Source organism: Mauremys mutica, chromosome 11 (genome assembly GCF_020497125.1).
Source record: "Mauremys mutica isolate MM-2020 ecotype Southern chromosome 11, ASM2049712v1, whole genome shotgun sequence".
NCBI classification, from domain to species: Eukaryota; Metazoa; Chordata; order Testudines; family Geoemydidae; genus Mauremys; species Mauremys mutica.
The window spans coordinates 43,130,197-43,418,554 of NC_059082.1; the positions used below are offsets into that span (position 1 = coordinate 43,130,197).

Below are 288,358 nucleotides of genomic sequence, written 5' to 3' on the forward strand. Positions count from 1 at the left end.
GCAGTTGAAAAAGTGAAGAACTCTGTCACCACGTTCAAAAAAATGTGCATACATGGCTGATGAATGCGCCAATGCAAATTGGCATAAATTATCAAGTCACTGTGTATGTTATCTTGCTGTCAGTGGTAGGCCAATAGATGCATTTCTAGATGTTCAGGTTATAGAACACACTTCGGCTGCAGGTTCAGGTTATAGAACCCACATTTTAGAAGAGTTAAATGCTTGTAAATTGAACCTGAAACAGATGGCTGCTTGTGCATTTGATGGAGCTGCAAGTCTCTGGAAGACATAGCGGAGTACAAGCTTTGACCCATCCCTATGCCAACCTCCTACCCCAAATCCCATCTACCCATCCCTATGCCAACCCCAAATCCCATCCACCCATCTCTATGCCAACCCCAAATCCCATCCACTCATCCCTATACCAACCCCCTACTGCAAATCCCATCCACCCATCCCTATGCCAACCCCCTACGTCAAATCCCATCCACCCATCCCTATGCCAACCTCCCATCCCAAATCCCATCCACCATCCCTATGCCAACCTCCCACCCCAAATCTCATCCATTTACCCGTACACCAACTCCCTACCCCAAATCCTATTCACCCACCCACCCCTACACCAACGTTGCAGCTCAAATCCCACCCGCCCATCCCTACGCCAACTCCCCACCCCAAATCCCACCCGCCCCTCCCTATGCCAATCCTCTACTCAACCCCCCATAGAACTGCTTCCCCATCCCTATCACAAACCATACCTGTGCTGACACCTCCCAACATGCTATGGGATGGGGCTGCAGTGAAGGGGCTGTGCGCCCTGCTGGTGGGGCTTGGCAGCAGGGGCGGCTCTAGGAATTTGGCCGCCCCAAGCACGCCGGTCCCGCGGCTCCGGGGGACCTCTTGCAGACGTGCCTGCGGAGGGTCCGCTGGTCCCGCGGCTCCGATGGAGCATCCGCAGGCATGTCTGCGGGAGGTCCACCGGAGCCGCGGGACCACCGGACCTCCCGCAGGCATGACTGCGGAAGGTCCGCCGGAGCCGCCTGCCGCCCTCCCGGCAAAATGCTGCCCCAAGCGCGCGCTTGGCGCGCTGGGGTCTGGAGCCGGCCCTGCTTGGCAGTGTGTGCCAGACATGGGATCACACAGCCTGAACTGGGCACCCATCCGCACACAAGGGGCCCAATGGTGACTTAGTTGCTTAGCTACCACAGTGGACATTGCTTAGCTTAGAACCTTCACCGACAGACTAACAGTGCAGCAATGGGGGAGGGGAAAGAAAAGGGCGGCCACACTCAACATGGCGGATACAATGCGAGGCCTAGCAGGGTTTCGCCACACCCAAGATGGCCTCCTTAACGGTGAGGGAACCAGCTGGGGGAACCTTTCGCCACACTCAAGATGGCCACAACACCACCCAAGATGGCTGCCGTAACGGATATGAAACCTAGCGCTTTGCCACGCCCAAGATGGCCGTCGCAACGATGAGGAAGGCCAGCCCCGCCTCCGGCCTCACTCAAGATGGCGGCCGCGATGTAACGGCGCGCACGGCAGAGCCCCGCCAAGCGTACGTGCGTGCGTGTCGCGACGCGCGGTGACGGAGCGGGTCCGCCGCGTCCCTTTGTTGGCTCAGCGGCGGCGGCGGCGCTGTGTGTTGTTGTCCCGCGGACAGAGGCAGGCCGCGGCGCAGGAGCAGCCAGGAGCCCGCGCGGGGGGAGGGCTCAGGGTCGGCGCGGGCAGCCCCGGGCCGCCGCCTCGCCATGGACTCGGACGAGGGCTACAATTACGAGTTCGACGAGGACGAGGAGTGCAGCGAGGACAGCGGCGCCGAGGAGGACGAGGACGACGACGACGAGGACGACGAGCCCGACGACGATAACCTGGACCTGGGCGAGGTGGAGCTGGTGGAGCCCGGGCTGGGCGTAGGAGGCGAGCGCGACGGGCTGCTGTGCGGGGAGACGGGCGGGCTGGGCCCCGGCGGCGGCAGCGGGCTGGGCGGCGGGCCGGGCCCCGGCGGGGGCGGCGGCGGCCACGAGCAGGAGGAGGACTATCGCTACGAGGTGCTGACGGCCGAGCAGATCCTGCAGCACATGGTGGAGTGTATCCGGGAGGTCAACGAGGTCATCCAGGTGCGGGCCGGCCCGGGCGGGAGGGAAGCGGCCGGGCCTGAGGGATCGGTTGCCGGGGTCCCGCCCCCTAGCCGGGAGCGGTGCGAGTGCGGCGGTTTCGAGGGGTGGGGGAGTGAAAGCAGCGGGCCGCCTTTGGGGGCGGTGACTGGGTGAGGGGCACACGGGATGGGGGGCGGGTGGCAGTGGCAGGTTGGGGGATGTTCTTCGGGGTGGGTGGTATGAGGGATGCACCCACCAGACTGGCGGGGTTTGCCAAAGGCCAAACAATCTCTCTGCAGAATTATCAGTGAGGCGGGCGGTGATAATCTTTCTCGCACCCACGATAACAGCACAGAGGTCTGAATCCTATCAGAGGCAGGGACCCCGTGAAAAAATCTTCTGCTGCAGCTAATCTCTTTTGTCTCTAATGTCTGTACTATTAGACTAGCCTCTGGTGGATCACCTGATCTTTGTGTCCTGCGCATCCTTGGATTTCAGCTTCAGGTTGGAATTTGGGGTGTGGAGGAGTGGGGCTAAAATCATCTTCGGACTTCTGTAAGGGTTCAGCTCTATCTTGGTATAACAACCATTCCATACTTGACATCTCAGGAAACTTGTTGCTTGCAGTGTCTTAATCAAGAGGGCTAAGAGATCATTTCCCCCCTGGGTACTGCGCTATCTTGGTTCTAAACCTGTAGTAATTTATTAGCTAAAGTATGTGGTTCTCCCATCTCCTTCTGACTTCTGTTTACCATTTTAGTTAAGTATGACATGCTGTTTATCTCTGTAGTCTAATTTGATGAGGGGATGGTAGCACATGCACAGAGGAATGAGAGCATGATTGTTTCTACTAACTCAATGTTAGAAAATAAAATTTGGTTAAGAGGACAGGTTTCCTCAAATGCATGGTCTCCTGTTGATGAATTTGGATTTTCTTTTGATGTAACTACTTGATGTAACTTTCTCTCAGGGTTAGGTGAGCCCAATAACTGCCTCTTAAAAAAAAAAAAAAAAAAAAACCCACCACCACCACCAAACAAAAAAACAAACCTTCTAGTCAATTAACTGTGTTGGAGTTGAGCAAACTGAAGGTAGTTTGTTTGCTTAATGGGTGTGTGTGTGTGTGTGTGTGTGGTGGCGGGGGTGGGGCGATGGGAAAAAACCTTTACTTAAAAAATTAAGATTTTTTTTTTTGGTCTATCCAAAGAACTTGGTGTGTATAGACCAGTGTACATACCTTTGGCTAACATTGCAAAATGCTTGTTCTGTCTGCTTGAATCACTATTCAGTTTATACAATAAAATGGAGATACGTTTGATACTCAACAGAATTATTTCCTTACATCCAGGTTTGTCCCCCTCACTTGTTCCTGAGTATATTTAGCAAGTTACGTAGTTAGTAAGTACATACAATGTGAATAATGAATGTGACACTGACAGATTATTTTTTCTGGCTGTCTGGCTATAGGAAATTTAAAAAAATTAAGGACTATAACAGAGTGGTCTAAGTATTAAACAGTCTTCCAAACCAAACCTCTTATGTAAAAATCTTCTACATCAGAACGCTAACAACTGAAAATGTAGAAGGTGCTCTCTATCCTGTGTGTTTCATTTTGTCATAAGGTAACTTAAGCTATCATGCTTATGTTGGTACTGTATTATGCTGCATTAAATTATTAGGCCACTTTCAGCATGGTTCTTTGCCTAAGATATGACACTCTATCACTAATGTAAAATTAAAAAACACAGGCAATTTGAACCAGACTAGCCTTACTCTAGTTCAGTTTGCAGACTGGATGCATTCACAGTGCCCAAGGTTTTGATTACAAATTAATAAATGGTAGGAATTCTGGTGATGGCTTAAAATTTTTTTCTTAATTAAAAGGGCTGCTTCATCTACTGCCTTCAGACAATATGACAATATTTTTATACTGATGACTCACTACTTAGTCTCTCTTGATGCATTTTGTTGCATCTGAACCAGCTTCCTGGCTCAAAGGCCCATATTAAGCTTAAGAGCAAGGCTATTGTATGTTATAAATCGGAGAGTTCTTTTGACTATAATTTCTAATTTTCCTTTAGTCTTTTTCTGTTTAATTATAAGTTGTGTAGATGAGGCTTTGTGGGTGAACAGCAGTGACCATGAATTGATAGCATTATTATTCTAGAACCAGAGAAAAGGTTGCACAGTTGTACTCACAAAGAACTAAATCCTGCCCTTTAGTATCTCTTCCATTCCAGTGCTGATTAGGATAGATGAATATGATTTTTATTGGATTTTTGTATTTAAATACATCTATATTTTTAAACTATTTACAATTAAATTTGAAATTGATGAACTTATTATAATCTCTTAAAATTTAAATAAAAATTAAGCAGTACATATTTGCTGCTGAAGTTTTAAAGAAAGTTAGACTGCAGAACTGGTGGGGAAATCACTGGCTAAGTGTCTGGAATCAAGAGTTTGTTGCAGTGCTAAGCCACTTCTTGACAGTAGTATCCTGTTTTGCAGCTGCAGAGAGAGTATTATCTTCATTTTTAGTTTGTTCAGCTAGTTCAGTTTAATGACTAGTTTATTCAAAGTTGAGAAGCCGATTGGGAGCTGAAAAAGCAGGAAAGCTTGTTTTAGTATTCTGATCTCTGGGGGGGCGGGAAAATGAAGTGTGAGGAAGAGATCTACTAGTTCTAAACTCTTGAAGGACATTGCTTCTGGTAACTATCAGTTAAATACCCTAACGACAGAATACTTTCTTAGTTTAAATAAATCTGTTTTAAATACAAATAATGTTTTATCAATTTTTTTCTTATGTATGCAGCGCATTTAAGGTAATTTTATTTAACTAATAAAAAGTTTTAAAATACTGCTTGTACAGTTTAATTGAATTCCAAGTTCCATCCAAATGCATCGTTACACAAATCACAAGTAAAAAGTTAATCTGTGTTGATATAAAAAGTTAGAAAATGGTGAATGACATTTATTTAACATCATAAATTCAAAAATTAAGAATCTGAATAAATGTTAGTTATATAACTGCTTAAATAAATGTGTATAGATAGACTATATCTTCTGGTTAGGCAAAAAGTGCCAAATATAGTATAAAGGCTGTATTTAGCTGCAAATCAACATGTTTTAGTGAACCAATCAAAGAGAACCAACTTTTCCTTAGGAAAATAAAGTAGAAATGCAAAACAAAATTAAAATTGATGGTTTAAATAAGGTTTCCTGCTTGCTGATTTAAATTGCGTTTAAAATTGGTGATTTAAATCAAAGTGATATAAATCAGTCCCGATTCCTCAGCAGTTAGTGAGTTGTACCAAGTGTGTATGTAAAGTTCTAGAGAAGTATTAAAGGGCCATTGAGGACTAGATTGAAAATTGAGTTTTTCTAGACTTGAACGTGAACCACTCAGCAGCTTCTCTGCCTCAATCATTAATTTCTAAGTCAAGGTGTGGTCTTTTGTGCATATCTTTGTTTTTTTAGTATTGCCTCTTGGAGCAGTAGTAGTTGTGTGTGCTTGGTCACCTAGACTCCTACAGTGGGCCTCTCGAGACAAGACGTCCAGAGTTATGTAAAGTTAAAAAAACAACAAAAAAAAACCACACACACAAAAACCCAAAACCAAAAAACCCAGCCCATTGCTCATATACATGCAAGATACCCTGATCCTTCATTACATTAATATATTCTGAGGCCAGAAGGACCATTGTGGTCATCTAGTCTGGACAACACAGGCCATAGAACTTCCCCAAAATAGATCTTAGGGCATGTAGCAGCAGAGACCATTAATTCTATTGGGGCTCCACACAGGCATTATGGTCTGTCAGTCCCGAACAACTTGTAGAATCAAAGCCATTTTACTGCTGTTATATATTTTTATGGCTCTGAATTAGCCCTAAGTCTGCAAGACTTTTTTGTTTAATTCATGAGTTCAGAAAATCAGTTTCAGTGCTTGGGCTAGAATAGTAACAAGTAAACTTTTGACCTAAAATCAGCTTAAGCACTAGAGGGAATCGGAAGAGGGTTGTTGATTTGAATGCCAGTGGATTTAAAATCTGTTCATGGATAAATAAACTTAATTTGGTATTTATAAAGATATACAGTCAGGCTTTTTTTTTTTTAATTGATCTTCCAGTGATTGCTATTCTCTACTTCTCTGTTGCTTTCTGATAAAAGATTCCAGGATTCTCATCCGTGTTCTGTCTGTGACATTCAACCAGGATTGCTACTGTTGTTTTAGGTTCAGTAAACCTTATTTAGGATCGCGTAGTAGTACTGGCCCAGATCCTGCTGCAGATCTGTGGTTGCAGTCCCACTTGTTCCATTAGATGTTTTGGCTTTTCTGTATCTTCATTCAGCTTACTGATAGTGTTCAATGTCAAGCAGTGGATAAAACGGGTGGGCAAACTTTTTGGCCCAAGGGCCACATCTGGGTGGGGAAATTGCATGCAGGGCCATGAATGTAGGGCTGCGCCAGGGGGTTGGGGTGTGGGAGGGAGTGCGGCGTGTGGGAGGAGGCAGGAAGGGGCTCGGCAGGGGGTTGGGGTGCAGAAGAGGTGTGGGGTGCAGGCTCTGGCCCAGCGCCGCTTACCTGGAGCGGCTCTGGGGTGGCAGCGGTGCACACTGGGGCCAGGGCAGGCTCCCTGTCAGCGGCCAGCACCACATCTCTGCAGCCCCTGGGGGAGAGGGGGCAGAGGGCTCTGCTCGCTGCCCTTGCCTGTGGGTACCTTTCCTTTTCTTGGCCAATGGGAGCTGCAGGGTGGTGCCTGCAGGCGTTGGCAGCGGTGCGGGGCCTGCGGCTCCACAGGGATGGCAATCCCGTGAGCCGTAGTTTGCGCACCCCTGGGATAAAACCATGTTTGCAGCTATTTTGTAATGGATGATAATTCATATATTAGTTAAAGTGAGTTTTTTGATGAAGAGTTGCCCAATATCTGGGAAGTTTAGCATTGTCTGGCAGTTCTACCAGATTTAGTGAATATACCTGTGTCTGATCAGAATCTAGGTGCAAAAGTTAGACTGGCTTTGTAGAATTTTTTGACTGAGCAAACTTGCAGTTGTAGCAAAGGAAAAATACTAATTAAAGCTGGAGAAGCTACACATGGATAAAACACAGAATCTGGCTGGTATAATTTCCATGTGCTAGCAGGTTCAATGGGTCTTTGGCCATATTAAAACATTTGTGAGAGAGCATAATAAGGCAAGTCTTAAACAGGAACATTATTATCGGATTTGATTTGGTCTGAGCCCATGCTGAAATTGTAGCTTAATTGAAATAAAATTGTAGGGCACAAGCATAGCAAACTAACTGATAAGTCTCAAAATGTGATTGTAAACAGGGAGTTATCATCGAGGAGGTGTGTTTATAGTGGGGTCACACTGGGATCTATTGGCCCTGCTCTATTTAACATTTTTATTTGAGAAAACAGAATCATTGCTGATAAAATTTGCAGGTGACTCAAAAATTGGGGGAATGGTAAATTATGAAGAGGACAGGTCACAGAGAGCAATCTGGATTACTTGGTAAACTGGGTGCAAGGAAACCGTGTTTTTAATATGACTGAATGTAAATGTATACATCTAGGAACAAAGACTATAGGCCATATTTACAGGATGAGCGACTTTATCCTGGGAAGCAGTGACTCTGGAAAAGATTTGGGTGTGTGTGTGTATAATCAGCTGAACATGAGCTCCTAATATGCTGCTGTGGCCAAAAGGGTTAATGCGATCCTTAGATGCATAAACAGTAGACTCTCGAGTAGGAGTGGACAGATTATTTTACCTCCATATTTGGCACTGGTGCGACTGCTGCGGGAATACTGTCCAGGACTGGTGTCCACGATTCATAAAGGATGTTGATAAATTGGAGAGGCTTCAGAGAAGAGCTGTGAGAATGACTAAATGATTAGAAAACATGCCTTACAGTGATTGATCTCCTTGAGTCTATCTATCTATTTACAAAGAGAATTAAAGGGTGACTTGGTTAGTCTATAAATATCTCCACAAGGAACAAATATTTAATAATGGGCTCTTCTAGCAGAGAAAGGTGTAACGTGATCTAATGGCTGAAAGTTGAAGCTAGACAAAGTCAGACTGGAAATTAAGAGTAGTTTACCAAGGACCAATTTACTAAGGATCATGGTGGATTCTCCATCAGTGACAATTTTTAAATTAATATTGGATGTCTTTCTAAAAGAAATGCTCTGGGAATTAATTTGGGGAAATCCCCTGGCCTGTTAGATAGTCAGAGTAGATGATCACAGTGGTTCCTTCTGACCTTTGAATCTATGAAAACTTAATTGCAAATTTCCTGATGATAGAATTTGTTATGCTGTTGAAATGCTGACTGATTGTCATTTTTTTTCTGAGGCTGGATACTCTACATTACATTAAAACATCATAGTTTGCTTCAACTCCCATCAAGAATGACCATACAATTCTAGGACCATTCTGGAGATTATGTTAAATTATATACATTCTTGGCCCAATGTCAGTGATTCAGCAATCTGCAAATTCTTGACCTTTTAATCTGAAAATGACTGCTTCCAGAACTAGGTGAAACTTCTTTTTTACCTCTAGAGTCTGGTGCAACAGAGCCAATGGAAACACTACCAAATTACTCTAAACTGCTGAAAACACCACATTTATTATATCGGCATGCTTGCAGAGACATAAGCAGAATTGCAAATGCTTGGTAATGTTTGCTATATATAGCACTAAGCATTTATGTTGCTAATATCTGGTTAGAAACTCACTCTTCTTTTGAGGAAGAACTGTCATGGGGTGCAGCTAACACAAGGGGAAGACGTGTGAATAAGTCACTTAATTCCAGACGGGAACATCATGAATTTTTCAGCTAACCAATCTTGAAACCATAGGTCAGAATGTTATCTGTGTTATCTCAGAATCTGATTGTGTACAGCACTGAACCACTTTGCAAACCACTTTGGGTTTTGATCATCAAAATAAGCATTCAGATTTCTTACATATTTTCCCCAAGGCTTTTGCAGAGTAACTTACTGGGCTGATTTTTAAATGAACAAACATATATGCTGGGAGATGTCTGAGATCTGATCCACTAACAGACAAGGCTTTCTTGTTAAAAGGGACACTTCTGATACAAGTGACTGTCTTGCCAAGTATTTCTTCTGTCAAATCTTTATTAATAGGATTATGCCTGAATAAATGGTTCACTAACTATGTTAGTATTGAGGCTTTTCTGTATCAGGTTGCTACTTCTATCTTGACTCCATTTATTTGCATTCAAGTTTTATTTTGTTCTTCTGTGAATAACACAATTGTGAAAATTAAGCTTTAATCTTTTGATCCATATTTCTACTTATTTTGATGTCTCAGTAGAATGGTTGGTAATGTGGATAATTAGTTTTGTTTGTTATAGCTTTCTTCTCTTTTCATTTCAAGGAAAAGGCTTGTGTGACTTCAGTCTTTTCCCCATCTTGGTAAATAGGCTTTACTTGAGCCTCTGAATTATATCAGTAGTACTGTTGCCAGTAGCGGAACTGGTCTTTTGCAGTATCTTTTGGAACGGATAAAGGTATTATGAATATTTGACTAAAAATCCTAGGTGGCTGACATGGCAAAAATATTGCTCAAGTCTTATGAAGAACCCACCAACATGTAAGGGAAAAACTGTTGAGTCTGGCAGGGTTTCATAATTGCATAATTTGTAGTTTGGTGCTCTGTCCTGCAAGGATGTTGAGCATTTTGGCCCTGATTCAGTGAAGTGCTTAATGTGCTTAGTTTTAAGCATGTGTTTAAGTGCTTTGATGGATTGGAACGGAATGCTCAGCACCATGCAGGATCCAGACCTAGTACAAAAATACCACTATATCTTAAATGTAACATACTGGGTTCTCAGTAGTTTAACAGATGAAATGTAGTATATTTGAGTGCTTGTAGTATTGAAAATTAGTCTGTTAGGGCCTAGTCCTGCTTCCATTGACATTAGCAAGTCTTGTTGATGTCTGTAGGGGGAGAGTCAGACCCCTACCGGATAAAAGCCTTCACACAGAGAGAGAGAATATCCAGGCCACTCCTAAGTTACAATGCAGTGTTTGTTAAAAGTATTGAGGAACAGCTTTTTCAAGAGTACAGCACAAATGGGGCAGTGCAAATTCCCCAGAATGCTCTCTGGCAGTTAAATAGAGCTCTTTTGTAGCAAGTGTGAACTTATTGTTGCTTGGAAAAAGTGGTACTATTAAACAATGGTTTTCCTTACATGTTCTGGTTAGTACAGAATGTACTGATTTCTGGCCATGGGATTTATCAAATATCCTCAATGTTGACTAGACTCAGTATTGCTGGCAACACAGTCAAAACGTGTTGCCCACAGTAGGATTGATTTGCCAGTGGCTGCAGAAAATGCTCATACCATACTGGCTTGTATTAAAAATCTTACCTAATGTCTCAGATGGACTCTTGAATTACGTACTCAAAACTGCCTGATGCTAGCATTCTAAGTAGAAGTATGTTGTAGGAATTAGGCACATTTAAATCTAATAGGCATTATGTTCTGATCTGTCCTAGTAGCCTGTATGAGGTAAATTGTGACACCTTGGAATCTGTCTTTTCAGTGAGTACTTAGCTTGTAATGAAATACTGTTTAGGGTCCTAAGCATTGTGATGCAAGAAGGAAATGCTTTATTAAACTTCATGCTTCTGTCATATGGTGTTTATAAGGTGTTTCATTATAGCAGGAATGCATTGTGTTTTCCAGGAGCAGGGCAGCTTTCATTCTGACAAAGCTCTCCTGTAAGATCTGCTGCTTGTGATTATTGTGTAGGTTAAAAAATGATTATATGGTACTTGTTTGTACAAATTGGTCAGTTGGCTCACCTGTCAGTTAATTTCAGACATTTTCCATTGCATAAAATAGCTGTTCTTTGGAATTAAAGATTAATTTCTTACAGGATGGTTTAAACAAAAAAGATCCTGCATCTTGGCAGGGGATTAGACTTGATGACCCTTGTGGTTCCTTCTAACTCTGTGGTCCTGTGATTCTATATATATTTTGAATTCTTTTCTTTAGTAGGATAGGCAAGTCCACTATATTTGTACAAGTTTACATAGCTCTGAAGTTCAGGTTACTAAGTGGCATATTTGGCTAATGCCTTAGACTTCTGTCTCTAGCAGTGAATTAAAATTCCAGCTCTGGTAATGAGTTTAAAAAAATAATAATAATTTGCTGGTCTCATTCTTGCCCTTAGCATCATCTTGCAAAATTCACTACACATCAATGGGATTGTAGCAGCCTTCACGTAAGAAGCCCAGGACTGTACTAGGAGATTGACACGAGTCAGCACTAGATGTGTTGGAGATGCTTTCATGGTGCCTGAAAATATTGCCTTGTTCTAGCTCCTGTCAAATCACTGGTGGGCAAACTATGGCCCACGGGACCCTCCTGCCCGGCCCCTAAGCACCTGGCCCGAGAGGCTAGCCTCTGTCCCCCTTTCCTGCTGTTCCCCCTACCCCACAGCCTCAGCTCACTGCGCCACTGGCGCAATGCTCTTGCTGAGCAGCGCAGCTGCAGAGCCGCGGCCTGACCCGGTGCTCTATGCTGCATGGTGGCATGGCTGGCTCCAGCCGGGCAGCACGGTTACCTGTCCTGGTGCTCTGGGTGGCTTGGCTGTAGTGCTACCAGCGCTCCAGGCAGCGTGGTAAGGGGGCAAAGAGCAGGGGGGGTTGGATAGAGGGCAGGGGAGTTCGGGGTGGTGGTCAGGGGGCGGGGGTATGGATAGGGGTTCAGGAGGTCAGAGGGCATGGAACGGGGGTTGAATGGGGGCAGGGGTCTCGGGAGCAGTCAGGAATGAGAGGAGGGTTTGGATGGTGTGGCGGGGGGCACTTAGGGGCAGGGGCTCGGGACAGTGAGGGGTGGATGGGCAGGGGTCCTGGGGGAGGCCATCAGGGGACAGGGAACAGAGGGTTTGGATGGGGAAGGAGTCCCAGGAGGGCCATCGGGGGTGAGAAGCAGTGGGGGCGGGGGTGGTCAGATAGGGGGCAGGGGCTGGGCCACGCCTGGCTGTTTGGGGAGGCACAGCCTCCCCTAACAGGCCCTCCATACAATTTTGGAAACCTGATATGGCCCTCAGGCCAAAAAGTTTGCCTGCCCCTGTGTTAAATGTTCACTTCCATGAGCACCAAAAGTCACAACTTAAAAAATGAAAAAGGATCGGTGAAACATATTTAGTTAATATATAGCTAGAGCATTTAAATGAACCAGGGCTCACTTACTAGTTCTTGCCAGCTGAAATGAAAGAACTTAACATGCCAAGCTATAATGTATTATTAAATGAATGGCTCACTGTGTGCCACTGCACAGTTACGACTGAGACTGTAGTTTTCATGGAACTCTTAACTTGGAGCAATGTATGTTGTCTTGGACATCACCTTACCTGTTCAGAGGCATGAAACCATAGTTCAGGTTTTGAAGCTTGCCACAACTGAGGATCAGTTTGCTTTTGGTTTTAATCCTGTATGAATTTTATTTTCTTATAGGAAATAAAAATAAACTTGGTGCTTTACCATATTTTATGGTATGGCAATGATATAAGGCAGCCACTGTGCATCCCACTTGTGAATGTTTTTCACATCTTGCTCAGAGCTATATAGAGTGCAAAGTTAAGTTTAGTAATATGAAGCACTGAGTTTTGATATGACAGCGAGTCTCTAGTTCGGGGTATTTTAAAGTTATACCTGGAAAACTACAGCATTTGTCTGAAGTGACACCATTAACTCAGATTAAAAGTAGTTTCATAAACTGCATCTTCAAATCCACCTGCCAACGGTTGTACTTTTTCACTTTCCTATTCTGAAAAGTGTTCCTCTTTCCCATTACTTTGTGAAAGAGCCATCTCAGTAGGAGAAACTGACTATGCAAAGTGGTGTCAGATGCATTAGAACAGGCTGGAGAAATGTTTTCGCCTGTACCTTTGTGTTGTAACAATAGTGGGTTAAAAACTTTCATACATAAGTTATGTTTAGGTTGTGCCTCTTAATGCAGAATATAGTTTCTTGTTCTATTAGCCAAAGTGACTTAGTGACTGGTACAGTTTAAAACACAAAGATTCTACATCTTGTGGATGTGCAAATACAGACTGTTGCTGGGTTTTTTAAGTGTAGTTATATAATAGCATCTGGGTTTGCAAGAAAATTGCAATCTCATTGGTTGTAAACATACACAGAGGGACTGTAGATACTGTGTACTACGAATGGCATGTTAGAGCCAGGGCCATGATACCAATTCAAGTTGAATTCCATGTAGGTGAGTATTAAAAACAAACAACCTCTACCAAGCTTATAGGGATGCTGGTGAAAGAGTATTATCATAAAGAGGAAGCGTCTGGCTCTGCTTTTGAAGTATTTTAATTCTGTTTTGTAGTCTGATATGAACATAGTAGTTTGCCATTGAACATATCACTATTCCGGGCTTTTTTGGTTAAGAATATTGAGAAGCCAAAGGTTATTTTTGATCAGCTTTTGGCTTCTTCACCTGCCATTCTTATTCCACACAACTTAATTTTTTGTGCTGTGAGCAAAGTCATTTTGCTTGTGCACTCTGTTCAGTAATGTTTTTGATTATTTCCCATGTCAACTCCATTCCAGTATAGTTTGTATTTTTCTGGAGTTCAGTGTCATTTCCTAAGCATTTGAAATGCCCATATCTGGAATACAGACAGGTGACTTTCAAACACACTCTTTTTTTTACATGGCATAGTTCAGAGTACTTACTCTTAGTATTCAAAATACTTTGTGGATGCAAATATAATGAATTAACTTATGTGAATACAATGGCTCAAGCAACTATTTGCACTAAGCCTTTCGCTTTCTCAGTGTTAGTGGTCCTAGAGAAAACTTTGGCCAATGTCTAAACTTGCAGCTATAAAACAATTTTTAAGTCCACATTTACATGCCTAATGCTATGATTTTCAAAAGCTAAGTGGGACCTGTGCTTCTAAGCCACATAGACACTTTTGAAATTCCAACCCTTAGTAGCCTAGCTTTAGGCACCTATTTCTGAAAACTTTGACCACTATTTCAGAATCAGCGTGCACATCATTGTAACTTCTGGAAACACGAACCTTTTTGCTAGCCTCTTTTGAAGGCAGGGCCTACTGGTGCTACTGTTTTGGGCAGTGCTAGGGAGCAGATAGGCAGGGTTCCTGGCTGTTGAGAATTGGGACTCTGTCTATAGTGAGGAGTCCTCTCAAAGGACTAGCTTGTAGTGAGGGAGCATCCTGATCTTGGTGCACATCTCTAGGAAAAGTGTGAAGTCAAACTCAGCTGCTGGCATGCAGTGCTGCTGCACAGCCATACCAGAGCTGTGTCCTTCCCCTGCTGCCAGGAGCTGCCACAGGAGTCTTGCATTTTCCTTGGCAGCTGGGGCATGCTCCAGTTTTCAGCAGCTGTGGGGGAAGACGAGGAATCCAATGCTGCCATTGGGTACAGGAGCAGTTGAGGATTTTGTAGCCACTGTCAGCAGGGGAAGTGACTGGTTCCTAACAGCAGTCTAGGAATACCTAAAGAGATCACCTGCTTTATACAAGGAGCACTTAACAAAAATTCTGCTTCTTAGGTTCTCTTGGCCCTATTGGAGTTCCCCTACTGTACTCTGTGGTTTCATCCTGAAACAGTGGAGTTCTCTCACCCCACTTTTCAAGCAAGGTCATTTGCATCTGTCCTAAACAAAAAAACCTCATATCAAGAAAATGTTTTAACTCAGTCTTTACTATCTGGAGACCTTGGGGAGCAGTGTGAGACTCTGGACCACTTTCCCCCATACTCTGTACTAGGGGTAATGTGGCTTGAATGTGAAGGCTAGAGTGAAGCATCCAGCATGCAAGTGAGGAGCCTTTTGTCCTAGCTGGCTCACCTCCATCTCTAATTTCTTGGTCTGAGCTAGCCCACTCTAAACGTTAGAAACATCTTAAAAGCATGCCTTTACCCTCAACAAATATCAGGTCTGAGAAATGGGGGAGGAAGGGGACTGGTGGCAACAGCAGCATGTGAAGCTGTGCAAAGTATGGTGGGGATCCAGCTACTTCATAAATTGACATGTCAAAGGAAGCCTTCTGCAGCTGTACTAACCAGTGACTTTGATTTGGTCATTGGGATGTACATTAATTTGAAGGCCTGGCTCTAGTATGCAGGATTCTTCATCTATTTCTTCAAGCCTTGGAAGCAGATAGTGATCTGTAAGGGAGCCAGACTCTTACTTCTCCAGCAGACTAAGTTGGGTGAAATAAAAGGTTTTTTGCTGAGTAAGGAGCTGTGTGTGGGCAAAAAAAAACCCGTCTTGCAGTTGTTTTGCCTTTTGATGCACAACAAAAATGTGTGAGCAATTGGCTAAACTCACTGTGCAACTGCAGAACTACATGCCAACTGGCAAAATAACTTGTGTATTCTCTCTCAAGTATTTTAAATTTGGATCTGCCCCATCCCTTAATTCAGGGGAATGTAGGAAGAGACTCTACTTCAAAAATTAAAATGAAACCGTCCCAAACCTTTCCACTTCACATATATTTGCTGTCTTCACTCATATCTGCTCAGTACTCTGAGAGGACAAAGTTTACAGCTGTCAGTACTGCAGAGCCAAGATAGTTGCTGAAGAACTAAGCTCTTTTCTGCCTCATGGATCAATGAAATAGCCAGTGAAGTTCCAGACTGTTTAATGGTGGTTATGATGTGATATGATATGAAAGAAACACAGCTTTGCTCTTGTAGGTTCTGGATAGATTTTTATAGTGCTTGTAATTTAAGCCAAAACTTTCTTTGTTTTAAACATGGAATGTACATATATGGGCGATGGGAAATAATCTAACACTACCCTACTATGCTGTGTCAGGTCTACATTAGAAGTGTTTTGCCAATTTAGGGTACACTGATATCCTATGCTGGGAAAGCACAATTAGCGTATATACAGCGTGTACTGGCAAAAGTGTGGTTTTGTCTGTACTGGGATTTTGATGACACAGCTGTCTGGTTGCACCATCATACTCCTGACTGAAATGTCAGTGGCAGCAAAAACACAAATAGAGGGGAAGGGAGCGTATTTCCTATTTTTAATTCAACAGGAAATGTAAATTTCCCCAGAATTACACCTCAAACTCATCATTGTCAGTTGTCATGTTTTCTGCAGGCATGCTGAGAGAGGTAGGCCTTTGGAGGAACATGAATGTTATGAAGGTAGCTGAGTCCATGCCTTGTAGATGAGCTTGGGAAGGGCATTCTTTGCATAGGGACATGACATGGTATGGAGGGGCTTGTTTGAGAAGCTGACAGATGAGTAGATAAAGCCAACATCACTAATGGGGCCAAGGGGTGATACGGAATAAGATGACTGGACCTAGAATGGAAATAGTTGACATTCTGTTTCTTATGCATGCGCACACTTGAACAAGTCCATTGTAACCGATATCACAATGGATTATTTCACTGACAGTATCGTTCCTATGAATCCTTTAGATATGTGTGGTGAGAAATGGCAAAATACTTAAAGGATTACAAGGAGGTCCTTGGTTCAAAGAATGTAACTTTCCTTCAAATTTTACTTTAATTAGAGTCAGTTTGATGCTCATGAAACTGAGGGATTATGGGCAGTTACTGATAAGCTTCCCATTATGACTCTGCTTGTAACTTTAGCAAACCCTTGCTGTTTCAGTACCTAGGCCTTTCAAGCATGGGATATCAAACCGGACAAACTATGCATTCTGTTTGTGATGTGAACATGCAGACCTACGAAGCTACTACCTCTCGCTTGTCTCCTAGAATAGGACTTGATCTTTGGGTTTGTGGCCTCTACATCACCAAGCGTGGGTGTGTGTGTGGTGCATACACACGCTTTTACCTTTTGGAGAATTGCTGCAAGGCTGTTCCAAAAATCTTATTTACATCACAGTTGATACCATTGGGAATTGCACCTATTTTTGCTCAACAGTAGAAAGCAAGCATAAGCTATGTTCAGTGGAACTTACAAAATAAAGTGAGGAACAACATGAGAGAGCCAGAATAATCTGGACAAATAGGAACTGACTCTTCCAATACGCTCTTGTAGGGAGGAAGAGTAACTGGGTGAAAATTCTCTTCATATTGATGTTTTTCATATGAAGAAAGTCCACAATCTACAGTCCATTGAGGTACTTGGATCCCTTATGCAGACTCTGGAGTTTAGAACTTTAGTAGTATACTGAGATTAGGCATCTGGAGAGAATGATTTGAAGAAAGATTAGGAGTTAAATATATAAATCTTGGTTAGGAGACAGATAATGTGTGTGGGGTGGGGTTAGTGGACACAAATCTGGAAGGGTTTATATTGTGAAAGCAGGTGTAACTAGAACTAGTAGGACAAAATTGAAATTGAGGCTAAATGCTGCCTAATGATGAGATTGGACTCCTGGACAGTCTCCCAAGGAAGTGTCAGAAACCTCATTTCTTGATGCATCTTAAACCTAGACTGGACAGAATCCTAGGAAATATATCAAAGGGTACAATACTGCATTGACAGAGAAGGCCTGGATAACTTCATCTCTCTTCTAGGAGTCTATAAACTGAAGTTGTGATAACATATAGAAACAGAATGCAAGTTCTGAATGCATCTTTCTAAACTTAAGCAAACTGGTACTAGGTCTGTCTTCAACTTAACTGTCAGCTTTCACTGTGGTGGAAGGATTTTGTGTGGCAAGAACTTAAAACCGCCTGGCAAGCATCTAGGACGGAGTGGAGAACCTTGTTTCTATCAGGGGCCACTGACCCACAGAGAAAAAAAATCAGTCGCGGGTCGCACTCCACCCCGGGAGAGGGGCAGAGGCTTGTGTCTTCCCCTAGACTTGGGGCTGGGGCCAGAAAAGAGGAGGTTGGGGTGCGAGGTCTGGGAGGGAGTTCTGGGCTGGGGCAGGGGACTGGGGTGTGGGCTCTGGCCAGGCAGTGCTTACCTCAGGAGGCTCCTGGTTGGAAGTGCAGTGGGGCTAAGGTAGGCTCCCTGCCTCCTGGGGCTCTGCGCCACTTGTAGAAGTGGCTGCTATGTCCAGCCCCTAGACTGGAGGGGCCAGAGGAGCTGTGGAACCTGCGTTGGAGGAGCGGGCATTGTGCGGAACTTCCCTGATCGCTTCTGCTCCTAGAGGCTGCAGTGACATGCCAGTCGCTTCCAGGAACTGTGTGGAGCCAAGTGGACTTTTAGTGGCCTGGGAACCCTAGCTTCCCCCCTGCAGCGGGCTGGATCCGGCCTGCGAGCTTTAGGTTCCCCACCGCTGATCTAAGAAATGAGGGGTGGAACACTCCTGTACTATTACCATAAAGGTCTGCAGAACAAACCCACCCAAAGAGCCATTGTCAATGGCCAGAGTATTTCAAATAATAATTTAATGACTTCTGGGTGGATTGAGTCAGTTTTTTCTGTTTTTAGATATGAACTAGCAAGGGGGTTTTGAAAGTTTTTTTTTCTGTAAAAAGTATACATAAGACTTCTTACTTACATCTGAGCTTGTTTAGCTTTGAAGGATCTAACTCAAATAATATATTAAATAAATGTTCTTACCTGTATTGCTGATAACTGAAATAAATACTGAATTGTAAAAATGCAGTGTGTGTACTCTTAGGTTCTTATATTTTTCTGTCAACTTGGGCAAAGGAAGTTGATGGTGCAACCTAGTTTTGGATAAGCTTTTCTGTTAACAGTTCAGATAAATGAGGTTCATAGCCAAGCCTGTCGTATCAAAGGTGCTCTGTGTATCGTGGTATAGATCTTGAGGGCTGTTAGGGCTTGGCTACACTTGCAGATGTGCAGCGCTGGGAGTTACAGCTGTGTAGGGAAAGCGCTGGTGTGTGGCCACAGTGACAGCTACCAGCGCTGCAGTGTGGCCACATTTGCAGCGCTGTTGGGAGTGGTGCATTATGGGCAGCTATCCCACAGAGCATCTCATCCCATTTTGGCGCCGTGGGTTGTGGGAAGGGGACAGAAGGGTGCGGGTCATTCCGCTTCCTGTCCCAACGCCCTGTGATGCATCGCTTCACATCCCAGCACTCACTGTTTTTCCGTCCACGTTTTGCGCCATTGTGACTCTCCGAACGGTTTCTGTGCAGCGCGATTTCTGTGGGAAATGGAGCCCGAGCTGCTGAGGAATATGCTGCTGAGTCTCGCCAGCACATCACATTTGGCAGTTGAGCTATTCCTTCAGCTCCAAAGTGACAGTGAGGAGTCCGATGATGATGATGATATCGCGTATGACACTAAATTGCTTGTGGCATTCACGGAAATGCTCAGCACCGTGGAACGCCACTTTTGGGCTCGGGAAACAAGTACTGAGTGGTGGGATCACATTGTCATGGAAGTCTGGGATGACGAGCAGTGGCTGCAGAACTTTCGGATGAGAAAAGCCACTTTCATGGGACTGTGTGCTGAGCTTGCCCCCACCCTGTGGCGCAAGGATACGAGATTGAGAGCTGCCCTGACAGTGGAGAAGCGGGTGGCTATTGCAATCTGGAAGCTGGCAACTCCAGACAGCTACCGATCGGTCGGGAACCAGTTTGGAGTGGGAAAGTCGACCGTTGGAATCATTTTGATGCAAGTTTGCAGGGCCATTAATCGCATCCTGCTAAGAAGAACCGTGACTCTGGGGAACGTGCAGGACATTGTGGATGGCTTTGCACAAATGGGTTTCCCTAACTGTGGAGGGGCGATAGATGAGATGCATATTCCTATTCTGGCACCACCCCACCTAGCATCCGAGTACGTTAATCGGAAGGGGTATTTCTCTATGGTTCTCCTGGTGCTTGTGGATCACCGTGGGTGTTTCATTGACATTAACACAGGCTGGCCTGGAAAGGTGCATGATGCACGCATCTTTCGGAACAGTGGCCTGTTCAGGAAGATGCAGGCAGGGACTTTTTTCCCAGACAGGAAGATCACAGTAGGGGACGTCGAAATGCCCATTGTGATCCTTGGAGACCCCGCTTACCCGTTACTGCCTTGGCTCATGAAGCCCTATACAGGGAAGCTTGACAGGAGCAAGGACCGGTTCAACTACAGGCTAAGCCGGTGCCGAATGACTGTGGAGTGTGCTTTTGGCCATTTAAAAGGGCGCTGGAGATCTCTGTATGGGTAGCTAGACTTGGGGGAAAGCAGCATCCCTGCGGTTATATCCGCGTGCTGTACCCTCCATAATATTTGTGAAGGGAAGGGTGAAACATTCAGTCAGGCATGGACCACCGAGGTTCAAGTCGTGGAGGCTGAATTTGCACAGCCAGAGAGCAGGGCTACTAGAGAGGCCCAGCACAGGGCTACAAGGATTAGGGATGCCTTGAGGGAGGAATTTGAGGCTGAAAGCCAACAGTAATGTTTGTTGCCTTGCACGGGAGTGAAGTGCAGTGGTTACAATGTTAGTAGGAATCTGTTTTTCCTAAAATGATTTCCAGTGCCTGTTTCTTTACTGGGCTATGGTATCTTTCACTTTCTGCAATAATAAAGAATGTTTTCAAAGCCAAGAATTCTTGTATTGAAAAGAAAATAACTTCCTTGACAGACACACAACATTTTGGGAACCTAAAAGGGCAGGGGGTGGGTTGGTGAACTGTACAGTCACAGTTTGAATATGTCCTGTCTGGAGTGCTGTGCAATGACTGCTGCACTTCAGGGTGCCTATACTGCATTGTGATGGGGGTTGAGTGCAGAGGGTAAGGGTCATAGTTCTCAGGGTTGGTTGGTGAACGTACAGGTGTTGGAGGCAGCTGGTGGAGGTAAGAACCTGGATGCTGGGGAAGGGAGTTTGGAGCAGACATTGGGGCACAAGGGAAAGAGCTTTGGGCCGTGGGGGGTGGGGGGGGCAGCACGGTAGTGCTCTGCCTGCATGGCTACGAGTGACTGGATAGAGTCCGCTTGGCATGCCAGGATGCTTATCAGCTGCTTTGTGCTTTTCCTCCTGGCTGCTGCGTTTCTCTGGCGGATCCTGCTTTCCCTTTCCCTCCAGTCCTGCAGGTTTTTACTCTCTGGCAGACTGATCCATAACTGCTTTCAGCATGTCGTCGTCTTTGCTTTTTCTCGGCTTCTTCCTGAGGTTTTGTAGCCTCTGAGCAGTCGAGGAGACGGGCAGTCCAGCAGTCAAGGACACTTTCGAAAGGCAAAAATGGCAACAGTTAACAGGGGTAGCATTGTTCATAATCTCATCCAGACAGTAATTCCCACACAGTGAAGGAGTCTACAGTCTTCACTTTAGCATACTTTTCCCATACCAAACAGAGCACACAGAACCCAACAGGAGCCACGAAATGGTGAGTAAGGGAGACTGATTGTTTCAGGGCTGTGCAGGGGTTTCTGTGCGTTGGGGACAGCAAACAGCTACAGGGGGCATCTGCACTGAACAGTCTCCCAACATTTTCCACAGGAGTTAATCCTGGAAGATATCTCGCTGCTGCGGGTCACCAGGGAAGAGGGGGAGGGTCTTCTACAGCAATGCGGATTCCACCCTGGCCCCAATCAGCTTGCCTGTGTGCAGCAATGGTCCCCCCACCCCTCGCGGCACAGTGGCGCTGATGCGTTAGCCTGACTGGGACAAGGACCACAGTGGCTCTCCCTATAAACTTGCGCAGGCGCATTGCCCACGCTCTGGCTGAAACTTTTGAGGAGATTACCGAGGCCGATTACCGCGACGTGATAGACCACATCAGTGGGCTATTCCACATGTAGGCATGCATGCATGCAGCCCTAACGCCCCCTCCTCTCCCGAAACATTTCCATCCTGAAAATAGAAGCCGCTTACCGGTAACCCGCTCCTCTGCTTGTCCTTCACCAAGTACCGGCTGCTGCGACTGGCTACCTTCCTCCTGGCTTGAGAAGAGCTCCTGGCTGCATGCCTCCAGGGACTCCGGGGTGTCTCCCCCCACCCCAGTACCCTCACTCTCGGTTTCCTCCCCTCCCCCCCCCTGCTCAGAAGTGTCCATCGTGGTCCTCGGATTGGCGGTGGGGTCACCCCCAAGTATCACGTCCAGCTCTTTGTAAAAACGGCAGGTCGTGGGGGCAGCGCCGGAGCGGCGGTTTCCCTTGCAGGCTTTGCAATAGGCACTCCGTAGCTCCTTCACTTTAACCCTGCACTGCAGCGCGTCCCGGTCATGGCCCCTTTCCAGCATGGCCTTTGATACCTGGCCAAAGGTGGTATAATTCCTACGGCTGGAGCGCAGCTGGGACTGCACAGCTTCCTCCCCCCAAACACTGATGAGGTCCAGCAACTCGACATTGCTCCATGCTGGGGCTCGTTTGGCATGTGGAGGCATGGTCACCTGGAAAGATTCACTGATTGCACTCCACACCTGGCTGAGCAAACAGGAAGGGGATTTTTAAAATTCCCTGGGGCATTTAAATGGCAGGTCACCTGAGGCCAGGGCAGTAGAGTCCGAACTGATGAGGAGAGTGGCTGAACAGGCATTCTGGGATACCTCCGAATACCCTGGAGGCCAATTACAGCGCTTTTGGTGGCCACACTTGCGGAGCAGCGCTGCATCACCAGTGCTGCAATCCTTATACCCGAGGCAGAGCAGGAGTACAGCCAGCGCTGCAGCCAGGGAGATGCAGCGCTGTATGTGCCTTGCAAGTGTGGACGGTGACTAAGTTGCAGCGCTGTAAAGCCTCCACCAGCGCTGCAACTCTCCGGTGTAGCCAAGCCCATAGAAACATAAGACACTTTGCCCTTGGCTGGGAGTGTGAAAACTCCTTACTGTGCTATTGTAACTAGCCCTGGAGTCCCATTCTGGAAACTGGCTATGTAAATAGCTCACTATTTGATTCTTGCTTCTTTTTCTCCCTGGGTCTCTAGATTTCTGTTGATGAACTTTCTCACATCCTTCTTTATTTTTTGCCGTGGAACCTTCTGATGCCAACACTCCATCTTCCTGTAAATGTGCATGTTGCTTCCTTTGTGCATAACGAGGGACAAGCAAATCCTATCCTGCTTACCTCCAGTCCTAGAAAGACTGTCATTGGAATGAATGTGGGTGTGTTACAGCAGTCTTCGCTCTACCACTAGTCATAACTATGGCTACGATTATGTCATGGAGGTCACGGAATCCATGACTTCCAGAGACCTCTGTGACATTTTCCACTTCATCCCAGGGGCAGCTCTCAGCTGTTGCTGGTGGCAGGGCCCCTGTAGCTCCCAGCTGCTGCAGGTGCTGGACCCTCCTCCTTCTCCTTTTTGTCAGGGATATTTTTAGCAAAAGTCATGGGCAATAACCAAAAATTCACAGAAGCCCGTGACCTGTTCCTGACATTACTAAAAATATCCCTGGTCACAGGCTTCTGTGAATTTGTGGTTATTGCTCATGACTTTTACTAAAAATATCTGAGACAAAATCTCAGCCTTAGTCATAACAGAAGTTATTAAAACATGTTGGATATGCCAAGATGCTGCATCGTTTTGTGGTGATCTTCTTTGGATATCAGAGTGCTCTGTGGTTTGTCCCTCTCCAGTAATGGGCTTTTCATTCAGGCTAGCCACAACGTTAGTGTCTAGTAAAATGGAGGTGGTGGTAGTAGTAACTCTATGAAAGGAGGGCCTGATATTCATTCAGTGCCTAGTGACTGATTTGACCAGACACTGTCCAGGGAGCAGGTCTGGAATATGGCATCTTTAATCCCATTTAAAGTGTGTTGGTGATAGCATAGCAGCATTTTTCCTTTACTCAAAGTACAAAAAATCCTGCTATTGCTGAGTGGAAGTAATCAAAGTAGTTCAGTGGGCAGGACAACATGCGGACTGCTCCTTTTTCTCTTCCAAAAATTCTTGGAAACCTTGACTGACAGAGACAGCAGCATTGCCATCAGACATGGGCAAACAATGTCAGTCTCTTGAAATGTAGCTACGACAGAATTAGGCAACCAACCCATTTCCAAGCTCATATGGTTGGGTGCCACATAAACTAGAGACTTCAGAGTAAGTGGTCCCAGCTGGAAAATGCTGGCGTCTCAGCCAGATAAAAATGCAAGCAGTTGGAGTTCTTCACAAATTCAAATGATAGTTCTGACACTCGGCCATGTAGTTTAAGTTAGAACGCTGTGCTATACAGGGCTAGCAAACAAACAAGTAATGATCCAGAGGAGCACTGTAATAAACCATTATGCGACACTGTCAATTTGAAACTCAAGTTTAGAAGATTCCCCTGCCAATCTCAATAGCTTCAGTAGTTTGCAGTTTTTAAAGGTCTTGCCTTCTGTTGTGTGAAACTCTCACAATCAAAATAATACTGACTATGAGGAAGTAGTGAAATTGAATGCATAAACTGTCAAACGCACAAAGTAAACGGGAAAAAAAATCTTTTCCTAATCTTTCTTTTATAGGAATCTTGGTGTTAGTTGCAAACAATAGTAGGTAAAATAGCTTCACAAGCTATTGTCAGATTTAGTCCTCTGCCATTTTTTCCCTGTTCTTCTCCTCCAAAAAAAGGAGTAGTCTAGCAGAGAAACGTTACTCCTTATGTGAATGCAACTGCCAGATCCACAGCTCTCTGAGGCTATGTCTACATTGGAACTTTGTCAGCAAAACTTTTGTTGTTCAGGGGGGTTAGGGTAGGTCCATACTTACCGCGCGGGTTGATGCGGTGAGTTCAACTTCTCGGAGTTCGAACTATCGCGTCTAATCAAGACGCGATAGTTCGAACTCCCCACGTGCTCTGGTCGACTCCGGAACTCCTCCACCGCAAACGGCGGTGGCGGAGTCGACCTTGGAGCCGCGGAGTTCGACCCCGCCGCGTCTGGACGGGTAAGTCAGTCGAACTAAGGTAGTTCGACTTCAGCTACTCTATTCGCGTAGCTGAAGTCGCGTACCTTAGTTCGACCCACCCCCCCCCCCCGTAGTGTAGACCAGGCCCTAAAAACACACCCTGCCGAATGACAAAAAGTTTTACAGACAAAAAGCGCCCCTGGCAGGAGAATTTGGTTGGCAGGAGAGTGCTCCTGTAAAAGCTGCTGCCCAGGGGTGGTCTTACCATGAGGCGAACTGAGGCGGCCGCCTCAGGTGCTAGACTGTGGAGCGGCACCACTAGGACCCAGAGTGTAGAAAATTGTCTGCTGCTGGTGCATATGTATTCTCTCTGTATGTATTCTCTAGATGCACAGAGATGGTGGAGTGCTGTGCTGGAGGAAGAAGGGCCCAAGAGACATAATAGGCAGGCAGGAGAAAAGGTGAGAGAGAATAACAGAAAGCAGCAGGAGCTGCAGGGAGAGAGAGGAGGAGGAGCCTCTTATGTACCTCTCTATTACCCGCAGGAGCCTGGACTGATTAACACCAGCTTCTCAGGGAGCTTCCTATTTCCTGCTGTTTCCCTGAACCCACTTGAGAACAGGCAGTTAGCTGAAGTAGTAGGAGCCAGTTAGGCCCTTAAGACACTGATATCTTCCCTCAATCAGGCCCTGCTACCAGCCTGCTTATTTGTCCCCTTCAATTGAGTGTTGAGAGCCACTATAGCTGGCACAGAACAGCAGCCGTGAGTGAAAGAAGAAAACGCCCCTCTGGGGCAGCATTCAGAAAAAGAAAGCAAAGGAAGCCTTTCTATCTAAGCAGGAAGGAGCTCTCCTGAGATACATAAGACACAAATGTTCACGGTGAGCCTTCCGGCCCCAGTGAGAATGTGAATGGTGAGAAGATGCCTGATCTTCCAGTTAGTCAGAGTGCAGGTGACCTGGCAGCTACTGCAGCATCCATATCTCCATCTCAAATGGATGTAACCATGCACATTCCTGAAGAAAAGTGTAGATCAGAGAAGAGTGTAGTGGAGGTGCAAGAAACAGCAGCTGCTGAGTTTAGTTCCTTAAGTGTAGATGATCCAGGACTGTGGACCCACTTGAGCAGTAGCCTGAGGGACTTCCTTGTACTGCATGGGCCACAGCAAGTGAAAAACTTCATGTTCCCCAAAGACAATGAAAACAGAAGTTTCCATTCCACACAGTACTGGCGTGAAATCCCCAGTGGTGACAAAGTGGAGAGGCCATGGCTTATGTACTGAAAAACCCAGAATGCACACTGTTTTTGTTGCAAACTCTTCCAGTCTAATGTTCCAGCCACATTGGGTTCTACAGAAACAAAGGACTGGAAAAATCTGGCTAGAAATCTGGCATGCCATGAGAAGGCAGCAAATCATCAGAGAGCATTCCATAGATGGAAAGAGCTTGAGATGAGACCATAGATGATCAGCATCAAGAGAAGATTGCATCAGTCTCTCTTTTCTGGCAAAATGTTCTGAAAAGGCTCATTGCCCTTGTGAGAGTGCTTGCTACCCAAAACCTAGCACTGTGTGGCACTTCAGATCGGCTGTATGTGCCAAACATTGGAAACTTCCTTAAAATTGTGGAGCTGATGGCTGAGTTTGATGCTGTACTCCAGGAGCATCTAAGAAGAGTCATCACCCAAGAAACGTACACACACCACTACCTTGTAAAAACAATTCAAAATGAGATCATACAGTTACTGGCAACAAGAGTCAAACGGAAGATGGTGGCAGATCTGAAGTCAGCAAGCTATTACTCTGTTATTCTGGACTGCACACCTGACATCAGCCATACGGAACAAATGTCTTTAATGGTGTGTTTTGTAACAATAAGAGAACCTAGTGAAAATGTCCCTGCAATGGTGACTGTCAGAGCATTTTCTAGAATTTATTGACATTGATGATACTACAGGAGCTGGTATGACAAGTGTGCTTCTTAAAAAGCTGGAAGATACGGGAATTGCGATAGCTGACGTGAAAGGTCAGGACTATGATAATGGTGCCAACATGAGAGGAAAGAACAGAGGAGTGCAGACATGGATCTGAGAGTTAAACCCTTTGAGATTTTTTTGTCCCATGCAGTTCTCCTTCGTTGAACTCAGTGGTCATTGATGCAGCATCAGCTTCTAGTGAGGCTGCTGAATTTTTTAATGTAATTGAAAGCATCCATTATTTTTCTCTGTATCAACTCACAAGCTTATTCCGCTGGGTAGGAAATATAGAAAATGTGGCAAAAGACCAGCTTGGCTTAACCACGAGATCTTGCATGATCTAAAAAATAAAAAGGACTCATATTAAAAATGGAAACTAGGACAAATGACAAAGGATGAATATAGGCAAACAACACAGGAACGCAGGGGCAAAATTAGAAAGGCAAAGGCACAAGATAAGCTCAAACTAGCTATAGGAATGAAGGAAAACAAGAAGACTTTTTTTTATCAATACATTAGAAGCAAGAGGAAGAAGACCAAGGACAGGGTAGTGTCCCACTGCTCAGTGAGGAGGGAGAAACAGTAACAGGAAACTTGGAAATGGCAGAGATGCTCAATGACTTCTTTGTTTTGGTCTTCACCAAGAACTCTAAAGGAATGCCTAATATAGTGAATGCTAATGGGAAGGGGGTAGGTTTGGAAGATAAAATAAAAAAAGAACAAATTAAAAATCACTTAAAGTTAGATGCCTGCAAGTCACCAGGGCCTGATTAAATGCATCCTATAATACTCAAGGAGCTAATAGAGGAGGTATCTGAGCTTCTAGCTATTGTCTTTGGAAAATTGTGGGAGATGGGAGAGATTCCAGAAGACTAGAAAAGGGCAAATATAGTGGCCAACTATAAAAAGGGAAATAAAAACAGCCCAGGAAACTACAGACCAGTTAGTTTAACTTCCGTGCCAGGGAAGATAATGGAGCAAGTAATTAAGGAAATCATCTGCAAACACTTGGAAGGTGGGAAGGTGACAGGGAATAGCCAGCATGGATTTGTAAAGAACAAATCATGTCAAACCAATCTGATAGCTTTCTTTGATAGGATAATGAATCTTGTGGATAAGGGAGAAGCGGTGGATGTGGTATACCTAGACTTTATTAAGGCATTTGATACGGTCTCGCATGATATTCTTATCGATAAACTAGGAAAATACAACTTAGATGGGGCTACTATAAGGTGGGTGCATAACTGGCTGGATAACCGTACTCAGAGTAGTTATTAATGGTTCCCAATCCTGCTGGAAAGGTATAACAAGGGGGGGTTCCGCAGGGGTCTGATGTGGGACTGGCTCTGTTCAATATCTTCATCAACGACTTAGATATTGGCATAGAAAGTACACATATTAAGTTTGCAGATGATACCAAATTGGGAGGGATTGCAACTGCTTTGGAGGACAGGGTCATAATTCAAAATGATCTGGACAAATTGGAGAAATGGTCTGAGGTAAACAGGATGAAGTTTAATAAAGACAAATGCAAAGTGCTCCACTTAGGAAAGAATAATCAGTTTCACACATACAGAATGGGAAGTGACTGTCTAGAAAGGAGTATGGCGGAAAGGGATCTAGGGGGTATAGTGGACCACAAGCTAAATATGAGTCAACAGTGTGATGCTGTTGCAAAAAAAGCAAACATGATTCTGGGATGCATTAACAGGTGTGTTGTGAGCAAGACACGAGAAGTCATTCTTTCGCTCTACTCTGCACTGGTGAATGTGTGTTCCATTCACTGTCAACCTGATGGATATCTGACCTAACAGATGCCCTGTCTCCAGTTTCTCTACTACATAAATTAACTGTGATAAAGGACAGGAGGGGATAATATCTGTCCTAGTGGCCCCAGAGTTGACCAGATTACAATGGGGCATCTCTCCAAACAGCGTGGCTGTGCCCCCAAACTTGCTGATGGGTTGGCTAGTAAAAGGGAATACATTCTAGTGCTGAGTAGATTTCTTGAAAGTCAGATGGTGCATTGAGCTGCTGCATGTCCCATACCCCCAGGCACTAGTGCTGTGTCCTGATGTTAACCTGCCTTTTATCCCTAATTATGGATACATAGGGGCACTGTTTGGAACCTGATCCCCATGCACCTTCTCCCCTGAGATCCAGGTTGTGTCCCTCAGAAGTGGGCGTCTTCAGTGCTGTCGGTATCAGAGGTGAAGGAGCAGACTCCAAGGGCTGGGGAACATAAACAAAAATAAAGTCTTCAGGCAAATGCAAGGAGACTTTATTCCCTCTGTCCCTTTTTCACTATGTGATCCCACATGGTTCCATCCTCCTTCCCAATTACTGAATAATGTTACATTGACTTCCCCAGGATGCTGCTTTTTCGAGCCAAATTGTGATGGGACTGCTAGCAGCAACTGGCTGAGAGTTGTTGACATCAATGCACTGTTGCATCATCTCTGTGGAACATGAGGCTCCCAGCTGATCCTGATATCCAAATAGACAGTCTTCCCTCCCCACTGGAATTCCAGGTGACACCACAGATTGTCTTCAGAACAAGAAAAACAGGAATAGAGAAGCAGGTTGTCCTGTGGCTAGTACAGAGGCATGGGAGTCAGGACCTATGGATTTGAATCCTGGTTCTGCTGCTAACTCCCTGTGACTCAAGCATTACACTTTTTTGGAAACAAAGTAATGGTATTTTTGGACAAAATCTCAGTCACTTGCAATTAATGAAGGTTTAGTTACACTTTTTGCAGGAGTTGGGGTTGTCCATCCTTGAGGCTTAATTAATGGTGAAGAGGATTCAGAGCCTGCTTAAACTGGGAAAATCAACCAGCTTTTACAGTTTTCACTTCCAACAGCCTGGGCTGGCTGGTAGCAGTGGGGTGGGAACTGCTTTTAAATGGGTTTTGGAAAGCAGTTTTGAAGATCCTTTTGGTTAGAGCTTTGCCCTACCTACCTGTTCCAGCTGAGTTATTGTGAACTTTTACAGTTTACCATTGAAAAATTATTTTAGGATGTGGTCCACTTCCCTTTGTAGATAGAACCCGTAAATTCAAAATACTCCATTAAAACACAACCAGAGTGCCATTCCCTATGATGACACCATACTGGCTATCTCACTCCATGATGTAACACTGATGACCACTGTCCTTTCCACTAACGTGCAGTGATAATACGTGCAGCTTGACATTTGTGATTAAGACACTGGACTAGGATTTGGTGTCTGCTTTCAGTTCCCAGCTATAAGAGTACCTGTGCAACCATGGACCATAACTTACTCTGTTTGTCTCCATTTTACAGATGGGGACGAGAATGATACTTTCCCCTCACTATTTAGAATATAAGCTCTTTGGGGCAGGACCTGACTCATTTTGTGTACAGTGTTTATCAGTATTCAGCTCCTGTCTTAACTGGGGCTACTAGGCAAAACTACAGTACAACTAAGAATTGGCACCTTTTATACAAATTCCACGTACACATTACCTTATATGGGGAAAAATGAGATCTGCTGGTGCAAAGCTAAGACAATCAGACCACCAAGGCCTCCCCTAGCATCCTAGAAATTCCACACATGGAACAAGCTCACTATTTTCCAGGGTGTAGGTCTGTGCTGCACCAGCTGCTCTACACTGAGAACTTAAAACATTGACATAGATATATCTATCAGGGGTGTGGATTTTCACCTTGCAATCTAACCTCGGTGTAGACAGTGCTAGGTCAATGGAATAATTCTTCAGTTGACTGACTTACCACCTCGCAGGAGATGGTTCACCTGTCACTGCAGTTAATCCCCTTTTGTTGCTGTAGACTAGAGAGTGTCAGTGCTGGAGTGGCACAGCTGCAATGGCGCACTGGCGCTGCTGTAGCGTGTTAAGTGTAGACATACTCATAGCTCTTTGTATAAGAGGTGTGGTTACACATGACAAAGTTCCTTAGCTACATCATTCCTTTTTAAGGCAAATCTAGTCTTCCATTGTCCTTGTGAATCTCTGAGCCTATGGAATATGTTTTTCATCTAACTCTATGCTTTAATGCAGGGGTTGGCAACCTTTCAGAAGTGGTGTGCCGAGTCTTCGTTTATTCACTCTAATTTAAGGTTTCACATGCCAGTAATACATTTTAACATTTTTAGAAGATCTTCTAGAAGTCTGTAATATATAACTAAACTATTGTATGTAAAGTAAATAAGGTTTTTAAAATGTGTAAGAAACTTCATTTAAAATTAAATTAAAATGCAGAGCCCCCCAGACTGGTGGCTAGGATCCGGGCCGTGTGAGTGCCACTGAAAATCAGCTTGCACATGCCATAGGTTGCCTATCCCTGCTTTAATAGCTATGGCTATTATACTGGCTTGACAAGATGTGGAAATTGAAAGGGCTGCCAATCATCATTCCTGGTCTTCCAACATGAGGAAGTTGTTCTAAAAGACCATTAACAGACCAAAGTAAGTGTTATGTTGAAAGGTATTAATGGCCGCCATCTGATGCCTCTTTGATTCAAATATAATCACAGACCTAGGCCTAGCCTACACTAAAAAGTTAGGCTGACAGAGGTTCTTGCATTGTGCATGTGTCAGCGAGAAACAAATTTGAGTGCAAATGTAAGTGCCGAGTTACAGCGACAAAGTAAAACCACCTCCCTGAATGATGTAAAGACATGCTCAACCTACTGATGTCCATGCTGTGCGAGGGCAGACACTGCGTGACCTGTGTTGACTCAACAATCCTCCAGCAGTTATTCACATTACCCTATTCCCTGCAACAGTGACCGCTCTGGTAGCAACTGTGACCTACAGTGTCCAGGGGCCACGAAGACTGGAAGCCACCCCTTCTTAAAAATACCCTGCATATTTTTGAAATGCCTTTTCCTGATTGCGCAGGTGGCTGAGCACACCTAGCAGATCTTCCTTGTTGTGTGCCGCTGGCAATGCTGGCTCCATGTACTGGATGCATGCTGGCCTGGAGTAGACAGAAGGTATTGGATCTCCTGGGGAGAAGAAGCTGTCAAGCTCAGCTGTGGACCAGCCATAGAAACATGAACATCTATGAAAAGATTGCATGGGAGAAGTCAATGGTGTGTCAAGCATTCCTCCAGGCTCACTGGAAGGAGCAGTTAACTACCTCCTGTTCTTTTTGTATCTGTGTCTGCTAAATACAATTGAGGGACTGCCCCAAGCACAAGACTGGTCAGAGCTAAGTTCTGTGGACTGAGAGGATTTCCCTGATTGTAAACATGGGTTTTGATATTGGCTTTCCAGGCTGTGTGTGTTAGAAAGAGAAAGCCAGAGGAGAGCCTGGAGAAGCAGGTGAATGTTTGATCGTGAGAGGAAACGGAGCTTCTTGGGAACAGAGCTCACTGAAGTTGACAACATCCTTGGTGATTTCTGAGCAAGGAAACTGCCTGCTCTTTCTACTGCATGCAGGGAAACAGGACTTGGTGTACACACATTCTTTATCACTTACATATTGATTTCCCATCCTAAAAGAAACTAACTTGCAAGGCTCCAAATTTGGTTAATTAGGGGCAACAGTAGCATTTGCTAGAAACTAAAATTATACTTGGATGAAACTAAGAGCCCTCTGCACCTAAGGATTGCAAAACTCTCTGGGGTCCCAAAGTCGGGTATAGTATAGAGTTTCTAGAGCAGCTGTGGGCAAACTACAGCCCGTGGGACTGTCCTGCCCGGGGAGCCTAGTCCCAGGCCCCTCCCCCGCTGTCCCCTCTCCCCTGCAGCCGCGTGGGCCGTACTCTGGCCTGCCCCTCCTGCTGGGGAGCGCAGCTGGCTCGAGGGGGGGGGGTGGATAAGGGGGTGGGATCCTGGGGGGCAGTTAGGGGTGGGTTGGATGGGTTGGGGGTACTGAGGGGGGCAGGAAGTGGGAGGGGGCGGATAGGGGGCAGAGGGCATGCGGTTTGGGGAGGCCCAGCCTTCCCTACCCGGCCCTCCATACAGTTGTGCAACCCCGGTGAGGCCTTGGGGCCAAAAAGTTTGCCCACCCCTGTTCCAGAGGCATCTTATCTAAGTGGCTCATTGTAGTGCATTAACCTTTGTGTGGAGTGTTACAGCCTTAGGGTAAAAATTTTTCTTTTCTGTAATGGATATACTAAGATGCTGCTGGGTTATATTCTGCTGTAATGGCAGCCTGTCTTACAGCCCTGTGGGTAACACTACAACAGGTACTAACCATTTCAGAAATCTGGAAAGGCTTAAACCAATGGTTTTCAAACTTTGTATTGGTGACCCCATTCATATAGGAAGTCTTTGTGTGGACCCCCTTATAAATTAAAAAAGAGGGGGGGGTAATTTAATTTAATGGGGCTTGGGGCTGTCCCTAAGGAGCTGACTACTCAATGATCTGCATGTAACCATCTTGCAACCCCTTGAGGGGTTCACGACCCCCAGTTTGAGAACCCCGGGTTAAACTTTAGAACTGTTTGCCAAGGAACCAAGATTCAGTGATGCTTTGTTTTCTGTTTCTTGAAAGGTGTCCAGTGGCATTGGTCACTATTTATTTGAAAGTGCCTCTAAATTTGTGGGACTTTCTTCTGGTGTTTTTTAAAGGCTTAGCTTTATATACTAAGATGTACCACAATGAAATGCTAATAGTCAAAATGTTCCTGATTGCAGATCTGTAAAAATTTCTGTTGAAAATCTGTTCCTATTCTGAGACCATTGATCCTTATCGTATAAAAACAGATGTCAAAATCTGACCTTTTTTAATGCCTTGATTGCCTGCAATCCATATGCAGTTTTTAATTGTCATGATGCAGTAGCAAAGCTTATGAAATCATCTGAGACAGCATATGATTTTCGAGAATGCTTAAGGAGCTTGACAAATCAAGTTGATCTCTAGTTGAGAAATGTTACTAGTGCAGAGGCTGAAGTTAACATTCCTCACTTGGGAATTCATACTGGTATTGTCATTTGTGTATTCAGCATTTTAAGAGCTTGATGAAGCAAAGTTACCTTTTGTGCCTATTAATGGTTAACCTAGAACAGGGGTAGGCAACCTATGGCACGTGTGCGGAAGGCCGCACACGAGCTGATTTTCAGTGGCATTCACACTGCCCGGGTCCTGGCCACCAGTCTGGGGGGGCTCTGCATTTTAATTTAATTTTAAATGAACCTTCTTAAACATTTTAAAAAACCTTATTTACTTTACATACAATAGTAGTTTAGTTATATATTATAGACATAGAAAGAGACTTTCTAAAAACATTAAAATGTATTACTGGCACGTGAAACCTTAAATTAGGGTGAATAAATGAAAACTTGGCACACCACTTCTGAAAGGTTGCCGACCCCTGACCTAGAAGCTTTCCAGAGGGCACTCAAACAACAAAATATAAAGCAGTTGATTAGTTTCTTTCAGTCCATTATTAGGCTACATTAGTGATTGGCTATCTTTTTGTGCCATAACTCTATATATCATTTGTAGAAATATTGAACTGAATTTCAAATCACTGCCCTGATGCGCCATTACCAGCCAGCCTTTTTTCAGTAGGCACTGCAGCAGTCTGGGCCTTTAGGTGGAACTTGGAGGACAGTGATGATGAGCTGATGAGCTCTGGAAAGCCAATTCCAAGCTTAGGAGTGGCATGCCAGAATGCATGGAAATATTTTGAAAGTGACAAAGCAGACAGATGAAACTGACCTCATTAGCAGGGTTGAAAATTAGAACACACAGCAGGTTAGAAGGCTTGTCTGCAGTGCCCCAGCTTGTTGTTCAGTAACTTGCTGCGTGGACACTGCTATGGCGCACTGAAAGTCCCAAAGAGTGGCTTGGCTTGCTTTTAAGTGTAGGGACATTACTAGGTGGCAAGCTTGTGTGCTATAGAGTCACACCTTGTTTTGCTGCAGAGTAACTTGCTGTGTAGACAAGCCCAGAGTTCAGCAGGGCTTTGTAAGTGTTAAGTTCAAACTTGAACTGGGGAGGAAAGAGAAGGAACCAACGGAGGGATTCAAAAGGGGTGACCTGGTCAAAAAGGGAGACAAGGTGTTTGATCTTAATGACTGCATTTTATGTGGACTGGATAAGGTAAAATTGCAGTCAAAGGCCAGTAAGGTGGAGCTTAGAAGAATCCAGATGGGAAATAGGATGTGAACAAGCTTCAGCTTTAGGGATAGAAAGGCTGAATCTTGGTGAGGAAGGATTTGGTTGTGGCTTGAGGGGTTGTGCTAGAGAGGGAGGAGTTTTGTGCAGGTCAGAAGCCTGAGTGACTGATGGTATTCAGTGGCAGAAAATTGGGGTCACAGCATGTTAAGCTTAAACTGGCAGACACACATTTTGGAAAGGGTGTCAGAGGCTGTCAAGTCTGATTCCCCACTCTGGCACTTCGAGTGCAGAAGGTGGGGGCCCTCAAGGACTCTAAAAAATTAATACTGGGCATTCCAGGCTTGTATTAAACTTCCAAGGTTACAGCTTTTCTCTGACCTTGGATAGGTAGATGCTGCCACCACCCTTTGAGAGACCAGAAGGCACACTTGGGAATTCCTTCCTGTGGGGTACCCTCAAGCCCTTACTGGCCATTCCAGGCTTGTATTAAACTTCCAAGGTTACAGCTTTTCTCTGACCTTGGATAGGTAGATGCTGCCACCACCCTTTGAGAGACCAGAAGGCACACTTGGGAATTCCTTCCTGTGGGGTACCCTCAAGCCCTTTCATACACCCCTCCCCCCCCCCCCCAAGAGCTGAAAAGAAAACAAAGGAAATCAGCTGTTGCCACCAGCTAATTAAACAACATGTGCACAAACCTCTTAGGACACAAAAATCCAATCCTGTTCTTAAAAAAGGTAAATGTTATTAAAAACAAAAAGAAAGAAAATACATCTGGAAACTCAGGCTATTGCTAGATTTAAAAAAAAAATCACTTACAAGGATTAAGCATCAAGAATAACATTCTTGATGTCCAGTTTAAAGGTTACAGGTGAAACAAAAGCATTTGGGGTTAGCACAGAGGAGTCCACAAGCCATAAAGAAATAAAAAGAGAGAAACCTGATCGTGTCTTCCTAGACATTTCCTGATCTACTTACATATCTGGGGTTTCAAATGAGTAGTTTCTAGGTATAATACCAATGAATTTTCATACCTGGCCCCAAGCTTCTTACAGCATAACTCTGCCCTGTCTGCTTCTCCCCAAGAACAACAGACAGACAAAAGGGGAGTCTTGTTTCAATTTTAAAAAGTTCTAGTAGTCCCATGGGCTCTTTTGGCCAGGTGCCCACTCACTTTTAAACCCTTTACAGGTAAAGCAATTAGAGAACAGCTACTAAGAGGGATTTTATAGCTACTGGCTCGCTGGGTGTCCATAAAAGGGAGCTCTTTCCCTCCCCACCCCTTTCATTTATATCAGAGGCAGAATGGGTGAAGAGGAGTCCGGGAGTGTAGAGACATTTACAAGTAATCAGTACAGCAATAATAGTTGAACATGTGAGCAGCTGAAACCACCCAGAGATGGTGTAGACTAAGAGGAGAAGGTGGCTACGAGTACAGCTCTGTGTTGCCCAGGGGACAATAGGAGAGATGAAGAGGACCAGCCAGAAGACACTGAATAACCGAGCCTTCAAAAGTAGAAGCAGGAGAAGAGAATAATATCATGGAGACCCAGTTGAGGGTCTTTGAGGGTGGTGAAATCATGCTGTTTGATGCTAAAAAGGCAGAACTACAGAAGAGAACAAATTTGTGGTGGAGGAAGTCCATGTGGTCACTGAAGACTGAGGGCTTGGCTACACTTGCAGATGCAGAGCGCTGGGAGTTAAGCCAGCCTTTGGAGACCGCAGCACGGAAAATGCTGCCATGTGTTTACACTGTCAGCTGCAAGTGCACTAGTGGAGCCACATTAGCAGCTCTTGCAGTGCCACAAAGAGCAGTGCATTGTGGTAGCTATCCCAGTGTGCAAGTGGCTGCAGCATGCTTTTCAAATGGTGGTGGGGTGGTGGTGGAGTGGAGTGTGACAGGGAGTGTGTTTGTGTGTATGTGGGGAGAGACAGTGTGTTTTGGGGGGCAGAGAGTGTCAGCATACTGTCATGTAAGTTCAGACAGCAGCTGACCCCCCTCCCCCACCTCTCTCTCTCTCTCTCACTCTCAACAGCAGCATTCCACAGTAATGGTTTGCTTTGTCCCGGAGCAGATAAGCATGCTGGCTGCCAGAAATGGAGCTTTGAAAGGGGATATCCGCATTCCTGCAGCAGAGTTCAAAACAATGACAAGAGTTGCCACTTGACTTCAGGGGATTATGGGACGTTTCTGGAGGCCAATCACAGCTCAGTAATGCAATTTGTTGTCCATACTGACACCTGGGCATTTCAGCCGGGGCGCAGCAAGTGTTATGCTTTTCATGGAGGTGGATTACCAGGAGCGCTCCAGCTGCAGAGTCCAGACACTCTACATGCTTTGCCAGTGTGGACACCTCAGGAGTTAGGACGCCTGGGGATGATTTAATGCGCTCTAACTTGCAAGTGTAGCCAAGCCCTGAGTCATGCAATAGCAGTTGAATGGTTGGAATTTGGAACTGAGCCAGGATTGGGGTTTATTTTAATAGGGTGGACTTTGTGCTGAAAGAGAAGGGTAAAGAGTCAGGTGGAGGGGAGAGGAGTGGGAGGACTTGACAAGTCTGCAGAGGCGAGGGAGGTGGCAGAAAAGTGACTCTGGTGCATTTGCTGTGAGGGGTAATGTTAAATGAGATAACTTAGCGGTTGGTGAGAGGAAACTCTGATGGAGAAAGGTGCAGGGGCAGTGATTAGCCACGCAGCCTTGTCTTCACTATTTTGGTGAGTGGGGGAGTTGATGGGGTTTGAAAGTCAATTAAGGAAGTGTGGGTAAAATGGGGGAAATTAAGGGATAAGACTGGAAGTCTGGAAGCTGAGCCCATGTGGATTAAGGTGGCAGGCTGACTACAGGGCAGAGCCAGGTGTCAGGTCAGAGGAGGGTAGTTGACAGCTATGGGGGAGGGAAGAGAGGGTGGGTAGTTTGATGCAGTGTTGCTTGGAATAGGGAAGAGATGACGAGTGGGAGAGAAGCATGCCCTCTATATCTGGGAGTAATTATGGGTTATGGGTGAGGAGAAGCCACGAAGAGTGCAGCTGCAGAGAGAACGTGAGATGGGGAAATCCTGGCTTCACTGAGGGCAAGGAGATGTGGGGAGCAAAAATAAAATGTGAATGGTATTGGTTTTTTAGATGAAGCAGGTATTTGAGAATGGGGAAGGGTGAGAATGGAGGTGAGGCTGCAGATTATGGGGTGAGATATACTGGGCTGGCGGCAGGCAAGGGTTGGCTGGTGGTGGAGGGAATGCTGGCTTGAGAGAAATTACACCAAAGGTGGGGGAAGGGGGATTGCAGAAAAGGAGAATATAGGGGTGAGGGTGGATTGGCAGTAGGTGGGAGAGCCTCTTGTGGAGGGGATGATGAGATTGAGGAAGAGCTGACAAAAGGATAGGAGGGAAGGGAAAATGAAGATTAAGATGGTACAAAGGCCATGTCTATATGTACAGTGCTGCTGCCTGTGTGGTGATGACACTCTATGCCGACGAGAGAGAGCTGTTCCATCTGCATAAAACTACCTCCGCAAGTAGTAGGAACTGTGTTAGTGGGACGAGCTCTCCCCTGGATATAGCGCTGTGCACACGAACGCTTATGCTGGCATAATTTATGTTGATTGGGGGTGCTTTATTCACCTCCCTGAGTGACATAAGCGATGCCAGCATAAGCTAAATGACTGCTGATGAAGTGATTTGACAAAGATTAGGCAAAGGATTATTAAGTGGTAGTTATTTAAATTATTGAAGAAGCCCCCTGGACACTCAGTCTGAGTTTGTTGAACAGTTTACATGTTTCAAAGCCATGAGTCCTGGAATTACTCACCTGTAAGGCCCAAGATATTTAACTTTGTTGGTAAACTGAGAGATGCCTGTCTGGGATTTCTATAGACATCCCCTGTAAGAGTAAATGGCCTCTTTCACAATTAGAGCGCTCACAATAGAAGTGTAAAACAAATTGAGCCTTGTTCTGGCGATGTTGTGTTAGTATGAATCAGGCTAAAAGAAGGTGTAAACATACCGAACAACAAGTGCCTGTAATGTTTAAGCTCTAATTCAGTGATGGGGCCGGTTAGGATAGGAGAAGGCTAAAATAGCACAGATAACTAGGTTATTGTTAGTAGGCGGTACTGTAGGTTTCAAGTCAGCTACTAAGTGAATAGAAACAGGTATATAATGTTCAGTGCCTCGTATCAGTTGCCTTCTTTTGTGTAGCAGTATGGGACTTGAGCCATTGCCATCAATACGGAGATTTAAAGCCCTCTACTCACCTAGGTAGGACATTGGAGATTTATTGGGATGTTTTTCTGAGCCGCCCTTGTTGGCATTGGTGCACTTTTATATTGGATATTTGCATCAGTGAGTCCTGACTCCCATGTTTAATTCGCCCACCACATTAATTTAGACCATTCTAGAGAGCTATGGAAGAGTGTGCAACCCAGAGATAGTCCTGGAAATGAGTAGCTTGAGGTCAAGAAGCTTGATAGCTACTCTTAAACTGGACTGTGAATGTGCACAAATGGCTGTGGAAGGGACAGGCTTTATTATATTGCTCAGGCAATTGAGAAGTTATGATAGGTTTTTATACAGGTTGCTATAGGTAAATGAGTTTACCTTTTAGTGATGATGTTGCTAAAATACCCAAGGTATAACATTTCATATCAATATGTGGACCTAGATCAACACTACACAATGCTGACCTGACCTGTACACTAATTTTATAAGACAGATCAGTGACTTGGCAGAGAGAGGATTTTCTACACATGCTCAAAAATGCTTGGCATGCCAATATTGGCAAACCCCCTTTGACTGATTAAATATTTGCAGCATGGGATGACTGCAGCACTAGCTTGATGCTGCTTTATTAAAGGAAGATGTCTGTGGTGGTTGTACATGTGGTTGGCACAGTTGCCAACTTTCACATGGTAAATAAGCACCCTGACTTTCACAATAAAACACAAATCAAGCTAATCCCATTTCAAAACAAGTCAATCCCAAAGAACCCCAACACTCTGTGATTAGATTCCCCCCCCCCATGTGCAGTCTAGGACTGTGGTGGGCCCACTGTGCACCCCTGACTCTCTCTCCCCCCCCTTGTCCCTGCTTGTCTGGAGCCGATCCAGCCCCCCCCCCCCCCCCCAAAAGGGCAACAAGCTGCAATGAGTTACAAGCCAAAAACTAGCCAACAAGCAACTAAGAAGCCAATTAAGCCAAAAACAAGCCCGATTTCTGCGTTTTTCCCTGCAGGTTTGGCATGTCTGGGCTGTTTCAAGCACTTAACTTCCAGTTTTTAAACTGCTTATCTTAAAGAGGCCTGTCTTACACCAGCTTATATAAGATGTCATCGCCAGGTAGAATTTTGCATTCTGTATGCTCAAACACCTACTTTGAAACCAGCCGGCTGCCACTTGCTAATGAATTTAAATACCACCTTTCTTAGAGTGTATGCCAGTGGAATGTACCTGAGCCTGTCATTCAAATACTTGAGCCATTCGAAGAGTTGTAGAGAGGTTCAGGAAGTGTCAGCATTTTTGGGGGTCTCTGCATGGTCAACTCATGTATATGAAGTAGTATGGCAAAAAGCATAGATTGCATGTTCAATCAGAAGTTGTATTAGAAAGGTTTGATCACGTAGAGTCCAAATAAGGCTTAACAGAGGCATGTAGGTTCTATTCCCTGCTGTCAATTTAATCCTTTGATGCAAATTTTAGAAATGCAGAAGCTGCCACATTTAAATAAATGCTGTATAATGGCAATATCCAAGATGAGGAATTTATCAATGCCTTTGTCTTGAGTGGGTGGAGGAGTTTTGCTGGGGAGCTAAGCATGAGCTGAGTTATTATTAAAAGGCTATTTATGTGTACTGAACACTCAGATTGGAACAGCAGGTTGGTGAGAAGCTGATTTCTTCAAATGCGTTTTTGTTTATCATCATCTAAAAGAGTTAAAACTGCCTAGAAAACTTGTCTTGAAATTGAATGCAGTGATCAAATACTGCAAAATGTCACTCAAATGCTGTTTTCAAAAGCCCCATTTTAAATTAATGTTCTCATAATCTCTTCTAAACTAGTTCACAATTCATGTATTAATGTGTGTATATATACAGGGTTTTAACTTTTCTCTTTAGGGGAGAGGGATTTTCCTCTTTCATGCCCCCCATATGGGGGTTGGCCAACAATATATGGGAAGGTTTCTTTTGGTAGCCAAAAGAAATTGAATCTAACACTAAGTGGAATTGTAGCTTAGCTATAAATACAGTCAACCCCCCAAAATTAAGGCGTTTGTACTTCAACCACCCATCATTTCCCAATAGAAGTACTCCAAAACTCCACCAAACCTGTATTCTAAAGTTTATAGGGTCCTCATCTGTGTCTTTCCTGCATTCTTCTTTTCATGTTTGCTCTCTACTTCTGCTGTATCTAAACACTAGAGACAGGAAGGTTAGAGATACTCATTTAGAACAGATTGAGTCTTCAGACAAGTAGCGACAGTCCTTCAAATTCTGTGAAGCAGTTTGGATTTTCTTCCCTTCCTCTATAGGCAGATTTACTATATGTATATTTTACTAGAGTTGTCAAAGCTTGTCTTTAAAGTGTTGCTAGAATTTCTTTCAACAAAATGGCTGCTTTCCTCTTTTAGGTTTCCTTTACTATCAAGATATCAGTAGCTTTTTTACTAGCTTCTAGTGAGCACTAGGCAACTTTCTTTCTAGGTCTAAACATGTACAGTTAACAAGTGATTGGTCTTGTGTGATAAATCTATTTTGGCTGTCCTCTCAAACAATGTTTGAATGAAAATCTAATATTGGACACAAGTTAGTTTCTCCCTTGCTTGCCATCTGTTTCTGGCTGCTTTATTTAGTTATTAAAATGTATTTTTGTAAACAGGAGATGTCCTTATAACCCAGTTCTTCCTGCTGCTGCTTCAGACTAAATCCTATCTTTGCATCATCACAGCCTGCCTGTAGCAAATGTTTCTGGTGGCACAAACAAAGGATTATAATCGTGTGCGCAAGAGAAGTAGCTCAACGAATAAGGGAACAAGAAAGCAAGATGATATGCTGGTGGTGTCTATTAAAATGCATCAGTTTAACTGTCCTGTAAACTGCCAATTCATTGAATAGGGAATAAAAGAGCAATAAGAGAGAGTAAATATATGTCCATACAGTAGTAGCAGTGTTAAAGCATTGCACAGTCAGGTTTCACAATGAAAGTAACTTCCTTCAAAAACGTAGTCTCAGACATCAATTGCACTGTTTTTTTTTGAGTAACTTCATATTGGGCTGCTAGTAGTCCCTTTTTAAGTAGCACAGTCCTTAAAGACAAAGATTTTCACATCTGCAGTTAATTATGGCTAAAATCACATGTTGATTTTTACCAAATTAAGCCTTTAAAAGTTTTCTACTCCCTGGTTTCCAGGGTGCTGTATTGCTTACTTCATGGACAAAGATTTTACTTCTGCTAATACAGTAGGGGCAAAGATGTTGTGGCCTGCCTTCTGTATCAACAAAACAACCAGCTAAGTTTTAAATCTTGAATCTTTGCTGTGGAAAACAGATAACCTAGTTTTTTGGATCCGGTAGGAGCTTGGTGTGCTGCCAGTAAATCTTTGACTTATTACATTTAATTAATTTGGTAGTGAAGTAGCTAAGGGAAACTGAACCCCAGCAGGTTTGTAGAGGTGAACCACTTTTCTGACTGCAAACACATTGCAACATACTGGGCCTGTAATGTGACATCAGTGTCACAGGTATAATTCTGGTGTAGCATACCCTTTTGTGACACTGAAGTCTTCCACCATTCAAGGAAGAGAGGAAAATAGTTTCCTATAGTTTCTCTTTATTGTTACATTGCTGAAGATGTCTTGGGGGCCCTGACTTAGAGGATTTGCTGTAGAAAGCTGCAATGCCACTTCACTGGGAAAAGAGCAGAATCCACAAATGAAACTAATTCATCTTTCAGTCTTTCAAAATACTTACTGTAAAATGTAAAGTCAAACAAAAATTATTCACCAAAGTGCAATCTGTATCCAAAGCATTTGACTAAAAATTGTTGCTGATCTTCAAAATAGCATAGTCACTGGTCTTAAGATGCCTGATGTGTCTGTATCCACACTGTCCTTCTGCTTTCCCCCCTGTGCTACACAATTTATTACAAAAAGGTCCTACCTGTCAACTGCTGCTGTGCCCAGTTGATCTCTGAAGTGCTCAATGGGAACTTGCAGAAGTGTGAATTTAGTGGTCCAAGGGCCTGGTGGGTGCTGCAGCAGAGGGAGGACAGCACTTCAAGGTAATTAAGACCATCTTCACGCCTTAAGGGGGAAAAAAAGTAGGAAAACATTGCTTCCTTGTGCATCCTTCTGACAAATTCACTGCAACAGGAAATATTGTAGATTACATTTGTAAAAAGGCTACATGTTTTCTTTTTGGAGATTTGCTTAGAATTCGAGTGCAAGGCAAAGCTAACTGTCTTTAATTTAAACAATGTGTTTTATTTTAATGTGTGATGATGCTGGGATGATTAGCTGGAGAAAACCATATATGGCATTTGTCTGATATGCTTGGCAGGACACTGCCTGAGACACTGAAACACTGCCTTATTGAAATAGAAAGGGATTTTTCCCTAAAGTACAAGTTTTAGTGATTGTAAACGTTGAAATTGTAACTTGACACCTAGGTAGTCTGGTGGTAAAATCAACTCAAACACCAAAAGGGCAGTATCACAGAGGGTGGCCCTTTCAAGGGAATTAGGGACCAGTCTTTTCGTGATGGGCTCTGATAAGGGGAATGAGCCAATCCAGATCCATCCAGTCACCTGGGTGGAAGTTAACTCATTAGGGAACACCTGGGCTTAATAAAGGCTTACGAGGGTTCACTCAGCCCCAGAATGCAGAGCGGATGCTCCCGGGAAAAGGAACTTTTCAGGGGATCTCTTAGCTCATCAGAAAAAGGAACCTAGGAAAGGTGCTCCTACAGAGAGCAGGTTCCAAAAGGGCTACAAGTGAGAGAGCCCTAGGAAGGCCCAGTGCCAACAACAGGATCTTGCCAGACAGTAGCAAGAGGCCCAGGTTGCTGGGGAACTGCATGCTGCTCCAGAGAAGAGCTGCATCAGCTTGACCTCTGCAGGGGCCCTGAGTCCACAAAAGGAACCCTTCCCAAGGTGATGGCAGGAGGTCTGACTCCAGAAGAGGGTCCCAGGCTGTGAGGGCATTAGTGGTGAAGAGCCTGGATAGAGGACTCATGTGGAGAAGACAGACTGATAGTAAGTTGGATATTAGAAAAAACTTTTTCACTAGGAGGGTGGTGAAGCACTGGAATGGGTTACCTAGGGAGGTGGTGGACTCTCCTGCCTTAGAGGTTTTTAAGGTCAGGCTTGACAAAGCCCTGGCTGGGATGATTTAGTTGGGAATTGGTCCGGCTTTGAGCAGGGGGTTAGACTAGATGACCTCCTGAGGTCCCTTTCAACCCTGATATTCTAAGATTCACTCACTTACCCCCAAGCTAGGATACAGGGAGTGAAGACTTGATTGCATGTCTGTTTGGCCTTTGATTAAATAAACTGCACCCCTGAAGAGGTACTGAAGAGGTACTGGTAGCTGTATACAAGTCTCACTGAATTTATTGATAGCCCACAAGGGGAAACCAAGGCAGGGACACATTAGCTGCTCCACACTGGGCTGCCAGGAGAACATCATAATGGCCATATTTGGTCAGATCAGTGGTCCCTCTAGTCAAGTATCCTGTTTTCTGACAATGACCAGTGACAGATGCTTCAGAGGGAATGAACAGAACAGAGCAATTTATTGAGTGATCCATCCCATCATCCAGTTCCGGTTCCTGGCAGTCCAGGTTTAGGGACACTGAGAGCATGGGGTTGCATCCCTGACTATCTTCATTAATAGCTGTTTGTGGACCTATTCTCCATGAACTTATCTAATTGTGTTTTGAATGCAGGTATATACTTTTGGCCTTCACAACATCCCCTGGCAACTAGTTTGACAGGTTGACTGTGTATTGTGTGAAGAAATACTTCCTTGTTTGTTTTAAACATGCCGCCTATTAAGAACCAGGGGTCACCCAATTAAATTATGTGAAGGGGTAAATAACATTTCCTTATTCACTTTCTCCACACCATTCATGATTTTATAGACTTCTATCATATCCCCCTTAGTCGTCTCTTTTCCAAGCTGAACAGTCACAGGCTTTTTAATCTCTCATATGAAAGCTGTTCTGTACCGCTAATCATTTTTGTTGCCCTTCTCTGCACCTTTTTCAATTCTAATATCTTTTTTGAGATGGGGCAACCAAAACTTTATGCAGTAATCAAAGTAAGGGCATACCATGGATCTATATAGTGGCATTATGATATTTACTGTCATCTTATCTATCCCTTTCCTAATGGTTCCTAATGTTCTCTTGGCTTTTTGACTGCTGCTGCTGCACACTGAATGGATGGGTAGTTCTCTGAAAACATGATTTCTTCAATGGTAACTTCTAATTTAGATCCCATCATTTTGTAAGTCTATTTGCAATTTTTTTCAAACATGCATTACTTTGCATTTATCAACATTGAATTTCATCTGCCATTTTGTTGCCTAGTCACCCAGTTTGTAACACTTTGCAATATGCTTTGGCTTTAATTATCTTGAGTAATTCTGTCGTGTGCTAAAGTTGGCAGCTCACTACCCCCTTTTCTAGATCATTTATGACTATGTTGAACAGCACTGGTCCCAGCACAGATTCTTGGGGGGACCCCACTATTTCTCTACTGTGAAAACTGACCATTTATTCTTGCCCTTTCTTTCTTAGCTTTTAACCAGTTACTGGTCTGAGAGGACCTTCCCTCTCATCCCATGACTCCTTTCTTTGCTTAAGAGCCTTTGGTAAAGGACTTTGTCAAAGGCTTTCTGGAAGTCCAAGTACACTATATCTACTGAATTATCTTTGTTCACAGGCTTGTTGACTCCCTCAAAGAATTCTAATAGATTGGTGAGGCATGATTTCCCTTTACAAAGGCTGTGTTGACTCTGGTGTGCAGCGCAATGCCAGCGTTGACACAGATGCTCTGAGGGCAAGCACTCACGCTATAACAGGCATCTATTTTAGTATTCAGTTTAGTTACTACAGGAAATATTTATGGTTATATTAAACATAATTATGTGATTATCTACTGTCTGTTAATACTTGCATCACCCTAGTACTTCAAGGGCTTTTCCTGTCATTCCCATCCACTGAGAAATGGATCTTAACCCACTTTGATTTTGCTTGCACTAAACAGAAAATATCTGTGGGATGTTAAGATAACTGTTGTCCAGAGCTTCCTGAAGAAACATGATTGGGTTGTTGTGAGTTTATGTACCTAGGGTCCGAGTTGATCACGTGAGAAGGGAAGTGTAACAAGATAATGAGTCTTGTCCCTGCTGTAACAGCCAAGGTATGCTTTCAGACACCTGGTGGATGGTTGATCCTGGTCTGTGGGGTATCATTAAATTACAGATCATATGTGATGGGGACCGCATCCTTAAAGAAATCTCTCCTAAACCCCTCTTCTGGGCTTCAAACTCTCTTCCAACCTTTCCAAGTTCATCATCAGAAGTAAGCTCCACATAGATTAGGACCTACCAAATCAAAGTGATACCAGACCCTGCCATAACAAATGCAAAGCCGGCAGACATATTTCCACTGCTGTGATGAATACCTGCCACAACATACTTTTTAAGATCCCTGGGTCCTACCCATGCATATTACAACATGTTGTGTACCTCATACAATGCACTAAATGCCCCAATAACTGTGGGTGAAATCAAACAATCATTACACTCTCGAATGAACTCTCTCAGAAAACTGCTAAGACAAAAACACTATAATCTGTGGGTGACCATTTTTTTACACAGTCGCTCCACCTCTGATTTCAGTCCTCATCCTCAAAGGAAACCTGCATACCACCTTCAAAAGACAAGCCTGGCAGCTTAAATTCATATTTTTGCTAGATACTAAAAATCATGGTCTTAACAACACTGGATTTATGGCTTATTAGAACAGTCTGTAACCCACTAACCCAATTTTTTTGTCCTGTGACTTGCAGGGGTGTTAACAGGCCACTTCACCTTGATTAAGCAGCAGAGAGTCCTGTGGCACCTTATAGACTAACAGACATATTGGAGCATGAGCTTTCGTGGGTGAATACATGCATCCAACGAAGTGGGTATTCACCCATGAAAGCTCATGCTCCAATACGTCTGTTAGTCTATAAGGTGTTACAGGACTCTTTGCTGCTTTTACAGATCCAGACTAACACGGCTACCCCTCTGATACTTCATCTTGATTGGTTCCTTAGAATGTGTTAACTCCTTGTGCTAAACAATCTGTTCCACCTTGTATTTAGCTGTGACTCTTGAGTACCTTTCCCAGACCTGAAGAAGAGCTCTGTGTAGCTTGAAAGCTTGTCTTTCACCAACAGAAGTTGATCCAAAAAAAGATACTACCTCACCCCCCTTGTCTCTTCAATGATAAGCAGTAGACATGAAGTCAACTGCTGTGGTGACTTATATGGAGCATTGAGTCTACAAAAGTTTTTTCCATTTTGCTTAAATGAACTTCTTAGGGTAGCACTTATGAAAAATGCTTATTCAAACAAATTTTAAGCCTATTAAACAATTTGAAAAATTAATCTACTTGGACTAATAGTCCACCCAGTGTGGAGATGAGGATAGTACAACTTGTCAATAAACATTTAGAATCCGTGGTCTCCATGTTTGCTTGTCAAGAGCCGTATTCAGGTCCCTGATCTCCCATGGACTGAGTTACAAGAATGTACTGTTGTTTGTTTACATTATATTATTTTTTCTTTTTTTCTAGAATCCGGCAACTATCACCAGAATACTACTTAGCCATTTCAACTGGGATAAAGAGAAGCTGATGGAGAGGTAAGTAGCCACCTTTTTGGTAGACAGACACCTTTCACTTGAAACCCATAAGAAGTGCAGATCTAGTCATGGATCAGATGAATACAATGTGTATGGAGAATCTATTATGTGAGGTAGAGGAAATTTTTCCTTTTTACATAGCAGTGCACACCAGCTATTGTTTTAGCACTGATAATTTTCAGAGGCTAATGGGGAAAGTAAATATCCATGACGGGTATTTTTTGCTTTTTTTGAGGGGGCATTTGTTGCTCTTGACTCTTTTTTCCATCCCCCAATTCCCTTCCAGTTTCATGTGTATATGCTCTGGGAATTTTGTATTTCTGCAAGAATTTCAAATGCCCCAAGACAGGGTGGGCAAACTATGGCCTGCGGGCTGGATGCGGCCCACGAGTTGTTTTAAGCCAGCCCATGAGCTCCCACTGGGGAGTGGGGGCTGGGGCTTGCCCTGCTCCGGCTGGGGCGCTGGGTTGGGGGCTGCACTGTGTGGCCCTGCTCCAGCTGGGATGCCGGGTTGGGGACCACACCGCGTGGCTCCCGGAAGCCACGGTACAACCCCGCTCCAGCTCCTAAGTGTTCCAATGGGAGCTGCAGGGGGTGCCTGTGGATGAAGCAGTGTGCAGAACCGCCTGGCCGCACCTCCAGGTAGAAGCCGGAGAAGGGACATGCCACTGCTTCCGGGAGCCGCTTGAGGTAAGCACCGCTCTGAGCCTGTGCCCCGAGCCTCTCCCCGTGCCCCGAGCCTCTCCCCATGCCCCAACCCCCTGCCCCAATCATTTCCCCGCCCCACCCCCGTTCTCCAAACTCTTTGATCCCAGCCCGGAGCACCCTCCTGCACCCCAAACATCTCATCCCCAGCCCCACCCCAGAGCCCGTACCCCCAGCTGGAACCAACACGCCTTCCCACGTTCCAGCCCTGATCCCCCTCCCACCCTCTAAACTCCTCAGTCCCAAACCAGAGCATCCTCCTACACCCCAAACTCATTGCCTGCACCCCCAACCAGAGCCCTCCCTCCACCCCCATACTCCAACCCAAATTTCATGAGCATTCATGGCCCGTCATACAATTTCTATTCCCCAACGTGGCCCTTGGGCCAAAATGTTTGCCCACCCCTGCCCTAAGAGAAGCAAGCACAAACATGTTCCTGTTACCTTGTAAATACTTACAGTACTCAGATTGGGTGCGTTCTGCATGTCATCCTTGCATGTTGGTCTTTTTCTGTGTATAACATGTTGAGTCTTGGGTGGCCAGAAATAGACTCTGCATTAATCCTGCAATGACTAAATTGCTCGACTGATACAGGGCATCAGTATAGTATGTTCTAGCCTACCTTGTTTTCATCTTTTGGACGCTTTTTTTGTGTGTCTTTTTTGGGATTGTGGTTTGAATCTTGAATTTTCTATGGAAAAGTATTTTGCTGCCACCTTTTAATTTCTAGTCAATGTTGCCAGAACAAAATGTTTCTTCTGAAAACAAAGATTTGTATTTTCTGGAGTGAAAGAAGGCTTTGCTAGTTTGTGGTGTTGCTGTATAACCTCTGAGCCCAAATCCAGCAGCTAGATTGGTAACAAAGGCAAATATGATAGTCTCTGTAAAAGAGAATACGGGAGCCAGGAAAATCAGGGTTCTCATACAAGTTGATTAAACATTGGGACATCAGTCTAGAAACACTGGTAAGGCAGCCATGCTGGTTCTTTACCTTGACCTCGCTTATCTCCTCCTTGCTGATGTTAGAACCAGGGGTGAGCTGCAGCGGGTTCGCACGGGTTCGCGGGAACCCGTTGTTAAATTTTAGCAGCCATTTTAGAACCGCTTGTTAAGGGCTGCTAAATTTAACAAAAGTTCCCGCCCACTCCTCTCCTGCTCCGCCCCCTTCTCCTCCCCCTCCCCTGCTTCCCGCGAATCAGATGTTCATGGGAAGCCTGAACAAGCAGCATGGAGGCAGCCAGCAGGTAAGCTGGGGCACGGAGGGGGAGGGGAGGTGCGGCTGGCTCAGCAGCTCCCGGTCCCAGACCACGGCTCCCTCCAGCCCAGCGCCGGCCCGGGGAGTCGGGCCCCGCGGCTGCCGCCGAGCGGCCGGGCCCCCGTGCCGGCCCGGCCCGGGGAGTCGGGCCGAGCGGCCCGGCGAGCCGGGCCCCGGTGCCGGCCCGGCCCGGGGAGTCGGGCCGAGCGGCCCGGCGAGTCGGGCCCCGGTGCCGGCCCGGCCCGGGGAGTCGGGCCCCGTGGCTGGGCCCCGGTGCCGGCCCGGCCCGTCGGGCCCCGCGGCGCCGGTCGTGGTCCTGGCAGAGTGGACCCGGTCCCCAGGCAGTGTGGTAAGGGGGCAGGGAGGGGGTGGGTTGTGGGGGGGTGGATAGGGGTCAGGGCAGTCAGAGGGCAGGGAACAGGGGGATTGAATGGGGGCAAGGGTCCCGGGGAGCAGTCAGGAAAGAGCAGGGTTGGATGAGGTGGTGGGGGCACTCAGGGACAGAGAGAAGGGGTGGTTGGATGGGGTAGGGGTTCTGGGGGGCCATTGAGAATGAGAGGAGGGGTTGGGTGGGGCGGCAAGGGGCAGTCGGGACAGGGAAGGGGGGGATGGGTCAGGGGTCTCGGAGTGTGTGTGTTAAGGAACATGAGGGGTTGGATGGGGCACGACCCCCCCACCCACGGATGGGGGGGGAAGGAGGGAACCCGTTGTTAAAATTTTGGAGGGAGGAGGGAACCCGTTGTTAAAAATTTGGCAGCTCATCACTGGTTAGAACTCCACTAATTAAGACAAGAAAAATGTAACTTCAGAGAGCGAGAGTGAGCCTGTGCAGTGCAGTAGTATGAAATCTTGTAGGAAAACTGCTTTTTCTGGCCTGTATTGGTTACAGGGGGATCTCTGGCCTATGAAGCTGTTTAGAAGAGATAGTGGTAGGGTGATCCATGGCCTATTATATTGAGTACATGTGGAAACCATTTCTTTGGTATGTGTTGGGAGCATGTGGTCACTGATCAGTACAGGTTCAGTTAATTGGGGAAGTGATGGTGGTGGATGTCCATTCCACATAATGGAAAAAGGCAGGATCTCATGTGACCCATATATAAAGTAATGTGGGGTTTAGCCCATAATGGGAGTATGGAAGGAGTCTGACTTTAGCTAATTAGTGGGTGGGTTTGCAGTTCAGATGCTCTTATGTAGCTTTGCTGCAGGATAGTAGAGGTTTGTAACAGTAGCTGAATCATATATGGTAGTCAAGGGTAAGGGGACAAAGATAAGGCTGGTATTAAAACCTTAGCCATTCCCAAAGTTTTGACATTGAGATTTTTCTGAACTACTGGTACAACTTTCTAGATTCCTGACTTTCAAACTTAGTAATATTTTAAGAGCTAATATTGAAAATATCTAAAGGGTTTTTTGTTTTGAAAGAATGCACTTATGTTGAGGTCACTTAACTAGCTGACTGCAAGCAGTTACATTTGGATTCTTCTGCATAAAGCTGCTGTCTGTTTCTGTGGTCTTATTTGTCTGAATTTCCCCATGTTGAGTATTTTAGCCAGGTCAGATTCTAATCTGGCTGCCATCCTGGAGTTTTCATTTTGCAATAGTGGACACCTAGATATGCTTGCGTAAGCATCAACGCTTGTTCTTGGCTTTCTCACTTACCACCTGTATACTGGCCAGTAGGAAGTAGCATTAGTTTGAGAAAGGAAGACCGCAAGTGAGATTTTAAGGGGACATTGCTGTAAGATTAGGCATTTAAAAGGATTTTACAAAACCCAACAGAAACCTTTTAAATACACATGTATTCTTGTAACATCCTTCGGTAAATATCAACCTTGAGTAATGTCATTTGTTACAATGCTTGTCTTTTGTGCAAAATTTGAAAATTACAGCCATAAAACAAGCTCTGTAATAAGTGATCCTTGCCAGCCAGTGCTAGTAAACAACATTATCAGCTTGCTAACAACATTTCCTACTACATCAGGTGTATTAAAACAATTCCTCCCAAGCCACTATTGATGCCCCCAACCCTCTCTTCCCAGAACTCCCCCGGCAAAGCTTTGTAGCACTCCCCTGAAGCTCAGATGTGTGAAACCAAGGAGTGGGTGGTTTCAAGAAAGTTTGTGTTCATTTTTCATAGAGAAACACCCAGCCTCTTTTTATACCAAGGTACTAGCTTCAGCGCTTCTGATGACTAGTTGCTGTTATGTAATATAGTGGCGAGGAGATAGTCATTGGAGCATTCAGGGCTTTAAATTTCACTCTGCTTCAGTGAGTTGGGGGCAGAGCTGGAAATGAGCCCAGAGTCCCCAAACCCATCTTCTGCTCTCATCCCTCTATTTCAGTGAGAAGCTTCTATTTAAAAGAATGTGGCCACCTACTTAATATAGATATGGTAGTCTTACAAAACCAAATACATATTTTAAAGTCTTGTTTAGCTTTAAATATTCTCTGGCAAGTGTTAACTTGGCATTGTGCTAGTGTAGGTTATACTGAAAATGACTAGTGTTTTCCTTGTCTGAGTAGAGTGGAATCCAGAAGTCAGCCAACAAACAGAAAATAAATTCTGTTAAAATGTATTTAAAGGTATTAGCAATATGCCTTTTTTAAAGAAAGTAACTTTTGACCACACACTGTCCACTTACACATCCCCGTCTGCAGTGTTGGAGAGTCAGACAGAACGACGTTTGTAGCACTTACTGGTTCTTAATATTATCAAACTTGGGTTCCTAATATTAAGCACATAAGTAGCCTGATTTTTTTCATAGATTGAGTACCCACATACCCTGTTGCCTTCCTTCAGCGGTATAAAACACTTCCTCTTAAATTATAAGAAGACAGTAACATGGGTGAAAGCTATCATGATATAGTCTTTTCTCAGAACATGGAGATCTCCTCTCTGTCCCTTGGCACATTGTGCAATTGTCATGCACATTTTATATTGAACAGGTTAATTTTTATATTTTTGTGATGACACTTTTGGTGTGGCATTATGTAGAGTCCAAATCATGGTCTATGCGTTTCTCTTATACTCAGAGCAGGTTTCAGCAGATTCTGTATAATGGTATTAGCAAGACATTCAATCAAGGGAAACAATTCTTTCCAATGACTAAGCATCCATTGTCCTCCATGTGTGTCTGAAAGCAAAATTGGTGTTTGGAAAGGATCGCTGGAGGATTGAGGTTTGCGTGGAAGTAATATTATTTAGCAGCAGTTAACATTTGATGCCCAACATGCTGCTCAACTCCAGGAAAACAAAAAATGCTCAAGTATTGCTATTTCTCCCTCTTGATCTCAAAGATTTACCGTATCTAAAAGGGTGTCATCAGGTGGAGGGAGAAAACTTGTTCATCTTTGCTTCTTGTTCTATCCTTAGAGGCTATGGGCTTAAACTGCAGCAAGGGAGATTTAGGTTGGACATTAGGAAAAAGTTCCTAACTGTCAGGGTGGTTAAACACTGGAATAAATTGCCTAAGGAGGTTGTGGAATCTCCATCTCTGGAGATATTTAAGAGTAGGTTAGATAAATGTCTATCAGGGATGGTCTAGACAGTATTTGGTCCTGCCATGAGGGCAGGGGACTGGACTCGATGACCTCTCGAGGTCCCTTCCAGTCCTAGAGTCTATGAATATACTCAATCATAAGCTGGTTCATTTATAAGCCGACCCTCCCAAGATGGATAAGTAAAAATGGAAAAATTTTATGACTTGTTCATAAGCCCACCCTATAATTCAGGGGTAAGCAAACTTTGGCTCCCGGGCCATGATGATAAGCTGCTGGTGGGCAGAGATGGTTTGTTTACCTCGAGTCTCCGCAGGCACGGAGGTAAACCTAAGTAAACAAAATGTCCTGGCACACCAGCTGCTTACCCTGACGGGCTGGGACAGCAACTGCTGGGGAAACTTTTTTGGGGGAGAAGCTGGGAGTCAGGGGAGTAACCCCAATCCCCCCCCCACATAGCTCCCCCCCTTAACCTGGGACCCCCACACTCTCCCCGTCCCATCCCATCTTATCTGGGAAGGGCCGAAGAGGATGTCTCTGGCCTGGCCGCGAGCTGCTCTGGCGGGCTGGGCCGGGCCAAGTGGCATGGCTGCAGCCTGCCAGCCCCGGAGCTGCAGCTGTTTCGGAGGCTGGGGGGAGAGCAGAGTGGCCAGAAGCACAGAGACTCTGGCCCCGCCTCTTCCCTTCTGGCACTGCTGCCTCTCCTTGCTCCCTCTGTTGGGGGGAGGGGCTGTGTCCCACCTCTCCCTCTCTGTACTCATTCATAAGCCAACCTCCTTCTCTGGTGCTTCCCTTTTTTACTAAAAAAATTCGGCTTATGAATGAGTATATAGGGTATGCTACTGTCATTGCAGTTGGCAGGATGCTGATGCTTGAATTTCCCCAAAGCTTGAACATGCCTCTGGATATATAAACGTTACCAGTTAGTTTGTGACAGGAAAATATACATCCTTATTCTCTATATGACTTGTTTAGAAAAGACAAATGTGCACGGAACTGAAGTTTTGCTACCTTCCATAATTTACACTTTTATGCCTGGGCTGTGAGCTACTACATCTGAATCCCTTACTGCTGAGTATATCAAAGATGAATCTAGGATTTTTCCATTTAAGTGTCTTCTAAATGGTTACTTTTCATGATCAGATGTGGTAGTCTTCAGCTTATGGAGTAGTATGTTTAGTTTTATTGTTTTCTAATATTTCTACTTCTGAAGATAAGTTGGAGAGGGATCAAGACTACCAGACACCAGCTTGCAGGATCCTAAACCCTCTTCCTTCCAGCCCTTGGCTCAACCTCTCTTCAAAGTTTTAATGGTCAGCCTGAGTTAGTCCATCTGTACATATGTGAAGTTTATGAAGTGAACAGTTGCCTTTCATGACTTTTCATATCGTGACAAAGCTCTGTCCTTGTCTCCGTGGGTCCTGCGTTTCTTGGTGGATTTCACTACTCTCAGAGGCTCACTGTGACTCTCCACGTAGCCCTTCTCTCTCTAGAGGCAAGGGTCACAGCCTACTGAGCCATTTTCATCATAAGCCAGTGAGGGAGGTGAGGAGAAACTATCCTCCGTTGCACAGTCTCTGTTGTCTCCCAGTCTCAGTGATTAATCGGGGGAGTAAAGGGGGGAGCCCAGGCCCACCCTCTACTCTGGGCTCCAGCCCAGGGACCCTAATAGTATCAGCTATGGTAGCTGACCTTTTAGAAACAGGATGCGTACAATTCCCTGGGCCACTTCCTCAAGCTCCACTTCACCCTTACCTCAGGGCCTCCTTCCTTGTGCCTGATATGATGTGTGCTGCTCAGTCTCTCCAACAGCGCAACTTCTTCCCACAGCTCCTGACATGCGTGTCCACCTGACTAACTGGGAGGTTTTTAACTAGTTTCGGCCAGCCCCTGATTGGCTTCAGGTGTCCCAGTCAACCTAGCTGTCTCCACTGCTTTCTGGAAGGATCTTAATTGGCCCCAGGTGTCTTGATTAACCTGGAGCAACTGCCATTTGGTTACCATGGTAACAGGGATTTGTTCAGCCTGGGGCTAACATACCTGTTTCTCACTACTTTCTTATAGCCATCTGGCCTTGCCCCGTCACAATATCTTTCTAGCCACTGACCTGACATCATTTCTTCGGATACTGAAAAAAGTTATACTTGTTACTCAGTCTTCAAGCACAGCACTAGTCTGAAAATGACTGTTAAAATGGTATTGTGTGGGGGTGCTATGTTCATGTCTCAATGATTTTATGGCAAAAGCTTGTGGTTGACAAGGAAAAATCACCATTTGTCCACTATATAAACTCAGGGGATATGAAAGTCAGGCTCAGTTTTGTTCTCATTCATCACCAACAATGAACATGGTCTTTTCCCCATGATAGGGAGCGTAGGTCCATTATCTTAGGACTTGTGTTTAACTTCAGTGGTGCTGCCAACCTACTCCTGTTCATATACACACATCTCTAGCTTGAGTTAGCTGGAGCTGAAAGCACCAGCCATCTGCTCAATTGGAGGGTGGATTGAAGCTTGAGTGCTGCTGATGCTCAAGTTAGTAATGTAGTGGGATGCAACAGCTCATCTGTTAACCTGATCACTCTGTTGTTCTAGTGATATTTTTTTAGTGTCTGCTCTCACTTGAGCTGGCTAGGCTAGGCTAGCTTGAGTGTAGTAACTCAAGCCATCTGTTGCAGTGTAGGCAAACCTTAGTTTTCTGCTGGAGGAAAAAACAGCACTATCAGCAACTTTCATTTGTGATAACTGTCTGTGTTATCACTTCATTCTTTATTTAACCACAAAGCATAGTAGCAAATAGTGTGGTGACAGTAGACTTAGCAACAGAGCCAGTTAGTGCCTGATAACCAGGTGTTTTTCACTGTCATGACTCAAGAAGAACGAATTGTTTGGATTTTCTTCAGTTTTCTGTCACAGTGGAAAAAGCCAGTTAGTTTCATGTGTTTGTGGAAGCTGTCCTCAGAGATTCTAGGGTATGGATTAATGATAGTTCTGTCAAATTTAGCCCAATTTTTTTTGTAAAGATGAGCTTTTAAAATACCCAGTTCCAACAGAAGTGCTTCCATGAGATTTACAAATGCCAATGAAAGTACTTTAAACATAAATGACCCTATTATGTTTGCAACTCAAATATTGTGATAATACATGAGAATACATCACACCTATAAAGGTAACCGGCATGTAGTGTTTCTCCAGAGCCATATAGTCCTTAACACATTGAGTCCACTAAGGACTTCAGGGAAGGCTGATTATAATATTCAAATCCTTGCTTTGACACTAGATAGAAATGGTTGCCTTGGTTTGTCACCATAGAAATCAAAATATGAAGACAATGATTTTCAGACTTCCTGTATTAAGAATGGACACAAATCTGACATCAGGAATCATAACATTCAAAAACCAGTGGGAGAACACTTCAACCTCTCTAACCACTCAGTGACAGACTTGAAGGTGGCAATTTTGCAACAAAAAAAACTTCAAAAACAGACTCCAAAGAGAAACTGCTGAACTTGAATTAATATGCAAACTAGATACTATTAACTGTGGTCTAAACAAAGACTGGGAATGATTGGGTCATTACACCAATTGAATCTATTTCCCTATGTTAAGTTCTCCTCACACCTTCTATGGGCCATCTTAATTATCACTTCAAAAAGTTTTTTTTCCTACTGCTAACGATAGCTCATCTCAATTGATTAGACTCTGCCTGTTGGTATGCATACTTCCACCTTTTCATGTTCTCTGTATGTATAAATATCTCCTGTCTGTGTGTTCCATTCTATGCATCCGAAGAAGTGAGCTTTAGCTCACGAAAGCTCATGTTAAAATAAATTTGTTAGTCTTTAAGGTGCCACAAGTACTCCTGTTTTTGTTACAACAAAGTGTCAGTGTCCTCCATCTAAGCATAAAATAAGGAAAGATGGTTGCAATCTGCTTGGACCTGTTTGACAATCTATGGCATAGCCCACAGGCCCTTTGCCCGCGCTGGTTTCTCCTAATCAGTAAGGCACTTGTGCCCTTTCCTTGAATTCCAAGGTGTCAGACAGCTTGAATTTCCAGGGGCTCTGGCAAATGGGTAAATATCTGAAATTGCACCAAATCAGTGTCATGTTATGTCGTCTGGTAAAATACCAGAGGAAGGTGATAAGGCTATAGTGGCACCCAGATGGTATCTCATGCATCCTCATTCTTGATAGCAAAAAAGTCAGTTTGGGCTGATTGAAGGGATAATGTATTAACTCCTTCCCCACAGTGCCCAAAGGAAGTAGAAATCTGGGTTGCTTGATTGGTGATCTTTTAGGATGGTTCTTAGGTGGCTGCATCACAAACATAGTCTTCTCTGTTTAGCCTAACCAAAAGAAGGCTGAGGGGGGGATATGATTTCTGTTTATAAATATATCAGAGGGATACATATTAGGGAGGGAGAGGAATTATTTAAGCTTAGTACCAATGTGGACACAAGAACAAATGGATATAAACTGGACACTAGGAAGTTTAGACTTGAAATTAGACGAAGGTTTCTAATCATTAGAGGAGTAAAGTTCTGGAACAGCCTTCCAAGGGGAGTAGTGGGGGCAAGACATATCAAGCTTAATCTTGAAGCCAGATAAGTTTTATGGAGGGGATGGTATGATGGGATAGCCTAATTTTGGCAATTAATTTAGCAACTGATCTTTGATTATCAGCAGGTAAGTATGCCCAGTGGTTTGTGATGGGATGTTAGATGGGGTGGGATCTGAGTTACTACAGAGAATTCTTTCCTGGGTGCTGGCTGGTGAGTCTTGCTCACATGCTCAGGGTTTAACTGATCGCCATATTTGGGGTCGGAAGGAATTTTCCTCCATGGCAGATTGGCAGAGGCCCTGGAGGTTTTTCACCTTCCCCTGCAGCATGGGGTATGGGTCACTTGCCGGAGGATTCTCTGCAGCTTGAGGTCTTCAAACCACAATTTGAGGACTTCAATAACTCAGACATAGGTTAGGGGTTTGTTACAGGAGTGGGTGGGTGAGATTCTATGGTCTGCACTGTGCAGGAGGTCAGACTAGACGATCATAATGGTCCCTTCTGACTTTAAAGTCTATGAGTCTACGAGTCTATAAAAGTAAGGAACCTCTGGGGGTGGCATAGCTGACTCAGTAAAAGATGTGTTGGCTGTATATAATAGATAAACTGTGGCATAACATGTTTACTGTACTCTGCACACAGCAGATAGCAGTTGGGGATACAATCTCCTCGTATAACCTTGCATAAAATATTGAGATTTTCAGGAGTATGTATATCTAATTTTTCTAGATTTCAAACCTTTAAAATCTTTTAACGTATTTGAAGCTTAACCTTAACAAGGAATTCTTGGATTTGTAATATTTGTTTTGGAAGTAATTCGTGTTCATGTAATGCATTTTACTCCCAATTATTGATAGATACTCTAAATTTTAACTCCGTGTTAATACAGCTATTGTCTGGGTATGATATAAGATTTTCAAAGGCACACATGATGGTTAGGTACTTAATTTCTTTTGAAAGTCATTGGGAGTGGGCACCTACTCTCTCCCCCTTAATCACTTGAAATCTGTGTCCTTTTAGAAAAAATAAATTGTCCGCTAGAACAACTAATACCCATTGAGACCATTTTCCAAATGCCTCTGGCATGTTTCCATATTACAGTAAAAGCTCTTTATCCGGCACTTCCCCAACTGGCAAGTTCTATAAACTGGTATTTCTGATCTGCACTGAAAGTCTGTTTTATAGTGCGGTTGGTGTGGGACTGGCAGGGGGTTGAGGCGTAGGAGGGGTTGCAGGGGGCGCTCTGGGAGGGAGTTTGGGTTTGGGAGGGAGCAGGGGATTGGAGCATGGGAGGGGCTCAGGATGCCAGATGCGGGGAGGGGTACTCACCTCTGGCAGCTCCCCTCAAGTGGCTCCCCATCCCTGTTGTTACTGGTGGAGGCATGGCCAGGTGGCTCTGCAGGCACACTGCCTCCATCCACACTCTCTGAGCGCTGACTCCATGGCTCCCAGCCTATTGGCTGGGAACTGTGGCCAATGGGAGCTGTGGGGGGCGCCAGGAGCAGCAAGGACAGGGAGCCACCGATGGTAAGTGACGAGGACCATCTTCCTTCCCCCCCCGCCCCCCCAAAAAAAGGGCAGCCCAAGCCCCATCCCGGACTTACTCCTAGAGCCTGTTTCCCATAGCCCCTCCTACGCACCTCTCCCAAATGCCAAAGCCCTTCCTCTGAGTTAACCAGTATTTTTAATTTACTGGCACTGCCCCCATTCTCCCGGCATGCCGGTTAAAAAAGCTTTTACTATATTCAGATCTCCAGTCTAAGTACAGAATTTTATTACATGGAAGAAAATACCTTTTGAATGTAAAACTTTTCATGTGCAATTGCGATCAGAATGACTGTTTACTAAAGATTAGTTGAAATGGGAACTTGAAAATGCATTCACGCTATCATCTGCTAATAACTCCCATTAAATCAGGGAAGTTGCTTAATACCATGTGAGTTCTGAGATTGAGTCTTGCTGTTACTAAGAGGATCATAGAATCATAGAAGATTAGGGTTGGAAGCGACATCAGGAGGTCATCTAGTCCAACCCCCTGCTCAAAACAAGACCGATCCCAGCCAGGGCTTTATCAAGCAGGGCCTTAAAAACCTCTAAGGATGGAGATTCCACCACCTCCCTAAGTAACCCATTCCAGTGCTTCACTATCCTCCTAGTGAAATTGTTTTTGCTTATATGAAATAGTTCTTCCTAATGGTGTCCTTGAACCTCATGTAGACTAGACAGGCAACAAAAATGTCTTGGTTAAAAGATGGACTCCCTAATGCCTGTACTCTCCAATGAGCATAATTTTATCAAGTGTGAAGAATGAGCATGATTTAAATTCTCTAGTTCTAAAATTAGATGTTAAGACCATGATTCAGTGCTGGATAGCTGATATCCTACATGCTCATAAATGGGAATTCATTTGCTATATTGGTTGACACTTACCCAAATTAGATTTCATATAATTCCATTGCACAGGAATCTGGCTCTGATAGTTAATGCAAAAATTTAAAATACAACATTGTAAGAAACAGCATTACAACTTTGTAAGAAACACTCAATTGGAGACACTACATAAGACTCAATACTACTTCATGTCTGACTGTTTCTACTCAGTTTTTCAGAGCTTGAGAAATGACTAAATGCCCTAGCCTGAAGGTCTTTACTACAAATTTGTCTGATACATTGTTGTTTACAGTGGAATGTAAATTGTCCTGTTCTTCTGGGATTGACGTATCTTCTGTTCTAGTTACGTTTCTGCAGAAAGGAAAAAATGTCATTAAAATAAATAGATATCATTGATTGTGTACAGGGAACAGATCTCTTCTTTCAGTAAGCAGGTGCTATTTTTACATTGTCCCTTTCCATAGTGAGAGACTCACAAAGACAGTAATCCTGTACTAGGAAAATGTGGTTTTTAAAAACACTGACCTGGATATCCAAACTGCCTACCAAATCCTTGTAACTAGTTGCCATGTCGTACCATCTTCATTCTCTGTTCGCATATTTCTGTAATTCTCTTCACGCAGCATCCAAGAGTATTTAAATAGTCACATCAGTTTCTTCAAAATGATGTGGCTAAAAGTCTTGAAGCAGGAAATAGGTGGAATAAAAATAATTTCGTTTATTTTGAGCCTTCCAGATACAGCATAGCTGAGAGTGAGCTGAATTTTACTTCCTGTGCATCACAATTGTTCACAAGCCTGCAATTAGATGGGTAGTTAGTTACTCACCCAAATCCTCTGAAAGTAATGGGGTCAGAGCAAAGTCTGGCCTACAGAATCTCCCTTCTGTCAGTCCCACCAGTGCATGATTTTGACTTAGGTAGGCCCCTTCTGGCAGTGTTAACTCCCTGACCCTTTTTTTGAGGATCATGTATTACCAAAATGCTTGAAACTGTGATTGAAGACAGTTGAACATGTGACTTATACTTGGAGGTATCGCAGTACTTTGAAATCTGCTCTGAAATCTGCCAAAGAATTCCAGTTTACTTGTGTCTCTAACTCTGAGCCAGTTTTATCCCCAACCTTTAGTGCAGTGTGACATGTTGAGGATCATTTTAAACTTTTCACGTTGCAACCGTGTAGCTCTTGTTGGCAAAAATTGAAAGGAGGGAGGGAGGGGAAATAGTCGTTCTGAAATTGTTACTAATTTGGCATTGAGAGGAGGAAAACCACCTCAGGTGAAAAGTAGTGGTTAGTGGTGAAAAGATGATAATTAATGGGATACAGTAATACCAAGGTACAAAATGTATACAAATGACAGAGTAGGTCATGCTGGTGGAGGAATGGTACTATATATGAAAGAAAACGTTGTTAAATATAATAATAACCTTAAATAAATCAAACTGTACCACTGAATCTCTATGAATAGAAATTCCATACTTGAATAATAGTACGGCAGTAGGAATATACTACCAACCACCTGACCAGAATGGTGACTGTTATTGTGAAACGTTAAAGTAGATTAGAGAGGCTGTGAAAACAGAAAACCCAGTAATAATAGGGTGAGGGGTTTCAATTATCCCCATATTGACTGGGAACATGTCACCTCGGGATGGGATGCAGAGATAAAATTTCTAGATACCATTAATGACTGCTTCTTGGACCAACTAGTCCTGGAATCCACAAGGGGAAAGGCAATTCATGATTTAATCCTAAATGGCACACAGGGTCTGGTCCAAGAGGTGAATATAGCTGAACTGCTTGGTAATAACAGTTATTAAGGATATAATTTGGTCACGAAGGTGATGGAATCCATGACTTTAACAAACCTCAGTGACTTCCACATCAGCCCCATGTGGCAGGGCTCAGGCTGCCGGCCTGTGAATTTTAATAAAAATCCCTGTGCCAAAATCTTAACCCTAGCGATCATAATGAAATTTTATTTTATATCCTTTGGGAGAGGGGTGGGAGAATACCAGTGAAACACACCCAATAATTAACTTCAAAAAAAGGGAACTACACAAAAATGAGGAAGACAGTTGAACAGAAATTAAAAGGAACAATTACAAGAGTGAAATGCCTGCAAGCTGCGTGGAAACATTTTTAAAATGCCATAATAGAGGATCAAATTAAATGTATGTGCCAAATAATAGTAATAAAAACAGAGGACCAAAAATGCCACTCTGGCTAAACAACAGAGTAGAAGAGGTGGTTAGAGACAGATATCCATTAAAAATTGGAAATCAGATCTCACTGAGGAGAATATTAAGAGGCATAAATTCTGGCAAATTGAGTATAAAAATGTAATTAGGTAGGCCAGAAGAGAATTCAAAGAGCAACTAGGAAAAAACTTAAAAACTAATAGCAAAAATGTTAAGTACATCAGAAGCAGGAAGCCTACCAAACAATCAGTGGGGCCACTGAACAATCGAGGTACTAAAGGAGCACTCAAGGAATACAAGGTCATTGCAGACAAGCTAAATGATTTATCTGCACTAGTCTTCGTTGAAGAGGATGTGAGGGAGATTCCCACACCTGAGCCATTCTTTTTAGGTGACAAATCTGAGGAACCGTCCCAGCTTTAGGTTTTGGAACAAAGTGATCAATTGAACAGTCACTGAGTTCTGAAGGAACTCAAATATGGAATAACAGAACTACCACTTTAATCAGCCTCTGTACAAGATGACGGGAGGATAGTTAATCTGACACTGATTTTTTAAATCAAATGCTCCAGGAACTCTCATGGCAATTATGGGCCAGTAAATCTAACTTCAGTACCAGACAAATTGGTTGAAACTATGGTAAAGAACAAAATTATCAGACACATAAATGAACATGATATGTTGTGGGGAGGGAGAGAGGCAACATTGCTTTTGTAAATGGAAATCATGCCTCACCAATCTATTAGAATTTTTTGAAGGTGTGAACAAGCATGTGGACATGGGTGATCCAGTGGATATAGTGTGCTTGGACTTTCAGAAGCCTTTGACAAGGTCTCTCACCAAAGGCTGTTAAGCAAACTAAGGATTCATGGGATAAGCAAGAAGATTCTCTAGTTTATCAGTAACCTATTAAAGGCTAGGAAACAAAGGATAGGACAGGGGTCGGCAACCTCTGGCATGCGGCTCGCCAGGGTAAGCACCCTGCCGCACTGGCCGTGGTTTGCCGTCCCAGGCCAATGGGGGTGGCAGGAAGCCGTGGCCAGCACATCCCTCGGCGCTTCCCGCTGCCCCCATTGGCCTGGGACGGCGAACCACGGCCAGTGGGAGCCGCGGTCCGCCGAACCTGCCGACGCAGCAGGTAAATAAACTGGCGAGCTGTGTGCCAAAGGCTGCCGACCCCTGGGGTAGGAATAAGTGGTCAGTTTTCAGTGGAGAGAGGTAAATAGTGGTGTCCCCCAGGGACTACGAAATATTACGAAGGGATCTCACAAAATTGGGTGGCTGGGCAACAAAATAGCAGATGAAATTCAGTGTTGATAAATGCAAAATAATCTGCATTGTAAATCTAGTTGGGAATATTTTTTCCAAAATGGTGGGGTCTGAATTAGTTGTTACCACTCAAGAAAGAGATCTTAGAGTCATTGTAGCTAGTTCTCTGAAAACATCCATTAAATATGCAGCAGCAGTGGGGGAAAAAAGTTAACCATGTTAGGAACCATTAGGAAAGGGATGGATAATAAGACATGCTGTGTGCATTTCTGGTCTCCCCATCTCAAAAAAGATATATTATAATTGGAAAAGGTGCAGAGGGGGCAACAAAAATGACTGAGGGTACGGAACAGCTTCCATATGAAGAGAGATTAAAAAGACTGGGACTGTTCATCTTGGAAAAGAGACTATTAAGGGAGAAGATGATAGAGGTTTATAAAATCATGACTGGTGTGGAGAAAGTGAATAAGGAAGTGTTATTTACCCCTTCACATAACACAAGAACCAGGGGTCACCCAATAAAATTTATAGCAGCACGTTTAAAACCAACATAAAGTACTTCTTCATACAAGGCGCAGTGAAGTTGTGGAACTTATTGTCGGGGGATGTGAAGGCCCAAAGTATAACTGGGTTCATAAAACATATTATGTTTCTCTGTGTCTGATAATTCTGTTCTTTACCATAGTTCCAGCCAGTTTGCCTGGTACTGAAGTTAGGCTTACTGGCCTGTAATTGCCATGATACCCTGGCGCCTTTTTTGTGTTATAAATCAGTGTCATATAAACTATCCACCCATCATCTGGTACAGAGGCTGATTAAAGAGGTAGGTTACATACAACAGTTAGTAGTTCTGCAATTTCATATCTGAGTTCCTTTAGAACTCAGGTGAATACCATTTGGTCCTAGTGACTTATTACTGTATAATTTATCAGTTTGTTCCAGAACCTCAATCTGGGACAGTTCTTCTGATTAGTCACCTAAAAAGAATGGTGCAGGTGTGGGAATCTCCCTCACTTCCCTTGCAAGGAAGACCGATGCAAAGTATTCATTTAATTTATCTGCAATGGTCTAGGCTTCTTTGTGTGTTCCTTTAGCACCTTGATTGTCCAGTGGCCCCACTGATTATTTGGCAGGCTTCCTGCTTCTGATCTATGTGAAATTTTTTTGGCTATTTTTTGTCTTTTGCTAGTTGCTCTTTAAATTCTCTTTTGGCCTGCCTAATACTTTTACACTTGACATTGATAAAATACATTAATATAATGGGTATGCAATGAGTTTATTAAAGCATTCTAGATTTTTTGGCTCCTTATCTTAACAATATTTGAAGAGAATTACAAGCTGTGATCAAATTTAGTCTCTCAACTAACATCAAAAACCGTTCCAAGGCCCAATATATTGTGGTGTTCCCAAATTTACCACTTCCTGCAGAATTCAGAAATTTTACACTGAGCTCTGCCTGTGCAGTGTTTTTGAGTCTGAAAACCCCTTCAAACAACTGCTGTAACAGATGTGAACTGGCACCATTATCTTAATGGTATGTTAACTCATAACCCTAATGACATTTGAAATGTCAACATCATTATATAAACTGCTGGCTGGTGTGGCATAATGCCAAATTAATATGCTCATTTGTTGGATGCAATGGTGGATATTGAGATTGGAAATAGTGTGGTAGCAGCTGGCTGTTCGGATGGAGAAACTAGAAGTTCAGGTCTCCAGCCTGCCCTTAAAGGAGCGTAGGGGAGACAGACATCCCCATCTCACTCCTAAAAGCCTCAACACCTTCTTGTGAGGGAACAGATCCCTAAAATCTCTCCAACACTTTCCCAGGGATCAGAAGCCCTTTCTCCAACACCACTGCCAGAACGCCATCTAACAAGTTTAATTCATTAACACTCAATTTGTAAATTTAGCTGAATCTGTGGCACTGCAATACTAGAAATCAAGGTCCTTGCTGCAACATTTATGACCAGCTTGTAAGTGGGGTCCTCTGTAGTGTCTCAGGTACCTACACACTAAGAAAATAGCTTTGCTGAATTGGATTGTTATAGGTGATACATTGGGGAAATGGACTAAATGAGCCCTAATAGGACACTTCTGACTTAGTTTTCAAGCACATAAAGGGTTGTTAACAAGGAGGAGGGAGAAATTTTTTTTCTTAACCTCTGAGGATAGGACAAGAAGCAATGGGTTTAAATCGCAGCAAGGGCGGTTTAGGTTGGACACTAGGAAAAACTTCCTAACTGTCAGTGGTTAAGCACTGGAATAAATTGCCTAGGGAGGTTGTGGAATCTCCTCCATTGGGGGATTTTTAAGAGCAGGTTGGGCAAACACCTGTCGGGAATGGTCTAGATCAGCGGTCGGCAACCTTTCAGAAGTGGTGTGCCAAGTCTTCATCTATTCACTCTAATTTAAGGTTTCGCGTGCCAGTAATACATTTAAAAGTTTTTAGAAGGTCTCTTTCTATAAGTCTATAATATATAACTAAACTATTGTTGTATATAAAGTAAATAAGGTTTTTAAAATGTTCAAGAAGCTTCATTTAAAATTAAATTAAAATGCAGAGCCCCTCGCACTGGTAGCCAGGACCCGGGCAGCGTGAGTGGCACTGAAAATCAGCTCGCGTGCCGCCTTTGGCACACGTGCCATAGGTTACCTATCCCTGGTCTAGACAATACTTAATTCTGTCTTGAGTGCAGGGGGCTGGACTAGATGACCTCTCGAGGTCCCTTCCAGTTCTCTGATTATACCATAAGAAGTTTGCTCATGTCCTTAGTATCTCTTCAGTCGCGAATGTTTTGATATCCCTTTGGGGCTCATTGAATCAGTTTTGGTTCTCATTTTACATCCTTCCTTAGAACTTGCAAACAATGCTGATGCACAAGCAGCAGAATTCTTAGTTGATGGTGGTAGAGAATAGAATTTCATTTACAAAATATTAATAAGCTTTTAATTTGTCATGTAAAGCCTTTTAATACGTGTACAGCTGGAGGAGAATTGCTGAAAACTCCTGGGCTCTAGAACAATTGAAGCAGCGTTAGCCCCCCCTGACAGGAAGGCGAGATTAGCTAGTTATTCTTCCAGCTGGCATAGTCCCAGGCTTTTGTGTGAGACAGGTGTTTCTTTCCAGCAAGCAGTTTTGACTGCCCAGTGAGAGGAGGCTTTGTTGTTCCCACTAGAGCCCAACATTCAGATGTCTTGATTGGGGGCAAATTGGATACATGGTTTTTAAAGGCTCTCTTTGACCATGACTGGTTCTCCACACACCTAGCTACATGGACAAGTGTCTGCTGGAAATAGAATTAAGACAATCAAATCCAGTTCTACTGAATCACTATCAAATGGTGGTAACTTTAGGGCAATTGCCACCTGGGTTGAATTTAACTGTCTGACTTTTGTTGGGGAGGAAGTGCTGTCACAACAAATCGTCCTTTTTGTTCCCCCATGTTGAGCCATTTACAATGAATTGAGTTCAGCTGTTCATCTGTCTGGCTTGGTGAGTCACCGAGAACTACCACAGCCTCATGGAAGATCTTGTGATATCTTGATGTTGTGTTTTCAAAGTCAAATCCTCTTGGTGCTCTGTAATTCACGGAGAAGGGAATGATGATCTCCCTGAACCCTTCTGCCAAAGCGGTCTTCAACTTGCCAGCCATATGATGGAGGAGGAGGGGCATCAAAATACTGGGGTAACCATGGCTGTGGGACTTGGAAGAAAAGTGGTCCTTTTTTAAAAAGGGAAGTGTGGTGGGGAATGAAGATGAAGAAAGAATAATGGCAAATTGGCAATCACTAGGGATTTTTTTTTCTCCTTTGGTTTTATTAGTGTGTTTTAACTAGTTCCAAGCATGGAAGGGAGGGGGGAAGGATAGCTCAGTGGTTTGAGCATTGGCCTGGTAAACCCAGGGTTGAGAGTTCCCTCCTTGAGGGGGCCATTTAGGGATTTGGGGATTTTAGTTGGGGATTGGTCCTGCTTTGAGCAGGGGGTTGGACTAGATGACCTCCTGAGGTCCCTTTCAACCCTGATATTCTATGATTCTAAACCTCTCTGCTTGGGACACCACTCAGCTAATAAAACACTTCATGTTATAATGTTGATGATGGATTAGATACTACTGGGAGGCATTCTGCACCAAAATAAAAAAATCTGCACACAATATTTTAAAATTCTACAAATGTTATTTGTCAAAATAATGCTACATAATCATGCCAGTTTCAGTTATTTGGGTAATTTATTTCCAAATACCTGTCAGCAAGTATGTTTGTAACAATACAGATGCACACAAAAATTTGACAACACAGTTCCTGTTTCTCTGCCCCTCTTCCCCCCTCACTCCCCCCAGCCCAATTGGAGGGCCAGACAGACACCCACAACCTTTCCCCTCCAGAGCCCACCTGCGGGGGGCCCCCCAGCCAATACACCTGAACCCCCTCCTCTCCAAAACCCAACCATGGGGACCCCTAGCCCAGATACTCACACCCCTCCCGCATTCTCCCAGAGTCCAGGGAAACTGCTGTCAGTGGGGCTGAAGCACTGTAATCAAATTGTCCTGTCAGCTTGTTTGCCTGTCTCATTCTTATTGCCCTATACAATATCAATTTTAAAAAAACAACTTGCTTTTTTAAATAGCACGTGATTCTGTCAGAAAACCTAACTAGCTTTTTGTTTCCAAAACACATCATCACTTCTACTTTACTGGCCCTGAATCAAATTGTCCTATGAAATTTTATTGAAGGATGCCTTTGTTCCTGTTTCCCAATTCAGGCAATACCTAGTTGTCACTCAAATTCATAACCACACAATCTAAGTTTTACTTTATTATAGGAAGCGAAGGTTAAACATGCTCAGTCTTCATCTCCCTCAGATTTGTGTACTAACTTGGCTGGAATTCACGAGGACTTGGCAATGCCCTGTGACACACCCATAGGTTTCCATGGGAAATGGACTCAGGCCCCCAAATCTCCTTTAAGTTATACATTTGCCAGTTTCTTAAGTCTTTATAGTACAGTCCTGGACAGTGTTCCAACGAAGGGTTATTGTGTGGGCCTATTCTTTTTAAAGGTAACAGGGCTTTGACAGTTTTTTCTGAAACTCTGGACATAACTGTGAATTTAGTACAATTTACTCAAAAGCACAACCTGATCAAAGACACTAACACAGAATTTGAATTGAAATTGTCTTCTGGTACAAGCAAAATTCTTTAATTCATCAAATTAGGGTCTAGCGTCTTTGAAAAGAAAGAATTGTTAGATAATTATTGCCTCTGTTTTATTTCTGTTCATATTTTTAAGTGTGGTGGCTACATTCTCATCCCCTTCCTGTGTGCATCATGCAGGTATTTTGATGGCAACCTGGAGAAACTTTTTGCTGAGTGTCATGTAATTAACCCAAGTAAAAAGTCTCGAACACGTCAGATGAACACAAGGTCATCAGCCCAGGACATGCCTTGTCAGATCTGCTATCTGAACTACCCCAACTCGGTGAGTACCTGGCCGCTCAAGGCACAGAGCAATTGTTTATAGCCCAGTGCAAGTCTCTTTTCTTAAACTGAAGAATCGCAATTAAGTTTTCACTCTGACTAAAGGCATGTTTTATGGGCAAACTGATTACTTTAAATGTGTTACCACTTAAAACCTGTGTAAGCACTGAGAAATAGGAAAGCAGCTCCAAACAAAAAATTACCTTTGCAAAGGGACATTGAAGGCACTAGGGCAGGGTTTCTCAAACGTTATTGCACCGTGACCCCCTTCTGACAACAAAAATTACTACGAGACTCCAGGGGACCGAAGCTGTAGCTGCGTCTTCTCTCCACCCTAGGGGGCACCGAAGCTTGAGGGCTTCAGCCCTGGGTGGTGGGGCTTGGATTTTGGCTTCAGTCTCGGGCCTCAGCAGATTTAACAGCCCTGGGGACCCCATTAAAACAAGATCATGACCCACTTTGGGGTCCCACAGTTTGAGAACCACTGCACTAGGGGTTGAAACGTCTAATCTAGGTAGAACTGAAAAGCCTTTGTTTTCCAGGATCAGAGTTCAGGGTGCTATTTCTCCTGCAACAGTTATACTTCACAAGTATTGTAGGCCCCAGTGTCCTATAGCAGCACATTAAATCCAAATTACATGGCAGGGACTATGGAATTATGTAATCTCTTTCTCCCCCCCCCTTCCTATTCAGGAATCCTCTACTTTTAATTCCTTCTCTTCAGTTCAGTACAGAATGGTTAAACAATTTATTTCCTCTTAGTCATTTAGAGTTTGTTTTTAAAAACCAGATTGAGGACGGGATGGTAATTCATCAGAGAAGCAAAAGGGTACAAGCACATCTTCAAACTTCAAAGTTTTGCAAATTCCAGTTCTGATTTTTTTTTTTCATGCAGATACAGTAGAACAGGGGTGGGCAGACTACTGCCCACGGGCCAGATCCAGCTGGGGTTGCCACTCCTGTGGCGCTGCGGGGCTAAGGCAAGCTCCCTGCCTACCCCGGCCCTGTGCCACACCACTCCTGGAAGCGGCCAGCACCACTGCCCGGGGAGAGCGGGGGACAGAGGGCTCTGTGCACTGCCCTCGCCTGCAGGCTACCCCCCGCCCCACAACCTCGCTCCCATTGTCCGGGAACGAGGAACCGCAGCCAATGGGAGCTTCAGGAGTGGTACCCACAGGCGAAGGCAGCATGCAGAGCCCTCTGCCCCCCTCTCAAGGCAGGGACCCTTCCTGAGTGTGCCACTGCCACCCCGGAGCCGCTCAAGGTAAATGGTGCCAAGCCAGAGCCCATACCCCAAACTCCTCCAGCACCCCAACCCTCTCCCCAAGCCCCCTGCCACACCCCTTCTGCACCCCAACCTTCTGCCCTGAGTCCCCTCCTGCACGCCACACACCCTCCTGCACCCCAACCCCCTACCCTGAGCCCCCTCGTACATCCCGCATCCCTGCTGTGCCCCTTCCTCCACACCGCGCCCCTTCCCACACCCTGCACTCCCTCCTGCACCCCAACCCCTTGCCCCAGCCGTACATTCATGGCCCGCATGCAATTTCCCCACCCAGATGTGGCCCTCGGGCCAAAAAGTTTGCCCACCCCTGCAGTAGAACCTGAAAGATACGAGCACCAGAGTTATGGACTTATTGGTGAACCAGACCCTGTGGAACGGGAAGTCCTCAATCAGGCAGCAGTGCAAACCAAAAAAAAGCAAAACCTCAGGGCTTCAGCCATTGGGGGTTGGGGCTGCAGCTTCCCCAGGGAATGGGGGGGTTGTCAGGGCTCAGAGGGGGAAGGGCTCGGCGCTTCTGATCCACAGGAGCACTGGGATTTAGGGCTTTAGATGGGGGATGGGAGCGCTGGGGCTCAGGGCTTCAGTCCTGCGGTTCCGCTCCTGGTTTCAGCCTCAGGGGGAGTGCCAGGGCTCGGGGTTTCAGCCCCGTGTCTGTCCCAGCTTCAGGTGCTGGGGCTCGAGGCTTTAGCTACAAGGGGAGGACCGGTTTCAGCCCCAGCACTCCCCCCATAGCTAAAGCCCCAAGCCCTGGCACACTCTTTGCTCTTCCTCCCCTGCTCCCAGTTGAAGCCAGGAGTGGCACCGGTACCCTCCGCAGGGCAGAAGTTGGGAACGAAGCTGAAGGGCTGAAACCCTGAGTCTCCAGTGCCCCTCGAAAGACGGAGTGGGGCTGAAGCCCTTTGCTCCCCCTAGGTTTAAAGCGCTGAGCCCTGGTGCTCTCCCGTGTGGCAGAAGCCCTGACGGCCCAAATGTGGCTGGAGTCCATAATCTCTTGTTCAGAGTTATGGAACATTTCAGAGTTAGACATCCTCCATTCCTGAGGTGTATGGAACTCTTAGGTTCTACTGTGTAGGTAAAATATAATCACTTTGAGTTACACTATTAAATTTGTGATGCACTAAGTCTTTTCATATAGAAGTGATCAGTTTCAGGTAAGATTGTGGCAGAACATTTGAGCAATGAAAGAAAGGTATTAAGTAACCAAGCGTGATTAAAGGCTGCACTGAAAACCATTGCCATGTATCCAGAGGTAGGCTTGTTACATTCCAGCTGTATATTGACAGTTACTTTATTTGCAGATACATTATGGTACACTTTAAGGCAGTGGTCCCCAACCTTTTTGTGGCCAGTAGCACATTCATGTTTTCAGAAGAGTGTGGCGGGCGCCAACAATTTTTCAAGGCTTATTTTGTATTTGTACATTAAATAATACGAAAAACATCATATTTAATATAACATAATATATGAATCCAGAGAGAAGCCGGAGAGAAGCTGCGAGGACAGAGAACACCAGCGCCCGCAGTCTGCAGACCCGGAGTTCTGTCCCCAGCAGGCGCGGGGCCGCGGCTTCCCTCCAGCGTAAGCCGTGGCCCTGCGCCTGCCAAGAACCAAGAACACCAGTGCCCGCAGCCCCGGAGTTCTTTGTCCCCATCAGGCGCGGGGCTGCGGCTTGTCTCCCCTGCTGGTCACTAGGCAGGCCCCGCGCCTGCTGGGAATAGAGAACACCGTGCTCGCAGCCTGAGTTCTCTGTCCCCGTCAGGTGCAGGGCCGTGGCTTCTCTCCCCTGCTGGGCACTAGGCAGACGCACATAAATGCTCCGGCGGGCACGATGGCGCCCATGGGCACCACATGGGGGACCACTGCTTTAAGGGATGCTGTCAGGTTGTGGGCAGCAATGCAGTAAAGCCGTTCGGCAAAGCATAGACCAAACCATTAGATCAAATTATTTTTTAAAAGGTCAGATACTCAATGAGAGATGCAAAGAAATGTCACAAGTCTAATACTCAGAGTGTTGTAAAAAACACTAGAGGAGATGCTGGTGGATATAACTAAAGTAGGACAAGATAGAAAACTTTTTAAAAGAGTACATGATAGCAGGATAAAACTGAAATGGGGAGTCTAGGGAAAGGACTGGAAAATAAAATTACACTGTTTTCTGCGGTGAATAAAACTAGCAGATGTGGAATTATCTAATTTATACTATATGCACAGTAGGTTTGTATTCGTGGAATAGCTTAGGTGGAATGGGCCTCCAGTGGCTATAGTTCAGACTCCTGAGCTGTTGTGACAGTTTACTTTCCCAAATGTAAGTTATCTGTATCAAGGTTTCAGGGCTGCTATGTGCCGTGCAGACAAATAACATAACAATTCCCATCCCAGAAAGCTGACCGTTTGGGTGTTGGGATACTACAAATGGACAGAACAAACAGGGAGAGGGAGGATAAGATTGGTAGAAAAATGTAAGTCTCTGAAACACAGACGTCTCAGCTTTTCTGTGGTTTTGCCATCAATCAACATCCATCAGGAACTTCGTTTTCTTTATTTGAACTTGCAGTTCCATATGGAGTGGGAATGATCTTCAAAAACAAATGGCACCCTGGTTTGATCTCTTTTGAAAACAAGAAACCTTTATATAATCAAGACATGAGAGCTTTCCATTTTTATGCTGGGTGTGTTTATTAGCCTACCTTTCAGGTACTAATAAACACTTTGCACTTTGCACTTTGGTTTCATTTGCTGCCTTGAAAAAGAGTACTGTTTTGTCGACTGGCATGTCTGCAAGACTTTCCCCAATGAGGAATGGGAAGTGCGAGCTCTGTGTGCAAGGAAGAGCAATGCACAGATTCTACCACCTGCGAGATTCTCAGCATTGTGCTACACTGGAGGAATTTACCATTGGGTACTCTCTAGCCAGTAAGGAATAAAACATTGTCTCCAGAAATGCAAATAAATGGTTGAGGAAATATAGACTTGCCCAGTCCTCCTCCCTTTATATCTTCAGAGTCTTCTGCACTCCCTCTTTGCCTTTAAAGGTGAACTGCAAGGGAGACAAGAGTGTAGATCTGCTTTGTTGTATAAAGATATTTAAAAAATCTGCTTGAGTAGAAATTCAATACTTGTTTTTCATTAGAAATTCATGTCTAGTCTACCTTGGAAAAGTCTGACTGAAGAGTTAGTAGGGTTATGACATTCAGTAATGAGAAAGTGAAACTTGGCTAAGAGCGAAATGATTTTGATTGACTGTTAAACTGCCTAACTTAAATAACTGAGGCCTGGTCTACACTAGGTGTTTGTCGAATTTAGCAGCATTAATTCGACTTAACCGTGCACCCGTCCACACCAGGAAGCTAATTAGTTTGACCTAGAGGGCTCTTTAGTTCGAATTCTATACTCCTCCCCGATGAGGGGAGTAGCGCTAAATTCGACATGGCTATGTCGAATTAGGCTATGTGTGGACGGAAATCGACCTTAGTAGCTCCGGGAGCTATCCCACAGTGCACCACTCTGACGCTCAGGACAGCAGTCCGAGCTTGGATGTTCTGACCAGCCACACAGGAAATGCCCAGGGAAAATTTGACACGCTCCGGCGCCTTGTGGATGTTCTGCAGGACCATAGGCAGGAGGACAGAGCCCCCCTGCACTGTATCTGCAACCGCCCTCCCCCGCCACAAAGTCCCAAACCCCCCTCACCCAAAGTAACAAGAAGGAGGGGCGACAGGGTCGTGAAAACTGTCACTGCACCCCTGCAGAGTGCACAAATACAAGAAGGCTCTCATTCCCTAAATGTTGAGAAGTCCTTCCCTTCCTGGCTCACCGAAGCCCCAATCCCAGTTTCATCCCCTAACTGTGTAGTTGATTATTAAAAGTAGTTTGCTGTTAATTACTATTTCCATCAAGTTTTTCTACAGAAGACTGTCTGTGAAGTGGGTGGGGGGGGGGAAGGGGGTTGTTAATTGCATAGGACAGTCACCGTTACCAGGGTACAGACACGGGGGCAGGATCAACAGCAGGTCACACACACAGTGCAGTCAGTAGGCACCCATGTTCTGTGTGGGTGGGGGGTACGTGACTTTGTGGCATGGGAGAGCGGTTACAGAACTTATGCAGCGGTCCTTGTCACGGACCACAGAGCCACACAGCAGGGGAATCTGTAACCGTCCTCCCCCGCCACAAGGTCACGTAGCCCCCGCACACAGAGTCCCGAAAAGGAGGGATGGCAGGCTCCGTTGAAACAACCAGTCCAGCACTGCAGACCGCTCTAGGAGCAGGAGCCTATCATTCCTCGAGTGTAGAAGCGGTGTTAACATCACTGCACACCCTACCCACCACAGTCTGCGTCCCTGTTTCAACCCTTTAACGTGAATTCATTAATAAAGAAAACGTTGTTAATTAACAATGTTCCATTAACTTTATTTTTAAACGTGTGTTGGAAGGGGGGAAACGTGGTGAACGGGGTATGTAACCGCAGAAGAAAGTCAACAGTAACTGAAGCAGGGGCAGGTTCAGCTTCTCTGTAAAGAAACTGAACAGTCACAGGTTACCCTGCTCCCTGAGGAACCTAGCTTTCAAAGCCTCCCGGATGCACAGCGCTTCCCGCTGGGCTCTTCTAATCGCACGGCTGTCTGGCTGAGCGTAATCAGCAGCTAGGCGATTTGCCTCAACCTCCCATCCCGCCATAAAGGTCTCCCCCTTGCTCTCAGAGATTGTGGAGCATACAGCAAGCTGCAATAACAATGGGGATATTGGTTTCGCTGAGATCCGAGCGAGTCAGTAAGCGCCTCCATCTCCCCTTGAGACGTCCGAAAGCACGTTGAATGATGACTGTTACCCAAGACCACCCTTGACACATTTTTCCCCCCAGCATGCATTGTGGGGAAATCCCAGCATTCAAATGGGCAGCGGGGACTGCGGGAACTGTGGGATAGCTTCCCACAGTGCACTGCTTCCAATGTCGACGCTTGCCCCGTTAGTGTGGACTCACAAAGTCGAATTAGTGTCCTTAGTGTGGACACACAAATTCGACTTTGTAAGGTCGATTCCACAAATTCGAATTAAGTTAAATCGAACTAATCTGGTAGTGTAGACATACCCTGAGAAGGGACATCTTTACCCACTTTTAAATATCGGTGTTCATTTGAGAATTCCAGCAAGTCTAGCAAAGCCAGGGACCGGCAAACTTAGCATTCCTAATACAGAGTTCTAAGAAAGCAAAGAAGCCATCTTAAACTAACTTTGAGTACCTTTTATCTATCATGATGAAGCAGAAAGGGCACATGTCTGATTTCTCTCCCCCACCCCCCCCACTTACAGGTCACCTTACCTCTTAGAGTGTGCATGCGCACCCCACACCCACCAAATAAAAAACCACTTTCCACTGTTCTATATTGAAAGTGGAGCATAGTAAATTCAACTCAAACCTCCTGCCCCAAGTGGGCTCCTCGCCCATATCTGTACTACCACTACATATTTATACCTTGCCCATCACTGCAACATCTGCCATAGTCCCTTCTCCACACGCTGCTTTTAAGCATCTGGGTATTAGTCAGTATCCATGAAGTTAATATCTTACACTTTGAGGCCCTGGATTGTTTGGACTGTTTTCTTGGCTGAGGAATGGGCACTGCTTATTCAATATCACAGTGGGAAATTATCTAGCTCAGAGATTCTTATCTTTTTCTTTCTGATGCCCCCTCAACATGTTATAAAAACTCCATGGCCCATCTATGCCACAACAAATATTTTTCTGCATATAAAAGCATATAACAAGCAATGCAGTTGTGTGGCCCCGCAAAGCTAAGTTGCTCAGGCTTTGGCTTCAGCCCCGGATGGTGGGGCTCGAGGCCCTGGGCTTCTGCCCCGCACAGCAGGGCTTTGGCTTTCCTTCCTGGGCTCCAGCAAGGCTAGTGCCAGCCCTGCTTGACAGACCCTCCCAAAACCTGCTCGTGCTCCCCAGGGGGCCCTGGACCTCTGGTTGAGAACTGCTGATCTAGCTGAAAGTGTGGAAACATGGTGTGGTGTTACTCCTGCTCCCTGGTTTTTCCAAACCTGTGCTTTGAATACATTTGCCAGCCTCCATGCTTGTTTTATGGAGCTCTTCATAAACTTCCTGTTCAGTAAAATCTCGCCCTTTTTTTCCACAGGCAAATAGACTCTCAGTATTCTGCTTTCGGGGGTGTGCGTGTGTGTGTGCGCGCATGTAATTGCTTCAGTTCTTTCAGCTTCCAGTAAATCTTCCATAATAAGTAATTTTAAAGCAGTGACAAAGACAGACTGCATTTGACAGTTCTGTTTCCCGTACCACCATGGGAATACTAGTGAGTTAAGTATGGAGGGTTTTACACACAGCAAGCTCAGCACAGTTGGCAGTAGCGTATTGGCCAAAACAATGTAATAACTGAATTGCCTATCACTCTTGGAATAGGGGTTCTCACAGGTCAGGGTTGAAGGGAAGGGGGCATCAGATAATGTTCTGGATATTTCATACTGACACTTGACATGGATTTTCATGTGGCCAAAGAAACCCCTGAGGTTGAATAGAGTTACTGTGCTATGAACAGCAAAGGTAAAACTTACGACTGCAGGTCCCCTCCCTGTCACAATTTTGGGACCAGTATATTGTAAAAGTATGCTCCCTGGTGTATGTTCCATTTGCTCCATTTCCTGCTCTCTCAGGGAGCCTGAGTGCTCACTGTAGGTGTTTCTGCTTTCCTTTGTACCTTGAGAGCAGTAGCGTAGGGGTCAATAGGAGAACAGTCTAGTCCTTAGCTTAACTGGGAGGAGGATAGTGTCCGTTAGGGAACGCCTCCAGGGTGAGGGTATAAAGATTAGGCAAAATGGAAGGATATCCTCCGTTTTTTTCAGCATATGAAGAATCTGGGGGAAATAGTGCAGGAAAACCAGGCCCTTTAATCTCTCTCCTTTTTTTTATGAAAGGCATGAGTCTCTGTTTATGCCTGAGGTCACTGTCAGTCACCTAGTTTGGATTTGAATTGAAGCTTTTGTGTTGGGGCTGTGGACAGTAGGGATTATTCAATGAGGAGTGGAGGAATGATAACAGAAAATGTGGAAATGGCATAAATGTTTTGTTTCAGTTTTCACCAAGAAGGTTAGTAGCGATTGATCATCTAATATAGTGAATGCCAGTAAAAATGAGGTAGGATCAGAGGCTAAAATCAGGAAAGAACAAGTTAAAAATTGCTTAGACAAGTTAGATGTCTTCAAGTCACCATGGCCTGATGAAGTACATCCTAGAATGCTCAAGGAGCTGACTGAGGGAGATATTAGAGATTAGCTTTGAAAAGTCATGGAAGACAGGAGAGATTCCAGAAGACTGGAAAAGGGCAAATATAGTGCCAACCTACAAAAAGGGAAATAAGGACAACCCAGGGAATTACAGACTAGTCAGCTTAGCTTCTGTACCCAGAAAGATAATGGAGCAAATAATTAAGTAATCAGTTTGCAAACACCTAGAAGATAATAAAGTGATAAGTAACAGCATGGATTTGTCAAGAACAAATAATGTCAAATCAACCTGATAGCTTTCTTTGACAGGGTAACAAGCCTTGTGGATGGGGGGAAGTGGTAGATGTGATATATCTTGACTTTAGTAAGGCTTTTGATACTGTCTCGCACGACCCTCTTATAAACTAGGGAAATGCAAGCTAGATGGAACTGCTATAAGGTGGGCACATAACTGGTTGGAAAACTTTTCCCAGATAATAGTTATCAGGAAGGGCATATTGAGTGGGGACCCACAGGGATCAGTTCTGGATCCGGTTCTGTTCAATATCTTCATCGGTGATTTAGATAATGGCATAGAGACAATACCAAACTGTGAGGGGCCGCAAGTGCTTTGTAGGATAGGATTAAAATTCAAAATGATCTGGACAAACTGGAGAAATGGTCTGAAGTAAAAAGGGTGAAATTCAATAAGGACAAATGCAAAGTATTCCACTTAAGAAGGAACAGTCTGGTGTGCACATACAAAATTGGAAATGACTGCCTAGGAAGGAGTACTGTGGAAAGGAATCTGGGGAAATAAATTGCCACGGGAGGTTGTGGAATCTCCATCATTGGAGATTTTTAAGAGCAGGTTAGACTAAAACCTGTCAGGGATGGTCTAGATTAGTGGTCTCCAATCTTTTTACGCCCAAGATCACTTTTTTAATTTAAGGGCATCCCAGAATCTACCCTGCCCCGCTCACTCCATCCCCACCCTCTGTTGCTTGCTCTCCCCTACCATCACTCACTTTCACCAGGCTGGGGCAGGAGGTTGGGGTTCAGGAGGGGAGTGCAGGTTCTGGGCTAGGGTCGAGGGGTTCGCAGTGTGGGAGGGAGCTCTGGGCTGAGCCTGGGGCAGAGGGTTGGGGTGCAGGATGGGGTGAGGGGTGCAGGCTCTGGGAGGGAGTTTGGGTGCAGGAGGGGGTATGGGGTGCTGGCTGTGGGAGGGGCTCACAGCTGGGACAGGGTCTTGGGGTGCAGGAGTGGGTATGGGGGGGCTGGCTCTGGGAGGTTGCAGGTTGGGTGGTGGAAGAGAAATGCTGGTCCAGGAGCAGTGCAGAGATCCCTGACAGCTACGGGGGCATGCTAGCCACTTCCAGGTGTGGTGTGGGGCCGGGGCAAGCAGGGAGCCTGCCTTAGTGGCCCTGCTACAACACCGGAGATCGCGATTGACTGGGAGAGTCTCCAGGATCGACCAATGGATCGCGTTCGACCGGTTGGTGACCAGTGGTTTAGATAATACTTAGTCCTGTCTTGAGTGCAGGGGAGTGGACTAGATGACCTCTTGAGGTCCTATCCATTCCTATGAATCTATGGGATATATAGACCTAAAAAGATATTTTTAAAAAGTGAACATTTAATCTAAAAATCCCAGAATCTTTACCTACTTAGTTTAGAACAGCTTTGATTTCTTTCCTAGGTCATCCAAAACACTGCAGTTTTGCTAAGAGTTCCTTTCTGCTTTTAGAATGCTGGGAATTTCAGAGGTTTTAAATTTTAAAAAATGCTAGAAATTCCCAAGAGAACTTGTGGTGCAGAGATTGCAGATGGCATCACACTCTGCCTTCTCTGACTAGTGGGAGTGTAGATTTTGTGTTCCTTTATAGTAACCCATCTGGCCTGTTCAGGAGAGGTTTTGATTGAATCCCAAATTCTACTGGCAGAATGGTGGCAACCATGCCACATGTTTTGAGAATGGTGGGGAATACCTGTTGGAGAAGAGCCTTTTGCTGCTATGTGTCAAGTCTGAATCCAGCAGTGACAGTTTGGTGGCCTAAGTGAAACTTGTTGATCTGTTTGGTTCCTAATGGATTGGTGTCACAGTCAGTAATCACACCATGACCTCTTGTTGGCAGTCTTAGAGGTGAGGATAAGAATTGAAAGGTTGACAGAACTTCGGCCTTCCTCCCGCCCCAGTGTCCCTTCAGATCAGGTTTGATGGGAGCATTAACAGGGTGGTGTTTCTGGGAAACTTGTTCTGTAGCCCATGTGGTGCACTTATTCTGTGGATATATAGATGGCTTCTGCGGAACTGTCCCTGTGGTACCTTTCACTGAGCTATTTACTAAAGAAGAAAAAGGTTTTGAGTGGAGCTGCTCTCAAAAATGTCAGTCTTGGATCAGCAGAGTCCTTGCTGTGTTTGCTCAGTTATTGCTTACAAAAGAGCAGACACTGATATCAAAAGGTAGTATAATATTGATGCTAGAGGTCTTGCAAATAGGAATATGCAAAAAGCAGGAAAATGACTGTTCCTGGCCCCCCCAAATGAGGTCATTAGAATCTCATCAGTATAGAAAGGTAAGGTGAAAGTAAGGTAATGTCTGCCCATGATATGCCATTTTTGGAACAGAATCGTTACTTATCAGCTGTCACAATTTCCAGGGGTGTGTGGAGGGGGCAGCTTTATTGGTGGTTCTTTGAGTGCTTGCTCATGTGTATTCAACAGTAGGTGTGCATGCTCGCCACGTGCACCAGTGCTGGAAGTTTTTCCCTCAGCAGTACCCGTAGGGGGAGTGCTGCTGCGACCCCTGGAGTGGCGCCTCTATAGTGCGCTATAAGGGGAGCCGCACGCTCTCCCCACCCTCACTTCCTCCTTGCTGCCAGTGACGGTGCATCGGAACTACTTGCTCCAGCTTTGCTGTAGCTTGTCCTATAACTCATTTAGTTGTTAGTAGTACCTGTGTTAGTTCAATAAAGTTTCAGCTTAGTTAATTAGTTAGTGTTCGGGCCGGAGCATGCCCCGGGCCCTAGGGTTTAAATCGTGCGAGTCTTGCAGGTGTTCGATGCCTAGAAGTGACCTGCACACCGATTGGCTCCGCTGCTTGGGCAAATCTCACATCGGTGACCACTGTAAGATCTGCAGGTCCTTTAAACCCAGAACTAAAAAAGAGAGACATTAGACTTCAGGCCCTTCTCATGGAGTTGGCACTGGCCCCAACCCCAGTGCACTGAGTGGAATCAGCACTGGGCACTTTTGTCTTCGGTGCGCAGCAATCTCCCGACACCGCTCCCTGTCCAAGAAGCAGAGAGAGGCCCCGTCCTCTCAGAGGCATCGAGGGAAAGCAAGGGATGAGGCTAGACCCATGTCGGGCAGCCCCAGTTTCCCTCCTCCCCGGGCTCCAGAGCTCTGACTCAGGTTGAGTGGAGCATCCCGGTTGCGTCAACTCAGGCCTCTCCTGATGTCCGCATGCCTTCGACACCAGGGGCCCTGCAGGTTGCCAAAGACGACATGACTCGGCAGGAGCCCGGAGCCGCTGGCACCTGGACTGCGCTCCAGAGGCAAGCTGTCGCTGGACTCCCGTCAGTAAACACTGATCCGACGCAGATCCTGATCAGGGGGATTGCTCTTGGGCCCACTCGCTGCTCATTGTCGTGTCAGGATCTAGCCTCTGCTTTCATCGCCCAACAGGTTGTCTGGTCAGGTGCTGTCGGAGCGGAGTTCCAGGAACTGCTCCACGCCAAGTTCAGAGTATTGGCGGGACAGGCGCAGACGCCGTAGACGCTCCCATTCTTGGCGGAGCTACTGAAGCTGCTCCTGACACGGGCGCCGTCGCTGGTCACGCTCCAGCTCTCTCGCCTTGAGGCACTATGCTCCCGGCGGGGGTCGCCAGCTCCCTGTTGTTGGGGATCCAGGTGTCGAAGCATCTCGAGGAGTACCAGCTCAAGGCGGCACTGTTCCTCAACGTCAGAGTCCCAGTCCCGTGGCAGATGTTGCTCCCGGTACCACTGCTTGTACCGCTCCCATGGCACTGATAGGTGGTTGGTAACCCCAACCTCGATGTGGCGCCCTACAACTCAGCTGGGCCAACCCAACCAGCTGGTGCCGCCAGTGCTGCACCAGAGTCAATGGCAAGGACCCCCATGGCAAGACCAGTGATGCCACTGGACCCCCTGGCCCTCCGTACACACCCAGCAAGGCCCTCGGTCAATAGCAGGGGCATTGGAGGCTCCTTCAGCCAAACTATCCAGACCCCCAAGGGATAGATTGGCGGGTCATGGATCCTCAGCACCACATGAGGAGTCCGACCAAGGGGTGGATCCTGTGCCTCCGGCCGACATGCAGAGCCCTGTACCAGCCCCCTCCCCCGCACCGGATGACAAAATTGCAGCCCCACCCCCCTCCGCACTGCAGGAGGACGTCAGGGCTCATCAGGAGCTACTAAAGCGAGTAGCATCCAGTCTCCAACTCCAAGCTGAGATGGAGGGACCCTCAGACTCGTTGTTTAACGTGCTCTCATCTTCAGTACCGGGCAGAGTGGCCCTCCCGCTGCACGAAGGGGTGGCTAACATCTCCAATGCCCTCTGGTGAACGCCAGCCTCCCTCGCCCCAATATCAAAAAAGGCAGAATGCAAGTACTTCGTACCCGCGAAAGGGCCCGAATACCTTTATACCCACCCGGTCCCCCAACTCCCTAGTGGTGGAGTCCGTAAATCATAGGGAAAGACAGAGTCAACCAGAACTCACACCCAAAAATAAAGACTCTAAAAGACTGGACTCGTTTGACAGGAAGCTTTATTCGTCAGCCAGCTTCCTGCTCCAGGTGGCCAACCACCAGGCTCTCCTCATTTGTTATGAGTGTAACTAACTTGTGGGGGTTACTACCCAAATTCAAGCCCTCCCTCCCAGAATGCGAACGGAAGGATTTTAAGGCGCTGGTGGAGAAGGGTGCTGCCGCCACAAAGGCTACTCTGCAGGCAGCGTCAGATGCAGCCGACACGGCTGCTTGGTCCATGGCCTTGGCCGTGTCCATGCGCAGGGCATCGTGGCTACTGCTGTTTGGGCTCTCCGTGGAGGCACAGTCTCTGATGCAGGATTTTCCCTTTAACAGCAAGGACCTGTTCGCAGAACAAACAGACATGAGGCTCCATGGCATGAAGGACTCATATACTACCCTTCAGACCCTCGGGCTCTACATCCCACCCAAGGTAAAGTCTAAGACACAAGCCTTCGTCCCTGCGCCCCAGCCGAGATACAAGCCCGCGTCCAAGAGGTCCAGGACCCAAAAGAGGTGACCTCAGAGGCAGTCTCGCTCTGCCCCGCTGCCTGGGCCCTCCAGGGGCAAACAGCAGGGCAAGAGGCAGTTTTGACTGGCTGCAGGAGGGTACCCCGGTGACCCCCGAGAGGACCCTCCTACCAATAAAGTTTGCCTTCAGAAACCACTTGTGTGCATTCCTTATGGAATGGTCCCGAATAACATTGGACCGATGGGTCCTCAACACCATTTCCCAGGGTTACACACTACAATTTGTGTCACCCCCGCCCTCCCTCAGACGGCAAGGGGGATCCATCGCATTTATCCCTGCTACAGCAGGAAGTGGGTCAGCTCCCCAGCTTGGGAGCTGTGGAGAAGCTTCTGTGGGAGTTCCGCGGGAAAGGGTTTTACTCCCATTACTTCCTGATCCCCAAGGCGAAAGGGGCGCTCAGGCCCATCCTGGATCTGCAAGACCTCAATCGGTTCATGGCAAAATGCCGGTTCCGCATGGCCTCTCTGTCATGTATAATACCTGCTCTGGACCCTGGTGATTGGTATGCGGGCCTTACTTCAGGACGCATACTTCCATATCCATATATTCGAGGGGCACAGATGCTTCCTGCATTTCCTAGTGGGACAGGACCACTACCAATTTACGGTCCTCCTGTTTGGCCTGTCCACCGTGCCCAGGGTATTCACAAAGTGTATGGCGGTAGTGGTGGCCTATCTCAGATGCCGAGGGGTACAGATATTCCCCTACTTCGATGACTGGCTGCTCAAGGGCAGCTTGCGGTCCCAGGTGCAGAACCACATGGACTTGCTCTTGGCTACGTGTGCCAACCTAGGCGTCCTAGTAAACGAGGCCAAGTTGACATTGGTTCCGGTGCAGCGCATAGAATTCATAGGTGCTCTCTTGGATGCCTCCAAGGCCACAGCCTCCCTTCCCCTGGACAGGTTCCAGACCCTGAAGGGGCTTATAGCCTCGGTCACAGAGTTCCCCATCACCACGGCCAGGACATGCCTGTGGCTCCTGGGCCACATGGCAGCATGCACGTATGTGGTCCGCCATGCCAGGCTTTGGATGAGGCCCCTCCAACTCTGGTTGGCCTCAGTGTTCTCCCAAGCCTGGGACAAACTAGACAAAGTCCTCTCGGTATTGGCGCGGGTGATTGCCACGCTACAATGGTGGTCCTGCCCGGCCAATATACTCCAGGGAGTTCCCTTCCAGGACCTGACCCCGTGTCCGACACATTGGGCCTGGGCTGGGGGGCCCACATAGGGAACTCACATTCCCAAGGGATGTGGTCAGCTGCAGAGCTGTCCCTTCACATAAACGTCAGGGAACTCAGGGTGATGAGTTAGCCTGTATGGCGTTCAGCTCACAGCTGCACGGCAAGGTGGTCAGAGTACTCACGGACAACACCGCTGCGATGTTTTACATCAACAGGCAAGGCGGGGCGAGGTTCTCGGTCCTCTGCCTCTGGGAGTTCTGTATAGCCCATGACATCTCCCTGAAGGCTTTCCACCTACAAGGCATCAACAATGCACAGGCCTATCACTTGAGCATGGTTTTCTCCTCCCGACACAAGTGGTCGCTCCGCTTGGAGGTCACTCACCAGCTCCCTAAGTAGACCTGTTTGCAACCTGACAGAACCACCGTCGCCACAGGTTCTGTTCCGGGGGAAGGAACGCGATCTCAGATGCCTTCCTCCTGTCATGGTTGGGTCAACTCCTCTACGCCTTTTCCCCATTTCCCCCTCATTGGCAAGGTCCTGGAGAAAGTGAAAACGGACAAGGCGCGTGATCACCCCAGCTTGGTCCCGGCATCATTGGTATGGGACCCTCCTGGGCTTGCTTGTGGCCCCTCCGCGGCTGTTGCCGCTCCGCCCGTACCTACTCTCTCAGGACCAGGGCCACTTCCTCCACCCCAATTTGGCCACCCTCCATTTGACAGCGTGACTGATCAATGGCTAGATGCGGAGAAGAGAAGGTGTTCGGAAGGGGTCAGGCGTGTCCTCCTCGAAAGTAGACAGCCATCCACGCGCTGAGCCTACCTGACAGTGGTCCAGGTTCTCCAGGTGGGCGGGCGAGTGGGGTACTTCCCCAATGCCCGCCCTGCTCCAACTTATCCTTGAGTACCGTCTTCACCTTAGAACTCAAGGCCTGGCCCCTTCCCCCGTCAGGGTGCACCTGGTGGCTATTTTGGCATTCCATCTGCCGATCCAGGGCTGCTTGGTTTTCTCCCATGCCATGACCGGGCTCTCAAACGGCTAGACCTGTCCTTTCCTTATGCTATAGCCCCTGTCCCTCAGTGGGATCTAAATTTGGTGTTATCCCGCCTCATGGGGCCCCCTTTCGAACCTCTGGCCACATGCTCATGGTCTCACCTTTTCATGGAAGGTAGCCTTCCTTGTGGCCATCACGTCAGCCCGGCGGGTCTCGGAGCTCAGGGCCCTGACCTGCAACCCCCCTTACAGTCTTTCACAAGGACAAGGTTCAGCTTCGCCCACACTCGGCATTCCTCCCTAAGGTGTTCTCCACTTTTCACATGGGACAGGACATCTTCCTGCCTATCCTCTGCCCCAAACCTCATGCCTCTAACAAGGAATGTCACCTCCATACACTGGCTTTTTATCTGGATCAGACTTAAGCTGTTCCGCAGGTCTTCACAACTCTTTGTTGCTTCAGCCGAGTGCATGAAGGGTCAACCGATTTCCACCCAGAGGCTTTCCCGGTGGATTACATCATGCATCCACACATGCTACGACCTAGCAGGGGTTCCCGCACCACCTATCATAAAGGCTCACTCGACAAGGGCTCAGGCCTTGTTGGCGGCCTTTGTGGTCCATGTCCCTATCCAGGACATCTGTAGAGCCGCTACCTGGTCCTCAGTACACACGTTCACATCGCACGCCAGAGATGATGCTGGTTTTGGTAGGGCTGTGCTTCAGCCAGGGAATCCGTAAACTCCTATCCACCTCCATCAGACATAGCTTGCAATCACCTACTATGGAATACACATGAGCAAGCACTTGAAGAAGAAAGGACAGTTACCTATTCCGTAATTAGCGTTCTTCGAGTTGTGTTGCTCATGTCTATTTCACATCCCGCCCTCCTCCCCCTCTGTCGGAGTTGGTCCAGCAAGAAGGAACTGAGGGTGGGGGGAGCACGCGGCTCCCCCATAGCGCTATAGAGGTGCCACTCCAGGGGCTCAGCAGTGCTCCTGCTATGGGTACTGCTGAGGGAAAAACTTCTGGCACTAGTGCATGTGGCGAGCACACACACCTACTGTGGAATAGACATGAGCAACACATCTGGAAGAACGCCAGTTACGGAACAGATAACTGTCCTTTCTTCTCAGTTTGCCTGAAGCTGACTGGCAAGAAGGGAAGTTCCTCAAAGTAAAGAAATGGCTAGATAGAGAAGCAGATGTTCTGTACAGCTTGGGAGGAGGCAGTGACTGACAATGAAATAGGGAGCTATCAGCTTACTTGCTGGAAGCCATCAAAATCAGTCTTGCACTAAGGACACACATTTATCTCTTCTCTTTTCTGGGGATGTTGTTTCCTTTGGTATAGTTGCTTCCATAAGGATAGTTAAAGGATATCTTTGTTAATGATAGTTTTAGGCTGTGAACCCCTACCCCATGCAGATCAGCCTTCTGTGCCATGGTAACCATAGATCTGGAGTAAACCACCAGTGCAGTCTTCAAATCTGTGGTCTCCCAGAGTTCCACCCAAATGTGCCAGAGACTTATCGAAACCTCAAAAACAAACAAAAACTCTTTCCATTTGACTGAAGCTCCATCTCCAGGGGAGTATTGTTTGAGCACAGGAATGTTTTTAGAGCCTCAGAAGTCATCTTGAACGAGATGTTCAAATAATAATTGAAAACTGAACCAGGTCTTCTCCCATGTGGAGATTATGGCCCTATAGCTGCCCGCATCATTGATAACTGAGTGCTGACAGAAGATTAAGGTCTCCCACAGGAAGCTTCCACTTAAAGGCAAAGCCCTGTGTAGATGTCCCTTGGCCTTCTCTTGAGCTGTCTAGGTTAGTAGAGGGGAAGGAGGAGTGGACCTGAGTGACTCCAGGCAGAACTACTAATCTAGACAGCTCTAGTGGAGGCCAAGGAACCCTCTAGCAGGGCCTTGAAACGAGTGTGTAGGTGAGTGCCCCCCCGAGTGGTACCTGAATAGGGTGGTCATGCTAGTGAAGGAAGTATAAACTAACTATACTCCAGTGTCAGATGCCCAAAGTAAAGAAACATAAAACTTGTAATCTTGAATGTTGTTTGTAACAATACTTTTTCTGAAAAAGTGATATTTTTTTTCAAGTTGAAGGTCTTTTAATTGACAAAATCTTGCTTCTGTTGTATCATCCTGCTGTCCAGGAGACACCCTGTTATCTGTATAACCTTATGCAAGTGTATGGTGCTTTACAGGCAGAATGTAAAATGAGGATTCAATTAGAACTTGCACAGTGGCAGTGAGGGAGACTTCCCCCCCCCCGGTGATTTGAAACATAATTGTCCTGTCTGAGTCTCATTTATGTAGTACCATCACTTCAAAATTACTCTTCTTTAGCAGTCCTATTTATTGCTCTTGAGTCCCCTCCCCCATCGCCGCCCCCCCGATATATGCCATCATGTGCCAGCAATGTCCCTCTGCCATATACATTGGCCAAACCGGACAGTCTCTATGTAAAAATAAATGGACACAAATCAGACATCAAGAATGATAACATTCAAAAACCAGTTGGAGAACACTTCAGTCTCCCTGGCCACTTGATTACAGACCTAAAAGTTGCAATATTACAACAAAAAAACTTCAAAACCAGACTCCAACCAGAGACTGCTGAATTGGAATTAATGTGCAAATTGGACACCATCAAATTAGGCTTGAATAAAGACGGAGTGGATGGGCCTTACACAAAGTAAAACTATTTCCCCATGTTTATTTCCCCCCCCAGTTCCTTACATCTCGTCAATTGCTGGAAATGGCCATTTTCATTACCACTACAAACAGTTCTTTTTCTCTCCTGCTGATTATAGCTCACCTTAACTGATCACTCTCCTTATAGTGTGTATTGTAACACCCATTGTTTCATGTTGTGTGTGTATATGTGTGTATATCTATGTCTTCCTACTGTATTTTCCACTCCATGCATCTGACGAAGTGGGCTGTAGCCCACAAAAGCTTATGCTCAGATAAATTTGTTAGTCTCTAAGGTGCCACAAGTACTCTTGTTCTTTTTACATAATCACTTGAGTCCCAGAAGGTGTTTTGGCACACTTTGTGTAGAGGATAATGCACATAAAGTCAAAGTTGTTCTTGCTGGGTCACTGTCTGCATGATAAACGTATCAAATCTCAGTTAGAAATAAGTTACCAACAATAGGTTCTTCATCCTTCTGAACAGATGAACATCTGGGTTCCAAAGGGGCTAAAGAATACCAAGCAAGTTGACATACTCAAAGTTAACTTTTTTCACTCCATGCATCTGATAAAGTGGGTTATAGCCCACAAAAGCTTATGCCCAAATAAATTTAAGTCTCTAAGGTGCCACAAGGATGCCTCATTGTTTTTACTAATACAGACTAAGATGGTTACCACTCTGAAAGTTAACTGTATACGTCAGTTCACATAGAGCTCTAATGCTGTAAACTCCTGTTACTCAATGTTAGTCCTATAACCCATCCTATTCCCTGTTTTTTCCTTGCTGCTTCTACTTGCTTCGGCAGTCTCTTAGCTGCCTTGGGCAGAATGTGGTAGGTAATCATTCTGGAACTATGAGCGACTGAGTGTGATCTCCAAGTGGAGGGATGTGAGTGCAGGAAACAAAACCGTGGGTATCGTTTTAACTCTAACCATAGTTCCTGATGCAGCATTTGTTATTGAAGGCTAAGATTTAGTCATGGGTATTTTAGTAAGTCATGAACAGGTCATGGGCAATAAACAAACATTCAAGGCCTGTGATCTGTCTGACTTCTACTATATAAATACCTCTGACTAAAACTTAGCAGCTCCGGGGGCCAGTGGCTAGCCCCTGCACTGGCTGCGGGGGCTACTGCCCCCCAGGCAACTTGTTGCTCCAAGGCCTCCAAACTGCTCTTCGGGGCCTCCCCAGGGCCAGCTACCCCCAGGACTGATGCTCGGGTTTTCCCTGGGGCCACCTGAGCAGTGGCTAGTGCGGATGACTCCAGGCTGCCCCCAAGACCACTGCTTGGGGGCTCCCTGTGTCCGCTTGAGCAGTGGCCATTGCGGCTGGCCCCCAGGGCTGCTCCTGGGACCACTGCTTGGGCGTTCCCCGGGGCTGGCTTCTCCCAGAGTTGCTGGTGCGGCTGGCCCTGGGGCACCCGAGCAGCTGGCCCCAGGGCCAGCTATTCTGGCGGCCCTGAGGTCAGCTGCCCCAGCCACTGTAGCTGCAAAAGTAATGGAGGTCGCCAAATTTTCAGAATCCATGACTTCCATGACCTCCGTGACAGAAAGAGCGGCCTTACTTACAGTAATAAATATAGGAAAAAAGGTCTCTCATACCAGGTGCATGAGTCAAAAGCTACATCTAGCTAGAGGTGTTGGTGTCATCCCCAGCTTGAGTAGACCTACTCACGCTAGCTCCTCTTGAGCTAGCATGCTGAAAATAGTGTAGCTGTGGTAGCATTAGCATTGGAGGCATGGTCTAGCTGCCTCAAGAACGTACCCCTAGAGTCCAGACAGGTTTATACTCAATGGGGGCTAATCTGTGCTGCTTCTTTCGCTACCATAGCTACACTACTATTTTCAGCATGCTAGCTCAAGAGGAGCTAGTGTGAGTAGGTCTACTCCTGGCTCCATGTAGACATAACCCTAAAATGAAGGACAACTTAGAAGTATTTGAGGAAGGAGGGGCAAATCCTACATCTCCATTTTTCCTGCTGCTGTTAGGGATGCAGACTGCAGCTACATTGAGTGCACATTTAAAGCTGCTGTAACAATGTGGTGGTGTGATGATGATGCAAGGTAAACAATATGGTATTGTTGGAACAGTCAGATTCTGTACTGCAAGTAAGAGATAAATAAGCATAACTGCACAGCTCCAGGAAGGATGGAATGGATACAGTGTCACATGTCTTTATTGTTGCAGTACTTTACTGGCCTAGAGTGTGGACATAAGTTCTGTATGCAGTGCTGGAGTGAATATTTAACTACCAAAATAATGGAGGAAGGCATGGGACAGGTAAATATTGGATCTACGTGACTTGTGCTGGTCTTGTGTTGGGGAAGAGGGAAGGATGGGATGGAGGCAGGGGTCTTTTCTAACAAAAATGAATAAACAAGTCTTGGAGGTTGAATTCTTCATCTACAGAGTGCATGTGGGTTTCATAGGGAACTGTATGGACTCTGTCTAAGCATCTCATCTGTGGTTGAACATGGTCATGCTGCTCAAGGAGGTATGTATCTGGAGTTCTGATTTTGTTGAGCCAATATGGCTACTTTGCAATAAAATCCTGTGGGGTTCCTCATGAGGATAAAGGGGCACAAAAAACATTCCAAGACCTTACTTGACCCATTTTTCCTTTTTCAGACTATTTCATGCCCTGCTCATGGCTGTGATATCTTAGTTGACGACAATACAGTTATGTAAGTACCACAGTTGAAGGGTGGCATCATGTTACCCTTCCTCTGTTAATGTTTTTCCATTTTCCCCCTCCAGTAAATGTTGTGTGTATGAAATGGCTCATTTGGAGCTCCTTTAAGGTCTTAAAGTGTAAAGAGATTGATGTTCAAGGCACTGTGTTGGTGTACTGATTCTCAGCTAGAGGGGAGAATCTCTGCCACACTTATTAAACTTACAAATAGAATAAATGCACTTGCACACTATCACCAAAACCCCAGTTAATTGCCTATACAGTTGTTAGTTTCCTCTCATCTGACTAGGAATATAGAACTTCCTACAGCAGGTCAACATGCTGGTCCATCAAGTCCTGTATTCTGCCTTGGGCAGTGAAAAATACCTGAAGCTTCAGAAGAGTACACTTGTAATGCGTTTGGCCAACGCTGATGGATTTCTTCACCAAGTAGTTGAAGAACCAACAAGAGGGGATGCCATTTTAGATTTGGTTTTAGTGAGTAGTGAGGACCTCATAGAAGAAGTGGTTGTAGGGGACAACCTTGGTTCAAGTGATCATGAGCTAATTCAGTTCAAACTAGATGGAAGGATAAACAAAAATAGATCTGGGACTAGGGTTTTTGATGTCAAAAGGGCTAATTTAAAGAATTAAGGAAATTAGTTAGGGAAGTGGATTGGACTGAAGAACTCGTGGATCTAAAGGCGGAGGAGGCCTGGAATTACTTCGAGTCAAAGTTGCAGAAACTATCTCAGAAAGGTGATTAAGAAAAAGCAGAAAGCCTACAAGGAGTGGAAGATGGGCGGGATTAGCAAGGAAAGCTACCTTATTGAGGTCAGAACATGTAGGGATGAAGTGAGAGGCTAAAAGCCATGTAGAGTTGGACCTTACAAAGGGAATTAAAACCAATAGTAAAAGGTTCTATAGCCATATAAATAAGAAGAAAACAAAGAAAGAAGTGGGACCGCTAAACACTGAGGATGGAATTGGAGGTTAAGGATAATCTAGGCATGGCCTAATATCTAAATAAATACTTTGCCTCAGTCTTTAATAAGGCTAATGAGGAGCTTAGGGATAATGGAAGGATGACAAATGGGAATGAGGATATGGAGGTAGATATTACCATATCCGAGGTAGAAGCCAAACTCGAACAGCTTAATGGGACAAAATCGGAGGGCCCAGATAATCTCCATCCAAGAATATTAAAGGAACTGGCGCATGAAATTGCAACCCATTAGCAAGAATTTTTAATGAATCAGTAAACTCAGGGGTTGTACCATACGACTGGAGAATTGCTAACATAGTTCCTATTTTTAAGAAAGGGGAAAAAAAGTGATCCGAGCAACTATAGGCCTGTTAGTTTGACATCTGTAGTATGTAAGGTCTTGGAAAAAATTTTGAAGGAGAAAGTAGTTAAGGACATTGAGGTCAATGGTAATTGGGACAAAATACAACATGGTTTTACAAAAGGTAGATCGTGCCAAACCAACCTGATCTCCTTCTTCTTTGAGAAGGTAACAGATTTTTTAGATAAAGGAAACGCAGTGGATCTAATTTACCTCTATTTCAGTAAGGCATTTGACATGGTTCCTCATGGGGAATTATTAGTTAAATTGGAAAAGATGGGGATCAATATGAAAATTGAAAGGTGGATAAGGAACTGGTTAAAGGGGAGACTACAACGGGTCGTACTGAAAGGTGAACTGTCAGGCTGGAAGGAGGTTACTAGTGGAGTTCCTCAGGGATCAGTTTTGGGACCAATCTTAATTAACCTTTTTATTACTGGCCTTGGCACAAAAAGCGGGAATGTGCTAATAAAGTTTGCGGGTGACACAAAGCTGGGAGGTATTGCTAACACAGAGAAGGACCGGGATATCATACAGGAAGATCTGGATGACCTTGTAAACTGGAGTTTAGAATTTCATCCTATTACTATTTAATAGGATGAAATTTAATAGTGAAAAGTGCAAGGTCATGCATTTAGGGATTAATAACAAGAATTTTAGTTATAAATTGGGGACACAGTTGGAAGTAACAGAAGAGGAGAAGGACCTCGGAGTATAGGTTGATCACAGGATGACTATGAGCCACCAATGTGATATGGCCGTTAAAAAAGCTAATGCAGTTTTAGGATGTATCAGGTGAGGTATTTCCAGCAAAGATAAGGAGGTGTTAGTACCGTTATATAAGGCACTGGTGAGACCTCATCTGGAATACTGTGTGCAGTTCTGGTCTCCCATGTTTAAGAAGGATGAATTCAAACTGGAACAGGTTCAGAGACCGGCTACTAGGATGATCCGAGGAATGGAAAACCTGTCTTATGAAAGGAGACTCAAAGAGCTTGGCTTGTTTAGCCTACCAAAAGAAGGTTGAGGGGGGATATGATTGCTCTTTATAAATATGTCAGAGGGATTAATAGTAGGGAGGGAGAGGAATTATTTAAGCTTAGTACCAATGTGGACACAACAACAAATGGATATAAACTGGACGTTTAGACTTGAAATTAGACGAAGGTTTCTAACCATTAGAGGAGTGAAGTTCTGGAACAGCCTTCCAAGGGGAGTAGTGGGGGCAAAAGACATATCTGGCTTTAAGACGAAGCTTGATAAGTTTATGGAGGGGATGGTATGATGGGATAGCCTAATTTTGGCAATTAATTTAGCAACTGATCTTTGATTATCAGCAGATAAGTATGCCCAGTGGTCTGTGATGGGATGTTAGATGGGTTGGGATCTGAGTTACTATAGAGAATTCTTTCCTGGATGCTGGCTGGTGAGTCTTGCCCACATGCTCAGGGTTGAACTGATCGCCATATTTGGGGTTGGGAAGGAATTTTCTTCCAGGGCAGATTGGCAGAGGCCCTGGAGGTTTTTCACCTTCCTCTGCAGCATGGGGCACAGGACACTTGCTGGAGGATTCTCTGCAGCTTGAGGTCTTCAGACCACAATTTGAGGACTTCAGTAACTCAGACTTAGGTTAGGGGTTTGTTATAGAAGTGGATGGGTGAGATTCTGTGGCCTGCATTGTGCAGGAGGTCAGACTAGACTATCATAATGGTCCCTTCTGACCTTAAAGTCTATGAGTCTGTGAGAACTCTGCAGTGCTGCCCATTCCACATAGGCTGTTGTGAAAGATGCCTTCCTGACCCCTTTGTAGGGAATTGTATTAATTACACCCTGAGTCATGAGATTCAATTACCCTTTTATGTTAGCCAGTGTGGGGTGGAGCGAGGCACATTGTTGTGTTGCCATGAGACTTAATTTTAGTTTTTGCATAGTATTTTAGATGCCACCTTTTTAAGTACACTTTCTTTATAGGGATCTTATATTAGTGGAATCCAAACTTACCCACCAGTGTGACTTAGACTACAACAGTGCAAAATGAGACTTGCCTAGAGGCATGTATCTACACTAGGAGCTTGCAGCAGTGGAGCTATCTCTCTATAGTTCCACCCAGGAATTACTGTTCTCTGAACAAGCACTTTGATTTTAAATTCCTGTTGTTTCCATTCTTCCCTAATCTTGCAGAAGAACCTCTGGAAGGTCTCGGAGGTGTATGAGCCGTAACACCTTAACTGAAAGTGTGAAGGATTCTCAACTTTTAAGAGGCTTCAAGCTATTAAGTAATTGGAATTAAACAATTGCAAACAAAAAAGTTATTTTTAATAGTCTGACTAAAAAGCCCTTCCCTACCAACTTTCATTCTTAGCTCATGTGATGTCACCTTTTCTCTAGCTCTCCAGCCTTAGCTTTCCAGACTACACAGGACCTGAATTTCTACTTCTATTTTTTTAAGGCATATTTAAAAGAAAAAACACTTTTCATGGCTTCTTTAACCACCATTAAAGCAGAGAAAGCATAGACCCAGTTCCACCTTCCCCCAGCCTATGAAGCAGTGGAATCTCTAAGCTGCTCTACCTGTGAGCAGGCCAGTTTCAGCAGTGAAGATAGACTTTCCCAGATCCATCACTGTATAGGTATATTCTTGTCAGTTATGCTTCCTATGGCTTTTATAGCTATTGATGTTGTGGGGGAGAAGGAAGAAGGTTGTCTTAAATCTTTCAAGACCTTCAAACCAGCTAAAGGTAATCTGTTCTATCCCTTCCTCACCCTATCTAATGCTGCTGGTAATTGCTTTAACCTACATGCCGTGTTGTTGCTTTCATTAATAAGCACAGCAAGCTGCCTTTATTACTGGTGCCAAATGTCTGCTGCTGTCACATAGGCTCTGCAGTCCAGTAACAACTGGCTAGAATCTTCCTTCTCAGCTTCTCTACAACTTCTGGTGACATTTATGGTACAACAGTATGTCTCGTTCCCATTTGGCCTAGTGCTAAGAAAGTTCAGACAAAATTGAAAGGACAGTGTTGAGGAACTCTGTAAAAGAGGGGAGGATGCAGCAAGTCAGAAGTGCTACTCTCCAGCATTAGTGCCTTATTTTTTAAGTTAAAGGACCACTTAGGTGAGGCTTAATGGAGCTGTTGTGTAAACATTTCCCTAGTATATAGCATTTATTTCCTGTCCTTTTGTTGCCAGTAGAGGTTAGTGGGTAAAAAATTGCCAAGCAGCTGCTTCTCCTGCTTGATTCTTTCAGTGAGGTCAGTCTGTATGTGTAACTTAGTTTGTTAATGAAGGAAGAAGGAAGCATGGCTAGTTGGCTAGAGCATGGAGGCTGGGAATTGGAAAGAGATGGGTTTTATTCCAAATGACTATTGATTTGTGACCTTGGGCAAGTCACTTACCCTGTTTGCCTCAATTTCCTTGTCTGTTAAATAACCCCCACCACCATACGGGAATTTGTGATCCTCAGGTGAATGGCACTATAGAAATGCAGTTGTCATTTTAAAGTGACACTTTCAAATCCAACAGACAGGAACAGGGTGCAATTGTGAAGGTGGCTTATTTGCCTAGTTTGGTAAACAGCACATATAAGGGATTCTAGTGCAACACTAGCTGTATTCTAGTTAATTTGCATCCTAAATTTTGTCTTTGATTATGTGCAGCTTTTGGAAAATTTGGGGCTGAAATTTATCATTCCTATTCTCATCCCAGAGGTGAACTTCTTAGTAAAGTTCCATACATGTATATTATGAGTTAAATTAAAATTAATTGTATTCTCAGATAACAAATGGCTTCATTTAAAAACTGGTAAATTAGCCATGGACTTGGTCCTTAATGATAACAGTTTTTGACATGTTTGAAGACATTTTAGTTCAGAAATACTTACAAATTTGAAAATCCCATTCTGTGTATGCACAATTCTGTGCTTTGCATTAGGTCAAAATCTCTCAATACTGGTATGTGCTAGAGTTTAGTCTGGAGTGCTGTACGATTCAATGCAGGTTCATTTCAATCTTTATTATTAATATGAATATGTGAATGCTCATTTGATCACACCATGAAATGAACACACATCTATGGATGAAAAGTCCTACATAAGAGCTAGATATTATAATATTTCTTACTGTGTGCTAGTTTCAGTATTTACTTCTAAGTTGCCCTCCGGATATAAACAGATTAGCATGCATGTATGTAGTAAAAGCTTTTTAGTATTTATTCCAGTGTGTTATTACAAAGTGATTGTTTTTAACAATAACTTGTGCAAAGTGTAAATCATTTCAACTTCATAGGTTGAGATTTTAAATACTCAAAAGGAAATTCAGTCATAGTCCTCAAGCAGTCATAAGTGTGCTGCCTTATGCACATGAAGGCTTTAGGGCTGTCAAACAATTAAAAAAAAAAAAGGCAATTGTGAGGTTTTTTTAAAATTTGCAATTGCAGTTTTAATTGCACTGTTAAACAATAATAGAATACTGATTTAAATGTATTATACATATTTTGGATGCTTTTCTACATTTTCAAATATATTGATTTCAGTTACAACACAGAATACCAAGTGTACAGTGGTCATTTCATATTTTCGATTATAAATATTTGCTCTAGTTAATTTGTTTTGCATTAATTGCTTGAGTTAACTGGGATTGATGGTCCTAAAGTCTTGTTTGTGTAAGTGTTTCCAGTAATACATAATTTAATGTCATTATTTACAGTGCACCAGTCCTAAACTCAGTATATACACAACATAATTATAAAACCCAGAATCATGCAGATTGATCAATAAATATACCTGAAAGTGCTCCCGAACTCCCCTAAAACAATTGAAATGATTAACTTAAAGTGAGATTTTATTTGCTTTTGCCACTGTCCAGTAGACAATGTATTTTGCTGATCTTGCAGCTTTAACTTGTTGCCTTTCTGTATATGACTGTATCAGCAGTATACCATTAACGTTTAAGCTGATGGTCATTAACATTCAGTTGAAATCCAAATAACATTTGGGCATACCTGGTGCTGGTCAGTAGCTCAGCGAGTGCTGTCTGGAGCCTTTGAAAGCAGTTTATAGGAAACATGCAAATCTGACATGAATAGAAATTAGCAAAAGTTTTTACTGTACATCTTGGACTCTTCAGGAAAGCCTTAGAAAAATTCAGGTACACTCCTCAAAACAGTTGAACTGTACAACTTTCATTTGTGCTTTTGTATTAAGAATCTGAAATGAAAGTTGTAAGGTTCAAAGTGTTTGTATTGTGTTGTTGTAATGCTACACAAGTAGGAAACAGGTAAGTGTTCCCGGACTGTATATGGGAAAGCAACCACATTCTTACACTGTCTCTTTAGTTGTTGACTGTGTGTAAATAAATGAGTTTTCTACTACAATGAATGTTTTTGCATTTCTCTCCTTTCCATAGGCGTCTGATCACAGATTCAAAGGTTAAATTAAAGTACCAGCATTTAATAACTAATAGTTTTGTAGAGGTGAGTTTTTTTTATTTGAAATTCTTTAATGAAAGAAATAATTCTGTTCTAATCTTTTTATTCTTCTACACAGAAACAGTGAGACCCCTTTGTTACCTAGCTTTGATTATTTCCATTTGTAGTGGTGTGTTGAACACGTTTTTGATTGAATTGTGGCTCAGTGGTTGGTGTTGCGGGATGGGGGCTTGCTTCTGTTTGTCTAAAGGCTAATTGTTAACACCCTTTTGTTTTAATTAGGCTGGGTGCTCTTGTGCTAGGGGACAATGTAGATTTCTAAATTGTGATAGGATATATGCATGTGAGAGCTAGTTGTCAACATTTTTCCTTTTGCTATGTTAACGCTTTCTTGAAAAGGGCAAGCATTTGTCATTGAAGGCTGAGCTTGCATTGACTCTTTTATGGCAATATGCTCCAAGTCAGCAGAAAATGAAGAGCTGCCCAAGTTTAATGGCTATAGACTTCTGTACAGGAGATGATCTAATTGGTTGTAACAAGGTAGCGCTCTTGCAGCAAGTGTTTATAAGCCATTTAGCCTATGTACAATTATGGGGAAAATATTAAACCTAGTGTACCAGGAAGACACATGACCCAGAAAGGTATGTACTGGGTGAGGGGGGGAGACAGTGGAACATTACTTGGAAATTTAGAAAATTACTGTCACAGTAGATGAGCAAAATGCAGTAGGTGTTACATAAGTCCTGAGAGGGATTTAATGGTCCTTGTCTTTCCAATGTGGTAATCACTGTATTTGGGTAAGCTTTTTTTCAGCCTCAAAACCAGGACACACCTAGCATTAAAGTGTAAAGGGTACCCCAAGTGCCAGTCTTTAAGACATGATGATGTATAACTGCTTTGAATGAAATGTCAGTGTTCTGTTAACTACTGGCTCCATAACTGACAAATAAATGAATAAACCTAGATACAGAAACTAAGATTTAAAGATGCAAGTTGGGAAATTTTCACTGTATTAACTCCCTCACTGCATCTGTGTTGCGAATATTCAGGTATACTGTAAATAGCCTGTTCAGTAATCAGAAATAGCTTGGGAAAATTAAGGTTGCAGTCAAACAATAAACTTCTTGACTCTTGTTTAAATCGGTCTTCTTGACATTGCACTAATGTAGCATTGGGGATGCACGGTTGTTACAATCCACAAGGGTTTATAATGGTTAGAAGAAGTCTTAGAAGTCCATTGGTGGCTGCAGTAAAAATGCAAACAAAGCAGTGGGATGTGTTACCAGAGGGATTGAGAATGCGTATGGCTTGTAAAGGTGAGTTCCTGGACATGGCTGTAGGTAGACAGTGTTTCATTAAAAGAGTGTCACTGCAGCACAGAGGTTGGGAGATGGGCCAAACTGCTCGATGTTAGTTGGACCAATACTTCCCCAAAGGAAAGCTTAAACATTTTACACTTTCTTCATGAAAAGTATCTTCTAGGTAGCCTAGTAGATGCATTCAGAATACAGGAGATAAAAGTGGGACAGCAGTAACTATTCACACTACTGCTTGTTCAGAAAAAAGATTCAACAGTGAAGTAATTGACTGATTTATTCAGTCACTTGTTCTGTGGGGATAGAGTGAACATGTAGAATAAGCAGATGTGAGGCCACTGCGGATAGGAATTTAAGACAGGAAGGGTATGTCTACACTGCAGCTAGACACCGATGGCTGGCCCATGCCAGCTGACTTGGGTTCAGGCTGCAGCCCAAGCCTGGAAGTCTACACTACAGTTAAACAGCCCTGCAGCTCAAGCCCGTGTGCTCAAGTCAGGTGGGATCAGCCAGCTTTTTTATTGCAATGTAAACATACCCGAAGACTCTTAAGGTTAAAGGATACTGGGACAATAGGATACAGGGGGGAAGGAAGATTTGTTAGGGTGAGTGTCCTTTTCCTGGTACTTCTTGGTGCCATGTTTTCTCATTTTATTTTCTAGTGTAATCGACTGTTAAAATGGTGTCCTGCCCCAGACTGCCACCATGTTGTTAAAGTTCAGTATCCTGATGCTAAACCTGTTCGCTGCAAATGTGGACGTCAGTTTTGGTAAGAACACTCCTGTGAATTAATTCAGAGCTTCCAGGACCATTCAAAAGTTAAGAGTTAGGTACTGTATAAATATCTTGTTGAGAAATTGTTTAAGTGCCAGAGGAGTCAATATGAGCGGGGAGAGCTTAGTAACCATTTGGAAGAAGGGGAGAGGTTTTAAAAGCAAGGATTAGTTTTGTGGTTCATCTTTCTTTTTGCTTCAGTTGAAAATGTTCTTGCCCATCTTCCTAATTGGAAAATAAAAATGTCTTTCAAGTGAAAATGTCTAGCAGTTGACACGGAGAAATCTCTCTCATAGAGAAATTTCTGGGGCAATTCCAAATCCCTTGGCTTCTCTCCCTTAATTGATTCACTTAACGAAGGGAACAGGAGTCATGTTCAGCAAACTGAAGATGCTTAAGTCAGTTCCCTCATTAACCGAATCATTCTGAGAGCACTTGGTGATGGGCATATATGAAATTAAAAGCTAAAGCTGGGAAATGTATTGATAAATGCCTGGACTTTCTTTTTAGAAATGGCAAAATTAACATGTTGACAGTGTAGGGTCATCTTGTGGATAAAACCTAGGACTGAGAATCAAGTCAGTCCCATTACTCACTCAGTGGCCTTTGAAAATTCAGTCGTCCTCTCTCTACATTGGTATCCCATCTAAAGTGAAGGTAGTTCATGTTCACAGGTAGGTTAAGGCTGAATTAATCAGTTTGCCAAGTGGGAAAGTGCCTCCCTCATATGCGAGGCACCTACAGCAAGGAATTATTATTTATATTGTGCATAAAGTGCTTTTAAAGGGGCTTTCAACCCTAATTACATCTTTCCACATTCAATGAGAGACTCAACAGCTGTAACCAAAAGCCAAGAAACAAGTTTTTAAATGCTCTTGAAATGAGCTGGGAAGGAACTTTGCCTGAGACCTGAATTACATGGAAATCTGCAAACTGTTAGGGCAGTTAACCTCATTCAAACAGATGTTGGTATTCAGTAGAGGAAACACTTTTGGGGAAAAAAAAGTTTGAAAACAGACATGGAAACTCCCTATAAACTAAAGGGTCTGTTTTTATACCCCTCTAGCCATTTGAAGGGCCATGCATAGATGAAGTTTTTTGTTCAACATTATGCTTTTTATTAAGAGCCCAGATGTCTGTTTTATTTTACAAAGCAGCCTTCTACTTCTGGATGGAAAACTAATCCATTTCAGATCTAATGTTAGTAGCTGGGCCCCTTTGGGAAAACTCTAAAGTGTGTCATGCACCCATCAGAGGGCATGGGATTCTAGTTTAACTGATTATCAGAGGGGTAGCCGGGTTAGTCTGTATCCAGAGAAACAACAAGGAGTCTGATGGAACCTTAAAGTCTAACGGATTTATTTGGGCATAAGCTTTCGTGGGTAAAAAACCCACTTCTTCAGATGCATGGACTCCATGAAGAAGGGTTTTTTTTTTTTACCCACGAAAGCTTATGACCAAATAAATGTTAGACTTTAAGGTGCCACCGGACTCCTCGTTGTTTTAGTTTAACTGAAACACACTTACAGTAATTGCCTTCAGCAAGATCTGGTGCCCAGACCCTTTCAGTGGAGTAACCCAAGAGACAAAAACTACTGTAAAAGTAAGTTTAATGGAGTTATGATTTAATTATAAGCATAGTGTGATAGCTAAACTTCTGTGAATTAATTCTCTTTTTCACGTACAGCTTTAACTGCGGTGAAAATTGGCATGATCCTGTTAAGTGTAAGGTGAGCATGTCCAACTTCTTCGCTGAACCCACGGCTTTGCAGAATTAAAGGGCTAAAGTTAAACTGCTTGCAGGACCCCTGGCAAAGTAGCATGGTACTGTGGGTATTTACAGTATCTAGGTACAAGCCCATAGCTGCCTTACAATAACCACTCTCACCCATGAGCTTAGTTTGGGCGGGTGTAAGCAGGGCGTTGCCCCCAAACTGCAAGCCTCGGGCACGTGCAGAATTTGTCCACGTGTGACCCCATTGGCCTGACTGGAGATGAGAAGTCTGACTATGCCTATGCTCACACCAAGGGGCACTGTAGGCCTCTGCCTCTTCATATGAAGGAAGTGACAAGCAGCACCTGAAGTCTGTTAGTAGTCTTTAGGGTCACAGCTCGGCGTTGCCTTCATAAAAAGAGCGTTTTAGATTCTGTTGTAGGATAATGTTACATCAGTAGAGATGGGTGACCTCAGGAATAAACGCTTCACTCTACAAGGAGTATTCCTATTCTCACAACACTCCTGTGAGTGCTTTAATACCTTAGTAACCTCATAGATTACTTCTGGTTTTAATATTTAATCTCAGTGGTCCTGATTTCAGGTTCCTCTGCCACCTAGCAAGATCTGTGGAAAAGATTATTATTTTAATACAGTAGCACCCAGAGGCTCTAATCAAGATTTTGTGGGACCCCCTTGGGTTAGGCACTGTGCAAACACACAGGAAGACTTGTTCCATGTCCTAAAGAGAATTCAATCTAAGATCTTAAATGGAAGAATGAGCGCAGTTAGCTACCATTGGGGCAGTAAAGGGGGGGGAGGGGGCTTGTAGCTCAGTTTATCAGCATTTCCATGAGAGATTCAATCAGTTCCTGATCTACAAGGTATAAAGTCCCATTTTTTTCTTCAGTGATTTAAATCATTGACTTAGCACTGTTCCTCTAGAAATGTAGGGAAGTAGATGAAAGTAAAGGTTGTGCAGGCTTTTCAAGTAGCCCCAATGTGCATCTGAAATGCAACACTTGCAGCAGCTTTAATACAAAAAACAATTTACAGGAGGGAATAATATGTAATTCTCTCATGACATAAAACTAGCTAGGACATCGTAGGAGACTTATCCTGTGGAGGCTTTGCATCTTTGAGTTTATGCAGAGAAATGTTTGAACGCTGCTAGTCAATGGAATGTAGCGCATGTAGATCCCCCAGAGACCCAACAGCAAATCAGGGTAATACGCATTATCATTAGAGAAGAAAAGCAACCCTGTTGTACAGCCTGCCAGAATATCACAGCTAATGTGAAAGAGGGAAAAAATAGCGTTAGTACTCTTTCCTTGCTTTTCTTAGCTGGTAGACTAGCAAAGGGAAACTGAGACTTGTTAGTTTAGTCTGTGTGCTTCTACTAACTGGGCCATGTTGGTATTAGGGGCAGAGCCTGCACAGAAGCAAGTTACATCCAGGGCTTACCTTCCAAAAACTTGTTGTTCTGGACTCACAAGTAAGACAGTCCCTAGAAGATGGCATTCTGGTATAGCTATAGTCCTATAATACTCTTTTCTAGGGTTTATCTAGTGATTCTGGCAGACAGATTTTCTGCCACAAAAGGAATTGTCAAGTTAAAGCTCACTCCACCCTGCTTGGCAAACGATGTCATTCAGGTGTACCTTTGCCCCTCTCCTTTTATGTTAAATGCTTAGTGTTAGCTTATTGTAATGTCTGTGCTAGAAAGATTTAAACTGTATAAAGTCTATGGATTCTATTTTTTCACTTTCTGAACAGTGGTTAAAGAAGTGGATTAAGAAGTGTGATGATGACAGTGAAACTTCCAATTGGATTGCAGCAAACACAAAGGTCGGTTTCAATTTCCTTCATAAACATACTACACAGAAGCGCTGATGGAAGCCAGAACAGCAGCTTAAACCTTTGGGATTAGAAGTATGCTCCACCCTAGCACAGTGTTATTGTTAACATCAAACGCTAATGACACCAGTAAGATAAAATGATCATCCTAGGTGCAAGCAGAAATGCTTCTGCTAATGGATGGATAAGATGCTTCATATTATAGCCGAGGGACTGGCATTTGGTTATTTGCCTTTGTACTAAAGAGTTAATTGGAAACCCAAAGCAAGCTGAAGCTATTGCTTTTAGGGCTTCTGTCCAGCACTGATTATGTCCTTCAGCAAATTTGTGCTTCGTTCTGTTGTTAGTGTGGGAGATGTTTATGCCCCCCCATGGCTTGGTTAGGCTGGGTTAATTTACATCTGCCTTTAAAAATCCTCCTGGTTTGGCTTTTCAGGGGTTGTTCATTTCTGTTGGGCAGGATTCCAGATGGAGACTGGCAAACCAGCTGTTAAGATTTTATTATGCAAATATATTGGTTCCAGCCAGCCCACCTTTACATAAAACTTCAGTGGTATGTTTTTGTGTGCTTTGTGAGGAGTAAAAACAAGGGTTGGCATGGTAGCAAGGAGGCAAAATATGTAACTATCATGTGGGGAATGTAGTTCAGGAGCAAACCTGGGCCTTTGCCTGTGAAGACAAGAGGCTGTGTGTGTGTGAGATTTTGCTGGGAATGGCAAGGGGTTAGGAAATGGCCACTCTGTTTTCTTATTAGTTTTGCAGAGTAATCTGGTAACAGCATTGTTCGCTGCAGACAGCTGCTCCTGGTCTGGGGTGTGCATTGCTTATTTTCTGTTTAAGTTGAATCAGATACATTTAGTGGGATCAGAACTACCCACTGTACTGAGATGTTTGGTTGAAGTGCTGCTTCCATTGCAAGACTCTGTTCATTTTCTGACTTCCTCAAATTCTGAAACTTGCTATGCTTGTGCTCTGCTTCTAGGCAAACTTCTGGGAATTTCTCAGTAAAACACTTTTTTTTTTCTCCTTCTGTGGAAAATACAATGATTTCCTAATGCGTTCTGAAGCAATGGTTCTCAGCCTTTCCAGGCTACTGCACCCCTTTCAGGATCTAATTTGTGTACCCCAAGTTTCATCTCACTTAAAAACTACTTGCTTACAAAATCAGACATAAATACAGAAGTGTCGCAGCACACGATTGACAAATTGCTTCCTTTCTCATTTTTACCATATAATTATAAAGTAAATCAATTGGAATATAAATATTGTACTTACTATATACTGAAATGTATCTGGAGCAGTATAAAACAAGTTACTGTCTGTATAAAATTTTAGTTTGTACTGAGTTCATTAGTGCTTTTTATGTAACCTGTTGTAAAACTATCTAGATGAGTTGATGTACCCCTGGAAGACCTCTGTGTACCCCCAGGGGTACATGTAACCCTGCTTGCGAACTACTGTTCTGAAACATACTTACAACAGCAGACACCACTTTGTTCAAACTTTGCTTGCTCCTTAGAGCTCACTAAAGCCAAGCTTGAAGGAAATTGGTTCCGTAGCTTTGATAGAATCATCAAAAATATATTTTGTTTTCCTCTAGGATTTTTTGCTTAACCTGAATCTGAAAGGTTAGGGGGACGCAAGCGTAATAGACTTAGATGCACACTTAAGATAACCAGATAGCAAGTGTGAAAAATTGGGATACCTTTTCTGGGAGGTGGGAAATATAGTTGCCTATATAATACAAAGCCCCTAATATCAGGATGTCTGGTCAGGCACAATAGACTTTGCTACTCAGTACTGTTAATTTAAAGTAGCATTGAGGATTGGTAGTACCATGAAGTGCTTTTGTAAATACTTTGTCTCTCTTCTAATCTTGAAAGATGGGGGTGGTCTTCCTCAGCGCTCTTAAAAATGTTTAAAATGGGAATCTTAATTTTACCCGGATCTGAAATCTATTGCGTGGGAGCCATACCTAGTAGTGGTGCTGAGAGCTGGAGCACAATGGTGTGTCAAGATCCAGGATCTACCTGGAGGGGCAGGAAGCCTCTTTAGGAACACACATCCACAGAGGGTGGGGGAAAAGGAAGTTGAGGGCTCGCCATGCTAGTATGAACCCTGCTAATCTGTCAGCTCCTGAAGTTCTGAGCTAGTAACAGTGAGATATGTGTCCTAGAACATCCCTGATTTTTTAAGTTACTCCTTATAAGTGTACAAGACACATCTACAGGAAGAAAATACTTTGATAGCCAAGACTGTGCAGTAGCAACAAAAAACAGTGTATGGTAATTACATCAGACATCTGAGCAGACCCACTGCCACGGAGTCTTATGGTATGTGTAGCAATTGGTTTAACTACAGGACAATGTCACAATTATTCTTCTCATAGAAGTGACTGGATTGAATTGCGGAAAGCTGGCATGAAATGTAATCTACCCCCACTAATAAACTCTCTGCCTGCTAGTGGGCAGTGAAGACATGGAAGATTGTAATTTTACTCTAATGATTAAGTACTAGCAATGTTGACCGGAACACACACAGGTTGAGCCTTGTCTGGTGATTATTGGTATGCCTCAGGAGAACCAGAGCAGCACAACATTCTGGCAGGGCTGCAGGCTTGCAAGCAACCTTCCCCACTCTCCCTTCCTCATTTCCTTCCCCCCCCCCTCCCCCCGGCTGGGTTGCCCACTGGCTGCAGTCCAAATTCCCAAAGAAACTTGAGCGCACATCTGACTGTGGCACATGTTTACCACCAGTCAAAAAGGAACTAAATATTTGTATTCTAAAAAATCCTTTCCTGCTCAAGCACAAGAGAAAGAAAAAGCTGTACACAATGATTCCAAAGGGCTTTTAGGCCCAGAATAATTCTGCAGTTTATAAACTGAGGCACTTCTTAAAGCAAAGGGCCTTGAAAGGAACTGAAATAATCCAATTTTGAAACTCCCTCTTGGGTGAAATAGTCTCACTTCATCAATGTCTTATGAAAAATCTAGCTTTAATGTTGAGTTTCATTTACATTGCCTTATTTTCGGCCAAAGATATTGCTGCTGCTTTTAGCCTCCAAAAAATTATTGCTGTCCTTATGAGAGATGGCCTCATTGGCACAGAAACCTATGGTAGTATTTATTCTTTATGGCCTCCTCTCTGTGTGGGAAAACTCCCTAAATTTTACCAAGACCAAGGCGTAATTTGGGAAGATATCAGGCTCTGTGTTCTGTATATTCAAATTCATGGTGATCTTGTTGCAAATACTCCAGGATAACATGGAATACATTTTGTTCAAGCTTGCCTTTATAACAAAGGAATATCATGAGACTTTAAGGAAAGTAATGGTAAGGGGAAACCAAACAACTGCTCTGTGAAAGGTTTCATTTGTGGTCTATCTTAAATGTGGTTTGCATTCAGGAATTACTGTGCATTCTTCTCTATGAATTAATTGATTGGATTTAAAGTGAAGATTGTTGTTAAATTATGTTTAATGTTGGGGTTGGCCTGGAGGCTTCTAGCAGGAGTTAGCAAAACTTTATCCTTTGGCACATTGGAGCTTTATCAGATCACCTAACAGATGGCTGAAAGTACCACTTAGCCTTATCTACATGTTAAACCAGTGAAGCTTTCCCTAAATCAGTTTAAAATTAGACCAATTAAACCAATGCAACTTCAAGTCATTAAGGCCTTAAATTCTCTCTTCTTGTTTGGGGAAGCCAGGAAGTTGAAGAGGCTTTTTGTATTCCTTGCTCTGTTCTCAATTTCTATCAGGTTCCAACATCATAGTATCTGAGGATATGTTCATCTAACCTTTTAGACATGGTTTTGGGCATGAAGACAACTTCTGTGCTAAGACGACTAAATGTTTCTTTAAAGCAGACCTTTAAAACTGTTTGTGCTTCCTTATGTTACATCAGGAAGGCCTGAAAAAAGTGTTTAAATTTCTGCTTGTTTTTACTTTAAATACCAAGAATGTCAAGTCTGGTTTTCCCTAGCTTTTTCTGAAGGATGCCTGGAAAGTCTTAGCACATGATATGGAGGGAGCGAGGACACTGAATTTTTAACACAGGCTTCCTTTATCTGAAATGTTATTAGTCATTGAAGTTAATAGGTGTTAGCAAAAGCAGCATTAATCTGATTAAAAATTCCTTCCCTTCACAATTACTCCACTCTTCTTCTGGTATGATGTCACACTTTCACTGTCCTCCAATCACCATAGTGTCTTCCAGGATGGACAGGAGTCAAGTTTCTAATGTATAAAACAGAGTTTTTGTCAGACCTTTATCCGTTATAAAGAAGCCCAAACCCAGTTCTCTTTCTTTTCAGGTCACTTTTAAACATCTGAATTTGTGTTCCACCCCCATGTTGTTTGGAAATACTATATTTGTATTTATATTGTATACTATAACAAGTCCTCTTTGGGACCCAGCTCTAAACTAAAAATTTGTCCCTTTCATTTCTTGCCACTGCAGTTCAGTGTAGAACCATGAAAAGAATCTTACTTCACATGTGGGACTCCCATCTTTTTCTCCTTTCAGATAAGCAAGAGTTTTTTAAAGCAACCCATGTAGCTGAGTAATTTCTAGTTGTCATTGCATCAAGCTCTTACAGCCTAATTCAGTGGTCCCCAACCTTTTTCATCTGGCGGGTGCCAGACAATGAGCCATGGAGGACCGTGGCAGCGGATGAGCATCTGCCGAAATTCCGCCGACAAGCGGCAACGTCAATAGGCATCGCCGCCGAAAATTGTCAGGATTTCAGCGGCAATGCCTCTGGATGACGCAGCTTGTCAGCGGCGTTTCAGTGGATGCTTGTCCGTTGGCCAGTACACAGGCACACTTAGAGGCCCTGCGGGTGCCATGGCACCCGCGGCACCGCGTTGGGGACCCCTGGCCTAATTCTAATAAACAAGACTCAACAGAATCCAGAATTGCAGGAGACCTGTTGAAATGCATCAAGCTGAGCTGAGCATTTGACAAGCCATTTTTTACATCTGGAATGTAAGTGCAGGTATTTTTGTGGCGAGAGCTAGAATGCAGACCTAACACCCTTTTTCCTGTGAAGTGTTACACAGGATTGGTCAGGGGAATAGCTCTTCTCATGTCGTGTTGCTGCAGGATGCACTGCCTCTCCTTTACCTACATTGAAATAGGAACTGCATTTTATGAATTGACTAATCTGAGCATAAAAGTAGTGGAGGGCAAGCATCACAAAAAGGGACCTGTCAAACGGGAAACAGGTTTGCCCTGACCTTTGTTTCCAAGCAGAAGATTTGAGTCATAACCATATATTCTTCTTTGAGTGATTGCTCATGTGTATTCCACAATAGGTGTGCATGCTCGCCACGTGCACTGGTGGCAGAAGTTTTTTCCCTAGTGACTCCTGGAGTGGTCCCTCTGTGGCACGGTATAAGGGGCACTGCGCGCTCCCCCCACCCTCAGTTCCTTCTTGCCACCAGTGAAGGTGCTTCGGAACTGCTCTGCTCCAGCTTTGCTGTAGCTCGTCCCCAAAACTGCTTGTTCGTTCAGTGTATGGTACCTGTAGTTAGTTAGTTGTTTAGTTTAGCTAGAGCGTCCAGGCCGGGGCATGCCCCATGCCCCAGGTTTTAAGTCATGCGACACTTGTAGGTGCTCTGTGCCACTGAGTGATCTGCACGCGGACTGTCTGTGCTGTTTGGGGGAAACCCATCTCAGCGATTGCTGCAAGATTTGCAAGTTGTTTAAGTCTCAGACCAAGAGAGAGAAAGGGACATCAGGCTCTGGGCTATTCTGATGGAGTTGGCATTGACCCTGGCTCCGGCGTGCCGCTCAGAGTCGGCACGGTGGTGTTGGTGCATGGTGACCCTTCAGCGCCATTGACTAATCGGCACCGTTCTCCGTCCACAGGGCATGCCAAGAAGGCTAGAAAGAGGCCTTCTTCGCCGTGGCACCGGAGTAAACCCGGGACACAGGCTAGACCCATGTCAGGCAGTCCTCAATCCCCACCAGCCACTAGGCCTCCAACTCAAGTCGAGCGGAGTAGCCCGGCCCATTTGGAGCGGGCCTCTCCAGATGTCCAGATGCCCTCCATGCAGGAGGCCCTGCAGGCGGCCTGGGATGTTATGTTCATGCCAGTACAAGGAGCACCACTGATGTCGGCCCCGCACTCCAGAGGCAAACCACCTCTGGGATCTCCACAGTCTATGTTCCTGATGCCGTTTGCTGCCCAGCAACTGGTCAGAGCAAAGTCCACGTGGATCGCCCTCGACACCCCCCTGGCTGTTTGGTTGGGTTCCGTCTGACTGAGACTCTCAGCACCGCTCCACCTTGAGGAGCGAATACCAAAGGGACCGAGGCAGACGTCGCCAAAGGTCCTTGTCTTGGAGGGGTTATCATAGCCGGTCACGGCTCAGACATAGACATCGTTCCTGTTTGGCATCCTGCTCTAGGACCCTGTCACGGCACTGCCTCCGCAGCCCCAGGCGTCGATTGCCAGAGCTGCTCCCGGCGCCGTCACTCCTTCCGGTTCAGGGACAGCGGCAGATTGTATGTCAGCCCAACCTGGTCTCCCTTCATAGTTGTCCATAGATGGGCCAGGCTGGACAGTGGGCCAGACCGGACAGCTGCCCCTGCCGGTGCCACAGCAGCCCCTGGTGGGGACTCCTCGGTGGCTGGAGCCTCAGAAGGACCATCGGCCTCCCTCTCCAGACCTCCAAGGAAGGAGTCGGTGGCATTTTGGGTTGTATAAGTAGGGGCATTTCCAGCAGATCAAGGGATGTGATCATTCCCCTCTATTCAGCACTGGTGAGGCCTCATTTGGAGTACTGTGTCCAGTTTTGGGCCCCACACTACAAGAAGGATGTGGATAAATTGGAGCGAGTCCAGCGGAGGGCAACAAAAATGATTAGGGGGCTGGAGCACATGACTTATGAGGAGAGGCTGAGGGAACTGAGATTGTTTAGCCTGCAGAAGAGAAGAATGAGGGGGGATTTGATAGCTGCTTTCAACTACCTGAAAGGGGGTTCCAAAGAGGATGGATCTAGACTGTTCTCAGTGGTAGAAGATGACAGAACAAGGAGTAATGGTCTCAAGTTGCAGAGGGGGAGGTTTAGGTTGGACATTAGGAAAAACGTTTTCACTAGTAGGGTGGTGAAGCACTGGAATGGGTTACCTAGGGAGGTGGTGGAATCGCCTTCCTTAGAGGTTTTTAAGGTCAGGCTTGACAAAGCCCTGTCTGGGATGATTTAGTTGGGTATGGTCCTGCTTTGAGCAGGGGGTTGGACTAGATGACCTCCTGAGGTCCCTTCCAACCCTGAGATTCTATGATTCTATGGATGTACATCCTCAGCACCATGCCCGGAGACCGACCAGGTGGTGAACCCTCCGATGCTGGTGGACACCCAAAGTACTGCGCCAGCCTCCTTGCCCTCCCTGGATGAGGTGATTACAGCCCCACCTCCCTCCATTCTGCAGGACCACCTTAGGGCCCACCAAGAACTCTTAAAAAAAGGTGGCATCAAGCCTCCACTTCCAAGCAGAGGAGATGAAGGAGCCCTCGGACTCCCTGTTTAATGTGCTGTCCTCGGCACCAGGGAGGGTGGCCTTGCCTCTCCATGAAGGGGTGGCAAAAATTTCAAATGCCCTGTGGCAAACACCAGCCTTATTGGCCCCCATCCCCAAGAGAGCAGAACACAAGTATTTTGTACCTGCCAAGGGGCATAAATACTTTACATGCCCACCCTGCTCCTAACTCCCTGGGTGGTTGATTCGGTCAACCACAGGGAGCAGAAGGGCCAGCCAGCCCCTACCCCAAAAAATAAAGATTTGTGTAGGTTGGACTCTTTTGGAAGGAAAATTTATTCGTCCTCAAGCTTCCAGTTATGGGTGGCGAACCACCCGGCTCTCCTGGGCCGGTATGAGTTCAATCTGTGGGGCTCCCTGCCCAAGTTCAAGGACGCCCTCCAGGAGCACGACAGGAAGGTGTTCAAAGCGCTGGTGGAGGAGGGTACTGCAGTTGCCAGGGCAACCCTGCAGGCAGCTTCGGATGCAGCGGACATGGCTGCGCAGTCCATGGCCTCAGCAGTGTCCATGAGAAGGGTGTCATGGCTCCTGCTCTCTGGGCTGTCCAGCGAGGCGCAGACCTCCCTCCAGGACCTCCCGTTTGACGGCAAAGCTCTGTTTGCAGAACAAATGGATACAAAGCTGCATGGTCTAAAAGACTCCTGCACGAGCCTCCAGACTCTGGGTCTCTGTTCCGGCTCTGGCTAAACCTAAGTTCAAGCTGCCACAGCCTCCCGCTCAGGCCACCCACCCAAAATACGAGACTGCTTATAAGAAGTCACGGGACTATAAGAGGCACCCACAGAGGCAGTCTCGCCGTGGGCCCTCCAAGGGTAAGCAGGCGGGAAAAGGCGGTTTTGACGGGATGCCCGGGGACGTCCTGCCAGTTCTCATATGGGATCCACCCCCAATAAAGCTTCCCTTCTCCAATCGGTTGTGTGCTTTCCTCCCGGAGTGGTCATGGCTGACCTTGGACTGATGGGTCCTCAACACCATCTCCCGGGGCTACGCCCTCCAGTTTACTTCCTCACGGCCCAACTACCCCCGTCCCTCCTGGGGGACCTCTTGCATGAGGCCCTGCTTGAGCAGGAGGTGGGGTGGCTCCTGGGCCTAGGAGTGGTGGAAGAGGTACCCAGGGAGTTCAAAGGCAATGGGTAGTACTCCTGCTATTTCCTTATCCCGAAGGCCAAAGGGGGGCTCAGGACCATCTTGGACCTGTGCCGCCTAAACCAGTATGTGGTGAAGCTCAAGTTCCGCATGGTGTCCCTGGCCTCTATCATCCCCTCCCTGGATCCCATGGACTGGTATGCCACCCTCGATCTGCAGGACATGTACTTCCACATTCATATATTTGAGGGGTACAGACACTTCCTCCATTTCACGGTCCTTCCGTTTGGCCTGTCCACTGCCCCCAGGGTATTCACAAAATGTATGTCGCCCACCTCAGGCGCCGGGGGGTCCAGATCTTTCCCTATCTGGATGACTGGTTGGTCAAGGGCAGCTCCTGTCCATATGCACCACTTTGGGCCCATTGGTAAACACCAAGTCCACGTTAGTCCTGGTTCAACGCATAAAGTTTATCGGGGCGGTCCTGGATGCTTCGTGGGCCAGAGCCTCCCTCCCACCAGACAGGTACGAGACCCTGAAGGGGCTCATCAACATGGTCACAAGGTTTCTGGTGACAACGGCCAGAGTGTGCCTCCAGCTCTTGGGTCATATGTCGGCATGCACGAATGTGGTCCATCACGCCAGACTCAGGATGAGGCCCCTCCAGCTCTGGTTGGCCTCAGAGTTCTCCCAAGCCCGAAACTAGATGGACAAAGTCCTCATGGTACCCGAACCAGTGATCACCTCCCAACTGTGGTGGTCCTCCCCAAGAAACATGCTCTAAGGGGTCTGTTCAGGGGCAGGGCTCTGTTGCTGGATCTGGTGTCCATCCCAGGTCTGATGGGTTGGGGGCCCATGTGGGGAACGTTCAGACCCAATGTCTGTGGTCAGCTCGGGATCTGATTGAACACATAAACATAAAGGAGCTCAGGGCAGTACGGCTGGCGTGCATGGCCTTCTGCTCGCACCTGGAGTGCTGGGTGGTCAGGGTCCTCATGGACTCATAGACTTTAAGGTCAGAAGGGACCATTATGATAGTCTAGTCTGACCTCCTGCACAATGCAGGCCACAGAATCTCACCCACCCACTCCTGTAATGAACCCCTAACCTATGTCTGAGTTATTGAAGTCCTCAAATCGTGGTTTAAAGACCTCAAGGTGAAGAGAATCTTCCAGCAAGTGACCTGTGCCCCATGCTGCAGAGGAAGGCGAAAAACCTCCAGGGCCTCTGTCAATCTGCCGTGGAGGAAAATTCCTTCCCAACCCCAAATATGGCGATCAGTTAAACCCTGAGCATGTGGGCAAGACTCACCAGCCAGCACCCAGGAAAGAATTCTCTATAGTAACTCAGATCCCAACCCATCTAACATCCCATCGGGCATATTTACCTGCTAATAATCAAAGATGAATTAATTGCCAAAATTAGGCTATCCCATCATACTATCCCCCTTATAAACTTATCAAGCTTAGTCGTGAAGCCAGATATGTCTTTTGCCCCCACGACTCCCCTTGGAAGGCTGTTCCAGAACTTCAGTCCTCTAATGGTTAGAAACCTTTGTCTAATTTCAAGTATAAACTTCCTAGTGTCCAGTTTATATCCATTTATTCTTGTGTCCACATTGGTACTAAGCTTAAATAATTCCTCTCCCTCCCTGATATTTATCCCTCTGATATATTTATAAAGAGCAATCATATCTCCCCTCAGCCTTCTTTTGGTTAGGCTAAACAAGCTAAGCTCTTTGAGTCTCCTTTCATAAGACAGCACAGCCTCGATGTTCTACATCAACAGGCAAGGCAAGGCCTGATCCTCTGCCACGAAGCCCTCAGGCTGTGTATAGCCCATGACATCTCCTTACAGGCCTTCCATCTGCCGGGCGCCCAGATCGCGTGGGCGGATCGCTTAAGCAGGGACATCTCCTCTCAGCACGAGTGGTCTCTCCACCCAGAGGTGGTGCACAGGCTTTTCCAAGTGTGGGAAACCCCCCAGGTGGACCTGTTCATGAGTTGGCAGAACCGTCGCTGTCCCCAGTTCTGCTCGGGGCTGGGGGGGCTCTATCTCTGATGTCTTCCTCCTGTCCTGGTCAGGGCAGTTTCTCTACGCCTTTTCCCGCATTCCCGCTTATCGGCCAGGTCCTGGAAAAGTTAGACGGGCAAGGCCCAGGTCCTTCTGATTGCCCCGGCATGGTCCAGACAGCATTGGTAGGGGACCCGCATGGGCCTGGCGGTCACCCCGCCGTGGCCATTGCCGTCCCGCCCGGACCTGCTCTCCCAGGACCAGGGCTGCCTCCTCCATCCCAACTTAGCGGCACTCCACCTCACGATGTGGCTGCTCAATAGGGAGGAAAAGACATGCTCTGAAAGGGTTCAGCGTGTCCTCCTAGAAAGCAGGAGGCCCTCCACATGCCGAGCCTACTTGGCAAAGTGGTCTTGGTTTTCCAGATGTGCGGACAAGTGGGGCATTTCCCCAGTGGCAGTCCCGATCCAGCTTATCCTGGACTACCTCCTTCATTTTAGAGCCCACGGCCTGGCGCCCTTGTTAGTCAAGGTGCACCGGACGGCCATATTGGCCTTCCATCCGCCGGTGTAGGGCCACACTGTATTCTCCCATGCTATGACTGGCTGATTCCTTAAGGGTTTGGATTGTCTCTTCCCGCATGTTAGGCCCCCAGTCCCGCAGTGGGACCTAAACTTGGTGTTGGCCCATCTTATAAGGCCCCCATTTGAGCCACTAGCCACATGCTCCTGGTCACACCTCTCGTGGAAGGTGGCCTTCCTGGTTGCGATCACATCGGCTAGACGGGTCTCGGAGCTCAGAGCCCTGACCTCTGAGCCCCCGTACATGGTGTTTCATAAGGATAAGGTTCAGCTCCGCCCACATCCCTCGTTCCTCCCAAAGGTAGTCTCTGCCTATCACATGGGTCAGGACATCTTTCTGCCGGTCCTCTGCCCCAAGCTCCATGCATCTAGTGAGGAGCACCACCACCAAACACTGGCTTTCTACCTGGAGCGGACTAAGCCATTCAGAAAGTCCACACAACTGTTTGTTGCCTCGGCCGAGCGCATGAAAGGTCGGCTGATCTTTCCACTCAGCGGCTCTCCAACTGGATCACCTTGTGCATCCGTACCTGTTATGTCCTGGCGGGAATCCCTCTGCCACCAATTGTGAAGGCACACTCGACTCAAGCGTAGGCCTCGTCGGCTGCCTTTTTGGCCCACATCCCCATTCAGGACATTTGTAGGGCTGCCACGTGGTCTTCAGTTCACACGTTCACCTCACACTATGCGATCGTCTCCTAGACCAGGGCAGAGGTTTAGCTCAGTGGTTTGAGCATTGGCCTGCTAAACCCAGGGTTGTGAGTTCAATCCTTGAGGGGACCATTTAGGGAACTGGGGTAAAAATCTGTCTGGGGATTGGTCCTGCTTTGAGCAGGGAGTTGGATTAGATGATGTCCTGAGGTCCCTTCCAACCCTAATATTCTCTGATTCCATGACACTGGGTTTGGCAGAGCTGTGCTCTGTCCCAAGAATTTGTGAACTCCTACCCACCTCCAACAGATATAGCTTGGAATCACCTATTGTGGAATACACATGAGCAATCACTCGAAGAAGAAAAGACAGTTACTGTTTCCATAACTGGTGATGCCCTGCCAGGCTATCCACCAGGTGATCATATGGCTGGGAAGCATCCACCCGTATGGGCTTCTTATTCCAGTTCTATGAGCCACAGAGATTCAGACAGGTCTCCATTCCAGGAGGGTATCCAACATTTTAGCTTACAATGGGGACTTTAATGTCATTTTTTTCTAATGAGATCTCATTCTCTTTTTCCTGCCAGCTTCGTTTAAATGCAAGGGAGTCAAAAGTGATTTACCACATGGATACCTTTCACACTTGCGTGGAAAGACTCAAGACAACTAAGCCACAATTTTTGCATAATTTTGCTGAGACTTATGAACAACATATCTGTTTCTATTATGCTGCTAAATTAAAAAACATTTTGTGTTACTGGTCCAACAATTAACCATTTTGGTCCTACAGTATGCTGCTCTGGCGTGGAAGTGGGTGTCTGGTGCAATCATGAAAAATTCCCTTTGAATATATATTTGGTTTCAGATAAATTGTTGTATTGTGTTCTTATGGGGGCGGGGGGAGAACAGAAAAAGAGCACAAGGAATTACAAATCAGTAGGGGTGGCAGTCCCTGTTTATGATCCATTTAGAACTGAAACAGGATGACAGTTCAGGAATGAGGTGCATCTGGGAACTGTGTGGTGGAACTTCCAGATCACTTGCTTGTTTAATATTATCCTTAACTAGTACCATTGACTTCTTCAATTACAAGCATTAAAATTCACCTAAAATGTATCTCGGGAGACTAAGCTCTTTGGGGCAGGAACCATCTTTCTCATGTGTTTGTGCAGTGTATGGCCAAATGTGGCCCTGGGCCCATGACTGGGAATCCTAAATTGCCACAATGCAAACAGGTACAAAGGCCCTAACTATAACCACTGTGCTACGTGATTCATCACATCACTGAAATCTCCATACTCCTTCAAGGCCCAAGGCAGGTGAATTAAACAGCAAGATCAGCATGTCTATGAATGAGTTCCCCAATTAGATTGGTAAGTGTAAAAGCGTGAACAACATTGTTATTTTATTAAACTTCCAAGGAAACAGGCCATTAAAGAATACACACTGAAGAAATGCTGAACAGTAGCAGAAAAACCAATAGCAGTAACTATTCAAGTCACTAAAAATGCATGGGAGAGATCATTTATGGATTAAGAAGCAGAGGGGAGGGGGGAAGGGGGAGGGGACTAAGGGAAGGAAGATTTGAACATAAAGAACTATGGCCAAGCAATAACATTTGGTCAGGAAATCAAATCAGTGGATTATTCTGGCTAGATTATCTACCCTGCTGTGATGCAGGAAGTAACCCTAAGTGAGTGTATGATAAGACAGTTCCTTTTCCGTAACTGGTGTTCTTCAAGATGTGTTGCTCATGTCTATTCCACAACAGGTGTGTGTGCTCGCCACGTGCACCAGTGCCGGGAGTTTTTCCCCTAGCAGTACCAGTAGGGGAGTGCCCTAGCAACCCATGGAGTGGCGCCTCCATGGTGCAGTACAAGGGGTGCTGCGCGCTCCCCCCACCCTCAGTTCCTTCTTGCCAGACAACTCCAACAGAGGGGAAGATGGGTGGGATGTGGAATAGACATGAGCAAAACATCTCGAAGAACATAAGGTTCTTGTGCATAACTATTCATACTGAGACTCCCATGTGCCCTTCTCAGCTTTATTCTTCTAGATCACTTTTGCTTAGTGATGTGAGTTTCCTTTGCTCTCTGTGGATAGGATGGTTCCATTTCTGGTTAGAAACCTGAATTTTGGCCATTTTTATTCACAGAGAAGCTGTGGGAGCTATAGGAGCACCAAAATCCCTTCGCTGCTCAGCCAGTGAAGATATTGGGGCCCTTATTGAAGATGGATTGGAAGGATGCAGTGACACAGTTCCAGCTTCTCTTACAGTAGCAGTTACCAACTTCCAGAGGGGGTTCTAGTATCACCAGTTACCACCCAGTTTCTCTCTGATCATCTCCCAAAAATGGTTAGAAGGTGGTGAAGCATTTTTGTTTGTGCATAGATTACTCCGTTTTCCTTAATCATGGTCAATTTAATTCTGGGCTTGAATGTAGCCCTGGCAGGTTGGGTTTCTGGTGATGGAAGAAAGCAAAGCGTCTGATTCTCCCGCGTCTATTGTCTTTTGTCTTTATTGTCAGTTGTCTTTTCAACTATTGGCCATGAAGTGTTACTGCTAAATTGGAGACCCTGGCACGGATACAGCTGCTCTCGGCTGGCTCAGTTTCTTCACTTTCATGTGACCTGGAGTGTTGTGTTGGATAACTGTTCAGCTGCACTGTTTGCTCTCGTGAGGTCTCACAAGGTTCTATATTGTCACGCACCCTATTTATGTGAATTTGGAGATAGTGAAGAACTGAGATTTCTTGTGAATGGTTTGGCTCGATTTCTGTTTTGTTAGACTTAGCTAGTGCATTTGATTGGCTTGTCCAGCATCCTGCTAGGATCAAGGTTTTGATTAGGGTAAGTTGGCAGTGATTCAACCTGGAAGAGTTGGGTTGTGCTATAGGGGAACCAGCTGGAAGAAATAGCAAGGTTGATATTTGCTTCCTTTGTTATAGGAAAACTGTTCTCTTATTACTGTTTTGCAAACTTGGTGTCCTCCTGGATCTCCAACTATTTCCAGGTGCCCAGGTACCAACAGTGGGTAAAGCACCTTTTAATTAACACAAAGGCGGTGATATCTTAGTCAGTGACCTTCTCTCAGTAATCTAGGCCATTGTCATAATAGGATTACTGCATGTGGGGCAACACCTAAAGATGGTGCAGAATGCCACAGACTGTTAGTTGAGGGGTATTTCTTGAAGAGAGAATCATAGAAAAATAGAATATCAGGGTTGGAAGGGACCTCAGGAGGTCATCTAGTCCATTCCCCTGCTCAAAGCAGGACCAACCCCAACTAAATCATCCCAGCCCAGGGCTTTGTCAAGCCTGACCTTAAAAACCTCTAAGGAAGGAGATTCCACCACCTCCCTAGGTAACCCATTCCAGTGCTTCACCACTCTCTGAGTGAAAAAGTTTTTCCTAATATCAAACCTAAACTCCCCCACTGCAACTTGAGACCATTGCTCCTTGTTCTGTCATCAGGTACCACTGAGAACAGTCTAGATCCATCCTCTTTGGAACCCCCTTTCAGGTAGTTGAAAGCAGCTATCAAATCCCCCCTCATTCTTCTCTTCTGCAGACTAAACAATCCCAGTTCCCTCAGCCTCTCCTCATAAGTCATGTGCTCTAGCCCCCTAATCATTTTTGTTGGCCTCCCCTGGACTCTCTCCAATTTTTCCACAGCCTTCTTGTAGTATGGGGCCCAAAACTGGACACAGTACTCCAGTTGAGGCCTCACCAATGCTGAATAGAGGGGAATGATCACATCCCTCGATCTGCTGGCAATGCCCCTACTTATATAGCCCAAAATGCCGTTAGCCTTCTTGGCAACAAGGGCACACTGACTCATATCCAGCTTCTCGTCCACTGTAACCCTTAGGTCCTTTTCTGCAGAACTGCTGCCTAGCCAGTCAGTCCCTAGTCTGTAGCAGTGCATGGGATTCTTCCATCCTAAGTGCAGGACTCTGCACTTGTCCTTGTTGAACCTCATCAGATTTCTTTTTGCCCAATCCTCTAATTTGTCTAGGTCCCTCTGTATCCTATCCCTACCCTCCAGTGTATCTACCACTCCGCACAGTTTAGTGTCCTCTGCAAACTTGTTGCGAGTGCAATCTACGCCACCCTCCAGATCATTAATGAAGATATTGAACAGAACTGGCCTCAGGACCGACCCTTGGGGCACTCCGCTTGATACCAGCTGCCAACTAGACATGGAGCCATTGATCACTACCTGTTGAGCCTGACGATCTAGCCAGCTTTCTATCCACCTTATAGTCCATTCATCCAGCCCATACTACTTTAACTTGCCGGCAAGAATACTGTGGGAGACCATATCTAAAGCTTTGCTAAAGTCAAGGAATACACGTCCACTGTTTTCCCCTCATCCACAGAGCCAGTTACCTCATCCTAGAAGGCAGTTAGGTTAGTGAGGCATGACTTGCCCTTGGTGAATCCATGCTGACTGTTCCTGATCACTTTCCTCTCCTCTAAGTGCATCAGAATTGATTCCTTGAGGATCTGCTCCATGATTTTTCCGGGGACTGAGGTGAGGCTGACTGGCCTGTATTTCTCCAGATCCTCCTCCTTCCCTTTTTTAAAGATGGGCACTACATTAGCCTTTTTCCAGTCATCTGGGACCTCCCCCGATTGCCATGAGTTTTCAAAGATAATGCCAATGGCTCTGCAATCACATCTGCTAACTCTTTTAGCACCCTCGGATGTAGCGCATCCGGCCCCATGGACTTGTGCTCGTCCAGCTTTTCTAAATAGTCCTGAACCACTTCTTTCTCCACAGAGGGCTGGTCACCTCCTCCCCATACTGTGCTGCCCAATGCAGTAGTCTGGGAGCTGACCTTGTTCGTGAAGACAGAGGCAAAAAAAGCATTGAGTACATGAGCTTTTTCCACATCCTCTGTCACTAGGTTGCCTCCCTCATTCAGTAAGGGGCCCACACTTTCCTTGACCACCTTCTTGTTGCTAACATACCTCAAGGAACCCTTCTTGTTACTTTTAACATCCCTTGCTAGCTGCAACTCCAAGTGTGATTTGGCCCTCCTGATTTCACTCCTGCATGCCTGAGCAACATTTTTATACTCTCCCTGGTCATTTGTCCAGTCTTCCACTTCTTGTAAGCTTCTTTTTTGTGTTTAAGATCAGCAAGGATTTCACTGTTAAGCCAAGCTGGTTGCCTGACATATTTACTATTCTTTCTACACTTCAGGATGGTTTGTTTCTGCGCCCTCAATAAGGATTCTTTTAAAGTACAGCCAGCAGTCCTGGATTCCTTTCTCCTTCATGTTATTTTCCTAGGGGATCCTGCCTATCAGTTCCCTGAAGGAGTCAGTCTGCTTTTCTGAAGTCCAGGGTCCATATTTTGCTGCTCTCCTTCCTTCTTTGTGTCAGGATCCTGAACTCAACCATCTCATGGTCACTGCCTCCCAGGTTCCCATCCACTTTTGCTTCCCCTACTAATTCTTCCCTGTTTGTGAGCAGCAGGTCAAGAAGAGCTCTGCCCCTAGTTGGTTCCTCCAGCACTTGCACCAGGAAATTATCCCCTACACTTTCCAGAAACTTCCTGGATTGTCTGTGCCCTGCAGTATTGCTCTCCCAGCAGATATTGGGGTGATTGAAGTCCCCCATGAGAACCAGGGCCTGTGATCTAGTAACTTCTGTTAGTTGCCAGAAGAAAACCTCGTCCCCTTGGTCTGGTGGTCTATAGCAGACTCCCGCCACGACATCACCCTTGTTGCGCACACTTCTAAACTTAATCCAGAGACTCTCAGGGTTTTCTGCAGTTCATACTGGAGCTCTGAGCAGTCATACTGCTCTCTTACATACAGTGCAACTCCTCCACCTTTTCTGTCCTGCCTGTCCTTCCTGAACAGTTTATATCCATCCATGACAGTACTCCAGTCATGTGATTTATCCCACCAGGTCTCTGTTGTTCTAATCACATCATAATTCTTTGACTGTTCCAGGACTTCCAGTTCTCCCTGCTTATCTCCCTGGCTTGTTGCATTTGTGTATAGGCACTTAAGATAACTTGCTGATACGTCCTGCTTTCTCAGTATGAGGCAGGAGTCCTCCCTTCTTGTGTTCTCCTGCTCGTGCTTCCTCCCAGCATCCCACTTCCCCACTTACCTCAGGGCTTTGGTCTCCTTCCCCCAGTGAACCTAGTTTAAAGCTCTCCTCACTAGGCTAGCCACCCTGCTTGTGAAGATGCTCTTCCCTCTCTTTAAGTGGAGCACTCCTTGGAACACCATCCCATGGTTAAATCTAAAGCCCTCTCTCTGACACCACCTCCGTAGCCGTTCATTTTCCTTGCACAGGGAGGATGGACGAGAACACCACTTGCGCTTCAAACTCCTTTATTCTTCTTTCCAGAGCCACGTAGTCTGCAGTGATCCGCTCAAGGTCATTCTTGGCAGTATCATTGGTGCCCATGTGGAGAAGCAGGAACGGGTAGTGGTTCGAGGGCTTGATGAGTCTCAGCAGTCTCTCCGTCACAGCGTGAATCCTAGCTCCTGGCAAGCAGCACACTTCTTGGTTTTCCCGGTCAGGACGGCAGATAGATGACTCAGTCCCCCTGAGAAGGGAGTTCCTGACCACCACCACGTGCCTCCTTCTTTTGGGAGCGGTGGTCATGGAACCCCCATCCCTAGGACAGTGCATGCACTCTTCCAATTGGTGGGGTCTTGTTCTGCTCCCTTCCTTCAGGTGTCGTCTAGTCCACTCTCTGCATTAGTACCTGTGGAGAGAACATGAAAATGGTTGTTCACCTGTATCTGCATTGCTGGTACATGGACGCTCCTCTTTCTTCTTCTGGAGGTCACATGCTGCCAGATTTCTTCACTGTCCTTTTGTCCCTGCTGCGCAGCCTGCTCTGATTCTTCAGAATGTCCTGGTCCACCACTAGGGAGCTACGGTAATAAAAATAAAAAATTAAACTAGTGCAGGTCATGGGGCACTAGCTTTGTAATAGCTTCCTGGTGCAACTTAACTCATTGTCTTTAACCTAGAAAGCCTTAGTTGCATTAGGGTCTGGTGGAGATAATTCTCTCTTGGTGTGATACTGTGGAGATCAGAGGCACTTGAGCTAAGTGCTCTCTGTGCAACTGTGAGGGCAGAGAAGAGGGACCATTTTGGTGAGAATTTGACCTTTGGGTCACATTGCAAGGTTTGCTTGCTCTTCCTGTTTTTTTCCCCTAGGAAGAAGGGTCACAGGTGGATGATGGGAAAGGCTTTGGTTTTCGACAGGGTAACTTGCAGGGGAGGCTTGGTTTTGGATACTGGGTCTTAGTTGTATTTTAAATGTGGACATGTGCTCAGAGTAGTGGGTGGGCACTCTTTAAAATCTGAATGAAGAACAGTGCAGACTGAAGCAAAAGAAAAGCCATCTACTTTATAGACTGAACCTTTTTCTTTGAGCTCCTTCTGTGCAGGGGATGTGTATAGAAAAGGAATAATTCAAACATCTGAAAGTTTAAACTTAACATTTTAGAGGTGTGCAGGTCCAGTGGTTATGGCCCTAGCCTGGGTCTTGAGCGATCTGGATTCATTTCCTCCTTTGCCTTTGACACTCAGTGTCTCAGTTCCCCATTTGTAAAACTGAGGTTGTATTGCTGCTTTACCTCTCAAGGGTGTTGTGAGGATGAATACATTAAAGACTGAGGTGCTTAAATAGTACCGTGATGGCAGGATAGGGGGCAGCCAAGCACCTAGGAAATTGTTTTCCTGACACTTCTGAGGACTTGAGGAGAATAGTTACCTGCTCGTTCACTCGTTTCTAATGCAACATGGCTAACCTGGGATCAGGGAGCTTAAGGAAGTTTGATTGGTTGCACAGTGCTCTGAAACAGAGAAATAACATTTCTTCCCTGTTCCCAAGCCAGGAGTTACATTTAGAAATACCCTATTTCTGCCTCGACTCCAATCCTCAAATGTAAATGAGCAAAACTGAAGTTCAGATTGTAAAAGTGATTTTGTACAGTGTGTTGAATTGTGTTCCGAAATAAATGAAGTGACTGCTGAATAATACCTGTAAACCAATTTAAAATCTGTTTTAGCCCATTGTAGAGCATCTCTCTACTGCACAGGTATGCCTCAAGAGTGCAAGAAGTAGAAATCATATTCTTGGTATTTTTGCAATTTGGTAAATAAAGTGTAGAGATGTCCCCTTAGCTGGTAATGCTGACTGTACCCACACACACACTCTACTGCTATAGCCACATAGCAGTTTGCATATTGGTTTATGAGAGGCCTTGGAAAAAATTTTCTCTGGGTCTTGCTTCAACGGTTTACCACACAGTAGGCAAGTCAGCAAATATCTTGTGTCTAATGTAGAAATCATTAAATTACCCTAAAGAAATACGTTTGATTTCCTGACAATACCATGTAGGAGGGATGGTAGCACATGAATACAATGAAGGATGAGACAGTGTCTTACTAATGACATGGATGGTTCATGTGGCTGGGGCACTGGCTTTAGGAAAATCTGTTTTGGAAATGGTTGCCATAGGTAGTGCTGCATTCCTGGCACCCTTTTACCTGAAGCCAACTGAAAATTGTTGGCAGGCTCCAGAGGGATTATCACCCAGTCCCTTGCGGTAATGCAAGGCCTTGATTGGGGTGGCACGTGAGGGGAGAGGAGAGTACAACAGGAATGTGGAAAGCACTACTGGGAAAGTGTGTATGAGGTGGGAATCCTTAATTCCATTCTAGTTTCTTGTAGGCATATTCGGTGAACTAATGGCCTGTTTAGTTGATGGGGGCGGGGCGGTTGAACTTTAGAAGGAGGAACTTTTTTGTGTCTGAGATGTTTTTTAGATGAAATGTGATAAGTTATTGTCACTGATCCAAGACAGCCTCCAGGGCATTTTAAGCTCTGATATTGAGTGTACGTGCTGGAATAGACCAAAAGTTTTGCTGTGAAGAAACCAGGATGCTGCAAAAGCACTTCTGGTGTTCATTACAAGAACTGTCTGCAAAACAAACTCTGTTGCCTTAATTGGGATGTTGAGACGTTCTGCCCAAACAGAGGAAATATTTGAGTACAATAGCTTTACATATGGGGGACGACTTTAAAAATTAACATCAACACACGTTTGATTTCCTGACAATACCATGTAGGAGGGATGGTAGCACATGAATACAATGAAGGATGAGACAGTGTCTTACATCAACACAGATTGGCTTCTGTACTTGGCAGCCAGATATTTAAATACTTCACAATTTTCAGCCAGTCCAAAAAGTCTTGCTAGTGTAAGTCTAGCTTGGCCTATCTCAGCCTTGGTCTTCAAAGTTAAATAAATAAATAAATAAATCTCTCAACATGTGTGGAGCACATTTAGTCTTACTACAAAATACTCTCCTGTTCTGTGAGCCACTCCATTAGCTGCTGGTAGCAGTAGAGCAGTTGTTGATTTTACTGAGGATCATAAAATTACCTTTTTCCCCTGGAGTACCAGGGCAATATTGGCAAGTCAGCTAACAGTGACTAGTCATGGAACCATATGAGTTATTCTTCAAGCTTTTATAGTCATGCCTCTTCCAGTATTTGAAAGTCTCTTGGGGCCTGATTCAGGAGAGAAGAGGATCATACTGACTTTTCTCCTGCCCATTTCATTTCTGAGGGCGTGTAATTTTTCACAGCTCTGTTGTAAACTGAGTTGGCTATATTAGGTTCATATTCGTGTTGTGTTCTAACAAGATCTGAAAGATTAGAGCACATGTCCTGCTTCTAACATTAATAGCAGTGTCTATTCTGTTCACAGGAATGCCCAAAATGCCATGTGACCATTGAAAAAGATGGAGGCTGCAATCACATGGTCTGTCGGAACCAGAACTGTAAAGCAGAGTTCTGCTGGGTATGTCTTGGCCCTTGGGAGCCACATGGATCTGCCTGGTAGGTTTAATACCTTAAACTGGCGAAAGGACAGGGCAGCTGTATTGCCAACATTCTACATGTTTTAACTTCAGCCCATGAATTCAGTCTTTGTCTTTTTTCAGGTACAACTGTAATCGCTACAATGAGGATGATGCAAAGGCAGCAAGAGATGCACAGGAGGTGAGTACATAACTCTTGGTGGGGATTGAAAGAACCTCCAGTTTTGAGGAACAATTTCTTTTGAGTTCTGTAAACCTTTAAATACTGTATATTGTTACTTCTTGTTAAAATACACAAATAGTGAATGAAGGTTGACAGTTAACCTCCAGGAACTGGATGAGCCAAAGTCCAAAAGACATTTAAATTTGATCATAACGATGAAATCTTCCTTTTGAGATAAGGTCAATGTACAATGTCCTCAGAACATTTTAAACTATGTGCTATTTGTTGCCTGCTGGTTTGTTGATTGCAGGCATCACATTCACTGAGATGTTCTTGAAAGGCAGGCTCACTGAATTGCAGCTGGGTTAAACATTGTAGTGTGAATATGGGTAATGCAACCAGGAGGACTCTCTCAAACGGAGGGATTGCACCCTGTGTACTGCAGATTGCAGCAATTCATTTCACCCACTTTGGCTAAGTATTCCTATAGCTGGTAACTAGCTTATTTCCTGAAACACCCTCTACTACAAATGGCTGTAACATGTACTGAAGTATATTATAAGCCGTCGTCTTCACATCATATTTATTCTGTACATGTCATTAGTACCTCAGCTAATCTGCTGGTGAAAAGAAAATTAGGATGCTTTTGATTCATGCCTGTACTATTAATCAGTGATGCATTTCTCCATACTAAATATATTGCACCTCTTTCCATACTCTGAGATCAGGTTTTTCCTTGATATAATGTAAATATCAGTATTGTGAAACTATTTAATATTTCATCTCTAGGTGCTAATCTGAAAATGTAATTTAAAAATTTTTTGGCTGTACAATCAGTCTTGGTCATAAGTATTATTTCTTACAACCACATTGTGGTAACCTATAAGCAGCACTTAACTTGGAAGGGTGTAAATCAGTGTTCTAATTAGGATATTAATTTCCTTTGTGGGTTGGACTCAGAGGTTGCAGTCAGGATCAGGCCCTTGTGTGCTGCACTGTACACATACTGGAATGAAATAACCCCACAGTGGATCACTTCCTGTTTTTGTTAAATTCCTGAAAACAATTGTTGAATGTTCATAAGGAGATGATTTTGACATCCCAGTGGTCTATCGAGCATCTAACAACTGTACAAAAGATGTGGGTTTACTTTGTGGGTCTAACAGCATGGAATGGCAGGGATTAGCAGTGATGCTGAGACAGAAGAGATTAATCACCATTCTGGTCTGGTTGGGGTTTTGAGTGACAATCTTATTTTCCACTTAGAGGCAGTAGTGGCCCCAAAGGAGCTATGGTTGAAATGGGGGCACAGATCTTCAGGTATCCAACAGGAACCAGAGGGCCTCCTTTAAAAAATAAATAAATAAATAAATAAATATTCTTCCTTAGATTTTGTTTTTTGGGTGCCAGCATGCACGCAGTCCTGTGCTTCATCTACAGATAACTGGCTTTGTAAGGAGATGCATGGTAACTAAGGTCTTGTGACAAAGACGTATGTCTACTTGTCAAGTGCCATTTAAAGGGTATGTAATACCAGATGACCTGTAACAAGTGATCAAAACAGATGAGCTGTAACAACTCCTCTGATACAGTTGCGTAACTCTTCCCATTATCAAAACTTCTCTGGCAGTTTTTGTGACCTGCTCTAATGTCTGTTTGGTTTGCAGCAGGGATTTGAAATCTGCCAGGGGGATGGCCCTGTGGTCAGAGGAGTGCCTTTTGCTGCCTGGCAAAAATCCATTAAGGGATTGGATAAAATGAGCTTTGAAGGGATAGTAAGTTGTTTAGGGCCAACCCTGGCTGGCTAGCCTGCCTTTCTCGTGTCTTTAATGCTGTAGGGACAAGGTGGATGCCTGTTTAATATTTAATGCTGAACAAAATTCCCACTCCTGGTTTCCACTCCCCACATTTTCTTGTGGTCACACGTGCATACAACAAAACCTCTGGGTAGGGGACACACCACTGCTCTTCCTTCTGCTGCTGACATGGCCTCTTCCTTGTCGATCTCAATATTTTTGACTTAAGGCATGAATTCTGACTGCCTTCCCTCTCCCATAACTAGATGGGAGTGGGAGGCCCCAAACTTCTGTTGTAACCTGGGTCCAGAAGAATTGTCACTGCGCGTGCGTGCACACTCTCTCATGATTTGATTCCCCCCACCTTCTGAAACTCGGGGGTGGGTCATGATCTAGAAAAGGTTGAGAATCACTGACTTAAATGAAGATACACTTGACTGGTGAGGTTCTAGAGTTACCTTCCTTGCTGACAGTTGGTGTTAATTTTGTACCTTTCACAAACTTTATTAAGAGCAAAGCCTCATACTCCCCTGAGATTACACAAGGTCACTTCTGGCAGAACTGGGAAGAGACCCACTATCTCCTACATAGTGGAACATAGTCTCACTTGCTTAGCCATACAGCCTCTCAGAATCTGCCATATCTGCACGTGGCTGTGCTGTCTGTAAAATGGGGCAGCTCTTGCATATATAACCCACTGCCTTCAATGTGGTGCTCGTCCTTCAGTGGCTGTTCCACAGAGGAGGATAACCTACTCCTGCTGACAGCTACTGAAGTTACTCTATTAGCTCAGGTCCAGAAGGTCCAGAGTTCAAACCTTGCTGATAATTGGGTTGGGGTGTTAGTTGCGCAAAATAGAATGTTTTTTTCTTTTTAAAAACTTACAAAATTACATACAAAAATCTACATTGGATTATTAAAGAAAAACCTAGCACTCAGCAGTTAGTAAATGCCAGAATTAAACCTGCTATTGTGCATATGCACTAACACATTCCTCCATGCTTTCCTCTCCTCTCCAAATAGGAACCGTGCCTTGGTCAGTGCTTGGCATGACAACCCATGTGTGCATGTGTACTGTAAATGGATTGTGTTTTAGAAGTGTGAATTAATTATTCTTCTAAATGTCATGGGTTGGGATTTCCTCCTGAAGTGCTAACGCCCTCTGTGTGACTTGATTTTCCCCAGAGGGTGTGGACCTGCTTACTCAGAGCTGCACAATGTCTGGGTGTGTTTCAGTGGTGCCCTGGTCCCATCTGAGCCTGATCTTTTGAAAGGTGCAAAAACATCTACCGAATGGAAACTCTCTGGTCTGTTGGTCACAGCTGGATTCCTTCATACTATTTGTTCTCTCCTGGTTTTCAGCCATTACTTTGTTGTAACTATTTATTTTCTTTTCCCTAATGGGAATTAACACAGCGATCCAGAGCAGCCCTGCAGAGGTACCTGTTCTACTGCAACCGCTATATGAACCACATGCAGAGCCTGCGCTTTGAGCACAAACTCTATGCTCAGGTGAAGCAGAAAATGGAGGAGATGCAGCAGCACAACATGTCGTGGATCGAAGTGCAGTTCCTGAAGAAAGCAGTTGACGTCCTCTGCCAGTGTCGTGCCACACTCATGTACACTTATGTCTTTGCCTTCTACCTCAAAAAGAATAATCAGTCCATTATCTTTGAGGTAGGGAAAACACATTTGTACTCCTTACTTCCAGCAAGCAACACTACTGGGTACCATGGGGGGACTTGATCCATGGAAAGGAGTTACTCAGAGGCCATACAAATGTGGGTTTAGTGAGTATTCTTGAGTGCTGGTGAGACTGTGTAATAATCAGAGGTCATCTAGGATCACATGAAGCATTCCCTGCTGAGGAAAGGGGAAAGTAAATTAAACTGGCACTGTAAATCATTGTCTAACTGCTGTCTCATGCTATAAAATAATCACTGTATTATGAGACCTACAAAAAGCAAGTTTTAGGTTTGATCTGTTGAAAGTGTCACCTAGATCTTAGCGTTAACATTGTTTATCTATCCAATATTGCTTGGTTTCAGGGCAGTAGCAGTAGAATAATGCTCAAAAGCTAAAACAGTCCCTGAGTGTATGCTACATAGATAGAAGCAGAGGTGGCTGTTAACTTAAAATCATTCACCATTATTCATGCAGGACCTAAGCAAAATGGTGTATGACCTACAGTCTGTGGAAGGAGCATAGAGTAACAGACTAATATTAAAAGCTGTGCTTTGTCATTGATTATGGATGCACCAGCAAAGACGTTGTTAGTGTTAAGCGGAATTAGATGTACAAAGGATAGGAGGGGAAAGGATTCTTCTTGCCCTACAGGAAAAACCAAACCGGGAAACAAGCATTATGTTAAAAAAAACATAAAGGAAATTTTTGGTTGAATTGTGAAATTAATTCTCCTTTTCAGCTCTGATCTGTAGAGGGGTACACTCTGAAGTGTTATCCAACATAATCGTCCCCACTTGCTTCTCATTTAGGTTAGGATTTCTAGTTGATTTGAGGAAATGTCTACAAAAAACTGGCCCGTCTTTGTCTTTACAGAATAACCAAGCAGACTTGGAGAATGCGACGGAGGTGCTTTCTGGGTATCTGGAGCGAGATATATCCCAAGATTCGCTGCAAGACATAAAGCAGAAAGTACAAGATAAGTACAGGTATACTTTGAAATGAGTGTATGTCATATATTGCACAGACCCTGACATCATCCCTCCGTAGGTCACTTTTGATATGGTAGGTAAGAGCCTGTGGAGAGTGCACGTGTAACAGCCAGGCTGAAAGTTTCTTCCGGACCTTATCCCTTCCGAGAGTCTCACTCATTGTTGGCCTTCTGCCCTGTTTCTTGATCAGATCTCTGACCAGTCAGCTAAATCCAGCAGCAGCAGCAGGCTGATCTCTAGCGCACACAAACCAAACAAGCATTAGCAATGCTGGATTCCTAGTGAAGATAGGCTGCCAGCACAGTTTACAGCATGGTCATCTAGCCCTCTTGGGAGCAAGTTGAACTGATGTGGTGCTGGAGGGAAGCCCACAGCAGGACTCTCAGCACTATTAATTCCTCTTCTGCTGAGTAGTAGTGGGAAACATTCAAAGTGTCCCTTGTGTAGATAAGGCTCCTCTGTAAAGTGTGGTTGCCTTTGGACCATGCAGTTGCTGCAAGGAAGGAGATTCTGAAAAAGACCAAGGAAGGTTCATGTGTAGTGAAGGGAGAGGGATGAGTTGGTTTAATGTTGTTTTCCAATAATTTTGCCCTGGGATGAGTCAACCAAAATGTTTTTGTAGTTGGGCAGCTAGACTCCATTGCATCTTTGCCCTCCCTGACTGTAAGCTAACCAATGAATAGGCTATAGTGAGAGAAGAGAAACATGCAAGAAAAGGGGGAGAGTCATGTACTCCCTCACCACTGCCTCTTAGAGAGATGGAGCTTAGAGGGCACATATCCCACTGCTCCTGAAAGTCCTTGAGGAAGTGCTCCTACAATATGGAAAAATAAAAGCTATAAATGTAAATGGGTCACAGTACTATGGGCTTCTCTTCTGAGGCAAGAGGCCAGAGTTACTAAATGTCTGTTAAAGCAGCAAAGAATCCTGTGGCACCTTATAGACTAACAGACGTTTTGCAGCATGAGCTTTTGTGGGTGAATACCCACTTCGTTGGATGCAAGTCTGTTATGTCTAGCAGGAAAAGCAAACCACTGCACAAGTAAAATGAGCTCCACTGACTGGAAGTTTCCCTTGTGAATATAAACACTAATGATTGTATGATAAGAGGTACAACCCACTCTTATAGTGGCTGGCAGCACTACCAGAATGGAACATTTCCATTAGACTCTGGTTTTGAGGAGTTTGTAACTTGCTCATTTTAACTGGCATTAGGCTGTTATTTTGGCTCTGATGCAGTTGCTCTTAAAATTTGTTAATTCTGTTATCAACTATCCAAAACAGACAAATTAAGACTAAAAATGGTCCGAATTGCCTGAAAACACAGCATCCAAACCCACCTTTATATTTCTGGGGAGACCGTGTGGCCTTCCAAGCATGTGCAGGTCCTTGATTAACCAGATACTACCTTAATCACACAGCTTTAAAGAATTCTTTGGGGAGTTCCAGTGAACATCCACCTTGTTCATTCAGCTCTAACTGTTTTTGGCCTATCAGCTTGTGATGCCCATGACATTTCTGGAAAACAGGAGTTCGAAAAAGCTAGCAAAATAACTGAAGATTGGAAAGCAATTACTGTGCATGTTCCATTTATCACGTGTTCCATGAAATCAATGGGTCTTTGTGCTATGATTTTACATTCCAACAGCTGATACCAGTGGGAAGAACTAGAATAGGTTCATTCAAATAAATCTATCAGCTGGATCAGATGCTGAGTGTTAAGGCAAGACAATTCTGAGTGCTTCCACTCTGTGGCTTTCCCTCTTGTTCCTAGATATGGTAGCATATGTAATCAAGGATTGTTGGCTGTTTGTATGTCTATTGCAGGAATCTTCAGAGACAATTTTTTTTTCCTCTGCTAATGTGTATCTTACCTTAGCTAGGGTGAGAGGTATTTCGCTTTTGCAGAGAAGACATGGCTCAGCTGTGAGAGTTCTTCAGATTACACTGATAGACAAATATGCCTGGAAACTGAACTTATTGCTCTGGTCACATGCCACTCTACCTCCAGTGGGAGCCTTTAACTCATGAGTTGGTTCCTAAATTCTAGCTTCTCATATTACAGCTCAACATTTCTGTGCAGCTGAATGGATTTGGCTCAGCTAACTGCTTTTTGGCTGGTGGTATTCCACCTGTGCTGTCAAGCTGCACTGATTAGCCATGGAATCAGTGGCATGGTCATGCCTGCTGTACTGGGAAACAATTAATGGAGTAAAGAGTTGTTTTTTTTTGGTCCCTAACATGCAAGTGGGAGAGGGCAGAACTTGACATAGCCAGTGAACAGGGATTATCTCCAGAAATGTGTCAATAAGTAACATTAAAGGGACACTGAAGACTTATTTCTCATCTTTCTAGTTGGCTACTACACCTGAAATGAACATGGTTCCTTTTGATTCATTGCTTTGCCCCAGTGTCATTGATATTGGTATGAGCGTACCTAGCTCTGGGATCCGTGTTAATTGCTGCTTCACCATCAGGGAAATCATCATGTTTTGAATGTATGCAGATTGGAGAGGCTTTTTGAACATAGTGGGCAAACTTTTCAGACGCATGCAGTGGTGATTCCTAGGGCAGATCCTTGGTCCTTGGCTAACCAGCCATTGCTTTGTCTTTGTTGCTTCCATCTTTACTGTTTTGGAGGTGAACAAAATTGGATCCAGTCCCTTTGTGTTATATTGGCTTTTCTCGTCTGTCATCATAACGTGGTCCAATGTCTAGGGCACGAGGCTGAGAGACAGCAGAACTTGGTTTCTGTTTCCAGCTCTGCCACTAACCTGTGCTGTGTTGTAGGTATGTTGTAGGTATTACTTCCTTCTCTGCAGATCAAACCACTATATTACGCATGTTTGATGTGTACCTCACAGACATCTTGATTGACTCCTAGGACTTGTCAAAGCATGACAGTCACTTGTGTACAGTGGCTAGAACAGCATACATGCAATTCCTAACCTGCATCTCAATGTGCTCTCCCCCTTTGCTGCAGATACTGCGAGAGTCGACGAAGGGTTTTGTTGCAGCATGTGCATGAAGGCTATGAGAAGGACCTGTGGGAGTACATTGAGGACTGAGACTGGCCCTGCATAAAATGAACTCTGAAAACTTTACCATCTAGAGTGCTCATGCAATTAAAACAAAACACACACAAAAAGAGGCACTACGCCTATTACACCGCTGGGTCTGTAGTACCGGGATTCTGTTTTTCTAACAGAAAATTTAAGTAAATTATATTGTAATAAAAAAGGTAGATAAACCATTGTACAACAGTATTCTAGGCGGCCAATAAGAGTGTGACAGACGCACTAAAAAAACCCTCCAACTTTAACTTGTAACGTAGCTTCATTCTCCAAGCCGACTCCTTTTTTCTTTTCTTTTTTTCCTGTGTGTAGTACAGATGAAATTTAAACCAGTTTCTCGACACCGCTTTTCATGTCCAAACCAGCCATTTTGATGTACTTCAGTAAGGGGTTCTCCCTCTCCCTCCTCCTCTCATACACCCATGGTCATGAATGAATGTTGATTGGCTCATTGTAAAGATGATTCTTGGGGAGGGGAGGAGGGGGGTACACAGCAAGGAAAAAACTTTGTATATGACTTTTAAAACAAAGAGGACAACACAGTATTTTTCAAAATTGTATATAGCGCATATGCATGGACAAAGAGCAAGCGTGGCACGTGTTTGCATAATGTTTAATTACAAAAAAATATTTATTCTTTAAAAATCTTCAAGATTATGTCTATTTGCTGTGCATTTTCTTTGTTTGCTTTTTTTAAGCCCTGGGATTGGGGTGGGGGAAGTGTGTGCTGGTGTAGTGACTCTTTTGCAGGTTTTTACCTGAGAAGTTTTCTCCTCTTCCTGCATCTTTGATTCCTTGGCCTCCATGGTTTGTGTGTCCATTGCTGGCAACGGAACCACCCCTTCAAATTTCCAGCTCCTAATGCAAACTGATTAACTTGGTGTGCGTTTCATTAGAGATGAATGTATATTGTGATGCAGGATGCTTTGTCTTTTTCACCCAGAATATCACCACAATCAAACCTAGCCATTCCCATGCACCAAGGACATGCGCTCTGAACCTGGCTGATGTTCAAATCTATAGGAAGTGTGTTAGGAATTTTTCTTTTGATGGAGGAAAAGGGGGATTCTCTCTTACACCACTTCTCAAAGAGCATTGAAAGAATTCAACTGTGGATCTCCTCTCCCTCCCCCTTTAGCTATCAAATGGAACATTCCTTGCTGTTTTTAAGTTTCACTTACATTATTACAAATCGTGACGTTGAAAAGGAAGATGATGGAATTGTCTGTTTGTTTTGGGCTCAGTTATTGGGCAAACTGTCCTGGCAAGTATTAAACACTCCATCTAGTGCAGTAGCAATTGAAATCATTGGGATTTTTTTTTCATTTAAAAGGGGGTAAGAACTAATGAGTTTTAGCTACTGAGTCCATTTTTATTATTTCTGTAACGAGCTATGTTAAAGTACACACTTGGTGGTGGTTTTATTAAATTTACTTCTGTATAGGAATCCCTTCTGTGGTATTTTTCACCAGGCCAGTGTCCTAAAAGCTTGCTGATAACCTACCAAGTTAAGGGGGAAGGAATAAAGAAGGGTAGCTGAGGCAGTCTGCAGAGGTACCTAATATGAAACACCAGTTTCTGCTGAAGTAGTCTTCAGCTCTCTTGCACCTGGAGGGGATGCTGCTAAATGCTGACACCTACAGAAAGTTAGCTTTGCAATTCCACTCCTGCTGTGCATCAGCTTCCACTGAAAGGGCTTGTTTTCCTCAAGCCCTCTTTCAGAATGACCACATGCACCCTCACAACTTGTGTTCTGTGCACTTTTCTTTAGAAGGCTGCTGTGAGGGAAATTAATCTGAGGGTTTATATCTGTGTGTATATAGTAAAAAGCTCTGTTCTGACAGGCTCGGCACACCACAATGTAGATATCACTAAAGGACATCATCTGGCCTCAATTCTTATTAAAACTGCTCTATTGGTGCAGCTGTCTGCTACCCAAACTTTACTGATCGGCTCTTGAAAACATCAGGCCCAAAATGTATATTTCAGGTTAAAAATATAAATCAAAATGCTTCCCAAATTAACATCTCCATCTGGAGTCAACTGAGGGGCACAGCTAGCTGTGCTTTGTGGGTGGATGGGAGTCCCCTGAAATGAAATGTTCCTCAGCTGTTTAAATCTCCAGTGGTCAGGTTTTATCCTATTTGCTTACTGTCCCATCACCTGAGAATTGAAACCCAATGTACACATAGGAACTTCAGCTCCTAAAGATTAAGGGATATATTGTGTTCTTAAATCTTGATCTCTGTAGACCTCATTTAAGACAACTCATTAAAACCATCATCTCCCATGTAGTGTTTAAGTTCTGCATAGGCTGTCACTGTTCACCTACTTGCTGACCTTTCAATACTCTAATTCTCCATATTTATTGAAAATTATCTTTTTCAGTAATGTGGGCTGGGCAGAGTCCCTTGCCCAGTCTGAGACTGTTTGATAATTCACATCAGCTGGCAGGCCCTTTCCTTTTTTTAAGGGCAAATATACTGCTACCTTGATATAACACAAATTTGGATATAACGTGGTAAAGCAGTGCTCGGGGGGCTGTGCACTCCGGTGGATCAAAGCAAGTTCAATATAACACGGTTTCACCTATAACGCAGTAAAATTCTTTGGCTCCCAAGGACAGCGTTATATCGAGGTAGAGGTGTATTTGCAATTAGAATGTATGGACTGGATGCTTGACAGCAGCAATATGCAAAATAATGAATGGGCCTCAATAACTTACACTGGGCTAACTTTATGACAGGGTCCTACCAACAGAAGGCAGAATAGCAACACTATTAGCTTGCCTTCAGAACCCTAAATCCCTTGTAACTCACTGCTGCTCTGGTGGTTTCTATACTATCTGGATCAATGACTGTTTTTAATTAAGTTTTAGTACAACCGCTGTATTAGAAGTTGAGTGATGTAGAGCCACCTCCACAAAACACACACACACATTATCTTAACTGAGCTTTCAGCTGACAGGGCCCTATTAAGCACTGGGGGATGGTGAGACAATCAGATTGGTGGCTTGATTGATCTTAACCTCCAATTTTCCATAGAGAGAGCACCTCATGCTATGGAAATAACTCTTCTTAGGCAATTTCATTGTAACTGCTGGACTGTTCCATGTTAAGGTTACAGAGGGGGAGAGAGCATTCCTAATGCTAATAAACTTTTATTTTGTTATTTCATTAGTTATTTTTGTGTTTGTCATAAATTCCTCAGGTGCCCTGAAGGTACCTTGAGTGGTGTAGGTAGGGTGCCCTATTCATAGTTTGTCTACTGAATGACACACCTCTATCTAAAATAGTGATCCTGACATCATAGTATATATGTATCTGGATTTTTCTTATTAAAGTGTCCACTCAGATTCTGATGTCAGTCCCATGGCTGAGTTGTCCAGGACAATGACGTTTCTTAACATCCATATATTATAAACGTACTGCCAAGCACTACCAGTGACAGAGATGGTGGCAGCCCATAAAAGTAGTAGTGCCGGTCTCCTTGAAACCTGCACGTGGGGAAAGAGGCATGTGTGTGTCAGCGCTGGGTGGCTACTTCCAACAGTTAGAGCAAAACAGGGACAAATTGCATTGTCATTCTAGAAATGGACCTTTATAGCCTCCAGTAGTCTTATCAGCAGTGGAGAAGCTTGCAGTTGATTAACCTTCCTGATGACTAATGTTTGACATCTGACTACAAAGAGCCAAGGCATTCATGCTGCAGATTTCAATAATGCTGTTTAGCCTCTGCATCCAAAGCTGGAGTTCTTGTATTTACACAAAATATCAGTGTCTGGGTATCTTCCTCCCCTCTTATGAACTGACACTGATTTTTCATTTGTCACTACTTTACTTGGGGTGGGGGAAATAGTGTAATGACTTCTGAGTTCAAAATAAGACATACAATTAGATGGGGGAATGGGATTAATTCTTTTATAAGAGCTTAAAGCAGTGAAAACTTTGGGGTGAGGTATTTAGCCCTATTTTCAAAAATGTTTGAAATTGAAAAAATTTGAATGCTAAATGTCATCACTTCAGAATTTAAAAATCCTGTGTCCCTAGTTGGTTGAAAACCACAAAAATTCCCTTTGTGCTTCTGTGATACACTGTTCTCTGTCTAAAAGACCCACCTTCTGTAAGCTCCAAAAGGAGAGAGCAATGGAATCACTGCCCTAGGTGCCAGAACACGTGAACCCTTCTCTCCCAAGGTAAATCATACGATAAGAATACACAAGCCATTTAAACAAGCTTGCTGGGGCCACTTAGCTTTTAACACTACTAGAGTATTGCTAGTTAGCCAACTTGACCCCACTCACTGTGGGGTTTTGGTTTTAATCGCCTTCAATTTTGTCTCAATCCAAGTCTTGCCAGTAAAGGAACCTTTGACAAGAAGTGACAAGCGTGTTTTCAGTTGTCTATACTGCCACTTATCTAGTTTAATGTTTGATTAGCCACTCTTTTTTTTTTCTTTTCTAATTAGGTCTGGATTCTCAAAGGTATTTACATGCCTGAATGAATTTCAGTAGGAGTTAGGTGCTGAATACCTTTTGACTATCATGGCCCTTAGTGACTGTGTGCCCTTTTGGGGTTCTAGGTTTGTGTCTTATGCCAGCTTGAACTTGCTCATTTTATAAGTGAAAAGATTTTCCAACTGCTAGCCTGGCAATCCCAGATCGGGGCTGTATGAGTCAAGATTTATCGTCTAATACATCACTATATGCAGGTCACTGCATATAGTGCAGCCAATTGAGCCCATTGCTTTCAGTGGCATTATGCAATGTAACTGAGGTCAGACTCTAGGCCTGTAGTTGAAACTTGGTAAGCAATTCTAAAAGCATAAATGGGACTAGAATCCAGCCACTTTTAGGGTTGTCGAGGGTGATCAGTGCCTTGCTAAGGTGGCCACACAGACATAAAAAGGGTGTGAGAGGAGGCATTTTAAAAGTCATGAAGTCATGGCTGTTAAGGAAGGTGCCATTTTCACATAGCCACTTTTCAGAGCAGATAAATTTCCTTCTATTATGCTAGCCTCTCCAAACTTGTGTATTTTTTAGTGCTTTCTTACTGGTCTGGATGGTTTTATTGGTGAGTGTGAAAAGCAGCCATACTTCATACATAAGCAATAACTTACTATATAGCTTGCCTATAACTCATGGCTGATTGTACCAGGTATTGGTACTCTTTCCACTTTGTTTAAGATATGTGTCTTCTGCCACCTTGGGATTGCTGGTGTGCCAGGCAACTAGCTTCCTTAAAGGAAACATAGGGTAGCTCTACTAAAAACTTGTTCCTTTCAGCTGCTTCAATATTTTTTGTAAACTCTCCTCCCTTAAGTTCTAACAGCATGGTGGGTGTTAGAGGTTAGGTAAAGAGAGGCATTTTCCTATGAGCCAGCAAATGATCCTGGCACGAGATTCTAACTCAGCTGGTGCCTGCAGTTTCCATGGCAATGCTACCTTTTCTTCCCAGAGCTGTGAACAGAAAGGCAGCCAACAGCTGAGGCGTTAAGACTTTCACAGCCATTTCTGCCAGGGGTCTGTAGGTATATTCTCTTCTACCTAGTACATGCAAGCTGTAGGATACACATGGCTCTTACAGGCTGTTTTAAACTATTTACAAACTTGGTCTTCCTCCTGTTTAATTGTAGAGTTTGGGCATTTCTGTGCTACAGCTACTACAATGGCACAGCTGCAGCACAGTAGTATAGACACTTCCTACATGGAGGGAAGGGTTTTTTCTATGTGTAGATGCAGTTAATCCATTTCTTTAAGATGTGGTAGCTAGGTGGGGGAAAGAACTCGTCTGTCAACTTTCTCTACAGCAGGTGTTAGGTCTACATAACTATACATTTTTCATAACCTAGAATAACATAGCTAGGTCAAGCTAATTTTTAAGGATCAGGCCTCAGTTGAAGTGACTCTGAGTTCTGTCTATGCTGTTCAATTTAGAATCATAGAATATTAGGGTTGGAAGGGACCTCAGAAGGTCATCTAGTCCAACCCACTGCTCAAAGCAGGCCCAATCCCCAGAGATTTTTACCCCAGTTCCCTAAATGGCCCCCTCAAGGATTAACCTCACAACCCTGGGTTTAGCAGGCCAGTGCTCAGGGGAGCTATCCCTCCCCTGAATAATATGGAATAAAGTTTACTCAGTTTAAGTATAAAGATTTGGTTTTACTTCTTGTATGTTCTTTATTCAGACTTGCTCATGTGCAAGGTCAGAAGCAAGGAAAATTACTACTCTAGCCTTAATTCTAACCAATGATTTGGCTCTAGTCTATATACTGAGCTGATCCTGCATTCCCTGAAGTTCATGGAAATTTTTGTATCATCATTACTGGAAGTAGGTCCCACAGAGGGTTGAACAATTCAAGCTTTTACTGTTATCAGCTTTGGCTTAAGGTCACCCAGGTGTTACCACTGCTGTAGGATCACCCATTGACTAGAGTACTTTATATTTTAAATTCTGTTCCCCTACCCAATCTTTTATGCTGCTCTTCTAAATAACGTAGGCTCTGCTAGTTAAGACAAAACAAAGTAGACCCAGATCCTCAAAGGGCTCTAGGCCCCTTACCTGCATTCAGATCAGTGGGCTAGAATTGCTGCCTATGTGCTCTGGTGCCTTAGCCCTTACAACATGCTGAATGCAAACAGCAGGAAAGCACTGACCTAGGCTTTACGTGACAAACTACACAGGAATAATCAACCCTGCAGTGAACTGGAAGTGAAAACTGACAACGACGGCCAGACCTGCCCCCACGGCCGCTCTGCCCCCAGCCAGGGCCCTGTGCTCCCTACCCGGCCATTTCCCCTGGAAGGGACACCTGAGCAAAGTCCTCAGCTCGCTTCCGCCCTCCCCCAACCAGCTCCGGATTCACTTCACTTCACCCCACCCTCCGAGCCAGGGATCCCCCACTGGCTCCTGGCAGTTGTGCTCTCAGGACACGCTCCGAGCTGGCGAGCGCTCGGCGGCGCTGGGCTGGGCCCATTGTCGACACCGACCCCCTAGTACCCGTGGGCGGCGGCTCCCCGCGCTCCCAGCCAGCCGGGCCGAGCACCGGGCGCAGCACCCAGCACGGGACCGTTGCCAGGGCAGCCCCCAGGCGCGGCCTAGCGATTAACTGGACGCAGCGGGGAGGCCCCTGCCAGCCCCGCTCCCAGAGGCCAGTGTGGGTAGGGACGGGGCTCCCCGTCCTGAGACGGAGAGACGCGCCATCCGCGAGGGGCGGGGCTTTCTCTGGGGCGCCGTCTGGCGGTTCGCTCCTCTCTATGGTTCCTCTTCTAAGCTCTTCCGGGTCAGCTGGTAACCTTGGTAACTGACAACTTCCGATGAGCGGGACCCGGGCGTAGAGCGATGGCGGAGCCGAGACTCGGAACCGAGCTGGTGAGGGGGGCCCAGGGACCCTCAGGAACCCCCTTCCCTGCTGGGAGTCTGCTGCCGCGGCCCTCCTTCCTCTGCCCCGCTCACACGCGAGCTCCCTGGGGCGCGGCCGCGGCCCTGCACCCAGCTCCCCGCACAGCCGCGAAGTCCCTTAGCCCTGCTCTGGCAGCAGAGGCCTTGGTCCCCGGGGCGCTGCTGTGCACGGGGTTTTCGGCGCTCAGCGGGCGCGGGGCTGAAATACCAGGTCAAGCCTCCTCTGTGAGGAGGCTTCCTCCGCCCGCGGCGTTAGCCATCGTAGGGCCCCGCTCGGCCTGGCTGCGCCCGGAAATTAGACTTCGTACCAAATCGAAGTGTCTCGGTGCCCTTGTGGAGGAGCCAGCCCAAGGGGTGGGAGGCGCAAAATGAAGGACCCTTACAAGGGGGGACGGGGTGGATCTCTCTGACTTTGAATGCTGGGGAGTGGGGGTGATGGGGACAGGGGTGCAGCTGCAACATTAGTACCTGTGTTGTAACAACAGGGCAGCTGCACCAGTGACCAGTACTAATGCTGTAAAAGCAGCAAAGAGTCCTGTGGCACCTTATAGACTAACAGATGTATTGCAGCATGAGCTTTCGTGGGTGAATACCCACTTCATCGGATGCAGCATTTACAGATCCAGACTAACACGGCTACCCCTCTGATACAGTACTAATGCTGGTGTAAGCTCTGCTGGAGATACAGGGTGCTGGCATTCTCCCACCATTTTATCTAGATGATTTTCTAATCCAGTGCTGAAAATGGCCCAGATGCACTATTGCTCTGATGGGGATGGTGACCTAAGCCTTGAGGTAAATGGGATACTGGGAGGAAACACAAGGAGGAGGGTGCAACAGAGGGGGCCTCCTGATTCATACTGAGAAAACAGGGCAATCAGCTAGTTACCTTAGTTACAAAAGGAGCACTTAAAGACGATAAAGTAATTGCAGAGAAATTAAATTAATTCTTTGCTTCAGTCTTCCCAGCTGAGGATGTTAGGGAGATTCCCAAACCTGAACCGTCCTTTGTAGGTGACAAATCTGAGAAATTGTCACAGATTGAAGTGTCATTCGAGGAGGTTTTGGAATTAATTGATAAACTTAACAGTAACAATAACCAGATGGCATTCACCCAAGAGTTCTGGAAGAACTCAAATGTGAAATTGTGGAACTATTAACTATGGTTTGTAACGTGTCCTTTAAATTGGCTTCTGTATCCAAAGACTGGAAGATAGCTAATGTAACACCAACATTTAAAAAGGGCCCTAGAGGTGATCCCGGCAACGTCTAACGTCGGTACCGGGCAAATTAGTTGAAACAATAGTAAAGAATAAAATTGTGAGACACATAGAAGAGCATAACTTGTTGGGCAAAAGTCAACATGGTTTCTGTAAAGGCAAATCATGTCTTGCTAATCTGTTAGAGTTCTTTGAAGGGGTCAACAAACATGTGGACAAGGGGGATCCAGTGGGCATAGTGTACCCGCGGCATTACCCGAGCGGGGCCCTACGATGGCTAACGCAGTGGATACACTATGCCCACTGGATCCCCCTTGTCCACATGTTTTTCAGAAAGCCTTTGACAGGGTCCCTCACCAAAGGCTCTTATGTAAATTAAGTTATCATGGGATAAGAGAGAAGATCCTTTTATGGATTGAGAACTGGTTAAAAGACAGGGAACAAAGGGGTAGGAATAAATGGTAAATTTTCAGAATGGAGAGGGGTAACTAGTGATGTTCCCCAAGGGTCAGTCCTAGGACCAATCCTATTCAACTTATTTATAAATGATCCGGAGAAAGGGGTAAACAGTGACGTGCCAAAGTTTGCAGATGATACTAAACTGCTCAAGATAGTTAAGACTAAAGCAAACTGTGAAGAACTTCAAAAAGATCTCACAAAACTAAGTGATTGGGCAACAAAATGGCAAATGAAATTTAATGTGGATAAATGTAAAGTAATGCACATTGCAAAAAAATCACCCCAACTATACATATAATATGATGGGGCCTAATTTAGCTACAACTAATCAGGAAAGAGATCTTGGAGTCATCGTGGATAGTTCTCTGAAGTCATCCACGCAGTGTGCAGCAGCAGTCAAAAAAGCAAACAGGATGTTAGGAATCATTAAAAAAGGGCTAGAGAATAAGACGGAGAATATCTTATTGCCCTTATATAAATCCATGGTATGCCTACATCTTGAATACTGCATACGGCTATGGTCTCCTCATCTCAAAAAAGATATACTGGCATTAGAAAAGGTTCAGAGAAGGGAAACTAAAATGATTAGGGGTTTGGAATGGGTCCTATGTGAGGAGAGATTAAAGAGGCTAAGACTTTTCAGGTTGGAAAAGAGGAGACTAAGGGGGGATATGATAGAGGTATATAAATTCATGAGTGGTGTGGAGAAAGTGAATAATGAAAAGTTATTTACTTGTTCCCATAATATAAGAGTTAGGGCCACCAAATGAAATTAATGGGCAGCAGGTTTAAAACAAATAAAAGGAAGTTCTTCACACAACACAGAGTCAACCTGTGGAACTCCTTGCCTGAGGAGGTTGTGAAGGCTAGGACTATAACAGATAAATTATAAATTATAACATATTTTATAAATATCTGTTATAAATTATAACAGATAAACTAGATACATTCATGGATGTTAAATCCATTAATGGCTATTAGCCAGGATGGTAAAGAATGGTGTCCCTAGCCTCTGTTTGTCAGAGGGTGGAGATGGATGGCAGGAGAGAGATCACTTGATCATTACCTGTTAGGTTCACTCCCTCTGGGGCACCTGGCATTGGTCACTGTCGGCAGACAGCATACTGGGCTGGATGGACCTTTGGTCTGACCCAGTATGGCCATTCTTATGTACATGAACACAAAAAACATGGGAAACAAGCAGGAAGAATTGGAAGTTTTGGCGTTGCTAAAGAACTATGATGTGATTGGAATAACAGACTTGGTGGGTTAGCTCACATGACTGGAGCACTGTCAAGGATGGGTATAAACTGTTCAGGAAGGACAGGCAGGGGAGGAAAGGCGAAGGAGCTGCACTGTATGTAAGAGAGTGGTATGATTGCTCAGAGCTCCAGCATGAAACTGGAGAAAAGCTGTTGAGAGTCTTTGGAAGTTTAGATGTTTAGAAGCGAGAGCAACAAGGGTGATGTCGTAGTGGGTATGTGCTATAGACCAAAAGACCAAGAGGATGAGGTAGACGAGGCTTTCTTGGGACAATTAACTGAAGTTTCCAGAACACAGGCCCTGGTTCTCATGGGGGACTTCAGTCACCCTGACATCTCCTGGGAGAGCAATACAGCAGTGCACAGACAATCCAGGAAGTTTTTGGAGAGTGTTGGGGACACTCCTCTTGACCTGCTGCTTACAAACAGGGAAGAATTGGTAGGGGCAGTAGAAGTGGGTGGCAACCTGGGCAGTAGTGACCATGAGATGGTTGAGTTCAGGATCCTGACAAAGGGAAGAAAGGAGAGTAGCAAAATATGGACCCTGGACTTCAGAAAAGCAGACTTTGACTCCCTTAGGGAACTGATGGGCGGGATCCCCTGGGAGGCTAATATGAGGGGGAAAGGAGTGCAGGAGAGCTGGTTGTATTTTAAAGAAGCCTTATTGAGGGCGCAGGAGCAAACCATCCTGATGTGCAGAAAGAATAGCAAATATGGCAGGTGACCAGCTTGTCTGAACAGTAAAATCTTTGGTGAGCTTAAACACAAAAAGGAAGCTTACAAGAAGTGGAAACTTGGACAGATGACTAGGGAGGAGTATAAAAATATTGCTCGAGCATGCAGGGGTGTAATCAGGAAGGCCAAAACACAACTGGAGTTGCAGTTAGCAAGAGATGTGAAGGGTAACAAGAAGGGTTTCTACAGGTATGTTATTAACAAGAAAAAGGTCAGGGAAAGTACTATACCCACCTGGGGAAGTGAGGAAACAGATTAACAGAGCGAGATGGGTACCCAGAAATCACCTACTACAGGACAGGGCCAACAAGGAAAATAACAGAACACCACTGGCCATCATGTACAGCCCCCTGCTAAAACCTCTCCAGCGCGTCATCAACGATCTACAACCTATCCTGGAAAATGATCCCCCCACTCTCACAAGCCTTGGGAGGCAGGCCAATCCTTGCTTTCAGGCAGCCCCCCAACCTGACGCAAATACTCACCAGCAACTACACACCACACCACAAAAACACTAACCCAGGAACCAATCCCTGTAACAAACCCCATTGACTTCTCTGTCCCAATATCTATTCTAGCGACACCATCATAGGACCCAACCACACCAGCAGAGGCTCATTCACCTGCACGTCTACTAATGTGATATATGCCATCATGTGCCAGCAATACCCCTCTGCCATGTACATTGGCCAAACTGGACAGTCCCTATGTAAAAGAATAAATGGACACAAATCAGACGTCAGGAATGGTATCCTCAGGAAGTTCACAGATGACACTAAGCTGGGGGGAGAGGTAGATACACTGGAGGGTAGGAATAGGGTCCAGAGTGACCTAGACAAATTGGAGGATTGGGCCAAAAGAAATGTGATGAGGTTCAGCAAGGATAAGTGCAGAGTCCTGTGCTTAGGACGGAAAAATCCCATGCATCGCTACAGGCTGGGGACCGACTGGCTAAGCAGCAGTTCTGCAGAAAAGGACCTGGGGATTACAGTGGATGAGAAGCTGGATATGAGTCAGCACTGTGCCCTTGTTGCCAAGAAGGCTAATGGCATATTGGACTGCATTAGTAGGAATGTTGCCAGCAGATAGAGGGAAGTGATTATTCCCCTCTATTCGGCACTGGTGAGGCCACATCTGGAGTATTGTGTCCAGGTTTTGGGACCCCCATTACAGAAAGGATGTGGAGAAATTGGAGACAATTTTCGTTGCCCTTTGCTGGACTATCAGGGGGCTGGGGTACATGACTTACGAGGAGAGGCTGAGGGAATTGGGCTTGTTTAGTCTGCAGAAGAGAAGAGTGGGGGGATTTGATAGCAGCCTTCAAATACCTGAAGGGGGGGGTTCCAAAGAGGATGGATCTAGGCTGTTCTCAGTGGTGGCAGATGACAGAACAAGGGAGCAATGGTCTCAAGTTGCAGTGGGGGAGGCCTAGGTTGGATATTAGAAAACACTATTTCACTAGGAGGGTGGGGGGCACATAACAATCTTCAAATATGTAAAAGGTTATTTGAAAGAGGACCGTGATCAGATGTTCTCTATGTCCACTATGGGTAGGACAAGAAGTAATCGGCTTAGTTTGCAGCAAGTGAGATTTAGGTTAGGTATTAGGAAAACCTTTCTAGCTATAAGCAGAGGTAAGCACTGGAACAGGTCATGTAGGGAGGTTGTGGAATCCCTGTCACTGGAGGTTTTCAAGAATAGGTTAGACAAACACCTATCAGCGATGATCTAGGATTACTTGGTCCTGCCTCAGATCAAGGGGCTCTGGACTAGATGACTTCTTGAGATCCTTTCCAGCCCTATATATTTGTGAAGTCAGTTAACAATTCTGTTACTGATGAGTGATTTAGAACAGAATCCAGCTTGCTCACTCAGGGCTCTTCCAGGCTATTATAAATAAAATGTAGTCACTAAAATGAGCAGATTCTGAATACCCCTGGGGGATATTGGTTGAGTAAGGTGTTGATCAATAGAGTAGTACTTTGCTGTAGCAGTGGGTTTGTAAGGAGTGCATCCATCCCTACTTCCTTTCAGAGGTGGAGTGAACCATTGATGTTAAATGTTATAGACATTTTGGTACCCACAGCTGCAGAGTTTGACTAGTAACTGGGCTCTCAGTGAATTCATCCCAAGATTGATTTTCAGATGAAAATCAATTTAATGTTGAGTCTTTAATCATTTAATTGCTGTGTTTCAGCTTGGCATGACACACCTGGTAAAAGGATTATGCTCTCAGAGCCAGTGTGTGATCTATTTTTATTTAAATCACTTGAGCGTGTCGTTAAGAATTTTTCAGTTTGGCATTACAGTCTAAAACTACTAACACTTTGATCTATGAAAAGTACAATGCTTATCACAAAGCAGCATCAAAACTTAAATGTGCCACTTCACTGCTTGTGCTAGATCTGTTGTCCCACATGTTATTTATTGTCCCCCAAATTTTCTTATCTTTGTGCTACTTTCGTGGACAGTAATATTTACAATGTAATAGACATTCAATCTTACTCTAGCTTGCAACAGGGGCAAGGATATTCTCCTTCATCTGGAGAATTTTCCTTTGCCTTGACCCCCGGCAGGTAGTCTTAACTCCGTCACCCTTTACTGTCAGTATAATCAGCTTATGTTTTAATTTTTGGAGACCTGAAAGAGATTTATGAACTGATTACAACAGAAATTTAATCACCATAATTAGTTTCCTCACTGAATCTAAGACTTTCTCGAAGGTAGAATCTGTCAGCTATGCTCTAGGGAGGTGGAGAAGGTCTTTTAATAGCACCTGACAAGCAGGCTTCATCATGGGAGCTCTGAGGTTTTATCATCTCACCGGGGACACGGAGCTTCAGCAATATTGCTTGTTCTCCACTGAGTTGCTTCCAGTGTAAAAGGGAAGAATGGCCATACTCCAGTCTAAATGGATTCAGCATTTCCAACAAGTGTGCTGAAGTCTAGAGATTTAGCAATCTTGGGTGAAATTGGATAACATTGTGTGGTATGGCTAATTCTGTGCTGTGACATTATCTGGGGTGTAGTAACATGAAACATAAACGTGAGATTTAGACATTTTAAGCCTAGACTCCCCAAACCAGTAGAAAATGTACTGTAGGGAATTATCTTGTACAGGGCCCTGGGAAGTGGCAGGACATGGCACAGTAGTAACTTCCTTCACCCACCTTTGTGAATCTATAAGAAAATGCCTAATAGGAAAGACTGGTGTTTGGATTTTTTTGCATTACTGAAAGTCTGAACTGTGGAAGTGAAAGGAGTTGCTAGTCAATTTAGAGAGAGAGAGGGAGTTTTTCTACTTTTATATCCATACTTCTGTTTAACTCTTTTCTGAGTGTATGATTAACAATTTGTAGACCTGCCATCCCAAGACAGATGTGATCATATAAAATTTTCACAGCTAGGCACTGGGATGCCAAAGGGAGATTTACAAAAGAGCTGCCCGCAATCTCCAGTGTTGTAAGTGGCTAACATTTGTCCTAGATTAAGGCCTGGTCTACATTTACAAGTTAGGTTGACATAGCTACGGTTAACAGGAGTGTGAAAAATTCACTCCTCTGAGCATCATAGTTAAATGAACCTGACCCCTGCCTGGTGTAGACATGGCTAGGTCAGTGGAAGAATTCTGCCATCGACCTAGCTACTGCCAGTTGCTGTGGAAGAAGCATTCCACTGCAGGGAGAACAGCTCAGACACTACCAGAGAAGGAAGGCCAGCTCACATGAGTGGGGGTGAGGGGGCGGAGACAAGGATGTAGGGGTGTAGATCCCCTAGAGGGACAGGGGGGCCCCCATATCCTGGAATACTTATACCAGGGGAGAATGTGGGGCTGACAGGCATCCCTGCATCTATTCTCCCCCAGTCTCCCTTCCCAGTGTCCCTCCTCTGAATCTCCCTATCCCTCTCACCTCCCATCCCTATTTATTGATCCCTCTCCCCATGGTGCAGCCCCAAACCCCTCTCACTCCTCTTCCCCCTAAAATGCCCTTCATTGGAAACAAGCATTTGTGCATCTAATTTTATTTTACAAGAATACTTTATTACGTTTCCCACCCATTCCCCCCCACCCAAAAAAAACCCTCCAAACACTGATGCACAGATTTTAAGCAATATGCCCTGAGACCATGTCCAGATTTCTGCCCAAGATTGGGCTCAAACTGACACTGGCTGTGTGGGTTAGAGTTAAAAAACTACTGCTTATCTCTTGAGCTATCCAGGTGGTGTGAAATTTTGAAGGCTACACATTCGGTTAATTCTTCTGTCCATGTCTGCACAGTGTAATCTGTTACAGTGGTTTTCAAACTTTTCTGGCGACCCAGTTGAAGAAAATTGATGCTCGTCACCCTACGGAGCTGGGGATGAGGCGTTTAGGGTGTGGGAGGGGCTCAGGGCTGGGGCAGAGGGTTGAGGTGAGGGCTGCGGGGTGGGACCGGGAATAAGGGGTTCACGGTGTGGGAGGGGGCTCTGGGATGGGACTGGAAATGAGGGGCTTGGGGTGCAGGAAGGGGCTCTGGGTTTGGGGGGGCTCAGGGTGGGGACAGGAGATTGGGGCGTGGGGTTGGGGCGCGGGCTTACCTCGGGCGGCTCCCGGTTAGAGGTGCAGTTGGGGTGCCAAGCCAGGCTTCCTGCCTGTCCTGGCACTGCGGACCGTGCTGTGCCCCAGAAGTGGCCAGCAGCAGGTCCAGCTCCTAGGCGGAGGCATGCAAATGGCTCCGCGCGGCTCTTGCCCTGGTGCTCGGGGCAGGGGCAGGACACGGATCCTTGTAGCTGCCCCCAGCCTAGGAGCTGGACCTGCTGCTGGCCCCTTCTGGGGCGCAGCATGATGTCAGAACAGGTAAGAACTAGCCTGCCTTAGCCGGGCAGCACCGCCAATGGGATTTTTAATAGCCCGGTCGGCGGTGCTGACCAGAACCTCTGTGACCCAGTGCCTTACATTCCACGACCCAGTACTGGGTCACGACCCGCAGTTTGAAAATCACTGATCTATTACGCACATGAGCCTTAGAACTGTGTGTTATGCACCAAACTGTAGAAGCAAATTCTTCTTCAAATAATGTTTTAATTTGATTTCTGCCAAAAGGCCGGTGGGTGCCAGGCATTGTATTGGGGGAAGGGTGTGTGATCTCAGCCCTGGTTTAATTCCTATGGCAGCTGTTCTAGGGCTGTTCAAAAAACCTTGCCAGAATGAAGAAGAGGTCAGTGTAGCTGGAAAACTTCTCTCTCTCACCAACAGATGCTGGTCCAATAAAAGTTATTACCTCCCCCACCTTGTCACTTTAACATCCTGGGACCAACATGGCTACAACAACACTTCAAATTGTCAGAATGTGTCAACTTTGAGAAAAGCAGGTTTTTTCCAGGGGCTATATCTTGAGAACCTTTTGATCAAATGGTTCCAAAATTCGATCACTAACAGAACCCTGAGACCCTATGAGACACATATAATTTCACAGCAATCAAAGTAACCAGGCAGATTTTAGAGCACTTAGAGTCGAGCTTTAAACAGAAAGCTGGTCTTAACCTTAACTGTTGGTGATGCATGAGATGGAATAGAATCTAGCTCAGTTATATTGGCTTGCAGGAGTAAAAAAGCAATCAGACTTAACTTTGATTATTAAAAATGGCAGATCTGATCCTAGATGCACACAGGAAGTAGATCTGCTCAGTGTTTTGAGTGTAGAAACCTACTTTGAGTCAGTCGTGCTTTTTGTGTCTAAAGGATGTTTCCCGTTTGTCAATGCCTGCCTTAACTTCCTAAGTGTCTGCCTTAGCTCCATGGTGAGAGTCAGATCTTAAGAACAGCAAAAGGATTTTTGTGATCTTTATTTGAATAATTCTCTCCTCTTTGCTGTCAACAAATATCTGTCAGGTCTGCTACAAGCAGCACTCTTCTGCTTGAGATTTTGACGTGTTTGGAATCAAACGTCGGTGTCTTGTGTGCATTTCTCTGAAGCATTTACCGTTTGGCACAGTCAGAGGCAGAAGTCTAGGCTAGGTGTTCCTTTAATCTGCTCCAGTGCATTACTATGATCCTAGTGTATATTCTCTCAATGTAGAAAAGATCTCATCTTCACTAATGCTCAGCAATTTCACAATTAGCTTTGCATCAAAAGCAGTGGGAGTGGATGTCTCTAAATGGCCAGCGATGCTAAGAATGTGTCCTCCATCTGGCAGCATAGGCGCAGACTTCCCCTCTTTCCCCTGGGAGCTTGACACCTTCTCTGCCCCCACCTCCATTCCACCCCTTCCATGAGGCCCTGCCCCCTTCCCTGCCCCCATTCCAAACCCTTCCCCAAAGTCCGCACCCCAACTCCGCCCCCTCCCTGCCAATATTTCAACTCCTTCCCCAAATCCCTGGCCCAGCCCTGCCTCCTTCCCTGATTATGCCATGTTTCCACTCCTCCTGCCCTCCCGTAGCATGCTAAGCGCTGCCAAACAGCTGTTTGGCAGTGGCTGGACGGGAAGCGCTGGGAGGTAGGTGAAGGAGCAGGGATGTGGCGTGCTCAGGGGAGGAGAAGGAGGTGAGGTGGAGGGTGAAGGGAGTTTGGCTGCCGGTTGGTGCAGAGCACTAACTAATTTTTCCCTGTGGGTGCTCCAGCCCCAGAGCACCCACGGAGTCGGCGCCTATGTTTGCCAGTGCCAAGAATAGAAAAGGGGTTAATAGATCTCCCCACCATATCACAGCAGGGTAGTTTCCATAGCTTACATTTCCTCATCCAGAAAAGGTGGTATGCTAGGGTACAAGAATTAGACCACCCTATTCCAGCACCAGACCCTACCAGTGATGTCTTCAGAACAGCACAGAGAGCCTTTTGAAACACCCTGTTAATCAAATGCCTCTCACAGTTAATATTAGGACTCCTTTCCTTAGGACCAAATCCTGCAAACCCTTCTCATGTGAGTAGTTCCAGCGAGTCCCATGGGACTACTCATTACTACACTACTGCAGAGAATCTTCTATTCTCCTTCCCTGAACCACTTCAGACCCACAGTGCTGTAATTAGCTGTGTAGGCAGTTAGTGTTCTTGTGTAATGGACTTCTGCCATTCCCATTGATTTTTAAGGAGCTTTTTATATGGTTGCATTTTCAATAAGCAAAATATGTCCATGTTACTCTCACTTCCCAACCCCTAATAAATGTAGGCGTACTAACTATATTGATGTTAGCTAGCAATAAAAACACTTGTACTTATTAAGATCAGAGATTTTTCTTAATCTACACAAATAGCAAATATCTGGATTGAGCTTCCAACAGAAATGACTAGCATCTGGCTGGTACAGTAGATTCTGTTTAGCAGAGATACTGCTATTTTTGCTTTGTGCTTTGACATTTGCCAGCTGTCCTTTTGGGGGGTTTTGTGGGGGAATTCCTTGAAGAAGCCTTGTCATTTTAACACTGTCCTTTTCTATCATTTCAGGCTTCACCATTCCCAATAGCTACAGAACCTCAGAAACCCCGCCCAAGAAAAGGTTTGTTTAAGGATGTGCTTACAATAGTATTACTTAGGTAGGAGAACATAAAAAGATTGCTCTATAATGCGTAAACCTGTCTGAGAAGCACACGTGTCCACTACTAAACTTACTCCCACTTGTGATGCAATCTGTATATGAATCATTTGTTTCCAGAGGTGAAAAGCGAGTATACTCATTTACTGCACAATGTGGTCTTTAATCACTTCTGTGTATGGCAGTGGTGGCCAAACTTACCAACCCTCCGAAGTTTAAGAGCTGGGGCGTGCCTGCCAGTTGCTTGGGGCTTCAGCCTTGTGGCAGGGTGATGGGGCTAGGGGTTTCTACTCTGCAGGGAGGGGGATCTTGAGGCTTCAGCCCCATGGGAGGCACCTGTCTGGGCTCAGGGCTTCAGCCCTGCTCCTGCTGAAGCCCTGAGCCCCAGCAGGCATTCCACGTGTGCTTGAAGCCCTGAGACCCCCCATCCCTGCTGGGCAGAAGGCAGAGGTGACACAAGGGGTCACATGGCCCCCCAGATTTTTGCCAGGATTTTCTGGCCACACTTGGTCACACAGTGCCACTGGGCTCCCTCCCTGCACAGCAGCTGCTGGAGCTAGCAAGTTGGAAGCTGCGATCATGGGGAGAGGCAGCGGCAAACAGCTGGGAGTTGCAGGGAGAACTGCTGAGGGTAAGAGAGGAGTGTCCCGGGGGGGGGAGGGCAAACCTTTAAATTGTGCCCCCGCCCAGCAGGCATCAGTTGTCTCTGGCAGAAGTCCAAGCACCACCACCCTGCAGCAGGGCAGAAGCCCTGAGCATGCACAGCCCCTTCACCCTCCCCCCCTTCCCAGTCTGGTAGACGGAAAATGGGGGTGGGGGGCACTGCAAGCCGCACTTTAACTGTAAAAGAGCCCCAGTTTGGCCACCCCGGTGTATGTTTTATTAGATATATACTTACTGGGCTGTTCTGCAATTTGGTTTTCATTTTCCTCTTGATTAATGTGGGTTTGCTCATTATCTATTCTGTAAATTCCTGGATTCTTTAAAGTGATGCTTTACCCTAAAGATGCCATTGTGGAACTCCAGATTCATTAAGCTTAATGATTTTTCATATAAAATTTCCTTGGTTTGGAAGTAAAATGTTTGTTTTTGTAACTGCCTTCCTCAAACTCGCTGTGGTATTTAAGTGGGTTTGCACAGATTTAAAAGAAGGCCTAATTTGGCCTGCAGAACCTCTTATTGGTGATGCTATATGAAATGGGAGGGAAAATGCAGCTTGACTCTCAGATCCCTGAGGGTTTGTGGTGCTGCCAGATAGATTATTATTATTTTACTTGCAAACTGAGCAAATTTGGTCTGGAAATGCCCTTAATCACTTTTTAGGGCATATCACTCATTTAAGACAATTCAGGGAGCACTCAGCTTTGCTTCCAACACAGCTATTGATGTTTGGCATACGTTCTACCTCCCTGTCTGTGGGAAGTCCAGGCTGTAGTTCTAAATGCCCTGTGATGCAGAGAGCCTTAGTGCTGTCATCCTCTCCCTTGACTCTCTGTTTAAAGGGTGTAGATACAATGTGAGTACTAAATGGGCACTTATTTGCCATCTTAATGACAGCAGGATAATGTGTCATAACCTCTGGCTTCTAAAGGCAAAGCTCTTCATTTGTTATATTGGAATTCTGCCATGGCTGAGCTCAGGAGTTCAGAGAAGCCATTTTGTTTCTCCTGAGGGGGAGATCAAACTAAATGAAAGAAGGCTGTTGAGTCCTGTCAGCTGAATTCTAGCAGTGGAACAGGATATGAGGCCATATCCCAAAGCTGCTACTGTGTGGTTACAGAACCCAGATCTTAAGGTTGCTGACCTGTGCATTGAGTCCAAGCCTCTGTACAGCAGATACCAGTTTTCACGTAGAGCTGAGAGGGAGAGACTGTTATAGCTGCAGGGTCTCTGTCAAAGTAGTTTAGCCCCAAAATGTCTTTCCCCTGACAGCGTTCTGTTCTGGGGTGAAAATGATGGCTGTATCATCCTGAAATGACTGACCCATGTCTTCCTAGATAGGCTGATCCTCCCACTTGCTGTGTGCTATGTTCCTTTCCTAGTCCTTCATATCCATCCTTTTCTGTGAAGCCTCCTACTCTGATCTCCTCTCCCGTGATGCTCCGACGCCTGAGTTGTTCTGCAATGTCTTGTTGTGTGCATTATGTAATATTTGTATGAATTACATGGGGGTGGGGACATTGTCTTTCTGTTTCTAGAGCACGGTGTTCACTTACAGTGCTCTAAAAATAGCAACTGTAGAGGGCCACAGATTTGAAGTGAAGTTTCATAGAATGTCAGGGTTGGAAGGGACCTCAGGAGTTCATCTAGTCCAACCCCCTGCTCAAAGCAGGACCAATCCCCAGACAGATTTTTGCCCCAGATCTCTAAATGGCCCCCTCAAGGATTGAACTCTCAACCCTGCGTTTAGCAGGCCAATGCTCAAACCACTGAGCTATCCCCCCCCTTGAACTTTTGCTTCAAGGCCCTTTCCTCTAGTGCTATGATATATTAATCCATTCCTTCATAATTTATAAATTTAACAATCCAAAAAAAATGTTGCCATCAACCTAACACACCAGTGGAGGTGGGTTGTGGTTGAAGATGGCATGCATTAGCTTAGTTTTTAGCTTAGTTGTTAAATTGAGAGTCAGGTGTCTTGCATCTGTTTGTGTGAATTTATATTAATCATCTGAGGAAACATGAGCTCCAGCAGTTAAGACTTCCTTGATGGGACCACCATTATGGCAGGTGGGATTTTTCTTCTGTGTAACCCCCTGACCATGTGCTATTGAATAATATTTTAGGAAAACCTCTCCAAAATCTTGAAAAGTCTCCACACTAATTTTATGAACTTTTTTGTTGTTGCTATATTAGAAGACTACTCTCTGTGTTAAACTGAGACCCTATCTCTCAGTCCCAGAAGACCCAACATCATTCAGTCTGCTATATGAACTTAAAGTGGAATTGGAAATGAGCTTTTTAATAATTAAGGGATTTTCTGAAAGCTTAGTGAAAATTCAAATGAGGGACGTCCTTGGAGCAGTGATAGTCAAAGAGACATAGGGGTGACCGTAGGCAGATACTCAGATAGGACTTTACAATAAATTGTTTGGGCAGCAGGTAGGTGGATAGTCGATGTGGTTCTGGTCAGAACACACCTGAAACCAGGGTGGATTTGATTTAAATCAAATTGATTTAAATCATGATTTAAATCACTAGTCAGGAAGACTCGATTTAATCATGGATTTCTACATAAAAGTGCATACATATTCTTCACAACTCAGAGATAGATATAGGTTTCATTTTTAGAAGGTACACACTATACATTTTAAAGTGATTTATTCTGAAAACATTTCAGATTAGTTTTACAGCTATATCAGAAAATGAATTGTTGTTTGGTTATTTAATTTACCAAAGGTAATTGAAGCAAATATTTATGAAGTCATTGGTAGGTGAACTATCTCCAATGCAACAGGTTAATCATTAATATTTGAGGATTTTCTTGCCATGCTGTATTAGGAAGAGAACATCAACAGACAGACATTTAAATTGTTTTATTTAACTAAAACAACACTATGTATTCTGGATTTTTTTCTTCATCAGCAAACGTATAATATTTTAACAAAACAAGCATATGAATTTTTGAATTTAGTTAAACATTCAAGTTTTTTAAAATCAGGTTTGTTTTTGTTAAAATTGTTTTTAACTAAAATAGTTAAATGAAATATTAAAAAAAAAATTTAAATTGACTATGCCAGCAAGTCAACATGAGAAACTTAAATCATGGCTTCTGCAGCTAACTCAGTCATCGTCACCTTCATTTTCCTGTTTGTTCATAATCTGGAAAAGAAAAGCAAGCTTTCCTGCTTTTTCAGGTCCCAAACGATTTCTCAATTTGGAATGAATTAGTCCAAAGGAAGAAAATATTCTTTCTACACCGACAGAAGAAGCTACTGCTGTTAAAAGTGAGATTATCACTTCAACAGTCTCTGAATCCAAGCACTTAAGTGATTTCCACCAGTTCACTGGTGTGACTTTCTTTAAAACATCATCAGCAAACATAGATTTCTGGAATGGTTCACCCTTAGCTCTGAAGTTTATTATAGTTGGCATTATGGAGGGATGATTGCTGGATGTCCACATCATAGCCAACTCCTCTTCTTCAGTAGTTAAGGTTTGGCCCTGGTACCAAGTATTGAGAATATTTGGAAGAAAATGAGCTGGAGATAGTGCTTGTCCCATTTGTTTGTTTGTTTTTTAATGCTTGTAATTTAACTCTGTCCTTGCATATTTCTCTTTTTAAGATCTCACTCAGTTCCTTCCATATTTCAACAGTGTCAGCAATAAAACAGCTATTTTCCTGCATTTTGTTCAAGACTGCAGAAAGAGGCATCAGGGCACTCAGCATGTGTTCAACATTTCTCTTAAACCCAATGTTGAGAACTTTGGCTGTAACAGTGCCATCTATTTTTTCGTGATTTTGTTCACAAGCTGTCATCAGATTAGGCCAGTTTTTGATATAGTGCTCAAAACAGTCCACTACTGAGTTCTATCACACGTCTTGTGGGAGAGTTAGCTTGGTTCCTTCCACTTTTTTCAGAGCAGCTGCTGCAAAGTGGTTCTTACGGAAGTATTTTTAAATTTCAACAACATTAGCCTTTATTTCTGGAACACCGAAGTCTTTGGTTAGGAGGTGCATCAAATGAGCACTGCAACTGTATGTTATTAGCTTGGGACTCTCTTCTAAATAATTTCTTCTCATCTTGGATACATTTGCAGCATTGTCTGTGACCAAGCTGCGTACTAGACATTTGATTTTTTTTTTCACAGTTTGTTATAGCTTTTTCTACTGCTACTTCTTGTAAGTATTCTGCTGTGTGTGCATTTCCTGATGTATCAATTGTTTCTGTAAGGAAGACATTCCCTTCTTCTGTTGTCACACAAGCACATACAACAGGATCATTGTGGACATTGCTCCACCCATCAAGACTCAGGTTAATAATTTAATCCTCTAGACCTTTTGCACACTGCTCAATTTCTCTTTCATACATTTTATCCAGCAATTTGCCTGCGACATCTGCTCTGTTGGGTGGACTGTATCCTGGTCTTAATGACTGAACCATGTTAATGAAGTGTGGGTTCTCAGTCATACGGAAAGGAGAGTTTGTTGCATAAACAAGCCGGGGAATTTTTTCATCAATTACCTCTTTTTGTAATCTGCTGGTTCTTAACACAAACATATCTATGGTTGTTTCTGGGTGATGGAGATTTTTTTTCTTTTTGCTACAGGTGATATACTGTGGCTATGTGACATACATGATGTGACTGAAACACTATAATTGGCAGATAACTCTGAAACTATAGAAAATAATGGTGATCCTGAAGGTGGATAGTCTTCAGAATCCTTTATATTGAGGATGGATTCTCCTAAACAAAATAAGCCAATGCAGTTATTTAATTATTATTACCATATTGCTCATTTAGTGTTACTCATTGCATTCACTGACACTCAGTACTACTTTAAAGGTGAAATTGTAAAAGGAAGATCTGCCTATTTCAGCTATTTATTTTTTATTACAACTGTATCTAAAATGATAGTACCATAGAGTAACAACTATATTTTTTGCTCAAACATGAGAAGTCAAGAATAGTCCAGAAGGAAGACAGGCAGTCCTTAAGAAAGAAGTATGAAATAAAAAAGTTTACCAACATGAAGATCCTGCATGTTCAGAAATGTTCCTTTCATCATCTTCAACGCAGCTTCCTCCTGAGAAGAAACACGTCTCATGATGTTTCATTCAGGCAACCAGGCCTTGCATTTCTTTGTTGCACTGTTTGCATTTTGCACGCATACCTGTCTTACTCACAGGTAGAAGGAACTTCATTAAAATATTTCCAAACTGGGTCCTTTTCATGTCCTGCTGCCATTATAGGTTTCCCCCTCTAGTGAGAGAATGGTATGGGAGATCTCAAATCAATGAAGGCTACATTCAGAAAAACCTCAAGACTTTTGAAATATGCTGTTCAAACAGTTTCATTTTTGTTTCTACTGCCTGTCCCTCACTTCTCACATTTATCTCCAGACTTCTTCTCCTTATCCAGATCTATTCCGCCCCCAACAATCTTCTATTCATTGAACTTTTTGAAACTTTGCACTTTTAGAGAGAGGTAAAGGGATTGACTTCGTGTACACAAATTTGCAGAGGGACAATAGGGTTGAGATCTGTTATTTCTCACCTCTATATATTATTTATTTATTTAAAAATATTTTTGCTGTTAACAAGCATGTTATCTCTGGAGACACTAATCCACAGTTTGAGAACTGTAAAACTAAGCGTCTCTGATGGTATCTTCTAGACTGATCACTGAGTCGCATTGGGTAGATAGAACGATTAACCTAAATAATCTATACAGAAGCCCTTGGAACCCCATAAAACTGGGTCCCTAATCCATGAATTATTGGAACTAATTTACAAAACTTTTCTTAAACATTACATGAATATATTGTCTCAGACTATAAAATTAGAATTTATAATCCCTATTCCATGATGAGATACATTATAGCTCAAAGATATCTTAATAGGTTTTTCCTCAAAAACCATTTTATTAAAAAAAATCCGATTTAAATAAAAAAAATCTGATTTCTTTTTTTAAATCATTGATTATTATCCACCCTGCCTGAAACATTGTGTTCAGTTCTGGGCACCACATTGTTAGGAAGAACTTGAGAAATGAGAGGAAATTTACTTTTGTTGCTCATCTCTGATTAGAGGGCTGGATTAATGGTTTTGGTAGGAAAGACTCGAGACCAACATACGTGTAGCTTGGCTAAGTGACAACTAACAAGGAACAGGAACATTCTCCTTTCGTTTGGTTCTCCTTTCCACACAAATGTAACTCCGTCTTCAGCAGTTATGCAGAATGGATGCTGCTGGGAGAGGAGAATCAGGCCTGTGCCTCTTTTTTTCATCATGGCAGTGTCCCTTGCACTAAAGGTGGGCATCCTCTCTGCAATACCTGGCATGGCTCAGGTAGTGTTTGAGGGGAAAGCTTTGGAAGGCTCCATGTTTGCCAGATACTGTTTGCCTGCATTGCTTTTAGTGTGGTGAGCAAAAGCTTATTTGATCAGCCTGTTTGTTAATCTCTGGAAAATGAGGGCAAGAGCAAGATTTGTAATGGGAAGTGACATAACTGTGTGTGTGTGTGTGTGTGATGGTAAGGATGGGAAGGGAGAGTGGCATATGGTGTGTACTTTTACAGAGAGGAGTTGGGGGAGGGGGAGCAGAGCAATATTCCAAATCTACTTTACTAGAGTCTCTTGATGAGGCTCCTGCATTAACCAAGAAGCCTATTCTAATTCAGCTGAAGAGTTGATGATTTAAATTAGGGGACTAGAGACATCTGCATAAGCTTTGCTCTATAAAGAGGTGTGTTTGCGCTTGTTTTAAAGGAGCAGTGTCAAGATACTGAAGCCTGAAAAGGTAACATTATCTTGTGTCAGTTTCCCTTGTTTTAGATTTTAAAATACAATCAAATCAACATCAGTACAAGCAGAGCTACAAATTGATGGAGACCAGTTAGTTGGTTAATTGCAGACCCAGCCCTGCAAGCTGCTCTAGCTGAGTGAACTTCTGTGCCCACATGGAGCCTCCCTGACTTCAGTAGGGCTCAGGTATCCGCCTGCACACAGATGCTTGCAGGATCAGGGCCTTGGAATTTCAGCTGTTGTTCAGCACTTGTTACACTGGGGCCCTGATTTTGGTTTAGCACCTCTGGGCTTTACAGTAGTACAGTGCACATCAGAAAGTTTTCTCTCGGTTGGCCAGATATGGTAATCACGTAACTAGATTTATCACGTGGTGGTAGCTGAGATGTTGCATCCTGGGCACGTCACCTCAGTGAATGTGAATTCTTTTGTATTATGGGGAAAGGATTTTGCAAGCATGAGGAGTGACCTTACTTTCTACTCTGTTGCCCTAAGCTAGCCCTCCTGTAGTAGGTATTTTCATTCAAGTCATCTAGTCCAGCCCCCTGCACTGAAGCAAGACTGAGGGCTTGTCTATACTTATGGCTAAATCTGCACTCCTGTGATTGGTGCAGTGATGTCGATTTAGCGGGTCTGGTAAAGACACCCTAAGTTGATGGCAGAGCACTCTCCTGTCGACATCTGTACTCCACCTCCCTGAGAGGCAGAAGATAAGTCATTGGGAGAGCATCTCCCGTTGACAGATCAACTTACACTGGTGTCTACACCACACTAAGTCGGGGGTTCTCAAACTGAAGGTCAAGACCCCTTAGGGGGTCATGAGGTTATTACATGGGGGGTCGCGAGCTGTCAACCTCCACCCCAAACTCCACTTTGCCCTCCAGCATTTATAATGGTGTTAAATATATAAAAAGTGATTTTAATTCATAAGGCAGGTCGCACTTAGAGGCTTGCTGTGTGAAAGGGGTCACCAGTTTGAGAGCCACTGATCTAAGTTACTTACGGCTTTAGTGTAGACCAACCCTAAGTATTAGTGTTTGTCAAATCTGTTCTTAAAAACCTTAAGTGACAGAGATTCCACAACTTCCCTAGGTAATTTGTTCTAGTGCTTAACTACCCTTATAATCAGGAAGTTTTTCTTAATGTCTAACCTAAATCTCCCTTGCTGGAATTTAAGCCCATTACTTCTTGTCCTGTCCTCAGTGGTAAGGAGAACAATTTATCACCCTCCTCTTTATAACAACCTTTTACATACTTCAAAACTGTTATCATGCTCCTCTTGCTCTTCTCTTCTCCAGACTAAACACACCTGATTTTTTTTCAATCTTTCCTTTTATGTCATGTTTGCTAGACCTTTAATCATTTTTGTTGCTCTCCTCTGAACTTTCTCCAATTTGTAGACATCTGTCCCTCTCAGTCCTTCCCCCCCCCCACTTAAGGCTGCTGCTCCTCAGGTATGATGCGGTTTCAGGGAAAGGCACTGTAGGAAACGCTGCATTTTTTTTAACGAGGCACTAGTATCTGAGCAGAACTTGGCTGAGCAAATCTGCTTCTCCAAAAGAGCAGAGGCTGGGAGTGGGTTTCAGAGCACAATCCCCTCTCCTCTGCCTGCACAGTAATGATTGCTGGCTGCATCCATTTAGGACTAAAGATCCACAAAGGAAGAACTGAAATAATGTCTTCTCTGAGTAGACTTTTATATACCAATATATGCAATCTGACTATCAATGCCTTCTAAAAGCAATATTGCCTGATGGGCAGAGCACTCAACTTTGACTCAGGAAACCTGTGTTCTAGTCCCATCTCTGCCACTGTCTTGCTATGGCACCTTTGGCGAGTCCTTTCCCTTCTGTGCCTCAGTTTCCCCCATCTGTAAAAAGGGGATCTCCCCCTTTTAGATCTACTTATGAAAAGTTCAACATAAGAGCTAAGTAATATTATTATTTATTATGCTGAGTTGAGATCCTATGATTGCTTTTGTTTGTGCTGGGTAGAAGACTGCTATTAAACTTCCGTTCCTGACTGTGGATCATATTTGTGAAACAATTTAAAAGCTGGTTATAAACTAGCTATTTCTACACACAGTGTGCAAGTGACCTGGTCCTAGATCAGTGGTTTTCAAACATTTTTTCTGGCGACGCTGTTGAAGAAAATGGTTGATGCCCACGACACAACAAAGCTGGGGATGATGCGTTTGGGGTGTGGGAGGGGCTCTGGGCTGAGGCAGAGGGTTAGGGTGCAAGGGTGAGGGCTGCAGCCAGGAATGAGGGGTTCAGGATGTGGGAGGGGGCTCTGGGATGGGGCAGGGGGTTGGGATGCGGGACGGGGTCAGGGTTCTGGCCTGGGGGTGCAGGCTCTGGGGTGGGGCTGGGGATGAGGGGTTTGGTGTGCAGGAAGGGGCTCTGGGTTTGGGGCGGGGCTGAGGGCTAGGAGAGGGGATTGGGGCGCAGGCTGACCTTGGGTGGCTCCCACTCAGCGGCGGTGCTAAGGAAAAGGATAAATGGACACAAATCAGACATTAGGAATGGCAATATACAAAAACCTGTAGGAGAACACTTCAACCTCCCTAGCCACACAATAGCAAATCTTAAGGTGGCCATCCTACAGCAAAAAAACTTTAGGACCAGACTTCAAAGAGAAACTGCTGAGCTCCAGTTCATCTGCAAATTTGACACCATCAGCTCAGGACTAAACAAAGACTGTGAATGGCTTGCCAATTACAGAACCAGTTTCTCCTCCCTTGGTTTTCACACCTCAACTGCTAGAACAGGGCCTCATCCACCCTGATTGATCTAACCTCGTTATCTCTAGCTTGCTTCTTGCTTGCTTATATATACCTGCCCCAGGAAATTTCCACCACTTGCATCCGAAGAAGTGGGTATTCCCCACGAAAGCTCATGCTGCAAAACGTCTGTTAGTCTATAAGGTGCCACAGGATTCTTTGCTGGTGCTAAGGCAGGCTTCCTGCCTGTCCTGCCACTGCAGACCATGCTGCGCCTCGGAAGCAGCCAACAGCATGTTCGGCTCCTAGACAGAGGTGCGCAAGTGGCTGTGCACTGCTCTTGCCTGCAGACGCTGCTTCCCTACCCCCGCTCCCATTGGCCAGGGAGTGTGGAGCTGGTGCTTGGGGCGGGGGCATTGCATGGAACCCCGTGGCCTCCTGCCTAGGAATCTGTTGCTGGCTGTTTCCGGGCACAGCACGATGTTGGAACAGGTAGGGACTAGCCTGCCTTAGGCAGGCAGCACCACTGATGGGACTTTTAACAGCCCAGTCAGCGGTGCTGGCCAGAGCTGCCGTGACCCAGTGCCTTATGTTCCACAACCCAGTACTGGGTTGCGACAGGCAGTTTGAAAACCACTGTCCTAGATAAGGCTCCACAGAATACTGTTACTACAGATCTTTAGAATCCCGAGACTTCCTCCTGGTGTTTTTGCAATGGCTTCCTCATTTTGATGCAAAGTTGAAAGTTTGCTCCTGTCTTTGCAAACTTGTGCTACAAGACAGGAGCAGTAAGAAACTTGGAACCAACATCTTCCAACCTGCTTTTAGGTTCCTTTCACAAAAGATTTACCCTGTGCTGAAAGAATTGTGGTTTGAATTATCTGCCTGTCAAGGCTAACCTGTCACGTGGTTCTTCAACAGCTGAAGACTTGAAGGTTGAGATTAAAGGGTGTCCCTTTTACAGACAGTTCAATCTAAAAAGGAAATGATGAGATCATTCTGTGAGTGTATAAATAAATGGTCTGGAGCAGGTTGTCGAGTTGGGAGGTGTGATGCAGGAATCAGGTTAGAAATCTCTAAATCTCACCTTAAAGAGACTGGTGGGAAGTGAACACCAGAGAGCAGTGTTCTGTGGCAACCATTATTCAGGAACTGACATGTTACTATTTAAAACCATTCATTATTTTGTCCTTTATCCCCCATGGGGAGAGTTGCTCTGAAAATCAGTTCCCTTTGTTGCCACTTCAAGATCTATAACTCTGTGTTACTTATTTTTCCCAAGCAAATGGTGATAGAATAAAGGGAGCTCTGCTCCTCGAATCAGGATGGAGTTAATATCAGCCTGCTGAGAGGAGATTTTAATCTCCCTACTGCATTTTAAATTAATCAGATATTTTCTGAAATGCTTTACTGGTTTTGAATTGAAATTGACTGGCTCCCATTTTTCCAATTTCCTTTCCTCAAGCACTCCAATCAAATCATTTTACAGTAACCGATAATACTATATAGGAGAAGGTACTTTTCCCAGTGTGTATTGTTGGTCTTACGGAACATAACTCCAATTTATTTCCTTTTGTCATGGAAAAGGTTATTTAGAAAATGAAGTTTGGCCTCTCCTGTTAGTCTAGTCACGGCTGATAGGTTTGTTTGACCCAGGCTTTGGCTCATATATATCAATAGCATTTTACGGTAGGGTAGAAAAGCTTTAAACAGGAACCTGAATATGTTTCTGAATGCAGTAGATAGAGTATACGTCCAGTAACGTTAATGAATATTGAGCATACACTTCTGTTGGATTACGAAGAAGCAGGTTGTTGGATAGATACCCTCCTTAGAATCATAGAATATCAAGGTTGGAAGGGACCTCAGGAGGTCATCTAGTCCAACCCTTGCTCAAAGCAGGAACAATTCCCAACTAAATCATCCCAGTCAGGGCTTTGTCAAGCCTGACCTTAAAAACCTCTAAGGAAGGAGATTCCACCACCTCCCTAGGTAACCCCTTCCAGTGCTTCACCACCCTCCCTAATGAAAAAGTTTTTCCTAATTTGCAACCTAACCCTCCCCCACTGCAACCTGAGACCATTACTCCTTGTTCTGTCATCTGGTACCACTGAGAACAGTCTAGATCCATCCTCTTTGGAACCCCCTTTCAGGTAGTTAAAAGCAGCTATCAAATCCCCCCTCATTCTTCTCTTCTGCAGACTAAACAATCCCAGTTCCCTCAGCCTCTCCTCATAAGTCATGTGCTCCAGCCTCCTAATAATTTGTGTTGCCCTCTGCTGGACTCTTTCCAATTTTTCCACATCCTTCTTGTAGTGTGGGGCCCAAAACTGGACACACTACTCCAGATGAGGCCTCACCAATGTCGAATAGAGGGGAATGATCATGTCCCTCGATCTGCTGGCAATGCCCCTACTTATACAGCCCAAAATGCCACTTATATAGCCCAGAATGCTGTATTTTGGGCTGTGCTTACTCAAAATGGACTCCTGTAGATCATTTTCTAAGTGACGATCTCTTATGAATTTCAAGGAAGCAGTGGATATAAAAGCTGAAAGTGTTCCCCCAATTCCTAGCCCTTCTGTTATTTTATGGAAGTGTTGTCTAGTGGTTAGAACAGGGGATTTGGTTCTGTTCCTAATTCTGCTTCTGATTTACTGTGTCCTTGGGCAAATCACTTCACCTCTCATTTTCGCCATCTACAGAACGGGTCTAATATTTAGTTACCACACAAAAATGAAGTAGGGTTGCACTAATGCTATCAAAGCACTTTGATACTGTAGATTAAGGATGTTATATAATGTTCTAAGTATTATAATCTAGAACTAAGTCTTGTATAATTGCTGCTAAAAGAGTAGCATATGGTGTTGCAGGGTGGAGGCAAGTTGCATGGACATAGCAACGTAGGGGAGTTTCAATCTGATACGATGCAATAAAATCTATCTAGCTCGGCATTTATACCATGCTCATCACAGCAGGGAATCACAATTTAGGCCTCTCTCAACATCCCTTTTTCACAAGGACTCCAATAAAAAAAAATCCAGCACTCAAAAATGTAGAGAGAGAAATAACTATATTAACCCTTTAGATTCGGGAAATTGGTAACTCCTGGATTTTACTTAGCATCCTTAACTAACATTATGATGTTTCCAAACACCACAGGTAGGGACCTGGACATTCACTAAGTCCCCAGTTCAGCAAAACACTAAGCATAGGTTAAACTTTGCTGAATGGCTTTGCTCTGAATTGGGACCTTATTTTATTTATATGCCTTGGGTATTGGTTTGTTTCTTTAGAATAAATGGTGTCTGGATATTTCAGGTCCTGCAAATCATTATCATTAGATAAATTTTGCTTCTGTTCTATACAGCTTACATGGCAGCTAATCAAAACACCTCATTGGGTCACTAGTGCTGGAACTGAAGTTCTTTCTGTCTTAATGTATTCTCCATCACTGAGACGAAGCAAGTTACTGCACTATGTTTAAAACAAGCGATGAAACAGGTTTATCAGAGATAAACACACTAGGATCCAGTGTCCTATGTGTAAGTAATAACACCGAATAGTAGGAATTAGCTGTTGCGGATAAATTTAATGGGAATATAGGAAGCATGTAATGTAAAAATGTCTTAAAACTGTAGTTTAAATCTACTTGTACATTAATTGGTACTATAACTGTCCCTATGTATAGCTTAAAACTGTTACTTATTCAGCATGCAGAGATATGATTCACATGTGGATGACCTCTATAAAGTTTTCGCAGCTAATTCTAACATGTCAAAATATAGTTTGCTTTTTAGACTCGGGTGTTGAAATCTTCTCAAGCAATTTATGTTGTTTTTGTCCAGCTAAGTTGCCTGTGCCAGCATTTAACACACAGCAATATTGATAGTCCATTATTTTTTGGACATGCATAGAGCTGGTCTTTGAAGGGGAGGAAATAGTTAGTGATTAAAAATGTATATTTTTAGAAACGATACTTGCAGATTTGACCGCAACAGCACATGCCCCACCTTCTCTAGTATTGCTCCTTCACGATAGCTAGGGAAGTACGCTTACAGATAAATAATGCAACTCAAAATACACACTTTGTCTCACAGCTTTTAGTTAATAAAATAGCTTTAGCTTTTGCAGAAATTGACAAGTCTGAAGTTTATGATCTGTCCCTGGGATGCATCTGACTTTCTCTCCAGGTACTCCCCACGCTGGCAGATCAACAGATGGGAATCTCTTCTGCTCCTGAAAACATGCTAAAGGATCAAACACACTGAATATCACTAATGGTTTAGTACCCTGATAAGTTGACTTTGTGCATTGTAGAGCTGGTCATTTCTGAACTCCTAATACTTTCAAATTAATATAAATCCGTTCTTTGAGTCAAATTCAAAGGTGACTTTGAAGTTCTAAGAGCGAAACTCTGCCTGAAAAATCCAGATTAAAACCACCACCCTGAATTAAATTAATTAATGCTTTTAAAGTGTGCTAAATAGAAAAGAATTTAGAAGAAATATCAGAAAGAAATGCCACTGCAAAACACAGTATCTTGGTCTAAGGAATAGGGGAACAGGAATAGGGGAACAGGAGACCTGGGTTCTATTTCTGGTTCTGCCACTGGCCTGCTGGGTAACATTGGACAAGTCACGTTACTGCTCGGTGCCTCAGTTTCCCAATCAGTAAAATGGGGATAATGATACTGACCTTTTGAAATGCACTTTGATATCTGGTGATGAAAAGTGCTCTATAAGAGCTCACTAATTATCATTATCCAAATTATTATCCAACTTTTTGTGAGTTACAAACTGAAATAAGATTTTGGCCCATCTGGACCTAATAATCCTGGAGGGGGAAATAATTTAAAATATGAGTAAATGCTTCATGTATAATATATATGAAATATACTTTTAACCTTCTTATTGAAATTGTGCACTTTGATTCCACATCTGGTGTAAATGTTACAGTGTGGAATAGAGATTTAAATTAGTTTTTTTCCCCTAGTAGAATATTTCTTATCTAGAGTATTTTCATTGCATTTTCCTGACTACAGTAAATCTGTAGGTTTTATCATAGATTTAAATGCAGAAGAAGTCATGGTTATAGCATAAATCACTCAAAAGTCAAGGAATGTCAAAATGAAGGTTCAATGTGCCAATACACCTCTGCGTTCTCGTGCAAGTACGTTAAAATCTGTAATGACACGATCAAGCACAATTTCTCAAATAATACAACAACATTTTTTTTTCTGCTGAAGTTGGTGTTGCCTAGTGATTTCAGCACAGGACTGGAAATCAGGAAGTTCAGAGTTGTAATCCCGACTGCAGCTGTTGGCAACTCACTTAGCCACTCTGCTTCAGTTTCCCAACTTGTAAAAATGAAGATCTGTATCTACATCGCAGGTCTGTTATGAGGTATATTTAGGTAATGATTGAGGCTTCCCACTTTTACAACTTTAGATAAACATTGAATCTCAGATAACATTTTATCATATAATCAAAGAGTGTATGGTAATATATAAGCAGCAGGTGGCAGAGTTAAGGATGGTTTCCTGGCTTTTAATTGTGTGCAACTTTGCTATTGCTGAATTCATAAAAGGTTTTATTTATTTATGCAATTTCCTAGGTTGTTTTGTTTTATTTGTTTTTTGTTTCAGAAATGAGAAAAGTGAAGGGGCACAAAGAGGGAGCCTTAGTTTCCCAGGCTTTCAAGCTCCTTGAAAAATCCTTAATCCCAACCAAATTCCTTTGTGTAATTTACAAACCCTACCAGCTTTACATCTACTTTTATGTGCACCATTTAAAAGTAAACAGGGGCGGCTCCAGGCCCCAGCACGACAAGCGCTTGGGGCGGAATGCCGCGGGGGGCGCTCTGCCGGTCGCCGGGAGGGCGGCAGGCGGCTCTGGTGGACCTCCTGCAGGCGTGCCTGCGGAGGGTCCGCTGGTCCCGCAGCTTTGGTGGAGCATCCGCAGGCGTGCCTGCGGGAGGTCCACCGGAGCCGCAGGACCAGTGGGGACCCTCTGCAGGCACGTCTGTGGGAGGTCCACAGGAGCCGCGGGACCGGCGACCGGCAGAGCGCCCCCACGGCGAAATCGCTAGAGCCACCCCTGAAAGTAAACAATATTTCCCAATCTGCATTCTCAAGCCTGCATTTTCAAACATTCACAACTTTATTTTAATTACATACAAAGCTAAACAAAAAGCCCTATGTTGAGAGAACATTAACTTTGCAAACTCAGAAGTTAGGAAATGCCAGAATTAAGATTGCACAGCAACTGTAGTTCACTACTCTTGTACATATGCATTATGCTAGAGTCTTCAATGACATGCACATATTCAGTTTTTTGGCCATGTCCCCAACCTCTATCAGTGCACAGAAACGAAAGTGCTCGCTGACTGGGTAGTTATTCAATATTTTATCCTCATCATTCAGTGTATGGCCTAAGCCTTATTTACCTTATACTATCCAAATCCTGTGTTGATTTCAAAATTATTAATTTCCTCGTGGGCTTTTCTATGGAGCTCATCACTGAGGTGTCTGAGAGCTTTACAGACATTAAATAATTTATCTGCACAACACCGCTGTTAGGTAGAGTGGTGTTATCTTCAGTTTACAATGGGGTTCTGTGGTACAGAGAGATGAATGGCAAAATTGTCAAGTGTCCTCTAATTTGGATGCTCAATTTAAGATGCCTACGGTCTTATTTTTCAGAGAACGTAGTATTTTTATAGCGCTTTATATGTTCACAGCAGAGCTCCCTTGCCCAGCAGCACATAACACTTCTGGAGCAGAGTCACGGATAGTATCCTCTTCTCTAGGGTAGCACTGGACTGTCTTAAAAGAAACCACCCTTTCTCTTCCTGCAGTTTCCTGCATCATTCCGTGTATGCCTTCCAATTTCTGCAACCGATGAGGCAGGGTCCTGTAAACAGCTTTATTCACTGCACAGTCCTGATTCATTTGCCTGAACCCCATCTATCTTGTACACTGAATGGGGCAGATGTCCTGTGGAGGGGAGTGTGTGTGTGTGGGGGGGGGGTATGTAATCATGCAATTAAAGACTGTATCATAATGCATGCACACAAGGGGGCGGAAAAAAGTTTGCATAGGCAAAAGTTCAGCCTGAGACAGACATCTGACATGGAACATTTAAGCTGGAATGCTTCAAGTTCGGCAGAGTGATAAACAACTGAAAACTGGGTTTTATAATGGAAAGTGTTAGACACCTTAAACTATAGGCATTGCTGCCAGACCTGACTGAGAAGGAAGAGGTATGGTAATTCAGTAATGACTTCTTTGAAACTTCACACCTGATATGTTAACAATCCCCAGTAAACTATACTTGCTTTTCTAAATGTAAAAAAGACATAAGTAAGATATACTCTGATGCTTAGTTACATTAAAAGTACCATCACCTTGTGTTTATTCTTAATGAAGTAAATGGAAACTGAGTACTCAGCAGTGACCCCTCTTCTCTGTCCAATTTAGGAGCACGGGACCGCCGTTGCTTGGTCCCAAGCCCAAGATGCGAAAGGAGGAACGTTGTGCATTGGGCTGGCAACCCACCACGTAAAAAACAAGCGCTACAGAAAGGTCAACCAAATCTTCAGAAATTCATAAAATTGTGGGTAGCCAGCCGGAGATTCAGGCAGTAATGCCAAATATGACAAACGGGGATCAAAGCCGAAAGGAAGTCCCTGTTTCGATGGAGTCTCTGGTCAAACCCAAAAAACAAATAAAGATAGCGGTATGGAACGTTTGAACAATGTATGAAACAGGGAGAACAGCATCAGTAACAAAGGAAATGAGAAAATATGGCATTAACATTCTTGGGATTAGTGAGATGAGGTGGACGGACACTGGTATGTTAATACTGGACTCTGGTGAGACAATTTTGTATTCAGGACGCATAGATGGACATCACCATGAAGGGGTGGGCATCATTGTCGACAAAGAGACGAGAAAGAGTTTGTTAGGATGGAGTCCTGTTACCTCCAGAATAATAAGAGCAAGATTCTTCTCCAGATATGCGAAGACTACCATCATCCAATGTTATGCACCTACTGAACAAGCTGAGGAGGAGGAAAAAGACTTGTTCTATACCAGACTCCAGGAAGAGATACTTAAGACCCCATGCCACGACATCCTGATTTTGATGGGTGACTTCAATGCTAAAGTCGGTTCCAGCAATGCCGGGTATGAAGCATGCATGGGGCGGGAAGGAGTTGGAGAGAGAAATGACAACAGTCAACGATTTGTAGACTTATGTCTTGAGAATGGACTGGTGATAGGTGGAACAATCTTCCAACATAAGACAATACACAAGCTGACGTGGATATCACTGGATGGGAAAACCAGGAACCAAATTGATCACATTGCAATCAATCGGAAGTGGAGAGGGTCACTGCTGGATACTAGAGTATTAAGAAGTGCAGATGTAGGTGGTGACCATCATCTTGTATTGAGCAAGCTTCAGATAAAATTGAGAAAGACGAAGAAAGTTTATGGGCAACAAATTTTTGACTCAAGGAAGTTGGAAGAACCCCCGGTAAAGGCACAGTTCATATTGGAGCTCTCAAAAAAGTTTCAACTTCTAAATGACTTGCGAACTGGTAATATAAACACTTTTTGTGACAACGTCGAGAAGGCATATGTAGAGACCAGCAAGACAGTGCTTGGCTACAAGAGAAGAGAGCAGAAAGTATGGATTTCAGATCACACATGGAAACTCATTGAGGAGAGGAAGACAGCAAAACTACGCATGCTAACTGGAAGGGATGAACAACAGAAAGCTGCGAACAAAGAATATAGGGAGAAAAACAAGGCTGTGAAGAGAAGTGCCCGAAAAGACAAAAGGGATTATGTTTCCAGTCTGTCAAGAGAGGCACAGTCAGCAGCCGTGCGGGGCGACACAAGAACTGTGTATAGAATCACGAGGACTTTGACAGGAGGGTTCAGCAATAGTTCAACAGCGGTTAGAGGAAAGAATGGGAGAATATTGATAGAAGAGAAAGAACAAATCAATCGATAGGCAGAGCATTTTAGAGAGACTTTAAATAGATCAAATCCTGAAGAGGTAGTTGAAATAGAGGAAACGAGTTTTCAGATGGAGGTAGAATGTGGGCCTATCATAGAGCGAGAGATAGAAGAGGCTATTAGACAGACAAAAGCAAACAGGGCACCAGGTGAAGATAGAATAACCGCAGAAATGCTAAAAGCCGACCTGATTATGAGTGCCGGGATTCTAAAGGAGCTATTCAACAAGGTGTGGGAAGAAGAGAAGGTACCTGAAGCATGGAAGAAAGGTATCATTGTGAAATTACCAAAGAAGGGTGATTTGTCTTTGTGTGGTAATTGGAAAGGTATAAACGTGTTATCAGCGCTCAGGAAGGTTTTCTGCAGAGTTCTGTTACAGAGAATAAGACAAGCAGTAGAAGAGATCCTGAGGGAAGAACAAACAGGATTTAGGAGTGGGAGAGGATGCGTTGATCAGATATTTGTACTACGTACGATAATGGAACAATCTCCTGAATGGAACTCGCCACTTTGTTCATTAATTATCTCGATTTCGAGAAGGCATTTGATAGTGTCCACCATCCATCTCTCTGGAATATCTTAAAAAATATATGGATTCCCTTCGAAAGTGAGTAACATCTTCAAAGATATGTATGCCGGCAATAAGTGTTGTGTTCGCCATGAAGGACAGCAGAGCGAGTGGTTCCATGTGAGAACGGAAGTTAGACAAGGGTGTGTTATTTCGCCCATTCTATTTCTTGTGGTCACAGATTGGGTGATGCGGAAAGCCACTGAAGATAGGCCAAGAGGGATCGCATGGGTACCCTCTGGTCATATTGAAGACTGTGACTTTGGGGATGATATCGCCCTGATTTTAAGCTCTCAGACGGACCTCCAAGAGAAGACTGATAGAGTAGGTAGAGTAGCAAGGTGCATAGGACTTAATATCCATGCCGGTAAGAGCAAAATAATGAAAGTAAAAACAGCCAGCTCGACGAAGACAGTGTTATGTGACGTAGAATTGGAGGAGGTGAACGACTTCAAATATCTTGGTGGTTACATATCGACTGATGGCAATATTCAGAAGGAGATATCTACCAGAATCGGTCTTGCAGCAAATGCATTCTATAGACTTCAGAATATTTGGAGGTCAACCATCTTGCAAATGAAAACCAAGGTAGAGATCTACAGGTCGAACGTCCGCTCTGTGTTGCTCTATGCGGCGGAAACATGGAGGACCAACAAGAAGATAGAAAGTCAGCTTCGGGGCTTTGAAGGAAGGTGTCTTAGGCGAATTCTTAACATACATTGGCCGCAGCGTATCACCAATGTTGAAGTGAGCCGATTAACGGGCATCAACAATATAGTGGATGAAGCCAAACAACAAAGATGGAGGTGGCTGGGGCATGTGTTGAGAATGGATGCTGACAGACACCCTCGTATTGCCCTACGATGGACACCACAAGGAAGGAGGCGGGGTAGACCATTGGGGACGTGGCGAAGGACCATTGAAGAGGAAATGAAAGGTATGGGAATGAAGTGGGATGAAATCTGCTGTCTCGCTCAAGAACAAAATGAATGGAGGAGAGTGGTTGGCACCTTATGCTCCACAGGGAGTGAATAAGAAGAAGAAGAATTGACCAAAAGGGAAGCCCAACGGGAGCTCCACCCATTTCTTGGCTAGCAAGATGGTGAGCATGAGACAGGATCTGAGGATAGAATGCTTTAAATAGGAGAAGTTTTCAAGGCTGAGCTCAGGATTTAGAGGACTCTCAAGAATGGTGGGCGCTAACTGTCATGGTAAAGATAGTTCTCCTTCCAGATTAACTTGACATTTAAAAAGAAAATACCAATGTTTGTTTTAGATTCTTACCGGTAAGACTCAAGTTCTTGTTTCTGTGTTAAGAATGCAGCTCCCTGCACTGCAGTTTTTGTTGTTGATCTTATTGGTTCATGCAGGGAAACACAGAATTATGAGCTCAGGTTCTGGCAGGAAAGTAAAAGAGCAAATAATTTTCAGATTTTTTTATTTTAAGATGCATATGTTTGTAATTTAGTTTTACCCATGTTAATGTTTTTGAATCTGAAACAGTATTTTGTATTGTAATAAACAGGGAAGTGCATGTGTGCCACTGCCTTTTGTTGAATGATATCAGAACTTGTCCAGCCCTATGCTGCTAACATCTAGTGGAGATTCTTCAGTAACTCCAGAGGTTCTATTTTCACTGAGTTTTAATGTTGTGAATTTCCAAATGGCTGTGGCAACTATGAAGGCCTAGGTAGCCAAAGGTTACAGGCGAGTCTCATCTTATGTGGGGATTCCGTTCTGCGGTTAGCGTGTAAAGCGAAAACTGCATATAGTCAAAATTACATTGAGTTGAATGGTGGGCGGAAACGCCTGCACTACAGGTACAATATTAAAATTGTTATTTTTCTCTTTTCTTTTAGTTTTTGCCGACCGCGTAAAGCTGAAATCGCGCATGTTAAATGCGCATAAGATGCGACAGACCTGTATTTATTTTCAGATACTCCCTATTCACCTTTAATGGGTGAAATTTAAGCAGTATTTATTGCCAAAATGTTCCTTTTAAAATAATGAATGGAGCTATTTGCAAATTACAAATAACATTTTTACTTGGAGTAAATCAGAGTTGTAATTGTCTTAAATGAGACACAGACTATTTAACTTTGGGCTAATATCTTGTTAGTTATGCAAAGTAGCCTAACAATAGAAATTCTGCAAATTTGCATTTTCCCCTTTAGCTTACTGAAGGAGTCTGAAGATACAATTTTACAGTAACAGAAAGCTCTTGTATTTAACTTTAGCTCATTTTCCACTAGGGGGAGATGTAGAGTCAGGAATGTTTGCTTTTTGTTTAAAACAGTTTTTTATTATTATTTTTTAGTTTCATTCCAGTTTTCTGTGTAAAGTGAAGCTATTAATATATGATAGTGAGATCACAGCTCTGAATTATGGCTTTCTTACCAGCATCAAAATTGTATATGACAAATTTTATTAACCCCAGCTGACTGTAAATGACTAAACACCATACAGGTTTATTGTTTGATTTAAAGCTGCTTTGGCTTCAGTTTGCAAAATAGAAAGAAGGGGAAAGTGAACAAAGAGAGGATGGCTATAGCTCGAGGAGCAGAAAGGTTTAAAAGAGATTTCTCGTCTTTTCATGTGTATGCATTTGTATATGCATTGTGTGTGTAATTTTATATGCGAATATACTCAGTGTGTGGTGTGCAATATCTAAAATTTCCTGTTTAGTGTTTTTATATTTTGAGGTATTTTTCTGATAGCATTAATGAGTTTCTGAAGACAGTGTGCCCTTGATTATGGTGTCCTCAACCCCCAAAGATGGGTCTGTGTATATCATGGGCTGTGTTTTTGTATTGGTTTTCTTTTAAAGCTTTTACTATATTGTTATAGTCTGAATATAAACCTTTGGGAGAGAAGCAGAATCTCTGTGTTAAATCCATCTGCTTACCTGCCCAGCAAGGGATTCCCAAAACATTCACCACGTGCAAAACAGTAGTTTGTTTCTAAATCTAAAAATCTCAGTATTAGAATTAAAAAATGTTTTCTATCCACCATCTGTACTTTACTGATGAGAAAGCAATCCACTGGATGTTTTGAGGAGTTAATTGTATCTCTTTGATTTTATGCCTTATTATTTTGTTATGTTAAAGTTCTTTAAAAGATCCTTGTTACCATTATTACCACTACTATTTTAAAATTGTATTTTAATTCACTGTGCTGGCAGATTTGGAAGCTGAAGCAAGAAGGAGAAATGCACAGATGTTTGCAACCCTCTTTCCCTTCAGTATTTAAATAAATATGGAATGGAAGCAAGGGGCTTGAATCTGGAATGTTACCACAGTCCTGCCCAGTAGCTAATTGTCCGCAAACTACATGACAACTCTGAAAAAAATGTAAGCTCCAGTTGTCTTGCTCCAGTAGATTAAGAAATTACAATCATTGCTATAAAGTGTTGGAGCATCTCTCGAATTTCAGAATGCTTATGGAATTACTGCCACATTCCAAACTTAGTTTAAAAATAATATTAATGTTTTAAATGAAAATGTATAGGATTTCTTTCCCCACCGTGTTTGATCCCTGGAGGGGGTATCTGTCTAAATAGAAACTTGCTTCTTTTAAATTGGTCAATATGACACAAACACTGGATTATGGCATCCCTTTTTTTATTAGTGACATGTAATATATCAACATCACCACTGCATGAGTTCCTCCCCCCCCCTTTGTGGACAGTGTCAACAAAGACACCACAAGCTTAATGGGCCACAATGACTGAACTCCTGTGCCATCCCTGAGCTGGTCCATCCACCCAACTCTGGTGATGGTCAGATCAAGGTACAGCACTTACCTTTTTGACAGAGCCTTCCCATACCATCAATGCTCCAATTCATTTAAAAATCCCTACACAAAATCTGCCCCAAAGGAGCAGAGAGAGAAAACCACCTCTTTGTTCAGGTTTTTGTTGTCATTAATTTTGTGCAGCACTTGGCTACCATGGTGACAAGTGCTATATAAAAGCCTCAGATAACTCTGTCTAAGGTCAGCTTGGATTCTTGTTCACAAGTGGCATTAATTGTAACCCCCTGCAATAAAGTCTGGACCAAATAGATCGCGGAGACTGAATTCTCCTTTCTCTGCACATATTCGCTGCAGAACTGGTTTGAGACATATTGATGCAAGGCAGTGTGTGAAAAGCTTTCACTGCCACTGTCCATTGTGTAAATCCCCAATAGCTACACTGAGGTCTTCAGGCTCAAGAAATGTCAGGCCAGCACCTTCCACCAGCACTAATTTTTGCCAACTTTGATTTTTAATTTTTGCCCCTTAGGGTAATTTGACTTCTGTTATTACTTTGATATCTCAGCATACCCTCCATGGACTCCTGTTGATATCACAATGTTCTCTCCATGCACATGCCCATACACTGGCATGAGTTCATTGTAAAGTCAGTTGGGAGCTAGGATTTTAAAATAATAAAAAAAAAACCTCTGACAAAAGAACTATTCAGTACATTCAGGGTGCAATCTTGGTCCCACTGAAGTGGCAAAACTTCCATTGACTTCAATTGACAAATCCATCCTTATTATAATCCCATTAATTTAAAAAAAACATAGTTACAAGAGGGATGGACTTGGTCAATTATGTCAATTTCTCTTAATTTTAAAAACACCTAAAAGCCCAAGCTCCTAGGGATTGATTGCATGGTACATTTTAAAATGCAGCCTTTTTAGTTAGAACTTGGCAAAAAAGCAATTGAATCCATTTCCAAATTCAGTGTTTCCTATTCTCTCTAATAGTACAACTGATCCATCTTTTTCAATTATTTTTTCTCTTGCTAAAAAAAATATTTGGTACCCAATGTTAGCTCATCTGGATTTGTCCAAGGTCTCTAATGGAGTTGCCAAGTTTCATTCCACTACCGAGATGCTATTAGAGACCGTACAGTAAGTAATGTACAAAGGGCTTTAATTTCAAGGCAGAATCACACGCACAAACCCACCCTTAAATGAGAGGATTCAAAAAATTAATGGAGAGGTTTTATTTCTGAATTCCTTATGCTGATTGGCCTAGTTTATTGCAATAAGTAGTTAAATCAGCAGCTAAGAGAAACTCAGGTACAATCCCCTGTTGATGATGGCTGGAAGTGAGTGTGCAAAGACTGCTGCTTATTATAAGTAAATTGGATAGCTTCACTGTTATCTTGTCGTCCTCCTCATTTATTTTCAAAGGCTGTGCTTCTTCATATGTCTAGATTGTAAGCTTTAGGGAAAGGATGATCTTTTTATTATGTGTGTACCATGCCCAGCACAATCGAGTTCTGATTAGGACCTCTGGGTACTACTGCATACAAATAATGCATTAATAAGAAATCCTGATTCTGAAATGAAGTTCTTCTCCTCTGTTTGTACCATCTCTCTCTCTCCCCAGTGTCCATGTTCTGGGATTTTTTGAGATTTTGGGTTTTGGTCCCCATCTTTTAACGTGTCCTCTGTGTGGTGGTTCTCTCTTCCTCTTTACCCCATCTCCTTGTGACTCGTTTGCTTGCCTCTTGTCATGATTGGTGGCCTTCCTCCCAGTTTCACCTCAATCCACTAAAGCTTGGCTTTCAAAGCTCATTTGGGGGGAAGGTGAAATGGAGCAGGGCTCAAAGTATCTCAAATAAACAGAGGTGCTAGGAGAGATGAGCATACTGAATGGGGCCATGACTCTGCCCCAGTTCAGTTCTTCATCGGTGAGTCCAGTAGCTGAGAGCCTGAGTGCAGGAAGCATCTGTGAATCTCTTCTCCACCCCAAGAGGAATGTCTGGCCATCCATTGATCAAAGCTCTGAGCTGGAACAATGCTAAGGTCCCCCCACTCGGCTGGCACAACTGAGAAAATCTGGGAGCAAGTGAAAAGTCAATTTGAAGGCCTGTGTACTCTAGCCATGTTCACAGTATAAAGGCAGGTTTTTTTGGCACCTGGCATCCTTCTCTTCTACAGAATGATTGCTGCTCTTGGAATCATTTCTCCTGATATCTCATTCCCTGTATTTCGAGCCTTTCAAGATATTTCTAACACTCCAGTGGCTTCATAAGCCTTTAATTAAAATTGAAGAGTGCTGTTTAATGGCTTGTATATACATATGGTGCAATTACACAATATGAAGAATCACAAATAAATTAATTTCATGTGGATGTTTTCACAGAAGGTATGAATTCTGAGTTTCAGTCCTTGGAGAAAAATCTCTAATAGGGCAAGCAAAATGAAGAGAGATGACAGTGCTGCAGAGACACACAGTCCTGGACATCTTATACTGTTCTGTCTGTGTCTTCCACTACAATTAGTTCCTTAAAGGGTCACTGTCAGAAAAATCACATAGGTGGAAGTGGGCTGTGCAATCAGTCACTGGCCACCAGAAAAACAGTGAGTCTGGGCGGATTCTCCTTTGGATTCCATCAAACCACATCGGAGAATCTCACATCTGCGTTGACTGAGGTATTTAAGCATAAGTTGAGGCCAAAATTGCTGCCTGATTCGCTGAATGAGACTTGTATTTGTAATCTCATAAGAGAGAAGCCCAGAAGATTAGGGTGAAAGTCACAGAGCAGTCTCCCTCCTTAACACAGAGGTAAAAATTCAGGCCAACTCTGACCTGGGTCTTGGACAAACTGCTTCACAGAGAACAGTCTGTTTTATGTCTGGCTGGAATGGTGTAGAACCCGTGTGAGCAGCTTGATAAATGTACTCCGCTGAACCTGGCAAGGGCCCAGCCACATTCAATAGTCTCTCTCAGTGCTGAGAAGACCATGAGATCAAGTCAAGTGAGAGTATGTGTTTCAGTCTCTAATTAGGATGGGATTCCAGATACATAGTATGCCATGTAGAGGTCTCCAATGTGCTGCTATAATAAATAGTTCCTGATCTTTTTTCAAATTCATTAGAGGGTTGAGGCATGGTGCCCTCATTCATCTCTTCTCTTTGACCTCTCACTGCAACCCCCATGGGTTGGTCTGGTCAAACCCTGCTATTTAGGCTATTACAAAGTCTCTGTATGTGTAGATGACACACTGCTGTTGCTTGGCAGCCCAGCTCACTCTAGTTCAGATGTTCTGTGGGTAATCATCAATATAGAAAAATGCCTGGCTATTGAACCAGTAGTCCTTGAGGCAGAGAAAAAAACAATTGCTGTATGCCTTTTCTTTGTAGTTAGGGACACTGAAACAGCTAGGGATTCATATCCTTTCCTCTTGTATCTGTAAATTATCTCCCTTCCCTTCAGAAATTGCACACTGACCCCTGGCAATGGAAAGATCTCTATTAACTGTGAAAGTGAATATAGTCAAGATGGTTACTCTTCCTTGTTTTATCTATCGTACTACCATACTCTTTATCAAAATATCTTTTTTGAGAAGATTAGCTCTCTTATCTGTTTGGAAAGGTGGGAAACCTAACTTAAAGTGGTCTGTCTTTTGTGGCCTTGGAGAGATGGGAGGACTAAAACGCTCTAATTTTAAACTACATTACTAGGCTTTCTTGCTCAGTGCAGTACAACACTGGCAAAGTATATTACAGTTTTGACTATGGCTATTACAGTTTTGACTATTGATGATCCATATCAGGCTAATATGTATTGGGATTTAGAACTGGGTAGTGGCCAATTTACTACACCTTTTGTGATTTACAATATCTTAGTTTATAACCTTGCCAACAATGTCCTATAAGGAGAAGGTTTTGTTGGACTATTGCAGTGTAAGTAACTTACACATGAAGGACATTATAGAACTGTAGGCATCCTACATAACTGAAGAGGATTGCAAAGAGACAGCTCTACCCTGCCAGACCTCCTGATGAATCAACAGCTTTGACCAAATCAAGAACTATTTAAGCAACAACTTTAACTCTGCCCTTGTAGTGACCCAAAGGAGGAAAAAAAGGAAACACTTCAAAACTTAGGCTCATCTAATCTGGGACCACAAATGCTAAAATGCCTTAAACATAATTAAGGATATGATTTAACATGGAGGTCACGGAAATAATAAATTCCATGACTTTACCGGATCTCCGTGACTTCTTTGGCTTCAGCTGGCAGTGGCTGTGCGCCCGCATGGCTGTGACCAGGGCTGGAGCTGGGGCTGTGCACAGCTGCGCTGGAGCCAGGGCTGTGTGCCCATGGCTGGGGCTGGAACTGGGGCTGTGCTCCCCTGCAGCTGGGGCTTGAGCTGTCAGTTCCCCCATGCCCCATGACAGGACTTGGGCTGTCAGTCCCCCCCTCCCACCATGGGGCTCCAGCTGTCATTCTCCATCTCCAGCCCTCCCCCCGTTTATTTTTAGTAAAAGTTACAGACAGGTCATGGGCTCCCATGAATTGTTGTTTATTCCCCACAACTTGTTCGTGACTTTTACTAAAAATAACAGTGACAAAATCTTAATCTTAAACATAATTATAGGGTCATTGCATAGTGCCGCAACAGGGCAGAGTTAAGGTTGTTTGAGTGCCCCACTGTGCATTTCCACACCTTAACATATTTTGATTTCTTTTAAGTCTAACTCTGAATTTCCTGGGCTTAAAATTCTAGTTTTTTGCAGTAATTAAATCATCCCTGTAGTGTGTGTTATCATAGAATATCAGGGTTGGAAGGGACCTCAAGAGGTCATCTAGTCCAACCCCCTACCCAGACAGATTTTTACTCAAGTTATTGATGTGTGCTGTTCTTAACTGTACTGCCATTTTAACATAAATTTGTCTAGAAATGTAGTGTGAAAAGCAAATTGGCTTTTAAAATTTTTTTCCATTTCAGTTATTCAAAGTGGTGTTTGTATCACAGCTGGAGAAACTTGTCAGCTAAAATTGGGTGGGAAGAGGGGAGCGATTGTGTTTTTTCAGTTGTTTTTAACCTGCATTCTTTAAGTACTCTCTGCTTCTCACATGTTGTAGCAGTGAGCTGTGAGAGACCGCCACAGTGATAGTATAGAATGCATGTTTCCTATTCTCTGCAAATCATAAAGTTAAAAGTAAATTAGTAAATTACATTAGTAAAGTTAAAAGTTTCTAAAAGATGATAATACTTGGATCTCCTGCCATGACTCCCTCTGGATTTCTGAAATCTGCTGGATTTCCTCTTTCTCCTAGCTGATCTTGACCTGTGCTGAAAGCTGGTAGCAGTTGTTATGGAAATTTAAAGTGGTATTTCTATCTGTCTGTGCTGTCATTATGAAAGTGAAGTGCACACCTCTATTTGACAGTTGTATAGATGGGTCTGCATTCCACGAGGTAGGGACAGGGAGGAATGTGTTCTAGTGCTCCATCATCCTTTCTGCTGCTGCAACAATCTTTGCCTTGCTTTGCTGCTACTCGTCTGTCATTATATTGACTTGCAAACATTTAGCTTTTTTGCCAGTTGCTATGGTTACTTCTGGGCTGCCAGCATCTGCACTGCAGAAATGAGAAACAAATAATATATTTCAAGTCTTAAAGAAATGCACAGGAATGGGTTAAACTTTTAAACCCAACATGAGCATTACCAGCCAAGCAATACCCATTTGTGACTTGCCATGACTGCTGCAGGCTCCTTACAATTGATGTACTAGAGCATATTTCTCTTTCTTCTTCACTACATCAAAGAGATTTTTCATCAGTGGCTTCACCATATCCCACAAAGGTGTGACATTTTGTAATCTTGCACAGTTTCAAAGAACTGAATTTGACTTCTTTAAATTATTAACAGCTTCCTTAGTATGTCCATTCCCCAAGCTCTTTCTGTCTGTGGAAGCCCAAAACCGAACAAACCATTGTTGGCATTAGACCAGCGTTTCTCAAACTGGGGTCCACGAGGGTATTCGAAGGGTCTGCGGGCCCCACTGATCAACTCCTCCCCCCCCCTTCCCTCCCTCATCTCCTCCCCCTCCCTCCCAGCACCTCCTGCAGGCCAGGGAACAGCTGGGGGAAGTGGTGCAGTGGGGGCAGGGCCTGGAGCTGAGCAGAGTTTGGGGGTCTGTGAAAATGTTTTGAATCAAAATGGGGGTCCTTGGATTGCTAAAGTTTGAGAACCTTTGCATTAGACTACAATGTATGCAAAGGCAAGGTGTTGGTATTGCTTGCTCCAGCAAGCTGCACTGGAAGGAGCAGTTGTTTCACATCTTATGAAGTGCTATTGTTCGGATTTTCAGTGAAAGAGGCTTATTTAGGCTATTCATTGAACAGCATGTTCTATCTATCCGTTTGGAACTCCTTTTGCTTTCTAACACTGAAGGGCAGACTCCCGGCTTTGAGTCAAGAGACTAATAGTGCTCCCTGGTGCAGTTCTAGTTTAGGTTGTCTTGCATGTGGAGACTTTCCTTACCAAAGAGAAATTTTTCTGGCCTGATGTGTGTAGGGTGACCAGATAAGTGTAAAAAATTGGAACACTTTTTTTTTTTTTTTTGAGAGGGGGGAAGAGGGAGCATAGTTGCGTGTATAAGACACAGCCTCTAAAATCAGGATGGTCCCGTTAATATTGGGGCATCTGGTTACCCTACATGTGTGAGTGTTCTCTGCTGGATCATTTCTCAATGTTGTGTGTGTTCTGCTAATGTTTTCCACACAGTGCCAGAGCTGCCAATCTTGGAGAGAAGGAACTGGCTGATACACCTGCACTACATCCGCAAAGATTATGATGCATGTAAGGTAAGAGCTGGTCAGTGGGAAATGGTTTACTTGTTTCATTGTTTAGTTCCTAAGCCAGATCTGTATTTTCTATAGGAAGTCTTAGTTGTAGTAAATGCGTTTGGCTAGGGTCTCAGCTGGTGTTAATATGTGTAGCTCTATTGACATCAGTGGAGCTACAACAATTTATAGTACTTTATAGTATAGTACTTTATAGTAATTTATAGTATAGTATCTAGACCTCTGGTTAGCATTTCTAGGTATAAAACCTAAGGGGTATTTGCCGAATTAGTCTTCTTAGGTAGAGAATAGTATGGGTCCCAACTACATTCTTTCCTGAATTGACAGAGAGAATATATAGGTAAAGCAAATGTGAAAACTACTTTGTCTATATTTTGCCTTGTTTACAAATCTGTACAGTTTTAAGTTCTTCTTCAAGTGCTTGCATATGTGCATTCACAGTAAGTATGGGCACGCCTTATGCACCAGTGCCAGAGAGTTTTCCCTAGCAGTAACCATAGGGATGGCTCCATCCCTGGCCAAACTCCTTCTTACCGTTAGTGGTCAAGTCATTGGTGCTCTTTGTGAACTACTACTCGATCTAACTAGTGTTTCTCAAAAGTCTTTGGACTTCTTTTCTTTTCTTCCTTTATAATTTTAAGTTTATTTCATTTGATCTGGTGCTACTTTTGGGATTTTTCCAGATGGCGGGTCCCTGGGATTCAAACCTCGCCTAGAATTCAAGAAGTTTACCCCTGTTAATGACCCTCACTCCTACTGCCTCAAGTATTTGGGTGATGGCCACATCAGAGATGGGTGCTTTATCTTTCATGGCTTAAAGACTAGAATAAGACACTAAAGCCACCTTTTTCATCTAAAGGAAGCTCTTTGAAGTGCTCTCCTGGTCATATCAGCTGAAAGAGGTCTCAGAAGATCCCCATCTCTGGGTCCATCCTTTTCAAGGCCTAGAGAATCAGAGTTCTAGCCTCAAAAGTCCAAGCAGAAGTCTGTATTCAGCTTCTTGATGTCTAGGGTGCAGGACTCTTCCACAGATGGTCAGTCAGGTACCAAAGGTAGAGGGTGTCCTGTGCCTTGCTACTCCCTGGTACTGGGTCACTCAGAGTGCCTTCTCAGGGACCATCAAGTCAGGCTACTTTGGTGACAGAACAGTCTTCCCTGATCACTACAGATCAGCAGCTCATGTTGGTATCAACTATGATGGAGGCTTACATCACAGCTAGAGACTTACTATGCCTGTTGGTGCTGCCATTGCCTTTGCTTCAGAGCAAAGACCTTGTGCAGTACCAATGCAGCCTTCTAGAATAGATCATCGTACCATGTCATTCATCCATAGCACTGTCTGCCTTGGTCTTGATTCTGCCCCCTAGTGTGGGACTGACTCTGGATTCCTTACACCATATATTATCAGCCGCCAGGAAGCCATCCATGCTGCCACTGGTACCATGTTCCTGACATAGGTCCTGATTAAGATTGCCAAAGATCCCTCCAGGCACCACGCCACCCTGTTCTCCAAGTCATCATCAAACTCTGAAGTCAACTCTCAGGTGTCCTGGTACCCAAAGTCTAAAGCTTACTCTGGTAATTGCTATCATTATTCTGGCTTTGAGAAGAGATTGTCCAAGAATTGGGACGCTTGGGCCAGACAAGCCTGGGGCCTGGTATTGTACCAGGGCGTGTGTGTGTGGTCTTAATAGTTGCCTCGGGGGAAAACACCTCACACCTCTTCTTCATCACCTGGCGAGGTTCTGGTATGGGAGGCATCATCCCCAGTACTGGATGACTAAAGTATGCCAGGAGTTACTCAGGAGGATGGCAGCCTCTCTGGAACTTGTAGAGGAGAATACACACAAACTCATCGACATTCTCCATCTTTCTGCGGCAGGGAAAGTAGCCCTGCCTATGAACAATGCCATCATGCAGCCAGCTGAAACAATATGGCAGACCGCTTCCTCCATTCCAGTGGCCAAATGAATGGATCAGAAATACCAGGCTCCATCCCTGGAGTTTGAATATTTCTATCTACATCCTAGCTGTGGCCACAGTGAATGAGAGAAGTTGTCAGGGCCAGGCTAAGACTACCTCCAGGACAAAAAAGACGAAAAAAGCTTGATCTCTTTGGCAGAAAAATTATTCTATGCCAAATCTACAACTCTGGATTGCCAACTATCATTTTGGTTGTGCTATGATTTGTCCAACTGGGAAGCCATATCCCACTTTGTCACCAAGCTGCCTGAAGATTCAAGGGCGCAGTTTGAATTGGTCATGGTCAGGGTTTTTTATTCCCACCACTTTCTCATTCTCAAAGCCAAAGGCAGTCTCATATCAATCCTAAATCTTTGGAACCTGAACAGGTATGTCAAGAAGACGTTCTGGATGGTTTCCCTGGCCATGATTATCTTTTCACTAGGTCCAGGAGACTGGTATGCTACCCTTATAGTATACCTTTTTCAACATCTGCCAGGGCATTTCTGCCTCTCTCCAGGTTTCATACTCTGCAGATCCTATATATGTTCCTCAAGGAGCATTCCCGGACCACTGTAAAGGATTGCCTCAGGATTCTAGGTCATGAGGTGGCATGTATATACGTCACCCCGCATACCAGACTTCAGACCGCCGCAAGCATGGCTCAGCTCGGTCTATCATCCTCAGATTCACCACTTGAGACAAGCTGGTTTGTGTTTCAGACACCATGTTATCTTCTCTGAACTGGTGGCTGAGCCAACCCAACATGTGCAAAGGAATTCCCTTCGCTCCCATCAATGACTATGGTAACAGACACCTTAGCCATGGGGTGGGGAGCACATCTGTGATAAATGAAGCGAGGGGATAGCTCCCTTTTATGGACACGCAGCCAGCCAATTAACTACAAAATCCCTGTTAATCCCTGAGTCAGAATCCCTGTAAAGGGTTAAAAAAGCCCATAGGTAAAAGAAAGGGAGTGGGCACCTGACCAAAAGAGCCAATGGGAGGGCTAGAACTTTTAAAATTGGGGAAAAAAATTCCCTTTGTCTGTCTGTGGTTGTCCTGGAGAGGAGAGACAGAGCAGCATTGCTGTAAGACGCTTTAAGCCAGGTATGGAAAGCCATCAGATCATACCTAAAAACTCCTCATTTGAAACCCCAGATATGTAAGTAGATCAAGAAATGTCTAGGAAGACGCAATTAGGTTTCTCTCTCTTATTTCTTTATGGCTTGTGGACTCCTCTGTGATAACCCCAGGTGCTTTTGTTTTGCTTGTAACCTTTAAGCTGGACCTCAAGAAAACCATTTTTGATGCTTAATTATTATATTCTTTTTTAATCTAGCAAGAGCCGAAGTTCCAGATGTATTTTTTTTTCTTTTTGTTGTTAATAAAATTTACCTTTTTTAAGAACAGGATTGGGTTTTTGTGTCCTAAGAGGTTTGTGCATATGTTGTTTAACTAGCTGGTGGCAACAGCTGGTTTCTTTTTCTTTCTCGGCTCTTCCCTGAAGAGGGTGTATGAAAGGGCTTGAGGGTACCTCACAGGAAGGAATTCCCAAGTGAGCCTTCCTGGATTCTCAAAGGGGTTCTGCATTTGGGCAGTGGCCGCATCTACCCGTCCAAGGTCAGAGAGAAGCTGTAACCCTGGGAGTTTAATACAAGCCTGGAGTGGCCAGCATTAATTGTGCCAGAGTGGGGAATTAGCCTTGACAGCATCCAAGCCCCATCCAGGCCCAGGTGTTGTGGACTGCCCACTAAGCCAGGCTCCATATAAATGTTTTAGAGTTGCAAGTGATACTTTATGCATGTTAATAGTTCCAGTCTCACATCCAAGGCAAGACTGTCCAGGTTCTCACCGATAACACCACAGTAATGTTTTATGAGAACAAGCAAGGTTGTGCCAGATCCAACAGCCTTTGCCAAGAGGCAGTCAAGTTATGGAACTTGTTTATTTGGAACTCAGTCACTGTCAAGGCAAAGCACCTACTACGGGTTCAAAATGACCTGGTGCATTGTCTGTGCAGATCCTTCAACTTGGACCACAAACGTCTCTCAACACAAATGTTCTAGTTTGGGTGTTTCACGTAGGGGGCTTTCTGTCTGTGGGACTATTTATGACTCGGTCAAACAGGAGGTGTCCCCATTTCTCTTTCAAGGCAAGTCACAGACGTGGGTCAGTATTGAAACCTTTCCTGTTTCCAAGGGACGAGGACCTCCTCTATGTGTTCTCACTAGTGCTCCGATTCCCAGGGTCTTCATCAAACTCAAGCAAGATTACAGCAGAATGATCCTTATTTCTCCAGCTTGTCCAAGACAGACTTGGTATTCAGACCGCCACAAACTGTCCTCTCAGGAACCCTTACTGTTGCCAGTGACCAAAGACCTCCTAATGCAGAACCATGCATCCATGCTGCACCTGAATCCTCTAGTACTGCACCTCACAGCATGGTTCATCAGTGGTTGAGGAAGTGCATTGGTCAGTGGCTGTCCAGAATGTTCTTCTGAATAGCAGAAAACCTTCCCCCAGAGCTGCCTACCTAAGTGGAAACATTTCTCCATTTGGGGAGCCTCCCATAATATGTGTCCAACTCAGGCCAGCATTCAGACAATCTGACACTGTTTTTTGCAAATTAGAGTTCAGTCTAGCATTCAGCTCTGTTAGGGTACATCTGGTGGCCATTTCAGCTTTCCATCCTCTGATAAATGGCAAGACTGTCTTAACTCACCCCATCACTACCAGATTCTTGAATGATCTGAAGAGATTATTCCCACCTGGGATTTGAATTTGGTGTTGTCTGCACTTATGGAACCTTTCCAAGTCTTTTTTGCACCTGTCAGCAAAGGTATCGTTTTTAGTGGCCATCACTTCTGTCAGGAGGTAGGTGAACTGAATGAATTGGTCACTGATTTACCATATACTGTTTTCTACAAGGTCCATCTTAGATCACACCCTCAGTTCCTCTCCAAGGTGATCTATGAATTCCACATGAACCAATTTATGTACCTGCCAGTTTTCTTTCCAAAGCTGCATGCGCACAGGGTGAAAGAAGGCTCACCACTCTCAATGTTTGTCGCTTGTTGGCTTTTTACCTGCATAGGAAAAGCCCTTTCAGGCCTCTTCCCAGCTCTTTGTGCCATACACAGAACATATGAGGCGCCATCCAGTCACAACTCAGAGACTTTCCAAATGGATCACCAGCTGCATCGCGATGGCTTATGCTGCTAAAGGAGTAATGCTTCCTGATAGACTCACAGCGCACTCAACTAGAGCACATGCAACCTCAGCAGCATTTCTGGCACATGTCCCAATCGTGGACATCAATACAGCAACAACATGGTCCTCAGATCATGCTTTCACCAGACATTATGCGCTCTCTGCCGCTTCAAGGTAAGATGCAAATGTAGCAAGATGGTCCTACAATCTCTCCTCCAATGAGGCTCTGAGCTCTACCTCATGAGGTATACCATGCATCTACAGTGTAATTGACATATGCAAGCACTGGAATAAGAAAAAAGTTACTTACTTTCTGGTAACTGTTCTTCAAAATGTGTTGCTTATGTCCATTACATGACCCACTCTCCTTCCCTGATGCATCAGAGTCTACTAACAGGTTCCAGTGTGAAGGAGCTAAAGGTGGAGCAACTCTGCCCTTTATATCTTGCTCATAGCACAAAGAGCTAGATAGTCAGCAGGGCCACCCCTACATGTACCACTAAGGAAGACTCTCTGGCACCGGTGCACAAGGCATATACACACCTGTAGTGTAACTGACATGCAACACATCTTGAAGAACAGTTACTCTTAACTGTGGGTTTTTTTTTCCCCAGTTGATTCTCCTTACTGCCTTTTAAAACTCAAATATCAAAATGAATACAGGTTTTCCCAGATGATTATAACTCTATTGCATAGTGCAGAGTCTCTCAAAGGTACTGCAGAGGCAACAGAAAGACATTGCATTGGGCAAACACCGCCCATAAGAGAGTGAGAGGAAAGATCTTGACTTTGCTTGATTGAAGGTCATTCATTTTACACATAATATGTTGCACCTTTTGATATGTCTTCAGTTTGGCGAATAGGCTGGAACTGTTCAGTGGTGCAGAACTGTAACGCAGAGCAAAGAGTATAGTAAGTCATTTTAAACAGTATGGTCTGTAGACAAGATTAACACAGTTCATTAAAGGGGACCTGCAAAGGGATAGTAGGAGGGGAATTGGCGACTGGATTGTTTTTTGCTACTCCTGCTTGTTTCCTTCCTTCTCCCCACCCCTTCACCCCCCTTTAGAAATGTCAGGGATGTCAGATCTTGGCTTTCCCTTATCTTTGTTGGAGAACTTATTGGTTCACTGGGAGCTCACTCAGCTACTAATTGAAGGTGCGCTTTGAATCCTTAATACAGAAAGCTTTTCTCTCAAATCTTGGAGTTAAATAGGTGTAAACAAAATCAGTGCTGACAGTCTGAATAAAAATCACTTCCCCTCTCTATTAAGCTCGTTGCATTTAAAGAGGAACAAACCTAACTTTCTTTTCCTTTGTAGATCAGTTGTGAATCAGCAGCTCTCACACTGGTCTGTGAAGCCACACTAGTCTGTAAAATCCTTCTAGGTGGCTCATAAAATGAAACGTTGAGAACAAAGTCAGAAGGATTGGTCAGGGCTACGGCCTATGAAAGGATATCCCTTTCTCTCTTGCTCATGAATGTGCTCATGTGCACACACTTGTGGGTACACGATCACAAAGCAGACTCCAGAAAGAAGTATATGAAGGTCTAGCATCTTAAAGAATGAGGGAATGAGTGGATCAGCCCCTCCCATTGTCACGGCCCTGGTGATCTAGTCCACTGCAGAGCATGAGGTTTAAATAGTGTTTGGGTTATTCCTTAAAAATCCATTATTGTGCAGATGTTTATTGAATGAACAGTTGCCCTGTCAAGGCTTAGCTAAGAAGTGAGTCTGATCTGTAAACTCTGATGGCAACAGTCATTCCTTTATCAGCTCTCGGAGAGAGGCATCCTCCTTTGCATTAGTTCTTGATTTTCATAACTTTGACCTGAATTCTGCCTGACTTTTTGCCCCGACTTCTGTCTATTAAAGAGTTTTTAAAATCCCCATATTTACCAATGATGCTAAGCATCAATGCAGAATGACTTGGTCTGCCACCCACACCTTCCAGAAATGAAAGGGTTAACTTGATTAGTACTTTTACACTTCCACTCCCTCCAATTTTGTTTTGGTGTTTCTGAGGTTTTTTTGGTAAATTTTACTGCTTGTTGAAATAAGAGACTGATAGTACTGGCTGTTAAATCCTGATGCCTTGGAAGCCGGCCAGATGCAAGACAAACTTCTGTACACAGCCCTAGGCTGCGACACCCTCTGCTATTCCTATACAGTCAGTAGCATAGGCATTGGTGCCAGACTGTGTTCAGTAGTTTTGTGATGCAGATACATACTTACCTGAGAGTAAACAGAGATTGTCAAAGACTTCACTTTGAAATCCAGCTCTTCATTGTGTGCATCTTCATAGATTATTTTTCAGCTTCAAATCCAGTTTCTTCCCCCTTCATCCATTTTTAAAATCCCCTCCATTTTCTGTTACACACAAGGAAGGAATAATTAAAATAACCACATGTTTTTAATTAATTAAATTCACCCTGTTTGGTCTTCTACCAAGATTCCTAAATTTTGTCAGCAAGTTAAGGAAAATTGGGGAGGAAAAACTGGGATTATAGTTCATTGTCTTTAGCACAAGCACTTTTGCTACATGATTTTTCAGGGCTTAAAGAATTAATCAAATGTCTCTAAAAGAGAGCTATTTGTTGCCCTCTCTTGCTCTAAGAGACTGATACCGTGTGGATGGAAAAATGTGCTTCCCATAATCAATAAGAGGGTGTCACCCAGGGCTTTCTGAACCCAAAGCAGTGATAACTTAACTGTTTCTCTTCAGGAATAAATCCATGGGACACAGCTCCTCCATCTGATAAATGATTGGTACAAATGAGTGCTTTTACCTAAAACTATTTTTTATTAGCTTTCAAGCGCATATACACTCTCATGCTGTAGCAGTAGGTTTTAGAGCATTCCAAAACTTTATAGTTACCCAGAGTTTGAGATGGTTTTGAGTAATCAACAGTCAGGTTTCTAGGGGCCCTCCTTCTGTCCAGCTGCTGGGGAGTTTAGGTGTCAGCTCCTTGCCCAAAGAACAGCTCCCTCGGGCTGTTCCGAGGTGTTTACTTTTACTTTTTTTTATAGCTAACTTTTACAAATCACATAACTTATAGTAACCCCTAGTGGGTTACCAGTTTTTCTAGTTTTAGCAAATTGCTTATTATTTTTATTAATAAAAAAATCCTAATATTTCTAGCCAAAATAAACTTCTATATTAGAGGCACCCAAATACAAGATCACTATTCATTTACTTTTTTTTATTTTATGGTTTAACGTTTTCCCCTCCTCCCATTTTAATTAGCAAAACTGCAAACGTGCAGCTATTTGTCCTTGTCTCTTAGCTAGGAATAATTTTTAGGACTCTGTGTGGTGTTTGGTTTTCAGCTAGCAGTGGCTGGACACACAAAATGGCTGGCTACAATTATATTAAGTTCTGGTGTTACAATGAGGTATTTAGAAATGCGTGAGAAATCTTCTTATGAACATCTAATACTAATCTAATCTGTAAATGCAAAATTGCAGATTTGTGGGAGGAATCTGTTAGCTAAAAGATCAGCAGATACAAATCCAAGCGAAAAGGCAGCCTGGGGTTTCTTTTCTCTTGTATTGTCTTGCTCTCTCACCCCGGGTTTTCTTTCACCTTGGATCTTAGCATATGCATCTTCCATCCACACATGCTAAAGTGAGTGTGTCCTCATTTTCGACCCCACAAAACATGTCACAGTGATAAGGTTTCACTGTAATAACCTCCCCACTCACACTCCCTCAGACTCCTTATAAGCTAGATTTTAGGTCAATTTCCCCCCTTATTTTTCAGTCCCTTCGTTCAGCTCCTTGCTTGAGGTGGGGGTTGCTGGTGCTGATAACATTGCTGGCAGGAGTATCAGAGCAGCAACAACTTACTGCTAGAGTGGAAAGAGAGAAAGTCCCCTTTCCACCTCTCCCACTCCAATCTGCTCTACTCCTAAGGAGACAGTTTGTGGATGAGGGAGAAACCTCAGAGCCCTTCTTCTGTGAAAGATCAGTGCAATCAATTCTTAGGCCTGGTCTACACTAGGAGTTTGTCGAATTTAGCAGTGTTAATTCGAATTAACCCTGCACCCGTCCACACAACGAAGCTATTTAGTTCGACATAGAGGTCTCTTTAGTTCGATTTCTGTACTCCTCCCCGACGAGGGGAGTAGCGCTAAATTCGACATGGCCATGTCGAATTAGGCTAGGTGTGGATGGGGAGCTATCCCACAGTGCACCACTCTGTTGACGCTCTGGACAGCAGTCCGAGCTCGGATGCTCTGACCAGCCAAACAGGAAAAGCCCCGGGAAAATTTGAATTCCTTTTCCTGTCTGGCCAGTTTGAATCTCATTTCCTGTTTGGACATCGTGGCGAGCTCAGCAGCACTGGCAGCGATGCAGAGCTCTCCAGCAGAGGAGTCCATGCAATCTCAGAATAGAAAGAGGGCCCCAGCATGGACTGACCGGGAAGTCTTGGATCTGATCGCTGTGTGGGACGATGAGTCTGTGCTTTCGGAGCTGCGCTCGAAAAAACAGAATGCAAAGACCTACGAGAAGGTCTCCAAAGCCATGGCAGACAGAGGATACAGCCGGGATACAACGCAGTGCCGCGTGAAAATCAAGGACCTGAGACAAGGCTACCAAAAAATCAAAGCAGCAAACGGATGCTCCGGATCCCAGCCCCAGACATGCCGCTTCTACGAGGCACAGCATGCCATTCTCGGTGGGTCTGCCACCACTGCCCCACCAGTGTGCGTGGACTCTGACGATGGGATAGTGTCGACGGCCAGTTCCTCGGCGATGTTCGCGGACGGGGAAGATGAGGAAGGGTTTGTGGAGGACGAGGCAGTCGACAGCGCTTACAACGCTGATTTCCCCGACAGCCAGGATCTCTTCATCACCCTCACGGAGATCCCCTACCAACCCTCCCCGGCCGTTAACCCGGACCCTGAATCAGGGGAAGGATCAGTCGGTAAGTGCTTTAAACATGTAAACATTTATTTTTAATGAAACAGGAATCTGAACTATGTGAAAAGAAGGTCAATATATATGGGGATAGAACAGAAATCCTCTTGGGAGATCTCCACGAAGCTCTCCTGGAGGTAATCGAAAAGCCTACGCATGAGGTTCCTGGGGAGAGCTGCCTTATTGGGTGCTCCGTGGTAGGACACTTTTCCGCGCCAGGCTATCATCAGGTACTCTGGGAGCATTGCCTCCACGAGCATGGCAGCATAGGCCCCTGGTTTGTGCTGGCTTTCACGCAGCATGCACTCTCTATCTCTGTCAGTGATCCTCCTCAGGGTGATCTCGCTCGGCGACTCCTGCATTGAATTAGGGGAATTAGGGTAATGTTAGTATTGGGAATGCTTCACTGTTCCTTTGCATATCAATAAGCGTCGGTTTACAGCCACGTGGTGGAGGCTGCAGAGGGGCAGCATACAGGGATCTTTCCCGGGGACAGCCGCGAGGGGGTGGAACGGGGCAGAGTTCATGCTTTCCGGATTGCCTGCAGCAGGAGGGCACTGCTATACATTAAGTTTTAAGCAGCCAAAAGTCTACGGCTTACCAGGCCTGGCTGCTACACGGATCCTGCTGTCCTGCCCCGCTTGTCTGATCTCCAGTGCAAGACCCCAGGCAATGAATGCGAAGGCCGAAAATTCGAACTTGTCCTGAGTGCGCATGAGATAGGTGCTGTGCATGGTCTTGTTCACAGAGACAGACTAGACTATGTTCATTGTTCGCAAAAATGTATCTTTGTAAGGAATTCACTCCCTTTTTCCCATCACACAGCTTCGACTGTCTCCCGACCTGCCCCAGCATCCCCCTCACAGAGGCTGGCGCAGATTAGGCGGCAAAAGAAAAGGACACGGGACGAGATGTTCTCAGAACTTATGGGCTGCTCCCGAGCCGAGGCGGCCCAGCAGAGCCAGTGGAGGGAGAACATGTTGCAGTACCAGCGCTCACACAGCGAACGGGAGGACAGGTGGCGGCAGGAAGACCAGCAGGCGACTCAAACGCTGCTTGGACTAATGAGGGAGCAAACAGACACGCTCCGGCGCCTTGTGGATGTTCTGCAGGACCGCAGGCAGGAGGACATAGCCCCCCTGCAGTGTATCTGCAACCGCCCTCCCCCGCCACAAAGTCCCATACCCCCCTCACCCAAAGTAACAAGAAGGAGGGGCGCCAGGGGCCGTGAAAACTGTCACTCCACCCCTGCAGAGTGCTCAATTACCAAAAAGCTCTCATTCCCTAAATTTTGAGAAGTCCTTCCCTTCCTGACTCACCCAAGCCCCAATCCCAGTTTCATCCCCTAACTGTCTAGTTGATTATTAAAAATACTTTGCTGTTAATTACTGTTTCCGTCATGTTCTTGTACAGAAGACTGTGTTTGAAGAGGGGAGGAAGGGGGTTGGTAATTGCATAGGACAGTCACCTTTACCAGGGTGCAGACACGGGGGCAGGATCAGCAGCAGGTCACACACACAGTGCAGTCAGTAGGCACCCTGGTCGGTCTGGGAGGTGTTTTCCATGTTCTGTGTGGGTGGGGGGTACGTGACTTTGTGGCGGGGGAGGGCGGTTACAGATCTTATGCTGCGGTCCTTGTCCTGGACCACAGAGCCACGCAGCAGGGGAATCTGTAACCGTCCTCCCCCGCCACAAAGTCACATAGCCCCCGCACACAGAGTCCCGAAAAGGAGGGATGGCAGGCTCCGTTGAAACAACCAGTCTGGCACTGCAGACCGCTCTAGGAGCAGGAGCCTGTCATTCCTCGAGTTTAGAAGCGGTCTTTACATCACTACACACCCTACCCAGCACAGTCTGCGTCCCAGTTTCAACCCTTTAACGCGAAGTCATTAATAGAGAAAACGTTGTTAATTAACAATGTTCCATGTATTTTATTTTTAAACGTGTGTTGGAAGGGGGGAAACAGGGTGAACGGGGTATGTAACTGCAGAGGATAGTCAACAGTAACTGGGTAAAGAAACAGGGGCAGGTTCAGCTTCTCTGTAAAGAAACTGAACAGTCACAGGTCATGCTGCTCGCTGAGGAACCTAGCTTTCAAAGCCTCCCGGATGCACAGCGCTTCCCGCTGGGCTCTTCTAATCGCACGGCTGTCTGGCTGAGCGTAATCAGCAGCCAGACGATTTGCCTCAACCTCCCATCCTGCCATAAAGGTCTCCCCCTTGCTCTCACAGAGATTGTGGAGCACACAGCAAGCTGCAATAACAATGGGGATATTGGTTTTGCTGAGATCCGAGCGAGTCAGTAAGCTCCTCCATCTCCCCTTGAGACGTCCGAAAGCACACTCCACCACCATTCTGCACTTGCTCAGCCGGTAGTTGAAGAGTTCCTTGTCACTGTCCAAGGCGCCTGTATAGGGCTTCATAAGCCAGGGCATTAGCAGGTAGGCTGGGTCCCCGAGGATCACTATAGGCATCTGCACATCCCCAACAGTTATTTTGTGGTCCAGGAAGAAACTACCTTCCTGCAGGCGTCTAAACAGACCAGAGTTCCTGAAAACACGCGCGTCATGAACCTTGCCCGGCCACCCGACGTTGATGTTGGTAAAGCGTCCCCTATGGTCCACCAGTGCTTGCAGCACCATTGAAAAGTAGCCCTTTCTGTTAATATACTGGCTGGCCTGGTGGTCCGGTCCCAGGATAGGGATGTGAGTTCCATCTATAGCCCCACCGCAGTTTGGGAATCCCATCGCGGCGAAGCCATCTATGACGACCTGGACATTTCCCAGGGTCACTACCTTTGAGAGCAGTAGTTCAACGATTGCGTGGGCTACTTGCATCACAGCAACCCCCACAGTACATTTGCCCACGCCAAAGTGGTTTGCTACTGACCGGTAGCTGTCTGGCGTTGCAAGTTTCCAGAGGGCTATGGCCACTCACTTCTGCACAGTCAGGGCTGCTCGCATCCGGGTGTCCTTGCGCTTCAGGGCAGGGGACAGCAACTCACAGAGTTCAAGGAAAGTGCCCTTACGCATGCAAAAGTTTCGCAGCCACTGTGATTCATCTCAGACCTGCAGTACTATGCGGTCCCACCAGTCCGTGCTTGTTTCCCGGGCCCAGAATCGCCGTTCCAGAGCATGAACATGACCCATTGCCACCATGATGTCCACAGCGCGGGGTCCCGTGCTTTGTGAGAGGTCTGTGCCACTCTCACATTTCATGTCCTCACCGCGCTGCCGGAGCCTCCTCGCCCAATTTCTCAGCATCTGACTGTGGAAGAGGTGGACGATAAGGTGCGAGGAGTTGACAACGGCCATAAGTGCAGCGATGATCGCAGCGGGCTCCATGCTCGCAGTGCTGTGGCGTCCGCGCTGTCACTGACCAGAAAATGCGCGAACAGATTTCCCGCCGGCGCTTTCAGGGAGGGAGGGCGGGAGTGACGCTTGAATGACGACAGTTACCCAAAACCACCCTCGACACATTTTTTTTCCCCCAGCAGGCATTGGGGGCTCGCCCCAGAATACCAATGGGCAGCGGGGACTGCGGGAACTGTGGGATAGCTGCCCACAGTGCACCGCTTCCAATGTCGACGCTTGCCCCGTTAGTGTGGACTCACAAAGTCGAATTACTGTCCTTAGTGTGGATACACACGTTCGACTTTGTACGGTCAATTCCACAAATTCGAGTTAAGTTAAATCGAACTACTCTGGTAGTGTAGACATACCCTTAGTCATACTCCTTATCCTCTCAAAGGTCCAATCTGGTTTTTGAAATGTTTTCATTCTGTTACATGACCAGAGTATAGTAGAATGAAATCTTCAGATCCGCTGGCACTATGGAGTATCTCCAGCCTGATCCCAGATCGTCAGACACATGAACATAGCCAGTAAGAGTTTGACACTTTTATCAGTTCCTTCCTCCCCGTACTCCAAGAAGTATCACTTGTTCATTCTGCTTTTGTTGATTCAGTTGCAGCTGCTCCAATTTTATTCATTTCTTCACAAAGTGTCTCGAGTGGAGGCCTCTGTTAGCAGGGGATGTTTTTATAGATTCCATGTGGGATTTTCTCTGGGGAATATCTAATTATCTTTGGCAATAGAAATGAAGGGAGCAATAGTAAAAGTGCCACAGTTCTCCCAGTGCAGTTCTCCCACATAGACTGTAAAGGAGTTCTACTGAAACTTTCCCTGATAGAAAGCTTCTGTCTTGGATTTTTTCTCACCATTCTTCTGTTGTATGGTTACCATCTTTATCGTGAACAACCTTCCCTCACACCCAGAAGGGTGATCAAAAATATTCCTTTAAAAAAAATCACACATCCATGCGCGCTGCCTACAGTTTCTCAGGTCCAGTCCTGTTGCTGCAAAAGTGCTGTGTGATGGAAATAAATATTCTTTGAAAGCTGAGCTCTGCAAATTACAAGTATTGAGAATTTAGGTATGGTTCTTGATAGCACCATTGTTAAAATTTTGAAAGTCTAAAACATTAATAGAACTGGAGTTTATCCCCAGGAATTTGCTACAGCTGATGGGTGAAGTGGAAACATTTATTTCAGAAGTCATTTTACAGGGCAGCTCAGAGCACAAACTCTGATTGATGAACATTATTGTTGTTATATCGCATGCAGAAGTTACCTAGTGTCACCTTTGCCAGATCCATAAGTGGAAGGAAATCAGCAAGAGCAGCACAGTAAGGCACTGTATAGTGTTTGTTTTCAAATTCAGTTTGTTAAATTCAGGGTAAATTAAAGATTGAAGATATTGTGCCTTTGTGTTATGAGCACTGGTGTAGTGCAGTTGAGTTAATCACAGTACGTAGAAAACATGCTTTCCAACTAGATTGGGGTGGATATTTAGCCAGCCTGAAATAAACATCACCTTAAATATACAGTTTCTCTTTACTGAAATACTGATATCTGAAGGATTTTTATAGGGTTTTTTGTAAACTATATTATTGGATTGCCTATTTCTTTAATATAAGGGAATAATGTTCAACTGTCCAACAGATGCTCTAGTGACAAGGAATTCTGTTTGATATAATTTTCACTTCATTGTTTCAGATTGCTATCAAAGAGCAACTCCACGAGACTCAGGGAATGTGTGAATATGCAGTCTATGTTCAAGGTATGCCAGATGAAGACTATGAAAATAATCTGTTATCCTGAGTTACTTCTGGTTTGAAATGCAGTTCCCTGTTTTAAAAAACCAACAACCCACAAATATAAATACCATATGGGAACTCTAGCAGGACTTAATGAAAATGTGTTTGAGTGAATAGACATGCAATAACTTCTGAAATGTTTCTACTTGCCTGGTTTAATTTTGAAAGCCAGGGTTATCACTTTAATGAACAGATGAGGATTGGTTCTTCTTGTGAGTACATGGGTTTTTCTTGGTGACCCGATATCTTCAGATCTTCCTGGAACTGCTGATGCTTGGCTCTGGTTATAATTGGCCCTCTACATTTGACTGTGTCATGTGAAATGTGTTTTTTGTTAAAGCCATGTTCTCTAAGGTAACTGTTTGGTTATGGTTTCCTTTAAGGATGCATTAATGTTCAGTATGCAGTGGCTGCTGTGTTTGCTTACATAGTCAGAACATAATCAGTGCCAATTCATTGCCTTGGAATGTTATGAGAATGAAAAGCATTATCTCAAACCACCCTCGATTCTTTAGAGTACCACAATCTGTTCTAGAGATGAAACGAAAGAGATTTATTTTGTAAAGGAATATGGCCCTGAAGGCTGAAGTTCCCTGTGTCATGTTGGCAGAATGCAGGCGGGGGGATGATCTGAAGGTCATCAGTGGGCATCAGTGCCGCAGTTTAAATTGCAGTACACTGGAGCATTTCAGGGGCTAAGAGAATTTCAGACTTTCTGTTACTGAAGACTTAGGGCTCCCTCCCCTCTAAAGTGGTTTTCAGCCTCGAAGCAAACACAGTCCTGTGTGCACCCTAGCTCAGTCAGCGCTGGCACCTCAGCCCACTCAAATGAGTTATGTTGCTGTAATAGAGGGAGCAACTGAATGGAAACTGTTACAGTTCATCTGTCCTCCCTGTACAGTCGAGGCCTGCCAGTGATGCAGCTTGTCTTCCCTACAGGGTAATGGACTAATTTGTCTTGTGTGTGTTGCTTTGCAGCCTTGATACTTCGTTTAGAAGGGAAGATTCAAGAATCCCTAGAACTTTTTCAGACATGTTCCATTCTAAATCCTCAGAGTGCTGACAACCTCAAACAGGTGGCACGATCATTGTGAGTGTAATTTTATTCTTACACTTTGAATTGTCTCACAGTACATGGGAAGCTTTGTTTTTGTTCCAGACGCAAAGTTAATACCATTTAGATCCCAAGTATGTTTCCTCACCATTGGCACTTGGATTGGTTTCCATAGACAAGAACTCCCTATTAAATTAGGATCTCTAGCACAGTGCATCTGTCTAGTTGTAATCATTGATGCTTTTTCATGACTTTTTTCTTCGTTGTATTTTTAATGCTTGGGGAAAAGTAATACTGATGATTAGATCAAGAGCTGTTAATGCAGGTATGTGGTGTGCAGGTTTGTACCACCAAGCCCTGCCTGTGTGCATGTGATTGTGTTGGGCACCTGTCTCTTTGGGAGTTAGGCGCCTTTCTCCCTGAGTCAAGGGAGTATTGCAGAGGCAGTGCATTCATGCCAATGAAGAGAGCACTCGCTTCTCTCATCAGTGATGTCTCCATGGCTCCATGTCTAGTTGGCAGCCGGTTTCAAGTGGAGTGCCCCAAGGGTTGGTCCTGGGGCTGGTTTTGTTCAATATCTTCATCAATGATCTGGAGGATGGCGTGGACTGCACTCTCAGCAAGTTTGCAGATGACACTAAACTGGGAGGAGTGGTAGATACGCTGGAGGGTAGGGATAAGATACAGAGGGACCTAGACAAATTAGAGGACTGGGCCAAAAGAAACCTGATGAGGTTCAACAAGGACAAGTGCAGAGTCCTGCACTTAGGACGGAAGAATCCCATTCACTGTTACAGACTAGGGACCGAATGGCTAGGAAGCAGTTCTGCAGAAAAGGACCTAGGGGTTACAGTGGACGAGAAGCTGGATATGAGTCAACAGTGTGCCCTTGTTGCCAAGAAGGCTAATGGCATTTTGGGCTGTATAAGTAGGGGCATTGCCAGCAGATCGAGGGATGTGATCATTCCCCTCTATTAGACATTGGTGAGGCCTCATCTGGAGTACTGTGTCCAGTTTTGGGCCCCACACTACAAGAAGGATGTGGAAAAATTGGAAAGAGTCCAGCAGAGGGCAACAAAAATGATTAGGGGGCTGGAGCACATGATTTATGAGGAGAGTCTGAGGGAACTGGGATTGTTTAGTCTGCAGAAGAGAAGAATGAGGGGGGATTTGATAGCTGCTTTCAACTACCTGAAAGGGGGTTCCAAAGAGGATGGATCTAGACTGTTCTCAGTGGTACCTGATGACAGAACAAGGAGTAATGGGTCTCAAGTTGCAGTGGGGGAGGTTTAGGTTGGCTATTAGGAAAAACTTTTTCACTCAGAGAGTGGTGAAGCACTGGAATGGGTTCCCTAGAGAGGTGGTGGAATCTCCTTCCTTAGAGGTTTTTAAGGTCAGGCTTGACAAAGCCCTGGCTGGGATGATTTAGTTGGGAACTGGTCCTGCTTTGAGCAGGGGGTTGGACTAGATGACTTCCTGAGGTCCCTTCCAACCCTGATATTCTATGATTCTATGATCCTCTGGCTTGCTAGAGATCACCATTGACTCACTAGAAAGAGATTCTCTTCCTACTTAGATTGTAGACCTCTTAGGACAGAGATATGTCATTGGTAGACTGCAAAGCAGTATGCAGACCTTTTGGGGTATGTAAATACTATCATTCTCCTTGGCTGGTAGGTTGGTGACTGCACAGTGTGGCCTCATGCTTAAACGGCAGAGAAAAGTAAAAATTGAAATTCTTTCACAGGTTTCTGTTGGGGAAACACAAAGCAGCTATTGAAGTATACAATGAAGCAGCTAAACTCAACCAGAAGGATTGGGTAAGTACAGAGCTTTTTGCCCATATGTAGCTCATTAGAATCTTTCTTGGGGCACAGTGAAACATAGACCCATGCAAGATGTTTGTATTCTGCAGGAAATCAGCCTTCCTGTCAAACCCTGCATAGTCATGTACAGTACACACTGAGCTAGATTACTTCAAGGGTGGATATGGAAAGCACCTGTCCAGCCCAGAAACCCTCCAGTACCACTGACATAGAATCATAGAATATCAGGGTTGGAAGGGACCTCAGGAGGTCATCTAGTCCAACCCCCTGCTCAAAGCAGGACCAATCCCCAGGCAGATTTTTGCCCCCGATTCCTAAATGGCCCCTTCATGGGTTGAACTCACAACCCTGGGTATAGCAGGCCAGTGCTCAAACCACTGAGCTATCCCTCCCTATCCTGGGTAATTGGGTAACTTGTTCCACTGGTACCCAAAGTAGTCCAAACCGCCCCCAAATAACCAGTGAGCTGCAATGAGTATTGTCTGTCTTTGCAAAATTCAGGTCCACTGTTACAGGACTAGTAATAAATAAAACCCTCCCAAGTAGGAGAAGAGCTGAAAGAAGAGATCTGCAAAGAGCAATGAGTGTAAAGTGAGCTGGCGGGAGATGAGGAAAGAGACAGATCCTTGAGAACAGCCTCCGAGGGAAGTGCTGTGTTTCTGCACATGAGCTGTCATGCTGCAAGCCATTGATCATATGCATGCTTAAAACAAAGTGTATTGGGCCTGATTCCCAGAGGCTCAAGCACCTGCAGCTCCCATTGACTTCATCTGTGCCTTTAGGTGCTCAGCACTTCTATAAATTAGGCCCAGTATGTGAGGGTATTTGGTACCACTTTCTCTTCTTCCACCCACTCTGTGCTGAACAGCGAGTACAACTTTTTCCTGGAGCTGTGCAAATGATGGATGTTTCAGGACGCTGGCAATTATGAAAAATCTAAAAATAGTTTCAGGTCAAACCAAAATGAAAGTGGGTTTTTAAAATTTTTGATAAATCAAAGAGTGTTTTAAAAAAGAAAATGAATAATTTTAGGTTGAACAAGATGTTTCATTTTGACAAAATAGCAATGTTTCAGCATAAAAAAAACATTTGGACCTATTTTAAACCTTTTGGATTGTTTTAAAATAAAAATAAAGAAAATTTCTACATGCAAGTTGTTTCCAACTGAAAAATCAAAACGTTTTGATTTTTTTTTAAATTTTTGTTTGTTTTTTTCCCCCACCGAAACAATTTGGCAAAACCAACAGTAATTTGGGAAACATTTAGGGGTCTTTGAATCTGCATTTTTACCTGGAAAATGTTTTGGCCAAAAATTGTCACCCAGCTCTGCTTTTATCAAATGGATTGGCTTTCAAACCTGTTCTTTCCTAAGGATAGTTTTGCACTGCAGTCGGGAGATGTGATTGCAGCATGTGTAGACACACCCTAGCTATCTTTGATCTAGCTTGCTCGAGTAACAATAGCAGTGACGCCATGGCAGTAGAGACAGCAGCTGCATCCTAGGCAGGTGGCACAAGCCCATGCTGCTGCAGCTTCACTGCTGTTGTTCCTCGAGCTAGCTTTGATCTAGCTAAATTAAAGCTAGTTTGAGTATGTCTCCAAGTGCTGCAAATATACCTCCTGATTGCAGTGTAGACCTACCCTAAGAAAACAAACTATCTGTGGCATGTGCTGGGCATGGTTTTAAACCTATAGTTTACTACCCCATCTGGCAGGCATCAACAGGTATCTCCATAACATGCTCAGTGCTGGAGTCAGAGTTGATACTTTCACTTTCCTTGTATGGAAGCACCCTACCAACTCAACCCAGCCTTGAGCTGCGCTTTGTATCTTTACCGTTCTTCACAACTGGAAGGGTTGTGCATAGGAGAGGGCCATTCTGTTGTGATAGGAGGGTAAAATATTCCACAGATTAGCAGGGAGAATGCAGAGATCTACCTAGGGAATGTAGACAATTTCTACACTGGTAAAGTGGGGTACATTTTTAGCAGAAGAAGAAGGGAAACTTATGGGGGTGCTCTGCTGCTTGGCATTGCTCCTCACATCCCCCAGAATGGGAAAAGACAGGATGTAGCTTGTCTGTTAACAAATTCTTAGCCATGAACTGGATTGGTATAAATATGCCACCAGCATAGTTAGGATGCTGAAAGGATCCCAGCCTCTCTGGTACAGGACCTGTATTTTGGTCAGTTAGGCCCACTTTCAAATTGTGTTTATAATAGACTAGGGATGTTTTGAGAGGATCTCTTGGTATAATAGAGGTCACATGTGATGGATTCATATCTCCCCACTGGGAATCCAGTGCAGTCTCAGCCAAGTATAGATCCCTTTGCACAGGCCTTCCCTCTTTTGTCCTCACTGCTCTCTTGCTGTCACCTCCCCTGGGATGTACTCTTCTTTATGCTGAGGGTCAAGACAAATAGATTATCAAAATGGCTGAAGTGTAGCAAGTTCTTTGAACTACAAAGTCCATGGAAGTTCCCATCCAAACCAATAACCGTTACTAGTCTTTTTCTGATTATCCAATGTCAAGTTCACCCTTATGCAGCTTTTTCCTTTATACGTAGGAGATCTGCCACAACCTGGGCGTGTGCTACATGTACCTGAAACATTTCAACAAGGTAACTCGAGTGCTTGTCTTGTCCAAACAACATCACTGAGAGCCTGTCTACATGGTGTGGCAATGCGCACCAGATGGGTGTGAATTCTAATGCGTACCAACGTGTTGTGCACTAGCTAGTCCGTGTAGACGCTGCTGGTGTGCACTAAAACTTCTCACATTAGGGAAGTTTTAGTGTGCACCAGCAGGGTCTACACAGGCCAGATAGTGTGCAACAGAATTCACATGCTGTAGAATTCACACTCCTCTGGTGCGCATTACCCCACCATATAGACAAGCCTTAAGACATCACTAGAGACCTGATTCTCTTTTCAGTAGTTCTACTGATAAAGGGATCACGTACAGTCAGGCTGGTTTCTTAGCTGTTTCAAATGTTTGATCTGTTGTGATAATGGGGTCTACAAATTTACCCTAATTGTGAGTTCAACTATAAAAAGTGAGTGAAAGTAAAAAGTTGATGGGAACAAAATAAATGTTGATGGGAAAAGGTACAAAATGGAGAGACAAATCTAAATTAGTGCAAACAAAATGACCTGTTGACATACCTCAAGGATTGTTGAGATCATGCCTAGTAAACAAGAGAAGTGTGGGACTGGAAATCCGTGAACCAAAATAGGTCTGTCGGAAATTAGGCCTAATTGGTGGACAAAATAATGACGGGATAATCTGCCCATCACTTGACTTTTGGGGTTCTCAAAAAGACTTTGAGAGATGAAAATAAGCAGAGGGGCTACCACAACGCTGATTGACAGGCAGGAAAGGAGCAAGCTTCACTATCATGGCTGCCATCCCCACCATCTCCGGGGACCCCAGACTTTCTTCATCCTAATACTGAGAAATGGCCTGACCAGACCGAACCAGAAAGAGGGACCCGGATGACACTGCCACCTCCATCGGCTTGGCTAAATCTCGAACGCTAACTGGGATGTGAGACTTCATCTGCCCCACACCCTTTCTTGTGTGTTCTTTTCCTGACCCACCTTATTTCTTCTCTTTCCTATCTCTCTCTTGCTTTATGTCTAATAAGAGTATGGCTCAGCTGACCAAAATGGAATATTTTGCAAAACTGCTCTAAATCTGTGACCACAAAGAGGCAGGTAAAAGCAATGCCCTAATAGCCTGATGCTAGTGCAAGTTTGCCAACTCTCTCAGTGGCTGATAAGACTGTGTGCTGGGCCTGTGTTTTTCCAGCAGAGAGGTTGTAAGGAATCAATTCTGAACCACTTAAAGGAAGGGAAAGTGATCAGGAACAGTCAGCATGGATTCACCAAGGGCAAGTCATGCCTGACTAACCTAATTGCCTTCTATGATGAGATAACCGGCTCTGTGGATGAGGGGAAAGCAGTGGATGTGCTATTTCTGGACTTTAGCAAAGCTTTTGATACAGTCTCCCACAGTATTCTTGCCAGCAAGTTAAAGAAGTCTGGGCTGGATGAATGGACGGTAAGGTAGATAGAAAACTGGCTAGATGGTCGGGCTCAACGGGTAGTGATCAATGGTTCCATGTCTAGTTGGCAGTCGGTATCAAGTGGAGTGCCCCCAGGGTCGGTGCTGGGGCCGGTTTTGTTCAATATCTTCATTAACGATCTGGAGGATGGTGTGGACTGCACCCTTAGCAAGTTTGCAGATGACACTAAACTGGGAGGAGTGGTTGATACGCTGGAGGGTAGGGATAGGATACAGAAGGACCTAGACAAACTAGAGGATTGGGCCAAAAGAAATATGATGAGGTTCAACAAGGACAAGTGCAGAGTCCTGCATTTAGGACGGAAGAATCCCATGCACTGCTATAGACTAGGGACCGAATGGCTGGGCAGCAGTTCTGCAGAAAAAAGGACCTAGGGGTTACAGTGGACGAAAAGCTGAATATGAGTCAACAGTGTGCCCTTGTTGCCAAGAAGGCTAATGGCATTTTGGGTTGTATAAATAGGGGCATTTCCAGCAGATCGAGGGATGTGATCATTCCCCTCTATTCAGCACTGGTGAGGCCTCATTTGGAGTACTGTGTCCAGTTTTGGGACCCACACTACAAGAAGGATGTGGATAAATTGGAGAGAGTCCAGCGAAGGGCAACAAAAATGATTAGGGGGCTGGAGCACATGACTTACGAGGAGAGGCTGAGGGAACTGAGATTGTTTAGCCTGCAGAAGAGAAGAATGAGGGGGGATTTGATAGCTGCTTTCAACTACTTGAAAGGGGGTTCCAAGAGGATGGATCTAGACTGTTCTCAGTGGTAGAAGATGACAGAACAAGGAGTAATGGTCTCAAGTTGCAGAGGGGGAGGTTTAGGTTGGACATTAGGAAAAAAAATTTCACTAGTAGGGTGGTGAAGCTCTGGAATGGGTTACCTAGGGAGGTGGTGGAATCTCCTTCCTTAGAGGTTTTTAAGGTCAGGCTTGACAAAGCCCTGGCTGGGATGATTTAGTTGGGTTTGGTCCTGCTTTGAGCAGGGGATTGGACTAGATGACCTCCTGAGGTCCCTTCCAACCCTGAGATTCTATGATTCTATGAAATTCGACCCAGCAAGGTCGATTTCAGCACTAATCCCCTCATCAGGGGAGGAGTACAGAAATCGATTTAAAGAGCCCTTTAAGTTGAAAAAAACGGCTTCATCATATGGACGGGTGCAGGGTTATTTATATGTAACGCTGCTAAATTCGACCAAAACTCGTAGTGTAGACCAGGGCTTAGAGTATATTTACACTGCAGTTAAACACCCACAGCTGGCCCATGCAAGCTGGCCCAGGCTGCGGAGCTGTAAAATTGCAGTGTGGACATTTAGTCTTGGGCTGAAGCCTGAGCTCTGGGACCCTGCGAGTGGGGAGGATGTTTAATTGCAGTGTAGACATACTCTGAAGGTCATGTTAACACTTTTGATTCTTTGGGCCTGTTTATTCCATCTACATTAATACAACAGAGCTCTCTGTTTATAAACTCACAAGCGCAGCTACATCAATAAAATTCTGGCATTCAACCCTTTACAAATCAGCCACTAATGAGTCCCTAACTAACAGATGTATCCCCCTGGCAATGTGCAGAGTGAAGTGAGGTTTGGAAATGGCCGAAAGGGGATGGTGGAAGCCTCCCAGACCCTGTCTAAACTAGACTTCTTGGTCATGCCGTAACTCAAGATTGACACTTCACTCAAGTTAAGCAACAGGACTATAACTGCAAATGTGGACATCTTCCTAAATGTTTGTGGTTCACTCTAGGCTAAGCCATAGAATAAACTTAATTTCCTGTTTAAAAGCAACGTGGGGTGTTTATATTTGCCATTGCAGTTGTGGGAATTAATTTGAGTAAACTGGCAACCAGTGAACTTGGGTTACAAAGCGACCAAGAACTGTAATCTAGACAGGGTCCGATGGGCCTTGTCTGAACTAGGATTTTCCAGAGAGTATTTCCATTTTTCAAAGAAATCTTCTAGCCATTCTGAGATGACCCCTAGAGTTTGCCTGTCTAGCTGGATAACAAACCACACTCTGACATGAGGGGATGCGCCTCCTGTCTTGGAGCATTTTACAAAGGTGTAGATGAGTTTCTAGCCTCTTGGAGGTGGTTATAACCTGTGGGATGTACCTTCCTGAAGATGGGAAAGGTGTAAGGCCCAAATCCTGGCCTCAGCATACGGTCCAAGCAGCTGGGCTTAGTAGTGGGAAGGCTGAGGAAGGGCTCTGGGACTGAGGGCAGGATTTGGAGATTCCATGTTGGAGGTACCAAGGGATCCTGTACACTGCAGAGCAGCTGAGCTCGAGGGGCTCACCTCTTTTCCCTGCCTCCATGGCATGGGTTTGCTAGTGGTGTGGAAGCTACTCACACAGGAAGCCTGGAGCAGAAGTCATAGAGCAGCTCCATTGCTGTGGAGTGGATGGATGGGGGTGGATGCATTGGCAGTGCTTCTGGTGCTTAGCAACTAATAAAAGAACACCTAGGAAATTTGAAATTGGACTCTCAATCCCCTTGCACTCCCTCCAAACATGTCATTTCATGCTACTCACTTAGATGTCACTGCATGGCTTCACCTGATGAGAACTGAGCTGCTGGTGTTGATTTTGTGAGGTGTCCATTTTAGATGGAAAACACAGCATTTCAAGGGAACAAATGGTTCCCAATTTGATCTTCCCACTCCCAGCCTCTAAAAATGTAAAAATTCCCTTACCAATCAATCCCTGGCAGAGATCAAATATTGTCTGCTGCCTCAGATGGGAGCTGTATTCATCTTAAAATCCGTATTGAATTACACAATCTAAGTGCACCATCAAGCAGGGTGGTGGACTCATTGTATCTGTTACAGTCAGTTGTAGTTAGGTCAGGCCCCCTTTAAAACTGCTTCTATTAAGAATACTGCAATCCTTGTGTTGAGCTCGTACTTACAGCCCTGCACGGATACAAAATTTGTATCTGCATCCGATCCTCAATCTGCAAACATGGTCCGCGGATATCCGCATCCACACGTGTGCAAGGCTCTACTCATACTCCTTCCCCTATCATTGCAAAGCAACAGCGAGATGTTTAGAAGGTAGGTCCATATCTGGGACCTGCCATCTGTGATGATGTCCCTTCATTTATTTGGCTTATGGGGAAAATATATGTATATGAGACTACTTTTGAAAGAAAAAGGTATCTCAAATTTGGGACCTGTTATGCTATAAAGTGTCCCATTAGTCTGACAGCCTTCCCTCTGGGGAGTGCATACTTCTTACATAACATCACATGGACCTATAAAATATAATGAAGCCCATGGAGACTGCTGGCTGTTTAACATTTGCTGGTAATGAATATCCGGTATTGCATAAATCCTTTTCTGTCTTTTACCTTGTCAGCATCTCTTCTTTTAACGTGCCATGTGCTAGAAAGCTGCAAACTTTTATTGCCCTCCTACTGGCTCAGTTTGGGAGGAAGAGGAAGATGTTATAGTAACAAGAGTTTGGAAGTGTTCCCCATTGCAGAGGATTTACATGTGCCTGGCTAGAGCTGATGAATTCTTTCTGCATTTACATGGCAATCCTGGCTCATTGCTTACATGAGCATTTTGCAGAAAAGTGAACTGTAAATGCATATGTTCATAGAATCATAGAATCTCAGGGTTGGAAGGGACCTCAGGAGGTCATCTAGTCCAACCCCCTGCTCAAAGCAGGACCAAACCCAACTAAATCATCCCAGCCAGGGCTTTGTCAAGCCTGACCTTAAAAACCTCTAAGGAAGGAGATTCCACCACCTCCCTAGGTAACCCATTCCAGTTCTTCACCACCCTACTAGTGAAAAAGTTTTTCCTAATATCCAACCTAAACCTCCCCCTCTGCAACTTGAGACCATTACTCCTTGTTCTGTCATCTTCTACCACTGAGAACAGTCTAGATCCATCCCCTTTGGAACCCCCTTTCAGGTAGTTGAAAACAGCTATCAAATCCCCCCTCATTCTTCTCTTCTGCAGGCTAAACAATCCCAGTTCCCTCAGCCTCTCCTCATAAGTCATGTGTTCCAGCCCCTTAATCATTTTTGTTGCCCTCCGCTGGACTCTCTCCAATTTATCCACATCCTTCTTGTAGTGTGGGGCCCAAAACTGGACACAGTACTCCAGATGAGGCCTCACCAGTGCTGAATAGAGGGGAATGATCACATCCCTCGATCTGCTGGAAATGCCCCTACTTATACAACCCAAAATGCCATTAGCCTTCTTGGCAACAAGGGCACACTGTTGACTCATATTCAGCTTCTCGTCCACTGTAACCCCTAGGTCCTTTTCTGCAGAACTGCTGCCCAGCCATTCGGTCCCTAGTCTGTAGCAGTGCATGGGATTCTTCCGTCCTAAGTGCAGGACTCTGCACTTGTCCTTGTTAAGGTAACAAACTTAGCAGCCCCCAAGGGATCTCGGATACTGTACAGGAACAAACAGGCATCTGTATCTCTCTTGGCAGATCAATATGTTTTGCTTTGGCTTGAAGTGCTTAGCTTTGAAGTGCTCTCCCTAAAAACTCATGACTCCTGTTGCAGAGCTTTATTAAACAACCACCTCATAGGCTGGGCCTTTATAATAAAATTCTTCAAGCTTGGCTGGAACCTTTGATCTCTTTTCTCTCCATGTAGTAACACGAGGGTTGGTGCTCACAGCTGACAGCTTTTGGGTCATTGCTTCACTGTGAACTCTGCAACCACATTGATTTTACTCTCTTTCTCTTGTGTGTGTGGTTTTGTGTGTAGGCAAAAGACCAGCTGAATGATGCCTTGCAGCTCAACAGGCATGATCTGACATACATGATGCTGGGAAAAATTCACCTGCTGCAAGGGGAGACCGACAAAGCCATCGAAGTCTATAAGAAAGCAGTGGAGTAAGAATTTCATCTCCCACCTCTTAGGAGAATCTTGATTGGTGAATTCAGGAATGTGTCTTATTTTTTAAAATGACAGTGCTCCTGGGCAGATCTGGAGTTTCTCAGCTTTGTACCATCTCTGATCTTGGCTGCAGTAGTCTTACTCCAGCTGACAATGTGTCAGGGACCTCTTTGAAGCCCTTGCCAAGAGAAGAGTGGAAGACACATGAATGGAGGTGCTGGCAGCAAATGTATACAGAATCCACTTCTCAAATCCCATGATTCATGTGCTAAAGCCTGAAACACAGAGCTGAATGATTGCTGCTCACAACTGTCCCCGCTTTACTGTTGTCAAGAGCAGTGAGCAATCAACAGCCATTTTGAACTTACTGGATTGTTATATACTTCACTGGGTGAATTTTTGGTGCATGAAAGTGAGGGTCTAAAAGTGAGGCTTGAGCCAGGCTGGTGCTGTGAGTTTTCCAGCCCAGTCCCTCAATCCTGATCTGCATTGTCCCACACCAGCTAAATTAGCAGTGGTTCTGCATAGTGGACAAATATCCAGGAAAGACTACTGGCAATTACTGCTGCTCATTGGAACTGTGCACACAGCTAGTCTGAGCTAAAGCATCCTATTAGTTTTGTTACCCCATCCTCTCCTGTTTCTCATCCCCCTGTCAGTGGTGGTGTAATTTATTATTTGTATTATCATAACCAAACAGAAAACACAAAGACCTTACAACCAAAGTATGCCTCGCCTATTGGAGATTCCAAACTCTGTCCTTGCTTTATCCTTGTACAGCACTTTGCACAATGAGATTTCAACCTGGTTGAGACCTATAGGTGTTAGCACAATGCACCTTCCAAACTGGGGTTTGGAACCTAACTCTCGGTATAAGCAGCTAGTTCATTAGTATGTGGTGTCCCTAACCTGCTCTTTCTTTCTCTGCTGCTCATTATTCATTATATTTAGTATTTGCTTGAAAGGCCTTGAAAATGGGGAGGCTTTTTAAAGAGCCTACAAAACTGTACAGATGAGGGCTTGGGAATCACAAACTGCAACTGAAAACATGTGACACGTTCATTGTAAGTGTCCATTTTGAGTGAGTCAGTGTTGTTCTCAGTTCAGCTGAATGGGATAGTGTATGTTACCCATCAACCACAAAGCTATCGCCTGCATTCTGCCTTGGGAAAGGTGATCTGTTTCCAGCTCTGACACTGACTCACTGAGAGATCTTAAACAAGTAATTTAACCTCCTGCACTTCAGTTTACCCACGTAAAATACTACCTACTTCCCAGAGGGGCATGAGGAGTGATTCATTTTTGTAAAACATTTTGAGGTGTTCAGATATAACGTGCCCTAAACACCACGTGGAGGTGGTGAGGGTGATATTATTAGTTGGTTTTATTAGCAGTAGTAAGAGGGATCTTTCTTACATTGAGTGGAGTCTCAGGGATTCCATACTTCACCTTGTATTAGCACTGCCAAGACATTGTAAAACTTTGGGTTTTGTATTTCAGGTTTTCTCCAGAAAACACAGAGCTGCTTACGACCCTGGGTTTACTCTATTTGCAGGTACTAAACACTGTTGCTACTATGTGGACCTAATTATATTTTAAATGGCCTGGCAGTTGCATCTGGAGTAAATTTCTATTCATCTCCATGTGAGTTTGACATATTTCTCAAAAGGCCACATCAGACAAGATGGAGCTTGCTCCTCTGTCTCTTCTTTTCTCATTTGGCTCCTGAAGGGGAGTAACTTGATTTCCTGGTTCTGAGCCAGAGCAGGAATTCTGTTTGGCTACTGCCCTAATTGTGTTACTCATTCTCCCAAGTACAATAAAACTTGACTAGTCATTACCTTGTTTCTGGGGATGGAGCTTAGCGAGTTATTCTCCTAGAAGAGCAGCCATGAAATTGTTTAACACTAATGCACCTTGGAGAAAATTGGAATTGATTTAAATAACACGAGCACGTTTATCACTGGGGACTTGGGTCATGAGCAAAAGATCATCTGTCTCCCAAACTACCTCCTCACTGCAGTATTTGGTACAGCTGTCATCCTTTGCTCAAGGGGGCTGCAGGCCAAGATTGAAGGACATCAGTAGAGCTGTGGAGGGAGCAGGAGAGACAGAGCAAAGTATGGTGCTTGGGCAGAGTAGCATGGGCAGAAACTTGCACAACTGTCCACACTGTGACTTCCCTTGTTTGTGGTGTGTCACATCCCTGGACTCCAAAATTCACTCCAAATACCTTGCCAGTCTTGATTGTCTCCATGAGTCACAGCAGGGTTAGATACCTTCTGTCAATAGGCACGGGGCAGTTCTGGGGGAGGAGGAAGGTAATGGAGTTTGAATAATGGGTTGAATTGATATCTTAATTATACCAGTGTAATTCCTTAGCATCTCCATTGAATCCAGTGGGACTTAAGCATGTGATCAGGGTTAGCCTGACTACTGTATGGGCCTGTAATGCTGCTGAGCACTCAAGTCCCATTGACTTCAGTAGTTGAGGGCAGTCTAAGCAGATAGACTTTGGGGCATTTCTTACTTGGGGAAGGGCGCTGTGGAGAGCACGGGGAGGGAGGAAAAGTGGTCAGGGAATCTGTGCTGTGGCTTATGATGCTCAGGAAGTCAGTCCCTGCTCCTTTGTAGAAAAAACTCTCCAATTCGTTCTTATTCCCCAACACAGCTATATAGAAATCTATTTTCTGGGCTAGACAGTCTGCATCAGGTTGAGTTGTGTTCCCTCTTTTATCAGAGGAATCCATTTTGTTCCAGCTGGTTGTGGATTGTGAAGTAAGAGCACTGCACACGTGAGAGTGTAACTGCAACAGAATAAAGCTAACTCTTCTGAATCCTTTACTTTAAGTGATAACCAAAAACACTGTTTGTTATCTGCACGTTTAACCCTTCTGAGCCTGCATTTCTGACACTCCTTTGTCTTTTCCCAGCTTGGGGTTTATCAGAAGGCATTTGAACATCTTGGAAATGCACTTACATATGATCCCACCAATTATAAGGTACCATAAAGAATATATACAAGCCAATTTAGTGATGGCATTAGGCCCATAAAAACTAATTCTTGTGTAAAATATCCCCAGTACCAGAGCATGGGCTGAAAAGGGGGCCATGCTCCCAAAAAACTTGTTCCAAAACGCATATCTGTGACCTCCATCTGATGAGGATAGAGGGTGTTATCTATGGGGCCTATTTGCTTTTAATGGAAAGTTTCATATATTTTCCATAGAAGAATTTTAAACAAATGGAAATTGCTTTTCTCTAACCTATTACTTCAAACTGTTGCAATTCATCATGAGAGCTGTGCACCACGTTCCTGGGAATTCAGTGTACCTCTGCAACTTTCTGGAGCAGAACACAGACACAAGTGAATAAGGATGGTGTAGTGGAACATCATTCCTTTGCTAGTCTGCAAAGATCATAATTCTCACATGGTCTCTCTCTCTCAGCTATAGTGGTGGGTAATTTTGGTCTAGCTAGTTGAGGATGGGATCTGAATAATGGGGATAATGTAAATCATTTTGAGATCTATGGATGGCAAAGCAATGAATAAATACAAACCAAGTATTATTATTATGAAGACTACATTACTTTTCCAGACTTTATGCCAGCTCACTGTGAAGTGTTACAAATAATTTATTGGACAAATGTAGTTTAGTTTAAACTAAGTTAATTTTGGTGCAGTATCTTTGATTTTCTTTTTAATCGCATATGTTCAGTAGTTTGCTGTCACCCTCATCCAGTAGTGTGAACTGTCCAGGGTTTGATGTACATGCCTTGGAGTTAAGGAATGTTTTAATCTCCCCTTAAGTTGCCCTGGGAAGGTTTCTGTTCCAGTTTGTCATATAAAAGAAACAATTAGTATCTGGACCTTTTCAGAGCCCAGACTTCTGGAAGCTGTTATTGTGAATCACTGGAAGAGTATTAGCTAGTCAGGATGCAGAGTTTATTAGCCACATTGAACAGGAAAGAGAATGTGGGAAGTGTGGGACCCTTCCCAATGCCCTGCCCTCTCCTAGCCAGGATGTAGATTTCCCAGTTGTTCTCAATTCTCTAGCAGAGAGTTCCCCAAAGAGAATCTTCACTCAAACCATTGGCCTTGTTTTTAGTTTAATAACTTTGTAGCATTTTCTCCTCACCGTGTTTGGGGAAGCTCAGTGTCTCAACCACTCACTGTCGAGCTCTTTTGAAGGCTATCTTGGCAGCTGGCAGTATGATGCAGACTCACGGTGATTTTGATGTAGCCCTCACCAAGTACAGGGTAATAGCCTACACCATGCCTGAAAGCCCCCCATTATGGAACAACATTGGAATGTGCTTCTTCGGCAAGAAGAAATACGTGGCAGTAAGTGCCTGGTTCCCTTCCATTTCTAACTATATTTAATTTGATTTGTGTAAGAACAAATATAAAACAAGGATCCTCCCTCTGTGGTGGAGACTGGAGAAAGTCTTGACCACTCAGGGCATGTTACTAGCAGTGTTGTTCCTCTTTGCAGGCTATTAGTTGCTTGAAGCGAGCCAACTACTTAGCTCCTTTTGACTGGAAGATTCTGTACAATTTGGGGCTAGTCCACCTGACAATGCAGCAGTATGCATCTGCTTTCCACTTTCTCAGCGCCGCTGTCAACTTCCAGCCCCGGATGGGAGAGCTCTACATGCTCCTGGCAGGTAAATGACCCTTCCCTTCTGCCCTCTCCCCTTACTCCTACCCCACAGAGCTGTATGAATATCGTCTTTGGGAAATACTGGATTTTAAGGTGGGAAAGCAAGAGGTGATGCAAGTTGTTATCTGAGACTGGATAACTCAGCACTCTGGTATTCAAAAGTTTTTCATCACCAGGTCATGGGCTGGTTTGAAATCAGATCAGCAGTGACCAAAAGTCAATGCCTTCTCGCTCGCTGAAATACAGTTTTTGCTATAGACTAGTGTGTAGTCCCCCCAAACCACCATGACTGGTCCCAGCTTTTGTGGGAGGACCATTGTGGGGTGATGCAGAGAAGCTTGCACTGGTGCTGCTCTTGCAATGACTTCTGTGCTTAGAGCACTGGGGTTTCTGTGGTATCCTCAGTCTGGCACTCCTCACCAGCACTAAATCCAAGGTTAGAAAAACTAGAAACCAGGCATTGCAAGTCCACTGGTAAGGGGATTGTGTACATTCAAGAGGGGGATTCACCTTGTTCTGTCTACTCTGGCAGAGGCTCTGGGAGATTAAACAACCTGGGTAACCTCAGAGGTGGATTTACAGTAAAACACAGGGTGCCCTGGCATGGGCCCCCCAACAACAGAGGGCCCAAGGGTCGAGCAGCTGCAGGGGCAAAAGCTTGGTCCTGCTGGCTCCTGGGGCTCCTGCTGCAGGTTCCGCACCCACCAGCAGCCAGGCTCTCCCCTCCCCCGCCTCCTCCCCTGAGCGTGCCGCTTCCCCCACCACCAAACAGCCGTTTGCCAGCGCTCAGGTCGTTCTGGGAGGGAGGAAGAAGAGCGGGGCCGCAGCGCACTCAGGGGAGGAGGTGGGGGCAGGGTCTTGGGGAAGGGGATGGAATCGGGGCAGGGCAGAGCAAAGGTGTGGCCCCCGCATTCACCCTACACATAGCCCCCCAACCCCCTGCTGTGAGCCGCTTGGGGTAAGGGGCTGGAAGCACCCCCACAACCCCAGCCCCCTGCCCTGACTCCTGCACCCCCTACCCCCAGCACCCTGCCCTCCCTGACTCTTGCACCTCCACACATACCCAGCCCCCCCATGCCCTGACTCCTGCACCCCCCTACATCCCCACCCTGAGCACCAAACGGGAGCTCCTGCACCTCCCCCCCACATTCCCACCTGCACCCTTTTGCACCAAATGGGAGCTGCCCCAGGTAAACGCTCCACACCCCAACCCCGAGCTCCCTCCTGCATCCTAACTCCTGGCCAGACCTGAGCCCCCTCCTGCACTCCAGCCCGCTCCTGCACCCCCAACTTTGACTCCTGCACCCCCCTCACACACTCCCTGCCCTCCCTGACTCCTGCAGCCCCCTGCCCACCCTGACTCCTGCACACCCCCCCACCTGCACCCCTCACACCAAACGGGACCTGCCCCAGGTAAGCGCTCCACATCCCAACTCCCTGCCCCAGCCCTATGCCCCCTCCCGCACCCTAACTCGTGGTCAGACCATGTACCCCAATGTATTTTTTACATTTTTTAAAAATAAAACACTCTTATCCAAAGCGCTTTATAATAGTTAGCTAACGGTACAAACAGTATTTGGAAAAATCATTAAGTGGTCCGCCAAGACCCTCAGCGATTTTCAAGCGGTCTGTGGAAAAATAAGTTAGACTACAAGAACAATCAAGGTACCTCACTTTATTTTCATTTACTTGCTATTACTTATAGGAGGAGGATGAAGAAAAAAAGAATGAAAAACAGGGGCGGGGAGAGATAAGAGAGAATGTTCTTTTTCTTGGCTGGGTCCCAAAAATGAAGCTGAGCACAGGGCTCCACTAATTCTAAATCTGCCACTGGGTAACCTGTATAGAAGCCCTGACTTTGAGCAGGTAGCGTAATTGCAGGATGCCTAAAATCCAGACAGATAGTTAATGTCTCTCTTCTTTCTGGGACTCCACTTCTGGTCTCATGCACTTTAAGATCAGAAGGAACCATCGTGATCATCTAGTCTGACTTCCTGCACATTGCAGGCCACAGAACCTCACACCCCTCCCCCACACACACTCCTGAAATAGACCCATAACCTCTGGCTGAGTTACTGAAGTCCTCAAATAATAGTTTAAAGACTTCAGGTTACAGAGAATTCACCATTTTCTTTCCATTTACTTACTTTACTGCAGTTGGCTGGGTGTGGAGGTGTTCATAGTGGTATTGGTTTCTGCATATAAGCAAGGCATGCCGTGGAGTGGGCATAGCTAACTACAGAAATCTTGATTGACAGGTTTAATAGGAATGTTTGTCCCATGCTTTCAGCTAGCTAAACAGTTTAAAGTCAGTTCCTGTGGAGGTGCCATTGCTGTTCCTGATTCTGATGCAGGGGCTCCAAGAGCAGCGGAATAAAGCATTGACATTCAGAACTATCCTTTGCAAATAGGCTCTATGCCTGGGAAAGCGGAGGCTTTGCATTGCTAGTGAGCTTATTTGTGTTCTTCTGTTTCTTCGAACAGTGGCTCTGACAAACCTCGAAGATGTTGAGAATGCTAAACGATCCTATGAGCAAGCTGTAGCGCTGGACCAGTAAGTCTTAATCCTAATGGTCGTTTGGGCAAGCAGCTTCTCCCCCCCACGGTTCATCTGTTTCCCTTTTTGTCCCTCAGGTCTTTTTTGATCGTAAGTTCTTCAGGGCAGGGGCCAGCTCTCATTAAGTCTACGTACAGCACCTACTGCAATGGAGCCCTGATCTTGGTTGGGGCCTCTAGGCATTATGTTAATACTGATAATAGGGCTATAAGGAGAGCCATTATTAATAGTAAACATTTAATCTGTAATGGCCACAAGGTGAACCACACAGCATCAGTCTTTTAGTCTCCTCTCTCAAGAGCTGGATGGCAGTGGTGAAGGTAGTTTTCCTCTGTGGAGCCTTAGAAATTATAGAAGTCCCAAAGCCTATAAAAAGAACAGAGTTTTAAACATGTTTGATATTTTAGTGCACTTGTGCGCTGCAAAGTGACTGTGGAAACGGCCCCTCACTCAGCACATAACATTACTGCTGTTAGCCCTACACAGCACTGGGAGAGACAGCTGGAGTCTCTTCCCAATCATGCATCAGCAGAATTGTTAACTGTGGTCAAATCATGTGGACAAATCCTGCCCTCAGTTTCCACTACAACCATGCAATCTCATTGAAGAAATGGGGCCTGCATAATGTTACTTGTGAAGAGGTGTAGGGAGGAAAATCTCAGGCTGACTTAGGGAACCCGATGAGAATTTGCAAGGCTGTTTGAAAGCTCATAAACTGAGCACATTTAGATGCGAGTTATTGAGAGACAAGATACACAGTTCCCTACTGTGCTTTTTTTACTGAGTTGCTTTTCAGAGTCGAACTGCACCTTTGCCAATGACATGGCATAGGTAACGGGAACACTACACAATATACCTACAATAAGGGAGCACGCTGCATATCTGAAACAAGCATTCAAACCAAATTCACTGCCCACCAAGTCCTTTATCTTTCTTCCAGCTTTCAGAATCTAAGCCCCTCTGTGTTTTGTCAGGGGATCAGATGAGTTAAGGAGCACATTCTGGCTGCTTGGTAGTGTGTTTTTTGTGGGTAGATCAAAGAATTCAGCTTTACAAACGCTGCCTAACTACCTGGCACTCTCATGATGCCGCAGCCATGTAGAATTAGCAGAAAAACAAAACCGCATAAAAGCTGACATTAAAGCCAACGGCCATTAATTGCTTGGAGACAAACTCAGGCTGTTTAAGCCTTGGATCTCTGTGTTTTGTTCAGTGGACATCCCTTGTACTCTCTCCAGTTATCCCATTCCCACGGATATTCTCTTCTGGCATATCTCACGCCGTTTGTCTGGGGAGATGACTACAGTTTCTGTTTCCATCTCCATAAATAATTTTTATAGCAGCAGCAGCATGATATTTGCCCTGGGTGCCAGACTGAGGTCTGGAAAGAAAAGGAGCTTGTGAGTGTCTTTATAAAAGATGTCTCCTCTTTCTGGCAGTGGCTAATATACAGGTCTCCTTTCTCCCATTGCTTCCTTAAATAATGATTGTCTCTCTGCTCTTTGGGGACAGCTCATCTAAATCAGCTCTCGCCTACCCCCACCCCAGTGTTTTTTGCTTAAAGGTTGTTCTCCATGGTGTATCTGTTTCCTGGGCTCTGACAGAGGCAGTGAGGTTTTTAGATGTGGGATCAGTTCTTAAGAAATAGCTTCTGTGTTGACAGAAATTAATAAGCTAGGGCTTTAAACGCAATCAGATCACTTTTTTAACAGTTTCCTTGGTTACGGCATTGTTGCACTGCTTACTCGTGACCCACAGTCATGGCCTAAATTTCTGCTGAGCTGGGCAGCTGCCTATTATACGACATGCTGACGCTCAGGGCTGCGGCAGGGAGAGATGCCTCTCCTCAAGCCCCAGACCTGCTGCGGAGCCCCTCCCCCTTCCCTGACCCAGCCCAGCCCCAGACCTGCCGCGGCCGGGGGACATATGCCCTGGCCCCGACCCAGCCCAGCCCCAGACCTGCCGCGCCGGGGGGGAAGGCGCCCCGGCCGGGGGACAGGCGCCCCAGCCCGGCCCCGGACCTGCCACGGCCGGGGGAGAGGTGCCCCTCCCCCAGCCCTGACCCGGCCTGGATCTGCCTCTCCTCCCGAGCCCAGGTGCTGCTGCGGGGAGACAGAGCCGGGGTGGGGAGTCCTCCCTCTCCACCGTAGCCCCGGGGAGCCCTAGTGCACCCCAAACCCCTCATCCCCAGCCCCACCCCAGAGCCCACGCTCTCAGCCCCACACCTCTGCCCCAGCGCTGAGCCCCTCATCCCCGGCCCCACCCCAGAGCCCACAACCCCAGCCAGAGCCCTCACACACCCCAACCCATACTCTGCACTCCAACCCTCTGCCCCCACCCTGAGCCCCCTCCCACACTCTGAACCCCTTGGCCCCATTCCACTACATGAATTTTGTTATGTGCACCAATAGGAAGGTGATGTGTCACATAACAAAATTTATTCTACACATGGGTGGGAAAAATTAGAGGGAACACTGGTCATGGTCTGCATACAGTCTGATTTGCTGCTTATCAATGTCTGCAAAGCTTCAGTCTCCAGCACTCGAACCTTTCACAAAGAGCATGGCCTCTGTCTTGTAGGAGAGAGTAAAGGTGCTGGTCTCCTTTGCCAGCACCAACAGCCTCTTTTCACACCGGGACCGGGTGTCAGCCCCCTCATGCAACTTTATTGATGAACGTTCAGAAGCACGGCCCACTTGCTCTGCATGTGTTGCGATAGATGCAGATGCTTCATCCTTGCTCTTACATGCAAGGTCATCCTCCCTGGGGGAGAAGTACAACTATAAATTGTGCCTTTAATCCACTCACTTATTAGTCTCCCTCCCCTTGGAAAGTGATTCTGATTCTATAGAGGGCCTGGCCAAACACAGCCCATGGCCCTCTACCTCTCAGCCTGCAAGTCAGAATGAACTGCAAGCATCAGGCCACTTGGATCAAGACAGAGCATTGCCTGCTGGGACCTGTTGTCTCAGTGGATCACCTGTTTGTATCCACGAGGAGGCAGACACACTTTGCTCTGTTTTCTACAAAGATTGTGCCGAGTTCAGACTCCTAGTGAGTTGTCAATGCAGGCAAAATGTGGGACTCTCGGTTAGAATGTAAGCCATGTTAGCTATTCAAGGAAGAAAGGGGACCTGGCCACTGATGTCCATAAACCAACAGAGAGCAGAGGGAGTCAACTGTTTCGCTCGTTTAGCTTGCCCACACAACTGGCGCTGTCAGAGCACTGCAGGGACTGCCAGAGGGAAAGCTACTGCGTGGGGTTACTGTGCGTTAACTAAGACCCTGGAAGTTTTGGAGAATGAGAATTCTGGGAGCCAAACTGCGTTTCTGAAATACACTCAGCATTGCATCCCGAGTGGTAGGACCGCACCGCACAGCACTCTGACATCGAGCAATGCCACAGTGACAGTGCCTCTTTGTGCACACGCATTAAGACAGTCCTCAGTTACAGGACCACCAATTGTTTCTCTTAGACTGTATACACATAAAGGAGCAAAGTTAATCTTTGACACATTTTTAACATTGTCCTTGTATGGAACTTCTTACAGACTTTTTGGGTGGAAGGGAAGGAAGATGGAGAAAAAAGGATGTGAGAGCTTTGTTCAGCATCCTGAGGCTCTGCTGGCTTGTCAAACACTGTCAGTGGCATGTGTCAGTTCCAGAACCTGGAACTGTGTGGCCTCATGCCACCAGCTTGTCTTGTCCCACAGTTGTGAGGAGAGAGCCCTTCTGCAAATCTTCAGAGCAGCGGAAGCCTTATATGGATCAGAGCAGGGCTCTCCCAGCACAATGTAAAGACCCCCTGAACCACTGTGCACTTTAAGATTTGCGGGTGCTCAGATGAGGGGTCCATAGGATGCTTCCTACCTCCTCCTGTTGACAAGCAGCCTGACTTCGCAGCTGCCAATTCACCCAGCTCCCCCAGGGGCAGGAGATGGGAGACAAGGAGGAAATTTGTACAAAGGTGCCGCACAGTGCAGCTCAAAGTACCACTTACAGGCACTTACTCCAACTGCAGATCTGCTAAGGAATGCAACAGTGGGGCTCCCCTCCAGTGGTCCTTGGACAGTCCTTGGGTACAAAGACACTTGACCACCCAGGTTTAGCTTGAAGAGAGAGACTTTAGCAAGAGGCTAAGCAGTCGGAGGAGCCATTAACATTGAAACCAGGTTTGTGTGGAATACTTCACTCCCTCAGTGCACAAAGTTCACTGAGCACAAATTTCCCCACCAAACTGGGAGTGCCTGCTGCCATTTTGGAGCAAGTTGTATACAACTGTGCGCACAAACCCAGTTTGTGTTCATGGGTTCCCTGTCAGCCAGGCTTCCCCAGCTGCCTCCATAGCTACACACCTGCCAAGAAGCAGAGAAGCTCATCCTGCCCCGGTGTTCTCTAGGAGCTCTGCAGCAAACCCGCACTTAGCCAGAACACACTCATGCACACCGTCTCATTGGGGCCATTCCTGCACCCCACTGTAAGTGACAGCCCCAACCGTTTTGCCTGTAGAGCTGGTCCCAAATGTTGCACAGTTTTTTTGTGGGTGAGGAAAGTGTATTATTTTTCCTACTTCAGAATTGCTGAACCAAATGTGCTCGGTCTTTCAAAAACAACTTGCTTTCCAGCAGAGATCAAGCATGGAACATGTCAGCCTGAAAGGTTAGGAGCAGCAGAAACCAGGGGCTTCAACTAGAAACAGCTGAATAACTGGCTCATCCATTGCACTGCGGGTGTGCTGACCCCTGCGATTTCCCCAAATGCGGGAAACTCGACTGCATAATTTGTGGTAGTGGGGGACTGCGTTCGCACTCAAAAAAACTTAACGGTAACACTAGAGCAATCTCACTGCATTGCTCTGAGCACTTGCTTCCCAGGAAGGTTGCCATGGTTACATGCGGAGCACCTGGAGGCTGTTTGGTTTAGTAGTCTGTGTAGCGTGGGATCTCCAGCTTTGCCGGATGTAGCCAGCTCAGCACAGTGCTAGTATCAGGATAGGTTCTCACCTGAGATTTAAGAATGTTACTCTTGGCAGTGTATGTTACTGATCCTGTGGTATATCTGCTCCAGGTGCAATCCCCTGGTCAATCTGAATTACGCTGTGCTGCTCTACAACCAGGGGGATAAGAAGGGAGCACTATGCCAATACCACGAGATGGAGAAGAAAGTCAATGCCCTGAAGGAGAACAGCACTCTCGACTTTGATCCTGAGGTATGTTAATAAGAACAGCCAGCTGGAAGCAAATAGCTGGTGATCCTGTTCTGTAAGAGGACTTGTCCGCATGGTGGGATACGGGGATGGGGGGATTTCTGGAGTGCACTGATGTGTGGTGCATTAATTGGTCTTAGTAGACCCTGCTGGGGCACACTGAAGGGTCCCTAAAGGTTCTGAAGTGCACCCTAGCTGGGTCAGAACCATTAGGGAACCTTCACTGTGCCTCAGGAGGGTCTGCATGGCCCAATTAATGTGAATCTTTCAGTGCTCTTTGGAAATCACGCCTCTGTACAGCATGTTAACCCACCACATAAACAAGCCCTGAGTGGTATCCAGTGAGCAGGAGGGTCTCTCTGCCTTTTGGGACCAGAGTCAAGTTAATAGAGAATGGGTCAGTTATCTAGACACACCTAGCTGGACCAGGTGTCCAGTGAAAGCTACTTGCTTCATCTCTGCTATTAAAATAGGCTTTTCAATCTGTGAACAAAAAGTCAGGATTCTTTCGGAAGCAAGTGGATTGTCAGAGCTGTGCTTCTCTACAGCACTGTGGCTGCGCTAGCCAGTTACGTGTAACTCTGTGCAGTGTATTGTGATACTGGAATCTGAGCTCATAGCTCCTGGTAAGAAACAAAATGCAGTGTCTCCTTCCATCTCCCATCCTCTGAGTGTGTGAGATTTGGGGAAGAAGTCAGTGACCTCATCTGAAACCTTCACAATCAGCTCCTCCTCACCTAGGTTTCTCAGGGCTGAGTGTCAAGCTGTAATGTATTGCACAGCCTGCCTTTCTTGAAAAAGAATGCACTTTCAGCGAGGGGCACCACTTCCGCCGCCTACGACCAGAGTGGAGGCCACTGTGAGTTGCCATTTCCTGATGGGAAACCCTTACACTGTGTGCCACGTTCCCTCCAAGCTGGTCACGGCCCTTGCTGTAAGCCCAGCTCTAGAGTGAAGCTGCTGCTAAAACCCACAGTTGGAAGCTGAGGCATAGTGGTCCCCGCTTGAACAGGCGCTGCTGCCCTGGCTCCTGCCAAAAGTGTTCCTGATGGTGATTTTCTTCTTTCTTTCTTTCTGTTGCATGAGCAGATGGTGGATGTGGCTCAGAAGGTGGGAGCTGCCCTGCAGGCGGGGGAGAGTCTGGTGTGGACTAAACCCGTCAAAGATTCCAAATCAAAGCAGCGAGCCGCTACTTCTAGCAAACCCTCTAGCACTCAGCAACCTCTGGGCTCTAACCAAGCCCTGGGTCAGGCCATGTCTTCAGCAGCTGGGTATGGGAAGACTATGCAGCTTTCTACAGGTAGGTCTCTTTTGCATCTCTGTATGGCATGAGAGGAGAGGGTGTTGGGATTAGAGGAAGTATTCACTGCCAAGTGGGCATATCTGTCCCACTCCCTGTACCCTGGGATATGGAGTATAGTTAGCAAGACACTTACATGTCTCACATGTAGGCACAAGAACTTGGCATGTGACAAGCCCAACTCCATGAGTTAAGTGTGTGTGGAACAAAAGTGTTCTCCCTATGGAGTATGCGCATTGCATTATAGCGTAGTGCTCCTATGAGGTTGCTGAAATCAAACAGTTTCTCTTCCTGTCCCAGCCATGCTGGTGAGTGTGTTACCATGAAATCAGTTTCCTCCCTTGGCTCTGGGATGGAGGTGATGTCAACAGTGGAATCCCTTGTCTTCATTCATTAGAAAACAAATGGCTGAGATTGGAGGAGGCAGGCTCCTGGTAGAGGGGAGAAGATGGAGGGGGGCCATCCTCTCATTCACAAAACAAACACTGGGCTGTTCCAGGTAACTCAAGCAGCAGCCAGACCCCTCCCTTTTAGTGAGTTCCATCCTACTGCAGATAGAAAATGGAATAAAATCATCATCAGTCAATGGGCAATAGCGAGACAGACTACTCCTTGTTGAGCAGGGGGTTGGACTAGATGACCTCCTGAGGTCCCTTCCAACCCTGATATTCTATGATTCTATGAAGCTGTTGGGGCGCGTTGTGTTAATGTGGATGGAACAGATGGTCCTGTAACAGAATACACTCACCTCTCACAAGCACCCCTGGTCGAGTGTGTGTGCACCTGCAGTGTCCTCAATTTCCTCTGCTCACAGTGCCCCCTGTTGGCCACTGCGCTTCTCAGGCAAGTCTTTGGTGACTCAGCCCTCTGGCCAAGTCACACTCTGTCCATGTGTGCAACAAACAAACCCCTCCCGGGGTACACAATCCAAAATGTTCCCAGTGTCCTGCAGCCCTCCCTGGGCACAGTCTTCTAAAACAGTCCAGCAGGGCCCATTGTGGTACCCTCAGTTGGTGTGTCGTCTTCTGCAGCCCTGCCTGGGCTCAGTCTTTAACCAGTCCAGCAGGGCCCATCACAGCATCCTTGCTTGGTCCGGCTAGGTTGCAAGGCTCCTACTCTGGAACTAAGCAGTGCCCCAAGAGCTTCTTCCCTGGGGACTCTTTGCCTGTACTTGAGTCCTCAGTGACCCCAGCTTCCTCCTGAGCCACCCACCTTGGGCTCAGTTTGCTGACCACAGCTCCCTGCTGAGTCAGTCCCAGTGCAGCCCGCTTCCATGGGGTGCCCCAGTTCTAATTCCCTCCCTTCCCAGTCCCACGCATTGCTCTGGGTTCCAACCCAGGGAACCTTTTAAGTATAGCAGCTTCATGCTGCGTCTCTTTAGTAATTAATGCTCTACATTTCCCTGGGCCACTTCCCCATGGCCCATCTTAGTTGAGTCCCAGCAACCAGCTCCTTCTTCTCCCCCTAGGGTGACTAGATGTCCCGATTTTATAGGGACAGTCCCATTTTTTGGGTCTTTTTCTTATATAGGCTCCAATTACCCCCCCCCACCCCCGTCCCGATTTTTCACATTTGCTGTCTGGTCACCCTGTCTCCCCCAGTCCCTGTCAGCGGACTGATCTATCCAGCCCACTGCCGTTCTAGGCAGCTTGGAGGACCTTTCTATTGCTCTTTTCTGGGGGGCAGGCCCACAAAGCCTCCAGCAGGGGGCCTCAGGGCCCAGTCCGCCTGGTCACAGGTCCCAAAAAGTCAAAGGTGTGAACTTGACTCTGAAACTGTCTAATATGAAACAGCGTTAAACATGGTTCAGTGTTTAACACACAGAGACCTCAGCCTGCCCAGTACCATGGCAAACACACCATTGAATGCCTTTGTAACCTTTCAGTAAAGATACAGAAAAAGAAGGAAAAACAGTTATAGCCTTTGAAATGTAAAGCATTAAACAAGGCTTTCATTTTAACAACAGCCCTTTCCCTTTAGCTGGAGAGCATTTTTAGAAGAGTTATTAACATGGTAATAACTGTCCTTTGGAGAGAAAAGAGAAGTTAGTTGAGCTGGGCTGGAGCTGCTGTTGTTGTTAAAGTCTGACCCCATTTCCTAAGAAGACAAAATAGGACAAACGCCGACAAAAGGGGAGAGAAAAGAGCAGCACAGATAAAAATGCAGCTTCTGTCTCTAGTGTTGACTTTCACTTGCAAACTCACTGCTGGAAAAACACAGGCCCAGCACATGGTCCCGTCAGCCACTCTGATACCTGGCAAACTTGTACCAGCCTCGGGCTCTTCAAGGTATTGCTTTTCATTTCCTCTCTGGGCATAGGCTCACAGCAGTATTGCAGAATATGCAGTCTTGGCCAGCTAGGCCAAACTCTTGTTTGACAGAAGGGAAAAGGAGAGGGATAGGAAAGAGAAGAAATAACATGAAGAAGGAAGAGAACACACAAGAGGTGACATGTAACATTTAGGGGTGGAGGGGGATGTGACCACTCCATGCATTGCCTCTGGCCTTTCCTACTCCCCCCATGCCTCCCACACTCACTCTAATCCAGCACCACTTTGCCCTCACTCCCCTTACAGCTCCTTCCCCACTTACTGTTGAAATGGTGCTTGTTAAGAACAGAAGATGCAGAGCTGGAAATTAATGAATGTGTCGGATACTAGGCCTAACTGGTGGACAGAATAATGTGGGGCTGGGCTGGGGTATTCCACCCACCACTCCCTTTCTGAGTCCGTAAAAGAAATATTTTGTGGGAAAAGTATGAAGGAACAAAAAGAAGCAGGGAAGAACAATCAGAGGCTATTGGAGGAAGCTCCATCATGGGACCCCAGGCCTTCTTCATCCTGCTCCTGAGAGGTGTCCAGACGAGGCCAGAGAGAGGGACCCAGACAATATCACCACCTCTGCCAGCTCCAGCTGAATCCCAGCCACCACCAAGGATGAGAGGACTTTACCAACAGTAGCAATAACAAGAGCTTCAGCTCACCTCAACTAACTTCTGCTCTGTTCCCGAAAAGGACAGTTGTTGCCATCTGTGGTACCATCAAAGAGACTGTCAAACCAAGCCTTGTTTAACACTGGTTAGTGTTGGACAGTGACTGGGCTGTGTTAATGCCTTTAGCCCATATAATCCATCCAAATTCATACAACATGCCTAGGTCACTGCACAGGCACGGCCTTTTGCTTTAACAATTAGATGCTGTTTCCTGTGGCATAAAGAGGAGTGTATGGGACTCTGGCTGTAACCCTGTGTTGTATCATCAGGTGCTGGAGCATCGGCTCCCCTTGCAAAGCCCCCATCGATGCCTCTGGAACCTGAACCGGGCTCAGAAACAGGCCCCGAAGAGACCACACTCCTTACAGAGCCCCAAGAACGGAGAAAAGAGAAGCGCAAAAGCAGGCCGACCACAGAATAGAACAGCAGCACTGGATGGGCTGGGCAGGCGTGGGGCCTGCTGGGCTGTTGGGAGCAAAATCTTCACTGCCACCCCTTAACTCAAGCAGTGAGGAAGGCAGCTGCCCTCAGCATGGCCTGCAGTGACTTCACCATACTGTGAGCTTAGGCAAAATGCAGCTGGATGCTGATACAGTGACATTAGCACCTGGCCTCATCCTTGTCTCAGTGATTCTTTGCTCCATGGCACCCAGAAGAGGTTCTGATAAGCTGCCCACTAGTGCTGCTGTAGGACTGCATGAGGTAACTGAGGTGCAATCTCCTTCCTTGAGGGTGGGGCTGCTGTAGCATTGCACATAAGTGCTGAATCACTGAGATGGGCTGAGTCAGCAGGATGGTTTAGCAAGGGCCAACTACAGTGACTGCACAGCTTTTAAAGCAGTAGCTTGGACCAGCTCTCTAGTTAGAGCCCAGAGACCATCATGTCCCTTTAGCAAGTGAGCCTTTTCGCTGGCTCAGAGGAAGCTCTACCAGCCCCCTGTAGTAAGGTCAGTGGAAGAACTGGAGGAGGGGAGAAGCTAGAAAAATTAACAGAAGTGAGTGGAAGCCAGATCAGTCCAAGGAGTGAAACAACCCTGAACGCAGGCCTGGAGGAGGGGCACCAGTTCAGGCTATGCTCATTGATGATAATGTGAGAGGCTACTCTGCATTGCTCAGAGGGAGATGTGTGCAACCTGCATGCCTGTTTACCAAAGCCCAGCCTCTGTCGGGGTTGTCCAAAAACCTGGGGAAAGCATTTCCAGCCCCCTTTCCTCAGGCAGCTAGCTCACATTGGGAGAGGAGCTCCCTCCCTCAGAGCTGTTCGCAGTGCTGTCAGTCCTGCAAGGTAGAGGTGACAGGGACTGGGAGGGAGCAAACTTCTCTGTAATAGACTCACCCTTCAGCCAGTAGCAAATGAAAGGAGATTGGACTTTCATCCACAGTGTAAGTCTCTTGCTGGCAGAGCAGAGTTACGGCAGGCAGGGGGCACTTTGATAACCCACTAACACGCTGCCTCAGTTTGGTGGGAGTTTTAAAGAGTGTGGAGTAATTTACCTTCAATGTCCAGCTCTCCTGTTTGTTCTGGTGGTGACAGGCTGGAACCAATTCCATTCCCACAGTCACTAAGTGACAAGGGACGGGCTGACAGAGCCAAACAGAACTGGAAAGAGTGGCTCCTTTATTTCTGCCTTTTCCAGCATCCCTGGGGAACTTACACCTGTAGAGAATTCTCTTCCTGAAACATAGACTCATGGCCTCAGGAAAGCTGGGAGGTAGCAGGCACGAGGCTGTGTTGGAACTGAGAATTAGCCTGTTTCCTTAGGGTTACTTACCTTCTGATCCCCTTCCTCCCTCCTGTTGACACTAACTGGGTCTAATTTTATTAAAGCCATTGAGGTTGGACAACCTGGGTAGTGACCGTCTCTACAGTTCCATCAATTCCAACCCTTTCCAGACTCGACTGCAGCCTACAAGGGAAAACTGGCACCTTGTTTGTTTTTTAAACTTCAGTCCATTCAGCCCCACACGTGCTGGGAGGGGAAGATTATTACCACTAAAGAAATGGTGGTAACCCAAAGCACCTGTACACTGGGGCTGTCTTGTTCTCCAGAAGTGATGGAGAGGAGGGGACCATATTAAGGGCTTCTCAAATACAGCCCTTTGTGGTAATCACTAGTGCTCAAGAAAGTAGCATAGTTAGCCTGAGCCAGGGCTGTTGCTGGGACAACCTGACTGAGGAAGATGATTTGGCAATGACAACACAGCAAGATCCTCAATGTGCTCCCTTCCCCACACGGGTAAGAGCAGAGTCTAGGCTTTGCATTTCATAACTTGCTGCTAGTTATACCAGTTCAGTCATTTAAAGTTTCCTTTTGCTAAGATAGCTCTCACCTTTTGAACAACGTAGCTATTGTCAACTTTACCCCAGCCTGGCAGAGGAGACTTTTTTCCAGCAGCTGCCGCTAGGCTAAGCACCTCACACCTGAATGGAGCCATCCGAGGCTGTTTTCCTTCTGAGTTAAGAGACTAGTTAAACTAAAGGTTAGGCCAGTTTCTCTGCCCTTCACCCACTAACAGTTTGTATCTCTTAGCTGCCCTCAGTTCCACAGAACACTCCAGCCAAAAAAAGCTGTGTTTTCAACATAAAACAGAACCACTGCCATCTACATAAAATGTCAGGATGGTGTAGCCCTTGTCTGTCTTGCCCCACAGTGATTGCGATCAGTCTAATCTCAGTTCAAGCCCCTAACACACCTTAGGCCACTGAATTAATAACTTGTGCAAGGAACCCTTGATAGGAACCTAAACAGTGTGTTTCACAGGTTTTCTGTACCTACAGCTTCCACTGCTGTCAGTGTATCAGGTGCTCAGACCTCTGAAAGGCCTAGCCTAGGCATCATTTACAAGTCCTATTCTAGCTGTATTATGGGATAATGACCTTCAAGTTGCATCAGTGTTATTTTGCATAATCAACAGTAACTAATCAGAGTGTACAAGAGAGGGCAATTAAGGTTACCGGATCCTTAGTTTAGTCACCGAATGCCTGGTGCAACGTGGGCCAGGTTCTGGGAATAACCACAGCCCCCCGTTGTACATTCCAATTAGCTACTATTGTGCAAAATGACACTAATGCAATTTTAAGGTTATTAAAACGCAGTCAGGAACCAAAGTTAATGTATTTTGGGGGTTTAACTGACATGGCTGATGAGATCTTGTCTATTAAACACACTAAATGAACAGCAACCGTTCACAATTTTTGATTTGTAACCAAAGTGCCCTGTTTAAACTAGGTTTGACTTCTTCACAACCCATTTAACCGGTGTTGCAGTTATTTTGTATTACAGCAGCTGCTAGAGGCATCCATGTGGATCAAGGCCCCCCGGGGCTAGGTGCTATACAAAACAGAGTTCTTTCCCTGGAGAGCTTATAATTTAAGTATACAAGACAAACGGTAGGTGAAATGGGAAGCAACTTACTAGAATGATCAGTTATGATTTAGGTATCATGTTAGGTGCAGTTTTATATTGAAATAGTCATGCTGAATGTTACTGCAATTTCCATGGGGTGCATGTGAGAGGATTGATTTTTACTGGAAGAGCACAAAGCTGGCCAAGGACTGCTCTTCACTTCTAAAGTATGGAGAGAATTTTTTTTTTAATAAACACAATTTGCTTCAGCATCAGCAGCCCCCCTTCAAACTTCTCTGTGCAGTTTCTTCAGCATTTAGGTGCAATACAGTTAAAAGTGGGCAGAGGAAGACTTATAAGCAAAACAAAGTTGCTTTAATCCCTCTTGTTGAGGTACTGCTTTGTACCTTACATTAAAACCCCTTTCAGACTAGGGAGGGGACAGCCACTTGTGTTTGTACATAAAATAGGTGACCAGACCATGGAATGGTGACTGCCTATACCCATGGGAAGGTGATCCACTGAAACAGGAAGACTGAGGCTTCTCCCCCTGCCCCAAATACTAGTCTCCATGGAGTGAACTGTTGGTTGAACTGTTAATCTTACTCTGAACCGTGGCTGTGGAAGCAGAGGAAGGAAAGGGGTGGGGAAAGGACAGTGAGGGCTGTTTCTAGCAGGTTATGAAATACATTTGCTACACTTAATTGATTCAAGCAGCAGCTTTCCTACTGACAATTTCACAATGTGGTGTGGCTCATGAGCCACAAACCTTGATCTTCAGAACAGAGGAGATACTTAATGAGCTATAACCTACTTGCCCTGTCGCCAGAAGAGTGTAGCCCCTTTTTTAGGCTCCTGGATGCTAAGGTCATCTGATACTTTTACAACAGGGATTTCATGTTTACAGAGTACACACATGGATGGTATATTGAGAGGTGTTTTAAATAACCTTTGGAGAGAGGATCAAACAGAGTATTCGCCTTCTGTGGACTCAGAGTGTGGGACCTTTTCACTCATCTCAAGTCTAGAGAGTAACGAGGGAATTTAAATTTGGGGAGCATTTTTAAATGTGTAAATATAGACTATAGATGATGAGGATAAATGGAACTGGAGCTCAGCATGTGGTTTTGCCTACCATGGATTCACAGTAGTACTCTCTACATTTGACCTGGCTGATGGGGAGTGAGGAAGACTGGTAATGAAAGAAAGGTAAGTGTAGGGATTTTTCAGTGGAATTTCTGCTGGTTTTGTTCCCCTTTCCCCTAAACAAGCTGCTGGCCTGAAACATAATATTGAAGTGACAGTTTTCCATCAATAGGTATGTAAGAGGGAAACACCTGCAGGTCAGAAAGAGCTGAGAATTTGATTTCTAGAGCCATGGGTGCCCCGGCTTCTTTTGAGCACATCCACACCAGACCTGCTTACACTGTCCCATCTAGCTTCCGGGTAGGCAAAAGACAGGCGTGCTAAGCCACCTCACAAGAACACGTGCTAGAATAAGTGGAGCCCTGCAAATTTATATCCACTGATGAGGATATCCATGGACCATGTTTGCGGATACAAATTTTGTGTCCACATCGGGCTCTAGTAATAGGCTCTAAGGGAAGGGACATGCAGCAAAGGCTGTCATTTCAGCCAAGAGTAGCCTAGAATTAAGTCTCACACATGCTGTTCCAAGCTAGGAAGATGGGTTTGCACTTAGTGCCCTTTCTATGAAGACAGACAACTTTGTAAGCTGATTGGAAAAAAAGCTTTACTAAAATAGTGTGACAAACTCTATACAGAAATGCACTACAAAAATCAAAGCAGAGCATATAAAAAGTACTTCACATCCCAGAATGTTTACAATAGAAAAGACATTAATTTTACCTCAAGGAAGATTCCCCCATGCGTTCTCCCCTCCCCCAAGTAAAACTGCACAGAAACAGAATTTCCTGTGGCAGTGCTTCACAGATATTGTACAGTGGAAAAAAGGTAGGCTCAGACACTAGTTCAGGGATCGGCAACCTTTGGCGGGCCGGGACATTTTGTTTACTTGCAGCGTCCACAGGTTCAGCGGATCACAGCTCCCACGGGCTGCAGTTCACCATTCCAGGCCAATGGGGGCTGCAGGAGTGGGCGGCCAGCACATCCCTCGGCCCACGCTGCTTCCCGCAGCCCCCATTGGCCTGGAAGGTGAACCGCGGCCAGTGAGAGCTGTGATCGGCCGAACCTGCGGACACTGCAGGTAAACGAACTGTCCCGGTCTGCCACTGGATTTCCCTGATGAGCTGCGTGCCAAAGCTTGCCGATCCCTGCACTAGTTTGTTTCGTCAAACAGCAGCTTTCCTGAGACGTTCTTAAGGAAGCTTTTTGGCTCTTGCATTTTAACAAGATCATTCACCCCTAGGTGCCATGGCTTGTTCTTCAGATACCATTCCTCATGCAGGACACCAGATTAAGTTTTAAAAATCACAGCTGGTTTCATATATGCCTTTCCCACTGCTGGTTCTGAAATAGCAGACGCTGTATACAATGGCCAACCTGTGTGTGTTCCTTTTTCTCAGGGAAACCCAACAGACAGAAGTCTGACATCCCACAAGGGTTATAACCCATTTGAGCTATTATGCAAGAAACTTCATTAGAACATAAAACTGAGTGACTGGGCAACAAAATGGCAGATGAAATTCAGTGTTGAGAAATGGAAAGTAAAACACAATCCCAACTATACATATAAAATGATGGGATCTAAATTAGCTGTTACCACTCAAGAAAGATCTTGGAGTCATTGTAGATCATTCTCTGAAAACATCCATTCAATGTGCAGCAACAGTCAAAAAGGCGAACAGACGGTTGGGAATCATTAAGAACGGGATAGATAATAAGAGAAAATATTATATTGCCTCTATATAAATCCATGGTGTACACACATCTTGAATACTGTGTGCAGATGTGGTTGCCCCAACTCAAAAAAGATATATCGGAATTGGAAAAGGTTCAGAAAAGGGCAACAAAAATTATTAGGGGTATGGAATGGCTTCCATATGAGGAGAGATTAGTAAGACTGGGATTTTTCAGCTTGGAAAAGAGATGACTAAGGGGGGATATGCGAGAAGTCTATAAAATCATGCTAGGTGTGAAGAAAGTAAATAAGGAAGTGTTATTTGCTCCTCATAACACAAGAACTAGGGGTCACCAAATGAAATTAATAGGCAGCAGGTTTTAAACAAAAGGAAGCATTTTTTTGCATAACACACAGTCAAACTGTGGAACTCCTTGCCAGAGGATGTTGTGAACAACAGGGTTAAAAAAAGAAACTAGATAAATTCATGGAGAATAGGTCCATCAATGGCTATTTGCCAGGATGGGCCTGGATGCAACACCATGCTTTGAGTGTCCCTAGCCTCAGTTCACCAGAAGCTGGGAGTGGACAACAGGGGATGGATCACTCAATAATTGCCTGTTCTGTTCATTCCTTTTGAAGCACCTGGCACTGGCCGCTGTCAGTTACTGGGCTAGATGGACTTTTGGTCTGACCCAGGATGGCCATTCTTATATAGTTTGATTACATTTTGAGAACATTCCTGTTATAAACCCAATGTAGACAGCACCAGCTCCACATATGTATTTAGGCTTGGAAAGATTAGTCTTTACATGTCAGTAAACCATGATCTCACTGTACACACACAAATCCATGAAAAAGTAATTCCAGCTATGATGATCAAAATGTAGATAGCCCAAGTAAAACCAATGCTGCTTGAGAATTACTTAGAGTTCCACCTTAATGTGTACAAAACGTATTGTATTGTTTGCATTAGTGCTATTTAGGTAACTAACTTTTTGAATCTCAATAATAATTTTGTCATTAAATTATTACTGACCCCCAATAATTTCCCACAACCATGAACATTTAAATTAATAATCTAAAAAAAGCTTTAGAATCAGTATCTAACTATAAAAAAAATCAAATTCAGCCAAGCCCCTGTGTGTGTGTATATTCTATTAAGGAAAGAGAGAAGGCAGCAAGAAGTAAGTGATCCAACTCCATTCATATATCCAGTTTAGACTTCCCAACCTCACTCAGAGCTGGAAGGGGGCTTGTCTCATCTATTTAGTAATCTCTCTGCTGTATTCTCACATCTGTCATTCAAATACAGTACTTTGTTGTAGCCTCTGCTTTAGTTGGCTGGTGAAAGACAAAGGGTTGTAAACAGTAAGTCTCATCCAGTGCAAAGGAAAATAAAGGCAGTGGATCTGCTTTGAGAAGCGTCCATTCCTTTGGCTTGCTCAGCCATTTCTTCTTGCTGATAACTGCTTGGTGCAGTATCCAGGCTGAGTACAGCTGCTGCATGGGTGCTTTTCAGTAGACTATGTTCTAACAGCACTGTATTATATTAGCTAGTGAGTAGATACCTAGATTCTAAAAACACAAGCACCACCACTACTACCCTCCTCCAATAGCTTGGTTTTGGGCCAGAAGTACTTGACAGCGCCACTTTAAAATAATTTGCTCTATGCATGTATACCAGCACCTATGCCAGATATCTCAAGATTAATGCAAAAAAACAATGGGATATCTACAAATGAAGTGTTCTTTTCCCAGCTAAGCAATAAGCTCTGAGAAAAAAAATATGCAGAAATTGGTACAGATTACTAATGTAATCAGACTGGGTTATGCTATGCTTTTGCCATTCTCTCAAGAGTCTGTTCCCAATTGCCACTTCACCATATTTCAGAAAATGATTGGAAAACTGTGTGGCACATAATTACTCAGTTGTTCCTGAAAGTTCAACACATAATTAAAACACGTAACTCAAGGCAGAGCACAGCCATTACCAATGGATTTCACAGTCTAACATAGGACATGCCTTTTATTTTGCCTATAATCCCTTGTATTTGTGTTGCAAAAGCCAGAAGCAGCAGCCTATACCTTAAAATTCTTAACCATTCTTAAAATAACTTTCTTGAGAGAGAGAAAGAAAAAGACAAACCCACACGCTGCAGGTTGCACCACATCAAGGTTCTGCAGATACACAGAATTGGCATCTCCACAACTGCAACTGAATGAAATCAGCAGACTAGGATCCATCAGCTGATGCAGTCTCTACTGAGAGGTGCTTAAGGCTAAGGTAAATGATAGGACAGTTTCAGGACTTGCTTTCCCTCCCCACATCTCCACCCCTTCCTTTTAAAAGACAGGCCTACCAAGTGAAGAGTGGACCTAGCCAGCTTTCCCACATTGCACAGGGAAAGAGCTGAGACACAGGAAGAAAAGTAAGTAGTTTAGTGACACTTCTGGGCATCTTCATGTGGCAAGAAAACAGCCCTAGAATTTAAATGGTTGAGTCTGGAATCAGCTCTATCCTTGAAGGGCAGGGATCATGGCACCAAGGACACTATGAAGCAACTTCAAGGGCTATCTGCCCTGCACTGATCCACAAGGTATTTTTGCCAGAGTTTAAACAATTTAAAGCGAGGTTTAAATGATGGATTGTTTTGATCAAATTCAGGAAAGGATAAGGGTAAATATTGCAGCTGTATAGCTAAGCAAGTTCTGTGCTGGATACTGATAGAAATGAACATACCGTATTTTTCCGTGTATAAGACTATACTTTTTCCTAAAATAGTTAGACTAAAAATTGAGGGTCGTCTTATACACGGAAGTAAGCCGAGGAGAGAACCGCGGGAATGCGAAACTGCCCATACCCAGTGATGAGCTGCCAAAATCCCAACCCCTATCCACTCCCCACCCCACCCCCGAACTCCCCTGCCCTCTCTCCGGGCGGCCGGGGAAGCGGGGACGGGGCTGGAACCGGGCGGCCGGGGAAGCCGGGCCGGGCGGCCAGGGAAGCGGGGACGGGGACCTGGAGCCAGGCAGCCGGGAAAGCGGAGCCGGGTAAGCGGGACCGGGCGGCTGGGGAAGCGGGACCGGGCGGCCAGGGAAGCGGGGCCCGGCGGCCATACCGGGCGGCCAGGGAAGCGGAGCCAGGGAAGCGGGACCGGGCGGCCGGGGAAGCGGGACTGGGCGGCCGGGGAAGCGGAGCCGGGGAAGCGGGACCGGGCGGCTGGGGAAGCGGGACCAGGGAGCCGGGGATGCGGGGCAGGAGTCGTGCAGCTGGGGAGCGGGTGGCTGGGGCCGCGGGGAGCCGGACGGGCGGCAGGAGTCGGGCGGCCGGGGAGGGCCGCCGCCGGAGACCAGCTGGGGTGCATAGCCCTCCTCGTCCCCTCTACTCCTACCTCCGCGTCCTCTTCCTGGGCCTGAGCGGCAAAGTCAGTGGGGGACAGCTGCAGCGCGGCTGGAGGGCAAAGAAAACAAAACAAAAAAACTTGTGGCATGGTCGGAACGGCAAAGCAGGAGGGAAAAAAACCAAACAAAAAAACCTGCGGCGCAGCCGGAGCAGCAGCGGGGAGGGACCTGCAGCGTGGCCGGAGGGGCTAAGCAGGGAAAGAAAACAAAACAAAAAAAACCTGGGGCATGGCCGGAGCGGCAAAGCAGGAGGGGGAAAAAAAAACAAACAAAAAACCTGAATTTGGGGTTAGAAAAGTGGGGGGCGTCTTATACATGGGGGCGTCTTATACACGGAAAAATACGGGGTATATGAAATGCAGCTGCCCTTAACCAGCAACTAAACACCACAGGCCTGCTGGCTTAGTGCCATGCTGGTGAGCTCAAGTATTGTGTCAGCAGCCGTTGGAATGTAAGACACTGCCTAGCCTACAGAACAGCTGGGAAGTCCTGCTCAGGAGCCTAACGCTAATCAAGGTTTGGATCACCTACCTATGTGGGTTTCATAGCATGATTCATAGCAATATAGAGAAGAGAGAGAAATGTAGGTGAGAACAGTTTCAAAGTTATTTTTAAAGCATATTTGATACTCATGCTACTCTAGCCTTCCCTTCACAAAAGTGAAACAAGTACTGGATTTTTTTTTTCAGCCCATTTGGCTAACAAATTCATTCACATGCCCACTGTTGGGGGGATTTTTTTTTATTTTTTTTAATGCTCAGAGAAAACCAGCTTTTAACTCTGATTCATTTTCCAGCTCAGAACTTCAAAGCAATGAGAGAACTTTGATGAGTATAATTTAGAGCTGGCAACAATGACATTGCAGCTCGGATAACTGAAATAACAGCGCTTGGAATAGCTAGAGTAATTTTTCCACTTCTATTACTCAACAAAAGCAGTTCAAAATACCAAGCAGTGGTGATGAGCTGGCACTATTGCTATCAGATATAGGAAGGAGACCCTCAGACATACAGTGTCCTACAAGTGTATGAGAAATGTTCTGGGTGAAACTCATGTTTTGTGTATTCCATTGTTTGGCCTGGAAAAGCACATTTGAGCTAAGTGGAGCTAGTTTGGGGCACAGAAAGCATGGAGTGAGGAACTGCAGGATGCTGCCTTCCAGTTTCAGCTGGTTATTGTGTGGGCTTTTTCAACAGGTAGCCAGGAAGATAGTGGCAACATTTATCAACCATTACATAGACATGCCAGTCATACTGAGTTTTCAATCAACACTGAAGTAGACTTGTATTTTGCTTCTGTGCAAGCATAGGCTTACAGTTTCAACTAATTCTCAAAGGGAAGCAGGCAACACAGAAAGCCTTAGTACAATGCTCTTGAGACAAGTGGTACCAAGAGAAAAATGATACTCTAAACAACGTTTAATTTAAAAAAAAGCTAAGCTAAATATATGCTACAAGGCAATTTTCTTGTGGTGCTCACAGTAAGATGCGCATGCTCTGTTTCTGTGATGTACGAGGTTGCCTAAAGCAGTGGAATTATATGCACGTAGGCAATTCATAATAAATAAACTGTGCTACACACACCAAACATACTTCCAATCTCAACTGGAAGTCTTCTTCCTAGCATTTCTCATTAGTACCTGGAGAGGATTTCTAGCATGTGAAGGACAGGTCAGTTCAGCTACCTTAAAACCAGTAATGACTTACCTATCCAGAGACCACCCAAAAGAACAAAACCCCTCCAAATCAAAGATATGCAGGTCCAAGAAAATTATGCAACAGCACTAGCATAAAAATAAATCAAGTCGTCTTCAGCAATAGCCTATCCATAAACTGGAGGATGAGGCTGGCATGAGCATACACCACAAAGGAAAGAATGGTGAGCCTCACTAGCTGAAACACAGGGCGATTTCTGTGCATCTAAGCCACATTTAGATTTGAGGCTCATTTTAAGGTAAACAAGCACCTAAGCTATCTCCCAAAGGACAGGTCTTCAGTATCTTACTCTGCCCTACCCAGAAATTAAAAAGGAGCTTGCAGGTGATACCCAGCTGCACAGATACCCAAAACAATTTAGAGCTTCCACTGAAGCTCTGTGCATATAGGGAATATGTACAGTACGTATCACATTTCAGCACTGTTTACTCTGGCTCCCTCCTACGCTTGGGGTGCTGAGGCTGAGAGGTAATTTTGTCAATAAGTGATATGATCACAATACTGAGCAAGTGGAAGGGTTGCTCTTGCCATGTAGCAATATGCTGCTAGGAGATAATGCAAGAGCCTTTTATTTTTGCTTTATCAGAAGCAAGATGGGGCTGAGGACTGCTGTGTACTCCCTGGGATTCATAAGCATGAAATTCTGTCTGGCTGCCTTGCTTTCAAGCACTATAGACACAACTGGCTTAAATTAACAATCAGCAACTCTGTTCCAAACAGGGATTTTGGTATCAGTTTCCCTCCTCCCGACATGCTTAAGACAAAGACAAAAAGCCAGTCTCTGAATTAAAATCCTACAACTTTACATTAACATGAGAAACACTCTCAAGTCACTGCCAAGTGGCTGGAATGTATTCTTTGGCTCTTCTCTGGTAATATCCAGAGACTGTTTAGTATCCCAAATTCCACCCCCCACCATACTGTCTGAAATCCCCTTGAGAACACATTTCCTCAGACACTAAATTCTTGGAGAAAAAGGTGTCTCGTTTCCATAGGCTACTGAGGGTATAGTTCTGAATATAGGAGTCCTTCAGCTGAAATAGCATCTCCAAGTCCCACGGTCCGGATGGGATCTTTACACACCAAAACAGGGGTGAAATGGAATGAGATTCCCTCTCTGTGCCATTGTGCCACTGGATCACCTGGATTTAAAGAGATTTTGGAGGGTGCCTCTGTATGGGAGGTCACAAACTCCAAGGGAGCTTTAAGAAAGACTCTGTCAGTATCAATGGTTTCAGTTGCACAAGCCTGTGTCCCTGCCACTCTGGCTCCAGCAGCCACAGCTGCTATCTGGTTGCCCCAATACCCATCCACTGTAGCCAGAATGTGATAGGCCAGTGTGTGGAAGTGGATGCGGGTAAGATCAGATGCCTTGTCCATGGTCCTTCCATGCTTCTTCAGAATCCAGAAAAGGATGTCACTGACAATGCCCACATCTGGAACTCCATTCCAGGAACCAAGGGAGGCATGAGGACCAGAGGCTGACTGGGTGAGGAACAGCAGCTCCTGTTCATTTAGCCCAACAGAGTTCACCAGGGGGAAGACCTGCTAACAGAAACAGAGTGAACGACAGTTTTTCTTCAGACTTAGAGGTAGAATCAGATTTCCCAGCTTCCTAATTTTAAAAATATTATATTGTCACAGTACATTCTTAGCTATTGTGCATAACGGAGTGGGGGTGGGGGACTCCTAGCCCTTAGTGCCACAGCTTGGTCTCTTGGGAAATTTGGTTTCTTGGGAAGGTTGAAGCATATTGCTCTGCACAAGCACCCTATCCAACTGATTTATACTAAGGCAATAGAAGAAGCCAGGCATTCTACTTTCCAACTGAATACATGTGGAGAAAAAGAAGGGGAAAGGTTCCAGTGACAACCGAGGCTGCGGAGGGGACAGAAATCATGTCCAAACTGGGCTGAGTTAGCTTTGCCTTTATCTAAGAGGAGCAAAATCAGAATACAACTAAAAAACATCCACCCAAGACTCTACTCACTTCTACTACATGAATACAAAAAAAATCTAATTCACTCCTCTTAATACAGCTGTGCAGCAGTTTGGAAGAGATGGATCAATCTGCCAAGGCCCAAATATGGGACACAACCTCTGACAAAGATCCAAAATAAGGGACACAAAATAATTATTCATGCAAGAAACGTAACATGCTATGGAATTCGTTCGTTCAGCACAGATAACTTTCTGTAGCCTCCATTTTGTCATTTTATTTCCAATGAAAGTAACAGAATACGAAATCCATATGAAACATAGGTAGGCTTGGCAGAATTCAGTTTTTTCCCTATAATTTTGACAGATGTTTATTTTTAAGCTTTTTTAGATTTTTCTCTCTTTAAATGTTCACAATTGTTCAAAATTATGGGTTTTAAACATTTATTTTTACCTTCAGTGATTTAAATTTTCACAGTTGTAGAAAATTATGGGGAGGGAGGGGGGCTCAGACATTTATTTAATGACAGCAGATGTTGAGATTCAAAAAAGTTAAAGCTTTATAACCATTAAAAACACAAATTGTCAACATCGCCTGTCCAAATATACAAAGTAAACAGCCTTAAATCAAACTAATAATTTCTCAAGCAGCATTTTTCTTACTTTGCCTGTCTGTAAATTTTGATGATCATCGATGGAAGTATGTTGGCTTGTGCATGCATAGTCAAATTTATGTTTATTGACATTTAAAAATAAAAATCTAATCCTTCCAAGCCAAAACATATGCAACTTTGGGACTAAAAGGAGTGACATCCCTTTAAATGAGGGAGCATTGAGTGGTATGTATGCAAAAACATCTGAAAGAAGCTTCAGAAGCCTAAGTATTTTTTTTTTAAACCAGCTCCAGTTCAAATCATGGTTCTATCAGAAAGCTATAGGGCTGCTAAATCTGAAACAACTGTCTGAGATTACTCAGGTCAAATCATCTGAATCTACAGAGAGTTCTTGGGTCCATCTGAATGATAATGGCTTGGGTCATTTCCCTACTGCAGTTGCAAAGGAGGTTGATGGCTGTGAGCAACAAGGCAGTAGAATCCAAGTGTTTGCCTACAGTAAATCATGCAACTTCAGCTGCTGAGTACGTTCATTTTTGCACACATCACCTAACGCTGACCTCAGATCATTTAGGAAAACAGAGTGTTGATTGGCTGAGAACATCGGTTGATATCCTCTCAGTAGGATATTCCATTAAGGCGTTTCCAAGACAGATATTCCCTTTATACTAAAGAAAACACTGTCTACTACCAATTATGAAAACATAGATCGTTACACTTCTCATGTTAATACACTGTTGAATGGGTGTGGGAACCTCAGCAGAGCAGTGACCTCAGCTGGAATACAATGGCTCTGCAGGCTTTATACCTAAGATACTCATTGCTCTCAGAAGAGGCAACCCCCATCCTAAATTTCCATTTACGATCATCCACCAGTCAGTCTGTGTGCTGCACCAGTGATGGATACTGACAGAGTGAAGTGGGCATGTCCTGTCATTTTGGTTACCTGATTCATAATCTTGCTCATGAGATCCTGGTCAGTCATACTGGCCAATTCCAGGTGTATGGGGATATCAGTGGGGATATCAGAGATGGAAGTCACAGCCTGCAGAAGGGAAGGCAAGACATCTTTAAGAAACAGAATGAATAAAAGCTTTTGGGCTCAGATATAGGCACTCTAGCCTGCTCATGTCTGGATGCAGTCAGATTTCTATTTCTAAATGATCTAGCTGGCAAAAGGACTATGTTGCTCAGAAGAAGAAATAGGAGCAGCCTCTAGCTTTCTCACTCTCAGAGCACAACAGCATCAGACCATAATCTAGATCCAATCCTGCATTTGTCTAACTGCCCAATACAGAAGACTTTCCAGACATGAAGCAGCCCCAAATGCTTGTTCCTGAAGCACAAGAGAACTCATTGAATCAGGAGGCAGTCAGCTGTAAGATAAACAAAGAGCAACTTCCACACAAGAGAGGCTCAATGCAGCTTCTGCTTCAAGCAGGAAAGAATCCCTTTTGGATTACCTGACACAGCTACTGCCTACAGAATACAGGGGTCTCAGTTGCAGCTTTGACTATGCTAACATGGGATGAAACACAGTGCATTCAGACACTGGATGAGGCTCCAATAACTAGATAAATCCACCACAGTCTAGCCACCAGTGTGGCAGCTTCTTCTATGAAGACTCCACTGGCTCCAACAAAGAGTAATGTCAATGTTAGAGGATCTCAACCAACCCATAAGACTAGATCTCATGATGTTAGCTGTACAGTTTCAGTGTACAAGCCTTTGGCCCACAATAGGAGGAAGGCAAATCGAGCAAAGACATCCTATAACTGCATGCTGAATTCTCAGGAAGTCAACACCCTGTGCTACAGTGTTTACTGAGGCTGGAATTAAGGAGATAGTACAGTGCTCAGGTTCTTACCTCCAGAAGTCTCTTCTCACGCACTTCCCTGCTCTGCCCTTCCATCATGTGAAGCCCTGAGAGCACTACAAGGTCTGGCTGAAACTCATCCAGGCTGGACACAAACACCTCCAGCATGTTCATGGCTCCATTTGATAGGTCATGGGAGAAGATAAAGCGGTTGGCATTGGGAGCTCTCAACTGTCCCCATTCTTCACCTAGGAAGAAATCCCCCAATCAACAGTAAAACAATTAAACCAAATAACTAGAGGATAGTTTCTGGATCCTCGCTGGAATCCCAGCATCAATCATAGCTGTCATGGCTCCCTAGAGGCCTAGCTAGGCAGAGTTTGACCACCTGATCAATACTTGACACTTCAGCTGTGTGTCATATTTAAGCCTGAATATATACAAAATGGTTCCACCCATCCCCACTGGGTGCCTCTGGACACCGAGGTAAAGGGAAAAAATAGGTAAATTTGTGTTAGAGTCTAACAGGGACACAGAGTATACAAACCATAGTCTAATTGGTCAGCTGTTCACTAACTCCCAGCTGTCTACAGATATAACCTCAACACTGGAGTACACAAAAAAAATCCATACACCAGCTATGATAAATGGGTTGTGGCGGGGTGGGGCTGGGGGGGGACAGCCTGAAGGGGATGGGGAATGTAGGGATAGAGCCGGGTGGAAGGACAAAAAGCATTACTTGTATTGCTACCTGCAATTTGAAGGGAGGAAAGATCACAAGACTAAAAGTTGCCCAAGCATTTATGAGGTAATCAGGGAGAGAACCTCCAGACCTGAGAGCCAGTGAGTGAGTTTGTTTGCTCAGATCTTACAGACTGATGGAGGATGAAATCAGTGTCTGGTTAGGATGTTTTCATGCCTACATCTAGCCAACAACACTGGATTTAACTCAAGTTGCCCATCAGAAAAATGTTATAAAGAGCTTCACAATGCAGTATGTTAAGGTCTATGGAGGACACAACATCCATAGCTCAACTGGTTCACACAAAGGAACTATAAAGCAGTGCATTTCACACCAAAGCAGCATCTAGGGAAGACAAAGGTGTCCATCATCCACATGGAATGTGTACTTCATACATGCTTCCTGGAACAGAGGAAGAACAAGATCTACACAAAGCAAGCAGCGTGTTTTCCATTGGCTATGAGACAGACATGTCAACTGTGGTTAGCTGGCCCGTATCGAGAGTTCTGGAGGAAGAAAACTGAGGAAGAAAGCTCTCAGTTCATACAAACAGGATGCAATAAAAAGGGAAGTACTAGAGAGTTTAATTAGCATAGGCTTTTGTAAGTGTTGGGGTCATTCTGGAGCCTGCTGCTATGATAGAGTAAACTTTTTAACCACACATGCAGCATTTCAGATACCTATGAAAGTCCTGCTCAGTTTCTGTTTGGAAAAGACAGCTTTCACTCGTTGTCCTGTTCATTGCCACTATGCAAAAGAAAGCCAAGTAGTCTTAGTCCTTGGGTTACAGGTAGCCACATGCAGAAAGAGTTCAGACTATATGGTTCCCTCTTTTTGAACTCAGGGAAGGCTGTCAGTCTATTTTAATGTTAACATAGAAGTCCAGGTGTTTTGTAATTATACCCATAGACATTGCTTAGGATACACACTTCTAAGCTTAGGATACAAACCTTCTAAGCTAATACTGTTTTAGGGCAATGGTGAGACTATTTACATTCCTCAGCTTACAGCACACAGAGATACATAGCTCTGAGTGAAATCTGATAGGACAGCAATATTACAGCATTGGAGCAGGATACAGTATTTATAGGAACCACAGTTCAAAGGAAAAGAGAATTTCAAAATAGTTTAAGATGATTGTTCACCTAGCAGGCTACTGCAGCTCACAGAACAGATGGAGCTACCAGATTAGCTCCAAGTATCAGAGGGGTAGCCATGTTAGTCTGGTTCTGTAGAAGCAGCAAAGAATCCTGTGGCACCTTATAGACTAACAGACGTTTTGCAGCATGAGCTTTCATGGGTGAATATCCACTTCTTGCATCCGAAGAAGTGGGTATTCACCCACGAAAGCTCATGCTGCAAAACGTCTGTTAGTCTATAAGGTGCCACAGGATTCTTTGCTGCTTCTACAGATTAGCTCCGACACTGACAGCTGCTAATACTGATAACTTACACAGTCCTTAAGTTTACTGACATGCAGAAAGCTTAAAAATACATTATAAAACCAGAAACACCTTTGAGCTTTGAATAAGGTATCTATCACCTTGACACTTCACCACCATAGTGCATAGGTTTGGGTTTTTTAAATCTCTGAGAGTTTGGGAAAAACCAGGACAATTGTCTCACCTGTAAATTGGTGCCCTACAACAGACTTCTGCTAAGTCAGATCTACTACTGGGAAGCCGAAGCCACTTCAACTTGAGAGGCATGTTTATGCCAGTATATTTTTCATTACAGCTAAATCTAACAGGCTATGGTACAGCATCAGTTCCTGACAATATTTCCAAAGCTAAAGACAATCTAAAAGACAAGTAAAGAAGCTCTGGATTGGTGATCTCCTCTCTCAGAAGACCCATTCACATAGCTAGATGTCCGGTTCTATGCAAGTGGCCACCACCTACCAATACAGACCTACTACTGGGACATACAAAGAGTACCAATACAGACCTACTACTGGGACATACAAAGAGCTAGAAAGGGAGGAAAACATAATGAGAACAGGCAAATTTAATAACTAGGTGCAGTCAAGGATTCTTGGCATGGCCCCTTCATCCAGAAAGATACTAAAATAATTTACAGACTACAGTGGGATCACCGATCACTGATGCAAAAACATTAGGAATGGAACATGGCAGCTATTCTTTATCAGCGAAAATACACAACAGGTTTTAGGAAGGAAAGTGAAGAATAGCTTCTTCAACTGAAACCATAGGTGGAAGTTTAAGAGGCAAGATGTAATTCTCCCAGGTTAGGATCTGATCAGCATATTTATCAGATGATACAGAGACCACAAAGGGTCAATAGTTTGGTTTTACACTGCATTCCAAAGATGGCACTCTCTAGGAACACAGTGCCCAAGTCATGACTCTGGGGCATCTGGTTCAGGGGCACAGTGCCACTTAGTGAATCGTCAATGCCACTTATTGCCATGGCCAGGTTTTCCTCAGAGATCTCCCAAATGACTAAATACAATCCTCTAATTTATGGGGGATCACCATGCAATGGGAAAGGTACTGTTACTGCAGTGGTTTTCATGCTCTATGTGAACTATTTAATAAGGAAACCATTTTAGGGATTGTCTCTTCTGAACAATCCCACACATCCTTATAGCAGATGTAGAACCTGATTATATGAAAAGATAAAATTAAGATAGTATGAAAAGATAAGATGACTCGCCTGCTTTGATGCAATGAATATGGCTGGTTGGTTCCATTCCCACCATTTCCTCTCTCAATGTACAGTAGGACTTTTAGTATGGGACCATTTTTCCTTGCCTTCTCTACTCTAGCTCATTTTACAGTTTGGGTCTCTCCTCTTGTCACCACCACTCCAATTCTGGAATCTGTATATCTGGGGTTGAATTTACACCAGAAAGAAATCCCAAAGATTAATGAAATAGCCACACGGAGTTTTGGCAGGGGTTTTTTTTAGTTGTTGATGGGTCAAACAAACCTCTGGAAATCCTTGATTAGGGCTGCAGTGGAAAATATTTGGCAATGAACTAGACCTAATCAGTCTTTTACTCCTTTAATGTCCAATGTACTGCAATATTCAAAGTACCTGCTTGATACTCCAAGATGAGGTGGAATTCATCAGTTTCCTGCATAGATTCTGGTGGGACAATTACATTATCATCAAGTAGTTCATGGAGTGTAGGACCAACTGGACCACAAAGAAGGATCTAGAAACAAAACAAAACAAAACACAATCTAAACAAGGATGCAGTGGCATGTCCTCTATGAGCAAAATCTGTAAGCATCTTCTCTGTACTCGTGTTAAGTAGCACTCTTCATATTTTTCTGAAGGTAACAAAGTCACTCTGACTGCTCCCAGATTGACTCACCTGTTTGCTTAGCAGTAATGGTGGGGGGCAGGAGGGGCATGTATGCAGACAGTGCACAATACTTTCTCAAGGCTTGTTTTTTAATTTTTAATTTTTTTTTAAAAGATTTGAATCATGGCTACCAGTTTCATTAAAGTGAGGGGCTGATGATCAACTGCTGTACAAGTTTTTCAAGACTATTCCAATAATGCACATCTGTTCCTACTCGCAGCATCCTTCATATTCCAATACAGTTTAAGAAAGAGGGTGGGGGAGGGGCACTCTCCAAAGACTGCTAAACTGTGCAATAACTGTAACATGAAAAAATGCCTATTAGAAATATCTTCTAAAATTGAAGTGTTTCTTTAGATGAGACTTGAAACCATGGTGAATTGCTAGTACATTCACCCAGTGACTTGATTTGCTTATCAATATAGCTAAATTTCTATATGAAACAAACAATATTGCCTAGAATGAATATCTGTATTTTGTATTGTATGGAAACCCCAACTTCAGGCATCACAGGATTAAAACAGGAAGTGTAGCAGTTGCTCCACAGTACCATACTGAGAGCCATCAAATACACCCATGGGTGAATTTGTTTCAAACAAACAAACAAACAATCTGGCTACCACTAACTGCACCATAAAGAGTTCTCGAATTTCACAGACCTATCCTACAGGACAGCAGAAATTAAAGGAGGACCAAGACCACCCAATCATGCATGTTTGGTCTATTAAAGACCATGTCAATACATAATCAGTGGTGATAGAAAGACTAACTCATGGGATACAGCAAAAAGAATGTTATTATTAAGACAAAATATATTGGATATAGAGAACCTTACAAACCAGATACATTTCCTCTTTGTGTAGCGTAACAAGCAGTTGTGCTGGGTCAGACTCAGCATCCACTACGGAACATAATCTAGTGGTGTGATCTCCAGAATATACATACGAGTGGTTTGGAGCCTGATTACAAACAATTAAATAAAACCAAGTTTTTGAGATACTTACCTTCAGGTTTGGATTTGTTGCAAGTTTCTGACCAATTAGGGCAGCATTTCCTCCCACATAGAGCTGTAAGAGATAAAGCATGTGTGTGTAATATTAATAGTTTTATAGATGGAGTTCTACATATCTGCAATAACTTTGTCAGAACAAATGAAATTAACAATGTGCTTTGCTGGGACTGCGTCAGAATAATTCCATAGTTCTCTGTCCAAGACTGTTTCCTCCAATTTAACAATTTTTGTCCCAGGATGTTGTTATTTAGCCAATATTAGCCTTCTGACAGCCCACTCAACCATACATTTCAATTTGTTCACCCCCTAAGCTTTCCCAAATGCTGTCCATTTAATTTGTTATTTTTATGGGGGGAGGTTATGTTTTATCCTTATTAGTGAGCTGTGCAAACAATCATTTTACGATATAAAAAAAGATTTATCAAGCTCACAAATGAGAGAATCTGACACACATAATAAGCCAAGCTGATGCCAGAATTCCAAGTAATTGAAAAATAAAGCAAGATTTACTGAGCTATTGTGATTAACTGTTTCTGTTGATACCATTTTGCTAGATATGGAGCTCCTTCAGGTAAATTCATTGCCACTGGCATCACAAGACAAAAGTTGTGAAATTCATAATCCAGTCACTGTGAACATGTACAAGACCAAACCCACAAAGCAGCTAAACCACAATATGAACTTGTTTTAGATCACAGAATGATAGAATATTAGGGTTGGAAGAGATCTCAGAAGGTCATCTAGTCCAACCCCCTGCTCAAAGCAGGTCCAACACCAACTAAATCATCCCAGGCAGGGCTTTGTCAAGCCTGACCTTAAAAACCCCTAAGGAAGGAGATTCCACCACCTCCCTAGGTAACCCATTCCAGTGCTTCACCACCCTCCTAGTGAAAAAGTGTTCCCTAATATCCAACCTAGACCTCCCCCACTGCAGTTTGAGACCATTGCTTCTTGTTCTGTCATCTGCCACCACTGAGAACAGCTGAACTTCATCCTCTTTGGAACCCCCCCCCTTCAGATAGTTGAAGGCTGCTATCAAATCTCCCTTCACTCTTCTCTTCTGCAGACTAAGTTGATCTTCAACTCCTCCCCACCTTGCAGTGTAGAAATGAGGGAATTGTTCAAAAGCTATAGGAATTATGAGAACTAGTTTTAAGAGAAAAATAGGTGGAAAGCCAGAGACCAGAGGAAAATGAAATAAAGAAGACTGGAATGTCTAGAGAAAGGGTCACTTGAAAGTCCAGTGAACCCAACAACTCACACAAAAGCCACAACATCAACTCCCTCCACACAAATGGGCCCTATGGAGACACAAACAGCTTGGCTTCTGCTTGGACTGCATCTGAACATTCCCCGAGCCTGCTACCTGTGCTCGATAGGCCCTATATACAGAGAACAAAGCCTGTAAAGCTTCTTGAGATGAGCAAATCCAAAATGGTACTCTGGATTTCATAGCTCAGCTAGACCCAAACAATATGGACCACCCATGGTATCACAACAGTGTTCAAACAATGGTTGGGAAAGACTGGAGAATGTAATCCTTTTGACAGCGATAAATGACTGGAGTTAACAATTTAAAGGAGTGACAGAAAATGAAAAACGGAAGGGAAAGAGGGGGTGATGACAAAGGAAAACTCCAGTTACAAATCAAACCCCGGGCATGAAAGTCAAGGTGCAAAACATGCAACAGAAAGACAAAATTGCAAAAAAGTCAGAAGACCATGGAAACCTAGAGTAAGAAGTCAGCTACAGAGGAATTCAAAGCTGTTCCTGGCTCAGAAGAGCATTTGGAAAACTCTACATAAATAATCTGCAGAAATTATCTACCTTAACACGAAGTGCCAAATGGACACATGGCAAAAAACTCCAGAAGGCCCAATGTACATCAGAGCAGATGAACCAACTAGGAGACGGGTGTTTTAGAAATATTGCCTACTCTCTTTAGCTCTCTCTAATGCAAGAGAGTTGTGCATTTCCAAGCCTTATATCGTGCAGCTTCTGAAATGTATGGAAATGTTTTCAGTTCTTTATTCTTGGATCCACTCCCTCACCATCTGCACCATTTAAAAAAGTTAGAGCCTTCTTTGTGGTATCAGCCCTGCCCCTCTGTCATAAAACAGACATTTCATTTGTTGCCTACGTTATATTCAACAGCATTCTCGTAAATGCCATTTAAACTATCAGAGCCAAAGTATATGCTATGCAGATTTTGGCAGGCTGGGATGTGCAGAAGGAAGAGACAATTCAACATACTGCGATTTAGGATCCTACCAGATAGGCGGAGTTAGAGGAAAATTACAGTTTCAAAGAAAGAATCTGTCATTAGCAGAGTGTTTAGATTCTTAGCAGCTTCATATAAAGTGATCAAGTTTTTCTAAAGTTAATACAGTAAAGCAGCAGTGTAAATTTTTATTTCCGGAATCTCTTGCAAGATCATTCTGAAGTATGAAAAGGGACATGAAAGCTGCTATACAGTTTGTCCATGTACAAAGGATAAGCCTTCTCAGTCTAGCCCTAAAATAGAGAACACACCTGTGCCCCAGGGTACTCTGAGGCTGCTCGTGCAATGTGATCGAAGGTCTCCGCATCACTGAAGAAGCGCTCAGCAGCTGCCCCCTTCTGCATGAAGTGGATGAAGGCTTCTTTCAGGTCCTTTCTGGAACTCAAGATAGCATGATCTTTCCCATCCCCAGGATCAAGACCAAGTGCCTGCAACAGCTTCACACCGGAGACGATTACATCTACACAGGCATTGACTCTGGAGAAAGAGGACAGAAAGGAAAAGTGAGCTGGGAACACAGAGAAAGAGAGACTTGGAGGGACGTCGAAAAGTTTTGGGAGAAAGTTGCTGTGTTTTGGCTTATTGAAATTGTTAGCACTCCGATTCCAGAGAATTTTACAAGCAGCTTCAAGAAATGCATCAAGCGTTGCTTTAACTGACAAATGCTTTTGATCCATTTTTATTCAACTAAAAGACTGTGGACTAGGGACAGATTTCCAACTTTTATTCAATCCTCACACAGGCATGAAACACAAATTTGCACAATAGCAGTGCTTATTACCTGCCAGGGTGGATAAAAATCAATGATTTTTTTTAATCGGATTTTTTTAATTTAAATCAGATTTTTTTGATAAAATGCTTTTTGAAGAAAAACCTTATCTAAAGATAAGTTTAATTAAGATATCTTTGAGCTATAATGTATCTTATCATGGAATAGGGATTATAAATTCTAATTCTATAGTATGAGATAATATATTCATGTAATGTTTAAGAAAAGATTTGTAAATGAGTTCCAGTAGTTCATGGATTAGGGACCCTTATGGGGTTCCACAGGCTTCTGTACAGATTATTTAGGTTAATCTTTCTATCTACCCAATTTGACTCAGTGCTCAGTCTAAAAGATACCATCAGAGATGCTTAGTTTTGCAGTTCTCAAACTGTGGATTTGTGTCTCCAGAGGTAACATGCTTGTTAACAGCAAAAATATTTTTAAAATAAATAAATAATATATAGAGGTGAGAAATAACAGATCTCAACCCTATTGTCCCTCTGCAAATTTGTGTACACAGGGTCAATTCCTTACCTCTCTCTAAAAGTACAAAGTTTCAAAAAGTTCAATGAATAGAAGATTGTTGGAGGCAGAATAGATCTGGACAAGGAGAAGAAGTCTGGAGATAAATGTGAGAAGGGAGGGACATTTGCTTGTTTTGTTAAAATATTATATGTTTGCTGTTGAAGAAAAAAATCCAGAATACTTAACATTGTTGTAGTTAAATAAAACAATTTAAATGTCTGTCTGGTGATGTTCTCCTCCTAATACAGCATGGCAAGAAAATCCTCCAAATATTAATAATTAACCTGTTGAACTGGAGATAGTTCACCTCCCAGTGACTTCATAAATATCTGCTTCAATTACCTTTGGTAAATGAAATAACCAAACAATCATTCATTTTCTGATATAGCTGTAAAACTAATCTGAAATGTTTTCAGAATAAATCACTTTAAAATGTATAGTGTGTACCTTCTAAAAATGAAACCTACATCTATCTCTGAGTTGTGAAGAATATGTATTAAGGTTATAACAACCAACAAGAATGCACTTTTATGTAGAAAACCATAATTAAATCGAGTCTTCCTGACTAGTGATTTAAATCATGATTTAAATCAATTTGGTTTAAATCAAATCCCCCTGCTAATGGATGCAGGGTGGGAAAAGAAACAAGACTGGACTGGAACTGGGTTCTGTCTGATAAAGACTTACCCTCATTATCACATTCCGGTGTAGAATAAAGGAATGTTTCTTATTTCTCAGTAGTTTTGAGGACACTGGTCTTCCATTCTGACCCAAATTTTACCATTTTATATTTGTTCACCGTTCCAACCCCCAGAGAAGTCAGTCAGCTCTCTGCTACAGGTGAGAAAATCTATTTGGGACATGAAGATCCCAATGGTGCATAGGGATGGACAAGCATACGTATGCAAAATGTCTAACATATAAGCATGGAGCAGGCACTTGTTTATAGCCCCAGAGAATTCTGCCGTTCTAAAAGGCACTCTGATACCAAAGTGATGATAATGCAAGAGCCTGAACAGAATCAGTAACGGTGCTTATACTTGTAATACATCTGTAAGGGGGACTAGATGGCTCAGGAGATCAGCAGTGACACTCAGAGCCTTTCAACTACAGGCCACTGATTCAAACCCACATCAGCTCAGTAGCCGGTGTGGCTTTAACCCAGTTCCCCATTACTTCCGCCCTCTTCCCCCAAACACACAAAATTTGCAACCTTGTAGTCAATCTCCAGAGAGGCTAAGGAGATGGGCCCACTAAGTCATGATTCATTTACAGAAGACAGCATGGGGAAGCTTGCATTGATACTGTTCATACTGCACCTGTTCGGTGAATATACAGGACTTCACACAAGCAAGGAAAAAGGGAGAAGAGACAGAGACTCCATGAAGTCCAGCAGGGATTTTGTTATTGCTGCTAATTTTACACTGAAGGCGTTCTGATACAATGGTGATGAGCAGCAGTATAAAGCCCAAACATAGCTAGCTGGAATACATACAGCACCTTTCACTAGCACTGAAATTCACACACCTAACTGAAGAGAAAATTCATTAAAGCATATTTATGGTTTGGAAAATTCCTCTGCCAATATTACATGTATGTTTAAGTGCAAGAGGTTACAAAGGTTTGCCAATAAACTTAATATAATAAGGAACTGGTTTTTGTTTTACTTTTGAGGTTTAAACACGTGTGCAATTTAAAGCTGCTAATAACAAAACTGAAAGTTTTTCTCAGCTCAAACTGTCTGACCGCCATGGTTAGGCCAGTGTCAAAGAACACTAGTGAATATTGCTAGTAGTTGGATCCATTTGTAAGGAGCTAGGAGAGCATCCTCAGCTGGAAGATTTGAAGATCATTTGTACAACACACAGATAATACCATTCCAAGCTCCTGGAGGTACCATATCCTCCTCTCTCCTTGAATGAAACAGGAGCCAGTATTATAATATTTAGCTATTTGCAAGAAGTTTTTGGGACAAATTCAGAGTTGGATGTAAGGAAGCCTAAACTGCTGTAGCATCTTCCAGCCCTTCACCATACCGAGGGAAACAGTGGGGGCGAAGGACCTCTCTGGCTTTAAGATTAAGCTTGATAAGTTTATGGAGGGAATGGTTTGATAGGATAACGTGATTTAGTCAATAGGTCAATAACGTGCGACCACTGGTAATTAGTACGGAGGGTCAATGTTGGGATATTGAAAGTCTTTTTCCTGAGTGTCTGGCTGGAGAGTCTTGCCCGCATGCTCGGGGTTCAGCTGATCGCCATATTTGGGGTCGGGAAGGAATTTTCCTCCAGGGTAAATTGGCAGTGGCCCTGGAGGTTTTTCGCCTTCCTCCGCAGCATGGGGCAGGGGTCGCTTGCTGGAGGATTATCTGCTACTTGAAGTCTTTAAATCAGGATTTGGGGACTTCAACAGCTGAGTCAAGGGAGAGAATTATTTCAGGAGTGGGTGGGTCAGCTTTTGTGGCCTGCATCTTGCGGGAGGTCAGACTAGATTATCATAATGGTCCCTTCTGATCTTAAGTTCTATGATTCTATGAAATTACATCAACAGATTCCATGAGATTCACACCAACTTACCAATGTGAAATTTACACCCCCTTACATATAACCTCTGGATTTGACCCAATGAGTCCAAGTTAGTGTAACCTACGTGCCGAGGGGCCAGAAGAGGGAGGTATAACAGGAAAATCATCTAACACAGGGGAGGGCAAACTTTTTGGCCTGAGGGCCGCATTGGGTTTCATTAATTGTATGGAGGGCTGGTTAGGGGAGGGGGTTGTGGCCCTCCCCCCCAGGACTCCTGCCCCATCCAACCCCCCCATTCCCTCCACACACACCCGCTCCCTGTCCCCTGACTTCCCCCAGACTCCCATCGCCACCCCATCCAACCCCTCTCATTCCTGACGCCCCCCCAAGACCCCTGCCCCATCCAACCACCCCTTCTCCCTGTCCCCTGACTGCCCCCAAAACCCCTGCCCCTGACTGCCCCCCTCCTTCCTGACTGCCCTCCTGGGACCTCTGCCCTCATTCAGCCCCCTGTTCCCCCCCGACCCCATCCACACCACCACCCCCTGACCACCACCCCAAACTCCCCTGCCCTCTATACAACCGGATATCGTAGGAATAACTGAAACATGGTGGAACGGTAGCCATGACTGGAGTACAGGTATGGAAGGGTATGTGCTGTTTAGGAAAGACCGAAACAAAAGTAAAGGTGGGGGAGTAGCATTGTATGTCAATAATGAGGTGAAATGTAACGAAATAACTAGCAATGCAAATGATAATACGGAGTCTGTTTGGGCAATGGTGACATTGGGGAAGAAAACTACTAGAGCGTCCCCTGGGATAGTGATTGGGGTGTGCTATAGACCGCCTGGATCTAGCCTGGATTTGGATAGAGAGCTCTTTAATGTTTTTAAGGAGGTAAATACTAATAGGAACTGTGTGATCATGGGAGACTTTAACTTCCCGGATATAGATTGGGAAACAAATGCTAGTAATAATAATAGGGCTCAGCTTTTCCTAGACGTGATAACTGATGAATTCCTTCATCAAGTAGTCGCTGAACCAACGAGGGGGGATGCCATTTTAGATCTGATTTTGGTGAGTAACGAGGACCTTGTTGAGGAAATAGTTGTAGGGGACAACCTTGGCTCGAGTGATCATGAGCTAATTCGGTTCAAAATAAATGGAAGGATAAACAAAATTGCATCTGAGACTAAGGTTTACGATTTCAAAAGGGCTAACTTTACTAAATTAAGGCGACTAGTTAGGGAAGTGGACTGGACTAACATATTTAGGGATCTAAAGGCAGAAGACGCCTGGGGTTACTTCCGGTTGAAGTTGCAGGAGCTGTCAGAGGCCTGTATCCCGAGAAAGGGAAAACGGTTCGTAGGTAGCAGTTTTAGACTGAGCTGGATGAGCAAGCGTCTCAGAGGGGTGATTAAGAAAAAACAGAAAGCGTACAAGGACTGGAAAATGGGAGGGATCAGCAAAGAAACCTACCTTATTGAGGTCAGAGGGTGTAGGGAAATAGTGAGAAAGGCAAAGAGCCGGGTGGAGATGGACCTAGCGAAGGGGATTAAAACCAATAGCAAAAGGTTTTTTAGCCATATAAATAGGAAGAAAACCAAGAAGGAAGAAGTGGGACCGCTTAAAACTTTAGACGGAGTGGAGATTAGGGATAATCTTGGCATGGCACAATATCTAAACGAATATTTCGCCTCAGTCTTTAATGAGGCTAATGAAGGGCTAAGGAAAAGTGGTAGAGGGACTGATGGGAATTAAGATATGGGGGTAGACATTACAGTATCTGAGGTAGAAGCCAAACTTGAACAGCTTAACGGAAGTAAATCAGGGGGCCCGGATAATCTTCATCCTAGAATATTAAGGGAATTGGCGAGTGAAATTGCAAGCCCGTTAGCAATGATTTTTAATAAATCTCTAAACTCGGGGGTGGTACCGTTCGACTGGAGATTAGCTAATGTAATTCCTATATTCAAGAAGGGGAAAAAAAGTGACCCAGGTAACTACAGGCCTGTTAGTTTAACATCTGTAGCATGCAAAGTCATGGAAAAAATTATAAAGGAGAGAGTGGTTACGGACCTTGAGGCCGATGGCAACTGGGACAAATTACAGCATGGTTTTACGAAAGGTAGATCGTGTCAGACCAACCTGATCTCCTTCTTTGAGAAAGTAACAGATTTTTTAGACAAGGGAAATGCAGTGGATCTAATATATCTTGATTTCAGTAAGGCGTTTGATACGGTACCGCATGAGGAATTACTGGTTAAATTGGAAAAGATGGGGATCGAAATGAAAATCCAGAGGTGGATAAGGAGCTGGTTAAAGGGGAGACTGCAGAGGGTCGTATTGAAGGGTGATCTGTCGGGTTGGAGGGAGGTTACCAGTGGAGTTCCTCAAGGTTCGGTTTTGGGTCCGATTTTATTTAATCTATTTATCGCTGACCTCGGAACCAAAAGTAGGAGTGGGCTGATAAAGTTTGCGGATGACACCAAGTTGGGAGGTATTGCCAATTCGGAAAAGGATCGGGATATCCTCCAGGGAGATTTGGATGACCTTGTAAACTGGAGTATTAGTAACAGGATGAAATTCAATAATGAGAAGTGTAAGGTTATGCATTTAAGGATGACTAACAAGAATTTTAGTTATAAGCTGGGGACGCACCAGTTGGAAGTAACGGAAGAGGAGAAGGACCTAGGAGTCCTGGTTGATCGTAGGATGACTATGAGTAGGCAATGTGATGTGCCCATTAAAAAAGCTAATGTGGTCTTGGGATGCATTAGGCGAGGTATTTCTAGTAGAGATAAGGAGGTGCTAGTCCCGTTATATAAGGCGTTGGTGAGACCTCATTTGGAGTATTGTGTGCAATTTTGGTCTCCCATGTTTAAGAAAGATGAATTCAAACTGGAACGAGTACAAAGAAGGGCCACTAGAATGATCCGAGGAATGGAAAGCCTGTCGTATGAAAGGAGACTTGAGGAGCTCGGTTTGTTTTCCTTAACCAAAAGAAGGATAAGAGGAGATATGATTGCACTCTTTAAATATATCAGAGGGATAAATACCAGGGAAGGAGAGGAATTATTTCAGCTCAGTACTAATGTGGACACGAGGACAAACGGATATAAATTGTCAGGAAATTTAGGCTTGAAATTAGACGAAGGTTTCTAACCATCAGAGGAGTGCAATTCTGGAACAGCCTACCGAGGGAAACAGTGGGGGCGAAGGACCTCCATGACTTTAAGATTAAGCTGGATAAGTTTATGGAGGGGATGGTATGATAGGATAATGGGTTTAGTCAATAGGTCAATAATGTGCCACACTGGTAATTAGTACAAAGGGTCAATGTTGGGATATTGTTAGCCTTTTCCAGAGGGTCTGGCTGGAGAGTCTTGCCCACATGCTCGGGGTTCAGCTGATCGCCATATTTGGGGTCAGGAAGGAATTTTCCTCCAGGGTAGATTGGCAGTGGCCCTGGAGGTTTTTCGCCTTCCTCCGAAGCATGGGGCAGGGGTCGCTTGCTGGTGGATTATCTGCTACTTGAAGTCTTTAAAGCACGATTTGGAGCATTCAACAGCAGAGTCAAGGGAGAGAATTAGTTCATGAGTGGGTGGATCGGCTTATGTGGCCTGCATCTTGCAGGAGGTCAGACTAGATGATCATAATGGTCCCTTCTGATCTTGAATTCTATGATTCTATGAACCTCCCCTGCTCCCTGGACTCTTACCACGCTGCCTGGAGCACCAGTGTCTGGCGGCGCTACAGCCGCGCCGCCCAGCTGAAGCCAGGCCACGCCACCACCGTACAGCACAGAGACCGGGTCAGGCTGGGCTCTGCAGCTGTGCTGCCCCAGGAGTTCACAGCCCCGCCACCCAGAGCATTGCGCCGGCAGCGGAGCAAGTGAGCTGAGATGGTGGGGGAACAGCAGGGATGGGGCGGAGGGTGGCCTCCTGGGCCAGGAGCTCGGGGGCCAGGCAGGATGGTCCCGCAGGCCGGCTGTGGCCCGCAGGCCATAGTTTTCCCACCTCTGATCTAAAAGGAGGAGAATGTAAGACTCACCTCTGAATTGGGCCCTTTTGTTGCTACAGAAAGATGTTGAGCAGGCAAAAATGTTTCCTTTCCAAATACATCCCACATTTAGAACATGGCTAGATAGGGCTAGTGACAATGGTATTCATATTTCAGTGTCTTGCCTAAATTTGAAGGGAATGGAAACCAGCCTGAGGTCTGGTCTATACTAGAAAATTAGTTAAGCATAACTATGACTCTCAGGGGTGTGAAAAATCCCCGCCCTGAGCGGTGTCGCTAAGGGCATGTCTTCACTAAGCGCTGCTGTGGCAGCGCTTTAACATGGCTGTGTAGTCGCAGCACCAGCGGTGGGAGAGAGCTCTCTCAGCACTGTAAAAAACTGACCACAACGAGGGGAGTAGCTACCAGCGCTGGTGCACTGTGTATACTGGCACTTTACAGCACTGAAACTTGCAGCACTTGGGGGTGGTTTTTTTTCACACCCGAGTGAGAAAGTTGCAGCGCTGTTAAGTGCCAACGTAAACAAGGCCTAAGCCCCTGTGTAGAGAGCACTAGGTCAACAGAAGAATTCCCTCCCATTGGCATAGAAAGTGTCAACACTGAAGCACTACAGCAGTGCAGCTGTGCTGTTGTAGCATTTTAAGTGTAGACAACCATAAGATTAGTAGTTATAAATCTGTCACTCTTGGTGAGACAGTGCTTGGTACCACCAAAGATTAATACCCAAATTCAAGGATTGTTGCCACTCTGGGATTTGTTTTTCATTGTTTTCTATAGGGTGGGGAAGGTGACAGAGAAATCCATATGCACCTGTCACACATTTCAAGGGTATGGATGGGGTGAAAGGGAACTGGAGAAGTACCATTAAACGGATTATTAACTGAAAGTCATGCAAATACAATCTCCACCCTAAAATTAAACAATTTGCTTCCCATTCCCCAAGGTCTCTCTCTTGAACTTTTGGTTCCATTGACTCTTCTACCAGCCCCGCAACCTTAGGTTTCTTTTTGTTTCACTCTTTCCCATTTGTTTGAGGTTCTCCTGCCCCCATTGCCCAACTTCATCTCAAAGACCTGGAAAAATACAGGAAACAAAAAACTACACACAACACAGTGCCCACTTCTCCAGGCCAGGATGCAGCTGCCAGCATGATCCATGTTATACCTTTGGCTGGCCAGGATGGGTTGTTGGGCTGAGGGAACACACACTCTTCTCCTAGGATGGTTCCAGCCCTTGAGAAGAGCCTTGCATAGATCACTGGTGTATTTTAAGGAATGCTTATGTGAACATTTTTATTCATTGTGTTTGGGGTCAGCATTTCTCAAATACCAAGAAAGGATACAATTACTGGGGCAAGTCAAGCAATTACTATACTATCATCTCTCTGAACACAGCTTTCAGTCACATCACTTCCCCATACCAGGAATTCCAGCCATCCACACAGCTAGTGCAGCACATCCAGTTTACACTATGTTCTTACATGGCCCTAATTACCTGGATACCTGAGCTCCTACACTTGCACTTTCAGTCAAGAATGAGAAGGATAAAAGTGGTAAGCAGACTCACTAAGCACTGCTCCATGTCGGTGACCTCTCTTGCCTGAGAGGTCACCGACATGTGAATGCAGCAAGACACAAACTAAAGGATACTAAAGGCCTGGCGAGTTCTCAGAGTATGAGCTGCAATACTTTGTGAAATATCAAAAACTCCTCTGTATCCTGCAATGAGCTTATAGACTATAGAAGCAACAATCCACACACACAATAGGAGGAGAATGAAGAAACAGTAAGATCAACCAACATTTCTACCTCAAAGCCACCATAGCAAAGGTCAGCAGCCCGGTGTTTTAATATACCATTAACAATGCAATGACGACATGAACCAGTTACGGTGTTTGAAGTGAGAGCTGCTCCTACACCTCTAATAATTTTCCAGCTATCTTCCTTCTGCCTCCCACCCCATTTCTCTACCACACCTTCCATGCAGTTAATGTACTGCCTTAATGTTAATGTCAACTTCAAATATTTTACTATTTTTTAGGAAAAATCTGCATCCGTTGTGAAAAGTTTCACTCTGATACAATTTCAAATGACCAAGACATACCCTGCCCAACTGTTTTAACACCAACCACAAAATAATAATTTAGGATTGAAAAGAAATTACTTCACACCTGAGGATTAGTCAACTAGCTACGGTATAATTGTGCTGTCATGCCCTGAAATGTAAAGGAAGTAGAATCAAGTATTGATTTAGTTGCACCTTCATCAGTCAGTCTGGTGGGGCATACCAATCCCACCTATTGATTTCTGGAAGGAATTAATGAGAGCCTGTGGGCTCAATCAGCCTCATCACCCTACTGCTACACCTGCAGTAGGTATCAAGCCTGGAGGGAGGAGTTAAAAGAGCTGAACAACCCAGCTCACCTGGGGGCTGATGAGAAGGAGAGCAGGTTGCTGGCTCTCAGTGATAGAAAGCTGGTAACAATCATGGAGATGAGTTGTACTGCTAGTATAGAGCCTCCTGGAAGGTAGGCAGGCTGGCCAGCCAGCAACAGGGAGCCCAAGACAGTTGGAAAGGAAAGTGAGTCTGCCAAGAATTCTCTGTATGGGGGTGTCTGGAGGTAGCAGCAAGGGCCCTGTGGAGCCAGGGACTGCCCTTCCAGGGGAGTAAAAACTCTCCTGCAGCAGAACCACCTAGGTGGAATAAGTACTAAGAAGCTCTGCAGTGAGTTTGTGGAAGAAGCTTAGAATGGAGCTGATACACTGGGAGCCCTGGAAGAGGCTCTGACAAAGGCCCAAGATAGTAAGTGACCCAGGGAGGCAGCAAAGGATCTATGTTGTCAGGCTTGGACTGCTTATTTAAGGGTCCCTAGACTGGAATCTGGGGAGTGGGAGGACCTGGGATCTTCTATCGGCCCTCTGAGGAAGGTGGAGCAGAAAAACACTAACAAGGGGTACGGACTACTAAAACTCTGTTTTGTATATGGGGTATGGACTAGTAAATCCACAGATAGATTAAAAAGGCCCAAAACAAGGTGGATGGACTACCGTTTGCTGGACTACTGGTTTACCCCAGAAGAGGTGGGACTATATATGACCAGGCCAAAGGGCTGAGTCACATGACAGCCACTTTGGCCACTAGTGGTTAGCTTCTTCAACAGGGGGTGCCCAGGGAGGAGAGTATGCTATGCCATACCCAACCACAAGGGGGTTCACTGTCTGGTGAGTCACATGCATACAGTCAGCTTTTAACCCGATATTTAAACTAGGGCTGTTGATTAATAGCAGTTAACTCATGTGATTACTTTTTGAATTAATCATGATTCATTGCAGTTTTAATTGTACTGTTAAACAACAGAATACCAATTGAAATGTATTAAATATTTTTGGATGATTTTCTAGGTTTTCAAATATACTGACTTCAATTACAACACAGAATACAGTGTACACTGCTCACATAATATTTATTACAAATATTTGCACTGTAAAAATAAGTTTTCAATTCCCCTCATAAGTACTGTAGTGCAATCTCTTTATTGTGAAAGTGCAACTTACAAATGTAGAAATTTGTTACATAACTGCACTCAAAAACAAAACTATACAAAACTTTAGAGCCTACAAGTCCACTCAGTCCTACTTCTCATTCAGCCAATTGCTCAAACAAGTTTGTTTACATTTACAGGTGATAAGGCTACCCAATTCATTTACAATGTCACGAGAAAGTGAGAACAGGCATTTGCATGTGACTTTTGTAGCTGGCATTGCTATGTATTTATATGCCAGATATGCTAAACATTCATATGCCCCTTCATGCTTCAGCCACCATTCCAGAGGACATGCTTCCATGCTGATGATGCTCATTTAATTAAATTTGTGACTGAACTCCCTGGGGGAGAATTGTATGTCTCTGGCTTTTTTACCTGCATTCTGCCATATATTTCATGTTATAATTGTCTCAGATGATGACTCAGCATACGTTCATTTTAAGAACACTTTAGCTGCAGATTTGACAAAATGCAAAGAAGGTGAGACTTCTAAATATAGCTACAGCACTGGACCCAAGATTTAAGAATCTGAAGTGCCTTCCAAAATCTGAGAGGGATGAGGTGTAGAGCATGCTTTCAGAAGTCATAAAAGAACAACACACTGACACGGAAACTACAGAACCCAAACCACCAAAACTAAAATCAACCTTCTGTTGGTGGCATCTGACTCAGATGATGAAAAATAAACATGCGTTGGTCTGCACTGCTTTGGATTGTTATTGAGCAGAACCTTCATCAGTATGGACACATGTCCTCTAGAATAGTGGTTGAAGTATGAAGGGACACATGAATCTTGAGAGCATGTGGCATGTAAATATCTTGCCACGCTGGCTACAACAGTGCCATGAGAATGCCTGTTCTCAATTCCAGGTAACATTGTGAACAAGAAGCGGGCCACATTATCTCTAAAGTTTTATATTTTATTTTTGATTGCAGTTTTTTTGTACATAATTCTACATTTGTAAGTTCAACTTTCACGATAGAGATTGCACTACAATACTTGTATTAAGTGAATTGAAAAATACTATTTTGTTTACAGTGCAAATATTTGTAATAAAAATAAATATAACATGAGCACTGTACACTTTGTATTGTTATAATTGAAATCAATATAGTTGAAAATGTAGAAAACATCCAAATATTTAAATAAATGGTATTCTATTACTGTTTAACAGCCCAATTAATCAAGATTGGGGCTGTCACGTGATTAAAAAATAATTTAAACATAACTTAATACCTCTACGCTTGTATTATACCCTTGCTTTTCTTTATTAGCGGGGAGTCTTCTTGCATCTTCATCCATTTCCTTTTGCTTTCTCCCTCCATCCCTTATTTTCATTGTTCCTGCTCTACATCAAGTTCTCTACCTCCAGCTCTGAATTTCTTTCCTTTCCACTCCCACAAAAATCCCCCTCAGTGCTCTACCTTGTCATCCTATTCCCCACATGCTCCTTACTCTCTGCTCTCACCTCCTACCTCCAAGGAATGAGCCAATAGCTCCCCAACCAGCCATTCAGCCCACTAATATGTCCAAGTTTTGTACTCACTTTCAGCGAGAAGGGTTTTCAACCCCAATAAATATGATCTTATCTAATAGTCTCTCAGTGACTTCTATAACCCTTTTACAGGAAAGTAAACTGATGGCTCATCTATGAGCACTATACCCAAGATAGACTCTCAAATAGGATCAAAAATAGAAAAGCCATGAAGCTTTCTGCACAAGTGGTCTCTAAATGAAGAAAGACACTAGTCTGTACAGTCTTAGCCTCCCACACAGCTCTGCCAACACACCTGACCAAGGCTACGTCTTCACTACCCGCCGTATCGGCGGGTAGCAATCGATTTCTCGGGGATCAATATATCGCGTCTCATCTAGACGCGATATATCGATCTCCGAATGAGCTCCTGTCGACTCCGGAACTCCACCAACCCGAACGGCGGTAGCGGAGTCGACATGGGGAGCCGCGGACGTCGATCCCGCGCCGTGAGGATGGTAGGTAATTCGGTCTAAGATACTTCGACTCCAGCTACGTTATTCACGTAGCTGAAGTGGCGTATCTTAGATTGATTCCCCCCCGTAGTGTAGACCAGCCCCAAGAGTTACAGCTTCCTTGTCTATTGCTTCTCAGACCTCTTGTGCAGAGATTAATACTGATGTCAATTTGTGAGATCAGGATGAAATCAAATAACTTCCACTTCAGACAAATAAATTAAATACAGCTCTCCAAAAAGCCTTGCGTAATCAGGAGAACCCTGATTATAAATGCAATACACTATGACTTTCACATTTCCTTTCTAACACAGTGCTCACCAGGGATGGCCACTGCTTCCCAATGTCACTTCTAGCTTTATTTCCTACTTTTACCATGCATTTTGAGAGACCCCCTTAACAGCTCTGTATTCCTACAGCGCCGCGGGGAGCGGTGATAGAGAAATACGCCCAACACGTTGACAAAGCACAAACTAGGACAAGACACAGCAGGCCTGGGTTTGTCTCACAGCGGCTGCCTGGTCTCTGGGCTGGCTGCCCCCGAGAGTCCAGCCAAAGGTCTCTGCCCCGATAGGCAAAGCCCGCCCTGCATGTCGCCCCGGCTTCCTGCAAGAGCGTCTCTGCCTCGGCGCTAGGCCTGATCGCTGCCCTGCCGCCAAGAGCACTCGGTGCGGGGTGACCCCGGCAGGGCCCAGCCCCAGGGACCGGAGCCCAGCTCAGGACTCCGCCCGGGAAGGGACTCACCCCAGGACCCCGCGCCGCCCTGCGTGACTCACCCCACGGCCACTCTGCTCCACGGCCGGGCGGGCCGGGTGATAAGCGCCTCCCAGGCCGCCGCCATGCTGCTCTCGGCCGGCTCGGCCCACAGGCGGCCGGCCAGGTAGCGCAGCGCCGCGCCGGGCAGCTCGGGCTCCCGCACGAAGAGGTAGCCCGCGGCCAGGGCCAGCAGGGCCACGCACACCGACCGCGGCCACATGGCGCGGCCCCGAGCCCGGCCCGCCCGCCGAGAGCCGGGGTCGGGGGCTCTAGCTGTCCGGCTCGGGGCAGGCGGGTCTGGCCCCAGCCCAGCTGCCCGCGCTCTCCTCAGGGGTCTCCTGCCTTCTCGTTCAGGCGACTCTGCCTGGGACCCGCCACGTCCTAGGAGCAGGAATCAATTGACGGTCAGCGGCGCCTCCCTACGCTATCTCCGTAACGCCCCTCTGGCACGCGCCCCGACCTGCCTTAAACAGGTTGAGGAATAGCGACCAGCTCTATAGGAACAGCGCAACCCGTCCCACCGGTATCTGCGTAACTTCCGACTTACACTAGACGGGCTCCGGCGGCGCAGCCGCGCACCCAGAATACGGTAGTGGCCGCGGAGTACGGCAACTAGCATGCATGTACCAACAGGGGAATAGGGAGAGGGGGAACAAGAATGTACCATGGGGGGGGGGGAAGGGGGTATAAGACCACATCCTTTGGAGATGAGGGACAGTCCAGGAAGTGCACGTAGATCAGGCCTCTGGTAGCAGCCTGTCTCTGTGCTCCTAGGGCTGGATAAGGGGCAGGTGACCACCAGGAGTGCCAGGCTCAGGTTGCTGTGCCAGCCAGTCAATGAGATATAAGAGTGAAGCAAAGTGAGACGACTCAAGCCCAGCTTTAGTATTGTGAACCTTGCGTATTTGTGTAATTGTGAAAGTGTACTTGTGTTTTAAGATTTGAAGAGTATATGTACCGACTAATAAAGGACATATTTAATGAGATGCCAGAGATATCTACTGAACCACTATCTACGCTGTGCTTCAATTTGGGAGGACAAAGGTGAGAAAAGCAACCTTTTGAACTGAAGGACTAAGGTTAATATTCTAAGGCTGTCACTTACTGTAACACTAATACTGATTCACCCAACATTGGTGCAAAGTTCAGTTTCTTGATGTTAGCACATTTCAGTTATTCTTAAAATTAAAAAGTTTCTATAAGCTTAGAGAAAATGTTTTATTTGCTTATATGTGGCATGGCTAAATACAGATTTACAGATCCTAGCGTGCAAATGTATCTTATATGACAGGGATAAATCACACATGCAAATCATGCATCAAAGTTATGAAATGGGATACAAATGCAATAAAAAATAAGGTACTCAAAAGTTTAACAAATGGTGAGGGCGTGCCGAAGACACTCCTTGCCTAGGGTGCCATTTGGTCAGAGGCAAACACCCACAAGATCTTTATCAAGCATTCTTAAAACTACAATTCCCACCTGGGGAAGTGAGGAAACACTTTTTAAAGTGCTTGTACAAATAAGCCCTGCTTTGGGTCCCATATGAGGAGAGATTAAAGAGGCTAGGACTTTTCAGCTTGGAAAAGATGAGACTAAGGGGGGATATGACAGAGGTATATAAAATCATGAGTGATGTGAAGAAAGTGAATAAGAAAAAGTTATTTACTTGTTCCCGTAATATAAGAACTAGAGGCCACCAAATGAAATTAATGGGCAACAGGTTTAAAATGAAGGAAGTTCTTCACACAGCACACAGTCAACTTGTGGAACTCCTTGCCGGAGGAGGTTGTGAAGGCTAGGACTATAACAGGTGTTTAAAAGAGAACTGGATAAATTCATGGAGGTTAAGTCCATTAATGGCTATTAGCCAGGATGGGTAAAGAATGGTGTCCATAGCCTCTGTTTGTCAGAGGGTGGTGATGGACGGCAGAACAGAGATCACTTGATCATTACCTGTTAAGTTCACTCCCTCTGGGGCACCTGGCATTGGCCACTGTTGATAGACAGGATACTGGGCTGGATGGACCTTTGGTCTGACCCAGTATGGCCATTCTTATGTTCTTAGATTGACAGAGCGAGACGGGTACCCAGAAGTCACCTACTATAGGACAGGTCCAACAAGGAAAATAACAGAACACCACTGTCCATCACATACAGCCCCCAGCTAAAACCTATCCAGCACATCATCAACAATCTACAACCTAGCCTGGAAAACGATCCCGCACTCTCACAGACCTTGGGAGGCAGACCAGTCCTCACTTACAGACAACACCCCAACCTGAAGCAGATACCAGCAACTACACACCACAGAAACACTAACCCAGGAACCAAGCCCTGTAACAAATGTTGTTGCCTACTCTGTCCCCATATCTACTCTAGTGACCATCAGAGGACCCAACCACATCAGCCACACTGTTGGTGTCACTAGGCCTAAGTAAACCAAAGTTGTGACTTTGGGCCTGAAGTAAACCAACGTTCTTACATGCTGTGAACTTTAACCAACCTGCATGCTAACAGCCTAAAAGCAGAATATGTGAGAGTCAGCTTTTTAGCAGACAGCTGCAGTTCCGCTTAAACTAGCAAAAGTAGTGAGAAGGCGGGAGGAATGGGGGAGAAGGCTTCATGTGCCTAAGCTGACAAGGCCAACAGATAAAACATGCGGATGAGAACTTTTCTTACACGCTGAAATGTAATGCCTAATGTAGCTGCTGTTGGGAAGGGAGGGGTGAGGGGGAAAACCGAACAAAAGGCTTACACAAACAAGTGGGGTATAAATGCTGGGACCCCGCCTGCGCGTGGGTGTGCAGGATTTGAGATTGCTATGTCTCCCTGGCACCTTATTTGGGCTCAAATAAACGTGGTTTTGCTTCTCCACCCTGGTGTGATAATTAGTGTGACGCACACCGGGCAACGAACCTGCTGTTGCTCCGCCTCGGGCTCTTTGAGCCGGCAACAACACCATCAGGGACTCATTCATCTGCACATCTATTAATGTGATATATGCAATGCCCCTCTGCCATGTACATTGGCCAAACCGGACAGTCTCTACGTAAAAGAATAAATGGTATGGTAACATACAAAAGCTAGTAGGAGAACACTTCAGTCTCCCTGGACATTCTATAACAGATTTAAAAGTAGCCATACTTGAACAAAAAAACTTCAAAAACAGACTTCAAAGAGAAACTGCAGAACTAAAATTAATTTGCAAATTTAACACCATTATTTGGGCTTGAATAGAGACTGGGAGTGGCTGGTTCACTACAAAAGCAACTTTCCCTCTCCTTGTATTGACACCTTCTCATCAATTATTGGGAGTGGACTACATCCACCCTGATTGAATTGGCTCTGTCAACACTGGTAAAGTAACTCCCTTCTCTTCATGTGCCAGTATAATGATGCCTGCATCTGTAATTTTCACTCCATGCATCCGAAGAAGTGGGTTTTTTACCCATGAAAGCTTATGCCCAAATAAATCTGTTAGTCTTTATGGTGCCACTGGACTCCTCATTGTTTTTGTGGATACAGACTAACACGGCTACCCCCTGATATTTGGTCTAGAGCCAGTCTTGTGTGTCCTTGTGTAATGTCTCATGGGCATCAGGCCACAATGCCTCAAACCAGATTGAGCCCTTTCCCCTCCCCCCCCCAAACCACTCATCCCCGGGATAACCAACCCCACACCTGCAAAGATCATGAGTCTGACCCCCAAAAGTCATGAGACTGGCTTAAAAATTAGATTTAAGAATAATTTGTGTGTTTTTACCGAGAAGTGGCTGTTGTAACAAAGGGCAAAATTCACAAGTCGTGTCAGAAATTATGGGAAAAGTAAAAAAACATGGAATAGCTTGATACTTGTGATGACAAATTGCAAGTGGGTGACTGTCAGTGGCTGGGTAAAAGCAGCAAAGAGTCCTGAGGCACCTTATAGACTAACAGATGTTTTGGAGCATGAGCTTTCATGGCTGGGTAGTGTGTGGAAGAGAGGAAGTTATACCTAGGCTTGGAAAGACTCGTTTTTTACTGGTAAATGTAGGTGTAACCCTTCTGCCAATCAGTGTTCACAGCAACAAAGGCTGGGTTCAGTATCTAGTGGTTCCTTTTCAACAATACAACACAAAACCAGCTTGAGCCCCCACCCAGTGACCTGGGACAATTACGCACCACCATCTGGGTGCCTCTCAGAGGCAATACTTCACCTCTCGCAAGCACAGAGGCTGAGTGTAGCAAAAAAAAAAATAATAATACAAGGAGGGAAGTAACCCAGCTTTAATTTGTGGAAACACCGCAACCAGGGCTCATAAACATAAACCATGAGCAAAGGACCCACCCCTCAGGAAGTCCAGCAACCCAAAAGTCACTTTAATGTTCCCGTCCCTTCTCTGCATCCCACTCACAGTTGTTGTCCTTGGACAGTGCAGACCCAGAGTTCAGAGGTGCATCTGCAAAGTTCACCTTCCATCTGGGTGGAGGGAGGGGTAAGGAGGCACCTTACTCGCTCCGTTGCTTGGGTACTCACTCGCTGCCACCCCTCACTGTGGGGCACTGCTCTGTAGGGTGACCAGGTGTCCAGTTTTCAACTAGAAGACCTAGTCGAAAAGGGTTCCTGGTGGCTCCAGTCTGCACCACTGACCAGGCCATTGACTGTCTGGTTGGCGGCATTGCACAGCAGGGCTGGCAGCCTCCCTGCTAACCTATGCACACCACAGCTCTTAGGAAGCAACCGGCATGTCCCCCCCTCCAGCTCCTACGCGTAGGGGCAGCCAGGGGGCTCCGCATGCTGCCTCTGCCCCAAGCGCTGCCCCCGCAGCTCCCATTGTCCAGGAACCATGGCCAATGGGAGGTGTGGGAGTGGCATCTGCAGATGGGGCAGTGTGCAGAGACGCCTGGCCGTGCCTTCATGTAGGAGCCGGAGGGGGGACATGCCAGCTGCTTCCGAGAGCTGCTTGAGGTAAGCACTGCCCGGAGCCTGCACTCCTGATCCCCTCCTGGGCCCCGTCCCTGGCCCTCTGAACCCCTCAATCCCAGCCTGAGCACTCTCCTTCACCCAAATCGCTCATTCCCAGCCCCACCCTGGAGCCCGCACCCCAATGCCCCAACCCCCCCTCCCACCCACATGCTCCAACCCCCTCCCTCTGTCCCAGCCCTGATACCCGTCCCACACTCTGAACCCCTCAGCCCCCAGCCCAGAGCCCCCTCCTGCACCCCAAACCCCTCATCCCCAGCCCCACCCCAGAGCCCACACCTCCTCTTGCATCCCAACCCACTGGCTCAGCCTGGAGCCTCCTCTTACACTCTGAACTCATTTCTGGCCCCACCACAGAGCCCACACCCCCAGCTGGAGCCTTCACCCTCTCCCACACCCCAGCCCCCTGAGCCAGCCAGGTGAAAATGAGCAAGTGAGTGAGGGTGGGGAGGCAAGCAACAGAGGGAAGGGGGACGGAGTGAGCAGGGGGTGGGGCCTCAGAGAAGAGGCAGGGCATGGGCAGGACCTCAGAGGAGGGGCAGGGTGGAGCAGGGCAGGGGGCAGCACAAGGGTGTTCAGTTTTGTGCAAGTAGAAAGTTGGCAACCCTACTGCCCTGGCCTTCTCCACTAGCCACTCTATTCACCAATTGCTACACCCTCCACCCGCCACACTGCTGGCCACTTGCTGCACCTCTCTGCCAACCACCCTGCTAGCTGCTTACCAAGTTGTCTTCAGGGTCCACCACTTAACACAACTCTCAGTGATTTCAGCTGTTAGTGCAGGAGCCTCACGGCTGGTACACACTGGACAATCTCTTGTATCAGAGACACTGTCCCAAAGAGATTTAATACTTAGACCTAAGCATCAGTGATTTTAGCTCTGTAGTATGTAACAAAACTCTAAATTAGCTCTATTATGAGACAGCACATAAAGAAAAGGTTAAATGCTGTGTGCAGCCTTTAGAAAACAACCATATCACCAAACACAAATACCTGTTTCTACTCACTGGGCTTTGGAACTCATATGCCATGCCTAGCGAGTGCCATTTAGTTGTGAGTGAGTCCCTCAATTGGGACATGCCAAGTACAGTTCTGCTGCCCTTGATTCACACAACAAGGATAACAACCCTTATAACCAGGAGACACCAGCCAAAAGTGACCATTTGGACAAGCAAGCCCATCATGCTGAGTGCCTAGGCAGGATGGGTGTGCCCATGCAAACGAGATCAGCTCCTGAGGTCCTCTTCCACTAGATGTCATCCACTGGCTCATCACTAGATGTCAGGGGAGGGCTCATTCAGACTGTGCTTACATAGGTAAACACCAATTTCACTGTATACACACAAACCAATGAAAATATATTTCCATTGATAATCAAAATTTATAGATAGGCAAAGTAAGAAAAATGCTGCTTGGGATCTTAGAGTTGTATTTACGGATATTTCCTTTGTATGTTTTGACATGATGCTAACAATTTGTATTTTAACAGTTATGAAGCTTTAATTTTTTGAATCTTGTCTATTTTCATTAAGTAATTATATGAACCCCTCATTATTTCCCACAATTGTGAAAATTTAAATCAATAAAAATCCTTAAAACCCTTAATTTTACATGCCTCTTCTATGGCAGTAGCACATCTCCCCTCCCTCTCTCCTTCTGCCCACGCATGACAATGTCAGCAAGGTTGGGGATGGAAGACATGGAGGGAAACTTGAGAGTACAAGTTATTATAATTTACTAGTTGCTGAAAGCCTGTGTAATTCATAATGGGTGTAATTTGTAAAGTCATCTGTGTACAAAAGCTGAAAATGGGGGCTCTTGTTTTCCATATGCTGTGTTGTCGTGAGCAGTGTTGCTGTTTGCACACATTCCCCATAGTTTGTTCATGAAGCTGGCCCTGGTTGGCGGCACAACCACTGCATAACTGTTACTCCCACCTTCTGTGATCAGTGGTCACATTCCAAGTGCCACAAACCCTTTGGACTCCAGCATTCCCACAGATGATTGAACCCTGGTCCTGTTCTAAACAAAAAAAGCCCTCAGCCATGCTTGTAGCTGTTTCCTTTGTTTCACACTGACTCAAGTTTGTCTCGTTGCAGCATCTGGTCTTCAACGCCAATCAGTTGCTGGTATGCATGTTCCCTCAGTGATAAGTGTACATTGTGTGGAGGCATCAGCATCAAAAGAGTTCATATAAGATGGAGAGGGTCCTCTGATTCAACCAGTTGTATCCTGCTATATGAGTATAACAGAAATACCTGCTAAAACCATTCAGTGCAATCAGGTTTCAACCTGGGGGAGCATGTTTATTTATAGCCCTGCCATAGACCATCATAATTAGACATGCCCATAAGACAGTTGCAACTCATTACATTGGTACAGTTCTGGGATTCCATTGTTAGCACTGTTTCACCTGAGACTTGGGTTACAGGCAGATTCATAGAATCATAGAATATCAGGGTTAGAAGGGACCTCAGGAGGTCATCTAGTCCAACCCCCTGCTCAAAGCAGGACCAAAACCAACTAAATTATCCCACCCAAAGCTTTGTCAAGCTGGGCCTTAAAAACCTCTAAAGGATGGAGATTCCACCAGCTCCCTAGGTAACCTGTTTGAGCATTTCACCACCCTCCTAGTGAAACAGTGTTTCCTAATATCCAACCTAGACCTCCCCCACTGCAACTTGAGACCATTGCTCCTTGTTCTGTCATCTGTCACTACTGAGAACAGCCTAGCTCCATCCTCTTTGGAACCCCCCTTCAGGTAATTGAAGGCTGCTATCAAATCCCCCTTCACTCTTCTTTTCTCCAGACTAAATAACCCCAGTTCCCTCAGCCGCTCCTCATAAGTCATGTGCCCCAGCCCCCTAATCATTTTCATTTTTGAATGGTTTGTTTACAAATCAGTGCCTACATTATGACATTAGATAGGTGGTTAGCCGCAATCCCAATTTGGGGAGATTATTTTTTAAATCTGATGCTGCTGAAATGTGCTGGATTGTCAGCCCTGGAAACTAAAGTCTTCTCTTTCCCCACAGAACAAGTACCACACAGACAACTTTCCAACCATGTTCTGCAGGAACCACCTCTAGGGACAACTGGAGTTCAGTCTCTATGGCCCATTCCATCACTGGACTCTAATGATACTACCAGTTAGAGATAACTGAACAACTAGTTTTATGATATTGACTCCTGCCTGCAAAAATACAAAACAAAAACAAAACTACAACACACTTGCCCCTGCAAAGCCTTTTCACTTAAGGAGCCAAAGAGGCATCAATTGGTAATTACTTCTAGCCAGAACAGAGCTGAGATTGATTCAAACTGCCAAATGAGAGGTGAAACAGTCAGTTTAGAAGTGAAAGTCTGTCCCTTATTTCCAATCCCCTGAGCCTTCTGGCTTCCCATGTATTTTTGTATTGGGTGGGAGTGTATAAATGGGGGTTGGATTAATAAAGAGCTGTGGCTCAGGCCCAAGAAGAGATAAAATGTTAATAAAAACCTTGTTTACTTCTACAAACATTACAAAGTTGGGGTTCAACATTGTGTGACATGTTAGCAATAGCTTACCCCTATTGTAAGAACCACCATTAATAACTTTTTCTTAAACATGCAGAAAGAAGGGGGTAGGGGGAGAGTTAATGCACATGAAACTTAAAAAGTTAAATAAAAACTCCATTTTAACAATTTCCCCTAGTCTCTTCTGTGTAGTTATTCTTTTATAATGAAAACCCTTTCACTGACAGTTTTTGATGGTATTAACTGTTCTCATTGGGGGAGGAAATAAAAGAGAGGAAGCCAGTTTAGATGGTCTTGAGTTATTGAAGGCAGCTGAGCCTGTTCCAACAAGCTCACACAAAATGGGAGAAAAGATTATAGTAGGGACAGACAACAGATGCATTTTCCTCTTTGCTTGCACACTAGCTGTGGGAAATTACAGGTACAGCACATGGTTCTTAGCCACTCAGAACTGGCACACTTTTACCAGTGTTGAGCGTTTAAAGGCCTGTCTTTGAGCTTGCCTTTCTGATCACAGGCTCACAGAAGGTTTGCAAAAGGTGGCCAACAGGGGCGGCTCTAGAAAATAGGCTGCCCCAAGCAGCGCGGTGTGCTGCGCCGCCCTTCCTCGGTCCCGCGGCGGGTCCCCTCTTCCCGCGGCTCTGGTTGAGCTCCCGCGGCAGGTCCACCGGAGCCCCGGGACGAGCGGACCTCCCGCGGGCACGGCTGCGGACGGTTCGCGGGTCCGGCGGCTCCGCTTGAGCTGCCGCAGTCATGCCTGCGGGAGGTCCAGCCGAGCCGCGGGACGAGCGCCCCCTCCGCAGTCATGCCTGCGGCAGGTCCGCTCGTCCGCGGCTCCGGTGGACCTCCCGCAGGCATGACTGCGGCAGGTCCACCGGCCCAGCCTGCCGCCCCCTAGATTTGGCCGCCCTAGGCAACAGCTTGGTTTGCTGGTGCCTAGAGCCGCCCCTGGTGGCCAAGTAAGTACCGGGTACAGCTAAGGGAACGAGCCGCTTTGGAGATGTTTGCAATTCCCTGATCCCGAAACTGTCCATGGTATAGGAAACCTCAGCTCTTCAGTCCTAGGCTGCTTAGTACTGAAGTGGTACAAAGAGTGCCGTGGGGAGAGGTGAGCCCTGATCTCATTTCCACCTATTCCCCATTTTGCACCCTACATTCCTCTCATTTTACTGCTTCTTTTGTTTTATGCACACTTGGCTTTATGCCTTTTATCATGCTGGTCCCATACACCTGAAGCTACATCCCACTTGTCTACCTAACACCCGTTCTGCTCCATCAAACCAATCCTTTCACACCTATTTCCTACCTTCTCCTCTTCTCCAATAACCTTTCTACAGCCTTCCCTTTGAGTCCATGCCTTGTTTAATTTGGGTTGTAAATGCTTTGGGGCAGGGACCATGTCTTGGTTCCTGTTTATGAAATGCTGTGTGAATTTCTGGCACTTTTTATGTGATGTTTCATAATAGCCAGTGGCTATGGAGTAGAATTTGTCTGTTAGCCAGTGGTATCTGTCTTAGATAATAGAATATGTCACAGGAGTAGGAGCTTTTGGGTAGGTTGCTAACAAACATTCAGAAAGAAACAGTTTGTGTGGAACTGTGCAGAAGAACAGGTAAACACCGATTAAAACAGGAGCTTTGTGTGTTCTCAGAAACTGGGCAAGGTTCCCCACCTTTGCTCTGCCAATGTACCTCAATCCTGAAGTGCAGCACCCCGTGCTAGTCTGCTCCATAAGACACACAGTGCTGCTAATGCGTCTCACTCTTGATCTGCAGTACTCCCTGCTATTCCAATCCTACCAACTGTACTAAATTGTGCCAAGTTGTTTGGTTTTGGCCTCAAAACTCATTTTCACTTGTCTCCTAACAAGACACCGAGTGACTTTCATCCAAGCACTGTCAGTAACAGAGAAAAGGAAGAACATGTGAACACCCAGCCTCCTGTTAAATTCTCTAATTATATAGTGATGTGTTAATAACAAACACTTTCAAGTCTTGGCAATCGCCAAATGCATGTCAGCACTGTAGTCTATCAAAAGCAGGATCACACAGGAAAGGTGTGTCTGGTTTTAAATCACTTCATTAAGTAGCTTAACAGTCTGGACCCAGAATTTAAATTCCAAATAGACATCTAATGTAAAGCCCTGAAATGTCAATTGTTTAAATGTTCTACAGAATCTGGGATCATCATGTTAGATGCATGTGCTTTTGCAGAAGCGAACAACTCTGAGCAACACTCCCCCACTCCCTTTAACTTTAAATGCTGCTGGTTTTAGAAGACGAATCATTTAAAATAGGGGCGTCATTTCAGAAAAATTCTTGGGTGGGGGGGCAATGTTGTGCTGGCATATAGAATATCATATGGGATTATATTATATCCTGCAAAGTCTGGGGTAGGGAAGGCAGGGAGGCTAGTAAATATCAGAAGTAGAAGATATCACAGAGCACATGGACCTATGAAAAGTCTGAGGGGAGGCATCTGCCCCATAGCAAATGCTGCTGCTAATTTAAGTCCTGTTCTTTTAAGAACTCTGCAGTGCTGGTGTGATGGCTGTCAGCATAGCTGAAATGCAGGGACTGAACGGGGGACCTTTACAGCTGAAATCATGAGCAGCTATAGCTTAGCTAAAGGGCTGCCCTCTGTAGGTGGGGCTGTAACAGACTCACATCCTCTGTGGATCAGGCAGTGAAGGGAACACAACAAACGCTGCAGCTGAAGCAAGCATGAATTCGAGATGATGATGAAAAACCCTTAGCTATCAGAATTAATGCCAGTGACAGGACCTTACTTTATAGAGCAAAGGGTTAAGATCAACAAAGCTAAAAGAATTCAAAGTCTCATCAGAAGAGGGAGGTAAGGAAATTGTAACTGTAATCTCAAGAAAGGTGTGGAGAAGTTTGAGAATCAAGGTAAATTGGCTCCATCTCCAGTCCTGTCATGTTTGGCCAGGGCCAGCTCTCATAGGCGGCAGTTTATATACATCTGCGGTGCCCGGGCTCCAGGAATATATAGGACCGGGTGCCCTGCTCCTGCAATATTTGGAGCTGGGTCTCTCCCCCAGCCCTGCCTGGATCGGGCCCCGGCCCCCGCCTGCCACCCCTCCCCCTGTGTGTCCCCCCCCACCGTGCCGCGTCCCTGCCTAACAGAAATCAGCGCGAGCCTCTCCCCTGCCTGCTTCCGCTGTCAGAGATCGGCTCCCAGCAGAACGGCTGTCTGCTGCCCCAGGGTCCTAGTGCCTGCCCTCCATTAATGGCAAGGCAGGCTGCCCTTACCCTGCCCTTCCATCCTAGCCCTGAGCCTCCCCAACGCCCCAAACCCTCAACCCCAGCAAGAGCCCTCATCCCCCCGCACCCTGATCCTCTGCCCCAGCCCTGAACCCTCATCCCCCTGCACCCTAATCCTCATCCCCAGCCAGAGCCCTCATCCCCTTGCGCCCTGATCCTCTGCCCCAGCCCTGAACCCTCATCTCCCTGCACCCTAATCCTCATCCCCAGCCAGAGCCCTCATCCCCCCGCACCCTAATCCTCATCCCCAGCCAGAGCCCTCATCCCCCTGCACCCTAATCCTCATCCCCAGCCAGAGCCCTCATCCCCCCGCACCCTAATCCTCAGCCCCAGCCAGAGCCCTCATCCCCCTGCGCCCTAATCCTCAGCCCCAGCCAGAGCCCTCATCCCTCCGCACCCTAATCCTCAGCCCCAGCCCTGAGCCCTCATCCCCCCGCACCCTAATCCTCAGCTCCAGCCAGAGCCCTCATCCCCCCGCACCCTAATCCTCTGCCACAGCCCTGAGCCCTCATCCCCCTGCACCCTGATCCTCATCCCCAGCCAGAGCCCTCACCCCCCCGCACCCTAATCCTCTGCCACAGCCCTGAGCCCTCATCCCCCTGCACCCTGATCCTCATCCCCAGCCAGAGCCCTCATCCCCCCGCACCCTGATCCTCATCTCCAGCCAGAGCCCTCATCCCCCCGCACCCTAATCCTCATCCCTAGCTAGAGCCCTCATCCCCCGCACCCTAATCCTCAGATCCAGCCCTGAGACCCCACATCATGAATCCCTCATCCTCAGCCCCACAGCCCTCACCCCACACCCCAGTCCTCTGCCCTGAGCCCCCTCCTGCATCATGAACCCCTCATCCTCAGCCCCACAGCCCTCACCCCTGCACTCCCTCCTATCCCCAAACTCCCTCCCAGAGGGTGCACCCCCTCCCCCCTTCCCACACACCCCTTCCCACCCTCAAACTCCCTCCCAGAGCCTGCACCCCTCACCCCTTCCTGTGCCCCCACCCCAGAGCCTGCACCCAAACTCCATCCCAAAGCCTGCACCCCTCACCCCTGCCTGCACACCCACCCCCTGCCCCAGCCCAAAGCCTGCACCCTGCACCCCTCCTGCACCCTAATCCCCAGCCCAGGATCTGCACCCCAGACCTCCCCCCACCAAGCCCCCTCCCAGAGCCTTAGGCAGGTGGGGGCAGAGTTGGGGGCGGGTTCTGGGCACCACCAAAATTTCTACAAACTTGCCACCCATGCCGGCTCTACCATTTTTGCCGCCCCAAGCAAAAAAAAAAGCCGCTCGGACTGCTGCCGCCTGAACTGCCGAAGCAAAAAAAGAAAAAAAACCCCTCCCAGACTGTGCCACCCCAAGAATGGACAGAATGCTGCCCCTTAGCATGTGCCGCCCCAGGCATGTGCTTCCGCTGCTGGTGCCTGGAGTCGGCCCTGTATTTGGCTCCAAACGAGTGCAGCCCCCATCAGATGGACTAGATGAAGGACGCTGCTTCCCTTTCAAGCCATCTGAAAAAAATATCCATGGAAAAGATTAGTAAGGCCCAGAGCCTCAAAGGCAATCAGACACCTAACTCCCTGTGACTCCAATGGGAGTTCTCCCTCCAAGGACTTGCCCCTGCCATTCACTCCTTGCACACCCCCATCGCTTGATAGATCATCTCCACCTCCCTCTCCCCTCCCCACCTGGGCTCCCCCTGCTCCAGGGCTGTGATGGGAGCTGCTGCAGCCTGACAAGGAGCCTGCCTGCAGGTAGGAGGTGGCCCCATCTGAGCAAGGTCTGGCGCAGGTTGATGACCCAGTGCCTACTCCTGCCCTGCGGTAACTGGACTTTTGGTGTCCAGTCAGTACATCTGACTGGATACTTCCTGTTCCCCTTTTCAACCTGAATTTCCTGTCAAAAACTAGGTACCTGGCAACCCTAAATGGCACCTGGACAGAGAAGCCAAAAAATGGGCTGTCCAGGTAATACCCGGACAGGTGGCAACCCTTAGGCCTGGTCTACACTAGGACTTTAATTCGAATTTAGCAGCGTTAATTCGAACTAACCGCTCAACCGTCCACACCAGGAAGCCATTTAATTCGAACTAGAGGGCTCTTTAGTTCAAATTTGGTACTCCACCCCGACAGGTGGAGTAACGCTAAATTCGACATGGCTAGCTCGAATTAGGCTAGGTGTGGATGCAAATCGAACTTAGTAGCTCCGGGAGCTATCCCACAGTGCACCTCTCTGTTGACGCTCTGGACAGCAGTCCGAGCTTCGATGCTCTGACCAGCCACACAGGAAATGACCCGGGAAAATTTGAATTCATTTTCCTGTCTGGGCACTTTGAATCTGACGTCCTGGCTGGACATCGGGGCGAGCTCCACAGCACCTGCCACGATGCAGAGCTCTCCAGCAGAGGAGTTCATGTTATCTGTGAATAGAAAGAGGGACCCAGCATAGACTGACTGGGAACTCTTCGATCTGATCGGTGTGTGGGGCGAGGAGTCTGTGCTTTCGGAGCTGCGCTCCAAAACAGGGAATGCGAAGACCTACGAGAAGGTCTCCAAAGCCATGAGAGACAGAGGATACAGGCGGGATGCAACGCAGCGCTGCGTGAAAATCAAGGACCCCAGACAAGGCTACCAAAAAATCAAAGCGGCAAACGGACGCTACGGAGCCTGCCACCACTGCCCCACCAGTGACCGTGGACTCTGACGATGGGACAGTGTCGACGGCCAGTTCCTCGGTGATGTTCGCGGACGGGGAAGATGAGGAAGGGTTTGTGGAGGACGAGGCAGGCGAGAGCGCTTACAACGCTGGTTTCCCCGACAGCCAGGATCTATTCATCACCGTCACGGAGATCCCCCAACAACCCTCCCCGGCCATTAACCCGGACCCTGAATCAGGGGAAGGAGCAGTCGGTAAGTGCTTTAACCATGTTAACTTTTATTCTTAATATAACAGGAATCTTAACTGTGTGAAAAGGAGGGCTCTCTATATATGGGGATAGGACAGAAATCATCCTTGGAGATCTCCACGAAGCTCTCCTTGCGTTAATCAAAAAGCATCAGCAGGAGGTTCCTGGGGAGAGCTGCCTTATTGGGTGCTCCGTGGTAGCACACTTTTCCGCGCAAGGCTTTCATGAGGTACTCAGGGAGCACTGCCTCCCCGAGCACGGCTGCATCGGGCCCTGGTTCGTGCTAGCTTTCACGCAGCATGCGCTCTCTATCTCCTTCAGTGACCCTCCTCAGGGTGATCTCGCTCGGAGACTCCTGCATCTAATTAGGTTAATTACTGTAATTTTACGCCTGGTCCAAAGTATTTTAAAAAAATCTACGGACAGACGGCATAGCACAGACTCAGCACGCAGCTGCGTGACGAGCGTAACGGAAAGCCAAAGAATATAATGGACGCTCATGGAGGGAGGGGGGAATGAGGACGCAAGGTATCCCACAGTTCCTGCTGTCTCCGAAAAGTATTTGCATTCTTGGATGAGCTCCAAATGCTTCTAGGGTCAAACACAGTGTCTGTGGTGGGTCAGGGCATAGTTCGGCAATTTGCGCACACACCCCACCCACCACCAGAAGTGAAAACAATCCTCTGTTGACTCTTTTACATGTCACCCTATCTTTACTGAATGCTGCAGATAGACGTGATGGTGCAGCGCTCAACACCAACATCCTTGCTCCCCCCACGCTATGGATGGCTGATGGTGCAAAAAGATGGAAATCCGTCCTCATCATCAGCCTATTGGCACATGGGGCAGTGCAAAAGGGCTGGTAACCATGCCGACTAGCATCAGTAAGGTCGATCAAGGGCGCCTGTCCCTAATTTTTGATGGCAGATGGTGCAATATGGCTGGTAACCGTCCTCATCATTGCAACAGGGGGCTGAGCTCCATCAGCCCCCACCCTTCATTGTAAATAAAAGATTCAATTGCCCCAGGACTAGCAGAGGGATGATGGGCTCCTTCATCCACACTCCTTAATGTCCTGCCTGGACTATCATTGCAGCTGGAGGCTTCCTTCCACTCATTTCTCACAAACAAGTCACTGTGTCTTATTCCTGCATTCTTTATTACTTCATTACACAAGTGTTGGGACAATGGTATGGTAGCCCAGGAAGGCTGGGGTAAGAACGGAATGAACAGGTGGTGTTGTTGCAGGAGCACCCCCTGTGAATAGCATACAGCTCATAATTTATGCAGGATCGGACACAGAGCAGCTGTGCTCTCTGGTTCTATGATACAGTGGTTCTCTAGTACACTTGCCCATAATCTAGGCAGGGCTGATTCTATTTTTAGATACCAAAAAGGAGGGATTGACTCAGGGAGTCATTCCCAATTTTTGCTTTTGCGCTCCTGGCTGCTCGGCCAGGGGCACTTATGACAGCACCAAATGGGGCAGTGCAAAAGGACAGGTAACCATGCCCATCTTATTACCATCTTATTACCAACTTATGGTATGGTAGATGGTACAATATGGCTGGTAACCATCTCTGCTGTCATGCAAAAGCATGCTGCTGTGTAGCGCTGCTGGCCCGCCTCTGTCAGCGGCATCTAGTACACATACGGTGACATACACAAAAGGCAAAACAGTGTCCATGGTTGCCACGCTATGGCGTATGCCAGGGCAATTCTGGGAAAACGGGCTTGAAATGATTGTTTGCCGTTGCTTTCCCGGAGGAAGGAATGACTGGCGACATTTACCCAGAATCCACCGCGAAAATGATTTCTGCCCCAGCAGGCACAGGGGTCTCAACCCAGAATTCACAGAGACAGCCTAGACTCAGTTAATTGTTCGCAAAAATGTATCTTTGCAAGGAATTCACTCCCTGTTTCCCATCTCACAGCTTCCACTGTCTCCAGACCTGCCACAGCATCCCCCTCGCAGAGGCTGGCAAAGATTAGGCGGCAAAAGAAAAAGACAAGGGACAAGATGTTCGAGGAACATATGGGCTGCTACCTAGCAGAGGCGGACCAGCAGAGCCAGTGGAGGGAGACCGTCTCTCTGTGCCAGCACTCACACAGCGAACGGGAGGAGAGGTGGCGTGAGGAAGAGAAGCAGGCGACTGAAACAATGCTTGGACTAGTGAGGGAGCAAACGGACACGCTCAGGCGCCTTGTGGATGTTCTGCAGGACCGCAGGAGGACAGAGCCCCCCTGCAGTGTATCTGCAACCGCCCTCCCCCGCCACAAAGTCCCATACCCCCCTCACCGAAAATAATCAGGAGGAGGGGCGGCCGGGGACGTGAATACTGTCACTGCACCACAGCACAGTGCTCAAGTACCCAAAAGCTCTCATACCCTACATTTGCCGAAGTCCTTCACTTCCAGACTCACAGTAGTCCCAATCCCAGTCCCATCCCCTAACTGTCTACTTAATTAATAAAAATGCTTTGCTGTTAATTACTGTTTCCGTTATGTTTTTTCAAAGAAGACTGTGTTTGAATGGGGGGGCGTGGGGAAGGGGGTGGTTAATTGCATAGGACAGTCACCTTTCCCAGGGTACAGACACGGGGGCAGGATCAGCAGCGGGTCACACACACGGTGCAGTCAGTAGGCACCCTGGTCGGTTTTTGGAGGTGGTTTCCAGGATCTGTGTGGGCAGGGGAGATGTGACTTTGCAGCAGGGGAGGGCAGTTACAGATCTTATACAGCGGTCCTTGTCCTGGACCGCTGAGTCACGCAGCTGAGGAATCTGTATCCGTCCTCCTCCACCACAAGGTCACATATCCGCCCGCACACAGAATTCCATAAAGAGGGATGGCAGGCTCCGTTGAAAGAAACATTCCGGCACTGCGGATCGCTCTAGGAGCAGGAGCCTGTCATTCCTTGAGTTTAGAGGCGGTCTTTACATCACCGCACACCCTACCCAGCACAGCCTGCGTCCCAGTTTCAACCCTTTCACGAAAAGTCATGAATAAAGAAACCTTTGTTAAGTAATAATGGGACATGTATTTTATTTTTACACGTGTGCTGGAAGTGGGGGTAACGGGGTGAACGGGGTATGTAACCGAAGAGGAGAGTCAACAGTCAGTGGGTAAAGAAACAGGGGCAGGTTCAGCTTCTCTGTAAAGAAACTGAACAGTCACAGGTCACGCTGCTCGCTGCTCGCTGGTATTTGAAGAGTTCCTTGTCGCTGTCCCAGGCGCCTGTATAGGGCTTCATGAGCAAGTGCATTAGCGGGCAGGCTGGGTCCCCGAGGATGACTATAGGCATCTGCACATCCACAACAGTTATTTCGTGGTCCGGGAAGAAACTACCTTCCTGAAGGCGTCTGAGCAGCCCACAGTTCCTGAAAACACACGCATCATGAACCTTGCCCGGCCACCCGACGTTGATGTTTGTAAAACGTCCCCTATGGTCCCCCAGTGCTTGCAGCACCATTGAAAAGTAGCCCAATTTCTCATCAGCTGACTGTGGAAGAGGTGGACGATAAAGTGCGAGGAGGAGAAAACGGCGATGATTGCAGCGGGCTCCGTGCTTGCAGTGCTGTGGCGTCCGCGCTGTCACTGACCAGAAAAGTGCACGAACAGATTGCCCGCAGGCGCTTTCAAGGAGGGAGGGAGGGAGGTTGTGATTGACGGTTCAATGACGACACTTACCCAAAACCACCCTCGACACATTTCTCCCCCCAGCAGGCATTGGGGGCTCTACCCAGCATTCCAATGGGCAGCGGGGACTGCGGGAACTGTGGGATAGCTTCCCACAGTGCACCGCTTCCAAAGTCGACGCTGGCCCCGTGAATGTGGACTCCGAAATTCGAATTAGTGTATTTAGTATGGATACACAAATTCGACTTCATAAGGTCGAATCCACAAATTCGAACTAAGTTGATTCGAAATAGTCTTGTAGTGTAGACAAGGCCTAAGTTAGACACCTAAATATCTTTGGAGATCTTGACCCAGAATCATAGAATCTCAGGGTTGGAAGGGACCTCAGGAGGTCATCTAGTCCAACCCCCTGCTCAAAGCAGGACCAAACCCAACTAAATCATCCCAGCCAGGGCTTTGTCAAGCCTGACCTTAAAAGCCTCTAAGGAAGGAGATTCCACTACCTCCCTAGGTAACCCATTCCAGTTCTTCACCACCCTACTAGTGAAAAAGTTTTTCCTAATATCCAACCTAAACCTCCCCCTCTGCAACTTGAGACCATTACTCCTTGTTCTGTCATCTTCTACCACTGAGAACAGTCTAGATCCATCCTCTTTGGAACCCCCTTTCAGGTAGTTGAAAGCAGCTATCAAATCCCCCCTCATTCTTCTCTTCTGCAGACTAAACAATCCCAGTTCCCTCAGCCTCTCCTCATAAGTCATGTGCTCCAGCCCCCTAATCATTTTTGTTGCCCTCCGCTGGACTCTCTCCAATTTATCCACATCCTTCTTGTAGTGTGGGGCCCAAAACTGGACACAGTACTCCAAATGAGGTCTCACCAGTGCTGAGTAGAGGGGGATGATCACATCCCTTGATCTGCTGGAAATGCCCCTACTTATACAACCCAAAATGCCATTAGCCTTCTTGGCAACAAGGGCACACCGTTGACTCATATTCAGCTTTTCGTCCACCGTAACCCCTAGGTCCTTTTCTGCAGAACTGCTACCCAGCCATTCGGTCCCTAGTCTGTAGCAGTGCATGGGATTCTTCCGTCCTAAGTGCAGGACTCTGCACTTGTCCTTGTTGAACCTCATCATATTTCTTTTGGCCCAATCCTCTAATTTGTCTAGGTCCCTCTGTATCCTAGCCCTACCCTCCAGCGTATCAACCACTCCTCCCAGTTTAGTGTCATCTGCAAACTTGCTAAGGGTGCAGTCCACACCATCCTCCAGATCGTTAATGAAGATATTGAACAAAACCGGCCCCAGCACCGACCCTTGGGGCACTCCACTTGATACCGGCTGCCATCTAGACATGGAACCATTGATCACTACCCGTTGAGCCCGACCATCAAGCCAGTTTTCTATCCACCTTACCGTCCATTCATCCAGCCCAGACTTCTTTAACTTGCTGGCAAGAATACTGTGGGAGACTGTATCAAAAGCTTTGCTAAAATCCAGAAATAGTATATTCACTGCTTTCCCCTCATCCACAGAGCCGGTTATCTCGTCATAGAAGGCAATTAGGTTAGTCAGGCATGACTTGCCCTTGGTGAATCCATGCTGACTGTTCCTGATCACTTTCCCCTCCTTTAAGTGGTTCAGGATTGATTCCTTGAGGACCTGTTCCATGATTTTTCCAGGGACTGAGGTGAGACTGACTGGCCTGTAGTTCCCTGGATCTTCCTTCTTCCCTTTTTTAAAGATGGGCACTACATTAGCTTTTTTCCAGTCATCCGGGACCTCCCCCGATCGCCATGATTTTTCAAAGATAATGGCCAATGGCTCTGCAATCTCATCGGCCAACTCCTTTAGCACCCTCGGATGCAGCGCATCCGGCCCCATGGACTTGTGCTCGTCCAGCTTTCCTAAATAGCCCCGAACTACTTCTTTCTCCACAGAGAGCTGGTCACCTCCTCTCCATACCGTGCTGCAGAGTGCAGCTGTCTGGGAGCTGACCTTGTCTGTGAAGACAGAGGCAAAAAAAGCATTGAGTACACTAGCTTTCTCCACATCCTCTGTCACCAGGTTCCCTCCCTCATTCAGCAAGGGGCCCACACTTTCCCTGACTTTCTTCCTGTTGCTAACATACCTAAAGAAACCCTTCTTGTTACTCCTAACATCTCCGGCTAGCTGCAACTCCAAGTGTGATTTGGCCTTCCTGATTTCACACCTGCATGCCTGAACAATACTTTTATACTCCTCCCTGGTTATTTGTCCAATCTTCCACTTCTTGTAAGCTGTTCTTTTGTGTTTAAGACGAGCAAGGATTTCACTGTTAAGCCAAGCTGGTCGCCTGCCATATTTACTTCTCTTCCTACACATCGGGATGGTTTGTTCCTGCAGCCTCAATAAGGTTTCTTTGAAATACAGCCAGCTTTCCTCGACTCCTTTCCCCGTCATGTTATTCTCCCAAGGGACCTTGCCCATCAGTTCCCTGAGGGAGTCAAAGTCTGCTTTTCTGAAGTCCAGGGTCTCTGTTCTACTGCTTTCCCTTTTTCCTTGTGTCAGGATCCTGAACTCGACCATCTCATGGTCAATGCCTCCACTATTGCTTCCTCTACTATTTCTTCCCTGTTTGTGAGCAGCAGGTCAAGAAGAGCTTTTCCCCTAGTTGGTTCCTCCAGCACTTGCACCAGGAAATTGTCCCCTACACTTTCCAGAAACTTCCTAGATTGTCTGTGCACTGCTGTATTGCTCTCCCAGCAGATATCGGGGTGATTAAAGTCACCCATGAGAACCAGGGCCTGTGATCTAGCAACTTCTGTTAGTTGCTGGAAGAAAGCCTCGTCCACCTCATCCCCCTGGTCCGGTGGTCTGTAGCAGACTCCCACCACGACATTACCCTTGTTGTTCATACTTCTAAACTTAATCCAGAGACTCTCAGGTTTTTCTGCAGTTTCATACCGGAGCTCTGAGCAGTCATACTGCTCTCTTACGTACAACGCAACTCCCCCACCTTTTCTGCCCTGGCTGTCCTTCCTGAACAGTTTATATCCATCCATGACAGTACTCCAGTCATGTGAGTTATCCCACCAAGTCTCTGTTATTCCAGTTACATCATAATTCCCTGACTGTGCCAGGACTTCTAGTTCTCCCTGCTTGTTCCCCAGGCTTCTTGCATTAGTGTATAGGCATTTAAGATAACCCGCTGATTGTCCCACTTTCTTGGTCTGAGACAGGAGTCCTCCCCTCTTGTAATCTCCTGCTTGTGCTTCCTCACGGTATCCCACATCCCCACTTACCTCGGGGCTTTGGTCTCCTTCCCCCGGTGAACCTAGTTTAAAGCCCTCCTCACTAGGTTAGCCAGCCTGCTTGCAAAGATGCTCTTCCCTCTCTTCGTGAGGTGGAGCCCTTCTCTGCCTAGCAATCCTTCTTCTTGGAAGACCATCCCATTGTCAAAGAATCCAAACCCTTCTCTCCGACACCATCTGCGTAGCCATTCGTTGATTTCCACGATTCGACGGTCTCTACCCTGGCCTTTTCCTGCCACAGGGAGGATAGATGAGAACACCACTTGCGCCTCAAACTCCTTTATCCTTCTTCCCAGAGCCACGTAGTCTGCAGTGATACGCTCAAGGTCATTCTTGGCAGTATCATTTGTGCCCACGTGGAGAAGCAGGAAGGGGTAGCGATCCGAGGGCTGGATGAGTCTCGGCAGTCTCTCCGTCACATCGTGAATCCTAGCCCCTGGCAAGCAGCACACCTCTCGGTTCTCCCGGTCAGGGCGGCAGATAGATGACTCAGTCCCCCTGAGGAGAGAGTCCCCGACCACCACCACCCTCCTCCTCCTCTTGGGAGTGGTGGTCGTGGAACCCCCATCCCCAGGAAGGTGCATCTCATGCCTTCCAATCAGTGGAGTCTCCTTCTGCTCTGTTCCCTCAGGTGCATCATCCACTCCACTCTCTGCACTAATACCTGTGGAGAGAACATGAAAACGGTTGCTCACCTGTATCTGTGTTTCTGGTACATGGATGTTTCTGGTACTCTTTCCCCTTCTAGAAGTCACATGCCGCCACTTATCCTTGCTGGCCTTCTGTCCCCGCTGCGTAGCCTGCTCTGAATCTTCAGAACGTTGTGCCCGCTGCAGCTGATCCTGACGTCTATCCAGGAAATCCTCATTTTCTTTTATGGAATGCAGGGTTGTTATTCGTTTCTCCAGACCTTGAATCTTCTCTTCCAAGATGGAGATCAGCTTGCACTTGGTACAGACAAAGTCGCTCCTATCCTGCGGAAGGAAGACGAACATGGCGCATCCTGTGCAGGTCACACAGAGTCTACAACCAACATGCTCAGGGGAAAATAAGTAGAAGAGAAAGAACAGAACAGGACAAGAAACAAGGTAAAGACTCATTAGAAAGAAGGGAGGGGGAGGGAACTGTAATTTATGACAGAACATCAGCCCCAATTAAGGCGGAAGAGGGTGGAATAAGCATTGGGGGGAAGGGTATGGGTGTGGGAGCCCAATCAGAATTTTGCTAAGAAGAGAACCCAGGTTACCTGCCCAGCTGACCCAAATTTGAATGGTGTTGTGAATCCATGCACCAGGCCCCAAGGCCACTTGTTCAAATTTGTCATCCCAGCAGGGAAGGGGCTCTGCTGTTATTCCACCCAGCTCCAGTTAGAACCTCCCCCCCCCCCCACACACACACACATTGTGTCCCTACGAATATGGAAAAGCTGGAGTGGGGGATGACCTGAGGATCTGCTGCTCTTCAGGTCTTTCCACTTGCAGAGGGGAAGCTGCATAAGGGCATGCTGAATTTACTCAGCCACTGCGCTTGTGTAGCCTTAATGCCCCTCTCACTACACAACTGTTCAGTGTCTGGCTTGAACATCCAAACTGGATACTAGCCTTAGGACTGGGGTGGGCAATTCTGGCCTCCTGTCCTAGGCCCATTCCAGGGGCATACGGGAGCTGTCATGGGTAGGGAGAGAATTGCCCTGCTGGAGGAGAAACATAGGGCTACTGACATGAGCCCCATGCTGCTCTGCTCCTCACAGATCCCGCAACAGAGGGCATTCCTGGGATGTGCCCTTGCCCTGCGAGGAGCCCCACTGCCACCTTTGCCTCCTTCTCTGCACCTCTGAGGCAACTGAGCACAGAAACTGTGCCAGGGACTGAAACAATAGCAACTGGAAACAATAACAACCAGGTCCCAGGGCCTGCTTCCAGCACACAGACAGGAGCTTCTGACTGACATAATTTGACTTTTGCAATATTTTTTGTCAGGCACCTTTCAACACACTCACTCAATAGGATTTTGCCATGAGCCTATGCAGTGTTCAGCTGACAGACGGCTGTTTCAGAAACTTCACTGGGGAGATCCCCAAAACTATTGGTATATTCCATAGTCCATATTACAAACTACTCAAAGACATCATGGTTAATATATATTAACTGACGCTATTCACAGAAACTGGTGTGTAACAAAGATTTCTTCCTAATGTCTATTTACTACAGGTTGAATAGATTCATCTTTCGGTAGTACAGCTGTCTCTGGCATTTGTCACCTAGATGAGCAACAGCATGTAGTGGCAGAGAATTTGGTAGTATTTGCGGCTGCATGTGAAAACAGATCTTAATATGTCAGTGAAAGGCGTCTCCAGACAGATGACTGCTTTCTCACACAAGTAACCTGCAAAGAACTAGATAACTGCATTTCTCCTTGAGAAGAATAGAGAGTGATACTGAAGAAAAAATATCAGAGAACTCCAAAACAGAGAGGAAGAAACCAAAAGTAATCAGGCCATGGAGGAACTGAAAAATAAAGTACAGGGAAAATACCTTCCTTATTCTCAGAGAGCAAAATTAACCCCAGTATAAAGGACTAGCACAAAACCTGATACATCACTGAAGCCCCTCTTAAGCACTATTTTGAATACTTCAGTGATACATAGGCTTTATGCAGGTTCTCTGAACAGGGATGAATTTGAGTCTGCTTTTGTTATTTCAAAATACCGGTAAAGATTTCCACACACTTAATATTTTCCATTGCCTTTCCTTTGCTGAGGGCATGAGAAGGTGGTGTCCTGTACACAACTCAAGGATCATGCATATTCCACACTACCTGAAGCAGCTGCACAGATTGAAAAAGCGCCCAGTAGTTGTCATCCAGACTAAAGTGGGTGAACCCATTCAAAGCCAAATGCTGCCGAAAAGGTATTAACCTGTGGAAGGCAGCCACACAATTAAATCCTCTGACCAAAAATGAGAAACACCAGAAGACGAACACTATGAGCAGTAGGAAGAGAGAACAGGAGGAATAGCTGCAAAAATACAAAGACTGACTCCAGACTGTACAAGGAGTAAGATGTGCAACACTGCTAGGCAGCATGTACTCCAAGTCTGAAAAACATGGATGATAATTCACCCTAAATCAGCCCTCCCATTAACAGTGCAGCCTGTAGTTTGGAGGGCTTTGTTCCAGAAATGACAAGAGACAAAAGAAGGCTATTATTATCCTTGGCATCCCTGGGGTTCTGAGGAAATTTTGTTGCTTTCCTCTCCATTAAGAGATAATGCCCCAGTAAAGAGCTTGAGCTAAGAGACTACATGGAAGCAAACCTCCACTTCAAGTGGGAAGCCAGACCATGGGAAATACTATGGAAGGTTAATAACCATGAAGCAGTTAAATGCCTGTAGAACACTGGAAAACAGGCAAAGACAACCTAAGAGCTCTGGATATGAGTGAAACACAAGCTGAAAAGCTCCACCAGGACACCAGCGACTTCCTAATGATGGAAGTGGCTAGCAGGTGTCAAAGAATATGAAAGAATATACAAAAGGTGCCAAAATAAGAGCCACATCTATTGCACCATCCTGTAAGCTCAGAGCTAAGAGACATAAAGCTGCCATGTGTGAGCTGGCTGGGGTAACTGCGTCAATGAGGCTTTGCAAGTGCACTAAAGAATTCCAACCAGCCTGCCTATTGATGCATCCATACCAACCCTATATGTTAGACCAATGGTTCCCAAACTTGTTCTGCTGCTTGTGCAGGGAAAGCCCCTGGTGGGCCGGGCTGGTTTGTTTACCTGCCACGTCTGCAGGTTCGGCCGATCACGGCTCCCAGTGGCCGTGGTTCACTGCTCCAGGCCAATGGGAGCTGCTGGAAGCGGCGGCCAGTACATCCCTCCGCCCGCGCCACTTCCAGCAGTTCCCATTGTCCTGGAGCAGCAAACTGCGGCCACTGGGAGCTGCAAATCGGCCGAATCTGCAGATTACTATGGTAACAGAAATACCTCCAGTAACCAGGCCCAGCTTGGCTGTATCCAAAATTATCAATTTGCTTTTCTCAAGGCAAGTGTTGTGACAATAGTCAGTTTCCCCTTAACCATTAGAAGAGGTCAGTCAAGGGCTGATGGCCCACCTTGGACAGTAATCTTCCCTTCGAGGCAATCTAACCTCTCCTTTTACAGCTACATGGACAAACATCCCAAGAAGGGGGGCATCTGGGCCCAACACATAACTTCCCCAGGAGGTCTATGTCACGTGCATCTTACAAGCTCAGAGGGAGTGCAGGTGACGTTGCAGAGGTCTATGTCCTTATGCAAAATCTTCAGGCTAAGGCATTATGCGCTCTGCTGTTACAGTGACCCTCATGTCACATCTAATATTGTTTCGCTGTTTCGTTCACAGGACAGAGGACTCACCCGGTGAAGACGACAAAGACAAAGACAAAAAGACAAACTGGACTTATG

At 45.1% G+C, this 288,358-nt stretch overlaps 3 protein-coding genes, 1 long non-coding RNA gene and 1 other non-coding gene across 8 annotated transcripts; 3 read left to right on the forward strand and 2 right to left on the reverse strand.

The window, feature by feature from the left end:
* Positions 1-1,571: 1,571 nt before the first annotated feature.
* ARIH1 (ariadne RBR E3 ubiquitin protein ligase 1) lies at positions 1,572-135,563 on the forward strand. Of its 2 annotated transcripts, none has more exons than XM_044979342.1 (14): positions 1,572-2,123; positions 47,689-47,756; positions 68,977-69,121; positions 90,002-90,094; positions 90,443-90,498; positions 97,234-97,300; positions 99,234-99,340; positions 101,033-101,075; positions 102,836-102,907; positions 124,561-124,691; positions 124,796-124,853; positions 128,036-128,308; positions 129,191-129,303; positions 132,290-135,563. In XM_044979342.1, exons 1-14 carry the CDS (start codon positions 1,755-1,757, stop codon positions 132,372-132,374), a joined length of 1,680 nt encoding a protein of 559 aa, XP_044835277.1. In that variant the 5' UTR covers positions 1,572-1,754; the 3' UTR covers positions 132,375-135,563. The 2 variants fall into 2 exon arrangements, with proteins under 2 accessions (XP_044835277.1, XP_044835278.1); XM_044979343.1 differs by having other exon boundaries at positions 1,579-2,123; positions 128,048-128,308.
* On the reverse strand, positions 41,170-55,183 carry LOC123343866. Its single transcript, XR_006572387.1, has 3 exons — positions 54,974-55,183; positions 43,000-43,142; positions 41,170-41,258 (listed from the first exon to the last, which is right to left on the reverse strand). It is a non-coding gene; the product is annotated as an uncharacterized LOC123343866 (long non-coding RNA).
* A 4,102-nt stretch (positions 135,564-139,665) lies between the features above and the next one.
* Positions 139,666-228,789, forward strand: BBS4 (Bardet-Biedl syndrome 4). Its single transcript, XM_044980066.1, has 16 exons — positions 139,666-139,750; positions 150,878-150,929; positions 181,271-181,350; positions 196,506-196,569; positions 197,585-197,696; positions 199,408-199,480; positions 202,054-202,107; positions 208,308-208,435; positions 209,940-209,994; positions 211,373-211,441; positions 212,632-212,784; positions 212,936-213,107; positions 215,588-215,657; positions 220,728-220,869; positions 221,956-222,166; positions 225,428-228,789. Exons 1-16 carry the CDS (start codon positions 139,721-139,723, stop codon positions 225,577-225,579), a joined length of 1,617 nt encoding a protein of 538 aa, XP_044836001.1. The 5' UTR covers positions 139,666-139,720; the 3' UTR covers positions 225,580-228,789.
* On the forward strand, positions 220,317-220,474 carry LOC123344770. Its single transcript, XR_006572651.1, has one exon. It is a non-coding gene; the product is annotated as a U1 spliceosomal RNA (small nuclear RNA).
* Positions 228,790-234,991: 6,202 nt separating the features above from the next.
* ADPGK (ADP dependent glucokinase) lies at positions 234,992-262,863 on the reverse strand. 3 transcript variants are annotated; one of them, XM_044979928.1, is made up of 7 exons: positions 262,336-262,863; positions 248,435-248,660; positions 245,895-245,957; positions 244,617-244,737; positions 240,866-241,062; positions 239,945-240,043; positions 234,992-237,991 (listed from the first exon to the last, which is right to left on the reverse strand). In XM_044979928.1, the coding sequence occupies exons 1-7, from the start codon at positions 262,533-262,535 to the stop codon at positions 237,443-237,445; spliced, it is 1,455 nt and encodes a 484-aa protein (XP_044835863.1). In that variant the 5' UTR covers positions 262,536-262,863; the 3' UTR covers positions 234,992-237,442. The 3 variants fall into 3 exon arrangements, with proteins under 3 accessions (XP_044835863.1, XP_044835862.1, XP_044835864.1); XM_044979927.1 differs by having other exon boundaries at positions 234,992-237,994; XM_044979929.1 differs by lacking the exon at positions 262,336-262,863 and having other exon boundaries at positions 234,992-237,994; positions 248,435-248,667.
* Between the last annotated feature and the right edge of the window lie 25,495 nt (positions 262,864-288,358).

Excerpts from the sequence above, each read along its gene's own strand:
- ARIH1 (XM_044979342.1), top strand. The coding sequence starts at position 1,755 with ATGGACTCGGACGAGGGCTACAATTACGAGTTCGACGAGGACGAGGAG. Across the intron at positions 90,095-90,442 it reads TGGAGGAAGGCATGGGACAG|ACTATTTCATGCCCTGCTCA; the intron begins GTAAATATTGGA and ends TTCCTTTTTCAG. Across the intron at positions 101,076-102,835 it reads ATGATCCTGTTAAGTGTAAG|TGGTTAAAGAAGTGGATTAA; the intron begins GTGAGCATGTCC and ends CTTTCTGAACAG.
- BBS4 (XM_044980066.1), top strand. The coding sequence starts at position 139,721 with ATGGCGGAGCCGAGACTCGGAACCGAGCTG. Across the intron at positions 150,930-181,270 it reads GAAACCCCGCCCAAGAAAAG|TGCCAGAGCTGCCAATCTTG; the intron begins GTTTGTTTAAGG and ends TTTTCCACACAG. Across the intron at positions 213,108-215,587 it reads GCTCTACATGCTCCTGGCAG|TGGCTCTGACAAACCTCGAA; the intron begins GTAAATGACCCT and ends TTCTTCGAACAG.
- ADPGK (XM_044979927.1), bottom strand. The coding sequence starts at position 262,535 with ATGTGGCCGCGGTCGGTGTGCGTGGCCCTGCTGGCCCTGGCCGCGGGC. Across the intron at positions 248,661-262,335 it reads TGGAGCAGAGTGGCCGTGGG|AGTCAATGCCTGTGTAGATG; the intron begins GTGAGTCACGCA and ends CTCTTTCTCCAG. Across the intron at positions 244,738-245,894 it reads CAACAAATCCAAACCTGAAG|ATCCTTCTTTGTGGTCCAGT; the intron begins GTAAGTATCTCA and ends TTTTGTTTCTAG.